Source organism: Dipodomys merriami, unplaced genomic scaffold (genome assembly GCF_024711535.1).
Source record: "Dipodomys merriami isolate MVZ:Mamm:240054 unplaced genomic scaffold, mDipMer1.0.p SCAF_5, whole genome shotgun sequence".
In the NCBI taxonomy this organism is placed as follows: domain Eukaryota; kingdom Metazoa; phylum Chordata; class Mammalia; order Rodentia; family Heteromyidae; genus Dipodomys; species Dipodomys merriami.
Genome location: NW_027206068.1, coordinates 50028834 through 50317191, shown reverse-complemented (window position 1 = coordinate 50317191; position 288358 = coordinate 50028834). Strand labels below are relative to the sequence as shown.

General features: G+C 36.3%; 1 protein-coding gene and 1 long non-coding RNA gene across 2 annotated transcripts; one reads left to right on the top strand and one right to left on the bottom strand.

Annotated features, from left to right (window-relative positions):
* Positions 1 to 84343: 84343 nt before the first annotated feature.
* Positions 84344 to 203227, bottom strand: Mdfic (MyoD family inhibitor domain containing). The gene is made up of 7 exons (XM_069997366.1): positions 203063 to 203227; positions 202632 to 202877; positions 168894 to 169125; positions 168397 to 168573; positions 150122 to 150244; positions 120930 to 121208; positions 84344 to 91097 (listed from the first exon to the last, which is right to left on the bottom strand). Exons 1-7 carry the CDS (start codon positions 203225 to 203227, stop codon positions 90850 to 90852), a joined length of 1470 nt encoding a protein of 489 aa, XP_069853467.1. The 3' UTR covers positions 84344 to 90849.
* Positions 203228 to 206388: 3161 nt separating this feature from the next.
* Positions 206389 to 211172, top strand: LOC138810108 (uncharacterized). Its single transcript, XR_011367027.1, has 3 exons — positions 206389 to 206452; positions 207551 to 207682; positions 211049 to 211172. It is a non-coding gene; the product is annotated as an uncharacterized lncRNA (long non-coding RNA).
* The last annotated feature ends 77186 nt before the right edge of the window (positions 211173 to 288358 follow it).

Below are 288358 nucleotides of genomic sequence, written 5' to 3'. Positions count from 1 at the left end.
GGGGGGGAGGGTCTGGTCGTGGGGCCTGAACTCTGGGCTTGGTTGCTCTCCCTCAGCTCTTCAGCTCAAGGCTAGCGCTCTACCACTTGAGCCACAGCACCACTTCTGGCTTTTTTTTTCTTATGTGGTACTGAGGAATCGAACCCAGTGCCTCATGCATGCAAGGCCACTGAGCCACCTTCCCAGCCCACAGTTTGGGATGTTTTTGATGATTTATTTCAGTTTATAGTCTTGGACACTATTTGAAGGTGATATAACAACAGTGCTGAGCAAACTGAGCTTTGAGTGAAACTAAACAAGGATTGCAGGATCATGTGTAATTGGTGGACAATAGTATTAGAAGTTGTTGCTAAGCGTTTTTACTTGGCTAACAGCAAATTACATTAAAATGATGGGTCAGTATATTGTATGCTGACTATGGAACAAAATAATGAATATTACCTGGAATGCTATATCTCACAGTTATGTCTAGGGATCAAATTAAGAAATACAATAAAACAAAATTGTATGCGAATTATATTAGTGCCTATTATTTATTCTGTACACAAGGAGAAACTGAGAAGGAAAAACATTAGTTAACTTGATCACAGCTAACCAAACAGAAACTTGGTTAGCCTCTAATATTCCACATATAACACTGAATATGCTCAATGAATGTATGTTTAATAATGTTACAGCATATTTATCTATCATATCTAATTGGACTCAAATGAATGGAAAGAGATGAAATTTCAAGCCAACTAGCTTAAATCTTGATACTGCCAGCATTGTACTAATCTATAAACCATAGGTATTTTCCTAGAATTATGGTTTCACTATATTAATTTTTATAAGCAAATGCATATATTTTTGTTATGATGATAGAATCAAAACTATCCTTGTTATATGACAGAAGTAGTGAAATACATCAGATATTAATCCAAAGGAACAATATCAATATCAATATCAACCCAATACTCACAAGATACCCAATAAGCACACCACATGGGTCCAGTCACCAGGATAGAGGGTTGATCAAGATAGGATCCTGACCTAAGAACCTCTTAGGCTACCTGGGGAGAGGCCTACAAAAAACTCAACAGCACAACAGGATTCTGCCCATCAGAAATGGAAAGCAAGAAAGCATGTGATGCCGCCCAATGGGCATGGTTAGAAAACTCATGAAAGATGTCACATCTGAACTCAACACTACACAGGGTAGGGGCATAGCTCTCTTAGCATATACATGGTCCTGGCCTCCATCCTCACCACTACAAAGTAAAATAAGCCATCCATCCAAGCCTCAAAAACATGTCACGTTTTCACTCATCTGTGGAATCTTAACCGAAAATGATGCTGATGACACATGTAAGGATGCAATGGTGCGAAACAGATGGAGGCTAGAAGGAAAGGATACTGAAGTGTCCTGCCAGTTGGTGATGGGAGAAAGCTTTGTTTTTGTTTTTGTTTTTTTTTTCTTTTGTCGGTTGTGGAGCTTGAACTCTGGGCTTGGGCGCTGTCCCTGTGCTCTTCAGCTCAAGGTGAACACTCTACCACTTGAGCCACAGCACCACTTCTGGTTTTCTAGTGGTTTATTGGAGATAAGAGCCTCACGAAATTTCCAGCCCGGGCTGGCTTTGAACCGTGATCCTCAGATCTCAGCCTCTTGAGTAGCTAGGCTTACAGGCGTGAGCCACTGGCACCAGGCTTGGAAGAAAGCATTTTGTTTTCTATGTGTCTTGCAAGTTAATGGGGCTGCAAAGGGGAGGAGCAGCCCATAGAACTTGTGGCTATTGGGACAGTTCACTGCTTTTGTTTCTTTGGTGTCTGAATGTCCAGTAGGAATTATGTACTGTACATGATCTCAAAATTCCCATGAAAATACTGATTAGGAAGAACTGCAAGTAAAGTTGTTTATTGTATCTTTGCCACTCCACAGATCTCCTGACCGCTGTGTGATTAAGATTCTGTGACTCATAATTTAGCCAATGAGAGCCTCAGGTAAAGTGTGAGCACTTTCACCTATATCACCTGTCACGTGTGACTAACAGGTAGGTGCCTGCTGTTGAAAAATCAGAAAATGCTTGCTGTTTCATCACTGAAGCTCAATTCCTGATCCAAGGCTAAAGAATTGATAATGCTCTGGTCTGGAATTCCAGTTTTGAGATTGGTCAGTTGGGTTCACACACTGTCAAGACTGGAAGGGCTCAACAGGCCTTCCTTGTCAGATGGCACTGATACAGCTAAGAATAGAGCCAATATGACCACAGTGTATCAACTCCATGAAAACAATGGCAGCTCTCATTAGTGTAAAATTTCTTCCCCCTTCTATCACATAAAGCAAAGCTTTATGAATGGGGTCTCACTGTGGCCTTTAGTTCACACGGATTGCCTTGAATATCTGCTTCACTGATCGTTTAGCTCCCCTGGATCTTGATGTTACCTAGTAGGTTGCTATGACTGTTCAACTTACAGAAGACCCGAACCAGATTTGGTCATTCTTCTCACTGGGCAGATCTCAAAGCTATTCTTTCCCCCTGGATGACCACTAGGCTATTGCCAGTGGCCTGGATATTTGGTCTCTGGCACCTGGAAAGCTACAAACGAGCAGATTAAAGACATTCCTATTTGGAGTTGTGAACTGTGGAAAAAGTAGTTGATTTTGATTAAACAGTCTGGGCCACTTATTTAGAAGCCTACATAGTAAATGCAAGTTCTTTAATGAGACTGACTAAAATCAAGCAGCTGAGAGAGCCTTAACCACTCAGATCACAGTGATTATTCATCTTAATAAACATGGACACACAGTCCCTTTGCTGCAAAGCAAAGGGCTCTGTTTCAGATGCAGATACTCCAAATTCATGCCTGACTTGTGACTCTTACCAAAATTTAGCCTGTTTGTATCTCAGTGGGAGAAGACGTGTTGCAAGGGATGATATTCTTTCTCACTCCTTACATTCTTTTGGGGCTTTCGTGGTGATATCTTTCCACTTTTTCCTGTGACAGTGTTGACATAAACTTGTTGCATTGGCTGACTCTGCTTATATTATTGTGACTCTTCCAAGGATATGTTTTATTTTTAGCCTGTCCGTAATTATATAAAACTTGGAACTGGTGATTTATATGAGTGCTTAATTTATCTACTGAAAAGGTTGATATCTGAAGATTGTTAATTGAAAGCAGCTTGGGCTAAAAAGTCCATGAGACTCCAATCTTCAATTAGTCAGGAACAAACAAACAAACAGAAATGGAGGTATGGCTCAACTAAAGAGTTCCAGTCTTAAGCGAAAAAAGCCAAGTGAGAGCTTGTGGCCCAAAGTTCAATCCTTAGCAGTAGAACAAAATAAAAATTAGATATAGCACTATCCCAGGATATTCTGATCCTTCTACTTCTAGAAATACACTTTTACTGTGAATGCTAGGTAATAACTTGTCTACCTCTAGTAAACATAATGGTACATTATATAAACATCTTAGGGATGTTTATGAAACACCTTCAAGTACTGAAGGAAATTCCACCTTTGGATCAGCAAATCTTTTAAGGGCTGTAGAAATTTCCCCAAAATTAGGCTACACAGCAGAGCTTTCAGAAGATAACTGTCCTGTAGACAGTTATCTATAGGATAGGAGATCTACAGTTATAAACACATGACTGAGAACCTACATCTGGATTTAACAGAAGCGATTTATGATATTACTGGAGTGATTATGGGGAATTTTGCCTGAACAATATAGACACATTGTGTGGACACAAATGGGACACAAAGTTATGAGTGGTCCAGCGAGTAGGTGCACTGAGTTGCTAGTTCTGGGTCACCTTTTAAAGAATATTTACTTAGTAAATTACTTTGAAAATTATAAATGGTTTCTTATTTCATTCGTGTTTATCATATCATGAAATTATATTATTTCCTATCCAGTAAAATAAAGAACTAAGGAAGACATGCCTGCTGTCCACTGTAAAACTCTAAGGAGGCTAAGCTCCGGGGTTCCCTCCAACTGTAATCCACTGTATATGTGAGTGTGAGAAACTGCCTTAGATCTAAATCTTATCTAAGTTTTCATACCATAGATTTCCTCTACTATTATTCTTACCTCCATTCAGACTTGGCAGTTGGCTCTGTTCATGGTTCATTACTCACCATCTTTGAATGTCTTTCTCATGCTATGCTTCATGGGAAGCCCTATTTAATTTTTTTTTCTAGAATCCAATACTCTGTCTCTTTACTCTTTAGAAAGATATTTCAGACTGACTTCTTTCCTTCAGAACCAACATCACCCTGGGGGTAAAAGGCTGTCCAATAACATTAGGCTGAGAAACTAGAAAAGTATTTTGATCAACCTTTTACTTTTAGGACTTTTCCATTTGATTGAGTAATGCTAGAATAGAGATAATAGCCAACCCTTTGCAAATCTTTTTGAAAAAGGAAATGATGGCTATAACAAAAGAACTTAATATTTAGCTCCCCAGGAAGCTTCATAAAGTCCACAATTTAGATCTCAGGTCGGCAGGATAGTTGACAGCAAAGTATTATACTTTGAGAACTATGGTTTAAAGAGGTTCATCTCATGTTGTGATTTAAATCAGGGTTTGCATTTAGACAGGCCAGGATTCCATTATTGCCTTTGTCATTTACAAGCTATGTAACCTGTAGCAAATTACTAGTGTGTCCTCTGTATAAGGGAAATAAAAGCCTGGATTTGAACCCAGAAATTTGAGTCAATGTTTATTTAGAAATAGCCTTTATGAAGTGACTCTACTAGGAAGTGATTTCATTTATATGACTATTGTAAGCAAAAAAGTCATAATAGACATGAAAGTACACATTAAAAATGTTATAAAATATAACAGTATCAACCATGCAAGTAAACAAATGGCACATGTGGTGATTAATTTCAGATCAAATGCTTGTATTATTAAAAGATATTATTAGTAACATATAACTACATAATATAAAGGACAAACTTTTTCTTGGAAATGTTTGAGAAATTAGACATCTTTAAAAGCTTTGGGCTGGGAAGGTAGCTCAGTGGTAGAGCGCTTGCCTTGCATGCTCGAGGTCCTGGGTTCAATTCCTCAGCACCACATAAGCAAAAAGCAAAAAGCCAGAAGTGGCGCTGTGGCTCAAGTGGTAGAGTGCTAGCCTTGAGCTGAAGATCTGAGGGACAGCGCCCAGGCCCAGAGTTCAGGCCCCACGACAGGACTCAAAAAAAAAAAAAAAAAAAAAAGCTTTAATGTAGTCTTTCTCCGTATATGTTATTTACCAGATACTTAGATTTTTTTAATTTAATTTAATTTGATTTTTTATTGTAAAAATACTGTACAGAGGGGTTACAATTACATGGGCAAGATAATGAATACATTTCTTATCAAGTATTGTAGCCTCCTCCTTTGTTTCCCCTTCTCATCCTATCCTCCCCCCACACCCAACCCTCCTCCCCCCCATACTTAGATTTTAATCTGATCTAGGATATTAGTTTTTAAAATCAACATTCTAAGTACCCTAAAAATAATGACCAAAGTAGATAACAAAAATCAAGATACCATTGATGAAAGTCACATAAATGTCTACAATACAGATATACCTTATAGAAAGCAAATTTTTTAATTTGATCATACAAATTAATTTCCAGCTACTTCATATAAATTAGATATATATATATATATATATATATATACAATGTTGCTATATTTGGTATTTCATAACACTGTATCTTGTAAATGCTTTTGAGTCAAGCTCTGTTGACTTTGTCATCATATTTATTTATCAAATAGATTTGCAAAATGTACATTGTAAAATAAATATTTATGGACTCTCCTTGCCAAAACTTAACTCATTGTGGTCAAAATGTTTCAGAGGTATCTGGATATTCCTATGTAATCGATGTACATGTGGAATCATAGAATCATGATGAAACCTTTCACCAGCATTTCCCATGCATTTACCACAGTCTCCTTAATACCCACTTTCTTTTCTAAAATTAAAACAGCTTTTAGCCATACCAGGGTGGTGATGAGCATTCCAAAAAACCAATTTAATGATGTTTAAATGTTGTGGATACTAAAGAACTGGGATCATGGAACAACTTGTGAACCAAAGAGTATCCTTGAATAGGTACCAAGATATACATAATTCTTCACCACATACTTGTACTAGAGATTGCACATTTTATGGAAAGCTAGTGTAATATGAGATATATCATCATGTTTTAGTGAATATAAATCAGTTTGGTGCCATAGATGTACATGATATTGAGCAAAGCAAAGCACTGACCCAAGATAATCTATATCCATCATCTATGAGGAGCTACAACGTTTTGCTACATTCTCCAGTCTATTAAAAAAATCATTATTTTCCCTCATGGAACATTCTCCATGAGAGGAATAGAGAAATATCACTTAGCCATTTCCTTATATTTCCTGTGGAATTAAGCTGTCCTAATAATGCTTAGTCACACTTTAAAGATTAGTTCCCTAACGAACTCCATAACTAACACATCCTGTCTCAGAAACTGAGAATTCAGTGGTGAATGCATGATATGTCTTATTCACAGAGAAACATCCTTAGTTCATTCCCCAGAGGGATTAAGTTGTATGAAACTGATCGCCAGCTTTAGAAAAGTGTTCTTACATTGTGGAGAGATACAATCAGTTCTCTGGTGTCACTTTTAAGATCACTAATTCATATGTCCTCTAAATCTATCTCCAAGAACTCATCACCAAATACCATCACATTAGGCGTTAAAATGTCAACTATGAATTTGGGAGAGACATATTGCTATCAAAAGAACTTCATTATGGAATATTTAGAATATTGAGAAAAGTTATTGCTGTGCTGCTGAGTCTGTACTGCAACCCAAGTCTCACAGGGGGGCAGGATTACAGGCAAACACCACTATGCGTTCTTCTTAGGATTTGTGTTATGGTTTTTGGTTTATTTGCTTTGGGCAGAACTAGGCTTTGAACTCAAGGCCTTGTATTAGGCACGTCCTCTACTAATTGAGACATGTATCCAGCTCTATTTGCCCTCTTGTTTACTTGGAAAGGGGGTCGAACATTTATTCCTTGACTGTCCTGCAATGTGAACCTCTTATTTATCCTTCCCAAATAGGAGGAATGACAAGCATGTGCTGCCATACACAAATTTATATGATAAGAGGAGATATTAGGAACATTTTGCCTGAATTAGCTTTAAATCAGCCAGATCAGATCCTCTCAATCTCTGCTTCCTGAATAGCTGAGATTACAGGTGTGAGCTATCACATGAAGCTCTTAGTTGATTTTTTTAATTCTATAAATAATCAAGAGAAGACATAAACAATTAAGAAATAAAATTAAGAAACTAATTAAGAGATAAAATAAGCTATAAATAAGAATAGTTATATAAGATTTTAAAACAGTTATTTCTTGGGAAACCAAAAATCACCAACTCTTGAAAAATAAGGTATTTTGTTATAAGCAGTCTATCAAATCTTCCAAATCTTACAGCCAATCACAAAAATTTTGGATTACACTTCTTTGGACATGCTACATTAAAGTGGTTTTCAGTCAGATCACATGTTACTTTTTTTGTTGTTGATGAGGCTTACATAGATGAATGACAAGTGATATGGGAACTCAAGATGTGTGAGCTTGTGGTTTTGCTGACCTAAATATTTTTTCTTCCTCTGAAAATATGGGCTAAGTCCCAGTTAAAATTGGAAGTGACTCCATCAGGCTCCCTGGTTATTAAGGATATTTATTAAGTTTATCATGTACATAAATACTTGTTGATTGATTATTTAGTCTTTGGAAGAAGACATGGAATTAAACAGCATCTAGACATTGGTAAAAGGTTTTGTTATATCTTGCAGGAAGTATTTGCGAAGGATAACATGCAACAGTTCCAATACCTGTAAGATAATGCCACAGATTCAAGAAGTTTTAGCTCTCTTCATTGTGGTCAGACTTATCAATACGAAACTAACAATAATATTACTGCTATTTACATATTGGTACCACACTGGCTGGATTTGCATAATGTATTGAGGCCCTATGCTCTAGAGAGTTGAATTGTAACATATTGGTGCTTAATGAACTCTGAAAAAATTGATTTTCCACAGAGTAAATTAAGGAATGCATTATAGCTGTTAAAGCAATCTTAAGGGAAATCCGAAGCTTCCACTGCAGTACCATGCTTAGTAAGTAATAAATTACATGTTATACTTATTTGCCTTAATTCATGCTAATTTTGTCCAATTAATGTATCACAGTAATTCAGAAGCCTGTCACAGGAGAGCTAATTATTTATTGGATTTTTGTGTTCAGCTCCCTAGGAGTCTACCAGCAAACAAACTTGCCACTGTCTCTCTCTTAGGTCCACAGTGACATTCTTATGTCTTACTGTTGGGAAGTAAGATTTTTTTACCTGTGCTTCAACTCTTAAAAATGAATTATAAGGTACCTAAGTCAGGTTCTTGTTTTTAAATTAGTAAAATAGTTTGACAGTCTGCCACTCTGCCAAGATAAGATCTACAGTCTTTGCTTTCAAACTGTTTTATCTTATGAGTCTGTACATTTCAGAGATCCCATTAAGAAAAGAGGCACATTAAAATACTTTTACACATTAAAAGCTTCTATTTATTATGGGTATTTCCATCTATACATTCAAAGTGAAATGGAAAAGTGAAGCAATTATCTGGATAATTCACACCAGATATCCCCACTCATTTGCTGTCATTCTCTATACATTTTAGAGCATCCGGATGAATCCTCTAGATACTGTTTGCTTTACTTGATTCCAAACTTCAAAAGTCATACAAAGCATTGTAAAAATATTGTTTGTAAAATAGAACCAAATTCATAATAACCACTGACGTGAGCTCTGCAAAGATAGATTGTTAGTTTACTGTGGTACACTGTTAAATCACAACCTCCCAAATGAATTATTTATGAGAATAATTCGTGCAATTCATACCTATTAATAATGTGGCTGTTGCTAAATAATTTGCACACCATGACAAGAGATAGACATCAGAGTCAAAGAGACAGTGCTTCAACCAACTGTGGAATGTTCACTGTGTTATAGAATCCTGACAGATCCAGACTTTGGCAGAAGTATTTGTAGTGAGTAAGATTTATTTGCTCTCCTACCTTGCTCTCTCCCGTATCAGGAGTATCAGGAGAGTTCTTGTCTGCTGATAACTATCTTTGAGCCAAATGAGAACAGAATGATATCTGTTTAAATCCATTATGCAGTAATGCTTGCCAATAAGTGCTATCACAGCAATTCAGCTTAGCAATGGGTAAAGGACACCACTGTTTATATCACAGACATTAACAAAAGGAGGTCTTTACATTTTTTTTAGTTTTATAAGGAAAAAAGTGCCACTTTGTGGTAGTTTGTTTGCCCTAACCAGCTACGTATCTGAGAAGCAGTGAATATCAAGCTATAAGAGCTTCAATTATAGACCTTAGTTTGTCATTAATGCAAGGGAACCTGCCACCTGATACACCATATGACATTCCCTTACTTCCTGTTTTATGGTTACCCTAACCAACTACCTGACAGAAACAACTTAAGGGAGGAAAGATATATTTTGCTCATGGTTTGAGTCTATCATGCTTGAAGGGCACAGTTATTCAACCCAGGAAGCAGAATGAATATGGAAAGAAGCCAAGAAAAAAAATATGCTTTTCAATATACACATCTTCAGGCAGGGCCCAACTTGCACAATTTCTGCCACCTGTCAATAGCCTATTCAAAATCTGAATCCACCAATGCAGATAACTATTGAGCATACATGACAGACAAAGCCACACAAACACACCAGAAGAATGCTTGACCAATCTAGCTGTTTCTCCATCCAATCAAGTTGCTGATCAAGATTAGCCATCTCACTTTCCTTTGAATCTTTAATCTACTCAGGAGTGGAAACAAAGTTTGATTACTTATTTGCTACCTTTTCCATTTGGTTTTAAGATTTCAGCCACTTTTTCTTTCTTGATTTTTAAACTGTAACTTAAAAGGTTAGAATTAACATATTATTATTACCTGATTCCATTTATTATAAGACATTAGTATTATGAACCACAAAAGTTCCTACTCTGTTAAATTTGACAAGTTAAAAAATAAAAATAAAACAGTTGCTTTGTTAACTGAACAGATGCTCTCCAGGGAGAATGTAGGTATTGGAAACATTGCTATTTATTTTATTATTCCTTCTCAGATCTAAATTAGCCAACCCACACTTGTCTAGTATTTGGTATTAAAGCCCTGCACTCCTAAGTGTCTTTGTTTTTAAATGAATTATTTTAACTCTTGCCCTCCCCATCCATTTTGTTGTTGTTGTTGACATGTGCTTCTCAACAAATTTTACAGGACCTTGACCAAAAATCTCCAGTGCTGGCTAAATACTAACTGAATAATTGAAGTTCAGCCTCATCTACTCTGTGTATTTTGGATTAGATTTGTGTTATTTCTGGGTTCTTTAAAATCTTGCGACATTCATAAATTAGGGAAATCCAGATTAGAGAGTCTATATGTTGCTCATCTTGGAGATCATGAATTCTGGAATTCAGAGATTATCACTACATTTCTTCAACCTTTACAGATAACTAAGATCTTTCCTTTGTTACAGACTCCTTTGCTTCTTATGTTTTCAGTGGGTCCACCGAACCTGTAGTCTCTTCGAGGCTTGTGAGAAAGACTGGAAAGGGACATTCAGTGGTATGTAGCATGAGAAGCTGAGATGTAGGACTTCCCTGAGCCTGAGCTACTATACCTTTAAACATGTTCAGAACAAATGATCAAGAACTTTCCCATATGCTGTTTTGTTTTTCTCAAAAACACAGTGATAAGAGGCCTTGTAGGAAACAGCACAGTTTTGTTTGTTCAGCTGTCACTCAGGCCAAACAGTGCATGAAAATCATCTTGAAGGGCTTTTCCTTCCCTCCAAATGGCTAAACATCAAAAAGACTATCTCTGTTTGAGAAAAGTGGCTAAGTCTTGTTCTTCCTTTATCAAACGGCCCAAGCCTTGTAGACGATCATCTGTTCTTTTTCTTGTCATTTTAATATTTAAATATTAGAAGCCATAGATGAAGACAATCATGATAGATGTTCACTGTTACTTATACTCAAGATGTCTGAGATCTACATATTCTGCACATCTAAGATGCTGAACAAGGTGAGTCACTTCCAAATGGGTTTTCTGGGAAGAACCCTAGACAATGATTCAGGTCTAAAAGTTTCATTTCTTATGACATGATTCGCAAACTTCCCATTCTTCAAAGTTTAACTGTGTGAGGAATATGAATTTATCTAGAAACAGCTGGGCCTCCTCCAAACCAGTAGCATCAACGCTGCTGTCTGCATTATTTAACTCCCAGGAGAAAAAAAAGTCAATAAGATGAAAAAAGAAAATTTAAAGAAAACTAGTTGCTCCAACAAAATCTACATGATCTATTTAAAAATTTAAATAGTTACTAAAGAATATTAAAATACATTATATTCATAAAGTATATTAAGATATATTATATTCATAAATGTCTTTGTTAAATGGCAACTCCTTTGTATAGCTACTTAAAGATAATTATTTTGAAAAATTAAAAAATTAAAAAAAAGAATATTACAAATGGCAAATCATGCAGTGGTAGATGGTTATAATCCTAACATGCAGGAAGCTGAGACAGGAGGATACAGAGTGGGTTAAATAGAGAATTCAGCACATTCTGGGATACACATGAAGACCTTGTTTCAAAAAAAATCACATATGTTTCTATGTGCTAAATTTACTGTAATAAACAAGACAGACAAGGTTCATGTTCTCAGACAACTCAAAATCTAGTGGGGGGGGGGACAATGAGTGCAAGTAAGGAAATAAAAGAGGGATTGAGAGATGGAGGGAGGGTATGTCAGTTAGTAATGAATACCATACTGAAAGTAATAGAGATATTATGGTAATCCTAACAGCTTGTTTAGATTGTTTTATGAAAGCTACTTAGTAGAAATGACATTTGAAGTTAGATCTGGAGAGCAGGAAGGACTGCCAGTATTTCACGATATGACCAAAAAAGAATAGTCTCAAGATAAATGAATTATCCGTGCCAAAAGGCTGTGTGATTTTTAAAAAATGAGATGAAAGAACTAGTTATAATCTGTACATACTAAAAGATAGGCAATGTATATTGTTGATAATTTTGACAAAATGCTATATACAATGAAAAATTTTCACTGTTGCAGTAGAACTCACACACTAACAGGTCACATTGCAATCATACTTCCTGAAAGCTATGAAAACAGTTGATATCCACATCATTTTTTAATTAATTAATTAATTAATTAATTAATTTTTGTTGTGAAAATACAGTGCAGAGGGGTTACAATTATAGGGGCAAGATAATGCATACATTTCTTATCAAGCATTGTTGCCTCCTCCTTTGTTTCTCCTTCCCATCCTTTCCCACACCCCCCCCAATCCTCCCCCGCCACCAAAGTTATAAAGGTCGTTTTTCGACATAACAACTTGTACATTTCATTGTTGCAATGGGTTCACCTGTACCCTATTTAAACAATTTATTTTTCCCTTCCCCTCCACAAATTATACCAACATCAAATACAGTGAAAGCAGGGGTTATAGCGCGGGGGGAGGGACATACAAAGCAACAAAGAAATCATCTTATAAATATGTTAGAAACAATAGCATGAAAGAAAAACAATTTGAGTCCTTATCTTGGTGTTCATTTTGTCTAACATCAACTTGTCTGACTGTTTCTGCTTGTCTCAGATATATACTAGTTATTGCAAATAAGGGAAGCCATGGGACCTATGTTTCTTTGGGCCTGGCTTACTTCGCTTAATATAATTTTTCCAAGTCTTTCAATTTCATAACAAATGGGGCAATGCCATTCTTTCTGATGGAGGCATAGAATTCCATTGTGTTTATATACCACATTTTCTTGATCAATTCATCTACTGAGGGGCATCAGCTATGGTCAATAATGCTGCAATAAACATAGTTGTGCTGGTAGCTTTAGTATGGTCTTGCTTATGATCATTAAGGTAAATGCCCAAAAGTGGGATTGCTGGGTCATAGGGGAGGTCTATGTGACTCTTTTGAGGAACCTGCATACTGCTTTCCAAAGTGGTTGAACAAGTTTACATTCCCACCAAAAATGCAATAGGGTTCCCTTCTGTCCACATCCCCTCCAGCATCTGTTGTTATTAGAGTTCTTGATTATAGCCATTCTAACTGGGATGAGGTGGTATCTCAATGTTGTTTTGATTTGCATTTATTTAATGCCTAGGGAGGTTGAGCATTTCTTCAAGTGTCTATTGGCCATCCTTTCCTCTTTTGAGAATTTTCTCTGTAAGTCTTTAGCCCACTTATTTATTGGGCAGTTGTTTCTTTGAGAATTTATTGTTGGGGATTCAATTTTTTGAGTTCCGGGTATATCTTAGATATGAGACCCTTGTCCGTTGTATGGCTAGTAAATATCTTCTCCCAATCTGTGGGCTTTCTACTGATCTTGCTAGCTATGTCCTTTGCCATGCAGAAGTTCTGCAATTTTATGCAATCTCATTTGTCCAACCTTTCTTTGATTTGTTGTGTTTCTGGGTCTCTATTAAGAAAATTTCAACCTGTGCCAAGGAGACCTAGGGTTTCTCCTATTCCAGCCTATGATGTTTTTAGAGTGTCTGCTTTGACTCCAAGGTCTTTGATCCATTTGGAGTTGATTCTGGTGCAGGGTGATATATAAGGATCTATCTTTGGTTTTCTAAAACTCAGATGTTCATGATATTCAACAAAAATGAACACATAAATTAACAGCTCCTCTGGGACACAGCAAAGGCAGTACTCAGAGGCAAGTTTATATCTCTGCGTTCCTACATCAACAAAATGGAGAGATCTGAAACCAACAATTTAATAACACACCTGAGCCTCCTTGAAAAAGAGCAGCAAGATAAAACCCAATCCAGTAGATGGAAAGAAATAATTAAAATTATGTCATAATTAAATGAATTAGAATCCAAAAAAAACATAGAAAGGATCAACAAAACAAAGAGTTGGTTCTTCAAAAAAATTAACAAAATCGACAGACCCTTAGCAAATCTTATCAGAAAAAGAAGGGAACACACCCAAATAAATAAACTCAGACTTGAGAATGGAAACATTACCACAGAAACAACCAAGATTCACAACATTATAAGGGAATACTTCTCAAAACTTTATGCTAATAAGTTTGAGAACTTGGCAGAAATGGACCATTTCCTAGCAAATACCGACATGCCGAAATTAAACCAAGATGGGTTAAACCATCTTAACAGGCCCATATCAAGCATTGAAATAGAAACAGCAATAAGAGACCTCCCATCTAAGAAAAGCCCAGGACCAGATGGAATTCTACAGTGGAATTCTACAAGGCCTTCAAAGCAGAGCTCACACCAATCACATCATTTCGGGGGAGTAATCTCAACAAGTCCTTGTGGGTCCTAACCTGCTAACATTAAGTATCATCTCCTAACGGTCAAATTCTTGATTCTAAGTCCTAGTTTTGCACCTGTCTTTCTCAAGCATCTCATCCTCCTGCCCTACTTCTGGATAGCTTGGACTTTGCTTAGTTCTTAACTTTGCTCATTACCCAGAACTAGTTTGACAAGTCTCTTCTCAGATAAATTCTACTTTTGCCTCATTCCTTCACCAAGTTTTCGCCACCCTTTATGCAGCCATTCCAAGGCAGTCCAAATACTCTCCCATCACACTTCCATGTTTAACACGCAGCAAAGAAAGATACATCTATACACTAGCAATAAGTTGATTATGAAATGATTATTGAGAGGATATAAACACAGTTTTTGTCAAAGCTGCACATTAAAGAAGCTGGCAAGAATTGCTCTGTAGCAAAATCTCTAGTCATTGGATGGCACGAAAGAACTGTAAAACTCATAAACCATACAATGTGCTATCAATCACTTGGTTTTGCTTGCCCTGAATGTTTATTTGGCCTTGACCAATAAGTGTCACTGTCAAGAATAAGCTAGCAAATTGGGAGGGCCTTTCTTGGTTCTGTTCATAGGAATTTCCTATTTTATTAGATGTCAAAATTGGTAGTGGAAAAAAAATAAAAGCTCTCACTTCTAGTTACAGGAAACAAGCTGGTGCTTTTTTAAATTGTCTACCTTCTAGAATTCTGCTGAACTGCTTAACCAGATGTCCTGGGCACCAGGCCTAACTACTCAGCTAGAGATGAAGCTGAAGTACCAGGCTCAATTCCACTTCCCTGTAATGACAAAGGATAAATGGCATATTGATGATGAGTATAACCCACATCTGAGCCTATGATTTTAGAATTAAGGGTTAGGCATATTTATGCTTATTTTACAGTTCTATGAGCATGTGTTTTCATTTTATGAAGTTCTTTGTGTGTGCCAACATCAAGACAAACTCTAAAATCCCAGTCCTTCCTTGTCAACATTGAACAAATTGACACTCTTCACACAAAAGTGCTATTTATTTCATTGTTTTCTGGCATGCAGGAATGAGCACTGGATTTTGAATCCTGTGTGTAATAATGACTTCCAACTTTATTCTCCTGTGCAGCTCTTGCTTTTGATCTAGACTAGTTTGTGTTACTCAGCATCTACCTTGTTTTCCCTTTGGTATCTTACATCTAGCTATCTAAAAATGACTGTTTTTTTTTTTAATTGAAGGCATTGAACACATTTCAAGACCATTATAGCCTCTGTTCTTTCAGCCTTAGAATTCTTTACTTCCAGATACACATGTACCACCTTCCTTTTGATCTGTTCTATATGATCTTCCTTGTGTACTTAGCAATATAACTAAATATCCTTTGCGCTTTATCCTTTCTTTATAATTGTTGTAGTCCTTAAAACTATTTGGCATACTATATATCTTCAGGGTTTTTTTTCTTTTTCTGAGCTGCTTTGCTCAAGGCTAGTGCTCTCCTATTTGAGCCATAGCTCTACTTCCATTTTTTTTGTTAGTTGATTGGAAATGAAAGTCTGAAGAGCTTTCCTGCCCAGCTTGGATTTGAATCTTGACCCTCACATCGCAGCCTATTGAATAGTTAGGATTATAGCCATGAGCCATCTATGCCTGTCTCAGTTATTTATTTTTGTTAGACAATCCCCCTTGAGTGATGAAGTGTTTTATTGTGATAATTAAGCAAATTAAAATATTCTAACCCTAGACTACAAAATGCCCCCCAAAATCAATTATACCTACCTCTTGAAATATTGTGAACATTAAGTAGATATTATGATGTATGGAAATGATTTAGTTTGATATTTGATACCTGCACATATTCCAAAAATGTTGGTGATATGCTTCATTTTCTTCATCTGTAAAATGGATATACTAACATAAACAATCAGTAGCAGGTTGGAAAGTAGGCCCCAAAAGGTAAGTCCACATTCTAATCCTGGGAAGCTGTGAATATTATCTTGAAACCATAGAGTGTCATTGCAAATGAAATTAAGCTAAAGGTCTTGAGATGAAATGATCATTCTTATGTGGTAGACCCTAAATCCAATGACAACTGTTCTTATATTATGAGACTCTTAGAGGAGAAAGAAAGGAGAGGAAATACCAGGTAGAGAGTAGTATGGTGTGGCAGCTCCCAGTCATGATATACCAACAGCCACTAAAGATGGACGAGTCAAAGGAAATATTCTCTACCAAAGCATTGAGATATCTTTAGCAGGTCTTTGCTGAACTTTTGTCTTTTAGCCTCCTGAACTAGGGGAGGAATGTTTTTAGACATTTACATTTTTATTGTAAAGGTGATGAACAGGGTAGTTATAGTTACATAAGTAATAAGTATGTTTCTTTTTAAAACACTGGTATCCCCTCCCTCATTTTCTCCTGTTTTTTTTTAAACCTCTAAGTATGTAATAATTTGACAAGGCAGCTTTGGCAAAATAATATACTCCATCACAGAATCACTATGAGGCTTGAAGAAGTTAATGCATACTAAAATGTTAGTGTCCATACATAATACATTAAATAAAGAGCAGTTGTCATTGAGTTACCAGCCAAATTCTAACACTTATAGACCTGCAGTCACAGTCCTCTGATTTAGAAGATATTGTGAAATAAAATAAAAGCTCCTATTAATTTCTTCATTAAAAATTTGTTTTGCTTCCATTTATCCATAATAATCCCTTTAGGAAATCTATTTCTCTGTTGTTAATTTTAACTCTATTTGTTGTTGAATGCTCTAGGATTACAGAACAAAGGCCACTATAGCATTGAGAAAATGCATTGTCTCTGGGATATTCCAAAGGAATGCATTAATGACAATTCCAAAGTTGAATTCATCATTTCTTGGAATTTACTACTTGAAATTTGTAGTGTACCAACTCTTTTATAAGAATTGGATTTTTTTAATATTATTTTATTTTATTTGAGAACATACTGTACAGAGGGGCTACAATTACATGGGCAGGATAATTTTTTTAAGTTAAATGTACTTCAACTCAGGAATATTTTAGAACAACTCTGTTTAAACCTTTGCTCATAAAGAAATGTGAGTGGTAAAATAAATCAGTAATGTCATCCCTTAAGACTGTGCAGTGTCAGACCAAATGACATCAGGATGCATACTGATCATGACATTGCTCTCCATTTTTCTATATGTAGTAGTCAATAGTGTAACTATTTAGCCACAGGAATACCTGCCAAGTGAAATGATTCCAAGTATCTCTTCCATCTGCAGTCATTAGCCATGTGATGCTCTCTAGCCTATAAACTTGAATTTGGGGTAAGGCAGAAGGAGAGAGGAGCCAGAGCAATTCACTGACCTTCTAATTCTCAATGGGCCCGTATTACAGTAAAAGAGAAACTCAATCAGGGTGTTTCTCTTTTTCTATTTCATTATTAGAAAAAGACCACACAGAGTGAGCATCAATAAGAAAATACAACTGTGCAAACAAGATTTCTTTGGCAGAACATAGAGGTATGAGCAGGAAGGTGAGAAGGGCATATGTGGAAGTATCCGGCTCATTTTCACTGGGACTAGATGGTAAGCGATGACAGAAATCAAGAAAACACTTAAAAACATTTATTATCTTTGAAGATCATTTATTACATATGCAATATGTCAGTTTGGTTATTTCTGAAAGAGCAAATCAATGTATGCTAAGTGTACATAAATTATAAAGTAAAGAATAAGGTGTTTTTTTTTAAGAAAAGGCATCCACTGTTGAGCAATGTGTTTCAAAATCCATTGGAATAAATACAGTTCCAAAGGGGTTTGTTCTTCCTTGAATATTTTAAAACAATGGATAGAGAAATCCAGATTCTGAATAGACAAACTTTATTTAGAATACAAACTAGCTTTCATTCCAAATTAAAGTAGGATTTTCCTGTTGTACAAAATCCATATCTAAAAATACAAGGTACTACATATATCAATAGGAAATAGTATGGGATTATTTATTATTGGTATAGTCCAAGGATTTGTTTCCTAAGTGTGTTTTATATAAAACTCAGTGGAAGTAATGGTGGTAAATAGTGAATACCTATTTAATGTGGGCAAAATTTTGCTTCTAAAACAATAAATTAAAACTTCTAAAAATCAGAGCAGATGAAAGTCATGTCTATTAAAAAAAGGTAAACATTAGCTTTGGAAGAGCAAATGGAATGTTTCTTAACAAGTTTGGCAAGATGAGTGGAAAGCATTACTCATGCATATTTTTTCTGCACAGGCATAATTTGTGAAGGGATATATTTGTGTTGGAAAAACAAGTCAGAATAGATTGTAAGCAACAGTTTAATGAAGAAACTATTCACAGATTCCCAGAAACTCTTAGACACTAAGAAAAACTGTCTCTACATACATGGTAGAGATTACCTTGAAAACTTCTTTCAACTAAAAACATACAGATCATTACCCTTTAGATTATATTTCTGAGTATTTTTGTATGTGTTCAAGATTTTTTCCAAGCCTGAAGACTGTCATTTTCCACTGTAAATATACATGGATTATTAGTAGCCATTATCATTGTTTTATCAGCCATAATTCAGACAGACTTAAGTTCCAAAATCATAGAAATTCCAAATACTGAGCAGTGAATTGACTGTAGAAACATAGGAATTGATATATAAAAATATTGAGAAATAGAATAGATCTACTAATTAGAAGATGTGTACTCATTGAAAAGCTAAAAACAATCTACAAGTGTGTCACATTTAAGTATCACATGTATTCAAGAAGGGAGAACAATTAAAAATGACTTTAGGGAAGATGAAGATTAGAGTGACTCAAAGGTCTTTTTGACTTAGTCATATGCATGACTTTCAAGAGAATGAGAACATCTGTTTCTTTAAGTGAATAAGAAGGGTATTAGTTGTTTAAAACATGTGCAGTATGACCACAGCTAGAGAGAGAGAAAGAAAGAGAGAGGGAGTGTGTGTGTGTGTGTGTGTGTGTGTGTGTGTGTGTGTGTGTGTGTGGTTGTGTGTGTGTGTGTTTGGGTGTGTGTGTGTAATGGCTCATGACTATAATCCCAATTTTATTTCAAATTCTCCTGGACAAGAATTCATAAAACTACACCTCACCCAACAAACTAGTCATTGAGGACCTATACCTGTGACTCTAGCTACGGAATAGACCATAGATAGTATTATCATGATGTGAGACTGGTCCCCAATCCTGCTCGAAAACACAGAAGATCCTGGATGAAAAAAGGTAAAGCAAACATGATCTAACTCAAATGACAGAATGTCTGCATGACAAATTCCAAAGCCCTGAGTTCAAAATCCAAGTACTTCAAAATGACAAAAGGGACTTAAACCAATAATCTTTGTTTTCATATGACAAATCAAGAAAAGTACAGTGTTTCCCATTCTCCGGCTGGAAGGAAAAATAAATCATACTTCTTAATGGAGAAGAATAAAAGACCCCATCATAATTTCCAGGAGCAACAGAATTGTTAGTTTACCACAATCACATCTCAAAGGAGGTAGAGTTCTCATCTCCAAATTAGGAATGAGTTGTCATGGCAGGAAGTAGAAAAAATCTTGAAGCAGAAGGATTAAGGTGGAGAATTTGTAGAGAAAAGGGGTGCTGGTCATTAGGGAGTGACCAGTAAAAGATCAGTACTAAGGTAAAGGGCTTCAGCTTGACCTGTAATTCTTGAATAGCAGAGTACTAAGATGACTAGAGTTTAAGAAATCTACCTGATGTTGATGTATAGAATGGAAAAAAATTATTGAGATCAGAAAAATAAGGTAAGAAGATTAAGAAGTTAGAAATATACTGAAAGAATTCAGCAAGGATGAGCCAGGGTTGGGAATAAAGTGAGAGTAATAGACTGTCTCTTGGAAGTAGAAAAGTATGACTTCAATTCTGAGGGGAAAAAATGATTTATTATTGCCTTGCCCAGACTGTAAACCTTACCTACCCTGAACAAGGTCCTACCGTTGAAGGACAGTTAGCTAGAAGGTTGATACTTGAGAGTACAGACCAAATTAATGGATTAATGTATCTCATATCTTTTTGGGGGGAGGGGGTCCAGTGGTGGGGCCTGAACTCTGGGCCTGGGCACTGTACCTCAGCTCTTTAGCTCAAGGCTAGCACTCTACCACTTGAACCACAGCGCCACTTCCGGCTTTTTTCTTTTTGCTTATGTGGTGCTGAGGAATCAAACCCAGGGCCTCAGGCATGCAAGGCAAGCACTCTACCACTAAGCCACCTTCCCAGCCCCTGTATCTCATATCTTGCAGCACCTTTTCCTTCCTTTCGTTGGGTCAAAATTGAATTAATTAAAGGAACAAGACTCCATCCATCTGTCAGGGTACATGTTGGTCATTTAAACTCGGGGATGGTTAAAGTGTTTCCACCTACAGATATAAATATGCAAATTATTAATTAGATTTTTTTCCCCACTACTCACTTTTGTACACTTCAAACATTCAGATTGCCTGGTGTTGAAGTAACAGTTACACTTCAAAAACATCCGATCAGGTAATGGCATGTCTTCTTTTTCCAGTACAGTTTTCCACTTTCTTCCTGTGGCTCAGAAAGTTGTCTACAGATCTATGCTGCCTGGCACCTGGACAAATTACTAACTGTGGGTCCAAAATTATCTAGCTTGAAGAAGACAAAATGTGAAACAAATGTTTTTCATGCCTGACCAGCTCATAGATTGAATTGCTTCACCCTGGCTGTGGGATTAGAATGAGAGAAATAGGTAAAAGAACTTGAATATGTTCAGTTTTTTTTGTCAGTTTGTTTTCCTTGGTGTCTTTATGAAAAATAAGATCTGCCAAGTTATCTTTACCTTTGTATAAGAGGCAAAGGTGAGAGGTGTGATTTTTGCCACAGTCTAAAATTATTTTCTTCTTTCTTTTTTTATTGTGAAAATACCGTAAAAAGGGGTTACAATTACATGGGCAAGATAATGATTATATTTCTTATCAAGCATTGTTGCCTCCTCCTCCATCCCTGCCCATCTCCCCACCCCCCCTTCATTCCCCCCCAAAGTTGTAAAGTTCGTTTTTCGACATAACGTCTTGTATATCTCATTGTTGTAGTGGGTCCACCTGTATCCCTATTTAAACAATTTTTATGCTATTCTTTATTAAAACAAAACAAAACAAAATCTATGGCTTGACTCAAGGCCTCTCATGGTTTTAGCTTATGTTCGGCAATTCCTGGAAATAAACTAAGTGCTGAGGGTACATGTCTTTAATACTGAACTGCTTCACAGGCTGAGATCTGAGCTTCTTGATTCAGAACCAGGTAATAAAAAAACCTTCAAAACATCTCCAATTAGCCAAGAAAGAGCTAGAATACAGGTATGGCTCAATTTCTGAAGAGCAAACAACAGACACCTTCATAAACATCTCTAGTCTGTTGTTGGTCAAAAAGAGAATTAATTTGTATTGTATATACAATTCAAATGTCAAACATAAAAGACTAATTCTTGGGCACCATAACTTAAAATCACATAAATAGTTGTTAAAGAATCTGGCTAAGAGTTAAGAGAAGGAAAAAAGAGACACAAAACATAATAGTTGACATTTTGGTACCTTTGATGTTTATTAAATTTCCTCAAGAAGAAAGTTACATATTCTTGGAAGTGATGCTGTGACTCAAGTGGTAGAGAGTTAGCCTTGAGCGGAAGGAAGTGCCCAAGCCCACAGTTCAAGTCCCATGACTGACCAAAAAAAAAAAAAAAAAGAAAGAAAGTTACATAGTCATGATAAGTAAAGCATATCCTTACATATTCCATATTGATTAGCAACATGACACTTGGCCTTTGATGCATATTTGATCCTGACATTTCACACCAATAAAAATAGATCCATTCCTATACCCTGCTTTGGATATCTATTTAGATTTTCAACAGCCTTATTGAGACATAATTTGCATATTATAAAATGTATCCATTGAAAATATACAGTTCAATAGTTCTTAGCATGATCCATTTCCTACCAGTTAGTACCCAGTAATCTCCTTTCAATCTCCTAAGTCTCTGTACTATAGGTATTTCAAAGATATGGAATTATACTGTATATGGTGCTTTATAACTAATTCATCATTTAATGTTATGATCAAATTCTCATTCATGTTGTAAAAATGACTTACAAGTACATTACTTTCTAAAGTCATTTAATATTGAATTTTAACAATATGCCACATTTTGTTTATCCATTTCTCAATTGATAAACATTTGAGCTGTTTCTACATAAATATAGACTATTTTGAATTTTACCTTCATTAATAAATGAAGAAGAGACAGTCTAGGTTCCTAGAATGGCAGAATGATGAAACAAAAAAAGGAAAAAAGATAGTATTCAAAGTCTTCCTATCTAAACAAAGAAGAAAATGTACTCATATTCAAATATAGGTTTCTTTCATTGTGTATCTCTAAAATTATTAGTGCCTTAATTAATTATATTGCCTGTCCTTCACAGATCTGCCATTCCTTTCCCCTCTTTAAATCTTATTTTCTCATTGGCAAATGCCTCTGCTGTTTCTCCAATGAATCAGTAGAATTTGACTTAGATTAATTTAATTGAAACTTCTATGGTGATGCTTAAAACAAAATGTCCAGTGTTCACTACTACAAGGGAAATGGCTGGCTGTGTAACTATATGATATAATTAAGCCTTTATACAATTGCATGTAACTAAGTTTCTACCAAAACAAAACTAGAAACGCGGTAAAATTATCCACTTTACTAATTTGCTTTAATGTAGGTGAATTCTATAACTTAAATTTAACATTCCCACTCCTGGGAAGCTAAAACCTGTAGAGATTGAATGTCTTAAATCCTTAGGCCAACATAGAGTCTTTAATTGAAAAATAATTTTGTTCTTTCTTTTTGTTCAAAGGGGTAAAAAAATTAAAGTCGTTGTATTTTTTTTTCTTTTAGTCCTGAGAGAGGTTTCCCCATTCATGACATAATTGAAATTTTCAAACCTAAAACACCTTTAAATCAGGAACAAATCAAGGCTAAATAGGATCCCTCCTACGTTTTTGGAGAACTGAGTTACCATGAATCTCTCAGAGGGCTCAAAGTAGGACAGCATAGTGAGAAATGAGGCTAGAAATAAGGACAGGCCACCAATGGGGAAAAAGGATGAGGAAATCTTGCCTAAGAAAACATTCAGTGAAAGCTGGAACCTTCTAGCAAAAGTGGCCACCCAATATTAGAAGTTATTACACTCGACATATAAACAAAGGGCAAGAAACAAATTCTCCAAGTATTGTTTTTTGTATTTATTTAACCTTAAGGCAGTGCAGTGTAGAGGTACAGGTCTACCTACACCCAGATCTTAACTCCATCTTCTACATGCATGTCACTCCAACCACTTATGTGAAGTCTAATTCTGTGAACTACAGCTGTCCATAATAATATTGCCAATGTTAGGAGAATGTGTGCAACTAATATAGGCTCCTAAAGTGCTTAAAATTGTTTACTCTAATCCATTTTTCATTCTACCAGACAGAGTCAGAAAAACAAACCAAAATAAAAATCCAAAGGATTCCTCATTTGGGAACTGGATATTTAAGGTTTCCCACTGAATGAGTTGGCTGTGTTCATTCAGGTTAATCTGCACAATTGCCTCAGAACTCCTTTTCAATTCCTCTTGGTTCAAATAATTGCTCACTTTTGCACATGTGGGAATATTTATATGCATAGTCTGGACAACAAATTTGCTTTGAAAGACTAATGCTTCTGTTTCCCAAACGGTTTAGAAGCCAAAGGATGTTACAATTTATTCATAAACATTCACATACCACATGCTTGTAACAAATATAGTAACCAAAGCCACCTGGCCAATAGATGTGGTCACAGTGATAGAAGAACAACAGTTATCACTACTTTAACACCAAAGATTTAGAAAGGTCCCTTAAACAAGTTACAAAGTTCTGACAAATGTAAACATAGTAGGCTTCCATAACTATTATTAAGAATACTGAAATAAATTGAATAATACCACCTCATGTAATAAGTGGTATGCCACTTTTTTGTGCAAATTTACAAATACCAATTTCACTCTTTGTCTGGACAGACACAATTACTTTACTAAAAGAAAGGAATTTCAGTAGCTTCCTTCACTGCTTTTGAGTTCGTCTCCACATGAGAATAAAATAGTTTATATTTGTAGCAGTAATGAAGATTAAATAATGCTTTTGTAGTTAATAAAACACACAGACTGATATGTAGTAAGCAAGTACTCAATAAACTAGGTATATCCTTTCAGAAATCATTAGCCCTATTAGTATATCAAACTATAGTACTACACACAAATTCTTAAAATTTAATCTTATAAATCATAAAGCCAGAGATAGAAATTGTATATATAAGGAACCAATTAATGCTGGTACATATGCTGGTACACATCTGTAAACTGTATCAAAAAAATCACAAAGAATTGGTGCATTTTATCCTTGGGATATAAAATACTCCTTGTTCCTTTCTAAATGTTTTCTTTGATGGCTGGAAGTGCTGTTCAAGGAATATATCCTGATTCCGTTTTCTGCATCACCTCTGTCAGTGCTGCTGTAGCATTTTAATTTATTGAATTCTTCCTTATCGTTTCTATTTCTTTCCTTCCAATTCTGTTGCTTTTTAAATATTATTTGCCTTTTTTAATATCACTTGGGACCTGATTCATACATTCTATTACTTCAAATTGTCTTCTGAAATGGTTATTTTGCTATTCCTCCTTTCTGATTTCTTATATTTGAATAAATGGTACAAGAACTAGACTTTTCTGGAAATTACATGTATTCTCTACCATCTCTGAGGTTTGCTTGCGATGATTATATCTTTAACCCAATGTGATCCATCTTACCCCTTCCAAACGTCACAAATTTTCTCTTTCTTTTCAGTAAATATGCAACTAGGATGTCAGATATTATGGTTTGAGTATGTATTTCATTTGAGAATATCATGTAAAACCAGCCAGCTTAGTTCCACAGAAGTGGGCAAGAAGGAGGAGTTGTAGACCACCTATGATAACTCTGCCAGATGCACTCAAAATGTTCCATGAGAGTGTCACAAGAGGTTTTATCTTTGTTGCTGTTCTTCTTAATGTACATACAATGTACAATGTGTTTTTTGTTTCTTTTGTATATTCTTCCCCCATGGTATAACCCCTGTTGTCACTGTATTTGATTCTGGTGCCCTGCATCTTGTATATGCATTTTTCTAATTTGGGTAGGGGAAGGAAAATAACAAGAAAGATGTTGAAATAAGGATACAGGTTGACCCATTGTAACAATGAGATGGACAAGACATTATGTTGAAAAAAAACTTCACAACTTTGCAGGAGGGGGATGGGAGGGGAGGGGGAATTGGGGAGGTGGGGAGGAAAGGGATGGTAGGGGAAATATAAAGGAGGGTGTAAAAATGCTCAACATTACCTTGCTCATGTAACTGTAACCCCTCTGTACAGTATCTTTACAATAAAAAAATATATTTTAAAAAAAGAAGAAAAAAGAGAGTGTCAGAACAATCAACATTAATATGAACAATGTGAACAGCATAATGTGCCTTATAATTAATAATTAATTGTTGATTCTTGTATTACAGAACTTATCAATTACGTGTTACTTTTTTAGCAACATTATTAGTACATTTTAGCCACTGAATTCATTGTTTAAGTGGGAGATTTTAAGTGAAGTTGGTATCAGTGGTGATAATCATATGTAACAGTAACTCTTAAGATTTTCAATGAACTTTACAATTTGGGGGGGGAGGATCAGGAAGGGGGACAGAGGGGAGATGGGAAGGGATGGGAAGGGGAAACAAAGGAAGAGGCAACAATGCTTGATAAGAAATGTATTCATTATTTGCCCATGTAATTGTATCCCCTCTGTATGGTATTTTCACAATAAAAAAAAAAAGATTTTCAATGACTCAGAAAAAATAAGTTTTTTCTCTATCCAGTTTAAAACAAAACTAATAATTATCAATATGCCAATTTGTAAAAATATTCTACTTGATTTATTTTTAATGAAAGGTTAACACTAATTTAGTAGTTGACATTGTTTAATTCCTTTTCAAATTAAATAGGATTTGTTCTCTGCTGGAATAACTAGTGTTTTATATGTTGCAATTCATGTTTATATTTTCTTTTGAAAGAGTTGTCTGATTTTGATGGAATGCAGAAAGCTAATGAGAGGTATCAAGTGTAAAATTATTTTATAGTTCTGACTGCTTCCTTCAAAAACTGAATGAAAAATTTCACACAAAAATATCACCCCTGATAGCATAAATCACAATATAGAATTCAAATAACTAGATAAATTGAACTATGCTCTGTATTTCTTTTAGTATAAAATGGTAATAAATTACTATTATTTGAGGAATATTAGTCAAGAGAGTAATTACATCACTTTCTTTATTGATCCCATGTCATCTTGTACAAAAACAGTTGGATAAATCATTGAAGAACTTAAAAAGTGAATCTTTGACAGTTTTCTTTTAGGTAGAAAGTAAGTTTTGCAAGTAACAGTTTTACTGTAATCATACCTACAATCATTTGAAGCATGTATAAAGTAAAAGTTCCTTTGTTCCATATTCCAGTGGAATGACTTAAACCTGTACACACGTGTTATGTCACAAAATATATAAATAGGAAATGAAGGCAATTTATTGCTTAGAAAAGCACGTTTGTGAAATAAAAATAGGAAATAAAAATTAACTTTTACACCTAATTTTTAATCTTGTTTTTATTAAGTAGTATGGAGATTTTGAAGAGAACCATAAAGCATATATAAGATGCAATAAGATTAAGAAGAAGTCAAGCAAAAGGGGAGATGGAAATAAAGTGTAAAAAGAGATAATTGATAAAGGTACACAAAATTTATCTGGTAGATAACTGAAATCACAATTAATTAAAGTACGAAGTACCTGAACAAGAACATCATGACCTGCTGTACATAAAGAAAAGTACTTTATTGGCTGCTTTTATTTTTTTAATTAAGATGCAAAAATGCATTTTTACATAGTCACATTTTAACACTCATCAAATTAAGTAGTATATGTTCCTGGACAGTGTATATTTTACCCTAACCAAATTCAATTATGTTCCAAAGATGCTTATTCCTAAACAATAAAAATCTGCCTAAGCAATTTACACTTTGTGAGACAAAATATGAAGATATGATTCTTTACATTTCCTCTCAGAATCTGATTGTACAATATGACCTTTTGTGTAAACTGACATTACATATAGATATTTTATATGTCAATTGCATGAAAATATACTTTAAGAACTTAAAGCAGAAAGTTCTATATAATTACACCACTTATTTACATGTGTTGATGTATGTATGTATGTATGTATGTATATGCATGTATATGCATAGATATATTGATATATACATGCATACATAGATCAAAGTAGACACTTTCAACTAAGGGGAAAAGGCAGAAGACCCTATAGTGTCAGAGTAGTGCCACCAAATAACAATGTAAGAGTGAAACAATAAAATTTTAACAGACAAGATGAAAATAATGAATAACTTCATTCACTACATTAGGATTTCTCTTTACAAGTGTGGTTTATCTAAACTGCATTTCACATACCTGTGCAGTCATAAGTTCCCTCATGTAGTAATATTTGCCTTCCAGCCTCAGCTTTTAGGAAATCTACCAGGACAATTCACATGAAAAATGCATGTTCTTATAAAGAAACTTTTTTAACCAAATGACTTGTTCCACTTGTTTTTTTAAAAAAAGCTAACAGGCTTTTCCAATTTTTTAATATTTCTGGTAGCAGAAAGAGGTTTTTCAGTTACTCGACAGCTACACCTTATCTCACACTGCAATCCTCTCAGGCAAAGCAATTGCATTGTGTGTCCTTTCACTGAGAGCTCACTTGGAGACAAAAGGAAGAAGAATTTGTTTCACTTGAGCTATTCCCTTTTAACATATGCTTTCCAGCTGACTAAAGTTATCTTTAAAATTGTAACAGTCAAAAGGGCATCAGCCATGACCATCAAAATGGTTACAGATTTTTTTGTGTGTGTTGTGTGTGTATGTGTGTGTATTATAATGTGCAATATAGGGACATGAAATTTATTAGAATTTGTTCATTAGTGTTCTAGCATTTGTAATTTAACAGGTATCCATCTAGCCCTAAATTTCCTACAAATTAACTATATTAAAAGATACCTGATTTCAAAATATGACCACATGGGGGGGAGGATTCTTATACTGACATTCTAAATATGAATATCTCATTGGCCTTACTGCTAAAGAACAATAGAAGACTAATTATCTCAACTATATATTAGTCCCACTGAGGAAACCCTAAGGCCCACAGTAATTTTGACACAAATGTATGCCACATGATACCTTCATTATATGCTAATGATATTTGACCAGGAAACATAATAAAAATTAAAAAATATATCAATTAGAACAATTTTATCATACTACAAAAGAAAAGCTTCATGTTCATTGAAATTCTCCTAAGGTTTTTGTTAATTTATTTATGTCCTACACATCTGTCTCCATTTTATGGATTTCTCAAATGTACATGACAACTGAAATAACTATTGAAACATCTCCAAATGACCATTTATCATAACATTTATAATGAAATCAAAATAGACAGTTAATGCCAATTGTAGAAATTCTTTGGGGCATATTTGCATACACACGTGTAGAAAGAAATACATCTTTAAGCATGTTGCATTCTTCTTTCTATAATTCAATGAGAAAGGCATTAAAAACAGTCTTATAAAAATGCTAAATTGGACCTACTCCCAGATAGTAACTATATAATTAAGTGTAAAGTTAAGAAGTCAAGAGCAGGGAAAAAGAAAGTGGTTGGAGGACTCTGATTCCAAACACACAGTCTCAAACTCCTTCCCATAAGATCAAAGCTTCTGAAGATACTAATACAACCATATGCTTCTCCAGTCAAGGGCTTGCCAGCATGAGTATTCTCTTGGCTTTAAAGACTAACTCTTAGCCTATTGATTGAAACACCCTAGGACTAATGGTATCATAAAACAAAGAATTTGAGAAGTCCTAATGCTATAACTTAGAAACTTAGCCCTGTGTTCTCCCAATGTGACTTTGGGCTTTAAGTTCAGTAAAGGGTTTTTTATCTTGTCATCGCATGGGAAAATTAACCAGTTGTGTGAATAGGCATCTTGCTTCATTTCTCCATTTAACCAGAGCTAGAATATTGTTCTTTCAATTCTCTTTAAGCTGGTAAATATTCCTCAGTGAATGTATCATAGCAGATAAAGTACCTCTGAATTTAAGTCCACTTCTGTTCAGTTCGATATGTTCACCAGGTACACATGTCAGTTATTTTCTCACTGCTATGACAAATAACTGACAATAACAACGGAACACCAGGAAAGGTCTATTCTGGCTCATGGATTCAGAGGTTTCAATTCACAGTCACCTAGCTCCTTTGCCTATAGTGAGACTGAACATCATGGCGGTGCATGTATTAGAGCCTAATAGCACACCTCCTGCTGGGAAAGAAATAGAGAAAAAGGCATAGAGGACAAAATATATTCTTCAAAGGTTCATTCCACATGACCTGCTCTTCCAACTAGTCCCTGAGTCCTATCCTCTCTATCACCTGCCAATAATGCCATCACATTATGAATCTAGCACTGAATGAATCCATTGATTATGGATTAATGAGAGCTCATGATCCAGTCATTGGGGACCAAGACTTCAAGACATGAACCATTTTGGGGGAACATTTCATAGGCAAATCTTATGAATATTGCTAGTGAAAACTGTTTTTCCAAACCAAAAATTGGGAAATAACTTGAAATTATTTAGGAAAACAAAAAAGTGTTGATTGCAAGCATGCTTGATCCAAAGGCAACAAAAAGTTGTTTCTTACTCCTTTTGGTTATTCATACCACTAGTTTCCCTCCAGACCTTTCTTAATCCTAATGCTAGAAATTTTACTGCAGTTCGGAATAGGGAAAGGCACTTCAGTCCTGGCACCGAAAATGTTTTGAAGAAGAAAGGGGAGTGGGATTCAATTCAAGAAAAGGGAAGGAGTTCAAACACACTGCATAATCTGAAAGCTTCCCATTGATTCACTGGATGTAAACACAATTACTGTTTTTGTGCAGAATTGCTTTCACATCTATAAATTGGAAATAATGTCTATTGAGCATCAAACTTTTTTATTTAAATTTAAATTTTATTGTCAAAGTGATATACATAGGAGTTATAGTTACATAAGTAAGATAATGAATACAGTTCATTTTTAAATTAAGTTTTTTTTTGAAAATACTGTACAAAGGGGTTAAAGTTACATGAGAAAGGTAATGAGTATATTTCTTATCCAGCATTGTTGCCTCCTCCTTTGTTTTTTTTTATCAAACTTGTTACCCCATCCCTCATTTTTCTCCCCCTTTCCTCCCTTCCAGCCCCTCCAAGTTGTACAGATCATTTCTAACGTATTGTCTTGTAAATATCACTGTTGCATTGGTTCACCTTTTGTTGGACATCACTCTTGTGAGAATTAGAGAATACACTAAAATGAGTCTCTCTATTATTATTGTTAAAATGGAAATTCCATGCTTCTTCAAAAGTATGAGAAAAATATTTTGGTTTTCTATTTTACAAAGACTCTTACTTGTGAATTCTAAGATTTTCTACCAGGACATAGGAGATTACTACTTTTGTAGCATATTCATTGGCAAGATGAGACCTCAGCCACAACTGTAATAGGAGACATAAGAAAAGAGAGCTAACAAGATGTTTTCACCTTTCTTAAGCTAATTTTTTAATACTTACATTTCTCAGCAGGATTGTTACATTTCCAACAGCTCTTCCAGTGCAACTACTAGCCAGGTTAAGAGTTGAAAGCCCAGTTATTATGACAGGATTTTTCTGATGGGAGCAATCAGCTATTGTTAGGAAGTGAAAGTTGAAACGATTGGATTGGTCAAATAAAAGCACTTTAGGCTGGGAAAGCAATTGAGAAAGGGCAACAGTCAAAACACTGCCAAGGTGATTCATGATGTTGGAATGTCATCTGGATTGGGTCAGAGGAAATCTTGGGAGTGCTATCATAGTTGAAAGCTCTACCTCAAATTTAGATTCTGATAACCTAGAATTTAATGGAAAGCCCCTATGTGTGGTCAAATAATGATGATAAAATGTCATGGAATGTTTATTATTTAGAAAATGGAATATAGAAAAGCTTGTAATGGTTCTGCTTTAAATCCTCTACTGCCAAGGACTGATCTACATTATTCTAAAATTGGTTTTATTTTTGATGCATTCTTTTTTAATGCCCTAAGGCTTTCATTTGTTTTTAACTGGCAATCCCAATTGTTTTGTAGTAGTAATGAATGATTTATTTGGTGTTCTAGGAAAGTTAGTATAAAATGTAACTGTATCACTTAAGCATTGAACATTCAGCAGCTGGTGGCTCAGTTAAAATGGAATTACATAGCCAGACGCCAGTAGTTCACACCTGTATTCCTAGCTACTCATGAGGCTGAAATGTGAGGATGGTGGTTCTAAGCTACCCTGGGCAGGAAAGTCTGTGAGACTCCTATCTCCAGTAGTCAGTAAAGGCCAGAAGTTGATCTGTGGCTCTAGTGGTAGAGTGCTAGTCTGGAGCAAAAGGAAATCAGGGATAACCCTCAGGCCCAAAGTTGGGCTGGGATGTTGCCTAGCAAGTACAATGTCCTGGGTTCAATCACTAGTACTGAAGAAAAAGCAATAACAGCAACAAAAATTGAGTGGGGAAAAAGGAATAACTTTAATTTAAACCAAGTAATTCAGGCCCTTTGATTTCAGAAAAGATTGTTTGCTGGGTTCATGCTAATAAGAAAGGTAACAAAGGAGAGTGCAAAATTAGTAAGTAGTAACTTACTAATTCTATCAAATTATTATACTTAACAGCTTGCTCATAGCTTTGACAAAGATTAAGCTGGAAAATCAGGAAGACTACCTCTTAGTTTTTCCTGTCAAACTTTCTGAAGCATTGAAATTGAGCAATGCCATTCATTCATATAGTAAGTGTATATTAAATGCTTTATAAGAAACAAACCTGTGAGTAGCATGTTAAAGGGATTGAGTTGATAATTTATTCACTAAGAGTGGACTTAGCACTGTGACCAGTCTGCCTTCCTACTCCTGTTCCCCAGTGTTTTGCCTGTGTTCTTCATCAAGTAGAGAGATAGCATCTCCAAAACATCAGGCTGACATCTAGTCAGCCTGAAACATAAAGGATTTTGGCTCTCACCAGTCTCAGAAGATCTGGGTATAGAAAGAGAATGTCTAGATTATCCTGATGATGGTAAGTGCTTGATTTCAACTCAGCTGTGATTTCCACCCTACATAGGTAGGTACAGAAAATCAATGAGGAGCTCTGCCATTAGAAAAGGCCAGAGTGGACATGCAGCCAGCCCTGTACATAGAACAGTGTTCTAGAAAATAAAATGAGCTCCAGCATTAGCATGACACATTTCCTGAAACATGAATTTAATTCAAGAGCAACTAAGTAAAAGATTCTTTTTTTCTATTGAAACAAAATGCATGAACTTTGGAGATAAAAGTGTAAGTAGTTCCAGTAGGGATTCCAGATTCCTGAGAGCTATCATTACTCTCAGGGGCAATAGAGGTATTTGGTTGGAACACTGTACAAAGGACATTGTTATTCTTCTTAGTCTGGAAAAGAAGTTTGTTCCCCAATTTTGAAGGTTCTTAAACGTTATTTCCAAAAGTTGGATTGAATTTAATAGGCAGCACTTGACTACCAAACTTTCTAAAATGTGGCATTAAAATATTGGACTTAATTTATATTTCACTCCCTTTAATTTAGCGACCCTATTGTTTATGTATTTTAAGTATGGTATGAGGTTTTTCTTTTTTTATTGTGAAGATAATGCACAGAGGGGTTACAGTTACATGAATAAGGTAATGAGTACATTTCTTGTCGAGCATTGTTACCCCCTCCTTTGTTGTTCTCCCACTATCCCTAGGTTTTTCTTTGGTTTTGCTGTTAATACTGAAGACATAGAGCCAAATAGTCCTTTATTTAATGTCTTTTGTTTTTCCTAATTTTCAGGTTCTTTGGATTTCTGTTAGACTCAAACAGAACCCCAAGCTTGAGAGTAGCTCAGCACCTCTAATGATTTTCTGCTGTAGAGTGTGAACAGCTGAGGAGGACTGTCCTGTGGAACAGGACTTTATAAGTGCTACACTGGACAGAATGTGTTTATAGAGCCAAGAGGCTTTGGGAATTCATGATCTCAACTTGCCTTGGAAGGCTGGTGTCTAGTAACTGTGATCGTACAGTGTAGCACAGTGTGCACACTTTGGAATTTAAATTTACAGTTATTGTAGTCATTACTGCTGTATTTGGGAGAGACTTCCACAGTGGTCTGCTTTCTTTCAAAGCTTGACTAAAAACTTAGAGGTATCATCCAGTATTCCCTTAAGTTCAACAAAGTGAAAATGCATACTAACAAAAAGCAGTCAAACAAAATTCAAAGTTGCTCCTAGTACAGTGAAAGAGTTTTTGGCCTCCTACATGATCTGTCTTCTACTGTTTCTCAGGACCAAAGGATCCAATCAAGAACCTCTGGCTGGAATTGAAATGGGTTCTTTTATCATCGTGTGTGTGTGTGTGTGTGTGTGTGTGTGTGTGTGTGTGTGTGTGTGTGTGTGTGTGTGTGTGTGTGTGTTTGCTGCTTCTGAGGTTTGAACTCAGTGCCTGGATTCTATCCCTGAACTTTTCTGTTCAAGGCTAGCATTCTACCACTTGAGCCACAGATCCACTTCAGGTTTTGGTAGTTAATTGGAGATGTGTCCTACAGACTTTCCACTCAGGTAGGTTTGGATTTCTGCCTCCTGAATAGCTAACATTACAGGTGTAAGCCAGTGACAACCTTCTTTCATCTTGGTAATAAATTTGTAATAGTTTAATGTAGTTTTTAATTACATTAGTTAGGATTTTTAGTAGTAATGAGTACCTTTGATCATTGGGTTGAGGGTTTTGTTTTAGAAATAATATATAGCTAAAAGAAAATGTAACTGCTACTAACTATATGGGCTTGGTTTCTGAATGGTTTACCATCTAAAAAAATTAAAAATATGTGAGAGAAACAATAAAATGTAATATATGTACAAACAAATGGTAGTCATGGGTAACAATTACAATGCCAAAAGCCAAGAGCCATATCCTCCATGGATTTCTTCTGTAGAGAAAAACAGTATCGGCTCTATTGCATCACACAGAATAACTTTCAAACAATAGACATTTTTAACTTTATTTAAAAACTCCTAATTCCAATTTCTCTTACTTTACAAATGTCATATATTTTGTGGTTCTTCCTTATTAATGCTATTGTTCTAAAATGAGCCCCAAAACTCCTGAGCTCAGCAAATATCTTGGTGAATATACTTTTGCTTTGGGGCAAGTACAACTTAATATTCATAACTCTTGGAATTGAAGAAGCAGAAAGTGAAAAAAATCATTGCAATTCCCAGGCTTTAAGTATTGGGGCTAAATAGCTGATGTGAACAACTTATCAGGGGATTGGCAACATTATTAAAGTATCATGTAAAAACCAAGATCACTCTGAGTTTCAAAAATCCAGGGAAAGCAAAACTCTAGTAATAGTTGACATTTCAATAAAATATGGCTAAGAAGAAAATACCTTGTATCAAGAGATCTCAGTGGGTTAGCTTTGAACAAAACAATAAAGCAAAGACACAGCAGTAGGATACAAATATATCTCCATAATAACACCTGAAATCTGAAAATCAATTAAGGACATCTTCAGATAACACAAAATAAGTAATTTTATGAGAAGTTTAAAAGAGAATGAAATCTGTGAGATACATGTGTGTGCTAGCACTTCTGCTCACTCTTTTATTGCTCTTAATTTTCATCTATCTCTATTCATGTTGATCATTTAAGGTACCAACATATTTTCGAAGTCAATTGCTGCATATTTTCGAGGTCAATTGCTGTATTTCATGAAAAGTAGTGTTACATTACAAAAATAGTAGTATGCATCACAGATTATAGATTTGTGTTTCTCTGGAGAAAATTAAAATTCGTTCTTGATTTTTAAATACCAAGCAATGCCACGTGTGAACCTGTGTATTTCTGCACATGCTCATTTATTTTTATTTCTGACAATATTTCAAGCAATTGCATTGTACTGCTTTCTCTACTACTATTTTTGTTTGTTTGTTTGTTTTTTGACAAGTCCTGGGGCTTGAACTTGGGGCCTGGGTGCTGACCAAAAGCCTCTTTGTGCTCAAGGCTAGCACTGTACCAGTTGAGCCACAATACCACTTCTAACTTTTCCTGAGTAGTTTATTGGAGATAAGAGTTTTGAGGACTTTTCTACCCTGGCTGGCTTTCAATCACCTCCTGAATAGCTAGGATTACAGGCACGAGCCACAGGCATCTAGCTTATCTGCTTCTTTAATAAAGTCATATGCCATTTTTTACCTTATAGATAAATAAGTAAGTTGACTGTTCTATAAGTTGCTCTGCTATGAACAAAGAAATATGTTTATCAGTAACTTTAGAATTCCAAGGGACATTCATTAATAATATGCTTCCCACTATAAGGTCGAGAAATCTGGACTAAGAACAAATAGACAAACTTAACTTCAGTCTTTGAGTTCAGAGTTCAAAAGAAAAATAATGTGCCATATAAAAGGAGACATAGAGGAATTTAACTATATTGTATATAAACATTTTTAAGTTCAGAGTGATTGATTTTTGAAACTTGCAAATTAAACTAAAAATAAATAGCATAGAACTATAGAAAAATATATGCAGAAAAAGTGATAGAAGTAAGCACATGCATCTTATTTGGAAGAATGATTAAAGGTCAGAAGAAAATTCCTAAATGAGGACTTGACTTTCTCTTCTATAGAAGATTATAATCAATTTAATAAATAAGGAGCATTGAGGAAAAATACAATAAAACAACAAAATCTGTTGGGGGCTAAATAACAAGACCATAGAGGCAACATGTGGAGCAAAAGCATCACAGAACTAGTAAATTAGACAGTCATAGACAATGGCATCATAGACTCAATAGAATATCAAACTCCCAGGCAAAAGAATGAAATTGTGATGCCTGTACAGAGGAAAAGGCTATTCAGAGCAGACTGATTAAGAGGGATAATAGGAAGAGAAAACAGATTTTAAAAAATCAAATATAAGAAAAGTAATGCACCTAAATTAGAGTATTCAACAAAGACAACAGAAAGGGAAAATATTTCAAAGTATAATCAAGCAAAATAAAGAAGAATTGAATTGCAAATATTTCTACATATTTTAAGCTTTGAAGATTAAGAAAAAATATTGATCAGATAAAGTATGAATGTGTGTGCATGTCTATTTGTATATGAATAAGTGAAATATCAGATTTTCAGAATTCTAACAACCAAATAAATGACATATTTGAAGACATCACAAGGCAAGGAAACAAGTGCTATCAATATTCAATAAAAAGAGCACAGGGATTACTACATATCACCGAGCTATTAAACAAATATTAAGACAACAATAAGAATTCATGTTCTAGTAAAAATAAATACCAGTAACCAAAAAAAATCAGGAATGTTCAACTTGTGAATCCTTTGTAAATAAGGGAAAGAAATAAAGGAAGTAACTTGATGCTAAAGGTCCAACTGATACTGAATTGAAGAATGAGGAGATGAAAGAGGAGTGTTAACACTCTCGGCGAAGCAATAACCACAAGTCAGTAGTGTAAAGAAAGCAAGGACCTCAAAAACAAGTACTAGCCAAACTACTAGTCAATGATAAAGGCAAGAAAAAGACCCCAAATCCTACCTCATCCATGGAGGAAATGGACCAGGAAATGGAGAAAAGCAAGAGTGAACCAAAAAAGCAAAGTGAATTATTTAATGAAACCCTATCTCAAAAGATGAATTTATTTTTTAAACTCACAAACAATAAATAATAGAAATACTAAAATCATATTTCCCCTAAATATTTTAAAAGAATTAAAATATTAGAAATCATAGAAAATATACATTATTGACTTGCATTATGTATATTTAATAATATATGGGAAAATTTGGGTAGCGGCAGCAAGAGAATGGGTTAACAGAGAATGAATGAGGATGAATATGATACAAGTAGTCTATTCGCACGTACGAAAAATAGAACAATGTGATATGAACAATCGTTATAAGAAATGTGGAGAGGTTAAGGGAGAATTAAATTTACAAAATGCTTAAGGAATTGATGCTCTGGATAACATGATAAGTGACTCTATTTTATGAAAAACAAGAATTTTCATTTACAACTTCTCCAAGAACTCATGTGGACTGTGTAGTTTAAGACAGGTAGTATCTGGTTGATCAGCAAATTAAACCAAGAAAGAAAATGTGGGACACCTCTTGAATGTTTTTCTTATCCATCAGCATAACTTTCTCCATAAGAGATACATCTTTAATGTCTTTCCTTGTATTTTTATTAATCTTGAGCAGACCATTTAGGAAGTTAATCAGGATAACACATTTTTATCTAAAGCTCAGAAATTTCACAAATTCTTTGCTCAGGGAACTTACCTCTCTTGAAGACTGTATGTACTTAACAAGGAACAAGTGTCTGGAAGAATATAGCACATTTTAGGCATGACATAAATACTTCATAATTGCTTTTTAAACTAATAGGATTGACTTTAATCAGTACTCAGAAAATGCTCATTTGTTTAAAATGATATGAGGAACAAGATTGCCCCAAACTGGCCCTGTATGTGTCTGAACTTGAACAAGTTAGTGAGGCTAATTGAATCCCTCAGGCCCCTGTTCTTTCTCCAGTTGTAAATCAGCTTCACAGGACACTTGCATATTTCTCCACCTGTGCCCAGCATCTTCCATACGGTATCAACTGAAGCTCATAAGAATTGTCATTTTGATAATAATAGACCTCTTAAATCCAGGTTTTCTGGTCCAGTCTAGTATCTGAATAACAAGGTCACCCCAATGCCTGACTAAAAGAAGAGAAAACAGAAAAACCATTTTTCCCCATTTAGTATGGACCAGCAAAGTACATTTCTGTCAGTGCTCCTTGACCCCCAATGTAATTTGCTCTCTCCCTTCCCCTTTCCCTCTTCTGCCTTCCTTTCTCTGTTCTCCTCTTCTCTCCTCTACTCTATTTCTCTCTCTTCCTTTCTCTCTCTGATGGAAGAATCAGGTATATCTGAACCTCTTTATATCTCTTGATCATAAAATACTGATTGGAGGCTTTTGTATTTTGTTATAAAAGTAGTAAGAAACTATTGAAAAGTGGCCAGGGAATAGCATGATCTGATTTGATTTAGGAATATTATTCTGATGACTGTGTATATAATAGATTAAAGAGGAACAAGAATAAATTTAGGGAGGTCAAGAAGGAAGTTACTGCTACAATCTAAAAGAGACAGTGTTGATTAGACTAGCATGGTGGCTGTGGAAATTGGAAGAGGTAGAACAACTTGAGATATATTTTCAAGACCTATAGATGAATTAAATGTCAGAGGTGAGAAGATAAAGAGAGTGAAAAATAACTTTTCCTTTTTTTTTGTTTCTTTGAGTTATTGAATGAATGGGGTTATCTTTTATGAGGGGAGCAATGTTAAATCAAGAGGTCTCTCCTGGATCTATTATGTTTAAAATGCCTTTCAAGTGGAGACACAAAATAGAAATATACAACAGCTTTTTCAGGAACTTCGAGTTAAAATATAAATTTGATACTCATCAGCATTTAAGTAAGGTTTTAAATGTCATGTGACTACATATGTTTGCCAGAGAGTGAAATGAACAAGGATCAGGATGGGCTCAAGGACACTTCAAAACTCAAAGTTTAGATAGGGAAGAGAAAACTAGAGAGAGATGGAAATGGAAATTCAAGAAAATCTGGAGTGAATGATCAAAAAGGATGACAAGAGTGGAAGAATATTTTCAAAAATCTGGAGTAAATGATCAACAAGGATATCAAGAGTGGAAGAATATTTTCAAAAGAAGAGAAAAAATGTTCAAATATTTTTCTAGATCAAAACATTTAAGCACCATATAAGTAAGCATTGATATAGAACTCTAAGATAATAAGTGGAGGTATCTTAAAACAGGAAGTTTTTAGTACCTGTTTAAGCAATAGAAAAGTAAAAGAATTAGCTATTCTGAGATAGGAAAAATTAGCATAATAAGCAGGAAGGTAGTTTTCTGACTATTGTAGAATATCCATGCAAGATATGAGATCATTAATTTAAAATAAAATCAGTCCTTTTATGATAGGATTTTAGAAAAGCATAGTGACTTAGAATAGCTGGGTTAAATCAGAATTATGTTTTTGACAGCTAAGAATGAAATAAGAAGACAAGAGCAAAGGTTTTTCAAGGTAACATTAAATAATGCATAATGATATTTAGATAAGAGGAAATTAAGACAAAATTAAGACAATAACCAAGATGAGTTATGAAGAAAAGCTCATATGAGTATTTAGAGGTAATTTCAAGATCTAATATGCATCCATAGGAGTGCAAGAAAAATTGTGGGAATGACAAAATGGAGAAAGTGGGGAGCCAGATAGAAGAAGCAATCTTGCTGGGGTCTCATGCCTGTAATCCCCTCAAGTCTTGCTGCCTACCACTTGAATCAAACCTTCACCTCCAGCATTTGGAATAGTTAATTAGAGTTTAAGATGTCTTGGATTTATTGTCTAGACTGGCTATAATCCCTGGTTCTCAGAGTTCAGCCTCCTGAGGAGCTAGAATTACAGGTATGAGCCACCAGCATAAGGGTTTGAATCAATGAATGAGTATACTATCATCCTCCTACTATGACTAATGATGAAATAAGTTTCATCCCAGGGATGCAAAACTGGTTCAATATACACAAGTGAATTCATGTAATTCAACACATCAAGGGAGCAAGTACAATAACTACATGGCCATTCCAATAGATGCAGAAAAAGCATTTGACCAGAGTCTGGAGGAAGATGGCAGAGGAGAAGCTGGGGCTAAACAGGGTCTTGCATAGAAACCAGTTTTAGTGTTCCAGTGAAATGTCCAAGGCTAGAGAGTCACAACAAGTTTGCCATCATAGCACAGAGTATTTGGCCAGATAGGAATAATTAGGCTTAGTTAAGGAGGCAAATTAAATAGGCTTAGTTAAAGAGGAAAATTTGAGCATAATGAGTTTGTACATCTCATTGTTGCAACGGGTCCACCTGTATCCCTAGTTAAATGATTTGTTTTTCCCCTTCCCCTCCACAAATTATACCAACATCAAATACAGTGAAAGTATGTGTTATACCATGGGGGAGGGACATACAAAGCAACAAAGAAATCATCTTATAAATATGTTAGAAACAATTGCATGAAAGAAAAAAATTAAAAATTGTTTTCTATTTTCATCATTTTTATTTTATTTTAATTCCCCTTTTACTCTTTTCACTATCAGTCCTTTTTTTTTTTTTTTTTTTTTTAGCAGTCCTGGGGGTTGAACTATGGGCGTGGGTGCTGTCCCTGCACTCTTCAGCTCAGGGTGAGTGCTCTATCACTTGAGCCACAGTACCACTTCTGGTTTTCTGAGTGGTTTATTGGAGATTATAATCTCACGGACTTTCCTGTCCCAGCTGGCTTTGAACCATGATTCTCAGATCTCAGCCTCATGGGTAGCTAGGATTACAGGCATGAGCCACCTATCTGGGTTTTTTTGCTTTACTTAATTGCTCTTCTGTTCATCCCTAGATACATACCGGTCTTTGATTATTAGACCTTATCCTTCATTGTGTGCATAGTAAATTCAGCTATTGATTACTCACTTCACAAAGTCTCAACCTTAACCCCATTAATCATAGTATGATTTCTCTATACATATATAATTTTAAGTGTATCTTTTTTATTTATTTTTCATTTCTCTTTTTTCTTTATCTCTCTTCTCCTTTCCTTCTCACCTTTTCCTCTCTCTGAATTTAGGTCTTAGTTATCTTCCCTCTCTCTCCCTTACCCTCCCTACATTCATCTAATCTTATTTTCTCCTCACAATTCTCCCTAAACCTACTAATTTCTGGTCTGCTGACTCCTTCTTTGATCTCCTTAGTCCAGTAACCCCTAGATGTTTGTAGTTGAACTAGATTGTATCTATACTCATTTTGACGGGGTCAAACACTCTGTGCAACTATAGGGATCTGGGTTAATGCTTGCCTTAAAATAGTGTTTTGCTTTCATACCCAAATAGACAGAACAGCCATAGAAACACAAAACAAATGGCAAGTTCAGGTATCACAACTCTCTCTGATAATCAGGCAACAGAGTAGTTAATGAACAATCCATATGAACGCTCCCAAAATGCTCTACAAACACTACTGGTAAACATGCTAATGAAAAGATTGAAAGCCTGCAAAGGGCTCTGTGTGAGAATGATAGGGAAATGCTAGAGCATGATGAGGCTAATCAAAGATTAATACAGGAATTACATGAGCAGGATGAGAATAACCAAAGATTAATAGAGGCATTAATGGAATCCACAAACAGAAAGCTGAAGGAATCCAGGGAGGCCACAAAGGGAATGCTGAATGAAGCCCAACAGAAGGAAAGGGAGTCCAATGAAACTATAACCAACCAACTAAGGTATTTGAGAATGAACACTGAAAACCAAATTAAAGAGGTAAAAAAGTCCACAAGATCTAAAACAAAGCTCCAGCAAAGAATTTGAAGCCATCAAATCTGACCAATTAGAAGGAAAGGAAGTAATTAAAAAAATAGGAAGTCTTGACAGTAGGTTAAACCATGCAAAAGACTGAATCTCTGGGAGTGAAGATAACCTAGACATTATTGAGAAAGAACAGACAAATATTCAAGACAAATCCAAGAAATATAATAGATCTATTCAACATATGGAAGCCACCACCTACACTCCTAATTTAATGCTAATGGGTGTAGGAGAGTGTGTAGGAGACAGAAGTTGAAGGTCTAGGAAATTTATTTAACAGGATCCTAGCAGAGAACTTCCCAATCATGCAAAAAGATAGGCCTATTCAGACAAAAGAAGCCTTTAGAACTCCAAATAGACCAGACCAGAATAGGACTTCTCACCCACTGTCACATTGTAATCCTCTCAAGATCAATAGAGACCAAGGATCCATTAAGCTATCAGGGAGAAAAAAAATCAATAGCTTATAAAGGGAAAACAATCAGAATAATTTCAAATTTCTCAGCAAAATCCATGAAAGCAAGAAGATCCTGGAATGATGTATATCACGCCCTAAAGACAAACAACTATCAACCAAGAATATTGTACCCAACTAAACTGTCCACAATGGAGGGACAAATGAAAACCTTCCACAGCAAAGAAAAATTGAAACAATGTATCTCCACCAAACCAGCTCTAAAAATCATACTTAAAGATGTTCTACACATAGAAAAACAACAAGAGCATGATAAAGGCCAAGAAATGACCCCAAACAGAAAATCAGAGAATCATAGGAAGAACCCAGTTGACACAGTTCCCAAGAAGGTGGGTAACATGGCAAGAACTACCAACACCTCTTAGTCCTAACTCTGAATGATAATGGATTTAACTCTACAATTAATCAACGTAGTCTAGTTGAATCAAATGGCAAGATCCTTCTATCTGCTGCCTTCAAGAGACACACCTTGCCCACAAAAGCAAACATTCTGAAAGTGAAAGGGTGAAATAAAATCTACCAAGTAAATAGCCCCCATAAACAGGCAGGAGTCCCAATCCTAATATCAGACAAAATAAACTTCAAATAAAAATTATCAAGAAGAGATAAATAAGGTCATTACATAATAATTAAGGTATCTCTCCTTCAGGAGGATATTACAATTCTAAATATCTATTCATCAAATAATGGAGCACCAAAATTTATTCAAGAAACACTACTTTCCCTAAAATCTCATATTGATCCAAAGACATTAATTTGGGGGGACTTTAACACAACACTCTCTCCGCTGGATAGATCAACCCAGTAAAAATTCAACAGAAAAATCTCAGAAATAAACAACTGCATAGACAAACAAGGCATAACAGACATCTACTGAATATTTCACCCAGCAGAATCAGAATACACATTCTTCTCATTAGCACACATAACTTTCTCCAAAATACACGACTTAGGTCACAAAGCAAATTTGTGGAAATTCAGAAACATTAAAATTATACCCTGCATTTTCTCAGACCACAAGAGAATAAAATTAGAATTCAACACCAAAAGCCAACAAAGGAAATCTTATAACACATTGAGGCTGAACAACACACTGTTGAATCACCAGTGGGTCATGGAAGAGATTAGAAAGGAAATTCAAATGTCCATGACATTTAACAAAAATGAACACACAACCAGCAAAGGCAGTACTCAGAGGCAAGTTTATAGCTCTGCATTCCTACATCAACAAATTGAAGAGCTCTGAAACCAATAATTTAATGAGGCACCTGATGCTCTTTGAAAAAGAGCAGCAAGCTAAACCCCAATCCAGTAGATGGAAAGAAATAATTAAAATTAAATCAGAATTAAATAAATTAGAGTCCAAAAATGTCATAGAAAGAATCAACAAAATAAACAGTTGGTTCTTTGAAAAGACTAAAAAAATTAACAGACCTTAGCAAATCTTATCAGCAAAAGAAGAGAACACACCCAAAAAAAAAAAAAAAAAAACTCAGGGATGAGAATGGAAACATCACCACAGAAACAACCAAGATTCAGAACATTATAAGGGAATACTTCTCAAAGTTTCATGCTAATACATTTGAGAATCTGGAAGAAATGGATGACTTTCCAGAAAATATTGACATGCCCAAAATAAACTGAGGTTATTTAAACCAACTTAACAGACCCATTTCAAAAATGAAAATAGAAATAGCAATCAGAGACCTCCCACCTAAGAAAAACCCAGGACTGGATGGATTTACAGCTGAATTCTACAAGGCCTTCAACACAGAACTCACACCAATACTCCTACAATTCTTTAATGAAATTGAAAGTGAAAGGTCACTATCAGACTCTCTTTACGAAGCCATCATAACCCTCATCCAAAACCAGGCAGAGACTCATCAAAGAAAGAGAACTATAGACCCATTTCTTTGATGAACATGGATGCAAAATTTCTCAACAAAATTTGGCCAATCGATTTAAACAATTCATCAAAACAATCATCCACTATGATCAAACAGGGTTCATTTCAGGGATGTAAAGCTGGTTCAATATACATAAATCAATTAATATAATTCATCACATCAACAACAGCAAGGATAAGAACTACATGATTATCTCAATAGATGCAGAAAAAGCATTTGACAAGATCCAACTCCCTCTTATGATGAAAACGCTGGAGAAACTAGGAATCCATGAAACATTCCACAATATAATAAAGGCTGTGCTGGGCATCGGTGGCTCACACCTGTAATCCTAGCTGCTAAGGAGGTTATGATCTGAGGACCTCAGTTCAAAGCCAGCTTGTGCAGGAAAGTCTGTGAGACTTTTAAGTCCAATAAACCACCAGAAAACTGGAAGTGGCACTGTTGCTCAAGTGTAAGATCACTGGCCTTGAGCTGAAGACCTGAGGGAGAGCACCCAGGCCCAGAGTTCAAGCCCCAAGACAAAAAAAAAAAAAAAAAAAAAAAAAAAAACAAGGCTGTATATGACAAGCCTACAGCCAGCATTATACTAAAGCCATTTCCCCTAAAATTAGGAACAAGACAAGCATGTCCACTCCACTCCTCTTCAATTTAGTATTAGAATGTCTAGCAATAGGACAAGATGCAAACTTAAAGGAGATCCAGATAGGGAAAGATGAAGTAAAACTCTCCCTCTTTCCAGATGACATGATCTTGTATTTAAAGGACCCCATGGACTCCACTCCCAAGTTACTCGAGCTGATTCAAAATTCTGGCAAAGTAGCTGGGTATAAAATTAAACCTCAAATATCAATGGCTTTCCTGTGGGCTGGGAAGTTGGCTCAGTGGTATAGTGCTTCCCTCGCATGCATGAGGCCCTGGATTCGATTCCTCAACACCACATAAGCAGAAAAAAACCAGAAGTGATGCTGTGTCTTAATTGATAGTGCACTAGCCTTGAGCTGAAGAACTGAGGGACAGTCCCAGACCCAGAGTTCAACCCCCATGTCCGACAAAAATAAAAATTAAAAAATTAAAAAAATCAATGGCTTTCCTGTATGCCAATAATGAGAAGTGCACTGCTGCAATCAGGAAAGCAACTCCATTTGTAATATTTGTAATAGCCCTACACCAATTATATATGTATATAAATATATATATATAATTACACACACACACACACACACACACACACACACACACACACACACACCTAGGAGTTAACTAAAGAAGTGAAGGATCCCTATGATGAAAACTTTAAAAACCTGAAAGAGGAAATTAAAGCAGAACTAAGGAAGTAGAAAAACCTCCCATGCTCCTAGATTGCAAGGATTAACATTAGTAAAATGACAAAATTGCCAATGGCTATCTACAAATTCAATGTGATACCAATCTCAACTTCATTTTTCAATGAAATAGAAGAAGCAATTTAAAAATTTATATGTAATAATAAAAGACCCAAAATAACAAAAACAACCCTTAGTCGAAAGAACAGTGCTGGAGGAATATCAATACCACACTTGAAACTGTAGTACAAAGCCATAGTAATCGCACCAGCTTGGTACTGGCACTGACCTGAGGACCAATGGAATAGGACTGAAGACCCAGAAATAAATTCACAGACCTATAGCCACCTAATCTTTGAAAGTGAGCTTAAAAAAATAGAATGGAAGAAAGACAGCCTCTTCCATAAATGGTGCTGGCAAAACTGGTTAAACACCTGTAGAAAACTACAGGTAGATCCTTGTATATCACACTACAACAGAATCAACTCCAAATGCATCACAGACCTGGAAGTCAAAGCAGACACCTTGAAAACATTACAGGAAGGAATAGGAGAAACTCTAGGGCTCCTTGGCACAGGCCGAAATTTTCTTAATATAGACCCAGAAACACAACAAATCAAAGAAAGATTGGACAAATGGGTTTGCATGAAACTGCAGTGCTTCTGTATCTTATCTATGGTAAATAATGCTGTGATAAACATAGTTGTGCTGGTAGCTTTAGTATGGTCTTGTTTGAGGAGAGGAAGGGAAAAAACAAAATGCTTTAATAGGAATACAGGTTGACCCCTTGTAACAATGAAATGCTCAAAATGCTATGCTGAAAACTAACTCTAAAATTTCAGGCGCGTTGGTGTGGGGGGAGGATTTGGGGAAGTGTGGTGTAGAGGGAACAGGTGGTAGGGGAAAAAAAGAAAAAGAAACTGCAGAGTTTCTGCATGGCAAAGGACATAGCTAACAAGAACAATAGAAAGCCCATAGATTGGGAGTAGGTATTCACTAGCCATACAATGGACAAGGGTCTCATATCTACAATATACTTAGAACTCAAAAAATTAAATCCCACAACAACAAGTGCTCAAAGAAACACCATTCCGATTAATAATTGGGCTAAAGATTTAAAGAGACACTTCTCTGAAGAGGAAATGAGAATGGCCAATAGACACATGAAGAAATGATCAACTTCTCTAGCTATAAAAGAAATGCAAATCAAAACAACATTGAGATTCCACCTCACCCCAGTTAGAATGGCTAAAATCAAGAACTCTAAAAACAACAGATGCTGGAAGGGATGTGGACAGAAGGGAACCTTACTGCATTGTTGGTGGGAGTGTAAACTTGTTCAACCACTTTGGAAAGCAGTATGGAGGCTCTTCAAAAGACTCCACATAGAGCTCCTCTATGACCCAGCAATCCCACTTTGGGGCATTTACCCAAATGATCACAAACAAGTCCATACTAAAGATACCAGCACGAGTACGTTTATTGCAGCATTATTCACCACAACTAAGATATGGAACCAACCCAGATGCCCCTCAATAGATGAATGGATCAAGATGGGAAGGGAAATAACAAAATGCTGAAACAAGTATATAGGTTGACCCATTGTAACAATGAAATGTAGAAGGCACTATGTTGAAAATGAACTTTACAACTTGGAGGGAGTGGAGGAGTTGGAGAAGTGAGGAGGGAAGGGAAAGGATGGTAGGGGAAATCAAAGGAGGAGTAACAATTGGAGATAAGAAATGTACTCATTACCTTACTCATGTTACTATAACCCCTCTGTACAATATCTTTACAATAAAAACTATATAAAATGTCTCATTGTTTACATATACTACTTTGATGAATAGCAACTCCTTTGTACAACTAGTCAAAGGTAAAAATTAAATTAAAAATTCTTTCTAATGGATAAGTAAATTCTATTGTCCCTATATTTATTATACATTACATATATATGTATATCATATTTTCTTGATTCATTCATTCATTGTGAGGCATCTAGGCTGATTCTATACCTTGGCTATAGTGGGTAGGTTTGCAGTAAACATGGTTGTGCTGGTGGCTTTAGTGCATTCTTGTTTGTTATCTTTTGGGTAAATGCTCAAGTGTAGAATTGCTGGATTGTACAGCTATTCTATTTTATTTTTTGGAGGAACTTCCACCATGCTTTCCAGAATGACTGAACACGTTCACATTCCCAACAGTTTATTAAGGTTCTCTTTTGTCTGCATCCTTGCCAACATTTATTGTCATATGCTTTTGTGATAATGTCCATTCTAACTAGAGTGAGCTTATAAACTTATTAGTAAATAATTCTGGGTATTATTCAAGTGTATGCAATTATGTCAACTGAAATACAGTAGATTCAAGGAGAACTCAAATAATGTAATTCCTTAGAAAGGCAAAATCAAAGTTCAGCAAAATAAAATACCAGGACACCCATATTTGAAAGGGGTCTGCTGGGGTCAATAAAAAGAGGTGGACAAATAACGAGAAGAAGATGGGCAGAAGGCAGTTGGCGTGCGTGGGGGAAGAAGAGGATAAATGGGAAGGGATGGGAAGGGGAAACAAAGGAGGAGGCAACAATGCTTGGTAAGAAATGTACTCATTACCTTGCTCATGGAATTGTAATCACTCTGTAGGGTTACACAATAAAAAAAATAGAAAAATAAAAAAAATCCAATGTATATCCTTCAGAATTAAGAGTACAGGAATAAGTGGGTTGGGGAGGATAGGGAAAATGTTGAAAGGTGACATTGATCAAGATAGCTTATATTTATAAAATGTTTTATTACATGACAGTTCCTTGTCAACTACTATAAGGTAATTTAAAGAAATAAAATTAGAAAGGAAAACACAACAAAGCAAAACAAACAATAACAAACAATAATAAAGGCAACAGAGCCAGATGCCTATAGAAAGAAAATCTTTAAAAGCAGGCAAATAAGTATGCCCTTATTTAAATTCTTTTTTCTGTAAGTATTTGTCACAGTAATGGAGTTTGTCTAATACATCTCACATATTCCTAAAGTACATAGAGTCTGAGAGAAAAATTAGGGCCACTGGTGAACACTTTCCATTTCAGTTACTGTAGAGTGGTGAAGGACACATTCAGTGAAGACACTAGGAAATTTTACTGATCCTCTACCTCAAATCTTAGAAGACACAGAGAAAGGTTTTAAGTGGAATGATCAGGTCAGGAATTTGTGTTCATGGCCATAGATAATAATGTGAAAGTAATAAACTGGAATGTGAAGCAGGCTAAAATCAGTATTGATTATTTCCTAGAGGGAAGAGAATTAAAAACTCAAACTAAAGGGGCTGGGAAGGTGGCTCAGTGGTAGAGTGCTTGCCTTGCATGCCTGAGGCCCTGGGTTTGATTCCTCAGCACCACATAAGAAAAAAGAAAAAAAAGCTGGAAGTGGCGGCGCTATGGCTTAAGTTGTAGAGGGCTAGCCTTGAGCTGACCCCCCACCAAAACAAAACAAAACAAAACAAAACTCAAGCTAGCACCCAGAGTATACTCCATGATGGTTTAGGATCCTATTTCCTTTCCCAGGAGTGCTTGGTGGTACATGGGTGTGGAAGGAGAATTCTAACCTAGCATGGCTATAGTATATTTCCTTGGGTCTTTTTTTCTTGAAGGAAGTATGGACTTGAACTCAGGACCTCATATTTGCTTATGAGGAACTCTACCACCTAAGTTACATTTCCCAGTACCTTTTAGTTTTTGTAATATTTCAGATAAGGTCTAACATTTTTTCCTCTGGGGCCAGCCTCAGACAATAAGCCACATAACTATAGTCTCCCCTTTAGCTGAGATGGTAGGCATGCCCCACCATACCCATGTTACTGATTGACATGAGATCTCCCAAACAATTTTGTCTGGACTAGCTTCAAAACAAACTACTAAGCAAATAAGGTTATGACTTCCAAACAGGATACGATATTAGCAAAAAATGTTGAGGTAAAATGAAAAGGTGGGAACTCTTATAAACAAATATCCACAGATTTTTTTTCCCAGCTGTCTTTTTCATTGTGACTGATCTGGCATTATTATATGCAACTTTCTTCCACCATGTTTCAAGCATCTTTAGTGTAAGGAGAAAAAAAAATCTAACAATTTTTCTCTTTAAGAATGAAGGACCAGCCGGGCTCCAGTGGCTCACGCCTGTAATCCTAGCTACTCAGGAGGCTGAGATCTGAGGATCGCGGTTCAAAGCCAGCCCGGGCAGGAGAGACCGTGAGACTCCTATCTCCAATAAACCACCAGAAAACCAGAAGTGGCGCTGTAGCTCAAGTGGTAGAGCGCTGGCCTTGAGCTGAAGAGCTGAGGGACAGCGCCCAAGCCCAGAGTTCAAGCCCCACAACCGACAAAAAAAAAAAAAAAAAAAAAGAATGAAGGACCAATATCATGTTGTTAAGGTAACAAAAATTATAAAACATTTACAGAAAAATAGTTCCTTAAAAGTTACCATAACTTGGATATGAAGCCCAATGCTATTTGTTAGAAATGTATTCATTGTTATATGATTATAATTACACTAAGAATACTCAAAAAGATTCCTACAAGAATGATTTCCTTAGAGCCTTTTAAAAATTAACAAGACAATTATTTATTACTTTATTAAGAAAAATAGTCTCAGGATTGGACAAGATTTAGTATACTTAAATTTATTTTGCAGTAACTTATGCATATGTAGAAAGTTTTTATTGAAAAAAATATGTATCTCTGTGTAGGAGACTATGAAATATTTATAGACTACAGCTATGCTTGTTCTTATTAATTGGGATTTGAATGTAGGGAAAATTGATATTTAAGATGAGTTTTATTTTTTATTGCCTGGTTAATATCACAAATATATGATACAATTTAATGATAACATTTTAATTCATATTTCATATAATATATTAATATTTAATGATCAATCAGTTCCTATCTACTTCTGAAAGTAATATTCTACTCATAATACTTGCTATACTAGTATTTCTTTAAAATATGTGAATTTTTTAACTATATCTCTTCTTGCCAGGACTGGCTTCATGAGCATGTCATCTATACAATAGTAATGAGTCCAAAAAACTAGATTTCTAGATCTCCAACTCATTCTCCTTACCCAGTAGTTTTAAGTTTCAAATTCAGTAGCCAGGTGGACTGACTAACTCAGACAGAACTTCTCACCTGGAGCGGGAGACAAAGCTTTTGTCCTGTAAGTAAAGCCTGCAAATCAGAGATGGGTATGGGAATGAGTGTGTTGTGGAGTGGCTCCTGGCTTTTGTTTTTCTCACATCTTTTTCTCTTGCTAGTGGTTCCCAAAGCCGGAATCCTGTGCTGTAAATACACACAATTAGGTAAATAAGCACATATATACAAACTTTGGTATGATAAGACACGAAGCGTTTTCATTAAAATAAGGACCATAATATGTCTAGTAGCAATTATTTATGTATGCATATATTAACTTGTTTAATGCTCAATTGACAAACTACAATGCTGTACCACTGTATTTGCTCCTATGTTTATTACAATACTTCTTTAACCTATATTTGGTAACCACTCCCTAGCTCTTCTACCTGATAGGAAATAAGAAATTTCTTAATATTAGAAGTGTCCACTCCTGGGTAGGAAGAAATAAAGTGAAGATCTTTCACTCAGGCATTTAATTTAACTAACAACCATGATGTCCTTTGGCTTTAGGACAACATGCTTTTGCATGGAAATAACAGCACGAGAAGCCTAATAGGCTTTCTGAATAATTCTGACATCATTATTGTTGAAAATTTTCTAGTGTTTTCTCTAAATCATATGGGTGAACATCAGCTCCTATTGTGTTTTTTTTTTTTTGTATCTCCAAAGCTTGTATAGCCACATTACAGTCTTCTTTGTAAAAGGAACTGATTTATTGCAGTGTTTATCCAAATGTAGTCAAGAAAAAAAAGCCATTTGGACACAGCTGGCATTGCCTGTGAACAAATGACAAAGACCCAAGATGGAAAACCTTTCACTTCCCCATGCAGACTGACTAGAGCATAACCAAGGTTAATTTGCAAAACAGCGTGTTGTTGACCCTGATGATATATACTTCAGCACATTATTCTCCTGTTTAAATGGCAAACTGTGGAAGACTTCCTCTGTCCACCTTAGGGAAATACTCCATATAAACACAAAGTAAAATTTGAAAATTATATCAAACTTTCTGAATAGCGATTAAGAACAGAGCTGCTACAACCAGAATTTCATTTCTCTCTCTGTCTCTCTCTCTGTGCTTCTCTCTATTTTTTGTTCTTTTCTTTCTCTGTTGTTGTTGTTGTTTTGCATTTTGAAGCAGAACCCCTTACACAGTCACCTAGGCTGGCTTAATATTCTACTTGTACTCTAGGCTGGCTTCAAACTCATGATTCTCCTGTCTCAGCCTCCTGAGTGCTAGGATTGTAAGTATATTCCACAATACCTACCAATTTCTTTTTTAATGAGTCTGTATGTAATAATACATGCCTTCTACTTTTGGCTGATGTCTTGAGTCTTTCTGTAGTCATAATATAATAGACCTGGTTTTGCAAAACAATGAAGCTTGGACTTGAAAAAATATTTCCAAGCTGAAACAAAACAGAACAAATGTCTGCTGTGAATTAGGTATTTCCTTTATCTTCAGCAAAATGCGTAAGAGGTAACAAGGTCAAGGATTTATCTTTAAGGGGTTTATATTTTAATCATCTTCTCAGTCTACCAAAGGAAGCTCTATACAACTGTAGAGGAGTAAGTGTGCAATGATTACAGAGTGGCCAATCAGGATGTGTGGACATGACCTCCTAGTCCAACTCAAATTGCTACACAGCTTTGGAGAATTCTGAGCACAAATACCTTGAAGCACTGTTTTCTGCTTTCAAACTTCCCAGGTCCAGGGCTCTGCTTCTTTCCACTCATTGTACCAACATCTTATCTGGTAATCTGGCTTCGGAGTGGCAGAACCATCAGGCTAATTTTACTGTTTTTTGTCCATTAGGTTTGACAACTGACCTGACCATAATAAGGTATGCAACATAATCATAGATATTACATTCTTCAAGTCAATCTCCAGGAGTAGAAGGCCCATGACTTCATAGGAAGTTCTATAACACACACTACCTTGGTATTATTGCTGTCTGAAGCAACTGACTAAAGAACCTTCTTAAAGCTGTAGCATAAGGTAAGCCTTCAGATGAATGACAAGAACAGAGAGCAAAGGATTAAGATTTTGGCACACTGCCAGACAGGTGACAAGTCTTATTATTATGATGATGATATTAGTTGAAAAGATAAGAAGGATGGAAGGAATTAACCACAGAGAATTTTTTTTCACGAACTTTAGAGAAATCAAATCTTAAGAATAACACTGTGTATTATATTCCTGACAAAAACAGTTGGTACTTAAAGTGAATAGATCATCTTTACCAAAATTAGACCACTTCGGTTAAAAATAAAAACTATCACTGCTAGCCATTTCTGCAGACTCTCAGGCTCATTTCCACTTTTGATCTAGCTAATCTACTTGTTCTTTGATTTGTCGAACTCCTCCGTTGGCAGCCGCTCATGGTTCTAGGCCCATTTGGGTTGATATCATGGCCCACTCTTCTCATGCAATTGCATTTGGAATTGTTATCAAGAAACCAAAGTGTCTGCGCACCTTGATACTATGAATTATCTCCAGAATTGTCTATTATAGTCCTAAGTGGACCCTTAAAATTCCACCATAAGCAAGAAAGACACATTTGAAAGCAAAGTATAATCACTACATTACCATTGAGGACAATTGAACAAGGATTAGCTATATCTGAGCAATTTGTAAGACTGAGAATTTTATGTTGGTATAGAGATTCTGCTGTAGATTTTAATCTGTCACCCTTTAGACAGATTTGGATATTTCTATTAGACCCTTATTGTTCATTGTATATTAGCAGTTGTTGATTTGAAAGATAGATATTATCTATAAATAGTTGTACAAGGGGGTGCCATTTCACAAAGAATTTTATAAACACCATCCTCTTCATCATCATCACACTCTTTTTTTTTTTTTACTCTCAAAAAGTTCCAAAGAATGGCAGGGCACTGGTAACTCATGACTGTAATCCTAGCTAGCTACTCAGGTGGCTGAGATCTGAGGATCGTGGGCTGAAGTCGGCCTGGTCACTAAAGTCCCTGAGAGACTCTGTTCTCCAAATAATCATTCAAAAACCAGTAATGGTGCTGGGGATCAAAGTGATAGAGCACAATCCTTGAGCAAAACAGCCCAGGTACAAAGCTCAGGCCATGAGTTCAAGCCCCAGGACAAAAAAAATAAAAGTCCCAAAGAATAGGTCATCTCTTACATCTTCATCAGAGCTTGGATATATAAAGTTGGAAAAGGAGATGAAGTAGAATTCCTCAAACAATGCTGCAAACAAGAATATTCAATCAGAGATAATACATATCAAATTACATGACACCGAGGAATATAGCATTAGCTTTTATTTGTATGGCCTATTCAGTTGATCTGTTTTAAATGAGGCCCAAATGACCTAAAATGCAGAAATGATAGTCCTCTCCTTAGGGATAGAGAATGTATTCCAAGAGACTCAGTGGATGACTGACACTCAGATAATACTCAGCTCTATAAATGCTGTCTTTTATCATACGCATATATTACTATGATAATGTTTAATTTGTAGGCATAATAAGAAGTTAACAAGCTGGGCGCTGGTGGCTCACGCCTGTAATCCTAGCTACTCAGGAGGCTGAGAACTGAGAATCATAGTTCAAAGCCAGCCCAGGCAGAAAAGTCCGTGAGACTCTTATTTCCAATAAAGCACTAGAAAACTGAAAGTGGTGCTGTGGCTCAAGTGGTAGTGCACCCATTGAGCTGAAGAGCGCAGGGACAGCACCCAAGCACAGAGTTCAAGCCCCACGACCGACCCCCCCCCTTCAAAAAATTAACAGTACTAATACAAAGGAGAATAAATCATAATGCACTTTAGTGAAAGTTATGTGACCAGTCTTGTCCCCCCAATATCTTACTGTACCATATTCATCCTTCTACACTTGAGATATATAATGATATAATGCTGCTGTAACTGTAGATATCAAAAATAAAAGAAAGTGAATCCACAGATCAGTGATATAATCGTTTTATTCTCTTTATAGTTCTTATATCTACCTCATGTTTTGCTTCTAATATCAGTTAATTTCATTATAATTGTAGAGTAATTTGTATTTTTTTGTCAACTTACCTGTAATATTTTGTAAAGCTGACTCAAACAGAGACTAAATATTTCACTTCAGATACAGGGCCAAGTTTATACCATGCTGAGTTGAGGATATCAGTTAAAATATTAAACTGGCCCAGTTCCTTCATGTTGTATTTATAGATGAAGAAACAGATTTAGTGTATTGCCTGGCACTGAAGGTAATGCTTTTACTCAAGGGCAAAAACAGAAGTGAGAGCTAACCTCTCACACTTAGGAACTGCTATTCTTTCTTCTGTAACAATTTACTCCCTTTAGTAAGTTAAAAAAAAAAAAGTGGTTTTGAGCCTTAAGTGCACATTAGCATCACCTGGGAGGCTAATAAAATCCCAATGCCCAAGCCATACTCTCCATCAATTATTCAGAATCAATATATCTAGAATTCACTGAAAGATTCCAAAGTGCACAAAATTAAGAACTATTGTGTATATGAGTGCATGTATGTGAACATACAGGTGTATGAGAGAAATTTCGAAGTTTCATCTTCATTTAGAAGAAAATGGAGAAGCAAAACCATGTTTTGAGAAGGCTCATTTGGCAATAAGATGATTTCTGACACAGGCTGAAAGACAGAAAAGAGACCAGTTCCTTGTAAATCCCATTATAAGAGAAAAGAATGACCTGAAATCAGGTGCAACAGTGGCAAATCTTTGGGGGGATTGTGAATAGTATATAAAATGCTTGTGGAAATAGCTCTACAAGATTTGGAGACTGATTGGATGTGAATACTACAGGGGAGAAAAACTCCAGGGCCTTGACAACTGTGCCTAGCCTGATTCCAGGAGTAATTTGTTACCCCCATGTGGTAAATTAACACTTTGAATGACAGTGTACCAATTTGCAAATTACTTCTTTCAAGGCATTAATGACTGAAGAGTATAATCACCATGGCATTATTTTTATTGGCATTAGCATTAATAAATATTTCATGAGCAACCAAAAATTACAGTGCCAATATTTTGAAGAATAGATGTTCCAAAATATGAAATGTAGACCTTAGACTATTTCCAGAGCCAAAATTTCTCTAAATAAATATTTATAATAGCATAACAATTCATTTGAGTATTAGATTAATTGAGATGAATTATAATTATGCTTAATGTTAAGTAGTTTTGTTTATGTGATTATAAATTGAAGGACCTGAAAAATTGAAGAGTGGAGATTCAAGTAATAATTTAATTGTGACATTGGAGGTTTCACAGATGTTCAATGTCTCCATTGCCTTATGCTAACTGTAGAAAATAATAGTTTTTCCACTTGATAGCAATAGTCAGAATTATATGATCTCACCTGGCAGTAGGTTATCAAGTTAAACTAAGTGGATTTTGACATAGTATGGAAAAAGCACTGGATTGTGAGCCTAATGTCCTGCTTAAATCTATATTCCGCATGATACCTATTGAGGTAGGAATGCTTGTTTCCTCCTCAAATACATCTGCTGAAACTCCCTAAGCTCAAGGTGCCTTTAGAAATTAGGAGGTAAGTGTTTCAGGTGATTATTGAGGTACAGTCCTTATAAACACTATTTATGCCTTTCTTCAATTGGCCAAAAGAAATCTATTTGCTTATTGTGTGAGGTAAGGACACAGCAAGGAAGTGCATTTCAACAATTGCAAAGTAACAGGCTCTCACCAGACACTCAAATATGTCACTACCTTGGTCTACAATGACAAAAATGAAGTTTACCTAATTTACGGTATTTGGTTACATCATCACAAACATAGACGGTGTCAGAATTGTCTTAGCAAACTGAAATTGTGATGAATTGAGAAAACAATTATAGACCTGGATCTAAGAAGAAAAATGAGGATCTGTAGACATGTCCTTGAGCCTTTTATCATGCACTGGCTGAATCACAGTCTGGAGCTTTGAGATGGCAGTGAAAATCTTTTCTTTCTTTCTTTTCTTTTTTTGGTCAGTCATGTGGCCTGAACTCTGGGCCTGGGCGCTGTCACTCAGCCCTTCAGCTCAAGGCTAGCGCTCTACCACTTGAGCCACAGCACCACTTCCAGCCTTTTTTGCTTATGTGGTACTGAGGAATTGAAACTTCATGCATGCAAGGCAAGCACTCTAACATTGAGCCACTTTCCCAGCCTGAAAATCCTTCTATAATATCTGTTTAAATGTTTTCAACATGAATTTTTTCACTATTTTCCAATATAGAAGGCCAGACTTTAATGTCAGAGGAATAGGAATACTTAAGAGAATTTCCAAAGAAGTCTTCTGCTTTACACAAATTGTGTGATGGTATGCAATAAAGAGAGTACTTCATTTTGTTGCAGTTTCACAGATTCATTTTTCACCATGGTTGTGTAAGCATATATGTAAAATAAATTAATGATTTAGTAGGATTGAGTTGATGAAGTACAGTAATAAAGACTTCCAGGTATAAGAATGATTCAGTCTTTTATTTAAGTCTCTCCAATGCTATAATCCCAGAGAGAAATAATTACAACAGCAAGAGTATACCACATGCCTTCACAGCACTATGAAATCTTTGCCAAATTTTTCAAGGAATTATGAAGTGAACTAGATGAAGTAAGCTCAGCCATAAAGCACCAACAAGACATGTAACAGTGGCTGGTGAGTTCCATTTTCTAGACATGTGTCATTTCAATAAGCAAACCAGAGGACTACATAAAATGCAAATGCAAGTGATTAAGGTTTAGCACTGAGACCACTGCTCCAAAAAATATTCTTTTGAAAATTAAAAACAGAAACAGAAAACTATAAAATTCTTAAGAGCATAAAACAGCTTTTTTTAGTGGCAAATTTATTTATCAGGAATAATGGAAAGAACTGAAGTCATTCAACATGCAGTAAATATATAATTTGACAAATATTCACTGCACTCCTACTATTTGTTTACGTATTAGGGAAAATAGACACAGTTAACATCGTAAATCAAACTGAATACTAGAATGGATTGTGTGATTGATATAAAGAGGAAATCGGGTAAAGATTGAGATTCTGATTGTGTTGAAAAGGGGAATAGAAGAGTTATAGTAAGCTTCACTTAGAAATTCATGGGTGACACACAACTTGAAATTATCAGGACATTTCCCAGGGATAATGAAGTACTATACATTCCAGGCAGAAGGAACAGCTAGAGTCTAGGTTCTGAGTTAAGAGTGAAGAATAGCCAGGGATGAGTGAGTATGGCATGGATGCAGTCCTGAGCAGGATGACAAGGAGAAGCACAGCAACCTTAAGATCAGGATGTGAGGTCGGTATGAGTAGACATGGATTCAAGTCACAACTGGAGGCCATCTTGGAAAGCATTTCAGTTTTATGTGACAATGGCAATATTGTTAGAGTCACACTTTCATACTGACAATAGACTAGAGGTGTGGAAAGCTAACCCTGTAAGGAGCTATACAATATTAAAATAAGAGAGAGGTCAGGATGGCTCCTGTAGAAATGTGCTCTAAAATTATTACCCATGGTGGGAAAAGCTGCAGATTTATTACCTGTACTTACCTATCTAGACTGACTCATATCAATGTGCATATAAAATGTTGTGGGGTTGAGAAGAGAAAGTTCTACAAACCTAGAAATTTTGCTCTTTCCTTTTGAATTAGCGCCATCAAAAATCCATTCTTTTTTTTTTACTTCAAATATTTCCTTTCTCCTCCGAATCTAAAGCCATATTACTGTTTCCTTCCTTTAACCTGAACAGTAATTTCCCACCTCCAAATACCTGCCAATTTCTATGAAGTTGCATGCTGTTCCTCCAAATCACTGTTTTTCAAATGTTTGCTATCACCACCCAATTTAATTATCTAAGTCATGAGTCCACAAGTCTGTCAGCCACTCTGGCCTGAAACCAAAAGCCTTGCTGATTCATAGCTCTTTACCCCATCTCTCTTGGCAGCCTTTGAAAGGTTTTCACAATTCCTGCAAAACATCTCTTGTATGAGTTATGTCTTTTCTTTAATAGAGGAAACCTCATCCCTACACTACTAGAACAGGTTCCCAAGGGCCACTCCACCCACCCAACACTTCTTTCTACCTAAGCCTCATAAATACTATTCCATTGGCACTCAAAACAACACTTCAAAGGTCTAGAACATATATATATATATATATATATATATATATATATATATGTATGTATTAGCATCTAAAGAAATGGTATTGCTAAGTCTGGAAATATTGTTCAAAAGAGTAAGATAGTCAATAGCTTTAACCATATGAAAATTAAAATTATATCAATAACACAGTGGTTTGAAAGCTAGACAAATCAGGAAGAATAAATGAAACATTTTTCTTAAATAAATAAATTTCTATGCTTCCATAGTCACGTTGGAAATGTTGTTTTGGGTGATTACATTCATTGTCAGTGAGGTGTTGATTAGAGGTCAAATAAATGCAACCTTTTTGTAAAGCAATCTTGTAATACTTATTAAGAGGTTATAAAAGATCCCATTAGCAATGTAATTGAAGTTTTGTTCATTTTGTTAAGGAAGGATGAGTGATGTGTTTACCAAAAGTATTTTGAAAGAATTAGTTATTAAATAGAATTAGAATTAGAAATTACCTAAACTCTCAATAATTTAGCCTTTTTTTTTTTACTTAAAAACATAGTATATCAAGTGATTGGTTATTGTATAGACATGAAACATACAGTTTCACGTGCAGTTTTTGGATATTTAAAGGCACACATTTATGAATTATTTTAAAATTTTATAAAGTATACAATCAAAAATAGAATGTATTAGGTTCCTATTGCTTGATGCTACAATATATTACACAATTATTTAAGCAACACTAATTTATCATCCTATCATTCTCGGACTCAAAAGTCTGAAGTGAGTCTCACTGAGTAAAGATCAGGGTGATATGAGCATCATGTTCCCTCTGGAAAATCTAAAGCATATGGATCTTTGGACTTCTTTCCTTCTTGATGATGCCTAAAAACTGGCTTTATAGCTCCATGCATCTTCAAAGGCAACAATGGTTGATGAACCTTATCATATGTTAATACTCTCAATATTAATTGTTATTTCTGGTGATTACAGTAGGTGCATTAAGGTAATCCAGGCTAACCACATTAATTGCAGTCCAACTGATCACAAACAATGCCACATGAATTCTTAATTTCACCTTGCCATGTAATATGAAAACAATAAATAACCCAACATCTTCCCAAGTTTCAGGGACTATGACATGGACATATTCAAGATGCAATAATTCACATATTACAATATGTTTTAAGTGTTTAGTAGCTATAAGTACTTGAACATTTATGAGATGATTGAAGGAAAATTATAAAATAACCGTAGCTAAATCAAGGGGTGTTTCAGTCTCAAAATCAAGTATGTATTTTTTCTTATCACCTCTTGAACTTTTAAATGCTATGTAAGGGGGAATAAATCAGGAAGAGACAGGGAAGAAAAACTTCTAGGGCCATTTTTTTTATTTCTATTACATCCTTGGTTTTCAATGTAAATTTTTCCCAGTCATTTAATAACTTGGAAATGACCCTTTGCTTCCTTTCTCTTTTTTCCCCTCTCCTCTCTTACCCCTCCCAGGGTGTACATATTTGCAATTGTAATCTCCTCTTGATAGATTGATATAACAGATGGATTGATAACAATCAATGTTCTTCTCATGACCTCACAGTTGCCAGGTCAGAGGTGTGGTGCTGACATTGCTGATATGTTTCACAGCCGTAACATTTGTTTATGCACTAAGATAGTCAGGATGTAGCTGGCAGTAGCCACTAAATTCTGAAGGTTCTCACTTTTGTCTGCTGTTAATTTCTTCTATAATTTTCTTTCTTCCTCTTCTGTACTTTAAACATAGTAAATCATTGCATCTTTATATTTCCTTCCATCTATTTTTCTCTTCTTTTTTCTGAGCAAACAAGCTTTCTAAAGTCTATTTTTCACCAATTTCAGTTGCCTCGGCTTCCTTCCAGTACTGCTATTGGTTACTGGTAACCAATAACTTCCATGGAGCTAAATCAAGTGGAGTGGTTTTAATCTTTAACATACGTAGCCATTCAACTGTGTCAGAAACAAAATTTTAACTGTAGTTAATTTTAATTTAATGATGTTATATTACTAGAGGTACAATACCAGACATCATATTTCTGCCTCGGCCCATGAAAAGGAAGTTTTCAAATGTTAACAAGCCCATGCATAATATTAATAGATTGTAACTATCAGTTCAAGAGTTTTTATTTATTTAAATAATTAATTAGTCAAGAACCTACTAAAATGATAGTGGTCTTCTAAAGATTAAAAGGGTTAGAAAAGGTAATTTGCTTTCTTCTTCATCATTCGAAGAGCTGGGCACAGACAAAAAGTAATGCTGGTGTTTTTGACCTAGATTTTAGACTAGGTCAATAAATTGTAGGTTCCATTCACACAACTCAAAATCCAAAGGTTGATTGACTTTATGCTTAATATATATATATATGCATTATATGTATATATTACATATATATAATGTATTTTTTCTGTTCCCAAAATTTAAGATGTGGGAATGAAGAACTTTCCCTCCTAATGACTTCTAAGATAGAAATCATCATGATACATAATAGATCCATAAATCAATGGTATTAATTTTTGTGTGTGTTGTTTCTGGGGCTTGAATTTAGGGACTAAATCTGGGCTTTTTGCTCAAGGCTAGTAATCTACCACTCAAGCAACAGCTCCATTTCTGGCTTTTGGTGATCCATTGGAGGTACATGTCTCAGGGAACTTCTGGCTGGGCTGGTTTCATTCTCAACTACCAAATCCTCAGATCTCAGCTTCCTAAATAACTAGGACCACAGGCATGACAGACCAGCTCCTGGCCCAATGTCCTTTCTTTGGATAGTTCCATGATATGGGTAAGTTAGTAGTATGAATTCTAAATCTCCAGTTATTCTAATGAAAACTATGGCCTATAAGGGAAACCATCTGACCTATGTTTCTTTGGGCCTGGATTACTTCACTCAATGCAATTTTTTCCAAGTCTTTCCATTTCCTAGCAAATGGGGCAATGTCATTCTTTCTGATGGAGGCATAGAATTCCATTGTGTATATATACCACATTTTCTTGATCCATTCATCTACTGAGGGGCATCTGGGTTGGTTCCATATCTTAGCTATGGTAAATAATGCTGCAATAAACATAATTGTGTTGGTAGCTTTAGTATGGTCTTGTTTGTGATCATTCGGGTAAATGCCCCAAAGTGGGATTGATAAGAAATGTACTCATTACCTTGCCCATGTAATTGTAATCCCTCTGTATGGTATTTTCACAATAAAAAATTAAAAAGAAAAAAAAGAAAAAGAAAAAAAGAAAACTATGGCCTACTATTTAAAGTTCCTGAAATACTCTAAAAATATTTCATGTTTCAATTTTCTGCTTTCACCATTTATACTCCCACTACATGTCTTCTCACATATAATTTATCTTATTTTGCAAAACCAAAATAAATTACTTGATACACAGAGATTATTCTTATTCAGTGATAGTTTCTTCGTATGTGCCCTATATTTGTCATGAACCTTTTCATTTAAATTTTACATAATTTTATAACATCCATGTGTTTACATAATAAAGAAATTAAACCTGAGGACAGGCATTTTGCTGTATGCCTATAATCTTAGCTATACTCCTTGCAAAAGTATGAAACCTTAAATTTAAATTCTTGTACTACCAGAAACAGAAAAAGAAATTCATTCTCAGTTTAAGTAACATTTTCTTTATTGTATAACCAGAAAGTCATACTTTAATATAATATAATGGAATATATAGTTATATAAAATGACATGAGGAAATTCTAAAAAGTTGATCTGATTAGAAAAAAATAGGCAGGTCAATACGCAATATCATTTGTTAAAATTAAAACCTATGTGCAAAAAATGCAACAAGAAATCTTTAGCACATATGCAGAATGTTGAGGGGGGAAGGAGGATTGTGTGCATCTGTAAAATAAGTAATAAGACACAAGATAAAACTTGTTTGTGTCCATTATAAATAGTCTATGCCTAGAAAAGAGAGAAACATTCTAATGTTTAATTTTAATTGTAAGCTCAAAACTTCTTTATGTATATTACTGATTACACAAGTCATCAAAAATTGAGATTTTTCGTAACATTCCCAAATGTTCCAGTACCACATTTGTATTAGAGTTATCTACTATGTCTTTGTTAACAGCCATATCAAAATCTCAAAACTTTTTCAGCATATTTCTTAGATCATTTTTTAAATTTAATTTTTTGTCAAGTTGCTTATGTAATGTAATGAGTACATTTCTTGTCGAAATTATTACCTCCTCCCTCATTTATCTCCCACTTTCCCTCCCTCCAAGTGCTCCGCGCCCCCCGAGTTATAAAGTTTATTTCCAGCAAATTGTCTTGTATCACTGTTGCACTGGTTCACCCTTTGTCTTTGTCTCACCATTTTGTCATTTCCTCCTCCCTTTCCTTAATCAGATAAACATATATACAAGAACACAGGGTACCAAAATCAAATACATTGACAACAGAGGATAAACCAAAAGACAAAAAGTAAAAGAAAAAAAGAAAGTAAAAAGAAACAACTTCACATAGTGCATTAAAAACAACTTGCAAAATCATATCTGTATCTTTATATCTGCATCATTTTGTTCTAGACATATGAGCCAGAAACTTTACTAAAGTTCTTTAATGAGTATAAAATATTCCTGATAATTATGAAGAATAAAGTAGATAGACTTCCTGAAGTCTGATTATTTACCATCAATGCTTATCATGGCTTGTCTTGAATTTAATCCTTATGTCTAAAACAATAAATTTATGGTGGTACATGCAGACTGTTTTAATTATGTAACCTCAGCCCATCATTCTGGGAAGGAGAAGTAAACAAAGATTAAACTGTAGCCCGAAAAAGCAGAAGCTGAGTAGAATAATACGATATGCCAGATATTTCAACTGCATTAAAATATTCATCAATGTGTTTCTCAAGATTTTACTTTCTTTGATGTTTATCTGAATATATATTTTCCACTAAAATTGCTAGCATAAGAAAACAGTTAAAATGTGATACCTAGTTCTGAAAACAACCCAACATTCCTTTCCTTTGTTGTTGTTGACTGACTAAATCTGGTTCTAATACTAAGTGGAATTTCCAAACATGACCCTAGGGCAAGAGAGAAAGCAAACATCAACGTTTTTCCCAAGGTATTAAATCTATCAGAAGGAAGTTCTAGTATTTCCTTAAACACACACAATACAAAATGAATCAAAATATGATGTCATGCTTTACTGAAGTATTTATTTTCATTACAATTCACACAGTCCTTCAAGGTCAAAATGACACTGGTCTTACTAGAAAATATGGGATTTGAGTTACAGCAATCATTTTTCACAGCTTAGAAAACAAACCACAAATTTTCATGGATTTAGGACACAATTCTAGGCTCTAGATGTTCTCAAAATTCAAATACAAGTGACACTATTTCTTTGCCAAAAGCTTCCTTGGAAAAAAAAGTTACCTTTTGTGGTTATGTTGAAAAAAAAAGGCAAAGACTAGTAGAGCCTCTTCTTTTTTCTTTAAAAGTGGTGAAAGCCTTTCTATTTTATTATTTTTTTTCCAGTAGTACGATTCCCTGACATCCCCTTACTCTGCCATTCTACTAAATTTCCCCTCACATCTTCTCTGTGGCCCCCTCCCACATACACAGGACAGAAGAGGAACAAGTGGCCAAGGAAATGATGAGAGTGAGGCAGGGGGAAGACAGCAGCGTGTTAAACATCACAAGATCAGAGGGAGCCCAGAAGCAGAACCTAGAAAAATTCTTTCACAGCATGCAATATAGAACAAAAATCCCCAGAAAACTCGAATACTACTATTATTATGTTTCAAAACAAGAAAGCTAAGAAAGGTGACAAAAGGACTCAAGAAAGGAGCATAGATACTTTCAGTCACCTGCGTGTCAAGTGAAAAGTTTTCATCAGAACCCTTTCATTCTTTCTTTGATTTACAAGCCCAATCAAGACAACAATATGTCCTTGAACAAACTGAATTTTCCATCACAGACTATCACTCTGGGTGATAAACAAAGCTTTTAAAGACAAAAACTCGCTCTGTAGGTGGCCTTCACTCACACCAAGAAAGCTTTTGATTAAAATAAAAATGTATGTAGGAGCAAAGTTGAATGAAGTCCTATATAACATGTTTTATTTCATTTGGAAGAAATAAACATGAAAATGAGACCTCTTTAAGACCTCTACAAGGGTAGGAAAACTGATCAAAACAAAGAAAGATTGAGAGGGAGGGAGGGAAAAAGAGAGAGAGAAAAAGAGAGAAACAATTCCCTTCAACGACTTCAAGATTTTTAATTGAAGTTCTAAGCTTCTCCTAAATAATTATCTTCTCTACGACTCCCCAATTGGCCCAACATGGAAACATCTGTCTGTTTATCAGACTTAGTTTAAGAAAGCTGAGAAGCAAATTTGAGTTGAAGGAAACTGACTTCTGATCTAATGGCTATCTATTTTGAGATTGCCTTTTCAGATGGAAAGATGAAAACCAGGGCAAATACAGTAAAAGGAATCATGAAACAGGTGAGAACTGGAAGAACAATAAAAGGAAGACATTGAGCCTGATTTCGCCATGAAGAAAAGAAGTTCCAATGGAAAGGAATTTCTTTTGGCTCATATAACTACAGACAGCTGTAATAAAAATGGAATCTCTTGTTGCCAAGTAAGAATGGAAATATGGAAACATTAGTTCTTGGGCAAGTCACAAAGCAAAACAAGTGTAATTGTTGTAAATTTAATCACCTATGGGAGTATGCTGGTGGTTACTTAGGCTATCATAAACTTTTCTGCTGACATTTCTCACAAAGAAAGGTCATAGACACAATCACTATACCATAAATGCTTTTCATACTTGGGAGGTGAAATTTCTCTGGTAGAAATTCAGAATGGAGGACACTGTTGGTAAAACCGCCATTTAATTTTTCAGAGTACCAGGTTACTTCATGGGGGTAGAGAATCCTGTTAAACCTTTACTTCACGTTTTCCTAACACACATCTTAAATTTGGTGACATTTGGTTGAATGTGGTTAGTTGTTTTTTCTATGAAAATGGAAACATGAGTTATACATGAATCAGCATTTTTAATGTGCCATAATGTTCTCCTGGCTGCAGAATTGATGATTTGTACAGCAAAGATATTGCTATATAGAAGACACTGCAGAGGAAGTAATAAACAGTTTTTCTTCAAAAATGTTTATATGTTAAAAATTACCTTTTAAATTTTGTAATAGAAATTTGTATCTATTTTTCTTAATAATTTCGTTTTTGTGCTTTTATTGTAATTATTTAACTTTTTGTTAATTATCATTGGTCAATCCTTTGCTTAATGTCTTCCATTGCTTTTAACCTAAAAAGTTAACAAAGATTTACGTAAATGGCAGTGACCTGACCAGGTCAAGAGCAAAAATGCCCAAACATTTACTTTTAGGTTCATTTCATGTTCTTAAAAAAAAAACAAAACTAAGAACTCCAAAACTGTCTGTTGATATTTATTATCTCTATTCATAACTCACCTATTATTAGTTTAAACCAGAAAACAATTATAATTAACTCAGTCAAAATAGCACTAAGAAATCCATCATATAGTAACACAAATAAGTTTTGGTGGAAAAATAGCATTTCATTAACAAAAATGTTCGAGAAGCGGGGTGCTGTTGGCTCCCAGTTGTAATCCAAGCTACGCAGGAGGCAGAGATTTGATCATCTTGGTTTGAAGCCAACCCAGGCAGGACAGTCCATGAGACTGTTATCTCCAATTAAGTAACAAATAATGATGAAAATGGAACTGTGACACAAAGGGTAGAGTACTACCCTTAAGCAGAAAAGCTCAGGAACATTGCTTAGTCACTAAGTTCAAACCTCTCCTCTCTGTCCCCTCCCCAAAGTTCAAGAAGTAAAGTTTCATTGGTTTCCATCTTGCAAACACAGTCTGCCTTAGACATTAATTTAATACCTGCCTCTGTAGTCAGTTTGTTGAAATATGGTGTTTGGTTTGGAATAGAGAGAGAAACACAGCTCCATGTGGGTATATTGATAGAAAAAGAGAGATGATTGTAATAGCCTTTTCGAACAATGCATTTTTCACTGATGCTTTATACACCAGAAAATAATGCATTTTCCTGCCGTCTCTTCTTTTTTTATTAATTGCTCTTTCCTTTTTCCTTTCTTTTTTTTCTTTTTTCTGTACTGACATTTTGAATAATTCTTGAACCACGATGTTCCAACCTTTTTGGCTCCAGTTCAATTTTAGAAAAGATGTCATAATTTTTGCCAAAGCCAGCCTTTAGCTGTGATCTTTCTACTTATGCATCCCAAGTTGTTAATAGACACGTGTCACTATGTCTGGCCTTTTCTTTGAAATAGGTTCTCACTAGTCAAGTCTTACACCATGATTTTCCTATCTACTCCCTACATTGTTGGGATTTATGGGTGCTATGCAATGAATGAATCCAGTCTTACTTTTTTTAATGATTAATTGTGGATAGGAAATTGAAAGTATAAGATAAATTTTTTGTGCTGTTGTATTAATATACACTGACCTACCTTATACTTTGAGCTTTTACCATTACATCATTTTTAACATTGTTCAGTAACATATAGCAAACTTGCTTCTAGAAAGGAGATCCAACTGAAGCAGTAGAATGCTTGCCTCACAAGCACAAAACTGGAAGTTCAAACTGTAATACCATCAAAAGAAAAAAAATCTTGTCTCTTAAAGTGACACTGATCTTTCAAATGTTAACTTATTTTATTATAAAATATTTCCTAGATTGCATTAATTGCTATCATTGCTGTTTGTATTTTGAAAGAGATTTTGAGTAATAGATGGAAGTTTTTTAGAATCTTGAAAACTCAATATTTATTATTTTTAATAAATGTTTACAGCTATTTTTCTTGAAGTGACAGATCGACTTAAGAATTTTTAAAATGTCTGCCAAATACCCAAGTCTAAATAACCATAATAATTTATCTATTATTAATTACTTGAAGGGAAAGTGGTAAACCGTGAAAAATTATAGTTCATTCTATCAACTCTTTCACAGGAGACAGCCAGTCCATGGCAGCATATAAAAGTGGTCTTCCAGTTTTGCCATGCAGGGTGTTACTACTAAAGGTCTCTGCTTCCTCAAAAATATTCTTAAGTGAAAATGGCGTTTTCTTTTTAAGATCATGCTAAGATAGTGAGTTTGGTTATCACCACTTTGCCTGGAATTAAAGAGAAAATATGTGATTTACCAGTACTTTAGTACCAGAAATCTATAAATATCAACATGAAAAAAATGTAAATAACATCTTAGACTTGCTCTTGGAGGCCCACTGAAGGATTTCTAAGGACTCCCAAGAATTTCTATACTGTATTTCTAAAACTTTCATTTTAGTGAGCTTTTCTGATAGGATTCCTGAGAAGTAAATGCAATTTCTCCACTCCTGTCTTCCACTGTTTTATTTAACAGAAAACATTGACTCAAAAGCTTAAAAAATGATGTTGAAAAGATTTCTCCTTTCTCCAGTCAACTACCAACAACAAAAAAACTCTGACCATCACTCCTCAAAATTGTAATGACCAAGAAAAAAGAGTAGGAGACTAAAGCAAGGTGGTACATTGACTTAGCTCACTGACTGCATTAAGGACATTGATGAAAAAAAATTGACAGCAATCTGAATACAGAAAGAATTATTTAATGTTAATATCCAAATGTTCGTTACTTAAATTTGACAAACTACCACAGAAGATGCTCACAATGAATGAAAGTTGAGGAGATTTACATAAGAACTTTCACTACTATTTTGACACCATTTGAAGTTTGTGGGAAGAAAAATTCAAGGCAGATTAGGCTACCCTTGGTTCAAAATCCTTTTGCTACTTTTCTTACTCAAAGTTAAAGCTAAACTTCTTTAACATTCCCGCATCAATGGTCCAAGTACAAATGCTCCATTATCTTTTCCTGATGGTATTTCCCTAGTTCAGTTTGCTCTAGCCAGGAAGGATTATGGAGTCTATTTTGTAATATATAAGGCACATCTGTACCTCAGGGCTTTTGCACTTTCTTTTCCTTCTGTCTGGAGCTTATTTCCTCAAGTGAAAAAACAAACAAACAAAACAACAGTTTATTCTCTTCCTGTAGGTGCACCACATATGATAGGTCTTTGGCCATCCTACCATAAATGATTCAGTAGTCATCCACTCTGGGAGTACTGGTTCCATTCATTCCAATTCATTCTTTCTTTTTTGTTTTTGTTTTTTTTTTTTTGCTGGTGGTGGGACCTGAACTCTGGGCCTGGGCGCTATCCCTCAGCTCTTCAGCAAAAGGCTACCACTTGAGCCACAGCACCAGCCTTTTCTGCTTATGTGGTGCTGAGGAATCCAACCCAGGGTCTCATGCATGCCAGGCAAGCACTTTACCACTGAGCCACCTTCCTAGACCCCCAATTCATTCTTTAACACTATCATCTAACAAATGTCCATTCATTATCTCTCTATTCTGGAATGCAGTCTTCTTGAAAACAGGAAGTTTTTCAACATTATATAATTTGTAATATTATGTCCTTGATTGTTTTTATGTGTGTTTAACATTGTTCTGTGCTATATAGCAAGCTTTTTGTAAATGTTTTTTTTCTTAGCAAGACAAAATAAATTTAAAAAACTTATGTTTAAACTGTGTCTTGGGATGCACTGGTTAGAAAAATCCAACAGTCATCTTCTCCACATTTTAAGCTTTAGAAAGATTAGAAAAAAATTGCCAAAATGACAGAATGAGCAAAGATAGCTACACTAACTTTAGTAGTACTAGTATGAAATAGCAACTCAAATGTTGTATTTCATAAAATTTATTTCTGGTATATATTGTCAAAAATGTTAGGTAGAAATAGTTGTTATCATAATAGATATTATCTTCCAATGTTATTATTTTTATTTATGTGCAGATTTCAGTAACAGACCTGGAAGAAACTATATTTTATTTTTCTTTAACATACAAATTTATATGAAGGGTGTATTTTTGATGCTTATCCAATTACTGAAAATTTAAATATATATATATATATTTCTTACTTTAATTCATATTGCAAGGTAAGTGACAATCTAAGTTAAAAGAACACAACATTAAAAAAGAAAGTCCTTCAAGGTCTGATTGCATTGCCCTTCACTAATTATATCTAACAATTTATTCAAACTTTGATACCTTTGTAACTATAATTTATAAATAACAATAGTAAATTAAAGGCTGTGCTGCTGTATTTTGAGTTACCGTATTTCTTAAAAGACAAATGGTTTTCTTTTTATGTTCTCAGAAAAAATTTTATTGAATCACATACTATATCAAAATGTTATCTTTTTAAAAACTTGAAATCCACAGAATGTTATGATTGACCTGAAATAATATGATGTCCAATTTTTAGTACTGGCAGAACTGGCATACTTAAACTGATCTTCCTCTATTCCCTATCCCTCCTGCCCCACTGCTCAGCACCCAGAAAGCTGAGTCTGAATTCTGGATAATTATGACTTAGTGGACCTGACAATAATATTTGATATATGGCAAGGATCTAAATGTTTTGAAGTTACCAAGTTATTAGGGCATGAAAGAGAGTTCTGAGATTGGAAATACAATCAATACTTTCATAAAAGAAATACATTTGCTGCCTAAGTAGAAGCAAAGAACTCCATTGATTTAATACCAGTTCCAAATTCTGAAGTTTAAGTGTGACTCTATTGCCTTGTGAAAGAATTACATGTTATGCGTTTTAACAGTTATGTTTAAATTTGCTTTTATTATGACACCTTTTTTTCTAGACAAGGTAACTCTTAATATTCATTCTTGGAGGTCCTCCTCTACTCCACACAACCAATGTTAAAAAAAAAACAATTTAGAATGGAAAGAAGGAGAAGGAGGACAAGAAAAAGGAGAAGATAGAGGGAGGAGAAAGATTTGATGTCGAATAAGCTAAATGATTCTGAGAAAACTGAAACAAATCCACAAAACTGGCCATGAAGATGAAGTTCTGTGGGGGTTCTGTCTTCAAGATGGTGATCAGAGTAACAAAATTCATTTACTGTGATAGAATGAAGATTCTATACAATGTTAGGACCTTACTTGAATTAAACTTAGTTCTCTAAAATATCTACCCTATTCTCTACCCTCAGCCCTTGCATTTTGGAAGGTAGATGAAAAGATCTATTTTGAGTCACTTTGGACCATGATGACACACACATGGTCAAGCAGAAGGAGAGACATTCATATTTGCAGCCACACCCAAACCCAACTCAAGATACTGGCTTTCTCCCACTCCAAGTCTTACTGGAATGTCAGTATATTAAGTCTCCTAAGATACACAGAATAGCTCTATGCTTACCTTCCAGCATAATAAACATCATCACTTCCTGCAGGGAAAAAGTAAAGCACCGCTTTATTTCTCCCAATAGAAAAGGGTTGAGTTCCTTAAGTGCACAACTTATCATTTTGTATAGGTAAGCACCATGGGATATCCTATGGGAAAGAGTGCTCAGGGAACTGATAGGAATGCTGATATTTTGATATTAAAGTTAGCAACTAAGCTTTGTCTCTGAGCTAGATTTTGGGCTTCTGCTAACATCCACGGAATCTTGGAAGGATTACCTTTAATTTTCAGAGTCAAGTCTCACACTCTTCATATTTAATCACTTTGCTGATACTGCTAAGGAAAAATGTCTCAAAACTATGTATGTATGTATGTATGTATGTATGTATGTATGTATGTATGTATGTATGTATGTATGTGTAGCACATATATATATGAATATATACATATACACCAGAATATACACAATATAAACCAAGTTTAAACAATACAACAAACAAAAAGAATGTAAATATTTAAAGAAGCCTATCTAAATATGCACTAAACATTTATACATGATTGTCCATTGGAAAAGAAAAATGGTTAGACATTTGGGTTAGGATTAGAGCAACAACCAGAGAAGAATTCAAGCAATTGACTCAGAGTCCATTCAGACTCCGTTGGTGGAGGCTAACCTCCTTGCCCACTGGACTTCCATATAAATAAAATCATATGTGCCAAAAGAAACCTTTTCCCTGAAATTCTCCCAGCTTGATGATTCTGAGTATAAGATTATTCATAGCAAACACACCCAAGATCTATGGATTTATAGACATGAGCCCTTGGAGAATGTGTTATAAATTGTAAAGTTCTCTTACGTGTAATGAGATGGAGAAGTCTCATAATTTATGTGCTTCTGACTTTGTAAAGTAATCCTCTGAGTCCTGATTTGAAGGTCTCAAATATGATTCTGGGTCAGAGATAAGGTATGTCATACAGGAAGAAAGACCCAGAAATCTACATAGGTATTCCAGAAACCTCTGTGTAAGTACTTGACTGTGCTTCTTGACTGTGAGAATCTTTAAAAGTACTTACACAGCTTGAGACTGAGTATGATGCATGGTTTCTGTGAGTCACTTTGACAATATGATGCTTATTTTATAATGCCCTATTCTCACCTTCTCTATCCAACCATTGTATTTTGATTGTTCTTGACAACACCCTCAAATTTTATAATAAACCTTTTTTTTCGTATCTCTTCTATTTCGCCTTATTAAAACTATTTCTTTTTATAGTTTTTTCTTGGCTTGTATTTCAATGTTTCTTAATAGGCATTTTCTCCCTTTATAACAACTCTTCACTTAATAAGCATTTACTTTAGCCTAGAGTATTTTCAAATGGCTCTTTTTCATACATACCACACCCCAGGCAATGTGCTGTTACCTCGATTTTACCTGTTTATGAAGGAGGACAACAAAGGAAGTTGCTTAGAGAAGACATTCAGTGAGCCCTCTGCAATTCTTAAGATTCCAAAGACTGAGCACTTGCTGCTTTATCTGTCTTATCCTCTGAATATTAAATATTGATTTCCCCCAAATTGTTTGTTCTACTCTTAATGTTGCCTCAAATTTGTATTTCATCAACTTTTCTGAATCAAGAGCCTTTTTTGAGAGTTTGATGAAAACTGTGGACTTATGCCCTAGAAAACTCCAAAGAGAAATGAATACAAACAGATATTATACTTCCCATAGATTTATACTGAAGTCTAGACATATCAGAAGTTAGTGATCTGCACACGCTAGTGATGTAGTGAAGTCTAACAGCTTCAGCTAACAACTGCATGTTGTCACTCCTTAGGGAAAACATATCTGATATTGAATCACACATTCACTATGCCCTCTCTATGATCATCTGTGTACAAGGTGTACAGTTCCACGGGGGCTTCTGTGAATTGACCAAAATCAGCAGTCAACAACCACTCACTAGATTTCCACATCACGGGTGCCAGCTCAAATTACTGTGAGAACTAGTTTGGCTAGATTATGGTGAAGGTTGAATAGATAGGACATTAATACCTTTGGAAAATAAGTCAAGGGTGTTGAAATTCATAAATTAATAGTTTTACTTTGTTCCTTCAGGTACGTATTTGTAAGAAGCATCTTGTAGCTTTCTTTGCAGGACCTGGTGGAATTGACGAAATGGGGCCTCACTGTCCCGGTTGCCAGCCTCAGTGAAGCTTTAAAATAATTTTTCCTCTTTGTCTATTTCTCTCTCCTTGTTCACTTGAGTCCTGTTTTCAGAATTGCCTCCCAAGCGCCCACCCTGTGTGTAAGTTCTTACTTCAGAGTCTTTGTGAGGGCAACACTGACCAAGCTAACACAACTTCCAAATTTCAGATTTGCTTTCCTATCCTGACTTTATTTTCCCTGCTTGAGATTTTATCCTGCTTATGAGGCTAACTACAAATTGTAACTTCCATCTTGCATGGCACCTGTGTTCTTAACACATTGCATTTATCTTATGTTCCTTATGCTGGCTAAGAGCATCATGAAGGAGATCATTGTCTTTCATGTCACTTTTTATTTTTTCCTCTTGTTTTCACATCCTAATACGAAGTCTCATCATTTTCTTAATCTTCTCAATGTCTTGTTCAACCTTTACCTCTTTTTTCTAAATATATTCTGATAGCCTTGCTGGCCTGGGTAGCTTTGTAGCCTTAATAGTCTTAGTGGTCTTGGTGACCTCAGTGGTTTCAGTAGCCTTGAGTTCTAGACAATCATTTCTCGCTACATAGTTACATCCATATTTGGCTACATTTTCTCTCTTCTCACTTCTAGTATCCTCTACCCTATTTGTGTAAACTACATCTTTGAAGAGTAAATCAGTAACTGCTAATCCCTGCTTTAAATTATTTCACATATAATTTTTAAAAAGTCATACTTGGTACAATATTAAAAAGCAAAATTTTTGTTTTTTACCAGAGATTTTTCCATCCATCTTGCATCCTGTCCCTCTTGTGCAAGGTAAGTTTTCAGCTGCATTCAGTATTCTCTGACGTTAGAATGCCCTCAAGCTCTTCACGAGGACCAGGATTTGTTCCTTCTGCCAACATGTCCTCCTTCATCTCTCTTGCCTATCTTAAATCATCTTTTAGTACATGACTCTGATCACATTCCCATCATGATTCTTGTTTTTCCCAAGGCTCCATTTTCTTAAGACTTGTAAAATTTTCACAGTTTTTTCTCAGTGGTTTCACAATGTCTTTTTTTAATTATGTTTTTTATTGTGAAAATACTGTACAATGGAGTTACAGTTACAGTAACAGTGAGAGGGAAGGGATGGTAGGGGAAAAACAAAGGAGGAGGCAACAATGCTCAATAGGAAATGTACTCATTACCTTACTCATGTAACTGTAACCCCTCTGTATGGCATTTTTACAATAAAAGTGTACAAAAAAGTATCACACAGACATAGATGGTTCTGAAAATGTCAAAAGGATAACAAATAATAGATATTGAACCAAAACAGAAAAGGAGGATGATGGACTGAAGAGGGATCATCTTTGTAAATAGACAATAATAGAAGTCCAAAAAAAAAAACAAAAACAAAAACAAAAGTAAAGATAGATGAGTAGAAATGGGGCCCAAATAGAAAAGTAAATGCAGACATTCTAAGAAAAAAAAATGTCCATGGATAGATTTCAAAGACAAGGCTAATAGAGATGATTGCAGACAGACATTCAATTTCAGAGATGTCACTAGAGCTAACAAAAAGAATGCTCCAGGAGTGATTTGTGCTAAGTTTGAAAAGGGCTGTATCTATTAAACTGCTAAATGTTCAAGAGTAGTTTAGCTCAACATTTCAAATTATTTTTTAGAAATTATTATGCACATAAAGGTAACATGTACACAGCAATGTTAAGTGATTTAAAGGCTATTTTTGAAATAACTATCAACTCCCTTTTGAGAGTGTCTGTGCCCTGGGATTGTAGCTCATGAAGAATGTCAGCTATCAGTTTCTGAGTTTCTCATATTTTACCTGATTGAAAAGCCAGAGGTGGAGCCTCATGAGGAGTAGAATTAGGCTGCCAGAAAAATCTTTGAAACTTTCACAAATAAAAAACTCAACATTCTTTATTACACAAGGAACTTCAGAGGAAATCATTTTGATTTATAGTGTTAATACCTTTTGCCAGATGACAGTAGACAAATAGGAAAGATTTGAAATGCTTTCCTATTTTAATATAGAAGATATGTTGAAGAGATATTACACATATTATGATTTCCAAGTTTTCTGAATTCATAGGTAAAGAATTTCTCCCATAATTTTAATAAAAAGAACGTTTCTCCTACATGTGTGGTGTTCTTCTGCTATTTTGCAGTGACATGATAGTCTGAATGTAACAAATAATGTTTAATGAGTCCTTTTTATTGACACACTATCAATGATCACTGCAAATATGTGCTTATTAACATATAATTATGTTTATCACTCTGCGATATTTTCTATTTACCTGGGTTATTTTGTCACTTATTTCTCCTCTTGGAGAAAAAAAGTATATATATATGTATATGTATATATATATGTATACACACATATTGCTATACACATATACACACATATGTACACACATATATAGCTTGTTAGAATGATAGGAAAACTGTTTTAGTTGATTTGGAAGCAACTAGAAGACACATGATGCCAACTAGAAAAATGATACACATTTAATTTTTTAACTAGGAGAATGTTATTGACATGTTTCAAATATTAACTTGGAAAATAATTGCATGTGACACAGGATGGCACTCACACTTGTAATCCCAGATACCTCGGTGGCAGCGATGGGGAATCCCATGGTTTCAGGCCAACCTGGACAAAATAGTAAGTAAGATTCCCATCTCAAAATAAAATGTACATAGTGATATGTGTTGTTATCCCAGTTACAAAGGAAGCATTGTAGATCAGGCCTTGGCAATAAAAAGTTCTAGATCCTACCTGAAAAATAATTAAATTGTGAAGATCCAGTGGCTCATGTATATAATCCTAGCTATGCGGAAACCTGAAATCTGAAGAGTCTCAGTTTGAAAACAGCCTCGGTAGGAAAGTTTTCTAGATTCCATTTCCAAAAGAAATCAACCAAAAGCCAGGTTGGAGGAATGACTCAAATTGTAGAGTGCCACAATGCCAGCAATGCCAAAGCTTGAGTTAAGATCCCTCTACTACCAAAAAAGAAAAAGAAAAAGATTGAAATAATAAAGCAGTGACCTGTCAGTCCAACCCCTGGTATTGCCTACCTCCCAAAAGAAAGAAAGAAAGAAAATGATTGTATTGTTTCTTCTTCCTTGATGAAGTCTAATATAGGTTTTAACATTTTTGTAAGAGTTTACACACACACACACACACACACACACACACACACACACACACACACACACACACACACACACACACACACACACCTATACCAGTTTCTCTTATTACCTAAGAGTTTCTAGACCATAAACTATTCCTGAGAATTGATTCCACACTTTCTCAAATATGACTTTTCATAAGCTGAGTCCTTTAAAAAATACAACATTTCATATATTTCTCAGACTACATGTCAAATCAGTCTCATGCAAACATAATACTCTTACCACTTTCTCAGTGCATGGTGTTGAGAGGGAAAAAATTTAATATATCTGTGAGACATCTACATTAATGCAATGGTGGAATATTGAAACTGCTTTTATCTACCACATTGCTCAAATGAAAACGGCAGCTAATTTTTATGGTAGTTAAACTGTGAACCTTGCTCACAATCTTGCCTATGTGCGTGTACCCTTTGGTGTTATTAAGGCAGTAGTCTTTATTCTGCATCTTAGACTTTAAAAGTTGCTATGGATATAAGAGTCCATCATGTGGTCATGTCTATACCGGAAAATCTTTCCAAAGTGTGGAGCAAATTCTTGATAGAATTCACAGGCCTTTCAAGAAATTATAGTAACATCACCTAGCATTTCTAAGGCATATGATAGAGGAATCTAGTTAGACTCCTAGAGACACTGGAAATGGATTTGTCTATAATTCTTAGGCAACTTTTGATCATCTGCCTGTTGTTTGAATCTCCTGCTGTTTTTTGTCTACCTTATAATAACTTCATACTTTACATTCCAAGAGAGTAGATTTTCCCTAGTTGAGCCAAAACTCTTATTCAATATTATAAGACAAATATTGCAAACAGAGTTAGGCTAAATCTTTCACAATAACTTACTGTACACATGAAAAAAGGTTTCAGATAAGCAACTTATGTGAATGTTTGAGTGGCTTGGAATGGTATTATGCATTAAATATTGTTATGCTTTTGTGTGAATCAAGTGTGGAAAATGCTTGCTTTGATGCTGATAAATTCTTTGTATCATTCTGCGCCCATCCCCGTCAACTATATATTTCCTTTAACTGTCCTGATTATATGAATAGCATTCACTACCAGAATGTTCCTCACCGAGTAACTTGAACTCCTATGTACCTAACCACAATTCCAGTAATGACATGATCCCGAGGGGATTTGAAACTCTACCTCACAAATTTATTTCTGTTTTTCAACATATATTCAAAGCAACACTTTGGCATTGTAATGTGATTCTTGACAGGGCTAAGGTAAATTCATCATGCTAAACTGAAATGTTTCTGGCAGATGTCTACATAGTAACAATCACATTGTGTGTACTGTAATATATGACAACCACGGTGCTACTTCCAGTTGTAAAACATGTGTAATACTTTATTAATACAAAGCAGGAATGTAATTATGCAATGTATTACACCTCCTTATTTTTTCATTTAGACAAACAGTTGCAGACAGTTTGCCAACTGACAAATAATGGGGAATTTTAAGTGGATATGGGAAAAATTAGGGCCTTTTTATTAAGAAAGATATTTAGACATTTTGTTATTTTTCAAAATCCAATACTTGTTGCAATTTAAGAAAGTACAAAAGTTAAATGTTTTCCTTTATTAAATTTTAGCTGTGCTCTCCATGGAAAAAAATTATTTGTCCCAGGTGAATGCTCCTTAGAAAAGAAATGATTAAAAATGCCACCACTAAGCACTGAAATATTTTAAGTAGATTATTGTTGTAATAACCTGTGTCTAAGTATCTATACCAAGTCTATATGTTATTATAATTTATCATGTTGAGACCTAGGAACCTAAGAATTATTTTGCTTAAGTAATTTGTGTTTGTGTATGTGTGTGTGTGTGTGTGTGTGTGTGTGTGTGGGGGGGGGGGGGGGGGGTGGGTGGGTGGGTGGGTACAGGGCTTTAAACTGAACTTGAATGCTCTCTTTTAGTTTTTTCTACTCAAGAATGCTATAATTTGAGCCACAACTCTACCTCTGGCTATTTTTTGCTAGTTCTTTGGGGGTAAAAGTTTCACTGACTTTCCTCTCCTGGATGACTTTAAACACAATTCTCAGCATCCAGCCTCCTGAGTAGATAAGCTTAGAGGCATAAGCCACCACCACCTAGTTTAAAAGAATTGTAATCCAAATGAATGGCATACTTTTATATTCAGAGAGAGAGAGAGAGAGAGAGAGAGAGAGAGAGAGAGAGAGAGAGAGAGAGAGAGAGAGAGAGAGAGAGAGAGAGAGAGAGCCTGTCAAGATCACTCAAAACAAAATAAAACATAAAGCCAAGTCAACATACAAAAACCTTTTTTGGACCTACAAACTTGGATTTCCATGTTATTTTGGGGAGAAACACATTACCTTGTCTCCTATACTTTCAACCATTATTTCAAAATAAACATTCATATGAACAGAGTAAATAAAAACCTTCAGCTCCTACATGATGAGCCAATTGCCAGATGTAAAATGAACTTCTGCCTGGGAATGGGCACTGAGATTCCTTTCACATAATAGCTTCACCAGAAAAGACCAAAAGATCCCAAGTTCCTGGCTTTTGTTTTAGTGGCTTCTCTTCTCCCTTGGCGTTTTCTAGGTGAATTGAATGTTCACATTTAGTGACTTCTCTTCTCCTCTCTTCTCCCTTGGCATTTTCTAGGTGAATTGAATGTTTACATTTTAATGTAATCTTTTATTTTTTTATTTTCTTGTTTATGGGGCTTGAACTCAAGGAGAACATTGGTTTGTCCCAGAGCTTTTGTGTTCAAGGCTATCTACCAATTTGAGCCACAGATCCATTCCTTGTTTGAGGAGAGTTGATGGGAAGTATGAGTCTTATGGTCTTTCCTATCTGGGCAGGAGGGCTGGCTTTGAATGGCCATCCTCAGATCTCAGCCTCCTAAATAGCTAGCTTTACAGTCATGAGCTACCAGTGCCCAGTTAATGTAAACAATTTCATTCTTTCAATCTTTTCTAATTTAATGTGAAAACAAAATAGCTAAAGCAGGTTTGTATTATTATATGGAACTAAAGAAATGTAATATGCACAGAACTCAAAGCAAATTAGGGAAACTTTCTAGTCCAGTAAATGCCCTCCCAGACTAAAACAAAACTTGGAACACTCACAGTTGAGATCTTGAGCCAAGTTGTGCAAAAAGACAAAGATAGACAAGAATGCAATCTTGGAAAATGAACTCACTAATTTTAGAGCTGCTGGAGACCCATCAAAGAGACTTGAGTCATAGAATCCCTAAGACTAGGGATTAGGCTAGGTTTAGTAATTCACTTAACCATTGATTAGCAACTAGTAAATACTTAGAAACTTCTTGTTGATTTTAAAAAGATCAAACCAGAGGGTGTATTTTTCTCTCAGTTATTACAATTTCTCATTCAGTCTGTTGTGCTTGGAAAGAGTATGTGTTTGATTCTGCACATTATTTCAGTGACTCGGGCTATATTCTTTATATATTCACCTATTAACCAACAGTCATGTCCTTACAGTCATATGTCTTACTCTACTGGCCCTCAAAATGTTTCTTATCCATGCCACTTTGCACTTTGTCTTCCTTTCATGTCTTATTGTGCTGAAAAGATTTATTTAATGCTCACATATGTATGAATACAGAGCATTATTAATAAACCCACTTACCTGGAGAAGAATACAGTTGTCTTCAAGAAATTAGTTTACATCTGTTCCTGCAACTAGTACTTTTGTTCAGACCTCCTCCAATCAACACATAGTCTTTAAACTACTCCTATGCATTGACTCTAGCCCAGCATCCATACTGCTCTCCCAACAAATATGCCACCAAAGTCTAATTTGACCTCATTATATATTTGATTAAAAGCCTCAGAAGTTTCATACTTTCTCCAAGAGAGAGTACAGACATCTTCAGAGGCAATTGAGGTGCCGTTCTGTTGGCCTTAGCAATACTTCCTCTCATGACCCCATTCTCCACCCTTTCAGCAGTACTGCAACTTGAGAATATACCGAGGTTTGCTGACTTTCTCCAAATCCCAATTTGACTGTTTTCTGTTTTCTCCTGAGAAACATTTTGATTCTGAAGGGGCTTTAGTGTACTCATTCCTCTACTATCAACACAACTATGATTGTCTATAAAATGATATATTCTCTCTCTCTTTCTCTCTCTCCCTCTCTCTTTCTCTCTCTCTCCCTCTCTCTCTCCTTCTCTCTCTTTCTCTCTCTCTCTCTCTCTCTCTCTCTCTCTCTCTCTCTCTCTCTCTCTCTCTCTCTCTCTCTCTCTCTCTCTCTCTCTCTCTCTCTCTCTCCTTCTCTGTCCCCTTCTCCCTCATGAGAAAATATTGAATACCATGACAGTATCTCAAGGTCTGACCCCTAAAGGTGACCAATAAATACTTCTTGGCTAACTGGGTAACTCAGGCACAAATTAAAATGCTTAAACTCTACCAATTTGGTATTGAACTACTCCCTAAGACTTGATACTGGACACTATTTACCTTATTAGTGTTTGCCATTGAAAATCAATAGGGGTCATATGAACTTATCTTTTTAATTTATTATCAGTTACAAATATGTAGAATTCCCCCAAATGGACATTTCTGTGGGACTAATTTCCAAGGTAGAATTTTTGTTGTGAGTCAGCTAATAATATTGGTGTTGAATCATTTCAAGTTGTAGAAAACAAAAGAAAAATCTACAGCTATGGCTCTCCTTATAGTTTTCTTTTGTAAGCTGAAACATGGACTTTGTTCATTCATAGTAATGAGACCTTCTCTGCTTCTTTAATGTCATAGTGTTATGGAACAGCATGGAGGATGGTAATCACTGAAATGAACTTTTTTTTCCTTTTTTTGTCGGCTGTGGGGCTTGAACGCTGGGTCTGAGCGCTGTCCCTCAGCTCTTCAGCTCAAGGCTTGCGCTCTACCACTTGAGCCACAGCACCACTTCCGGTCTTCTGGTATTTTATTGGAGATAGGAGTCTCACGGTCTCTCCTGCCCGGGCTGACTTTGAACCACAATGCTCAGATCTCAGCCTCCTGAGTAGCTAGGATTACAGGCGTGAGCCACCGATGCCCAGCTTGAAATGAACTTTTAGAGGAAGTTTGTGTAGAGTCCAGTAGTTCTTTCTCTGGTATAATTGACTAACTTCCCATGTTAAAGACACACAATCATTCAAGTGAACCCAGTTCTTACATTATTTTGATAAATTTTACAAATGCATAATGACAAGATTGGATTGAGACATGTTCATTTGCATACACATAGACACACACACACACACACACACACACACACACACACACACACACACACACACACACACACACAAACTCATTCTCCCTTACTACCTTCTTTGTCAGAATACTGGCAGCAAACAGATGGCTTGCTCAAAGGGCTTGGAAATCAAGGAGGGAGTCTGAGATATTAAGAACTACCAAGAATGGGAAACAATTGTGCCCCATACCTGAGGTAGTGTGGGGAGAAAGCTATAGGAATGAGAGAAGAATCACTTCATAGGAACCACATATGAAGATAATTAAGTAAACTGACAAATCACTGCCTAATATGAAGGGGCCAAAGACCAGGATAGTAACTAACAACTTGGCTCTCTCTTTGCTTCTTCTGATTTCTTACCAGTGTCAGTCATCAAGTGAAGCCCTCTGAAAAACAGTAAATGAATCACAAACCTGAGGCTAAAAGCAAATCTAGAGGAGGAAGTGGAGAATGACTGATGCAGTCTTCTGAAGGACATTGAATTCATCTAACTAAAAAAAAAAAAAAAAAAAGGATATCAGTTGTATGTAGGTATAAGAGTAACATTTTGTAGGTTGATTGAGTTTGGGGGTCAATAAATGTAATGACAAGTAATAAATGTAGGTGTGACTTTTTGTCTTCTTATAAATTCGAACCATTCAAGACAGGAAAAAATGGGAGAAAATGAATGAGGCAGGCAAGACCCGATTTCCATGTCTCCATTCGATCTTCCAGCTGAACAATTCTTACTAAAACTAGATATTATATAAGTAAGATGTCATAGGGAAAGCTATCTAAATAAAAGATTTAAGAACAGAAATTATGTATCAGGTCATCATAGTAACTAACGATTCTATTTAATTGAGTAAACAAGTAAATTGTCCTAGGTTGCTTGTTTTTTTAATTTGTAAAATGGAAGTTAAAATGTATATCCTAAAAGAGTCACAGTGTTTATAAAGATCAAATAAAAAATGGAAAGAGTTTCCTTTTGAAAGTTAAACAAGCTCTACAAATGTCAGGCCCTATCACTTTTGGATGGTATCTTATGAAGCTGGTCCCTGGATATATACTCGCCAATCATCACATCCTCTCTTTCTGACTATCTTTCCTCTACACATGGAGCACTTCACTCAACTCCAACTTAAACATCACATACAAAGGAAAGATAAGCAGGAAGAAAATCCGAAGGCATTGGCAATACCGTTGCATGTTAAAAAGAAAGAAGTAGATTCACGTTGAACTTCGTTTTCGTGGTGCATAACTCCTCTTTCCATAGGTCTTATTAACTTCAAAGGGAGCTCCGTGCATGTAAATGATTATATTTATTGGATGCGCCAACTCCTTCTTATCCTCCAGGCACAATTAGAAATATCATAGAAAAATGAATGTCAGAGACTTGGATCCATATTTGATATTCTATGGAAACTTTCCCATAGTTACAGACATTAAAAATCCTGCCCAATCGTCTGGTTATGAATTTATAGTATTTCTTCTTCTATATCCTTGGAATTATTTTTCTCTGGTTTTAGAACATTCTTCTTACATTAAAGGGGAAAAATTCTCTTTAGATCCAGATAAACTTGTGATAAAAAGCATAGCAGTAGTACAAATTGGTATAGTAATAAAAATTTAGACTGCAAAGCTCCTGTCTTTCAAGGAACTTTTAGTGCTTCCCAGAAAATAGCACATTAATACTTACAGGAACTCTGCTTCTACTTCAAGTACACTCTGGGAGCTGCTGTTAGTGTCTAGAAACTAGGCTCCAAGATGTTCATTTTAATATTATAGTCACTAAACTACACTGTAATTTCAGTGATCAGTGTGAATCTGGGCTATTACTAGTATTCACATTAAATAGTTGGATGTTTCCAGTTGAAATCTCTCCACTCTCATTTACACCAATGGAAGGTGTATGAAGCTCTGTGCTTTTTATACAAAGTTGTTTGTTCACTTTAAATTCAATAGATTTAAGCCTCCTGGTGGAAATGTCTCTAGTGCTGACTATGACAAGCAATTTTATGCCCCCATTTTGTGCTATCAGTAAATATAAAGACCTTGGAAGCGCTACAGATACAGTCTCAGCTACATCCTGTGTTTGTACAAATCCACCTAAGAGGACACACCGTGTTTTTAAAGTGACAAATGTGGGGGAAAAATCCTCTAACATTAAGTACATAGTACTATTTTGAAAGATAAGAAGCTACACCTAAACAATAACAACAAAATAAACCCCATTTGTTTTGGTTTATTTGGGACAATGTATATTTATTTGGGAAATATATCCACATGTAATGGGTGGTCTGAAAGATACAAATGCTTTTTGAATAATGTTTTGATAAGTAATGAATTACAAAAGATTCATTCCAACTAGTCTTATAGACAAATAAAAGCTATCAAAGTACTTCACATCCTTTTTGGATTATTTGCCAGCAATAAATAAGCAAGGGCAGTCTAACTTTAGCAAATATTTATAGAGCTAAACAATCCAAAGTCCATATAACAATCAAATTTCTGGTGAAAATGTGTGTAAGTAGGTTTATTTTGAAAGGAAAAGTCCTACTCCCAGTGTCATAACCAATTAAATTCTCCAGGTAATGACCCCATTTGCATAGTGAGTAGAACCCACAAGTGGGAATTTTAATGGGTACACCACTTGAGTAGAGTAATTGAGAGTGACACAATTTGAACTAGTTTTGTGCTTACCCCACTGAAAATTCTACTCATATTATTTTTAATGTCAAGCTACAAGTCAAATTTCAAGATGATGGATTTGTTCTTTTTTAAGCACCGAGTTTGAATAAAAGAAATGCTTTAATTCTGTTATGCATTGCATATCTTTAACTACTCTGTAGTTCTTGTTTCTCACGGTTGCTTCATTTCCTTCAGTGATTGGAATTTAATTTTATTCATTAATTTGTGAATAATTAGATAAAAATAATAACCTCAGCAGCTAAATTGCTTTTGGATTACAATTTAATGTACTTTTTTTTTTTACCAGAATATGTTTTATAGTGAAGCTGGCATAATAGTTTACTAAAATGTAATTGTGTAAATATGCCCAATGATTACTCCTGATGATCTAATAAAATGTAATACAGTGTATACACTTGAAGTATTTCATTCTTCCTTCAGCTCTACACCAATAAAACAGTTTCTACTGAGTTGTGCTCTGAAGGTGTTACTTTTAAAGGATAGTCTCCTTATCTTTCAGCCACTATTCATGTCCTTGAAAGAATTGTGTATTCTGGTTAAAAGGATCATATGACGTCCACATTAAATTATATAATAAAGGTGATTTTAAAACTCTAAGAGTCAGTCACATCTGATAGACTGTGCTTTCTAGGTTTTGAGGTGACATTTCAAAACTTCTTTTGTTTCACTTTAAGATTGCTTTCGATCCTGTTTGTAGGTGTTTGACACATCTCTGCCACATCTGTAATTGGCATAGCATCCAGCCGACAGGCTCTGTACATCTTTACACTGCAACCTACCAAGTTAAGAAATGTATTGCTTCAATATAAAACAGCAGGCTGTTTTTAGACATAGTTACTAGTGCACAAGCTTTAATATGGCTTGGCTTCATCCTATAATGAGATCTTTTGGTTCCCTGCTCAACAGGCTTTTATTCCTTTGCAAAAGGCTATGAACTATGTCAAGTGGATCAGCTGCTTTTGTACACCCTCTTTCTTGGCTTTGGAATGTAATTCCTTTGCTTCTACCCCTTTATGCATCAGACAGAACTTAAGAACCTTTTCCATTTTTTTTCAAGTTAAACTTAGAATTTGTTTGAATTTGCTTTTCACCATTTTCTTAATAATTACATTCTCAACTAAAACTCACAAAAGAATTGCCTGGAAGTGAACACCTAATTACAGTGCTACATTTTGTCTTTAACGCATTTATCTCTACCCCCTGTCAGTAATGGATCAAAGGGTGGTTTTTTTTTTTCCAAAATGATTTCTTCTCTGTCCTAACCACTACCTTCATGACTCTTTAGGGCTTACTAAATGGGATGAAGTGAAGTGAAGGATATAGGATGTTAATAATGGGCAAACAAATAAATAATATTACTAGAACTACTAGCTATAGTTTGATTGGGAGGCAGGAAATGACTTACGTTGACCCCTGACAGCTTGAGCACTTTTGCTGTGGGCCTTGTGGCAAATATCATGCATTGTCCCAGCCACACGAACACGGTGATTTGAATTTCTACTTGCTGAGACACTACATTCTGGGCTCTGATTGGTTATAGCTTCGCTTACAGGACTTTTCATCTCTAGATTGTCTGTTGATTTAATCAAAATTTGAGCATCTATGCAATATTTTGAGTTTACTTTTAAAGTAAGAGGTATCGTTGTTCACTAGGGATATGCCATGGAAAATACATAGTGGGTTTTGTCACCAATGATACATTTTTGCAAATATCGCTCTCCATATGAAGATGGCATCACACTCTGTTCCATTTTAATGAAGACCTCTAAAAATAATATTAAACGCCCATGTAAACAGTAGGAGTCTCTCTGTTGGATCTAACACACTTCTCATAGGAGAAGTACCATACTTCTTCCCTGGGTTGAATCTTCTTGAGGGTTAGGTGACTTCCCTGAGGTTTCTTTTCTTTTTTCTTTTTTTTGGGGGGGGTCCGGTCGTGGGGCCTGAACTCTGGGCCTGGGCACTGTCCCTCAGCTCTTCAGCTCAAGGCTAGCACTCTACCACTTGAGCCACAGCGCCACTTCTGGCTTTTTTCTTTTTGCTTATGTGGTGCTGAGGAATCAAACCCAGGGTCTCATGCATGCAAGGCAAGCGCTCTACCACTGAGCCACCTTCCCAGCCCCTCCCTGAGGTTTCTTATACCAAATCAAGCACAGAAAAAGCACTTCTTTAGTCTAAGTTCATTGCTTCTAGGGTCACACAGAAACAAAGGGCTAAATACTCAACCTCTGCAAAAGAGCAATAATTTCAACCCTACCAATACATCAGCCATTGTTTCACACAAAACTGATGTGCCTGACTGCGTTAGGTATAAAGGGAGAGAAAAATGATATTTGATAAAATGTATTTTGCCTCGCAGACAAAATAAAGCAATCTTTATGCCCACAAATAAGAAGAAATTAGAAGGGGCATGTAAGTCCTGAATAACTTGAAAACTAATCTTTATAGTAAGTAAAATATTCATCAGGAAGATGGAAAAAGCTTATAGTTAACCATCATTCAAGAAGGCAAGCCACAACATCCCTGGGGCTCCAGATTAAGTTATTGGAATCTGTGATATTTAATGTTTATAACATTAGAATCTAGGGCACTGAAGTGACTGTGTAAATCTTCTTAGATAACAATGACTGTTCAGGTGGAAAAAATGAATACAACTGATACACTGTCAGAACACAAGAACAAAATTAACACAGGTATGGTGACTCATACCTGTAATTCTAGCTACCGTGGAAACTCAGATCTAGAAATCATGGTTTCAGGCCAGTTTGAGAAAGACCTGAAGAAAAATGTGTAAGACTCTATTTCAACAGGAGAATCTGGGTGTGATAATACACAACTGTCGTTCCATTACAGTGGGAAGTAAGACACAGGAAGATCCAAGTTTAGGCACAGGCATGGGCAAAAATCAAATCCTGTCTCAAAATAACCAGTGCCTAAAAAAGGCTGGAGGCATGGCTCAGAGGTGAGTTCCTGCCCTGAAAGCCAGTAAGAATGCCTGAGTTCAAAGTTCAGCACTACCAAAACACTACTACTTTTAGAAACAAAAATCTTCTCCTAAATACTTAAATTGTCTTTCTTTAAATACTAACCTCTAAAATATTTCCAAATATTGCGCCACTAAAAATCCTATACGTGATTGCTTGTGATGTTTTGCTTGAAAGTCATTAAACCTAAGTTAATAAATCTCTGAGTAATTTTTGTTTACTGTTTGATCTCAGAATATGTAAAATAGAGTAAATATCCCAGAGTAAATAAAATCAACCCACTAACCCTGTACAAAACTTGTATTTTGACACACTGTGAGTTTTTACAAGAGCACTGTATTTTGATATCATGACTTGTGTTAGCCAATGTTCTGTATCTTTAAAGTCCATATGTGGCCATGTGTCAAATGATTTACATAGGAAACAAGGAAGTCTTCAGAAAGGGGTATAACGGGCAAAATGTCAATCTTAGTTATAGTAGAAGTCATCCAAATATAAAGTCACATAGCCCTTAAGTATGAAAGTAGGCTAAAGTACAATAAAGAAGTCATTGTTTAATTTTACAATATTCAGGATAATACAGGTCCAGTTTAAAAATATTTAAGATTAATTTTCCACATTTAAAAAGAGACCAAATACCTAGCTCAATTACAGTGCTTAATAAGGATGGTAATATAATTCAACAAAACATTGTAAATACAGAAATTCTAAAACATATTGAATATCTTTTCACATTTGCCTACTCTGCTACCCCTGATTCCTTCTTCTATTTCCTTCTGAATTATACAAAATGTTTCACGGAATGACTGCCTGGAATAGACAACTGAGGGGAAAAAACAAACACAGAAGTCAGAAAACATCATTGGTCTCTAGGACATCCTCTGCTACAGAGAAACACTTCAAATGTGTTAATATGTTCATTTCAACTAGTAGCAGGATACATTTAAAAGTCAGAGAGATCACTTGGTTGAAAAATGGTATAGGATCAAAAGTCAAATATTCTAAGAATTCCAGATCACTAAGAGGCTTACCTTATAAACAGATGCAATTCTTACTCTAATGTACAAGCTTAAGTTAACTCATGATAGATAGAATTATATTCAGATTTTTATATCTAATATAATAATTAAAACTCTAGAGAAAAACAAGGGAAACAGCTACATTTTAACATCCTAACAATGTAAAAGTTGTGTGTATGCAAATAGCACTAAAAGTTTCGAGAGTTTGCTGTTTTTCTTTCTTTTTTCAAACCTTTTAAATAAATAACATAATTCAAAACTAGGCTTTGTCTCAAAGGAAAACTATAGGTAACATTGTCATGACACAGGATTAAAGAAAATGTCTAGCTCTCTTAAAAGCCTAGATTTGCTAAAGGCTTCCTAAAATGTGCTGTTAATGTTGTTATTATCTACTTGATATTCAGTTAAATAAAACTAGTAATAAGTACGACTCACAATGTATACTTTCAAAACTTCTAAAAGGGTCATATTGAAGTAAACTAAAGTACAATTTTGGGAATGTTCAACCTCAGGAGAATGCATAGTTTGAAAGTGTTCTGCCTTCCAATTGAGTGACACAATATCTATTACTCCAATTACTATATATATATATATATATATATATATGTGTATACTATATTATATATATGCAAAACATATATATAAATCTTATAACTGACATACTTCTTCATACTTGGGGATCTTGATAACCTGCCACATAGGCCAGGTTTGACAGAGAATTATAACACTAAAATTTGGTCACAGCAGGGAATTTGTGAGCTTCTCTGCACTAAAATCCCAGGTTTTCTGCACTAGAAATCAATGTGCTTATGATATACAGCACTGGGTAAGAAACAAACCAAAACATACAAGCCACACCCTTCTCCCAAAACACCTACATTTTACAAAACAAAAGAAAGCCTTTGAAAAGTTGAAATCAGGATACCTGCGTTTTGGTATTTTAAAAAATCCAATTTAGCTTGTCAAAAGTTTTTGAGGACTATAACTATGTTAATTAGGTAGTATGTTTTCATAAAAAATATAGCATAATATTTAAGTTGTATTGCTACAACTAAAATGCAAGTTTACAAAGACATATTTCTTTTAACTATAAAGAACACACAGTTCAGACTGTCCATGAGAAGACAATCTTAAACCTAAATAACTTATTCTAGTAGCAGATCAATTAGCCATCCTAAGAGGTTGCCTAGAATGCCACATCTTGTTCAAGCCTTGTTTTGTTTTTGTTTTTGTTTTGGGTCTGGTCGTGGAGCATGAACTCCGGGCCTGGGCGCTGTCCCTCAGCTCTTCAGCTCAAGGCTAGTGCTCTACCACTGGAGCCACAATGCCACTTCTGGCTTTTTCTGTTTATGTGGTGCTGAGGAATCGAACCCAGGGCCTCATGCTTGCAAGGCAAGCACTCTACGGCTGAGCTACCTTCCCAGCCCTCAAGCCTTGTTTTGTATTCTGGTAATTCTCTTGGTTTTTTTCCTATGGTATTTTACGTTTCTCCTATTACAATGTTCATTTCAGTATGCCTTATGAGATAGTTCATTGTCTGCTGCAGTGCATACTGTTGAGAACTATAGATGGGAAAGAGATGCTGTCCCTTACATGGCCTGGGCAACACCGCACCCCAAGCAGACATTCAACATCTGCTGAACAAGTGCTGCCCAGCGATGGTGTGTCTGTTTGCCAAAGTTTACTGAAAATAAAGAATGTTTAATTTTAGCTTCTAATAGATAAGTAAGGAAAAATAAATGGTTGGGATTAAATACTCACTAAGAAATAATATATTTGGAGTACATGGCTCCTGAAAAAGCTTAGACAAAACAGAAATATCAACAGAAAAAGAGGAGCCATTTAACATGTCCCTTGGTTAATACAAGCTAGTTAGCTTTTCACATATTAAACCATATGGATTTGTGAGGGGAGGGAAGGCTTTCAGAGACTACTTAATATAATGACTGCACAGTGCAAATACTGAATTGCTTCATGAGAATTTTTCCCCCTTTAAAGGAAAAAAAAATTAAACATTCTCCAGTTTGAACACAAACGAAGGATAAATACTTATGAAGGGAAACAAATTCCACAGCATTCCATACAGATTTCCAGACAGTCTGATGATTCACAACAGGCATCCATGATGCCACAGTCCATGTCACAAGGACAGTTACAGTCGTCCCCCATCTCATCGCCACAGCAACAGCAGCAGGCTTCCGAGGTGCAGATCCCACAAGAAGCTTGTCCCAGGACAATATTGCAGAGGGTCAGGAATTCACAGAACAAGCATGCCAGGATACAGTGGACACAACAGTCTTCGTTTTCAGTTAGAAGGGGAACACATAGTGGAAAAAAAGGAACACAAGACATACACGTCATCAATAGACTGAATTGAACAGAGTTATAATGCAAATAACATACAGACCTAGACTTTGTAAAGCTCAAGACAAGTAATCTTTAGAAGCACATATAGCATTCTAGTTGTGTGTACATGCCTGAGCACACGTGTGTTCTGACATAATATGCAATAACCCTTCATCCTGGGTACTACTTTTCCATGTTTCTGATCCATTGCTCTTATGTCCCATTTCTCTTTTGGCTACTGGGTAAAAACAATGCCATGACATTCATTAAATAGAAATGTCATTCACTTGCTCAAAAATCTGAAGTACTGTGTGTGGTATGACATACTTAATTTAATACTCAAGCTAGAATCTATGAAACTGGATCCCACAAATTTTATTTTGTAATTGACCCCATTTCTTAATTTCGAATTTTTTTAATTACAAATCATTTTTTTTTTGACGGTTGTGGGGCTTGAACTCTGGGCCTGAGCACTGTTCCTTAGCTCTTCAGCTCAAGGCGAGCGCTCTACCACTTGAGCTACCAAACCACTTCCGATTTTCTGAGTGTTTATTGGAGATAAGAGTTTCATGGACTTTCTTGCCTCGGCTAGCTTTGAACCATGATCCTCAGATCTCAGCCTCCTGAGTAGTTAGGATTACAAGCATGAGCCACCAGCGCCTGGCACAAATCAATTTTTTTTTAAAGTGAGGCCCTCCTGTTGGACCCAAACCTTGTTAGAATAATTCTGCAATTTCTAACAGAGATAGCAAATTTGAAAAGTGAAACAGTACCTTGACCTTACTACCTCCTTTCGTGGCGAAGGTGTATTTTACACCTTTCCTGGTAACTTGCTCAACAATGCTCACCAAATTTTATAAATCAATTAAAAATAAAGTTGAGCTATCAAACAAATCATCATAAAATAACTTTACAAAAAATGTGCTTAATTTCTTAACTCTTTAACATTTTGGTCTAGTGGTTGGTGTTACTCAAAAATTTAAACACAAAAAGTGAAATCTTCTTAGTCAGATGTAATGACAAAAGCCTTCAACTCTACCCAATCGGGAGGTAGATACCTGTGCTAAGGTCGTTGGCCAGCCCAAGCCAAAAAGAAGGAAAAAGTTTCCTGTCTTTCCCAATGGCTGGGTGTAGTGGTAAAAACCTGCAATCACTTCACAGAGAGGCATAATTAGTGGGTGTGGTGACATGTCTATCGTCCCAATAACACGAAAAAGCACAAATGAGAAGAACACAGTCCAAGCTGACTCGAGTATAAAGCAAGACCTTCCATCAAAAATAACCAATACAAAAAGGTCCAGAGGAATGGATGAATTCACAAAGTACCTATCTGGCAAATGTGGGCCCTGAGTTCAAACCCCATTACTACAAAAACAAAAAAATTTTTAAGACCAATGTTTGGGATATTAATTCAAAATCTGAAAGATTTGTGTTTTTCCTCCCCACAAGATTATTTCTGTTTTATTGTAGGTTGTTTCTTTTGTATTTTGTATAATGAGGGTTTGAACTAGATGGTGCTACTTCCTACAAAAGCAACAAAGACACACCAATTCTATCTTTCACCTACTATCTTATGCCCTTTCAGTTCTGAGATGACACTAAAATTATACGCTTCAGTGGAATTTCAGCAAACTATATGAAACCAAAGAATAAGGGAATGGCCCTTCACAAAACCTTCTCATTGTTGAGTAGTTTGGCTGTGGTAAGGAAAATTGTTTCCTCTTTACAATGTCATGTCATTCTGTGGGTTAGATGTGCCTGGGCAAGTCTTCCAGCATCCCTGTTGCAAATGTTTTAGGTAAGGGAACAGAAGTACCACCAACTTCAACTTTGCAAGCCAACTCTAACCACCTCCAAATCACTAACCCCTAACACTTCAAACATCCCCAGCTCTACCCTTGAGGAGAATTCATAGCTTTAAAACAAAGAAATAGGAATGTGAAAACAGCTTTTCTCTATGTGCTATTGGTAATAAGAGAAAATTCAGAAGGGAAACTCCAGGATTGTTTTTGTAGAAGTAAAGGGCAAAAACACTCCCACCAATCTTTCCTTTCACTCACTTCGGTGCCAAAATTATTCTTGCACATAATGCTTCGTGCAACAACTGGAAAAGGATCATGAAATTGTGAAACTCTGAATCTCTTCAGCTTCTTCTAATGTTGATTTCTAATAGTAGCCAATCATCTTGAAAGAATTGTCCATGGCAAAAAGTGCTAAGCTTCCAGAGAGCATTGATAAGTTTCCTTCTGTCTACATAAATTTTCAAACCATTATTTCTTGGATATTTGTATTTCTCTGTTCAGTTGAGATTTTCCAAGAATATATTAATGTGAGTATTTGAAAGCCATTTGAAAAATTACAATGAGCGACTTTACTTTTAGGAAAATAGAGTTTGGAAGCAAGTGTGGTGGTGCATACCTGTAACCCTAACTCTGGGGAGGGTTAGTCTGGAAGATGGAGAACTTGAGATCAGCATGAGCTACATAGGAGTTCAAAACCAATCTGGGCTACTTAATGAGAAAGTGATGTCAAAATAAGAAAAGATAAATATAGAAAATGAAGAGCACCATGGAAAAGGAAGAAAGAAAGGGAAGAAGGAGAGGGTTTAATTGGAAGTACTGTACCTTCAAATAAGTATGTACAATAACTGATTCCAAGAATATTTCACTATAGCTATAACTTTCTATGCATTGCAAGAGAACTTAAATCAAATGTTAGGAGAGGGAATCTATAAATATGTATTGACAATGAAGTATCTGTAGCTGAGTATTCTTAAAACACTATTCTTTAAAAAAATAAAAAATAGGGGCTGGGAAGGTGGCTCAGTGGTAGAGCGCTTGCTTTGCAAGCATGAGGCCCTGGGTTCAATTCCTCAGCACCACATAAGCAAAAAGCAAAAAGCCAGAAGTGTCTCAAGTGGTAGAGTGCTAGCCTTGAGCTGAAGAGCTGAGGGACAGCGCCCAGGACCAGAGTTCAGGCCCCACTACAGTACCCCCCCCCAAAATAGCAATTCAGTAGGTAGATTCTTTATATACTAATAAGAAATTATACTATACATACAACTATTTAATGACTTCATATAAAGAAGTAAATTTTTTGCTCCATTCAACCTTAGAAAGACCTGTATGCTCATTGCTAAACAATCTATCAGATTGGAAATGATACTATATGGATTCTTATTGAATCATATGCCTTTCTAGATGTCAAAAGTTTGAGATTTATTTCTTTTAATTCATGTCATTGTAGTTCACTCTTTTTCCAGAATATAGTATCCTGTTGAATTACCTTGTGTTAATTGATTTCTCCATTACAGTGTCTATGACTATTTTGGTTAAGTCCAGTGTTTTCACTATTCTAAACACTGGTATTTTAAACTATTTTGTTCATACCTATTAGAACATACCTCTTAGATAACAATGAGGATCATCAGGTCACAGAAAATATGTGTTTAATCTTACTGGATATTAACAGATTTGTTTCAAAGTTAATGTTCACCTTCAGACATGAAGTTGTTCATTGCTCCATAAAACCATCAGCCTTTGAAACTATCACAAATTTTAATGTATGCTAATAAGTTGAGTGAATATAGGATGGCATCTCATAGTGGTTTCACTTTGTATTTCCTTGTTTAATAAGAAAAATGCATTTACTTCAATGACATTGCTTCATGTCTGATGGATATTAAATTACCTCTTGGTTTTTAAAATGGGTGTTTGGTGTTTTTATATTGTCCGTTCATTGTTCTATTGAGTTGTTTCATGTTTCTTATTGATTAGTAGAAGTACTTTGTATTTTCAAGATAGCAGTCCTTTGTCAAGTATGACTGTCTTCTCTCACTATGTGTGTGGCCTTGGTTAAAATAAAATAGTGACAGAAATATTTTAACTCTTAGAGCTTGAGTTTGAATCAATGAAGGGAAATCCAAATCAAATCTTGTATTTTGCCAAAGATATGAGATTGCACGGCCTGGAATGTGAAGTAGTGTCAAGACAGATTTAAGGAATCAATCGAAAAAAGGAAAAGGCATTAAAAGATTTGGCAGCAGAATGAAATAAAAAGTATTAGTGTTGAATCAACAAGAGAGCTCAGTCCTAGATAGGAAGAAGGAAAACAATCAACTCAGGAGAGATACTGAATGGAATTGGTGTGTAATCATTAGTCCTCATGACAAAGAGCAACAGACGTGGGAGTACTGTGGGAGTGACAACTCATCTCTGCTCTCTGGGTATATTCATCTGCCAATTCATGCCTTTACTAGGCATGACAGGTGTCTTACGGGAATTAAAAGCGCTAAGCAAGAAATGAATTTCTTCAAACTCTTTTTACCCAACAAAATGTACCTACTAATTACCTTGTTCTTATTTTATATTTGGTAAGCAAAAGTTCTTTAATCTGAATCAAATGTTCCTTGTCTAACCTATCTTGTACAACATAAACTGATGTCTGTAGCTCACAGGTAAGAGTGTTTGCTTAAGATAGTGTAGGCATTAGTGAAGGAGAAGTATTTATTTGCTGCTTTAGAAATTAACAATTTTTTTAGCTCAGATATTTATCCCAATTTCAGCTAAAAATAAGTATATAAAACCTGTCTTTGTACTAAACACTAAAAATACTATTTTTTTTAATCTTAGTACTATTTCTAGAAAGGAGTACTAGTATTTTCCTTACTTCACCAATGAAGAAGAATGACCTTTAGAAAACATGGAGGAGGTTTTCCCAAGGTCATAGAAGCTGTGAGAGGCTGAGGACAGATGTGGCATTTCTCATAGCTTGAACTCTTCATTGGAGGAAGATCAGCTCAGTGGTGGATTTGAAATTCACTGTTAATTTGTTTCCATCACTATCTGTGTTTAGTCCATATAGGTTCAGTTTTAATGGAGCCAAGATAGTAAATGGTAAGCTTGAACATACAAAAAAAAGTTAAATCATCACTGAGCTGCAAAACTGATAAACTACAGGTCAGGATGTGAATAGTCAGCCTAAAGAGAAAAGAGGTCTCCATGAGATAAATCTGCAAATCTCAAACACAGAAGTTAAGGTCCACAGTTAGAACAGAAGAGGTGTAGACATGAGATAGGCATTCAAATGGAAAACTTAAGAAAATGGCAGGAAACACAACAGTTAAGTTTTACATGAAAATATTGAAATGTACAGTAAAATACATACTTCTAAAAGCACAGCTCATCCATAATTTACTAGAAAAGAACTTGGGGAAGGAGAACTAACTGGAATCTACTTACAAATACCTGACGAGCCATATTAATGATTATACAGATATGCATTTCTGTACTTAATGAACAAATAAATAAATAATTGATCCCCAAATTCTATCAAACAATTACATATTCTGATATTTAGTCTTTGACAATTTTTTTTGCAAAACTGCATTCCAGTTGTGACTCAAGATGATGAAGTCTGATGTTAACTAAGTGAAACTCGTTGATTTAGTTCTTATATATCCTCACCACTTCCAAGGGAAATCAAGAGTCATAAAAGGTGGGGTTGGGTGAACTTGTTCAACCACTTTGGAAGGCTGTATGGAGGTTCCTCAAAAGAGACCCAGAAATCCCAAATGAACACAAACAAGGACATACTAAAGCTACCAGCACAACTAGGTTTATAGCAGCATTGTTTACAATAGCTAAGATATGGAAACAACCCAGATGCCTATCAGTGGATGAATGGGTCAAAAAAATGTGATACACACAGACACAGACACACACAGAGACACACACACACAGACACACACACACACACACACACACACACACACACACACACACACACACACACACACTGTAATATGCCTCCACCAGAAAGAATGACATTGCCCCATTTGTTAGGAAATGGAAATACTTGGAAAAAATTATATTAAGTGAAGTAAGCCAGGCCCAAAGAAACATAGGTCCCATGGTTTCCTTTATTTGCAATAACTAGTATACATCTAGGATAATCTTACTAGACAAGCAGAAAAGGTCAAAAGCTATATACATAAGAGCATAAAGATGATGCCAAGTGATGCCAGTGAACCCCAAGATATGAACACAAGAGGTTTTATATTTGTCGTTGTTGTTTTTCATATACTACGTGATTTTATTGTTTCTTTTGTATGTTCAACCTCTGTTGTCACTGTATTTGATTCTGGTGCCCTGCATCTTGTATATACATTTTTCTAATTTGGGGAGGGGATGGGAAATAACAAAATTCTGAAACAAGGATACCCATTGTAACAATGAGATGTACAAGACACTATGTTGAAAATGAACTTTACAACTTGGGAGAGGAGGGAGGAATTGGGGAGGTGGGGAAAAAGGGATGGTAGAGGAAAAACAAAGGAGGGGTAACAATGCTAGATAGGAAATGTACTCATTATCTTACTCATGTAACTGGAACCTCTCTGTACAGTATCTTTACCAAAAAAAATTTAAAAATATATACATATGTAATTGTGCCTTAGTGGTAGAATACTTGCCTAGTATGCACGGAGCCCTGAGTTCAATTCCTCAGTACCACATAAATGGAAAAAGCCTGAAGTAGCACTGTGACTCAAGAAGTAGAATGCTAGCCTTGAACAAAAGACACTCAGGGACATGCCCAAGGCCTGAGTTCAAGCCCCAGGATTGACCGGAAAAAAAAGTCATAAAAGACAATAGAATGCTAATTTTATTTGGAGCAAAAAGTGGTTATAAGAACTACAAACTTGTTGGGAAGGTGGCTCAGTGGTCCAAACTTGTTGGGAAAGTGGCTCAGTGGTACAGTGCTTGCCTTGCATGCATGAGGCCCTGGGTTCGATTCCTAAGCACCATATAAGCAGAAAAAGCCCAAAGTGGTGCTGTGGCTTAAGTGCTAGAGTGCTAGCCTTGAGCTGAAGAGCTGAGGGACAGCACCCAGGACCAGAGTTCAGGCCCCATGACCAACCAAAAAAAAAAAGGACTACAAACTCAGCTGGGAAAGATGATGTATGCCTATAATCCTGGGATTTGGAAGGTTGAGAAGGTTTGAGATTTCAAAGCCAGTTTGGGTATTATAACAAGACCCTGTCTCAACCACTAACAAAGAAAACAAAGACTTCCAACTCAAAAGATCTGAGTAGAGAAACAACTTCTTTAAAAAGTTGAGTCTCCTGTATGCATGTGGTTCACAGTTAGAAATAACTCTCTTTTCCCCTGTCCTTGAGGTTTTCAGTTTTACGGTTTTATTCAGTCATGATTTGCAGTTTTTGCCAAAAGCATTTAACCTTTGAGAAGCCAACTGGGTTCTGGGAAAGATGCCTGACCTAAACTGGGCCAAGGAAGAATTGTGCAATTCAGTGTACTGAGCAAAGAACACAGCAAAAAACGGGTGGCTACTGTAAATTTAGGAAAAACAAAGCAACATATCAGCAGCCAAGTAGCTAAAAATAAAGCCCCAAAAGAAATCTTTCACACAGCAGTTGATTTAATGAGCGAATAAAACAAATAAAATGTATGATTATGATTTTCTGCAAACTCATGCCCAAAGAAAAATCTCTGAGGCCTATAAAAGGTCAGGTCTGTACTCCTTCTTGCAGGAGAGCTGAAGTGCTCCTCACTCCCCACCACTAAGGCTAACAACTGAAACCAATTTAAACAGCATCTTCAGTGGCTGGTGAAAATAGCTGACTGACTGATCTAAGAAGTTTTGCTTTGCTTAAAATGAAACACAAGGCTAACTTTCATAAGAACAGTCAGTTTACAAAGAAATTATGTCAAACTGATTTGTCCAAAATCAGAAAGGTAGATTTTTTTTTTTTAGGAAAAGGAGCTCTGATGAAGGTCTATATAAATATATTTATACCATAAACTCAACTCTACTATCAGCAAATCTTTTTTTTTTAATTTCTTTGGGTTCCTTTGCTTAAGATGTGGTATGACAGGTGCTCTGAATTTCTTGGAACAAAGGTACCAATCAGTTGAAGCAGAATACAGGGAAAGACAGAGAACAATGAATTCTGAGAATAACCTGTAACCCATTTTTTTTTAGTACATGTAGGTGACTTATCATGATAGATCTCTAATAGAGTTTCCTATGACTTCTAATGCTTGAAAGTACTTTCTTAACTGCGTAATCAACACATAAAATATATCCTGAGTAACAGAGGCCCACTAGCATTTATCAGGCTAACCACATATCATAAGCAACTGTGGATTAATAATTGAGCAGAGCTATATACAATAAGTATTTTAGAAAGCCCTTTTCTGATCAGATCAGTCTCTGTGATTTACCATTGAAGGTACAGTACAGCCAGAGGTTTTCTCCAGTCTCTGCCTTGCTAAGAACCACATGTACCCAGTGGTGGGGGTGACACTGTTCATTGTTCAGGTGCCAATTGAATGGAGTGTCCCTTGGGTACTTTACTGTGTTTACTGCTTCTCAATGAAGAATCTAAGAGCAGGCTAGAAGAAGGCTTTAGTAATACAAAAATCACAAGTCAAGGCAGCTGAGTAGCTATCTAGCGTTTGTGAAAATCCAGCTGTCAGGGATGGAACACAGTATATCTACAGGGAGTTCTGCTCCTCAAGACTGTGTTGGGGTGGGAAAGATTTACTTATGCTGCCTTATTAGCTCAGCTCCAAGTAGCTTCATGTCTCAAACACAGGGGACACAGAGCATTTCTGGCCAACAGCCTAAGACTGACCTGCTGCCTGAATAAACTGGCCAGAAGCACATCTCCTACACAGTTTTCTGGCATGTGACTATCTCAAGAGGCTATACTCCTTAGCCAGAGCATGGACAACATTTTCCTAATGGAGAAGAAAATGAGGTAGGTCAGGAGGTAAAAAGCAAGTAAGAAGAGCTGTATTTTCCACTGTAACATAAAGATGATACTTTGAGAAACTGAGCAATAATCTTTACTATTATTTTTCCTCTCAACAGATTTGAAGACCTTGGTGAGGAGTAGTCAGTCTGCCCACGCTCCATGAAAGGATTTCTCAGTAATTTTCCTACCGCATGGCCAAATCCTGGAATCCATCTGTACCCTTTGGGAAGTACCCTGTACTTTAAATTACAGCAAGCAGATAGCCCAGACATTTTGCTTCTCATCTTTATCCTGTTTCTTTGATTTGAGGTTAATGCGTATTCCAAACTCTACGAGAGATGTGATCCAGGATTTAGTCATTGTTTCACTATAACGTGGGTTCAAGAAGTCTTGTGTAAAGACAGGAAAAGGAAAGACAAATCTAGACAGGGAACACAGATATCAGAAGAATTTGGGTTTCCCAGAAGAGTAAAACAAAAATCTGAAGAGGAATAGAGTTCAATTATAAGAGGAGTTTCTTTAAAACATTTCACGTGTAAAGTTTGTGTTTGGACAGAGAGAAGACAAAGAGCCTAGGAAGGCTACAAAAATACATACACATACACACATATTTGTTTAATGAATCTTTACTGCATTTTAAGACAGTAAATTTGATCTGAAGAACATTACTATCCTCATAACGTTATACAGAAAATGAAAAATATATATATACATATATATAATGCTTAGGAAATGCCCAGAAATTTAGCAAGGAAGTGCTTGCTAACTATTAGCACTGTTGTGGCAGAGATAATGACAGAACATTGCTTTTTGTGAGAAAACATCTCTCCTCTTACCTATGCTCCATTCACCCGGAGTGCTACACCATCATGAGTCTATTCTTGATGTGAAGAAGGCTTAGAAAAGCTCAGCTCTGCATTTGAACACATGAAAAGAAAGCAAGAACCAAGGAGCAGCTCAAAGCGACAGAAACTGCAGAATAGAGAAACAGAAATCTGCTGGGAAAGAATTAATAATGTAGTCTCTGGCTGCAGCAGATATGATAGTGTATTTCTTTTTGTATTTCAATTATTATCTATTTATTTTCTTCAGAAGCTAGCAAGCAAAAACAGAATAAGATCACTTTCCTGGAACCTATTCAATGCTATTTTATGTTGGCCAGTTGAACTATTTATGATACAAGTATATAAATAACAAGATGGAACATCATTTTGGTTTAATAAAATCAACGTACGATTGTAAAAGTATTTTCTTAAAAAATCATTGTCCACCAGGGCTCCCCAGCTGTCAAAAATTCCCTCTTTATTTTATTTTCCCAACTGTGTTTATTCCACAACTCACACTCTGACTTCACCTCTTTGTATTTGTTCTTGATTTAAATATTGTGCAAATATATATTATGGAACCAGGTTAAAAGAAATCATACTATGACTATGATCTACCTATAAAAAAATAAATCTGTAAAAGATTTCAATGACCATGAAGATAAGTAATCTAACACCCTGCTATATCTGATGCTGTTATTCATGAGCATCAGCCTATTACAGAGATGAATGGGTTGTCCAGGGCATCTCTGACAGGAAGTCACCAATGTAGAGTGGAATGAACAAACATACAGAGGAGAGGAGGCTGGAGTCAGTACTAAGGCTCAAGATCCCACAACACAACAGGCACAACACTCCAGGCTTTTGATGGACCATGCCTCAGCAGGAGTCCAAAATGCACCTTTGCCATCCAAAAGGCTGAAAGGTCCCCAGCAAGACTATTCCTACAGGCCCCAGGCAGCAACCTTAGCAGGAGGCATGGTTTCCCACAGGCAGGAGAGGCCTCATCTACAGAAGGCCCAGATGCATTTCCCCCAGCACTGAGAGAAGACACAGGCCCCAACCAAAGAGGCACAGCAGTCTAACACACACACCAGCCAAGATGAAGAGCAGCAAGCAGAGTAAAGTGCTACAGTGAAACTAGACACCAAAGCTAGTTTCAAAGCAGTGCACAGGAGGTAAATCCTATTATTTATGGAATTAATTTGTGAATCAATGACGGCATTATTACTCTTTCCATAGCCCTCCCTTTCCACCCATGCTATCTGTTATTGCCATGTGTGTTTTTTTCAAGGCATTATCACAGATGAATAAGACAGCATGACATTGGAAATGATAAGGAATACTTATCTCCACTTTAATTTAGTGTACAAATAATTCTGAAGCCAAAAAATAATCTATGAACGTGTTGTTTGCGAATACTCTAAAAGTGACAAACGAAGACAAATCCAGTTTCCTCACACAGTAACAATTTGGTATCCTTGTATATTACTTTAAATTGTGGAAAGGAAGATACAAATAAAAGCTCTCTTGCTGAGCAACTTCCTAGTCCTTTGCATTTCACTCAGGCCATACACACCCTCCTCTCCCCCCCCACACCCCATCTGAGTTTTTCCTGAGTCACACAGCTCATTACCTACTATTACTGTCTGGGCAGGAGAATGCCAGTACTACAAAAAGAAATCTGTAAAGTGTCTGGAGATGCTACTGCTGTTTGTATTTGGTTTAAATGAGACTATTAGCAACAGGAAAATAACATACTCGGGGGCACAAAGAAACAAAGGTGTTTCAATTAATGATTGCTCTTCTATCATCACCAGTAGCACAGCCAGCCAAGTATTCTCCTATTTATAAGAACTGTGATACTGGAAAATTCAAACTGGCTTTCTAGTCTTGGCTCTGTGACTAACTGGCTGAGTAATCCTGAGAAAGTCATTTCACTCCATGCTGATAGGCAGAGTGGAGGGGAAAATGGTCTCATTTTTAACATTAAAAGTGTGGGATGATACAGTATACTATTATTTATAGCCTTTAGGTTTTTATGTCTAGTTACAGGTCTTTGCTTGGCCTGGAAGAGTAGCATTACTGGGCACAATACAGAAAATAAGTTGAGTATAAGTTGGAGAAGCCTGCAGTAGTAGATGGCCCTAATGCACCAGGAGGCCAGACAGCCTTGAGGCAGAGGCTTAATGTGGCCCAAAAGATTGGTTTGATATAAAGAATTGGAAGTAGTCAAAAAGAAAAAAGAAAGAAAGAAAGAAAGAAAAAGCAACTGTGCACTCTGTTCCCCAAAAGACAGAAGAGTTGTACTATTAACAGCAGAAGGCTTTCTGAAGGTGCTGAGGAAACAGGATGTGGGGAAAAATAAATTATTAAATAATTTTCATTTGCAACTAGCACAGAAACCCAGATGTAAAGCCTTGATGGTTAAATATTTACTCAATAAAAACTTCAGTGAGTTTGGCCCCATGACAAAAACTGCACTAAGTGCACAGGCAAATCTCAAGAAAGAGAATGTGTAGTTAAAGAAAATTATAGCTGTAATACAATGTGGTAAGTGCAATGTTCAGACACAACCAGAGTGCTGGAGGAGTAAGTAATGGTCAAGTAAAAGAGTGTTGGGTTAAGTGCTTCCTAAGCATTATCATATCATCTAAGCAAACTTCTCATGCATCTTAGGTATACTACTGACTCATTTTAAAGTTTGGGAAACTGAAGCATAAAAAGTTTACATAACTGGTTCAAGGTATAATTCTATAAAAAGGAAGATACAAGATTCAAAGTAGAGCCACGTGACTCAAAAGGCTGTTATCCCCAGGATATGTTGTCTTACTAGGTATAGTGACTCATGCCTGTAACCATATCTCCTTTGGAACAAAGGTCAGGAGGATAGAGGTTCGAGGCAAAAAGAAGGGCAAGAAGAAAACAGTGAAAAATTCAATGTATAGCCTAGAAAATGAGGGAAGGAGATGGTTGGGAGGGATGGGTGGGACTGATGAAAGGAGTGACACACATTGTATTCCTAAACTGCTATGTTGAATAGCAATTCATTTATACACCTACCAAAAGTAATAATGTTTTGTTTTTTAAAACAGTTAGCCTTGCCTGAACAAATCAAAGCTGGACACGGTGGCCTGTCATCTCAATACTCGGAAATAGAAGGATTGTGGCCAGAGGTCTGGCCATAAATGTGAGACTGTGTCTGAAAAATAGAGCAAAAAAAGAGGATGTAACTAGCAAGTACAAGACCCAATGTCCAAACCCCAGTAATGGTTCCCCACTAAAAAGATACATTATCTATCTCTATTTGTATTGTGTTCAGTTTTAGTTTTGATTTGGTAGTCTTTTATTTTCCAGGTACTGTTGTTAAGTACTTGATAAATATTTGCTCAATTAACTCCTAGAACAATTTTATAAGGTAAATGCTCCTATTAACTCCATCTGTAGATGAGAAAATGGAGTTACAAATGAGATTATTTATTACCTAATTAACAATTATAGCATGGATCTTTGAAGGGTGGGAAGAAAATATTCCTGTTAATATGGAGAGAAAGAAGCAGTGAGTCAAGGTGATAACTGAGTTAGGGAAGAGAATGGAAAGTAGAGGGAAGAGAAGGGGAGGGGAGGGGAGGGTGGAGAAAGGAAAGGAAGAGAAAGGAAGGGGAAGGACAGAGAGGAGAGGGGAGAGAGAGAAAGAGAGGGAAGGGGTAAGGAGGGAGGGAAGAAGAGGGGGGAGGGGAGGTTAGGAAAGAAGAGAGACAGGAGGGGATGGGAGGGAGGGAACGGAAAAAGAAAAGGAAAGTTGTTGCAGCTAATGGAAGAAACAGTACTATGAAAACAGCGGTAAGAATCTGATAGTTTTAGAATATAATGGCTCAATATTGTAGAGTCTGGAGAAAGAAAGCAGAACAACTTCAGTTTTACAGGTCAGAAGCTAGGAGGCAGGGACAGCACAGGGTGACAATAGTGTAGGGAGAATGGGGTTAAGCTATGAGGGAAATAAGGGAGTAGGGTGAGCATGAATTAAAAGACATTGGTGGAGGCAGTGATGAGAAGAAAAGAGCCAAATGTGACTCCCTGTTTTATCGAGTTATTTACTGTGAAAGAAATGTATGGGGGAAATGGTATAAAATTGATCATGAGAAATGATCCATTCATATTGCCCTGAGATATGGTAAATCTGCAGATAGTCACAGATGTTCAATACAGAGCTAGAGCCGGCCTGGAGCTTGGAAAACAGGGAGATCTGGGCTCAGGAGGCATTATGCAGCTGCCTAGGGAGATGGTGAAGGAAGGAGAGGCCATGAAATGGCATGCTAGCATGTGCGGAAAGCACTGAGGAGGGAGAGGGGACAGGAGATGAGGAGTTAAAGGAACAGGAACTGGAAAAGGAAAGCACCAGGGAAAGAAAAAGGAAAAAAAGTCTTTCAAAGGGGTTTCTGTTGGGTACTCCGGCTAGAGTAAATTCAATGATGTGGTACGAGTAAAAGTGAATAGCCAAGAGATGAGGAGTGACTGAAAAAGGATGAAGCTGGGACCAGAAAAGGATGGTATCCTTTCAAGAAATCAGTCAAAGGAACAAGAAACCCAGGGGAAAACTACAGAGGGTTGTACAATCCAGAAAGAAGTACACACATACACACTCACACACTCTCTTATACACAGACACATTTAGGGCAGAGAGAGGTGCATATGTTCACAGCTCTCTGGAAGAGGGTGCGATCAGAAGGAGGCAAGGTTTCTCAGCTAAGTGAGTGGATGGCGGGCTGCTCTGTTAACAGGAAGTGCACTGCCACAGGAAGACAGACATTTCCTCCTTCTAAATGGAGGTGAAGACAAGCTCAGGTTTTTATAGCACAAGGTAGAGAGATCCTGAAGAGAAGCTGGTGGCCTCCTCTGACCCTGGAGAGTGAAGCAAAGTTGCTTTCTTTAAGAAGTACCTTATTAAGAAGCTTCTTAAGGGCAGCAGAATAAAACAATCATTGGAGAAAGGAGTCAGCAGGTCAGCTTGTCTTCCAATTCATAGGACCCAGAAAAGTCAATACCACAGAGTGAGTGTGCTAAGACCATGTGTTGGGTGAATCTCAGATATGGGAAGTTTTACTGAAGAATTGTGCCCTGTTGAGATCTGTGTGTATTGAAAGCATTTTTATAGCTGCCCAGATTTCTTCAAACACGTCACTCCCTAGTATACATGTTGTAAAGACAACATGTATTTCCGGCTCTGAAAGCAGACACACCTGGGTTAGGAGTAGGTTAGGAGTTTTACCAAGAGATCCAGATCTGGATAAGAACGTGTATAAATATTATAGGTATTATGCACTCAATTTTAAATAGATGATGATTATGATGATGATGATGATGATAGATAGGATTAAAAGGTAGCTAGATGGATGACAGACAGATAGAATTATAGGAGGTATGCATCTTTCTTTTCCTTGTCAATTGGGGTTTAAGAACCAATAGATGTAAAGGTATTTCTAAAAGTGTATTTTTTCAGAGCAACAGAAAAATAACAATCAAAGGTATGGAATTATAATTAAAAAATAAGACTTTCTCAGTCTCTAGTACATTGACTTGGATGTATGGCAGAGCTTCACCAACAGCTTTGACATGACACAATTCATTTGTACAGCCTACTGTGATGATGGCTTGCCATTTTAGTTGAACTTTGGTTTCTCTTCACTCCACAGAGCATCCTTCCTACGAAGTATCTACTATTGTTATTGAATGGTTCATTCAAAACATCTACACTTCCCTTTTGCCAAAATGCAATTTCTTCATCACTCACTGAGTATAATTATTAGGAAAAAAATTCAATGTATACTGTCAACTTTAAATTATGCTATGCTTTGGGGATATTGTTACTCAGGAGGCCTAGCCCCTCCAGCTTGATTTCCCAAGAGAAGTTAGAGAAAAAATTAAGGCAGGTTTCATATGTTTTTGGAAAACATGTGCATGAATACACTTTTTAATCTTTTCTTTCAGTTATCTTCAGATTTTCCCATCCACCTCTCTGATTCCTCAGTTTTCTAAGGGGCAACTACTACTTATTTGTATGACTATTTTCTACTTCAAAATGGGAAACAGGATTAATTTCCCTGAACAAACTAATTTATAGCTACTCTATTTTATTCTTTTCATTGTCTCCTACAGCCTTTTCAGAGGATGCCTACTACCTTCCTTCCATCTTCCCTTGGGTCCAGTATACAAGGGGAAGGGTGCAAGTACAAATTAGTAGGGCCCATGCTTGCGTGAAGGCCTCAGGCCTTCTAAGTTGCAAACCAATTCAAGTCCCATGGGAATATTGCCCTGAGTCCCCGGGGGGAGGTAAGGGGAAAGTGTTACCACGTTGTTGACTTCCAAAGGTTTCTTCTATTTTCTCTTGTATTTATTTATAGAGAGTTAAATAAAGATAACTTAAGTTGTGTCATACAAAAACCACAGCCCGTTCTCTGCCTTCTTCTGTATTCTGGCCTTGTTGACTATGAAAGGATAAAAATATGGCTTTAAAACCTTTTAAAAAAAAGTTGTTTGGGAATTTACTATTTAGGGTAGATTTTTAAAGATGAAAGCTTATTTATGTCCATTATTTTTTATTTCAATTTAATGTGAGCCAAAAAAAAAAAAAAAAACCAGGAGAGAATAACCTATGTTTTCTGTGTTGAGGAAACTGCACAGATATGTAAACTTAGAAAAAACATTGTGTTGTAAAAGATTTTCTCTTTCTTTTCTTTCTCTTTCTTTCTTTCTTTCTTTTTTTTGTCAGTCTTGGGGCTTGAACTCTGGGCCTGGGTGCTATCCCTCAGGTGGTCAGCTCAAGGCTAGCACTCTACCACTTGAGCCACAGCACCATTTCTGGTTTTCTGGTGGTTTATTGGAGATAAGAGTCTCACAGACTTTCCTGCCTGGGCTGGCTTTGAACCGCGATCCTCAGATCTCAGCCTCCTGAGTAGCTAGGATTACAGGCATAAGACTCCAGGGCTCGCCTCTATTTTTCACAATAAAGAATGCTTAAGATATAAACGGGTTATAGCAGGTGTTTCTGGATTAATTTTGTGTTATGAAAATTAAGGTATTGTAATATGATATAAAATATCAAAATGTTATATTAAAATATTTAAAATGCTGCTGGCTTACATTTCTAATCTTGGCTACTCAGGAAGATGAGCTCTGAAGATTGTGATTTGAAGCCAGCTCTGGCAGGAAAATCCATAAGACTCTTATCTCCAATTAATCACAGAAAAAGCTAGAAGTGGAGCTGTGACTCAAGTGGTAGGGTAGTCTTGCATAAAAAGGAGCTCAGGGACAGGGCCTAGTCCCAGAGTTCAAGTCTCAGGACTGGCATAAATAAATAAATAAATAAATTTTATCTAAGTATTGACTGAGAAAAATAGTGATTTAATTTTAAATCTAGACATTACTATATTTGAGTTGATTATTTTTTCTTATCCACATGATACAGTCCCTGCTAACCAAGGCTTAGTATCCCTGATCAGTTTCCTGGTATATTCAATTTAAATTTCTCCTCCTTCTCTCCTTCTCTCGCCCCCTCTCCTTTTCCCATTATGCATATATGTGTATATATATCATATTGCCCATGAGCTTTCCTCCATCTTACTCTCACATTCTACAAGTTGCTAATTATATAATATATGTATATATTAAAAAAGCTCCTCATAACTATACTAAGACTTCACATAATATGTAAATATCTTTATAAAGGGTGAAAGCATTTCTAAGAGATTACTGTTTCTTTATGTGGGTCAAGCAAAGCAATTGGAAATTCAGGTTTAAAAAAAACTATAGCTAAATAATCAAATTTCATCTTGAAAAAAATCATTGCTGATAATCTTGACTTATTAGATGGAGGTTTTTAAAGCTCTTTATTTTCAGCTATGTGCCTATCCTCACAAAGATCTAAGATCTAAGAATGAAACTCTGAAACATACACTAGAATACAATGACAGAAACTGCCATCCTGCATCATCACCATTCTGATTCCTATGGATAATAAATTTTAATTAGCTAAAATGGTGCAAAAATTTCATCTGAAACAGATAAATAGAAGGGAGATACAGAAAGTAAGGATAAAAAAGGAATGAAGGAAAGATGAATTAGAAAGGACAGACAAATGGAGACACAGAAAATATTCTGGAGTGGCAATAGAAACCAGCCTACTTAGACTAAATTTGGGGGACAAATCTCTTGATATAGACACACGCCTCTTCCTCAAGCACAAAGCAAACACTCTGTTTGACACAGATGGCCTGTTCTGCTTCCTGTTACTTTGGAATCTTTATGAAAAAGTCCATGTTCAAAGTTCATTGAAGTTGGAGTTAATCAAACTCCTCTATAGAGCCAGGAAATCAATAGATTTTTTTGAGAATATAGAAATGAAGGAACTCATAAAAAGAGGAATTGAAAAAAATGTAGTAATAAAATATTGTGGTAAAAAACAGGAAATTTATCAGGGCACCAAAGATAAGAAAAAAAGAATGAAAAATACAGTATCATAAAGAAAAGTTCCAATTAGACAAAGGAACATGAATATAATCCAGCAATTTTAAATGTATTCTTTCTGCAAGACTGTCTATAGGCAGATACACTGTTTTGGGACATGAATTCAATGTGGATTGCACATGTCTTTTTTTTTTTTTGGTTCCAGTCGTGGGGTCTGAACTCTGGGCTTGGGCACTGTCCCTCAGCTCTTCAGCTCAAGGGTAGCACTCTACCTCTTGAGCCACAGCGCCACTTCCGGCTTTTTTCTTTTTGCTTATGTGGTGCTGAGGAATTGAACCCAGGGCCTCAGGCATGCAAGGCAAGCACTCTACCACTGAGCCACCTTCCCAACCTGCACATGTCTTTTAATGATGTTGTTGTTGTTGATGATGATGATGATGATCTTAATGTGTTTTTGCTGCTCCTGGGGCTTCAATTCAGGGCACTCATCAAACTCTAGCACTCAAAGCTAGCACTCTATCACTTGAACCACACCTCCAATTCTGATTTTCACTAGTTAATTGAACATTCAAGTCTTGTGGATTTGTCTGCTCTATGTGGCTTTGAACGTCAACAACCAGCTTTCAGCCTCCTGAGTGGCTAGGATACAGGTATGAACCACTATCACCTATCTACACATATCTACTTCTCTCTAGTTCAACAGCTGAACCTACAAAAATGGAACCTACAAAAATGCTTAGTTAAGATGGCATATTTGGGTCAAAATAAAACATAAAATCTAAAGAAAATGATTTACTCAACTTTGAAAATGAGATACATTTTACTATAGGTAATACTCTCAAATTTCTAATGACTAAAATTGCATTCATAGCTGGTGTAACCCAGTGATAGAGTACTTTTCTAAGATGTGTTAGCTCCTGAGTTTGATACTTAGCACCATGCCTAAAGAAAGCAAAACAAAACAAAACCCAAAACATATATTCAATGAACAATAGTCTGATACTATTTTCTTCTGAGTATTTTCTTCATACACTACAAGTCACTCATTAGTCATCACATGGTATTTGTCAGAAGACTCAAAATATCCTGTACATCCTGTCTTTCCCCCCAAAACATCCTTCTTTGAATTGTGGTACTATGAGGTGTCTAGTGACATTATGATACTTAGGAAGATGTTTCCTGACATAGTTCTGAAATGAATGACAATGTTTAATATATTTAAATTTGTTCCAAATGAAGTTCTAGGCAGAAAGATATCCAGATTATAAACCTATGATCAAAAGTCCTAGCAGTCATCTGAAAGATCTCCAGTTAATTTATGTATGTAATGTATGTATATAAGGCAGTACAAGATGAAGGCATTGTAAAAATAAAACAAAATGTTATCAGAACAAGGTTGCTTTCTTAGAATGACATGAAATCTGAGGGAGATGATAAGACACATGCACACACTTACACACACATACACACATCCCCTCACCTACCTAATTTCATCATTCTGTATTGTTTACATCTTTCTTTACTTGTTCATTACCATCTTCATTCTGTGAATTCATTCCATTTCTAAAACATTATCCTTTTTCCCTCTGAGCTCTTTCACTCTGCTCTTAAAGAAACCCCGAGATATGTAATCTTCAGTTTTTTTCATCATCCTGTCTAGAGCATACTTGAATCAGATCCTGTCCCTTTCACAGAACAAAAGTATTAATGTCACCAATGACCTCCACGTGTCCATTGATCAGTCACTGCTCATTTATCTTATCAGGCTCCTCAGTTGTACATAGACCACACCCTCCATTTGAAGACACTTCCTTCATGTGGCTCTCTTGGTTCCTTTTTGATCACTGCCCACTTCCCCTGGTTCTTCTTCATTTGCTGATTTCCACATAATAAAGTGTCTCAGTTCTTGGAATATTCTGTGTTTGATCTACTTTCTGGATAGTAGTTCTTAGCCCTGCACTCACTCACATAAGAATTACATGGGGAGCTTCCAAAGGATACTGATTCCCTGGATATACTCTGTTCCAGATGAATCATAACCCCACAGCAAAGCTTCACAGTTACACTTTCCTTCTAACTCCATTTGCCCTGAAGCTATTACTTCAAGTACCCAGATGTCTGGGTGGAACCCCCCACACACACAAAAAAAAGACTCCAGTTACTATATAGTATTTAGCCCGACAATTTCCAAAACATATCTTAGGCTGTAGACCTTTCCTCTCAACTCAAGCCTCTCCTGCCCTACCGGATATTTCATATCATCATTTACATCAAATCCAACATGTTCAAAACCAAACCTAATCTTCCAAGAACTAACCCCAATCTACACACATTTCTCATACTTTCTTTATCTTACTTAATGGAAATTGCACTCTTTCTCAGACTCAAATACTGGGAGTCATTCTTATTTTCCTCCCAGGTCCTGGGCATTGTCCCTGAACTCTTCTGCTCAAATCTAGCACTCTACCACTTTGAGCCACAGTGCCACCTCTGGTTTTCTGGTGGCTAATTGAAGAAAAGAGTCTCAGGACTTACCTGCCAGGGCTGGCTTCAAACTGCCACCTTCAGGTCTCAATGTCTGAGCAGCTAGGATTACAGGAGCAAGCAACCAGCACTTGGCTCTGAGAGTCATTCTTAGTCTCTGTCTCTCATTGAAATCCTGTTCTTCAGCAAAACCTGTTCTATCTTCAATATCCACCCATTTGCAACAGTATCTTATCACCTCCACCACAGCTATCTTGATCCAATCCCATCAGTTCCTGTCTGAATCATTTCAATGATCTGGTCCTCATGTATCTATGTTAGTGGATCTGAAGATGTTAGTGGATGCTTGTTTTGGTAGAATCACCAAAGCTGAATTTGTTCTTCTTATATGTTCTCATACTGATAAATTCCTCTTTCAGGAAAGAAAAGACCTTGCCCTTGATTACTGAGTTTATGATTGTCACAACATATTTGAAGACAAAGAGCAAAGAGCAAAAGAAAAAACAAACCCACCATTATTGGTAAAGAAAAGCCAAGGAAAGATAAAAGGTATGGTTACATCTAATAACAGGTGCAATGAATGTTCTAACATTATGGTTGGGTAGTGGCTCAAATTCACCTTGGGAAAAGTGCTCTTTTGATTGTAATGCCTGAAACATTTTGTCATTCTTATTGCTACATTCTTTTATCAACTGTGCCTAGATACTACAAAGTTGGCTCACTAAACATTAATCATTAAAGTCTGGATTTTCTTATAAGATGGACTTTGCCACATGCTCCTTTCAAAACGTGTTCGTTTTTGAGATACACACATATTTGTGCCAAAGAAGTCATTTTCACAGAATAAGTGTCTTTTTAAAAGGCTTCCTTGTTTAGTCCCAGAGCATGCTAATCAGCTTAGACATGCAGGCAAGGTCAGAAGAACAGAGCAATTCTATTTTTTTTTTCCTTTTTACTAAATGTTGTAGCTTGTGCAACAGTGTAAGGCTTGAAACTAGAATAGTGTTTATGTGATTTTAATCAAGCTATTCATTAGCACAGTGTTGGTCTCTGATTCCTGGCTGCTCTTTCTCACAGGCCTTGTTTTCTCTCATCCATCCTGGCTTTCCTCTACTCTACTGGCAGCATGGAAAGCAAGGTGATGTTTTAAAACGGTAAGTTAGATAATGTCATCTGCCAAATGTATACTACAAATTTCCTATCTTAAAAATTAAAATCCTAGAAATCCTTATTAGGCTTTCAATGATCTGTTTCATTCTCAGAAATGTTTGATTTTGAATAAGATTGAGAATATACTGTCCTGTTAGTTATTTCAAGTGTAATAGAAGTAGTAACATGGTGTTGAGATATTGGTATATTTCCAAAAAAAAGTATTAGGAGGAAAAAAAATCTTTTATCAGCTTCTCAAAGAACCCCATGAAGCCAAAAATGATCAGAATCATTGTACATAGGACTATCACAATTAATCATACTTCTAGTTATTATAAGTTATGTTTTGACCTTTTCAAGTCTTCTAAGATTAGTCAACCATACAACATGTACAAAGCACAGCCACTGAGTTGAACAATTCTACAAGTGCTTATTCAATCCTCTTTAATAATGTGGGTGCATTTACTTAGTTCTCTCAGTACATTACACTCAAGAGCTAAACTCTAAAGAAACTGGACTGGATAGTCAAAAGAAAGGTATCATAATTACTTTCTTATAGCTCCAAACTTTTCCTTTCTCCTGGATGTTTTCCATTCAAATATGAACACAATCAATTTTTCCCATCTTGAAACAAAACATTATAAACCACACAAAAGAAGCTTTTGGATCTGCCTTTCTGCCCAAGATTTCAACTTACCTACAAGTGTTCTATTCAATATGTTTGCTCACATTTGATAACTAAGATCTCTCTGGATTCTCTAGGATAAAGAAAAATGGCCTTAAATAATTTCACTGAATAATATCCACAGTATTATCGTTCGACTCCACAGAATTATTTCAGAACTCATCTTATTTTCTGGTCAACAATACCCAGTGCATTTTGGTAGGTCTTCCATTTCTTAAAGTCTTCTTTCCTTGGCCTTCCTGGCACCAACATTTCTAATTTGTTTCATCTTTCTTACTGTTTCCTCTCAGCCATATAATCTTTCCCTTTTCTCTACAGTACCAGGTGAGGGTAGTCTTTGTCTAACTATCTGATATAATCTCTGGAGAAGTCTGAACTTTCCATTGCCTTGTCTCCCTGCCACGAAGTTGAGCCACACTCACATCTCACCAAACTGGCTGGCCTCCAGTGATCCCTGAGTCACTCAGTTCCTAGCCATTTGATCTTTAGTTTCTCTGAAATTTACTTAGGAAAACTCCAGATCCATTCTTTTTTTTTTGGGGGGGGGGAGGGGGAGTCTGGTCATGGGGCCTGAACTCTGGGCCTGGGAGCTGTCCCTCAACTCTTCAGCTCAAGGCTAGCACTCTACCACTTGAGCCACAGTGCCACTTCCAGCTTTTTTTCTTTTTGCTTATGTGGTGCTGAGGAATCAAACCCAGGGCCTCAGGCATGCAAGGCAAGCACTTTACCACTGAGCCACCTTCCCAGCCCCTCCAGATCCATTCTTTAAAGTAGCTTTTCCATAAGTATGCTTGGTCCTAAACCTTTTCTCAAAACCCAACAGTGTTATTCCCAAAGGCATTTTGGATCTCTCCTCTGTAATTGTGTATTATGATTTCAAATGACAAGCTGTTAAAAACAAACATTAAGATTACAAATTTGGCTATTTCTCTTGGCATTCTGATTTCTAGTCATTTTCCCAACAAACTAAACTACAAAATTAACGATAGTCCTGTTCAGAATGCTTATCTACCTGTATTCTAATTCTACACAGAATTAGGACCTGGACCAGGACCCTCATTCAGTCTAGAACTCCTAAAGCCATGACAGTCTTTAGAGTTTCCATGGCCCATGGCACAATCCTTTATGCTGAAGGTGTTTGATCTGATAAAACAAAACAAATCTACCACACTAAAACCCTTTCCATTTTCTATTCCCAAATACAATTAAAAATGGTGGTGTGTTTTGGGTTCACAAGTTTTCTCAATTCTTTCCATTTTACTTGTTTCTGAATAGTCTCTTCATCCTAGCACCCCACCCTCCAAAGCTTCCTGGACAATTTATCTGTATCTTCATTGTTTTGTTTCCTCCCCACCCATTCCCTAAGTCAATGCTAAGTTACTTTAAATGACTAGATCAGGGCCTGAGACAATCTGGCTACAAAAATCACACGATTTCAGGAGTTGAAGTGAACCCACGGTGACAGCTACTATGTATTCTTCAAAATGGACAAAAAAGGAGTTATTATAAAAAAAAAGAACTCTGAGTTTTGAGGGATATTTTGAATGTCTCTATGTTTCAAGTAAATATTTCAGGACTTTTTACAATCTTTCCTTGGCTCTTATCACATGGATAGGTATCAGAGTGCAAATTACATAGTTAATTTATTTGAGAAAATGAACTTAAGTACTCACTTTTGACCATGAAAAAATACCTGCTACTTGTAAATACTTCGGATAATTGCTTCAAATTTAAGATAACTGATTCAATATTTGAAATAAAAAATAACTTTTATGTGCAAAATAACTTTTATGTGCAAATGCTTTATCTTTTATCCCTTTGTTTATATCAATTTATTTACACACACACATTTCTACATAAACATAATTTGTTGCATTTTTGTTGTTCTGGCTAAGAAGCAAACTTGTTGAAATTCTATTGTCCAAAGACTGGCAAATATTGCATAAGGGACAACCTTAATTTTTTCTCTCACACCATTATTCTGACATAGACTTAAAAAAAACTATGCCTAAAGAAACAGAACATAACAAAACAAACATTTTCTAGGCAATTACATATTTTGAGAACTGCAGTGACATATTTTGCCAAAATCATTGTTTCTGGAAGCTCCGATTATAACAATGTGGTCATAATTATGAAGTACTGTCATTATCCTTCCACTAAAATGCTACTACTTCTACAGTTATAGGCAAAACTGGGGGAAAAAATAAACACAAGATTTTACAATGTTATTGAAGCTAAGAACAAAGTACTCAAAAAACAATTAATTTTTCATAAAGCTCCTTCAGCCATGAATTTCTTACTGTATCCTCAGCTCCCTAACCTGTCTCCAATTTATCTCTTAGGTACTTATCTAGGCATTGCCTCTTCTAGGAAGCAAACTTCCTTGACCCCTCTTTAAGAATGATGATCATAACAGCAGTTAAAACTTAACTGGCCAGGTGCCAGTGGCTCACACCTGTAATCCTAGCTACTCAGGAGGTTGAGTAGTTCAAAGTCAGCCCAGGCAGGAAAGTCCATGAGACTCTTATCTCCACTGAACCAGAAAACCAGAAGTGGTGCTGTGGCTCAAGGGGTAGAGCACTAGCCTTGAGCTGAGGGACAGCACCCAGGCCCAGAGTTCAAGCCCCACAACTGACTAAAAATAAAATAAGACTGAGTACCAATCACTAAGCAATATCAAATCTTTTTCTTAATAATCCTAAGTAATGGAGACTAATAAAATACCCATTTTAAAGATAAGACATTGAAATATAAAAAGGTTAAGTGACCTGCCAAGAGAAACTAGTAGTAATGCCAACATGTGAAGTCATGTTGACTGATCCCAAGGTCTTGTTCTAGTGACTGGACCACTCTATTGCTATATGATTAAAGATGATCAGACCTCTAATGACCCAACGTTCTTCAATGACTGTGGTCTTCAGCATTTAGGTTCATTGCTATGCTAAAACTGGATGCATCATTTTCTATAAATACTAAATCCAGAAGATCAAATGTGAAGCAAGCATAAGAAATGAACTATCAAATATTCCTGAAAAGTGGAAAATCTCATTAAGCATATTTTTGTTGAAGCCTAATTTTTACAAAATACTATAGCTATATACAATATAGCTATAACTGGCGAACCTAAAATACATTAGGAGTTACCACTCTTATGATAAGAAAAGTGTCTTAGAGTGTAATGAAAACCCTTGGCAATTTGAATATTATATGATACTAAATTATACCATAATTATTTCAAAGGTCAAGAATCTTACACATTTAGTTTTAAAACTCTCCACCTAGGTGATGCAATCAGATATTTTAAGTATGTATGAAAATATTTAATTATACAAAATAAGTGGAAATCTACTAATTTAATAAGCTTAAAAGTAAAATGTTCAATATTTTTCCCATGAGTACTTTCTTTCCTCTCCTGTAAAAAAAAGAACTCTTTAAAAGAATCTTTTTTTGAGTGAATATGAGCATTTTATTTTTCAGTATTATTTTGAGTTTTCAGTGTTAGTTTCGAGGAAAGGCAAGATCAAGTGGTTTGGAATAAAGCTGTGTATCACTTGCTAACTCATGGGTCATTCTGTGGAACTATTATGCTGAGCACCACTGACAATTTCTAAACAAAAGACAGACTCAGACCCATTTAAGCATTTTCAAGAATTCATAGCCAAGTGGGAAGAAAACCAAATGTAGAGCAGCACCGGCATGAGAGTTTAAAATCTCCAGAGGAGGAAAACCTTTGAACCTTAATAAATCAAATAGAATAAAAGTGAGGTCCATGGACTATGGAAGTAGAATGTCTGCCTCTGAATCTCAACTTTGCATTGTTGCTTTAAGTGACTTCACTGAATCCCTGTAGGCCCCCATTTCCTCCTTTACCTTTATAATTAAGTAAAGAATTGTTTGGAAATTGAAGTAAATCTACATGAGTGAAGCAAGTGGAATAGATCCTGTTACATAGAAAGCATGCTAGCTACACAAATGAACCCAGCACTAAGGCCTTAGGTTCATGGGGACAAGTCATACTAAAATAGCTGACCATTGCATACTCTCAGTTACACAGCTGGTGCAATCCTTACCTGCATATAAACAATGGCTTCATACTAACAGTTTTCCACACCTGCTCAACACAGTCTTCAGCTTAACCTCTTTTTGTCTGTCTATTATTTTGAATATTATGGAAGTACTGATCAATTGTGTCAGAATCCTACAGTTAACAATAGCTTTATCAAACAGTCTATTAATAAACCACGGTATAACCCCTGTTTTCACTGTATTTGATGTTGGTATAATTTGGGGAGAGGACAGGAAAAACAAAGTATTTAACTAGGAATGCAGGTGGACCCATTGCAACAATGAAATGTACAAGGTGCTATGTCAAAAAACGAACTTTACAACTTTGGCTGGTGGGGGGCTGGGGCGGGGGCAGGGGGATATGGGAGAGCAGGGATGGTAAGGAGAAACAAAGGAGGAGGCAACAATGCTTGATAAGAAATGTACTCTTTACCTTGCTCATGTAATTGTAACCCCTCTGTATTTCACAATAAAAAAAACTTATTAATAAAAATAAAATTAAAATAAACTAAAAAAAATAAAAATAAAAAAATCACTACCGAATACTGACATGTTTAATCTATTATCAGAAACACAAAGATTCCCTTCAAGTTGTCAATATTATTTACACAAAACAGAAAAAAAAACACAATCACAAAATCCATGTAACCAAAGGTAACACCTATTACCAAACTGGCTGTGGTTTGCTGCTTTTGAAGTTCTTAACTATTATTTGTGATTTGTTGGTTTATGTGCTGTAACAAGAGCAGGAACAGAAAATGAAAACTCAAAAAAATGTGAAATAAAAAAAAACTGAAAAAAAAAGGATTCTCCATTGTTACTGCTTTACAAAAGAGAGATAGAGAAAGATTTCTATTCATTTTTATTTAAGCAACAAATCAAGACCAGTCTGGTTCCATTAAATTCACTTAAACTATTTCTGCCAGTCCTCCTGTTCTGCTCAGAGTATTTTGGATCTCTGGTGTCTGTGAAACAAAGGATCCAATATTCTGCACAGCAAGAGGCCTATTCTGAGAGAGAAAAACCATTGCTAAAGAGAGTCACAAAATCTCCAGGCCAAAAGTAACCTTAAAAATCATCTAATCAGCCATTTATTTTATAGAAAAATCAGTCATTATAGAAAAACTAAGTGAAACCACGCATTCCCTCTAGTTGGTAATCTTTTTCCTTTTAATTTGTCATTTTTGTAAATTTGCCTATTTGGTACAGAACATTACCCGAGAATAAATGTAACTGTAAAACAAAATCCAGAGAAATACATGCTTAATATCAATAGTGATTAGGGCCATATAACTTTGTGAAAGTATGAAATAGGACAACAGAATTTTGATTCAACATTTAGTAACCATAACAGGAACCTACATTTGGCAAAATTCTATAGCCTACAGCTATCGGAGTTTGGGCAATTTATTTAGCACTTTTATTTGTATTTTGATTTCCTCATGCTCCCAACTTAATTTGAAATGTTATTTGGTGGTAAGAGTGAATTTCAAGGGACTCTACTTATCCAGCTCTCTGTGATCAGATGGTAAGTAGGAATTGGGGGTGGGAGTGAAAAGAAGAGAAAGAAGACAGGAGAAAGAGAGTAAGGGTCTTCAAGGGGATTGGGAAAGAAAGAAGAATAGAGCTATATTTCATTTCCACATTGTTGATTAACCTCCTCCGTCAAATTACATATGAAGCCCCTTCTTATATTAGAAATAAATTCAGATACGATACTTTAAGCAAGCAGTAATAAAAAATTCCATAAGCTATTTCAAGTTGGACTAATATGCAAATGTTACCATTCTTAAACACTAACGTAAGTAAATATCAAATGGAAAATAAGAGGTTAGAATAGAATAACTAAATTCAAATGTATAAAACAAGGAGATTTCAATTGCATTCAATTATTTCACCCAATCACCTAGAAGTGAAGATCCTCCAAAGAAAATTGCACTGGCTTCTGAGCTCCTTGGAGAGCCGGTTTAGTTAACAGCCTACCTACACTTCAGAGATGACCATGCAGCTTACATGTCAAACTCATTTTAAAATGTCAATCATGTCCTTTTCAATCTAATTAGTTTGGAAAGTAGTGTCACTGACCTGGAACTATGCAGACCATTTATTATCATATCTTTTGATCAACCTAACACTTTGCTTCAGTTGAGTTTAAGACACCTGTAGCCAAAATGTATTATCCTTTCTCCTGCTCATTACTGTTAACTCTCAGTACAATTTCCTATTTACAACTCAATTTAGTTCTATGAACAGACATGACCAACTTCACAGAGGGACCCCACAGAATTTCCTTTATTTAATGTTTTAGGGCAATTAAAATAAAAACGTAGAGAAACTAATATGTGTGTGTGTGTATAAATATATAACATGCCAAATGTATACATAAATATATATGACACACATAGCAAATGCACATAAAATATTCAGAATTTTAATAAAAACTAACAGCAGAAAAGAGGAAGAGTATAGGACTGCAGATATGCTGAGAGAAATAGATAGGTAGGGATTTTTTTTTAATATAATACAGTGAACTATATAAAAAAGTGTATGTAAACTGTGTGCTGGTAACTCATGCCTATAATCCTAGATCCTCAGGAATTTCCAGGACAGAAATGGATTTGGGTGGAATGATGGCAAAAAGATGATGGTTAGCAAGCAACAGAAACCTCAACTCCATTCTCTAGAAAGGTCAGGAAAATGACCCCTTTTTTTTTTTTGGTCAGTCGTGGGGCCTGAAATCTGGGCCTGGGCGCTGTCCCTCAGCTCTTCAGCTCTAGCTAGGCTAGCGCTCTACCACTTGAGCCACAGTGCTACTTCTGTTTTTTTTCGGCTTATGTGGTGCTGAAGATTCGAAACCAGAGCCTCATGCATGTGAGGCAAGCACTCTACCACTGAGCTAACTTCCCAGCCCTACCCAATCTTTTTTATCACTCTAGTTTTACATATCAAGAAGACAAAAATCTAAGTAAGTAATCTTATTTCTTCCATATAGAACAACATATTGCATCAGGGACAGAATAATACACGTCCTTAGACATGCCGCCAAAATAGCATATTCATATCTTTAATGTGGCACTTTTAAAAAGCGTGGAAGTTATATTTAAAGTAATGACTAGTCATTCTGGAAGATGATCATCTAAAAGCAGGGTGTCAGCTGCCAGATCTTTTCTATCCTGTACTTTGCTTTGGAGAAGAAGCATTTTACCAAGAAAATTCTTTTTGTCAAAAGGAAAAAGCAAAAATGTTCAATCTTGTTTGCTTTATCAAATTATTACTAGTGGATGCTATTTAACATCAGGTTAAACAAAATATGTGTATACTTTACACTTACCTTCAGGTGAAGAGCCTGTCTTTTGGGAAAAGACAGCATTTACTTTACTCTTCTTACTGACATCATTGTTTACAGACAAGCTGGACTGTATTTTTCTATGCATTTTCTGAGAAACAGGAGCTGAAAGTTTGCGATGATCTGTGGAGGAATGTTTGGTCCCATGGTGAATTCCATTTCCATTACTCAGATTTGCGTGGCCACCATTCTTTATCTTGCCTGTTTCTTCCTCACTGGGTTCCTGAACTGAAGTCTGTGGCTCAGGCAGACGCTGGGGTTGGGCTAAATTTAAAAACAGGAAAATTGCATCTAATTAAGAAGAAATTTGTATTTTAAAGTAATGAAAATATATTCAATAATAAAGATGTGATTTACTCATGACACTAAAATTGATGATACAAAAGACAGAAGAGAGAGAGAGACATACACACATATACAGAGAGAACACATCTATAAGAAAACGAGGGGAAAGTACACAACACTGCCATAATGAAATGGATAAAAGAAATACAAATTAGTGGACTAAAGTATAATCAAGAGTAACTGGAGAAATTTTAAGGAAGAAAGAGTGAACGGACTTGACTTAGTAGATATGAAACCTTACATAAAATGGCCATCACTAAAGCAGTATGAAACTTGATAGGCATAGGCATATAAACCAATGGGACAGTAGATTCTTAAATACATAGTTGTGTGCACAGACACGTGTGTATCTCACATAAACAATTTCAGATACATTAAGTGCTTATATGGAACGTATAACTTTTTAAAGTGAAAATATATAATGAATATTAATATATATAATATATAATATATGATGAATATTAATCAGTTTTGTGCTGTCTTGTGTTTCTGGACACATTCACAAATTTTGGTAAAGAGCTAAAGTCCTTTGTGGCTTGGGACAGGTTATATGAGCTATTCTGCCAAAGAAATGTCCACCTTGTTTTCACAGAGACCAGTCCAAGATGTCCACCACAACAGAGAAGTGAAGCCACTCAGCACAGTCAGTAGATAAGTATTTGTTGGCCTTGGAAATGGGGCACAGCTCTGATGTCTACTTCCTGGCAGACAAATGACCTAATAAATGTGCCTAATAAAGTAGGGTATTATGAGAAAATCCTACTGAATGGATGGGTGGGTGTGATCCTTGGTTGTGGGACTTCAGAAACCTCTACATGCTGCAAAGAAATTTATTTTTTATTTAAATTCACAAAAATAGACCCTGGGTTTACTAACTAAAATTTTCATTTTCATTTCCATCAGTCTCCCACCTCCCCAACCAAAGAAAACCACTTTATATCAATTAAGTAAAGAGACTATTAAAATCAACATTTTCTCTGACTGTATAGATTTTAAGCAAAGCTTTCTACCAAAAAAAAAAAAAAGACAACAACAAAAAATATTTACTGTGAAAATTTTACTGCTTTATAACTTCTTAGAATGTCAAAATCTAAAGCTGCTATTTTAGTTAGTTTATGATTACCAACTACTAAAAGTTGTAAATTACACATGGCTGTTAAGAATTCATTGACATTCTAAGTATTGCATGCAAAGCTGTCTCACTTGTGCATGGTGCAAATAAATGTTTAAGATGGAGAGGGGGGTAATTATCATCTGGGGACCAGCTAAGACTTGGAGGGAGCTTTGGTAAAAAGAGATAGACAGTAATATTTGAGTAAATCTTAAGCACACTATTTATTTTAGTTCTCATTTACCTACTCTATCATGAAGAAAATCATCTTCTCATTTCAAAATATTCTACTCATGGGCATGGTTGAAAACAGAGAACAGATTCCTTTTTGTTGTATGTTTGTTGTTGTTCCATGCTTGCATGGAAGACTGCTAGCATTAATACCTAATTTATAAAACTAATCCTCATAGTTTTCCAAGTCTAAAGTGATAAAAGGAAATAATTGTCTAGAAAGCGTATCAAAACCTTTTTTTCCCAGAATTCAGATGAAAAAGAAACAGAAGAAAAGATTCCTTCTCTATTTAGCAGTAATGTATACCTTTTCTTTAAAAAACACTTTTATGTTATTATAAAGGTGATGTACAGAGACATTACAGTTTCATAAGCTAGGTAAAGAGTACATTTCTTTTTGTACAATGTCATCCCTTCCCTAGCTCTCTCCATACCCTTTTCATGACCCAGAGCTTCAATCAAGATGTTTGAAAGAGGAGAACTATTTCTCATGGGTGCACAACATTTGATCTAGAGGTTAGCTATCTGCTACTCCTATAAATTCTTGTATCAACTAGAATTGGCACTCTAATGACTGCTATTGAAATTAGAGCTAGTTATGCGACACCAAAGAAGACAGTTAGACCTATTGTGGTGGTCTTTTCAGAGCACTTTTAATAATCTCTCCAAATGAATTAAATATTTTAGGGTCATGGTTTCTCTAAACAAATAATACAAGCAATCTGAGAATTTGCGTAAGTCTGAATGTCATTGACCAATGAGAGAAAGACTATCTTATAAATCTAAAATATCACAATTGAAGATAGATTTAGAATTATTGTGAAATACTTAAATATTCTCAATAAATAAAATAAAGGTAATGAAAAGACAAGTGTGTGTTGTCACAAAATTCTTAAAATGACAGGTGTGACCTTTATCACTATTAAAATTGACTTGTTTCAAATTACTGAACTTGGTTGGAGAAGTAGTATAACATGGTCTTCACATTTCAGACTTCATAATTTGGGGAGGGAAAGGGAAAAAACAAAATGTTTAAATAGGGATACAGGTTGACCCATTGTAACAATGAGATGGACAAGACACTATGTTGAAAAACAAACTTTACAATTTAAGTAGGAGGGGAGTGTAGTTGTGGAGGTGGGAGGGAAGAGACGGTAGGGGAAAAACAAAGGAGGAGGCAACAATGCTTGATAGGAAATGTACTCATTACCTTGCTCATGTAACTGTAATCCCTCTCTCTGTACAGTATTTTTACAATAAAAAACCTTATTAAAACATTTCAAAATCATATCTATTTCCATTGGCAGATAAACAATAGTACACCATTTTTTGTTTCTCTAGCACCTAATTATATTTCACTATTTTTTATTATAGCTAAATAATCAAGTATGATCTCTTCACTTTGGTGTGCTTTAAATTAAAACAATTTTTAATTGAATGATTTTGCCAGATGTGTTTAGTAAGACAATCCAAAACAGGATAAGATGAAGATATATTAGTTATCTCAACAGACATCAAATTTGACTTTGTTGATCATTTTTCCTAATTTAATCTTATGCTAAAGTTCTAATTAAAACCAAGTAGGAAACATGATTTTATTTTCAAATAAAGAACAAAAATAGCTAATGGATTAAACCACAACTACTTGGTTGAACGCAGATTTAGTTCCCCTTACTGTATAGAAGTTGTGTATGACTTTAAAAAAAAGCACGCTAATATGGGAACAATATAATACTTCTTAAAACACAAGTGATGCCTAGGGACCCGCGCTATTCCTTTAATGATCCACTGCTCTCATTCAGCTGTCTTTCTTTTTTCAAATCTTTACATATGTGACAGCTCTCAAAAGTAGACCATAGACCATCTGGCATTTTCAGAGGTGCAACTTGTGCAAATTCAGCTCTATTGGGAGCACACTGCTATCTTCTGCCTGAGTTATAAAGGGACAATAGAATGTAGAACTTATGAGTTGTTTTGAATTATTCATTTTTTGCCTGTATATTCAAGAAATTTTACAAACTCTGCATTTTGTCCTACATAATCACATGCGTTAAAGGTACAAAGAAACTTTTTGACACCTCTTTTCTACAGAAAGCTGGCATTTTGTTTGATATGTGAACATTCAGCATCTGTTATATCACTCTAAACAGAATGGGTACTTCTACAAAAGACCCCATTTTAAATTTGCTCTATACAAGCGAAAAATGTATTCCTGATATTCAGTAACGAAGCAGTACAAATCAAAATTTCAAATACCAGTTAGAAGAGCACTCAGCATCTTCAGGCTGAATAGCACTGGTCATCTGCTTACCATATGTGTAAAGATTTTTAAAAAATCATTGTGCACACAATGCAGCATGATTGTAATTTTAATATCTATGATGAACAGTTACAAATGTCTCAAGAAATACTGTGCATCCTAGGTTCAAATATTTTCAATCAGGAAAGAAACTAATAGAATTAGTTCTAGTGATTTTTCAATAATAATAATAATAAAATATGGGAGTAACTGAGTCAATAGCATGAATTTCTTTTGATAATCTTTTAGAAATAAGTAGGTGATATTGTAGCTAGTAATTGTATGTGAAACTTCAGTTCTAGAGTAGCAATAGAAAGCAATATTTTCTTATAGCATACAATCTATTAGCATGTCAAACCATTTTCAGTCAATGGTCTCTTTACACAAGTCAGATCTAATAAAATTACAAAATAATCCTAATACAATTTAGTAAATTTAACTCGTTAATGTTCACATTGAAAATAAAATCTAAAGTCTTGGTTAACTCCTAAAGATATTAATTTTAAACACAGGAGATGAAGAAAAAGCTAAACTAACTTTTCCATGGACAGAAACAAATTTTTATCAGTGAAATACTGCCCCAGTGTCCCTGTGGGACAGACACACACATACACACACATATAAACACTACTCCAAAGCACATACCTGCACACAGAAGAATATTAAATATTACATATTGAATGTACATAAACCATTCAATATTAAATATGGCATATATTAAAATATGCATCCATAGAGAAGGATAGTTTTTAAAAAGATAAAGTATATAACTCATATGCTAAAACTATCTTAGGTTAATAAGCTATATAATGGGAATTTAGACTAAAATAATTGAAAATTCATGTGATAACATTCCTTTTTTCATCATCTGGACTCAGAGCTTTCTCAATATTCAGACTGTGGTAAAATCTGTGTTCTAATACACAATAGCCTAGACCCTTGCATTTTTCTATGTTCTTTTCCTTCATTCCCCTCCAAGGGTCTTCTGATTGTGTATTTATTTCTTGATCTTCTGTATGCTTCTCAACACATCTATTTCCCAACTTCATTTTATGTAATGTACCTGAGGAAATATTTTTTTGAATTCTGAAACTTTGAATAAATAAAAAAACCCCTCCATTTAAGGATCCCTATCAAAGATTGTAACTCAAAGGATGGAAACTTCCAGAATGAAGGGCACTGTGTCATGATTCGAGCACACCAAACAAAACTTGATATCCATCCAGTTTCTATTATTGCAAATAAACCATTTGGTGTCACTGGGAAGTTTACTATCCAAAATGAATAATAAGAGTTGTTTTGAAATGTAATTTCTTTTTGTGTTTAATCATATTTGAAAAAAAATACATAGTCACATTTAAATAAAACCTGGAGAGAAAAACTGCTAGCCTCCCCACTGAACTTATTTTTTCCCCATTGTTTAATGCAGGTTTCATTTTCCAACCGGCCTTTGCAGATGGGTTTTTGCCATGTGTCCATGTTATTCCCAAGGGAATAACAGCAGAACTATTTCTCCACTTCTGGCTGAGCCTTAGGTCTTGGGTGTGCCCTCTCTATACTTTCCTTTAATTGTGGTTGGTAGCAACCAGCTTTGATTATCACTGAGGGAAATATTTTACAGGATGTTAGAGAAACCAAAGAGAAGGGATCTGCATGCAACAGAGAGTAGAACCTCTTACTGGCATGAAATTTTCATCTCTCTCTGTTATATATGACATTAGCTTCAATACTATTGAAACCACAGAAACAATGCTAAGATTCAATCTGAAGCAGTAATAACTTTTCTCAACCACTATTCACAGTGGGTATAGGCATAATATGATGTCAGCTACCAATAACAATGACTTTGAGACACCAAATTTTACAAGAAAGAAATGTTGCATGATGGTTATATTAATAAACCATCTGTCAGAAGCAGTAGAAAGATGACCAACAAACATACATCCTAACTCCAGGCCTTAGAAAGCAAGCAGTGTTTAAGATACTGAAGCTAAATTGTGCAATTGTGGCTTACATTTGCAATCCTAGTCATTGAGGAAGCTGAAACCTAAAGGATCATAGTTCAAAGTCAGACCAGACAGAAAGTCCATGACATCTCTACAATAATCACAAAATAGCTGGATTAGAAGCATGGCTCAAGCAAGTAGAAGAGTGCAGCTATGTGCCCAGCAACCAAGCAAAGTGATTGCAAGGCCCTGAGTTCAAACTTTAGGACTGGCAAAAAAGTAAATAAAGTAATAATAAAGTGCTAAAGTAAATAATAATAATAATTTATTTGAATATTTCAGAGGTACAAGAATAGTATTTCATAGATTCATAGGAAAAATAGGCATGCCTTACTATGTGTATAACATTAAATAAATACAAACATATACAAATATACATATAAAGATTGGGATGACTAATTTTCCTAAGAAACTACCTGCTACAATTATTGTGCCTCTGTAATAAGTGTATATATATGACATATAGTACAAATATATATGTATATATGTATGTGTATATATATATATATATATATATATATATATGGTCAACAGGACAGAGTGTCCATTTCCCAGTCATATTGCCTTTCCATCCTGTCAGCTCCTCAAAGCCTTGAGTATGCTGTGAATATATCATGAAACTCTTGGTCCTCCTCTTTTGCTTTATAAAGAATCACATTACAAGCAGATGTTTGAAGTCTGTTATTATTACTATGTTATATTTTTGCAAACAGAAATTTTTCTCTAAATTCTCTAAACAATAGCCACGTTATAAGTATAGAATACTTATACTTTTATTTCCATATCATCAGTTAGTATTATTTGCGATTATATTCATACCTCACTATAAAATTTACAGCAAAAGATTTTGTTAAATGTTACCTGTTTTTTTTTTTTTTATTGTAAAGGTAATGTACAGAGGGGTTATACTTACGAAGGTCAGTTAATGAGTACCTTTCTTTTGGAACACTGTCACCTCTTTTCTAGTTTTCTCCCAGTTCCTTTTTTTTTTTTTTTTACCCTTCAGATGCCCTTCCCCCACAAATTGTAGAGTTCATTTCCAACATAGTGTCGAGTGAATATCACTGCTAAATTGGTTCACCCTTTCTCTCAACATTTCTGTGCTTCCCCTTACCCTCCGTCAAACAGATAAACTTAGATACAAGACACAAAAGTACAACGATCAAAAACAGTGACAGAAAATGGCAGGGAAACCCACAAAAAATAAAAAAAAAATCTCTTGTTTCCATTTCTTGGAGTTCATTTCAATAAGAATCATTTTATATGATCACATGTGCATTGCTATTGAACTTTTGTGATTTTCTCCTGTGAATATCCTCCTTTGGTCTGTGTGAATGTTTAGAGTCCTGTTGAATTGATCATATCCAAGTGTATTTTTTTTTTACTATCCATTGTGTTTATTTGTAGATCTGTAAGCACATTGTAATTACCACAAATGAGGGAAAACATGCAACCTATACTTTTTTGTGTCTGGCTTACTTCGCTCAACACAATTTTTTCCAAGTCTTTCCATTTTCTTATGAATGAGGCGATATTCTTTCTGATGGAAGCATAATTCCAATATGTATATTTACACCCCATTTTCTTGTTCCATCCATCCACTGAAGGGCATGTGGATGAGGGGCATTTGGGTTATGTTTCTTGTTGTACATAACTATTTTAAAAGTACCTGATAGTGGTGCCGGGCGCTGGTGGCTCACACCTGTAATCCTAGCAACTCAAGGGGCTGAGATCTGAGAATCGCGGTTCAAAGCCAGCCTGGGCAGGAAAGTCCATGAGACTCTTATCTCCAATAAACCACTAGAAAACCGGAAGTGGTGCTGTGGCTCAAGCAGTAGAGCACTTGCCTTGAGCTGAAGGGCGCAAGGACAGCGCTCAAGCCCAGAGTTCAAGCCCCACGACCGACAAAAAAAAAAAACAAAAAACTAACAAACAAAGAAAACGTACCTGATAGTTTATCTTCATGGGATAGCACATACTCAAGTATCACCTTTTAAATAACATTTCAGAAGTATTTCATTTAACTAACTTCAGTGCATACAAACATTAAGCACTGTATACTACAGTAATAGATGATAAGAAGAATGGATATTCATTAAGGTTAATGAGAAATAAGAAAACATATACTGAAACCTTCACATATTTTGAACTGAAAACACTTTTGACAATGAATAGAGCATTCAAAGACCAGGAAGCATGAAAGGAGACCTTCCATTAGGAAGCAAGCAGCACTTTTAGGTTTCAACTTAAAAGACACATTGGCTTCTGGACAGATGATGAATTAATATAGGTCTTAGAGACAGCCCTGTCTTTGAGTCCCTTTAGCCTTCTCTGTGTGACACAGACTTTTGGAGAAGTCAAAGATGCAAGTCAAAAAGCTTGATTCTAAGTGTTCTCATCGAGGATCAAACCTGCATGAGGAGTAGCTAGTTGAAATGAAAAGATAGTTTTATAAAGTGAACAATGAGAACAATGAGAAAACTCTATGTTACTGCCCACCAATAGTAATCAATATTAAATAATAGTGAAATAATTGGTTCAAGTTCTAATCAGTTCTTGGAATGTAGAGTACATGCATATTATTAAGGATAGAACTTTTTGATATTCTACATCAATTTGCTCACTGATTGTTATAATACATTTATATCTGTCAATGTTTATAGCAATAAAATAACTCCAATTTTCCAAAGCAGAGGTAAATAGAAAAAGGTAGCATCTTTATTGATAGATGTTTTAACTTGCATCCAACAGATGTTGATACCAATATGAATATAAATGTGTTATTGTGAAAGTCCAAAATAGTGCACCTCTCTGTATAAATAAAAGTCCAAAGGTCACTCAAGCCAGAGTGCAAGCATTGTGAGTAGAGGAAAAGGTAGCACTCATTTCTCTAGTTGGTTACAAGGATTTACATTCAGAGGAAATAAGGCCCCACTAGGGAGCTCTGTACTCAAAGACAGCCATGATGGACACTGACGAGGGAAACCTTACAAAAAATCCTGCAGTAAACAAATCTGCTGGCCACAGAACATAGGCCAAGTTGAGGGAAGAAACTAAGCAACCAGCACTTAGGATAGGCCTTGATCATATCATCTTCCCTATCATCCACTCAGGAGAAGACTATGTCTCAGGCCAGGACTGTACTTTGGTTTACACTAAGGCTCTTCCATTCCTCCTTCACCAGTCATCAAGTACGTTTAAGCTACAAGTTGAAGAATTAGAAGGAGCTACATTTAAATGTGATTTAGGGAAGATTATTTCAGAGAAATAATCCACCATCACTTGGATATCTGGGAATAAGACGCAAGTTCTATATGGATTATTTGGATATGATTTGATTTGTGTCTAACAGTGAAAGACATATGTATGTTTGTGAGTAGGGGAGGGAATCTCATTAAGTATAAATAACATAGACTCATGTGGTTGGAAATAAAAAAAAAAGTATTGTTTACACCTGCATAAAAGAATCCAAGTCAGTCAAAATCAGGACCAGAGCAGATATTCATGCTGTGTCTCAACAACATCCCTTTCTCTTCATAACAAAATAAGTACTAATGAGAATAGGAGTTCACTGATACAAACTCTTGAAAAAATAAACTGTCTTGAATTACATACATTTTTTATCAGAAATCTTGACAACTTTGGACATTTACTGGGCTTCTTTTATATAACAGAAAGTTCCTTAAGAATAAAATTCCACATTCTTAGAATAAAGTCCCCCAATCAGGTATATACATACTGATAAAGAGCCTTGTATGATATTCAGCACCCAGTGGACACCCACTGAAAATTAACTGATGATGATGAATTATACTAGCTTTTAAGCTGTCAATTGATCCCAGCATATCACCACCATCCTGAATAAATCAAGCAACAGTTTGGTACTCAGCACCATTAGAAACTTCACCCGTCACCTTCATGAGCCTAGGGAATTGCTGTAAAAGCATAATAGGAGGATGGCAGAAATGTGGCATGAATTCAAGAAATTCTATTAGAACAAGGGAATTTGGGTTTCAAGTACAGATATCAAAAGATGTATAGCAAAACATATCCGAAAGGCTAGTTAAGTTGCCTTTCTAAAAACAGAATAAAAGAAGTCACTGCCAGATTGTATGTCTGTAAAGGTTTTGTTCCTTTCCTAATATGAAAATAAGCTCAATATACAGTACAACTGGACTGTTCTTGAAATTAGGAGTGTAGAAAGGCTTAAAGGAACTTCCAGTCAGGAAACAGGTAACAAACAAACTTGTTGGCATCCTGAGTTAAGTTTCTTTTCCTTTTACCAATAAAAACCAGTAAGTGCATCAAAATAACTTTGGTTGTAAGCTGCATGCACAAAATAATTACAGCTGTTTGTGATTGAACACTCTGGCATCATACACTAAGGATAAAAAACATCACAGGGAAGACCTTGTTCTTATAGACCTGGACCTTGAGGATTATTATCTAGAATAACCAGAAATCCAAAGATAAGGCAGCTCTAACACTACTAATTTCCTAGCTTAATCTCATTAGATACAAGATCTGTGAAACACAGAAATAAATTGTATATAAATCATATCACCCACTAAGACATCAGAGCAAGCCCAAGACCAGAAAAACCTCCCTCAAGACAAACTCATCACTGCAGTACCAGAAAGACCACTGGCACTCACAAAACCTTCCATATTTGGGGCGAGGGAGAGGATTTACTTTAAAATATAAAGCACTGACCTTTATCCTTGACAGTTGAAGAAGTAACTTTGTTACAAAAATTAAAGAATGCTTCTTACTAAAACTGATTTACTAAATTTGCTTTAAAAAGTTGCTCTCACTTTTGAAATTCTGTAACTTTGTCAAATGTATGTATTGCCATGAATCTCATACTAATTTCAATCATATTAGAAGAATATTGATCTATATTCTAACAGCAATCATTACAGAAACCAGAAATAAGTAGAACTAATAAACACTTGAGACAGCAAAATATGTTAGTATTGGAAGATAAACAGTGAGTGGAAGAATGAACTATATACAGAACTGTGTACGCTGCAATCTTTTGACAAATACTTATTGTGTATCTACTATACAGTTCTAAGACTAGTTAAATAGAGGTTAAGAAAAAGACATTAAATGTGGTAATAAATAAAATATACAATGAGAGTACTGCCAAAAAGAAAAGGAACTACTGTTGACAATATTTTCCCCCAAAAGAACTGAAAATATTTTAATATGGGTAGCTACAAATGACAGAGATCTGAAGGCCGAAGGGCTTCACAAAGAGTTTCATGATATATTCACAGCATATTGAAGGCTTTGGGGAACTCACAGGATGCAAAGCTAATATGACTGGGAAATGGACACTCTGTCCTGTGGACCATACACACACACACACACACACACACACACACCTGTGGACCACACACACACACACACACACACACACACACACACACACACACACACACACACACACGTATTTTGTCAGTCACAGGGCTTGAAGTTGCAGCCTGGGCACTGTCCGTGAGCTCTTTTGCACAAGGCTAATACTCTACCAATTTGAGACACACAAGGCCATTTCCTGTTATCCGCTGGTTAATTGGAGATAAGAGTCTCATGGACTTTCCTGCCCTTACTGATTCTGAACAGCAATCCTTAGTGCTCAGCCTCCTGAGTAGGTGTGATTACAGGCATGTAAACAGTAGTTCACACACACACACACACACACACACACACACACACACACACACACACACGTATTTTGTCAGTCACAGGGCTTGAAGTTGCAGCCTGGGCACTGTCCCTGAGCTCTTTTGCACAAGGTTAATACTCTACCAATTTGAGACACACAAGGCCATTTCCTGTTATCCGCTGGTTAATTGGAGATAAGAGTCTCATGGACTTTCCTGCCCTTACTGATTCTGAACAGCAATCCTTAGTGCTCAGCCTCCTGAGTAGGTGTGATTACAGGCATGTAAACAGTAGTTCCTTTTCTTTTTGGCTTTCAGGAAGTGATATAAAGTCATCAAGTCTATGTAAAGTGTAAACTACAGCAACAGTTGGAATACTAGGAAACATTTATAGAAATCTTATACTTTACTTTTCAAGAAAGAAAGACATACATCTCTTCTCTGAAATAAATCAATCTATATGTACTGAAATTCACTATGGTTGTTATACTAAACAGGATAGCAAGAATGATTTGATGTTCTTTAATAATGAAATGAAAGATTGTAAGAGAACTTGATTCTGTGCTTAAGAATCTGTTAAGATTTTACTTACACAGTTATAAATTATTTCTAGCTTCTGCATATGAGAGAAAACAAGAATTCTTTGTCTCTCTAAGCCTGATTTACTTAACATAATTTTTCTCAGGTTGATCTATTTGTTTGTAAATGATGGAATATCATTCTTCCTAATGGATGAGTAAAATTCCAGTGTGTGTGTATATATGTCACCTTTCCCTGACTTTCTATTAGCTCATTGAGGGGCATCTGGGTTCTGCCATACCCTGGGTTATGGTGAAGAGTACAACAATGAACATGGTCGTATGATTGTACAAGTGCAAAAGTGAACAAAAAGTTGTATGAAAGTGTTCACAAATGTATTACCAAATATGGTATTTGCAATAATTCAAACAGTGTAATTCTGTAGAAAAATTAACACATAGTCTAACAAAATACATATCAAAATACTGGCACTTTCAAGGTTTTATGGGGGGGAGATCAAAGGAAGTGGAATATATGAATGAAGAAAAGACCAGGGAAGAATGCAATAACAACATTAAAAGCATATTCTATGAAATTAAGAAAATTGAGGGGGTTAGCGTTTTGAGGCAGGGGAAAGATGATAAAAAATAATTGGTGACATTGATCAAGATTCATTGGATTTATTTGCTGATTTGTTGAATGGTAACTCCTTTGTACAACAACTTAAAGATAATACATGTATGAATTTTTTTAAAAAAATCCTTCAAATTTTAGAAATGAGGTTATTATTCTGGTTTGTATTGAGCTTCATATTTTATCCTAATTCCATGAAGCAGGTAATTTCCCTTTTTTTGGGGGGGGGTCCAGTCGTGGGGCCTGAACTCTGAGCCTGGGCACTGTCCCTCAGCTCTTCAGCTCAAGGCTAGCACTCTACCACTTGAGCCACTTCCAACTTTTTTCTTTTTGCTTATGTGGTGCTGAGGAATCGAACCCAGGGCCTCATGCATGCAAGGCAAGCAGTCTACTACTGAGCCACCTTCCCAGCCCATGAAGCAGGTAATTTTCTAACAGTAGTTTTCAACTTTTATCAAACTCCACAGTTTATTTGAGTGATGCATTTGGTAATATCTTGTGTGATTTGAAAAACATATGCTTCTCCTGGGATTCTTGTGTCTATTGGCCTGGAGAGCCATAATTCTCATATTGGACCACAAGTGTCTAAATTGCTGACAAAGAATGATTTTTTTCAGAAAATCAAATTCCCAGAGAAGAACTAAGAACAATTTGATAGTGAACTGAGTAAGTTCCTGTACCTAGGGTCTTGAAAATGCATATTAATTTCTACTTTCCACTAATATGGCTTTTCAAATCCCACATTGTGGTTTACAAATTGTCAGAGTCATTACATATTCTCAATGATAATTAAAGAATTGAAGTCCTGGTTCTGTCAGGATATCTAAGAATACCCAGGTACTCATAGATAAATTCTTATCTCTTTCAATCTCCATTTGTTGACAGAGAAAATGATGTTGAACAGTTATTCTGAAGCACCCTCCTTTCTTCAATATTTTAAGAGCACAGGCCTATGGTTCATTGTCCACTTGCAAGTAAACAATAGTTTCAAGAAAACAATGGGAAAAGAATCAATGTAAGGACCCACTTCAGTCAATTGGGCCTTGTAGTTTAGTCTATGCCATCTAAATAATACTTAGATGCTGACTTAATATCAACACAGTTATAAAGATTTTCTTTTTTTCTGGAGAAACAAGTAAGAAAAGTGGACAGTGATGCAACTTTAGGTAGAAATAGTTGTAGCAAGCAAGATTAACCTACAGAAGTACTAGTAATTAATAGTTTTCTATGTCTTGCTAAGAGGTATTGGCAGAGTAAGTCCTATTCTTTCCAAGATCGCCCAGATGTCAGGAGCTCAGGGTAGCTATTAGTGACAATGGAAACCAGCAGGTGGTGAGATTAAATCTCTTCCCTTTTTAAATTTTCCAACTGGAAAACTACTGCACAAAAGAGGATATGAAAATAAACACTTTCTTTATCTGGTTCATTGCATGTGGTTCCTGACCATCAACGCCTAAAGGAGAAGGTGATTACTGCTATGTATATTGTAATAGAAGAGAAGGAAAGACATTCTTAAGCTTCAGGTAATTCTTTCACGTAGTGCTATAGGATGCACTGCTTGCTCTGCCCTTTGTTGGTTCCTTGCTGACTAAAGGTGTGAGTGATGGTTGGAAGAGGAGGCCTGATAGTCTAACCTTAGCCTAGTCCCAATTACTCCAGCTTCCAAGAACCCTGAAACAACTAAAGGCTGAGACCTCTGGGAATCATACTGACACACATTCTGGCTTCTTAGTATCAGTTATAATTTTTCTCTAACATTTTGCAGAAAGTTCTTAATATTTTTGATCCACCACTGTTCCTTCAGCTGTTTCTTTTGTCCTGAAGTGTATGTTTCCAAAAAAAATCATGAATTTACTGTCATTTAAATATAATTTCTTAAAAGGAAAGGATATATCGGTTTGTCGTACATGTTAAACAAAATGGGTTTTATTTCTTCAAAAATACAAAATTTGTCAAAATCTAATCCTTAGTAAATCTACTGGTTGCTACATAAGCACTTAGTTGTTGGTACATATGTGTTTATTTTTCTCTGATTGAACTATTCCATAATTTGTGACATTTTGAGTGGGAAACTAATCTTATAGAAGTCTTCAGTGCAGAACTAATTTTTTAACACTGCGCAGTATTTCTGTTCAGTACATTTATGTGGGATTTTAGGATCATTTGAAAGAGGTTTTAGTATGCCTCCGGTGGATATTCAGTGAGAGAGAGGACACCAGGCTAATGCTCCACTTATCTCTCTGTATTTCTGCTGTAAGCATCATCAGATATGCCTGAAAATGCAGGAGAGCTTCTGTCCTTACTGTGGAATAGCTCAAGATGTCCTTAGACTTCTTCCTTTAAACCAGTGATTGGTCATTCTAATCATTACTTACAATTAGAGACCACTTAGATTTTGACGATTAAATATTTACATTTAGTTACATGGTTGACCCTCTCCAATTCTAAAAGGTAATGATGGAAGAGATTTACTTCAAGAATATTTCAAAGATGCTGAAGTTGAAGCTGAGAGACAATGTCTCTCATAACAACTGGCCTTCATTCTGGATCAGACTGGAAATCCCAGGACTCCATACACCTCGATTCCTATACATTCACTCTCTTGCTAGTTTATGGTATTACTTGCTGCCTGCCTCCTCATCATGTCTCATTCCTACCAATAAAGTCAAGCTTTCAGCCATTATTTCTTTTTTACATTTCCTCCAGATGTTTGTGATTATTATTATTATTATTATTATTATTATTATGTCTATTTAGAATTGGGAGTCAGAAAATTACTCATACATCATGTGTACCTTCCCTATATTATAAAATACCATGCTGCATCTGCGTCTGTCTTCAATGACACTACAGTTTTCTCCAAGTCCCCATTCATAATTACTAACAATATGGAGGATTTCAGCAGATCATTCCCAAGGCTTAATATCTTAGGTAAGACAGTCTTCAGGAAGGCTTATAGACTAAATCTTCTGAATAAAGAATCTTCAATGTGACATTTCCAAAAGGAATATGTGTGTGTGTGTGTGTGTGTGTGTGTGTGCCAAAATTGTATGATAGGAAGATGTTCAAGATCAAGATGTACATGGTAAGAAGTGTTTCTCCCAAAGAGACTCTCCACAAATGCCATCAAGTTGTTATGAACTCCAACTAGCAAAAGAATATTACTGTTCCTTTAGTTTAAAAAAAAATCTTTAAATGCCTTAAAATTATCTTTGCCCTTCCCTCAAAGAAATACTATTCTAGGATTATAAACTAGCCATTTTTCAACTCACTGTAATTTAGTGTTTCACATACTAAAATAGACACTACATTGAGTCATTATTACTGACCAAGGTATAATCGTACCTATGCTTTAGCCAAAGCTACAAGTTCTAATTCTCAAAGCTTAGCTAGCCAAATTTATTTTGAGTCCTAAAATGTAGTGTTAGGACTTCTACTGGCTTTTAGCTAAACAAAACAAAACAAAATAAATTTAAAAAACCTGTGGCAAATAAACACTCCCACAAGTACATTGTTAGTGCACATTAAGTATGTTCTCTGTAAACTGTACCATTTAGAAAATGGTCATCAGAAAAAAAAAAACTAACTAATTGAAGACTTCTTCCCAAGGAGTAGTCTCCAAACCCTTCATTTTCTTCAGGCTTCGTGAGGACAAGGAAATATTCACAAACCCAAGGTGTATCAAAGCTTGCAAACCTGAGAAAGATGAGGGCTTATTCCTCAGGAAGAAAATTCTTAAACATATTTAAGAAAATGATGATAATTAACCCCAGTTTAAAAGTGTAGACATCAAAAGAGATATGCATGATTAAGCCAAGTATTTAGTTTTTGCATCTTAAAGTAAAGACTGTGAAGTATATTCACATATAGTCTTTTATCATTTGCATTGTGTAACCTAACTCATTTCCACAGTAGAACTGAGACCTTTGAAGGAACTTATCCCAGTTAAAAATTATCAAATGAATGAACAGTAATAATTTAGAATAGTTATTCCTGGTAACAAAACAGGTCCTTCTACAGAGGCCATTTCTCACATTTACTTAATAAAATAAATATCTTATAAGCTGTAGCCCTCCAACTCTCCCTCAATATGTTTATTGCACAATTTTAAGTTTCCTACTCTGTGAATGCTGATTTTTCTTGTTCAGTGTTTTACAAAAGAATAAAACTTGATAATTAAATGTCCAAGCCCTATTTAATTCTTTAATATTGTGATACAGATTACTCCTATACAAGCAGATGATTATTACTGGTTTACTGATGACAAACAATGGTGCCAAAAGTTACACAGAAGTAATATTTTTCCCACTAGACCTATAAATACTTGCTATTATCCTCATTTTTGTAACTATTCTAAATAAGCAAATTACGAACTTTTATATAATAAGAATGGTTTAAAAGTGCCCCTAATAAATCTTTGCAGTCTTATGCTATATTTCCATACCATTGAAAGAAATAGCTGATATTGCACAAAGTTTTGAAATACACTGTTCTCCAAAGTATATGCTTCATCAGCAATTTATTTTAACATCCACATCTCCCTCTCAAAGGGAATTGAAACTAATTATGTATTGTCCCAAATGCTTAGATACCACTGATATCATACGAATTCATATATTATTCAAAAGCAGATCATTTTTAACTTATTAATATCACTCAGGTAAACTGTATCTCTATTATAAGAGCCTTTGCTTTACTCCAAGAACACACTCTAGCTGTAATAGTTAGGGTATTATTCTTTCCAATAGAACTACAAACACTTGATTAAAAGGCCGCTTAGTCCAGACATTTTTAACTGAAAGAGAAATCTGACTCCAATTCAACAGAGTATCAAAGGAAGATGAAAGAAGCAGGTATGTGTAATTCTTCAGAAAAATAGATAAAATAATTTTCATCCTTAAAGATTTTACTCCTCTATAAGATAAACTTTGATTATTTTTCTTTAATACATCAAGGATATGCAGATAGTCAAATAATTCCTTATGATTAAATTACAAAGATTCTGAAGTCCTTTTGTTGCTCCATTTAACAAGCCTACAAGTACAAATTAAGTACTTCTTTTCCAGTATTATCAAACCTTATATAAAATTGCTACAACTCTTGAGAAAACAACTTTCCCAAAGGAGTAAGAAATGACATTAGAAGCCAATAAACCTCTCCTAGGTATGCTAAAAATGAAAATGTTAGTTTTATGGCTCTGGGCAAGATGATGGACTTCACAGCTCAGTCTTATCTAGATATTAGTACACATCCTACATGCCTAATAAAATTACTGATAGGCCAAATTTGGATAATCTAAATGAGGAAAGCATCATTATTGTAAAAAGCTGTAAAACTAACATTGTTAATATTACATACAAAAATACCCATTAGCATGTATGATCTGGATGATTTTAGTGATACATGACAGTAATCACAGCTGCTCAGGACATAGAAGCAGGAAGATCAGAAGTTGAAGAACAGCTTGAACAAAAGAGGAGAGGGAGAAGACCAATCACAAAACCAAACAACAAAACAAAATTGTTAGATACATGGCTGTAGAAGGGGAAAATTCACTCCTTAGAATTAAATGTAATCAATCCACATTTTATGGCAAATACAATGGCTGTCAATCTCCCACAGAGAAGCAACATCCTGGGAAAGTAAAGACTTTTTCATTTATTCAACAAGTAATACAGAAGTAGTGAGAACAAATCATATGCATAACCCTGAGCTAAAAGCTCAGAAATCTTCTTACTGAGACACCCGTCCTGACCTTGAAAAGCCCTCAGTTTAGTGATGGAAAATAGACACTAGTGGTCTGTAATTTTGATTCAATGACTCAATACAGGTAAACACTACCCTGATGAGAAGGAATTCGTACAGGCATTGCATACTGGCTGGAGATAAAGAAGGCAACAAAATGAAGCTGAAAGAAAGCAAGTGCAACTGAAATAATTCACCCATGACAACATTACTGAAAGAAAGTAGTCAAATATAAAACAAACTTTATCTTATTCTTAAGCTTAATCATTCAAAATTATTTGCTGAAAGTTTTCAGTAGTACTGAAAGTATGCTAATTACTGCAGATATATTTTAAAGCTTGGAAACATTAGACATGTAGTGGAGACATTAGACATGGAATTGCCAAAGTAACTTACAAATATGGCAATGGCTAAAGAAAGAATTTCATATGAAACAGGAAACGTGTTTTGTTTTGTTTTGTTTTTCCCGGTAGGTGGTTGGTTAATTGGAGATAAGAGTCTCAAGGATTTTCCAGATGGCATTGTCTTCAAACCATGATTCTCAGATGTCAGCCTCCTGAGTAGCTAGGATTATAGGTACATGCCTGGTGCCCAATAGGAAATCTGTTTTTGATAGGTCAATTCCCAAAGGCTTCAGAACTGACAGGTCAGAAAAAGGCCTGATGTAAAAGCCTCCATTTAAAACAGAACTCACAGTTGTCAGAATGAAAGAAAGGAAGCCAGTGTATCTATATAGATAGTAAGGGGGAAAAGAGTAGTAGCAAGAAAAGAAATTTCTAGCTGTAAACATATGCTATCCAATGCTATAGAAAGAAATATAGATAGAAATGAGGCTCCTGAACTAATTTGGAAGAGTGATTTATCAATGCCAAGACTATTGGAGTAGCAACTATTTAACCTTTTCACAACTTAGAACATGAATGGTCAGGCATAAGCCATGTAGATTAGAAATGAACGCTGTTACGTAGATAAAACCAAAAATCTCCAAGAAAAGAAGAACTAGAATATAATCTAAGTCCTGATGAAAGAGAAAATAGCATTAAAATACCAAAAGAGAAAGGAAGGAAGAGAAGAGAAGAGAAGACAAGACAAGACAAGAGAAGAGAAGAGAAGACAAGACAAGACAAGAGAAGAGAAGACAAGAGAAGGGAAGACAAGAGAAGGGAAGTTGAGAAGAGAAATGGGAATAACAACTGAAATTAGGTAACACATATTTGTGCAAGAGTTAATCAAGACAGCTGTTGGAGTCTCATGCCTATAATCCTAGCTATTCAGGTGGGTGAGATCTGAAGACCACTGTTCAAAGCCAGTCCAGGAGGGAAGCTCATGATACTCTTATCTCCAATTAACTACCAGAAAAATAGAAGTTGCACTGTGGCTCAAAATGATATAATGCTAGCCTTCAGCAAATGAGTTCAAGGACAGCATCCAGGCCCTGGAGTCAAGCTCCACAGATTAAACCTTCATAAAAATTACTTTCTTCCTCTATGATCCTCAGTCCTCGAAGCCTAGTGTAAGAACTATTAGTGTAGTGTCAGGATTAGTCACCTGTATTTGACATACGGTGGTAGAATTTGGGGGCAAAATGAGAAATCTTGGTAAATTCCAGGTGACTATAAACAAAAAACAAGAAAAATTAAGGAGATGAGGTGTTACAAAAAAATGAAAGTAGCTAATAGATTAGGCATCATTATTTTTAGGTAAAGAACAAGGAGAAATCAGAAAACAAATTTCTGATTTTTAAATCTTAGTTGAAACACATTTGGTGAAAAGAAGAGCAAAGCATGCCCATAGTATATTTGTAAACATATACAGATCATAAAGAAGTTAAGAGTGGGTGTTTCTTGGCATGGTGGTTAAGACTTTGTAATCCCAGACACTCAGGAGGTAGAGGTAAGATTAGTCTGAAGCCAGTCTTAACAAGATTCTATCTCAAAAACAAACCAAGTGTCTTGGTACATGAATGGAAGCCCATTTGTTGGGAATATGAAATAGAACACTCATAGGAAAAACACCCCATCTGAAAAGGAAACTAGTAAGCAAAAAGACTTGAGCATGTTCCTGACTTCCATCCATAGCCCACACCCTCTAAAAAAATAAAATACGATATTCATTCAAAGAAATCAAGAGAAACTGTAATACAGTCAAACCCTGGGAAGTTGTGAATTAAGAAATTAATATAAGTTACTAGCTAGGGACCACATTGGTCAAGTCCTAAGTAGAACAGAAGGCATGGACAGTCCTGTTCATACTACATCCAATCATGGACTAAGTGTCTGCTATCTATTCCACGGTAACATGGGAATCCTTCACAACACTTGTCGGGAAACAGATGTCATCCAGTTTCAGATTAAGTGCACTGAAATAATAAGATTTTGTAGCCTGAAATTGTTCAATTAGTTTTTTTTAGTTCTTACAGTAAAAGTATTATTCAAATCCTTTTTAAAAAAGATTTTGGTTTTAATGACTATAAAATTTTTATTTCAATGGAACATAATCCCTGAGATTCAAATAAGTCCTATAATTTAAAGAATTAAAAGGTAAGTCATGTACACTTAAGTAAAAATACTAGTGGCTTTGCTCTGTTTCTTTAAAAAGTGTAGAGGCATAAAAAATCAACTACTTTAACTTGACTAAAATAATGAAAACCTACATATGTAGTAATATAAGCTTGATTCTGAACTTTCAATAGTAAATGAATACATACACAATTACTAGATTTCATAAGACCTGGAAATGTACTGGATATGGGAGAAATGAAGATGTAAGAATCTGATGCACAGGAATAGTAAGAGAAAAGTAATTACCCATAGTACATTGCTAGTGGATATGCTGTTGTTGCTCACTTTTGTGACTATGATACCAGCACTATAATGCTTAAGACAACCTACAAAGACAGGTACTATTAATATACTCACAGCTTTTTTTTGTAACTACAAAGGAGAAGCATAGCATTGACAGTGATCTGTATAATCACATTATATCACACTGTCATGAATCAATAATTCATGACAATTTGAGATGTGGGAATCTTTATTCTTTCTTTAATTGTTTTTCCAATCCAAGTTCTCACAAGTTCTCAAGAGCAATGGAAAATGTATTTAAGTAAATAATGCTCCAGAGCAGAACAAATTTCTCTACCCACTCTCTTCTGTGTTACACTTAATGAAATTTTCATCCTCTAATATCACCATTTGAGAGTCTTAAAAGATGTTTCCCTCTACTTTTGTGTATCTTGTTGTCAAACCCAAGGAACCAGGAAAGAACAGTAGTGGTTGATGGAAAACTGGAGTGTATATTTACCACCATCTCCCTCCCTCTGACCCACCTTCACCCTGTGCCCTGAGGCAGCAATGAAGCTGGAAGTAAGTTACACTCCTATTGGCTACAGGTTAAATTGTCTACATCTCTCAGAAGATTATAAAAGTTCAACTGCAGACACCATACCTGTATGGTTCATCACCCAACATAACACAGTGCCCATGAACTATCAGCACTCCATCTTATTCAGCTTTTAAGTTATATTTTAATTTCTAGTGCCCATCATTAAATATAACAATATATCCTAAAAAATTACATGAATAATTTTGCAGTGGTCAAATTCAGGAAGTGTGAGGTTTTAGAACTAAAATTATCTAGATCATAATATCTGTGGTCTTGATCACCAAGTGTATTTATTTTTTCAATGGTTAGAATGTTTTAGTTGATCTCTAAGCTAGTTCTCAGGCCTCAGCTCCTCCCAGAGGCTTGAAGAATTCCCTAGTGAAAAAGAAGTAAGTGTGGTAGCCTCCATCAGCCCTCCAAAACCACTATCTTATTCTTCCCCAAAGAAAGATGACGAGTTTAGGAATATCAGGAAGAAATTGATAACCTATGATGAAAAAAAAACAAATGAAGTAATAATGACAAGAATCAAATCAAATACCCTGCTTTATCATAAGAAAAAAAGAGTAAGAAAGGCAGAATAACAATAGAGCAGCAATGAAAATGGTGTGTTTTACACTAAACAAAGCACTTTAAAAGCAAAAGGATTCAGAGGGAAAAAACAACAAAAAACAAGAACAAACAAAGAAAAAAGCAAAAAGATCATTTGTTTGGGGGAAAGAAAAAGTATACAGAAATATACATAAAAACTTCTACTTCAGCCGATTGTCACTGGCTCATGCCTGTAATCTTAGCTACCCACGGGGCTGAAATCTAAGGATCATAGTTTGAAGCCAGCCAAGGCAGAAAAGTCCTGATGAGACTCTTATCTCCAATTAGCCACTAGAACACTGGAAGTAGAGCTGTGGCTCAAAGTGGTAGAACACAAGCCCTGAATTCAAGCCTCATGACTGATATAACATACACACAACAACACACACACACACACACACACACACACACACACACACACACACACACACACACTTCTGTTTCCATAAGCACAAAGCAATCTCTCTCTTTTTAACCTTCTGCAAATTGGTCTACATACATGTTGTCATTTCACAACTCAAAAAAATGCGCCATTTGGAGCCCAGGATATTGCAGATGTGATTATCAAGGGTCTCAGCAAAACTTTCCCAACGTAACCCAATCCTTCTAAACATCAAATTCCATGAAAATATGGTGAGAAAGGGAAACAAAATATTGATACTTATACTTGGACTCAAAGGTAATAATAACCTAAAAGCCACTCATTAAGCACTTACCCACTTAGCTCTGTCCTAATTAAACATGTAATATGCATTTTCTTACAGAGTCCACTTACAAAATGAAAAATGAGAATTCACCCACTTACAAAATGAAAAATGAGAATTCACAGTGTTTAGAGTTGACACTAGTAGCAATGATATAGCCCAAGTCTGAACATCTATAGTTTGGTTCGGTTGGCTACCCACCCCATGACCTTTAAATGCCCAAAACAAAAGATGGACAGTTGTTCTTTACAATGAGCATGGATTCAAGAACTCTGCAGAAAAATTGCATCAGGTATCTTGATTTCCAGCCAAAACAAAAAACCTAATTGCTTCCATTAGCCAGAGATATAAAAAAATGACTAATGGTTAATGATGATCCAACCAATCTTGAGACCAAAGTGTTTGATGGTAAAGTAATTGATGGCTGAAGATTCTGTTCTTCAAAAGTGTTAGCACTAGAGCTTCAACATCATTAGGTCTACACATTGAAAATCAGGAAATTTTTTCAAAAGCCAAATGTAAAAAGAAAAGATAATTAATGAGGTTTAAGTACTGGAATCAAATGATCCAAATAAGGGCTATAACCCATCAATGAGAATGAAATATTAGCAAAAGAAAGTCCCAGGTCACCTAAAACAAAAGGGATAACAAAACCTACATCAACCAGTTATCTGGGAGCCTGTTTATAGCCCCTTTGATAGACAGTGAATGCTACAGAAACCAAATAATATTTGCTAACAAGTACATTCAAACCAGGGAGGCACAGAAAAAAATTAAATCTAAACCTCCCTGTGCTCTTTCCCTGAAATTAAAGCTCTGAGTATATAAATAGCATACCTGAGTATATGCTTTTCTTTAAGTGTTTTATATAAAGGCATTATTCTTTGAAGTGGTACAATGGTATATTCACTAAAGGGTGATCAGTGCTAAGTTGGCAAAGACTAGGAAAAATAATAATAGAGTTTCTAATAATAGTCTGTTGATATTGAAAGGAAATTCAAATGGTGCCAAAAACCAGCTTTCAAGTAGTAATAAGATGAGCAAAAAGGCTGGATCAGGGAAAGAGGAAAAGTGGGCAAGTGTGAATGAGAAAGAGAGAGACAGAGAGAGACAAGCAGCTTGCATTCTGTTGCCAATTAAGTGCTTATTATTATGAGAGCTAAAAACTCTTCAGAATGAATAAATGGGTTAAATAGAATGGGGATTACCATTTAAGTAGAGCATTCTAACTTTGCTTCAGATCCTGGGAATTCTATAAAATCACAAAGGAGAGAATTAGATGAACAAAATAGTTTAATTTAATGGGAAATTTATTTCAGAAGAGGAGCTAAGGAAAATTTCTGGAGTTAAGTAATAACATTTAGAATTAGGAGACGTTTATGTAAAAGGAATGTCCAAGGATAAAGTTAAGTAATAAGAATTTTCAGAAAGACCTAGAAAAATCTGAGATAGAGACCTGAGGCACTTTACAAAGGGGAACAAAGAAAAATGTAAGCTCTTTATAGGAAATAATTAGGATAGTAAAATTTGACCTAGATTAAAGCAAAATATTACATATTACTGAGTACAGGCACAGGATCACATACACACACACACACACACACACACACACACACACACACACACATGCATGCACGCACGCATGCACGCACGCACACACTTCTTATACTCCTTGCTACCTTTAGGCTCCAGAGACTGAGATCAAAACTTTATTTCTGCTCCTTTTCTAATCTAATTAAAACATGAAATGTTGCCTATTGTCCGTTATCACTTTATGCATATTATAGGTTAAATAGAAAAATTAATATTAATTGAGGGTGTCACTTCATGGTAATATTTATTTTACTAAGTCATAGGAACAATGATTATTAAAGCAAAGCATTACAAAAGGCACCACTTAAAATTATATGCAGTGCTGCAAAACACTAAAAGAAAAAGCCCAATCCTTAGCTAGTGCTATCATGAAAAGAAGTTTTATGAACTCTCAAATTCGATCTCTATTTCAGAAATTGAATTATGTTACAAAATATTTTCTCAGAATATGAAAGGCTAATTAAATTGTAAATAGAATTTAAAAAATTTTAAATCAAACCAAAAAAAGAAAATTTCCAATTATGAAATTTCCTCGGCAAACATCTATTGTGTTTTAAATTCTTTATTAATTTGATTTGAATCCTTTACCCAACCTAAGTGGCTACAATTTTCTTCTTTTAAATTTAAATTTCATAATGAAGAGAAGAGCAATGTACATTCCCTCACCAGATTGTACATGGCCTATTTATTAATGATGCTTCATTCCATATGGATTTCTTCTCTTTTATTTATTACTACCAGAAAGGATGTCTTTAATAACTTAGCAACTCTGGGATAACCAACTTGAAATGCAAACCTCAACAGTCACAGTACTGCAGGTCTGCCACATACAATGGTTCTAGAAGGACCAGGAAAGACAGACTTTTGTGAGGAGCATGCACCAACTGTGATCCACAAATAGGTAATCCACTGAGGTTGGGGTTAAGGTTCGTGGAATAATTTGGAAATTATTCTCAGTTTGGACAGAATTTATAAAGCCTGAGAATACAGCCTTTAATTAGAACTCAACTTCCAAAGCAGCCACTCCCTTGAATTTCCAGAGCTCAGTTCTCAGCAAAGTAAAAACAGCCCCATCATATGGATAGCTAAGGCCCCTATAAATTACTCCTTAAATGTCCAACCAAGAAGGTAGTAGGCATCAAAAACCCAGTAGCCACTGTCAAGAGCAAATAAAGAAGCCAGCTTTGACAGAGTTACTCTCCACTTCTGGGCCCTGCAGTCAAGCTGTCCCATGGAAGTTTGGAAAAAAGAGTGGGTTGTGCTGTTGAAAATATTCCCATATCCCAGCCAGCCTCCTTTTTGTGATGATCCCTCCATCCAGCCAACCTCACACGACAGTGGGAACACTACCATCAATTCCGTGAGAGCCAGCTGTCCACCTCATCCATGGTGCTCAGAAAGCCACACAGGAATCCTGGAACAGAAGCCAGGCTCTAGGCTTGACTCATCACAGATGTTCCCCATCTCTTCCATGGAGCTCTGAGCCATTCTGTCTTGCCAAGGCCTGCCTTTTGTTATTACTGAGGATTTATGTTCCCCCCTTCCTCCCTCAATGTGCTCAATGCTGAAATAAAAAGAAAACACAAGGCCTCCTAACTTCAGTTTTAAGAGAACTAGACATTGTACATTGCAGAAATAGCCAAGGACTCTGTAGGGAAGACTAAAGAAGGAAAGTTAGGCGCCATACAGTTCAGTGTCAGGGAGCTAGACTAGAAGTCCATACCATAATAACAAACTTTCTAATGTTATTAGAATTGAGTCAGGTTTAATGATGATATAAAGTATTGTACTTCTACTCATCTCATTCTTTTCTTTTCCAGTAGTTCCAATCAAATCACCTTTGTCTAGAAAGTGTGGTCAGAAAAAGAAGAGTTTAAGAATTTGTAAACCAAATGTCAAATCAGATGCTCTCACAAATACATGGAAATGCTTACCAGCTCATGTTTCCTGCCTGAGTGTCATTGGCCTATTATCTATGGTATAGCCACTCATCAGTCAGTGTTCCCAGCAGTCCTCTCAGAAGTGCTGAGAAATCTCCCTATTTCTCCATTCTTTCAGGGCACATTAGCAGGAAACTAAATATTTGTTTCCAAATACTCCAGTGTCTCTCATGGCACAGACTACACCATTATCTCAAAAAAGAAAATTATTTCCTGCAATAGTTTTGATCAGTGTCCACTTAAGCAGTAAAGACAACAGAGTGATTCATTTGAAATCCATTCTCTTAAGCTTCACCAAACAGCATATACAGACTTAACACATTAGCCCAAACCTCCACACTTTTATGCAACAGGGATTGTACTTTTGTTTTGGTTTTTTTTTTTTTTTTGCTCTAAGATATCTTATATACATTTGCCTTGTGTGGGATTTGGGGGAAAACATTAGGGAAATAAATCAATTAACTAAAAGACAAACTTACAATTCTGTTATAGCAAGGGGTAGGGTGAGGGAGAAGATAGAGAAAGAGTAAAAGGCAGATACAGAGCACAGTCATGTTTCCCAACAGTTGCAGTTAATACTGTTTTTCTCTTCTAGTGTTCATAAATTCTGGTTACTAAGACTCACAGATAATATGCCCCAGTATCTCCAAACCTTGTTTTACAACAGGAGAGTCAATATTTAGATAAAAGATAGTCAATATATTTCAGGATAAATGTTTGCTTCTTTGTGGGGAAATCTATATAAATACTGCTGTTTACTAATTTCTGAGTTTAATTTCCTTCTTTCCTGTTCTCTTCTCTGAGACAAAAGTATAGAAAAAAATCAAGCTGATTCCAAAATTGAGCTGGAACACATTCATTTATATGGCTCTTGTTTAAAAACTGGACGTGCCTTCCAATACTGTCTTGATTGTTATTATTTGTTATCTGATGAATCAGATGCATCCTCTTTTTTAACTCAGTTTCATTTTTAGCGAGACACAGAAAGAAGTTAAACATTATTGACAAGAAAGGAATGGTTCAAGTTTCAAAGTAAGTGTAATATCTAGCCCAAAAAAAGGTCTATATTATAAAGTCCTGTGACATGCTGAATTAACTAAAGAAAACAACATCTGATTCTCAGAATTGGTTCTCCTCTATCTACTCAGTAAAACTTAGATTAAGCCCTGAGATGTAGTCACCCTGAGTAAGAACTTCAAGTTCCAGCTACAACTCCAGCTATTAGAAAAGTAGAGATAGGAGGATCATAATTTGAGGCCAGCCCAGGAGGAGGTGGAGAGTATGAGACCCTACCTGAAAAATTGCTAAAGTAAAAAGGACTGAGGGAGTAGCTCAAATCAAAAGTAATTGCCTAGCAGGCAAGGCCCTGAGTTTAAACACCACTATGAAAGATTAACTCTTATGCTCTTCCACAAGTATGGCATATTGCTGATGTTTACCTCTACATTTGCTGAATGGGACACCTCACTATTATAGTTCATCTTGACTCCACTTCAGGGAATATAGGGATGGGAACATAGGCTCCAGAGAGTCTCAAGCAGAAACGCACACAGATTCAGCATTCCAAACAGCACATCCAAAGTACACATAGCCATCTTGGAGCATAGCAAAACAATACTGATGCAATCTTAGGAGAGAAAGTACCAAAACAAATATGAAAATGATCCCAAGATACTAATTGTAAAAACAGATTTAAAAGCTCTTAAATAGAAAAATAAGAACAGTAAGAGCATAATCAAGTCATAATTTATTGTCCTGACGCTCCAAACTACTTTTTTTTTTCTTTTTTGGTCATTCGTAGGGCTTGAACTCTGAACCTGGGCTGAGCTGTCCCTGAGCTCTTCAGCTCAAGAATAGTGTTCTACCACTTGAGCCACAGCACCACTTCCAGTTTTCTGGTGGTTAATTGAAGATAACAGGCTCACAGACTTTTCTGCCTGGCTGGCTTTGCACTGAGATCCTCAGATCTCAGCCTCCTGAGTAGCTAGGATTACAGGAATGAGCCACCAGTGCCTGGCTCCAAACCTCTTTTTAAGTGTTGAAGTATACATTTACTTAGAGTTGTCTGATTTCCACTGAGTAGATTTCCACTTCAGAAGGAGCTAGATTTGGACTGAATAACCCTGAGAATCAAGTCCCAAACTTACAGGGCAATCTTCCTTTCTAAAATAAAAATAAAAATAAAAAAAAGTATAGGTGCTGACAAACAGAAGTATTTATAGCCTAGTTTTAGCAATGCAATTTAAAGTACCAATGAAAGTACTTTCTGGTAAACTCTGTTAATTTACAGAATTGTACAGACATGTATAAAGCATGATTGAGAGTGCATTATCATATGCATATGGTGAGAGCACATGATCATAATCATATCCCCCAAACACTCAAAGTTTCTCTGAAAAATACTTACTTCTGATGAGTTCACCATCTGAAGAATTTCCCCAAATGGACTGCTCTTGCATCTCTCCATGTGTGAAGTAGCTTTTGGTAGCTTGATTGATATCTTTCTCAGTATTTTCTTTATTACATTTTTCTAAATATAAAAAGAATATACACTCATCATCATTGAATATTACATGTTTTTCTCTAATTTTAGTTTGTAAATTTTTCTAAAGCTTCTAAATATGTCCTAACTAAAGGAAAGAGAACAGGAAGGAAGGAAGGAAGGAAGGAAGGAAGGAAGGAAGGAAGGAAGGAAGGAAGGAAGGAAGGAAGGAAGGAAGGAAGGAAGGGGGAGGGAGGGAAGGAGGGAGGGAGGGAGGGAAGGAGGGAAGGAGGAAGAAGGCAGGCTCTAGAAGATAGGAATATTGTGTGATTTCTAAAACTATAGAAGTATTTTCAAAAGTACAAATTAGGAAAACAGTCAAGAACTTTATGGAGAAACTCCAAAAGCAGATACTTGGGCAAACATTTCAAACTGTTGTTCTTAGGTAAAACATTTGGGAGATAAGAATTTATAAGCTTGATTAGGTACATAATGTGAAATATCTCAAAGTCCAAGTGAGAAAGTACATATGTAATTAAAAAACAAGATTAGTAAGTAAAAGTAGGCATTGAAGTTTTATGAAATCAGTGCCTAAGCAAAGTATTAGGAGGAGTAATAAATTTGTGCACACCATGTCAGTGAACTTGGAAAGCTATGTAAAATAACAGATGTGTGGGCTCCATCACCAGTAATTCAATTGGGGAGCAAGATCTACATTCAGTTGATTCTACTGCACTGAATAACTGGTGAATAAACATTCAAAGAAGAGAACAGAAAAAGGGGAAATAAAAGGGAAACAAAGTTAATTTACAAATTGAGGTGAGTTTAATTAATTGAATAACAAGATGGGCAAAGAAACAAACCAGAGGTCTGTATAAGGAAGATAAAGATGACAGAATTCTTAGTATGGATTAGACTAGGACAAACTGGAGATCAGAAGAATAATTTATTTATTATAAATAAGTACTTGCACACACATATACACATATAATACACAGTAGATGTTTAAGTATTGTACTAGGTGATGGGGATATAATGGATTATGAGACACCATGGAGCCCTCATGGAGCTTATAGTCTAGTTGATGAGTTGCTATGTACTTAAATTTGCAATCCAGAATAAAAGGTCATCTTTATAAACTAGATTGATGAAGCTACAAGAGTGAGTATATTAATGAGCTACAAGAGTAAGAATATTAGAGAAAAGTACCAAGAAGTAGCTGTACAATTCAGGAGGAGTTAGAGAAGTAGGGTGATGTCAAGCCATAGAAGCAAAAAAAGGAAAGATATTCAAACAGAAGTTGTTAGTCACCCGTGTTAAGTTTTCCAGTGCAAGGAAAAAATTTCTACACATGCAAAAATTTCTCATGCATCATGGGGATTTCACAATTGAAAATTTCTGCCATGAAACACATTTCAGCACATGAAAATAGATGAACATGACCTGAGAATGAAATACAGAACCTAAGATCTCAAAAAAAAAAAAAGAATCTTGAAATCTAAGTATTTTTACAAAGAAAAGCCATAGTCAAACACTAGTAAAATATAAATTAAAGCATACTAAACGATTATGTTCTAGATTTATGTAAATTTACCCAAAATTTTCATAGGGACAAATGTACTCTTCGTGATATGTGCTAGCTTCAATTAAAATCTTTACTCTTTTAAACAACTCCAGAAATTTTTCTACTGCTAGTCAACTCAAACCCTTACTGAGATTATCAACAAGAGATTTTTATACATGCTCACTAGTACACATGAACTAGCTCATCAGCAGAGTCCTACAAACTCACTGCTACTGTTATGTAGCTGACTGCCGCCAGGTGTCATGCTAGTAGCCTTGATTCAATTAGTAACTTTAATTGAAGCTGAATGAAATTAATTATATAATTTTGAGCTGTTCAAGTTTAATTCCATTAAAATTAATTCATGAAACCAAGGCATTATAAAGCATTGCTGACTAAAAGAAACTGGGTATGAATAAAGCCTCTAGACACACTTGACTCATATTTGAATCATGTCCAATATTCAAGTGCTAAACACAAACCCTCTCAACTCTGTACTGAGCAAATGAAAATACCATGTGGTCCATACACACAATTTACAATTACATAATCCACTGGTAGGGGGAAAATAAGGTTCTTTAGACACAGAATTTTTATTAAGAGGACATTAGAATCACACTTTATTGTATGTTTCCTTATCTTGAAAATCCTAGAATTGGAAGGTCTCATTGTTCCTCTGATGTAAAAAAAAAGGGGGGGGGAGAAGTATCATTCTGTCTCATTCTAATCAGAAAATAACAAAGTGTATATAATTACTATTTCATCGCAATCATTAGTTTATCCAACTTTACTTGCTTTGGAAAGTAAACATTTTGGCTTGGAAAGTTGATCTCTGGCTTTTGCTATGATACCCAGCCCAAACCAAGGCTTAGAAAAAGATGCCAACTTAAAAAAAAAAAAAAACACCTAAACTGGGTGCCAGTGGCTCAAGCCTGTAATCCTAGCTACTCAGGAGGGTGAAATCTGAAGATTGCAATTCAAAGTCAGCTGGGGCAGGAAAGTGGCTCAAGTGGTAGAGCGCTCGCCTTGAGCTGAAGAGCTGAGGGACAGTACCCAGGCCCAGAATTCAAGCCCCACCACTGACCAAAAAAATATAATAATAATAAAAATATATAAATAAATAAATAAACTGACTTGCTAAATTTCTATTTATATAAATAAAGCTGTGACCACTTGAATACTATGAATTTCCACTATATGTATATTATTTTATCAGTCTCCTTTTTAGCATTTAATATGTTGCAGTATCTCAGTTTAATGCAACACCCACATGGTCACCTTAGAAATGATGCATATTTACATATATCACTAAAGAAATGCACTGAAGAGAAAACAGGATTTTACTGAGAAGCAGTTACAAGATGATAAGATATCCAAACACATAACCAACCTGGCTACAACTTTCAATTAATTGAGTCAACCACAACTCATTGAGCTGATATCATCTAAAGCAGATTTCTGTCTCAATAACATAGGTTTATTGTGTCACTTGTGAACTGAGAAACAGAGAGCTCAGCCTTGACTTCAACAATTCAATTCCTGATATACACAGTTTTGTTCCTGCAATTCAAATACTATCTGTGCCTAAAGGATTTAGTTCATGGGCAATCATGAGGATTCAGTAATAAATGAAAACATTTTGTACCTGGCTACATGATTTCTACATATTGAAGCAACAAAATCTCCTTGAGAGTAACAACATCTTTTAAAAGGAACCCACCGCATCTCAAAGTTGTTGTTCTTCTAAGTCAGTGTTCTCTACTTCAGCTCTGGCTCAGAAGCACTTGGCAAGCTCATTACATTTAAAGATAAGCAGGTCCAAATCTCAAGGAGAGGACCCAATTCAGATGACACTAAGGGTGATATCACATTGGCCACATTGGAAGGGCCCTGTAGGATAAAGGCTCTTCTCCTACACCACATAATTTTGTGTGTGTGCCAGTCCTGGGGCTTGAGCTCAGGGCCTGGGCCCTGTCCCCAAGCTTTTTCACTTAGGGTTAGCGTTTTACCAGTTGAGCCACAACTCTACTTCTATCTTTTGTGGTGGTAAATTGGAGATAAGAGTCTCATGAGCTGGCTTCCAACTGTGATCCTCAGATCACAGCCTCTTGAGTTGCTAGAATTATAGGCATGAGACACTGGTGTCGGGCTATACACACTAATATTTAAAAAAAAACTTACAAAAGCCTACTAAATATCAAGATACATATCTTGCTATTCATCTTCTTGTCAGGTAAGTCCAGGTAATCAGAAAATAAACTTTATCTAGTCATCTAATTAATACAGATGCATTTTGTTCTGTTTCCACATCAAAATAACTATGAGAATATAATCCCTGATTTGTTTATAGTATTAATTAGTTCTGCTAATTGATGGGATAAAAAGTATGTTTTGATATTAAAATAAAAATTGAAAGCATTTTATAAATAGCATTTTACCAAAGGATAGTCATATCTTCCCCCAAAAGACTAGCTCTCCAACATTCCACTGTACTTAGAATAGAAAGAAAAGTAAAGGAGAATCTTTGGATAAGAAAATAAATTAGGTCCTGGCAAAAAATATTTCATCCGGGGATGCCAAACACACATACATGAAATAATCAAGCAACTCAACAAACAGAGTACAATAAAATATTCCCTGAGTCATAATTCTGGCTCAAAGACTGACCAGCTGTGTGAGCAGGTCAGAGCCTCATTCTCCTCATCTTTGTTGGGAAGGAAGGTTATTGAACTACCTCAAATTGTGCAGCTCTGACTTTTCACAGAAATAAACAATAGAGCCCCAATCTCCTATACACTTTGAGTGGTGCTTGCTTAGAATGGAGTAGAACAAATCATAGAAAGGCTTTTGTAAGGTATTGGATTTGAGATCATTCTCAAAGAAAGTGACAACTATGAATTAAGGCAGAGAAAAAGTCAAAGGGAAAAAAAAATAAAGGTTCTAAATGATCAGTTTAAGTACAATATGTCCCACTCAGAAATGATTATCTATCTTACATGATCAATGACTTCTATTTTTTGTATTTTTTTAGAAAAAGAGTACTTATGATGAGAAGTACTCAGATCTTGAGAATGACAAAGATTCAAGTAAACAGATTTTCCATTTAATTTCAGATTCTATAGTATTTGGCTGGCATTATTCAAATTTAAAACAGAGAGTTACATATTTCAGATTGTTGGAGAATCAAATAAAAGAATGGTTATTGGGCTGGGAAGGTGGCTCAGTGGTAGAAGGATTGTCTGGCATGCATGAGGCCCTGGGTTCGATTCTTCAGCACCACATAGGTAGAAAAACATGGAAGTGGTGCTGTGGCTCAAAAGTGGTAGAGTGCTAGCCTTGAGCTTAAGAGCTGAGGGACAGCACCCAGGCCCAGAGTTCAGGACCCACAAATGACAAAAAAAAAAAAAAAAAAAAAAAAAAAAAGAATGGTTGTTAATGCAAGAATAACCTAAGAACATGAAGTAAGTCAAATAATCATTTAAGTGAAATATTATATAAGCCATTTAATAGTCACTCAATTGGTACACAGGTGCACAGGTGTTAGGTATGTTTTAAATAAACAAAAGATAAAAATGCTAACTTTGGATGAAAGAACAATCTTGATGAACTTCTGTTAATTACTACCCTATCTTGGCAGGTCTACAGTTCAGATAGATGAATCCTTTCAGATGAGCGTATTCAGTCCTTTAGGGTGTAGGGAGGCAGAAATATTACCCTCAGAATGGTACTCTGCACTAGAGAAGTAACCTGAAGTCGGTATGTATGGGACCACCACTAATGATATGGATTCTGGGAGAATTAATCTTTGTCAGATTCTTCATCTTTCAAATGGGATATCAACTGTATCCACGTCATGTGATAGATGCAAACATAAATGGAATCATACCAAGAAGGAAGCTTCTTCCTTCCTGTAAGCACTACCTGTTTCACAGCAAGTAGCTCATTGCTAATATTACAGTGTTATTAAAATAAGCATCCTCAAAACTTGCTTTAAGTATGCCACAGGAAGGCAAGGAAACATCCATTTTTTAATCCCTATATGAAAACCACACAAGAATTTTCTTCCAGATTGAATAAGGAAAAGCAATGATTTCTCTATCTAGATGTATTTTTTTTATTCTCCTGAAGACAACACAATTCTAGTAGGGAAATAAATTTATTACTGTAATTGAATAATGGGGTACAATATGACAGACTATAGGTATATACTCTGCTTTTACCCCAAACTTGGGTCTCCCAGACTACCTATATTTTCCATTATTCTATTTTAATCTTTTCTTTAAATGTACTCTCCTAAGCCATCTCAAGTATCCTACCGAAGAAGGCAAAGGTATGTATAAACTCACAAGCCAACCATCAATATATTTCTTACCTGTCATTCCTATTTTATTTGATTACTTAGTGAAAGACTATATAATGAAAACCCTTGGCAGGACTCTTTATGAAACCTCATAAAAGTCATTGTAAAATATATTAATTAAGTAAGCGTCTCTCCTGGTACTTCAATTTTGGGACTTTTGCAGGTTAAGCCTCATACATTTCAATTAAGTATTTGTTGATAAATATGATAATTATCATCTATAATATGTATATATACAGATACTACGCAAAAATCTTTATGCACAACCTCTTTTACCTATAAGCACAAGTATATTAAATAACTTTATTTTTATTCTTCCTTTCAAAAAATCAGCATTATTACAGACTATTTATAGGTCTTCTTTTTTATAAACCCTCAAGTAATCGGAGTCTAAAATCTCTAGAAAAAGTTAAAAAGAAATCTGTGTCTGTATTTTCCCAGAGGCTCAGAACAATGTGGAAATTCTACAAATGCTCCCCAAATGTAACCTTTTCAAAACTAAAGATAAGGCAGCTTTCAGGAAGACCTAAGGCTCTGGATTTCATTTCTTCACTGATCCAAGAAAAAAAAAAAAGGAGGAAAAAAAACCCTCAAGCCTAATGACCTTTAAGGAACAATCCAAAGCTAAGTTACTTTGCCTAGCTAGTATTCTAAAAGGGATGGAAATCTCATTGTCCAAAAATCATATTAAGATAACAGAAGTGTTTTAACAGATGATCCAGCATATGCATAAAATTTTATAATTTTGTAAACACAGGAATCTTATTGTGTAATCACAGATATAAATGTCAACTGAATGAATTAAATGCTTAAATCAACTTTTTAAATCAATTCACTGTTATTAGTATTCTAAAAAATGCTAAGACTTGCAAGCAAAACTAAGAAGCATTCCTTCAAAGGAGCTTTAAATTTAGAAGCTTAAGGTAGGCAAAAAGAACAAAAATAAGTGACAAAACTAACATTGCCTTAATCAGAGTTCAGAGTTTTGGTGTGTTTGGAAGAGAAAGCTTTATACACAGAAAATTAAAAAAGAGCATCAAAATAACATAGTATTCAATTAAATATGAAAGTGTGAAGAGCAGGCACAAAATACAGCAATAGTTTTAGTAAACCAGCCTTCTAAATAAGTTAGAAGCGCATCAGAAAGTCTGAACTTTCCCCTTTAAGTAGAGTTAGATAACAACAATCTAGTTCAGGAAACAAGAGCATATTTCCTCACCCATGTTTATGTGTAGTGCCTTTTCATTGAAAGCTGTAATTAACTATTCTAAAATCATATTTTCAGAATGGCTGCCTGTGAGGCACCAAAACTCCTAAAACTCTTACCTCCTTAAATTAAAGCACAATTATGTTTTCTCAACCAATAGGAATATTTGTAAGAGCCATGCACAATAGGTTCATAGAATTTGGAGTGAGGATCTTAAAAGTTCAGTGGATAATCATATAACAATAATTTGAATAAGAATATTCAACACTTAACAGGGGAAAGTGAAGGACAAAAGACATGAATACTTCATAAGTAATAAACAAACTTAGAAGAAATAGATTACTTGAATTATTCAGACCTTCCTCACATATGGCTAACATTTGCTTCTGTAAAATTTTCACCAATTTTATATTTTGCTCTTTGTAAATCAAAGAAACCAAGATAATAAACCAAAGCCTCCCCAACCTATATGACAGTGTTGTATCAAAAAGTATCTCATGACCTTGTATCTTCTTTATGCCAAATACTATCAGTTTAGTCAATGGCTTTTCAAATACTTTACATTCTACTTGTTCTTATAGCCAGAATAGTGTTGTTAATCTTACCTAGAGAGGTATCTACTACAGAAGAGTTTGTCTAACTTACTGCTGAAATTCAGAGACTCTAAATCTATATTAGTTCTCTTAATTAGCGGTACAATCTCCACTATTAAATACACACACACACACACACACACACACACACACACACACACACACACACACACAGGAAGACTACCAATATCCCCTCCTCACCAGCATGACATATTATGACTACATATTACTTGTACAAAATAGTAGATCTCATTGTGATATTTTCATATATGCATATAACGAACTTAAAATGTCCAGTTTTAAACATGTTTCTGTTAATTCTCAGACAGTGTTTTGCTCAAGGACACTTTCTGTGTCTGGTTTTCTGGTTAAGCAATGAACCCTTTTTTGGCACTATTACAAGAATGTGGACCAGTGGAAATCAACAATGAGCCTAAGGGGGTTGTTTAATCTGTAGAGTCATTTCAAAATAATGGAGTGTGACACTGAAGTAAATAAATAAGGGAAGACAATGGATAATTTCAAATATTGGAAAAGGCAGTATTTGATGAGGTACACAATGCTGAGGGAATTAGAAGTATGTTAGAATTTATTTTTTAACTTCAGAACGATGAATATATATTTAATTTGAAGTCATAAGGTATGTCCTCTGATAATGCTCGTAAATGCCCAAACCAGGAGATTCTCATATAACTCCCAACCTCAGCCTTGCACGTTTTCAACTTTCTTCTCTGGAATGCTGCATTCATTGGATTCTTCTTCAAACCCGTCAGCTCTGCTATCTTTGCCATTCCTTTAACTTCCACAGTTTCAGTTGCCTTAGGAGAAGCACTTGTAGATCTATTACCCTGGGTACTATATGGGCATGCCATTTTGAGACACTCGAACACAATATTTCCCCAATGCATTACTAGTTTTCTTCATTCCCTTCTTGTTACTTTAACTGCAGTCTGTGTCTCAGTCAACATGAGTGACAGAATCAACTCTTCATTTTCACCTTATTTCACCTGGCTCAACATTAATTAATGACCAGATCTTATTAGCTATAATGTCCCAATTTCTCACAAATCCATACTTCATTTTTGCCCCTTCCTCAGTCCCAGTCCCAGAATCTCTTTCCTTTCCAACTATAATTACTTTCCTATCACAAATATTGAATACTATTACTCCTTAGATCAGGAATCACAAACCACTTTACATATTGATCTACAACTGTACAGTGATGTTTTACACTGTACATACTTTAATATGGTCAGCTACTATACTTTTCCCATGACTGATAATTTTATCTCACTGAGGAATAACCAGTAAAACCATTTAAAACAATCAAAATCTGTGCATGTTTTGTAAGTGATAAAATAAATAAGAACATACTCTATTGATCTTGACACCTCAAGATCCAAAACTGGTCTGCCATGAAGAAAACAGAAAGACAGGATCCTAGTACTCTGAAACTTGGCTGTAGAGTACTTGTCACCTGCTCCACCACAAGCTGCTTTATTTTTAGTGCTCAAATCTTTACACACACACACACACACACACACACACACACACACACACACTATTATCTGTCACCTGATGCCACTAGTTACTATCAAAGTAATGCCCCCCCCAATCTAATTTTTTCTTGCCATCCTCAGACTCTATCTCATCTTCTAAAAATGTATTAGTTTCACAATTAAACCAGAGAACAACTGGCTATCAACTGGCCTGTCACATGTTCTTGTCAGGAACTGGTATTTAAATGAGGGACTGTATTTGTTTGAGTAGACATTAACTTCTCATCTTCTCTCAACTAGTGTGCAGATCCCTTGTGGACACAACTACGTATTATACATTCTTAATCTTCACAGGGACTTGTCCATGAGTGCCTCACAAAATGTATTTGTGGACAGGGTTTATCTCTTTCAAATGTCAATACCAAAATAGACATGTTAGCATCAAAGTTAGTTTCAAGTTTTATTCCTTAGATCATGAAAAACATTAGCATAAAAGCACATGTACGTGAATCATCTCTTTTGAGATCATGTGGGTACAACTCTGAAAACAGAAGTAGACTGAAAGCAAAAACCACAAACAAAATTAAATTCATGTTAAAATAACCTGCTTGGTTCCTGCTTAGTGAGCCCTAAGTGATCAGAAGTAGAATCGATAAAACAGAAATCATAACTCAATTTCAAACTTGAAGGTTAAAAAGATTTCTTCCACCAGAATATGTATATTGTTAAAAGATAATAATGTGTAACCATGTTAAAAGGAGATATCCAGGGTTTAAGTAATGTAGCCAGACAGAGAGTGGAGATGGGGAGAGGGAAAGACAGACAGAAAGGAGGAGGAGAGAGAAAGAGAGAGAGAGAGATCTGAAAAATTACTTCAAATACATCGTTCTTACTAGGGTTAAAAGGTTGTACTATCTTCAGCTACTCCAATGAATCCATATCATTAACCTCTCCAAAAATCTTAAATACAGACAAAAAGTCTAGAAGCAGTTACTTTCTCCTTAATAAAAACTGAATCGAAATATTTTAGCAACAAAAACATAAAAAAGCACTCGATTTTTCCTCTGCCTTTGTGCAGAACACTTACATTATCTCACAAACATGGTTAGATTGAATTAGAGAGATATTCTGCCATTTGGTTGTTATTGTTCTAAATAATTTTCCATTTACAAATGGCATGTTAGATTATCTCAATTTATGTTTCCTTATTTTCCTCAGTCTTTTATTTCTATGAAAATATAATTCAGTAAAAATAATTGCACTCTGTTATATTAAGTTTTCTTTCCATGAAATCACCTCAACCAGATCCAGGAAATAAGTTTCAAAGAAACAGGAAAAGCCCTACACACCCAAAATTCCACAGCTTCCCTCGCAGCCCTGTGAAGGTCACTGGATCATATATAGATTAAATCCTTGTACATGGACTGACCAAGCAAAGCAAATAAGCACAAGCTTTGCTCAGCAAAAGACTTAGCCTGCCAATTGCATTTCTGGTTTCTTTGGCTGGCCTACCAGCCTGGAAACATGGTCAATTAATACAAACAGTCTCCCACATATGAGTGATTCTAGTCCCTTGCCTTTCCATTGCTTTAACCCTGACAAGTTCCAATCCTATGACAATTCTAAAATCCATTTTCTTGGCTTCTCTTCCCAAGCCCCCACATGCTTCTTTCTGAGCAAGACAATCAACACTGCTGATCCATGCCCACTAGATATCATGCCATTCATTCTTCACTAAGCCTTCTGTGGTGCTGAGCAGCTCTTTTGTTTACCCCAGACTAACTCCCTCTTGAACTTTTCTCTTCCAAAACTTTCTACACATCTCCAATTTCTTGACTCATCCTAACCTCCCTTGCTTTTAGCAATTATCACTATTCTCTTGACAACCTTCACTAGTGTGTGTGTGTGTGTGTGTGTGTGTGTGTGTGTGTGTGTGTGTGTGTCTTACTTTTCACATCAAATTTACTCTAAGATTATCTATAACCTACCTTTTCATCTTTCCTCTACCTCTGATTGGAAACTTTCCCAACCCCAGCAAGAATGTTTTATGTTACAAATACACACTGCACCACCATTCTATCCTGGGTCCTGTCATCTTTGATTTCTCTAACCTCTTGCTTCCTTCCCATTAATGTGGGGTGCAAAAGCTCAGTCTACTGATCAAAGAGAAGCCTTCTACATACCTGTTTTAACAAATGCTCTTCTAATTTTCCATAACTACCCAATATCCAGGAAACATTTTGCACTTGTGTATTGGATTCTTTGGCTACTCCCCCCTAAAGGGTAGACATTCTCCAATATGTGGCCCTCAGTCCTCTCTCTCTCTCACCTTTGTGCCCATCCATCCACTCCCTTGTGATGAACCCTTGGTCATGACTGATGACCAAGGCTGATGATCACCCCCTCTTAGTTACAGTTTCCTGTGTCCAGTTGCTGGCTATCAAGGCTAGGGATAACCTTCCTGGGGTCAACTTAATCGAAGAAGACTCAAATAGTTCCTGCTATATTTTTCCATCTACAATGCAAACCCATGAGGAAACCTTCCATTCCTATTTTCCACCACCTTCCATCTTAAATATTTTACCCAATAATAAAAGCTTGGCTCATCAAGACATAAACAATGTGTTTGATCTCAAGGAATGCAAAGATGAATATGTAAAAATTGATGTATGCTCTCTTTTTAAATTTTATTTCTTCCATTTCCCTCCCACTGGTACCACTCTTCTTCCTCTACTCTGTTCCAGGCTACAGTAATCACCTTCTGAATAAGTGCCATCTCCACTTGTCACTTTCTCCAAAATCATCCTGCCACTAGACTTATTCTAAAAACATCAAGTCCTGTACTTCCTTTTCTCAAGAATCTTCAAAAAATCTGGGCAATGATGACCTGTATCCTAGCTACTCAGCAGGATGTAATAAAAAGATCACCCAGGCCAACCTGGGGAAAAAAGTCCAAGAGACTCTATTTCCAAAATAATCATCAAAAAGCCATAATGGAGTCATGACTCAAGTAGTAGAGGGCCAACAGTGAGCAAATCAGGCAAATGCATTAAACTGAAGCCCCACTGGACACTCTCTCTCTCTCTGTCTCTCTGTCTCTCTGTCTCTCTGTCTCTCTGTCTCTCTGTCTCTCTCTCTCTCTCTCTCTCTCTCTCTCTCTCTCTCTCTCTCTCTCTCTCTCTCTCTCTCTCTCTCTCTCTCTCTCCCCCCCCCAAGAACTTACCACTTACTAAAAAGAAATTTACTCATGCTGTGTAGTAGGAGAATTTCGGGCATCCTGAAACTAAATTTGATAAGATGAGATGTTTTCCCTCTCCTTGTTTCTGCCATATCTCCATTATAGGACCAATTTTCTTAAGATGCCAGCTACCAGCCCAGCTCAAACCATGCTAATCCTTAGATATTTTCTCACAGTTCTCAAGTTATTCAGTTCAACCTCCCCAGATATATCTTTACCTTATTATTATGTATTCTTCTCTAATCATGCATTATGTATCCTTCTTATTCTTACCTATCTTCTTTTATTCTTTTTGTTCTCATTCTTCCCTCGCTATGTTCCTTTTCCCCTCCTTCTATTATTTTTCACTGTTACATCTTTCCCTTACTCATCTGATTCTTTTCTCAGGAAAGGGAAAGTGCATATGCCTAGTTGATAAGCCTTCCACTACTAAAACTAAACTGATCAAATGAACTAATGTTCATTTATCATTTCACTCTTAAAATTATGTTTTTAAGGTGCTTAAAAATATTCCCAAATTCCCTTCCATATCCAGACAAGTCTCCTTATATTTTTCTAATTAAGCCTATCCTTCCTCAAGTAACTATGTTCAAAAAAGTATTTTAAACCAGCTTCTATTCAGTTTAATTTCATACTCGGTTATTTATATGTAGCTGCCAGTATTGGAATACTATGTTCTCTGGGATTTATCATTATAAGCATGAAATTTTTAGTAAAATTTAATTCTAAACAACCTTTTGAGATTTATTATGGAACTAAATGTAATTTATCACTGTTTCTATGAGAAAGTGTAAACTCGTCTAAAAATGCAACTTTCAGATGAACAAAATTCATGTAAAAATTGGGGGATTTTTCTCTTTGTTCTGCTCCAAGCTTGAGTCTCTATAAAGAAGTTCTAGATAGCGGGACAACACTATCCACTGAAGTAATGAAAGAAAGGACAAGAAATTCTATTTATTTATAATTTCATGCTCTTTAGCTTTTACTTTTGTATTTCTCTTAGTGTTCAAAATACATTTTATTGTAGTCCATATAGTTTGAAAAGGAACTTTTTTGAGTTTGAATTCTCAGAAAGACATTTAAGATAAACTGGGGTTATGTGATAAATCACTTGGACAGCACCAACAGAGAGTTCACATGGAACAATATGATCTGAATTTTGGAAGTTGTAAAACAAGCAGTTTCATAGCTCTTGGAAACTTTTCCCTTCCCACTATCTTTCCCTATCCCCAAAGAGTTGTTCTTTACTTACCTATCAATCAATATAATAAACCTTTATACAGATAATAACTAATAAGTCTCAACCAGAATTCAGGAGCACCTCATAGGCAGATTGTTTGGTATTAACAGAGAATCTGATTCTATAAGTCTGGAGTGAAGCCCAATTATCAGTGGCCTGGGAGACTGGTAGGGTTTTGCTAGCTGGGCATTAATGACATTTGGGGCCAGAACATTCTTCATTGCAGGGTTGTGCTAGCTAGCTCTGCACTCTAGGATGCTCAACTGTAACCCTGGCCTCTTAAACTGCATGCACCCCTGTTAGGACCTCTGCAGATATGCTCTGGACATGCCAAATGTCCTGGAGGGCAAAATCATCCCCCCAGGGAAGACCAAGGAGAAAAGCTGTCCAAAGATGGCACATTTTGAGAAACATCATCTTTAAAAAGCTAAAACCATATGATAAAAGGAGATGAGTACAGATAGGCACTTTCTATAGTCTATTCTATAAACTGAAATAAACAGGCTTCCTAGAAAGGAAATCTGATTAGCTCCTATAAACTCCTGACGACTCAGCTAAGCTTCTAAGTCAAAGCTCTTCTTATGTAATTTCAACTTGAAGATCCTCTCCCTCGCTTCTATTTTAGATTATTTTTAATTAACTTCACTGGCATTTTGCATCCTGCTATGAAAAGTCCGCCTAATAGTCTCAGAGGACTCTCCCAAGAGAGAAGAGTGCATTAAATCACACATTATCACATTAAAGAATATTCCAGCACTCCGAGTCCAATGTTCTACATCTTGGCAAACTCAACAGCGTGGGGGTAGGGATGGAAAGAGGCTCAAGTGGTTCACAATATCCAAAGCTTATTAACTTCACTGCTTCTGGTCTGTATGAGAAATCTGTATTGATTTTCTGCTTCTGCATCCTTTATCACAATGACACATATTTTACAGTTGTATTTCTATCTGGTTTCTTGCTACTGACTATATGTGTGGGACCTTGGTCAAGTCACTTAAATTCTTTGGCTGTCCTTTCCCTCATCTCAGAAATGAGCAGGTTGGGCTGAATTATTTCTACAAACCCTGCTAGTTACAAATCACAAACTTATGAATGAAGCACTTAATTTTAAAAAGGCTCTCTAAATTACATGAGTTTTTGGAACTATTTCACCAAAGATGAAATGTTGCTGCCCACACACAAAGAATTTTTAAAGGCTTAATCAAACAATAAAAGAGAGAGAGAAATTACAACTAGAGGTTATAGACATTATATATACACATACATAGTATACTTAAATATTATATAATATATAATTATATGTATTATATATAAGACCCATTCTCTCCTAAAAGAGAGATAAATATAAAATAATTATGTTCCAAACTGGCCCTCATCTACTAAGGTGTGATACAGGATCTTCCTGGGAGAAGTTCCAGTATTTCAGAAGTTACACATAAACAGAGAAATGCTTTTAAATCAATGGTTTATATTTTATTTTCAACAGAAATGACAACAAATCAGCTGCTGACAACCAGATCCAGCCTACAAGGTGTGGTTGTTTTGTTTGGCTTGGAGAAATATGGTATGTAATTACTTGCCAATTTTTAAAAATGGAGATGACACATCCAACTTCTAGATTTCCAGTAGCTCCTGAAATATCAGATGATATTTATCCACATGCCACTAATTAGGTAGAAATTAGCACAACCTCATGGCCAATGAGCTCTTCAGGTCCCTGAAATCTCATGGTTCTTATTGTCTAACCCTGCACCTATTCACTCTTACAACCTGGAACATGTTAGCACTGTCCCTGAAATGGAACAATTTTCAGAATACACAGGATAAACGTCTAAAGCTCTGTAATGTTTTCAAAACAAGAGTAAAGCTTGTACAGTCACATCAGAAAGGTGGAAGTTTATAAGAAACAGGGCTATGCTCTTAATAGAGAAAAGGCTTACTGACCCTTAATGCTTAAAATTAGAATGGGCTACCTTATAGGCTTCCAAATGCTACCTAAAAGCCTATGAAGTAGAATCTGATATTTGATAGTGAGTTCAAACTGCAGAGGATTGCTAAAGTTACTTCTAATTTTAAAAAAACTACACCTTGAATAAAATAGAGAAGATATTTCATTGCAATGTATTAGTATATGTACAGGTTATATTCCTCTATGTACATAGTGTACACATACATTTGATTTTACAAAGGAAGACTTGTTCCTATCCTTGTTTTTCATGAAATGGTATTTTCTGTTAACTTACATAAACATTAGGTTTTCTCACTGGATTTTAATGTATAGAGTTTAAACTCAGGGAATAGAGCTTCGTAGGCAGACACTCCACCACTTGAGCCATGCCTCTAGCACTTTTTTTGTTTTAAGAAAGGGTGTAGTGTTTTGCCTGAGTCAACCTCAGTCTGCAATCCTCCTACTTATGCCCCTTGTGTAGTTGAGACAATGATGCACACCACCATGCTTTGCTTGTCTTGGCTGGGCTGGCCTTGGTTGTATTCTTCTTGATCACTGCCTTCCAAATATTTTTGTCCTTTAGAAAGGAGAGAAACCAAGAATAGAACAAAAGCATAAAAGAACTTGAGGAAGGATTTAAAATTAGATAACTTTCAAAAACAGCTTCTTCAAAAATGTCTTTACCAATAAAACCAACTCAATGCTGGTAACCTGCATCTTGAAGCTATTTCCTTGTCTGTTTACTCTAATTTTTTTTCTTTAAATACATTTCATGAAATCTACTCATTTGAAGAACAATATGTTAACAAGATACTAGGATTTTTCTTTTTTTTTAATTATCCATGTATTACCTCTAGAATTTAAGCCAGCTCTCTTTAGATAAAAAGGTTTAAATCCAAGTTAAACTAATAAGTATTTTTTAAAAAGCAATGGAGCTAAGCTAATATTTAGGTGTGATGCATTCCAATCATGGCTACATTTAAGGTGTGTGTGTGTGTGTGTGTGTGTGTGTGTGTGTGTGTGTGTGGTGTACAACAAATGTTCTACTTCAGGTCCTTTCAATACCTGCATCTTAATGTTAGATCAGGTGATGCCAGGCAGTTGTTCATTATACAGGTGTAATACCACTGCAAATTCTTCCTGTTGATTTTAAAAGTGAATACACTGTTAAAGTCAGAGATTGCACATATTAACTTTTTCCAAATCACCATGTTTTCCTTGGGTATTGGATGTTGATATTTGACATAAGCATTGTCAACCCAACAACAGTGATTAACAGCTCAAGTGGGAACATAAACAGCGCATGGATGTGTTGCTGTCTGCTGTCGGCATGCCTAATGACAAGCAAATGATTGTGTTGACAATACAATGTGTAGAACATGGGCCGCTTCTGGGAAAACATATGTTTATCATTCCAGTTCTCAGCTTTTCTGCAACTAATCATTTTTATTTTCTCTGTTTAGAGAAAAAAAATGAGTCACTCTTTCCAAGCGAAATGATAAACGTAATTCAATTTAACAGCCCAGAATGCCAGAACATTTTAATTTAACCATGGATGTTTTTGCTTTTATCTACTGTGACTTGAACATTAACTTCTTTTCCTTTTTTTCCTGCTTAAATAGAGAGAGAGAGAGAGAGAGAGAGAGAGAGAGAGAGAGAGAGAGAGAGAGAGAGAGAGAGAGAGAGAGAAATCCCCCAAGAAGCTCATTACATTATTATGGAGAATAGCTATCAGATATGCATAAAAATCAAGAGTATACAGTAGCATCTCAAGCCCAGCAAAATTATTTGAGGCCTATCAGAACTCTCTACATCAGAACCACTGTCCCACCGTCCCAAGAAGAAATAACAGGTGGTAAGTGCCTTGCTCTGTCACCAATGAAAACCTGAAATATATCACCTTCAAGAGCAAAAGGACACTTCAAAAGCTGGTTAGACAAAGTTTTCCCAGAAACAAGAGCATTCTTTGGGAATAATGCAAAGCGAATTCGTTGTTGGAACGCGTTTCTTGGACCACACCTGATTTCCAACCGGTTATTGAAAACACAATACACGAGCCATCCCAAAGTTATTGGTCTCAGAACCTAGTTTGGGGGGGGGGGAATCACAGAACACCCACAAACAACCACAGGAAAGAGGAAAAGGAGAGTGCTCCTCCTCCCTGCTCAGACATCGCCCCAGTCCTGTATCCGCGGACCACACAGAAACCCAAGCATCCCAGATCCACACCTCTCAAGTCAGAAAGGCACATACATGCTCCAGGAAGCAGCAGCCTCCCGGCCCTCCTGTTCCTCCAGAAGCAAAGGAAGGGGAAGGTGCCGGGACCCGCCGAGCCCGCCCTCCTATCCGGTTGTTGATCTGGGGCAGGAATCCTGGGCAAACTTAGTGGAGTAGATCGCCCCAGTGTGCAAAAAGTTCTCAACTTCAGGATCGAGAATGCATGCGCGACCCCGGCCCCCCCACCCCCCTCCCCGCCAGCAAACAGTACCGTGGGGAGCAAATTTGGCCACTATGGAAGTAGCTTGCCAAGTGCCAAGCCTGCGCAACTCACCCAGGGCCGGGGAACCCAGCCGGCCGCCGCCCGCCCCGGCAGGGGCAGCGAGGGCTTCGCCCGCGCCGGACATGGGCCGCTCCGCAGAGCCCGCGCCGCCCCGCAGCCCGCTCGCCGCCCCGCGGGGCGCACACGAGGACGGCCTCCTAGGTCTCGGGTGCTGGGAACTCGCTGCTTCTAACGGGGGGGGGGAGAGAAAGGGGGTGAGGGGCGAGGGGGAGGGAAGAGAGGAAACATGAAATAAAAACGGTGGGGTTCTCTGGACGGGAGCGCGCCACACACCCCCACCCCACCCCGCGGACACTCCCTCCCCTCCGCTTCCCTCCCGCAAACTCCACCCCGGGGAAGTTTTGATTTGAAACCAGCCAGGAAAACTGAGAGGAGTTGCGAGTTGACAATGACAAGTTCCCGGAGAGGGTGGGCGGGAGGAGTCCCCAGTGGGACGGGGTAAGAGGAGAGACGGGGGTTGGGGGGTGGAGGGGGGAATCACCACTTACCTCGGCATCCCTTCCTCCCCCAATGGCGCGCCAAGCCCCCTCGGGGCCTCTCTTCTGCCCCCAGAAAGTTAGCGAGGCTCGGGCCAGGGCCGCATCGCGCGCGCTCCGGGCGCCTGACGACAGCGGCGGCCGCCCTGGCGCGTCCCTCCCGCCTCCCCCGGGGCTCAGCCCAGACTTCGTCGCGGTGGCGGCAACCGCGGCGGTGGCTCTGCCTGCGCGCGCTCCGCCCCCTCTTTCAAGCCCGCTGGCTCGGGCCCGCCGGGCTCCCGGGGATGGGGACGACCCTAGGCCACCCCCCACACCCACCCCCTCTGCCTCTCCTTCCCCCTTCCACCACTCCGGCCAGGCTCACACACTTCTCCCTCTGTTCCTCCTTTTCATCACATCCGGATGGGGAGGTCTCGAACTCTTGGCAGGCGGCCGCGCGGCTGGGGGGCGGCGCGACCCAGACTGTCTGGGGTCAGGAGGCCAAAGCTGCACGCAAGGAGCTGGCCTGGAGCTGGAAAAAGAGGGCCAAAGGGCCTGGTTCCTGGCTAATCAGATGTCCTCTCCATGAAGAGAAAGTTCTCCCAACTCCTGTTCCAATTCAACCTCCCTCTCCCACCCCATATCCAAGAGGAAGCTGTAAGGAATAGCCCTGAAAAGCAGAAACTTTCAGGGTGGCCAAAGAAAAATATAATAATCATAATAAGTAATACAGCATCTACATTTGTCATGAGAATGTATGCATTGGAAGCCTTGACTCTAGATTCTCCTCTGCCTTATTTTTCAGTTCTTTGTTTATGTCAGTCCAACAAGATCAGGTAAAACCAGTTGCAGGAATCCACTGGAGGCGTCAGCTGAGCCAAGTTCACACCCTTGCCCCTGCCCATGGGATGCCCAGCACAGGTCTGACCTGTTGCCAGCCCAGTGCCACAATGGACCAATGGTATCCTCAGGGGAGAAACAGTTGTCCTAGTGTAGGAACTAAGGCATTGATGTACTCTCTGCTTATAAACGAGACATTCTGATCGTGGCTTACACTGACGAGCTAAGAACAAGGGTAAAGTCACATTTAGGTAGAAAATCATTTAATACACCTCCATAACTTTTTGCTATTTCCTTGTCAGTGAGATGCAGAATTCAGTTGAAATCTCAAAGGAACTCATTCCTGGACTCTAAAACAATGGAGAAATCGCTGCAACCAATAGGCATGTGCAGTAGCACACATCTGTCATCAGGCAAACGCACAAGACCCAGTCTGACAATGTAAACAGAAGAGGCTAGAAGCATGACTCAAGCGGTGGAGCTCCTGCCAAGTGCCAATACTATTTTTAAAAACTAGAATAATGTGAAGGGTAAACAAAAGAGGAGGCTGCAATGCTTGATAAGAAATGTACGCATTAACCTGCCCATGTAATTGTAACCCCTCTGTAAAGTGTGTTCACAAAAAATAAAAAATAAAAATAAAAAAATAAAATAAAAAACTAGAATAATTTTACAAGAAAAGCAATACAATCAAACTTGATATTCATTATCATGAATAAAACCATCCTTTGCAAGAATCTGAGGACAGGCATCTAGACCAAGATAAATTGCTCACTTACTTTAACTAAGGAATTCCCTAAACATAATAAATAAATAACTTTCAGGGATTTCAGAAATGATAAAAGTGACTTTACAAACCTAAAATCTTGGGGCTGGGAAGGTGGCTCAGTGGTAGAGCGCTTGCCTTACATGCATGAGGCCCTGGGTTCGATTCCTCAGCACCACATAAGAAAAAAGCCGGAAGTGGAGCTGTGGCTCAAGTGGTAGAGCGCTAGCCTTGAGCTGAAGAGCTGAGGGATAGCGCCCAGGCCCAGAGTTCAGGCCCCAGGACCGGACCCCCAAAAATCAAACAAAAAAAATACCTAAAAACTTGTGAAGTGTTCTAGACTATTTGGAATACTTGTTGGAGGTAGATGAAGTCTGAGGATAGCTGCTTGTAACCATTAGCAAAACTATAGGAAGTTTCACTGTCTATGGTAGCTTAGGCTTTACTCAAAGTAGCTGATTAGGAAGTAAAAGTTGTGGGAAATTTTTTCATCTCTTTCCTATGAATCTTGAGCTTTGTTTTGTTCATTCTCTCACACAGATGCTAACGTCTAAAAATATCAAGAAGTTCCATCATCAGCTTACTTTTATGAAATTGTAGAATGATTGTACACAGGGTGTATAATGTCTACTTACCTCGTGAGATGACAAGGTTTACATTTAAAGTTTTGGCTTCAAGATTTCAAGTTCAATAGCCTTGAATTAAATGGAAACATTTTACTCTAGTGACAGGGTAATAAAATTCAAATAAAAATATTAGAAACAAAGGAAAGCCTGGTGTTCTAGAAGCAACAAGTTGGTCAAATACTGCATTTTGTTCTTGTATGACTTTGGGGAACTCAGTCAACCTTTCTATACCTTGGTTGCCTCCTAAAGTAAACAAGGTAAGAGAAATTTTTCTCAGTTTCTTTGTAAAGAATCTTTGTGAAGAGTTAACTATTTAATTCAACAGCAGCATTTGGAAGAAATGTATGTACAAACTCCTCAGATTATTAAGTATTAATCTTATGAGAAGAGATAAGAACAGTGCTAATTGACAGCAGGTGCTGGTGGCTCAAACCTGGAATCCTCTCAGGAGGCTGAGATGTTCAAAGCTAGCCTGGGCAGGAAAGCCCATGAAACTCTTATCTCCAATAAACTACCAGAAAACCGGAAGTAGTGCTGTGGCTCAAGTGTAGAGCGCTAGCCTTGAGCTGAAGAGCTGAGGGACAACACCCAGGCCTAAAGTTCAAGCCCCATAACCAACCCCCCCCCAAAAATAGTGCTTATTGGATGATAAGACTGGTAGGAAGAAGGAAAATGGAAAGATAATGGCTAATGGGTGGAGAAGTGCAATTGTATAGAAGCAATCACTCCTAGGGTTCTATATCACAGTAAAGTAACTATGGTTAATGACAATTCATTATACATTTAAAATGGCAAGTAAAGAGATTTTGAATGTTCGCAACATAAAGAAATGATCAACACTTGAGATGATGGATACACCCATTTGAGTTTGAGATCTTGTAAGCATGTCACACTCTACCACATAAAATTTTTAAGTAATGATGCTAAATGAAAGTAAAAAAATACATTTTACAATATTAACTTTTACTAATATGATACAGTAGAAACATTTTGATGGATACATTGAGTATCATATAATGACAATATAATAAAAGTCACATCAACATAGGCAGTAATCATGCCATATTCTTTATACAAAATATTCCCATAAATTCTTACATCAGCTTTATAAGTAATTTGCTAAACAGAGTTCAGGTTTGTCTTATACCAAGACTACTCTGCTTCTGTACTTAAACTCAGGTCACCTGGATCTGCTGATCTGGAGGGAAACTCAATAGCAGGAGCCTACACTTAACTCCTGGAGGGAAACTCAATACCATGGGTCAGACATGCCAGAAGTCAGGTGTAAGTTCCTGTGAACTTCCCACACTGACCTTTCCTCCATCCCTAACTGCTTTTACTCATTCTAACTGATCACCTAGTTTGGTTAGCACTTCAGAGGACACATCTCATTCTTTCATTCAATATGAGTTGAAAGTTTACCTGCAATCTGTTAAAATCCTAGACCTCAACAGGTGTAGAAAGTTAAGTTTAGGCGTTAGGACATATGGGTGTCTAGATTGTGAGATTGCTGCCCTTTCAAAAATAAGTTGGGGCTGGGAAGGTGGCTCAGTGGTAGAGTGCTTGCCTTGCATGCATGAGGCCCTGGGTTGGATTCCTCAGCACCACATAAGCAGAAAAAGCTGGAAGTGGCACTGTGGCTCAAGTGGTAGGTAGAGTGCTATACTTGAGCTGAAGAACTGAGGGACAGCATCCAGGCCCAGAGTTCAGGGCCCATAACCAGCAAAAGAAAGAGAGAGAGAGAGGGAGAGAGAGGGAGTTTGCCTTTTCTTTCTAAGAAAAAATATGCCTCCCTGAGTACCCACTTTAATTAATTAATTAAATAATTAACCCGTTAATTAATTATTGGCACTCTGGGGGATTAAAGTCAGGGTTTAACACTTGCTAGGACAACTCTCTACTAATTGAGCCACATCTTCAGCCCCTTTTTGTATTAGCCATTTTATTTTATTTTATTTCATTGTCCTAGTGATATACAGAGGGGTTACAATTACATAAGCAAGGTAATGAGTAAATTTCTTGTCAAACACTATTACTCCCTCCCTTGTTTTCTCCTACTTTTCCCTCCCCTCTGATTCCCTGAATAATGTCCTGGTACGGTATGAAGAAAAAGGCATCTTGGAAAGCTCTCGGGAGCCCAAATGTAACTCCTAGTGTGTCAGAACTCAGATTCATGGACTACTAGTTCCAGGGGTCCTGATAGAGGACACATGACCTTACCGGCAGAAGCAGAATCGCCCCAGTGGCAGACAAACCTGATCTCTTATTTGTACATTTTGGATATTAATTCTTCATCCATTTAATAATTGGCAAAGATTTACTCACATTCTATAGGTTATCTTGTGATTTCTGTAATTTTTTTTTGTCTTTTCTTTTTTGGTACTGGGGATCGAACCCAGGACGTTGCACTTGCTAGGCAAGCGCTTTGCCACTGAGCTACATCCCAGCCCTGTAATTATTTTTTATGTGCAGAAACTTTTTAGTTTGAACAGTCCCATTGCTGAGGTTTTGGAGTTTAATTTTGAAAGTTTTGTCTACAATTGTATCTTCCTGTGTTTTCCATGTGCTTTCACTTTTAATTTACATTTTGAGGGAACATTACAAGCTATAGTGCATATTAGTCCACTTGTGCATAATATGCATTAGTACTTCATATGCATCTTTCACCAGTTTTGTTTTTAAGTGATTTAAATGTTTTAAATCATTTATAGTACATTCAATCATTCTCAATATCAAAGATCATTTTGATAGAGAATATGTATACTTCATTTATGCAGAAAAAATCATTTAACAATCCCTAAACCGAGGAACCTGGAAACTAGAAAATATATCCCAATATCTCAAATAACTTTCATGACCTTACAGTATGCTAATGAAAAAAATCACTGACTTTCTTAAATCTCACTTTTGTTTCCTTTGTGGTGATGACAAAGCACTAAATGTTCTCTCTTTTCTATTGTTTCAACTCATAGTATATTAGAAGAAAAGTTAGGATTCAGGGGCTTTGAGTGGAAGACATTAGCTAAGGGAGATATTAGGTCAGTAAAAATGACAGCAGGAGAAATGACAGCTGACAGACAAGAGAGGTACAGAGAAATAAACATGTCATAACAACACCTTTGTGAATTCAGCTCAGTGATAGAATTGACACAGTGTTTTTATCCAGGGCCTAAATCATTAAGGAAAGAGTTGGTTATGTGAGATTGCAGTAGTCTGCCTTTCACATTTACATCTTGGAGGAAAAAGATTCCTTCAAAAATGTTTTAATAAAAAAGCTACCATTTAAAAAGAGTAAATTCTACAAAATTATAACTTTGTTGCTGTAACAAATATTAGCAATTCTAATTGAGGGCTACATTATTCCAACAATGTTGTTTTACCTGTTACTGTGATCTTAGAAGAAAGACCAAATGGACAGGTGTCTGGAGTGTCATTCTTCAATAGAACACTGCGTTCTTTTTTTCTATAACATATTGGTCCAGCACTTAAAATTTTAACTTGCAAACTGGTTCTGTCACTTTTTAAACTACTGAACATAGCCCATCTTGTCTAATTCCTTGTTTTGACATAGGAACAAATGCAGTCATAAAAGTCATTATTCCATTCAAACATACCAGTTGAGTATGTGCTCTACATAGAAAACCACACTACAGGTGCTAACGTTTAGTCTTCTGGAAGCACACAGTATGCCAAGCGGGTAGCAGGAGAATAAGCGAAGTAGGAAAGGGACAATCATATCATGTGGTCCTACGGAAGCTCACAGGATGTGGTACCTGAACTGCTCAGATGTGGGTGGGGAAAGGTAGTGAATGATTCAGAAAGAAGATAATACCAAGCTGAGTGTTGCAGATGAGTAAAGTATTTCTCCTCCAAGAGGTCAGGGAACTCCAGATAGAGGAAATACCATGCAAAAGCATAGAACTGTGGAAGCTCAAGAAAAGTTATATGACTAAGCAAAAGTGGTTTTGTAGCCAGGTTCCAGTGGCTTACACTTATAATCCTAGCTACTTAGGGGATTGAGTTCTGAGGGTCAAAATTCAAAATCAGATGGACAGGATTTTCACTGAGACTTGTATCTCCAATTAACTACCAGAAAGCAAGAAATGGAGCTTTGGCATAAATGGTAGTGTTAAACTTGAACAAAATAGCTCAGGGACAAAGCCCAGATCCTGAGTTCAAGCCCCAGGATTCACACACACACACACAGACACACACACACACACACACACACACACACACATTTTTGTGGTTTCATGAGTTAATGACAAAGAGTGACTAAGAGCCTAAGTTCCTCAGTGTGCAGGCTTCTTGTTCCAGATCTTTTTGAGACATTTGTAAATGAATCCATTATTCCTAAGTAATGGTAAAGCATGGGCATACGTGATGCTATGTTTTGGAATTCTAGGAGTTTTCTGTGGAGAGTGTGTGACCAAAGAATCCTATACAAAATCTCCTGTTGCTGAATTAACTTGTCCTTCCTGTGCAAGCGTTCATTCAGGGCCCCTTTTAGCTGGCCTAGGGCAGTGGCCTTCATGATCTTTCCTTGTTGTCATTGTACTTCATCGGTTGCATTTTGAAGGAAGAGAATACATGAGAGCATACAATGACACGTGTCAAATAAGCACAGAATACATAGATATAAATGAAAATGGGCAAAACTGATACAGGAGACAATAAGCAGACTTTTGCATCATATATAGGGACTAAACTTAATCTATACCAGGAGAATGTGAGTTGTAGGAAAGAAGTAAATACACGAGGCCTAAGAAAATGTTGGCTGGTATGCTGTCTGTAATTGGTAATAATATGAGCATGATTGTCATGATAACATTTTTAAAATTAGATAACAGATAAAAGTGTTCTTGCTTTTATAACCCCTAAACTCAGTTAGATTTTAGATAAACTGGATTTTATGTCTAACATTTAAATCAGTACCTGTATTTCTCCAAATTTTGAGTTATGAAATAAGTGCTAATTTTTTTAAATGCAAGTTTGTAAGAACACTATATTGTTCACTTCATGAGAGCTTTAAAACACTCACTGGGAGGGGAGAGCAAGTTTTTCATGAATATTTTTAATCATTTTTTTCACTGTTCCTCTGGACATCTCCTTTTCTGTCCCTCATCCACTTGGAGCCTGTCCTTCAATGCTTACTTGTTAAAGTATTCATCCTCAATTCATATTCAGACCTGGGATTTGGGGGAAATCGGGTCATAGGGACTATGATGTAATCAGTGAATAATCTATGGATTCATAATTTAATAGTATTAGGATATGATAGACACTGGGAGTAGGGCACAGCGAATGTAGGCCCCTGGAGGGGGTGACTTCATAATGTATTGCTTGTCTTCAAACTCTCCTCTCTTCTCCTTTCCTTTTCTCTCTTATTCCTCTCCCTCTCTCCTTCAATATGGGTTCTTACTAAAAGACATTTTCATCACAAACTTACTTTGAGTTAAGCAACTTAAGCATACCTGAGTCATTCTATTTCCCAGACATCTTAACTTTAACCTAGGACTCACCAAGATGTTTTGTGTCTTCCTCTGAGTCCTTTGTGAATTCACACGCTTGCTTTTTCATATCTTCCACACTATCAGCACATTCCAAGCACTCATTACTCCATGCTTGGAATTGTTTCCATAGTTCACAGGGTTCTCAGGCTCCAATTTTCTGTTTTACAAATAAGTATAGACAGCAAATATGGCTTCCGTTTTCCTGAAACCTCAAAATATTATGTCCTTTTTTTTTTTTAGTATTTTCTGTTATTGACTTAATAAAAATAAAATTCAAAACCTGTCTCTCCAACCTCTAATTTCAGTCAAGTTTGTCACCTTTGTTTTTGTTCTTTCTTTTTTGTGTGCGTTTTTATTGTAAAAATACTGTACAGAGGGGTTACAGTTACATGAACAAGGTAATGAGTACATTTCCAATTGAACATTATTGCTTCCTCCTTTGTTTTTCCCCTACCATCCCTTCCCTCTCACCTCCACTACTACCTCCTCCCCTCCAAAGTTGTAAAGTTCGTTTTCAACATAGTAGATTGTACATCTCATTGTTACAATGGGTCAACCTGTATTCCTATTTAAGAATTTTTTTCCCTTCTGCTCCCCCAAACCCTTGCCTTTTCTCTAGCTCTCCAGGCTAACTTCTGAGTGGTGTCTAGACTTATGCTGCACCTCTCCTTAATAAGCCTTTTTTCTATCTATCTTACCAAAATCTGAGTTTCCTATTTTTGCCAATTGTAGCACATATATAAGTTTTTACTTGCTGAATCAGATTCCTGAGCAAGGTTGCTATATATAGATACTAAGGTTTACTTTGTGGCCACAGTGGTCATGAAATACTTCACTGAACATTGAGAATAGATATAGGTACCTGTATATGGAGTGACAAAACTTAGCAAAAAAAAAGTAGTGGCACAATTACTTCTCTTTTTATTAAAAAAGAGGCAGTTTGGAAAGGTGGGAAAAAAGGAAAAGATTCTCTTTAAAGTTATATTGGTTCAAATTCTGTTTCTGTCACTCATTTTTATACCACCCTTGTCTGGCTTACTCCATATGACTGATTTCATTTTCTCCTCATAGGGTGGTTGGAAGTATTACTTAGCACTCCGTCAATGTAAACTGCACACAGTCAATCCATCATGGTAAAACAAAATTGTTCCAATGATATCAGCCATACCAGCAGTACTGGTCAACAGAGGATTTCAGGACATGAAAAGAAGAAATGAGTTGTTGAATAAAGGACTTAGGAGATCAAAAGAGAAAGGATCAGGACCAGGCGGTACACACAAAGTCATTTGATGCAGTGATCATCAGGAGAATATGGTGGTCCATTCTATTGGGTTCTTTATTAGAGCAACTTTACTGTCTCCCATCAAAAGATGAGTTCTTTGAACACAACACCACATAGGGAGCCAAAAATACTGTAATAGTAACTGGGGTATCAATGACTGGGACCCAATTTTTAATAAATAATGGACAGAAATTTCCCAACATAATGTCAAAATCCTCCTTAACAAAAACCTCCTAATAATTATATATTAGCATCTGCTTTAAGACAGTGAAACTAGGATGTTGAGAAAATAGATTATTTGCTCAGCTGAAACTGTGTCCTATATATTAGATTTCAGCTTCCAACTTCTACACAGATGTTCTTCTAACTTAAAATTGGACAGAAACAATATTGAATTTATCTTTCTCCTGTTTTTGTTTTTTCTGTTTACTCTATTTATTCAAACAGTAATCCCACAAGGTGTATGCCAATAACTCATTTCTGAAATCCTAGCTGCTCAGAGGCTGAGACCTAAGGATTGTAATTCAAAACCAGCCTGGGCAGGAAAGTCTGTAAGATTCTTATCTTCAGTTAATTATGGAAAAAACAGAAGTGGAGCTGTGGCTCAAGTGGTAGAGCACTAGTCTTGGGCACAAAAGCTCAGGTACAAAACCCAGGTCCTGAGTTCAAGCCCCAGGACTGGTACATATACATAATCCTCTTCCTCTACCATCTTCTCTTCCTGCTCCTCCTCCTCCTCATCTCAACTTTTTTCACCTCTGGATCACTAGTTTCCTCTCTTAGGCACTTGCTGCATGATGCCTCTAGCTGCCTCATAATGGGTAAAGCAGAGAAGACAAGGTAAACTTGGAAGCAAAATAAATGTAATCTTTCCTTTAGGTAGCATTGTTCAGCAAGCATAGTGGAGCACATTTAGACTGGTTTCGAAGAGTTATGTTTTATTGTCTTCAAGGTTCTTTAAAAATACTCCCATCAGACTTCTGGGGTATTTTATTCTATGTATGAGTATAATAATTGAACATGTGATTAGTGTAGACAGTGAAAAGGATTCAAGTAACGAAATGTGGAAGAGTTCTGGACAGGAGGAAACTATAAAATGGTATAGTGTAAAATACATGGGTTTAGTGACACTATAAATCATTACTTGATAGTAGTTAAATTTCAAGCATGTAAGTTGTACACTTTAGTTTCAAGGGTATGAGCAACAAGTGATACTGTGCTTTTAACAGATTTTGAGTGATAATTAAGAAATTACTGATAAATAAGTACACTGTGGGTCTTGCATCTTTATACGTCTCTGTGTTAGGTTTCTAAGGATGGATAACCTATCACTACCATTTAGGCCCTTACCTGACCAGTAGAGAGTGGTGCTACTGAATTAGAAGATAAAACATGCAATGTGTCTCCATAGACACATTAGTTGGAAATATATGATAAAAAGAGTTTTCTGTGGAAGAGAATCTAAATGTTTAATAGTAGAATACTAGGGAATGTCTGAGTCTCAGGATGATATAAGAAGGGGATGAGAAGCTGTATTAGTTTAGAGATGGCAAGCTTGTTTGTTTCACTTTCAGAGGTTTTTGACACATGTTTAATACCAAATAATTTAGCATTACAAGAATTGAATTTTGTGTTAACTCTGAGAGCTCTTCAAGGTAAAATTCTCAGTCAAAGAAATGAAAAGTAAATAACACATATATATGGAAATATAAATTCATAAATATTTAACAAATGAAACATAACCAAACAGTTAGCAACACTTTTGAGATCATCTTGGGGAAAGTGAATACAAGATGAAGTTGGAGTAAAAAGCCAATGTTGCTGTTCTATCCTATGCTCTTTTTACAATATTAAATCTTTCATATTGAGTATATTCTCTTATGATTTGCATAATTATAGGAGTTTGTAACCAGCAGCAAATTTTAGTTATACACCTATCTCCTTATATATTTATCTGTGGATATACACAAATATGGAAATTCATTTTATAAAGGTCCTAACATTTTATAAAGCATAATTCCTCCAAGGAATATGCAGATGAGTAAGTACTTTAAAAACTCTCTTTATAATCTGTACTTTCTACATATTTTGGATGTCACCAATTTCCTAGTGCAGTATTCTATACATAATGATGATTGCTGATTGACTAATGAAGACAAAAATTGAAAAAGAACTAAAGTGTATGTCTCGGTAATTTAATGCATTAAAATAGATTGATGTTATAAAGTAGAAAGAAACTCCTTAACTCAAATATTTAATTAGTAATTAATTATTAAGCATTTCTTCTCGGTCAAGGGTGACTGAAGGCACTCAAAGCTCAGTGGTGAACAAGACTAAGTACCTATCCACATGGCATGTGCACCTATAATAGTGAAGATCCAAGGTAACATGATATGTGATTGCATGTGATGTGTTTCATCAGGCCCACTCTGGGCCCAAGATGAGGTAGGTAGAACTCAGAAGTCAATGTCACCCCCTGCCCCCATACTTTATCACCACCCCATGGACCCTATTAAATTAAAGGCAGAAATTTGTTTCTATACTTCTAGGTCTTAACTAATTCCTCATGATGCAAGTGTCTCATTGATCACTGAGAAGTAGGAGCTGTGAGAGAAAGGGAGGTAAAGAGGAAATACACTCAACCCAATGGTCTCTCCCTGATCTTGTAGGATATCTGTTTTGATGTTTTGCTGTGGCCCTCAGTATAAAGAAAATCCTATTCTTGTCAAGAATATTAAAGGAAGTTGGATCAGTATTTGTGCTCCCAGAATCAGCATTTGAACTCTAATCAGCATTTGTTCCCCTCAGGCTTAGAATTTATCAAGAGAGAATGCATTGCTATCGCCTCTGATTTTCTATTACATTTTATCAGACTTCAAATAAAATATATTTAATTAGGCAAGGCTATTGTGATTTCCTCCATGTTGAGGATCAAACCCAGAGCCCCACATAGGTAGACTAGGCAAGCATTCTACCAGTAAACTGCATCCCAGTAAGGCAACATCAGTAAGTAAAAAACATCCAATATGTTTTTTTTAATCAAAAGTTATGACTGTGATCTTTAATGTTCTCTATATTAACATATTTGTAAATGATCAATTGACTATTTTAGTACATATTGAACTTCCTTGAACTACCAAAGGACACATTTCTAAGTTTAATGGCTTTTATTTATGTTGATCATTACCTTGTAAATTAGTCTCAGAGGAAGTATCTGAGCAATGAACTCATGAGATCCATAACAATTGGTGATATGCTCCTTAGTGAGAACTATGAAAAGTGGGCATAATGCTGTGTCTTTTTTTTTTTGTCGGTTGTGGGGCTTGAACTCTGGGCCTGGGTGCTGTCCCTCAGCTCTTCAGCTCAAGGCTAGTGCTCTACCATTAGAGCCACAGAGCCGCTTCCAGCTTTTTCTGCTTATGTGGTGCTGAGAAATCGAACCCAGGGCCTCATGCATGCAACACTCTACCACTCTACCACTGAGCCACCTTCCAGCCCTGTGTCTTCATTTTTAATGGCAATATTGCTATTTTCTGTAAAAGGGAAAGACTTGCTAAATTTTGGTTCCATTAAGAAAATTCTACAAGTTACAGTATTCTCAACATAAAGCTATGATCTAAAAGAAACATTCATATTTAGTAGATAAGATGGAGTCTAGGCAACTTTGTTTTATTTTTTTAAATTATGGTCAAGGTGATATACAGAGGAGTTACAGTTATATAAGTAAGCTAGTGATTACATTTCTTGGGTAAGAACATAAGTAAGGTAGTGATTACATTTCTTGTTACCACTTCTCTCATTTTTCTCCCTCTTTCTCTCCCCTCCTACTCCCCTCCACATTTCCAACGTATTGTCTAGTGAATATTGCTATTGCATAGGTTCCTTTTTTGTCTTTGTCTCACCATTTTGTTGTTTGCTTCCCTTCCTTGGTTCAGATAAATGTATATATAATGCCCAGGGAACCAAAATCTGACCCAGTGACTAACTCTAGTAAGTGTTTTGAAATAACATGTGGAGGTAGGCTGCTATTTTGCTGTTAATATTTTGTGTATCTTTCTGGCCTGTTTTTCCTTAACATAGCTCCTTTGTTTCAGCCACAATCTAAATGTGATTCGTGCTCTTTTCTCTTCCCCACTCCACTTCTTTTTTGGGGACCTCGTGATTGTTAAGCAGACACTCTGTCACATTGAGCTAAAGCTCCAACCCTCTTTTTGCTCAGTAAATTTTAAGGTAGGGTTTGGCTTTTATTCTCAATCCAGCCGGGGATGAGATCCTCCATTAAAAAATTTTTTTGTAATGCTAAAAACAGAGAGGTTATGATTACATACGTTAGGCAAAGAATACATTTCCTTTTGAACAATGTCACCCCTTCCCTCTCTCTTTCTCAGTGTTTCCCTCCCATCCAACCCATGAGTTGTACAGTTCATTTTCAACATAGTGTCCAGTGAGTAGCATTGCTGCATTTGTTCACCCTTTGTCCCTCCATTTCTGTGTTCCCCTTTTACCCCCAAAGACATACAGACAAACAAGACAAAAAGAAAAGAAAAGAAAAACAGCAAAAAAAAAAAAAAAAAGACAAGTGGGGAACATCTCTTGTTTTCATTTCCTGGAGTTCATTTTGATGAACATTGTTTTGTATCAGGTCTTGTTATCTGTGTTTCCCTATGTCTCTGCAAATAGCAGGCAGGTACCTCTGTTCCCAACGTTGTGCTTCCCTCTAGCAGGAATAACAGGCATGCACCATCTCACCCAGCCATTGATCAAGGTGGAGGTTTTTGTTTTGGTGTTGTGTGTGTGTGTGTGTGTGTGTGTGTGTGTGTGTGGTGGTGGTGGTGGTGGTGGTGGTAGTGGAGCCTGACTCTGGGCCTGGGCACTGTCCCTCAGCTCTTCAGCTCAAGGCTAGCATGCTACCCCGTGAGCCACAGCGCCCTTCTGGCTTTTTTTTTTTTCTGCTTATGTGGTGCTGAGGAATCCAACTCAGGGCCTCAAGCATGCGAGGCAAGCGCTCTACCACTGAACCACCTTACCAGCCCAGTTTCATGGAGTTTTAAGCCTGAGCTGGCCTCACACCTCAGTCTTCTGAGTTTGTCTTCCAAGAATTTGTTGTGTTTCTACACCAAATTTTGACATTTTCAAAATTCTCACTCAGTTCCTCACTATGATAATTCATGTTAATAATGAACTAAATGCATGCTCTATATGATATATTGTTAGACTTATAGGTAGAAGGATGATACTCATTTGCAATAAACTATCAACTAAGGCATAGGAGGTTTTTTTTTTTTCTTAAACTACTGATAATTCCAAAAACTGCACTCACTTAAAGACTTGGCAGGTAAATTAGCAAGAGCTATAATCTCTAAGAACCCTCAATAATGAAATGGAAAACATCCAACTATTTTGTAGTAATATAGGTAATAGAAACTTTAGATTTACCATAAAGAATTTTAGAACTTGAGTCACAAATTTAAGAAAATGTCTCATTTCCTTTTACAGGGACCATGAAGTAAAATAACTTAGGTATCTATGTGGGAATAAATGTAAATATCAAGAGTTTATGAAAAAATGATTCTGAAAATTTCTTTTCTTTCCTAATAGAATTAATCTAGTACATATTTTTACATAGAAATAACTATTCTGTTCTATTTTGATATCTACAAATAACATTTATGAACTGGAATTTAATTTCTAAATATCTAGTAAAAGAATCTTACTCATTCCACTGTATGCATTATTAAATAGATAGTAACCACTAAAATGAGTAATATTTAAAGTGAACGGTAGTAGTAGAAAGAGAAAAGATCACATAAACTGTTCTAGAATCTTCTAGACAGTAGAAGATTCCATGTTGACAAATTTTCTGAGGCAAGATCAGAGACATAAACATAAAACTGGGCATTGACTCATCTCTTAGGGGCATTTATCACTAAGGACTCTGAAATACGGAAGCATACAATGAAGATCCAACTTAATTTGCCCTTAGTAAAGATACTGTACAAAGAGGTTACAGATACATGAATAAGGTAATGAGTACATTTCCTAACGAGCATTGTTACTCCTCCTTTGTTTTTCCCCTACCATCCCTTCCCTCCCGACCTCCCCAATTTCCCCTTCCCCACTCCCCAAAGCTGTAAAGTTCATTTTCAACATAGTGTCTTGTACATCTCACTGTTACAATGGGTTAAAGCCCAGATTTTTTCCCCATAGAATCCAGCCATCTCAAATATGATTAAATGTTCAAGTACACACCCTAATATACACCACAGAAATTCTTTATAGTTCTCTCATGTGCACATGACTACAGCTGCACTAGTGAGCAACAAGAACTTGAAATGAGCCTTTTCCATCCAGATGTTTTTTAACTTCATGTAGAAACTGACTATTAACACTAGGATTGAATAAAGGCATGACTTTAAAAAGTGAAGGTCAATTTTAAATTGTGTTTATTTCCTTTCATTTTTGTCTCATTTCATTTTCTTCAGTATTATTTTATGACAAGAAAATGAAACAAAAGGAAGAGGAAGTTTACACACATTTTATTTTAAGTTACAGTTTATATGAGCATCAAACATGACTGTTTTATTTAATTCTTTGGGTTGATACCTTTTCTGGTTTCCTGAAATATAATACCCATTAATCCCTGTTTGCAGACACCTTGAAATATTTATTGAATAATACAATACAGATTCTAAAACATAATCTTCTTTTATGAATACTGGCACAATTTCACCCAGCTCTGTGGAAGATTTAAGAAAAATGGCAGGGCAAGATCAGACATTGTTTACATCTCACCTCCAGCAAGATATAACTTTACTCTTGGCTGACCTTTAAGCAAAAGCAATGGTTATGTAACCACGTAAGCTAAAAACTAAACAGGAAAAGGTAAGCAAGGGGTCACAGAACCAGGAATGAACTACAAACTTAGTCTATTTGTTAAACTTAGATTTTTATCATGTTGCTGAAAGAAACACTGAAGTTTCCCAAATGGAAAAAAAAATGAGAGCAATATTTTATCTTTGGAATCCGAATGTATACATAAATATTTCAGTATTTTAAAGAAGTTATTGGGAAGTCTACTATGAAATGCATTGTGATATTTTGCAATAGTAAACAGTACTACTTATTGACAAAGTGAAATTTTTCAATATACTACATTCTGCCTTTATGTAAATAATGCTTTAAATTAATGTCCATGCATGTTGTTGTTCCTACAATCTATCTTATTAGGTTGTTCTGAAATTAAACATTTTGCCTTTGGAAAATTATAAGAGTAGCCACATAGAGGGACAAATGTTTAAAGCTTTTACTTGTTAAAGGCTGTTAAAAAAAACCTTCTCATTGAAGTATATAAATCAGGCTATATGATAAATGCTTTAGAAAAAAAATTGTGCCAAGGAGAAAAAAAATCAAAATAAAAGAAAGATAAGAATCTAAAAATACTTTCAGATTTTGGAAGATCTTGTTTTTAGCAATGTCTGTGTGTGTGTGTGTGTGTGTGTGTGTGTGTGTGTGTGTGTGTGTGTGTGTGTGTGTGTTTGTGTGTGTGTGTGTGTGTATCTTTTGCAAAAGTAAAGCTCCAGTTTGATGTCCTCATGATGGATGTCATTATATTTTTGATAGAACTGGACAGTCATGCGGCATGTTTTTATTTTTCCAGGTAATAGAGTTACTAGTTTATCTGTAAGTCTTTAAAAATCATTTTAAAAAAACAGTGATGCTAGCTATAACATAAATTACTATTGAAGATATATGAGAAAACATGAGATCGTGAGAGACAAAGTTGCACTAAAATGATAGGAACTGAATAACATTGTAGGTGCTTTATATATTAAGAGAGGAACAAGATCTAGATTGCTTAGAGTACAGTGGGAAAGGTACAAACAGAAGATAAATAGTAGACAAGTTAGTGTAATTGGAATCATGTCCATGTATCCACTAGCAGAAGTACTTACAGATGCCTTGGGTGATGAAAGGGTCATTGGACAAAATTTATTGCCTGTAAGAGAATGACAATGGGTGAGTAGGACACAATCCATTGGAAAAAGTGAAAGTGGCTTAATAAGACTCAAGCAGTTGATATAGTAAGTCTGAAGAAGGAAATGAATCTATAAGAGTTCTGTAGCCATCTTCATTAGTGGAAAGAATAAAAAAAATAGAATTCCATTTTCTTGATCCGTTCATCACTGAGGGGTATCTGAGTTGATTCATATCTTGGCTATGGTAAATAATGCTTCAATGAACATACTGGTAACTTTAGTTTTAGTGTGGCCTTATTTTTGTTCATTTGGGTAAATGACCAGGAGAGGGATTGCTGGGTCATAGGGGAGCTCTATGTTTAGCCTTTTGAGAAATCTCCATACTGCTTTCCAGAGTGGCTGAACAAGTTTACATTCCTACCAACAGTGTAGTAGCATTCCATCAGAAAGAATGGCATTGCTCCATTCTTAAGAAAATGGAAAGACTTGGGAAAAAATGTATTAAGTAAGCCAGACCCAAAGAAAACTAGGTTCCATGATTTCCTTCATTTATAATAGTTAGTGTATGTTTAGAATAGTCCTAGTAGAGGACTATAATATGTCAATAGCTATGCACATATGACCTTGTAAAATGCTAATCAAAATGAATACAAGATATATATATATATATATACATACAAAAGGTTTAATTTTTGTGTATGTACTGTATGCAGTTATTTTTTTCTCCACCCCCCCTTTGGTTTAACACCTGTCATCACTGTTTTTTATTTCAATACCCTTTGTTTTGTATATAAGTTTATCTGATTTGGGGATACGAAGGGGAAGCAAAGAAATGGTGAGACAAAGGACAAAAGTTGAACCAATGCAACAACAACACTCACAAGCCACTGTGTTGGAACAACCTGCCAGGGAGTGGTGTAAGGGCGGGGGGGGGGGGGGGGAAGCAGGACAAAAGGAGGGAGGGAGGAACAATGTTTGAGAATAATTGTTGTAATTTCTTCACTTATGAAACTGTAGCCTCTCTGTACATCACCTTTACAATAATAAATAAATAAAACAAATAGATCAAGAACGGTATTAAAGGGTTTAACTGGGAGAAAGGATAACACACAATCTTATTATCTCTTTGGGATGACCTCTCTTGTTGATTGGAAAATAAATGAGAGACTAAATGTCTAAAATCTAGCATGAGATTAGGGCAGGTTAGAGCACCTGTGGTGCTAATCCATGTGGGATGCCCCAATAACACAGAGGACAGAAGACAGGAGTTGAGTTGGGAGCTCTTCATGAGGTTTGAATGGAAAGTCCCTCAAAGGAAAACTAGATTGATATGACATTTGTTGAAATAGGAACTTATGGAGAGAGGCAATGTTGAAGTTATAGACATACTATACCTTTCTTGAAAAATCTGGCAGTATGTGACAAATAAACAGTTAGATACATGAAAAGTCTTATTTGATCAATGTGTAAATTAAGTAATTTTCATTGCCATCCATTTAAAGACACCCTTGATGCATCTCAATGAACATTGCCATCCCAGGGGACTACATTTCATGCTTTAATAAAAGTAATAGTATTATAATGAGGAAAATAAATTATATGCCCAAATATTCTTTTCAGAGAAGAATTAGAAGAGAATCAATGGAAGTTTTATTATTTTTAACCAAAGAAAGGACTATAGAAAGATGTCACCAAGCATGAGCAATATAAGGGGGTTGCATCCAGAATCTGTCTTTTACTCAAGGTGAATGACCTGACAGGCTGTTTAATGCCATGTCTCTGTTTTGTTTTCATTTGTGAAGGCAGTGGTCTTGATAAGACCACTCAGCTTTTACAGTATGGGAAGGTGACTTGTGTTTAAAAACTAGCTATAACTATCTATTTCCTGGAGAGGAAAAAAATCCATAAATTACAGTTCAGGTTATTTGTCAGTGATGTAGTTTAAAAATTCTTTGGCAGATAGGATTAAAGTGTGAGAATTGATCCCGAACTCCAGCTGAGGGGCCTGTGAAATTATAAAGATAATATGTTCAGTACAACGTCTCCTGCTGCCCAATTTAAAGGTGCTGGGTAGGAGGTCAGCAGAAAGAGAAGGCAGTTGGATAGCAGTATTTGAAAATTTTTAAATAAATGTTTTGTAAGAGACTAAAGTATTATGTAAAGGAATGAATATTTTCTTCTAAGCAGAATCTTTGTGCAGTCATTTGATTTATGAATGAGAGAATTCACTTAGATGGTTGAAGCTTCTGGTCTATCCAATTTTAAGCAGACTGCTATTTTCTATGGTATAATTTTTAATGCCTTTCCTTGTAATACTTTAATGACTAATAAGTAAGGCTTCATCTTTTTTCTTCTTTCAGTTTCTGCAACAAAATGATCTGTGATCTCATAATGCTTACATATAGAAATTTCTTTACAATTTTCTGCAAAGATACTTAATACTTTTGTGTCATATTTGCTACTCAGAGGAGTCTTGAACCTATTATAGATTCAAAGGATGGTGAGGATAAACTGAATGTGTGAATCCAAACAAAATAAGAAATGAGAGATGTCTGTGATTTGCTTTAGAACAAACCTGGTATCCAGATTTCAGATAATTAACTATATCCTCAAAACCAAAGTTATTTGGCTGCTTTATTCCAGGCAGTTTTAGGTATTTACAAGAATTCATAGATTGTAGCAAAATAAAAATATTTTCGATCTTGTAGGAAGAGTGAGAGAATCACTAACATGAAGGAAAATGAGAAAAAAATCAATAAACAGAAAGATATAAGGTGCATTAGATAGTTTCCAGTTGTTAAAATTAAACTCAAAATATGCTTGGCTTGTAATATCAAAGGAAGCTGTATCTAATTATAAGGTTGACAGTATCCATGAGGAAAAAAAACTGAAACACTGGTTCAGAAATCCATCACATTTTTATTTGCAGTCTGAGAGTAAAAGAGGTATTCCTTTAAAAAGGAATGGCCAGTAAGTTCACATTATTATTGGAGACATAGGAGGGAGTTTAATGATGTCCTTACAGAGGAAAAGTAGTACAATGATTATGGTCTAAGATGAATCTTGGGAATGGAAAAGAATTTTTTTTTCAAAATACAGATATAACTCGCAGGCTAGTAAAAGTTGAATTTCCTGAGAATATCACTATTACTTCTTATTTATTAAAATACAGAATGAAGCAAACAGTATGATTTTCAGTTTCTATGGCATATTTTGTTTTATAGTTTACAAAACAGGCCAAAAGTTAATATCTTATGAAACTGAATCATGATCAAATAGAAAAACCACTGGCCAAGGAGGCAAAGCCTAAGTTTGAATCTGACCTGTCTAATTTCTGATAAGATGTCTTTACAGAAGTAAGTCATGGAAACCCTGAATGAGACCAATTTAGAGTGTTTTTCTGAAAACTAAGCAAAAAATTGCACTTAAAAATTGTTTCCATACATTACATGAAATATCCTTTCCTTATATTATCTGAAAGGTCTTTTTAATATGTTTTTCAATGACAGCATTCTTAGCAAGGATTTTGATATATGTATGTTTGTATTTATGTATACATATATATGTATGTATGTATAAATATTTGGCCTGTCAATCTTTTCTTACAAGAACACTAGTCATAATAGATTATGGCTTGTTCTAATAATATCATTATAACTCAATTACCTTATAAAATACCTTATCATAGTCTCACTAAGATATGGAAGGTTACGACTTTAACATATGAAGTTTTTCTAGATATATATTTATGAGGAAAGTTAAGGTCATAACACCAATATTATGTACATATACAGAATAATACCATGTATTATCAGACTAAATATTTTTATAATAAATGCTTACAATATTGTTGTTAATATATGCCAATAATAACACTATATTTAGTAATGCATTATCTTAAAATGTCTGAGGAGTATTAATTTGTGTTTATGATACAGTTGACCTAAAAGACAGCTGCATAAAAAAAATTGTTCCTAAATGACTAGTCTCAATCATCACCCAACTATCTTTATTTGCCAGGAGCAATCTATTGTTTATTGCTAGGAGCTGAGAATCAAAAGCGAAAAAATGTACAGAACCCACAGACTTAATATTTAATTGCAGAAACAGTATGGATGTTTGAAAAAGAAAGAAAAATAAATAACAATACCGTTTTGTATGTTCCAAATTCCAAATAGAAGATTATTTGTCTTCCTGGGTTCAAGGTCATATCAGCCAGCTCTGTGTTGCTTTCTAAAGAATTTAAAGAGAAAACTAACATTATTTAAAGATGCAGATAATTAGTAGACTAACATTTCAGATAGAGAAATATTTATGTATTTTTGAAGCTCTGTGGTATCAAATGGAATATTCTTCCTTTGCTTCTCAATAAGGGAGAAATGGAATATCTTTCCCAATTATTGAGAGTTTCCTTTCGATTGTAGTATTGCCGTAGTAAGGAAATTATCAATAGCTTCAGGAATATTTTCCTACTTAGTTGATCTGAATTGAGTAAATACACCCAAAGACAAGGAAGAGCTGAGCTTTCTCACTGTTTGAATATATATTTTTATTTACTGACATGGAGATTTTGGCGTTATTCAATTCCTTATGTCATTGTCAATAGTAGAAAGCAAGGAGAAGACAAGTTGAGTTGTTTCATGTATTGAACTGTTAGCTGAAATCTCTGATAGATGAAAAATGCAAATAATGATGGTTGCAGTGGTCAAAATAATAAAAATGAAACAGTTAAATTTGGAGAAAAAATTCAGCACTGAAGTTAATTCAGTTTCTCACTGCCAATTCACTATAGAAAATGTAGATTGTATGTGTGTATGTGTGTGTGAGTGTGTGCATGCATGTAGAATCTGAAGATTAAACCCATTTGTTTAAAGAAGTATTTTCACACAAATGTTAAAGTGTCCAAGATCTAGTATCTAAGAGCCTAGACATAAACCCTGAGCCTACAAGCTACATATGCCTTAATAAATGTATTTTTCTTTATAACATAATTTACTCATGTGTAAATGGAATGCTGTGGTTTGCATGTAGGCGTTTCTCCTTAAATTTATTTGCTGTAATTAGTGATAGTACAGGAAGTGGATCCTGCAGGGAGTGATGTAGTCATGGGTAGAGTCCTCATGAGTAAGATTACTGATCTTAGACAAGATCTGATCTTGTCTCTGGCCCTTCTCTCCATTCCAGAAGGGAAGCCACCACATCAAGAGGTCAACTGTAAAGCAGCAAATGAATCCTTACCAGTGACAGAATCTTTGGTAATCTTGTTTATCAGATGCCAAACCTCCTGGCACCTTCAACTCTGACTTCCTGCATCCTAGAACTGAGAGAAATAAAATTCCATTATCATACCTTGCTAAGTCTTAGTTGTTTGTCATAGCAGCACAAATGGCCTAAGAGAAGGGTTGGCAGGGGTTAAAGAATGCCTGAGGAAAATGCATAGCACAAAGTTGATAATCAGTGATAGCTGTTGTTGGTAGCCAATGACTTAGAATAAGCTGTCTCTTAAACTCATCAGTAGATTAGAATTCTCGAAGGATTTTTTAAATTTTAAAATTGTTATTATAAAGGTGATGTACAGAGGGGTTTGCAGGTATGTAAATCAGGTAATGAATACATTTCTTTTTGGACAATGTTTTTAATTCTAATATAAGGACGTTACCTCGAGAAATCTTTATTAAATTGATCTCAGAAGGCCAGATGAGTTTTAAAGTTCCCTAAGTAATTCTAATTTGTGGATAGAATTGGAAAGTTTGATCCAAATAGCCCATGTGGCTGTATAGTATCCTATCACTCTATCAGTTAATTTGCATTTTATTTCTGATGATTAGGTTTTCACTAAATTTTCTTTGAAACATTTTTTATATTCTTATTTTTATTATTGTCAAGGTGATATACAGAGGGGTTACAGTTACATAAGTAAGGTAATGAGTACATTTCTTGTTGAACTTGTTATCCCCTCCCTCATTTTTTCCCACTTTCCCGCCTTTCAATCCCCCCCGCCCAAAGTTGTACACATCATGTCCAACATATCATCTTGTGAGTATCACTGTTGCAGTGGTTCACCCTTGACCTTTGTCTCACCATTTTGTTGTTCCCCTTCCCTTTCTTAATTCAGATAAATGTATAAACAATGCACAGGGTACCAAAATCAAATACAGTGACAACAGGGGATAAACCATAATGGGAAGAACACACAAAAGAAACAAGAAAGACATACTACATTAAAAACAACAAGAAAGAAAAACCTCTTATGTATATGTCATGGAGTTCATTTCGTTTATTATCATTTTATATGATACATTGCTATTGAGATATTCTGCCCATCTACTAGAGATTATCCTAGATGTATATGAAATATTGCAAATAAGGGAAACCATGGGACCTATGTTTCTTTGGGTCTGGCTTATTTCATTTAATATGATTTTTTCCAAGCCTTTCCATTTCCTTAGAAATGAGGGGTATCATTCTTTCTGATGGAAGCATAGAATTTCATTATATAATATATATATATATATATATATATATATGGCATTTTTTTCATCCAAAGCTTTTTTAAGGAAAGCTTTCTTGATGAGCATTTAACTTCCTTTTCTACCACAGACTAGCAACTTATCACCATTACCCACATTAGCTTTAATTTTAATTAATAACCACATAATTAATGTGATTAATACAGAATTATAACCTCATATGCCAGAGACATGTTAGACACAACACAAGTGTTGGAATTCTATTTTGGAAAAAAAAAGAATGCCTATTTAAATTGCATAATCTGGGTTGGAAACCAGATTTGTGTGACCCTGTGTGTCATTTTCAAATTTTACTTAAGTTGTGAAATAAGAATTAACTTTAGCCTTAACCTCCATAATCATCTATTTTGATGTTGGTCCCAGATCTATTAAAATTAGTTTTGAAGCTGTGCCTCAAATTTCTGTAGAAATGGAAGTTTATTATATGTCTAACATCTTATGCCTTCCATCCTAGCAGGGTCTATAACCTCCCAAGGTTCTACTCCTTACTAAAAACCAGACAAGTTTAAGCAGCACTGTGCCTGGGATAGAAGCAGGGACTCATAGTCTAAATGTTGTGAAGTGTTAGGATCTGAACATTAAGACTTATTGAGGGTAAGTGAGGGTTTATTGAAAGGATGCTCTGACCCAGAGTGACCAGGACCTTGTAAGGCTTCCTCTAGGACATGCAGAACAAAGTGAGTAGGAACTGGCACTTATGGCTGCAAATCAATAAGGAGGTCAAAGAACTGCACCTCTGTGTTCACTAGAAATGTTGCATCAGCAGGCAAGAGAGTACAATTTGAAAGGCAGGTCATGCTCTACTTCAGGTTTGAAGAAGAAACAAATTATAGCCAAGATTTATTAAGCAAGCCTGTACCTCTTTGTGACTAAAAGGATTTCTCCTGTTTTTTTCTACAGCAACCTTAGCCACACACCAAAAACAAGTGTCAATGATGGAGTTCAGGGTCAAGAAGAATTTGGCAAGCTAATAGCATATTGTTCTAGTTTGTAGTACCTTGGTATAAGCTGATTCTCCAATTTTCAAATATAATTTTTTCACTACTTCATATAGAAGATCTAATGCATTATTTTTTATTTCACAGAAATATATTCTATATTCTAATAAAGTTCTAGATATGCAACTGTCAAATTGCTTCGAATATTAGCAGAGACCAACAATTAACAAAATAGACCAAGTAACAGTATGAATCAGGTATAAAAAGAAATATTCTTTTAATTAGTAATTGTTATTTGCAGATAAAGATAGGAGTCCTGGTGCCAATGGCTCACACCTGTCATCCTAGCTAATCAGGAGGCTGAGATCTCAGGATTGAAGTCACTCCAGGCAGGAAAGTCTCTTATCTCTTACTAACTAAAAAAAAAAAAGAGTCAGAAGAGGAACTGTGGTTCAAGTTGTAGATTCTAGCCTTGAGTAAAAAAGCTCAGGGACAATATCCAGCCTGTGAGTTTAAGCGCCAGTACCAACGTGCATGCACGCGCGCGCATGCATACACACACACACACACACACACACACACACACACACACACACACACACTCACTCACCTCCTAGGAAGCACTGAGTAACTTCCTTGGTACCTTTCTCTAGTTAGCAGCATATATAACAGTTGGAATTAGGCTAAACTGGCTCTACTGCACATATGACTTTCCACTACACTGAGTACTCTAGAGTCAGTTAGAAGTAGCTAAATGTAGCTATTAGTTATTAACAAAAGTGGGAGCTTAGTAAGAATTATTTCCATATACAGTTTGATTCAGTAAACATATGGAGATATCAGTTAGTTAACTGGATTTTGTTCTGGAGTTTAATTTTGAAAGATTCATTTGTTTATTAACCTGATATTTGGGGCATAGTCTCTTCATTGACATTGTCTCAAAATACAAGGCTGTCTTTGAACATGGCTGATACACTTCATGTCCTCTGGTATAATTTAGGTATAAAATATACTCAAAGCCTCATACACTGAATGCTTGGTCTCCACCTGGTGGTATTATGAAGTGATAACTGGATCATGAAGATGCTATCCATATCAGTAGATGAATCCATTGACTTTTGAACCTCTAGTCAGGTCTAGTTGGAGGAAGTAGTCACTAGAGGTTTGTTCTCTCCTTCCTACCTTTCTGCTCTCCCTTTTTCTTTCTGCATAAAGTGGGCAGCTTTATTTTTCCTTGGCTTTCTACAATGATGTTTCTGTCTTTCCATCTGCCTGAAAACAATGGGCCATCCAAGCATGAACTTAAAGCTCTGAACTTGGGAGCCACAATACACCTTTCCACTTTCAGTTGATTTTCTTAGGTATTTTGTCATAGCAACTGAATGTTAACTAATACATTCTCAAGCAGTAGATACATTGGCAAAACATTCATGAAAAAAAACAAACACCAAGATAAATGCAATACAAATTCAAAATAGTAATTCAAAATAAGGGGTAGCATTGCCAAAAACACATCATATTCATAGACTGCTTTATTGAATGGCAATTCTTTTGTACAACTACTTAAAGATGATAAAGTAAATAAAAATAGACATTTTTTAAAAAGCATAAAAGGAATAGGGAGTTGAATGTTTCAGAATATACCCATATTCAGGTCACATTATTCAGGCTAGATCCATGAATGTGAACGATGTCATCCCATCTGACAGAGGTAAATTTGAAGAAAAAGGTGTTCAAGATGTCTTTATTCTAGGTGTTTATGATCAAGTACACAGCAAGCTTGATGGTAGATTAGAGAACATTATGTATAACTTTCTTGGAAAAGTATGTTTAACATTATAAAAGTCCCTTGCATAAAATTCAGCACAAATAGGTATTGACCAAATGTTAACCTTTTTATCTCCCATTGAGATTTAACAAATGTTTTTTAACAAATGTAAGGGGGGAAAAACAGTTGAATTTTTATAGTACATTCTTAAATCAGAAGAGAAACTTGCACTAATTAGATATATAAGGAACACTTTGACAAACTCCTTTTCTCTTGGCTTTTAGTATGGAAAATTGTGCTTGATTTTGCTACTAATCTCTATTTCTTGTATCTTTCTGTCTCCATTGTTGTTTCAGTGTCATAAGCTATTTCAAATTATTTTTCCAAATCTTGACAAATATTTCTTATTAAAAATGCTCATTCAGTGCATTTTTTTTGTTTCTTGTATTTAGAGAGGAAGTATGTAGTGTTTGATGTGGGAAAATTGTGCTAGTTTTGTGCTTTTCTGCATAATACTCATTTTTATCACCAGTATCTTGGTAGAACTGTGGCAAAACACTTTTAGATAAAAATCACCTTAACTCTTTCTGTGATATTACCACTAGACAGTCTTGTGTTTTATCAGAAAGTATATAATGTATAGTTCCTTGTTATTAGTGAAATCTTATGGAAAGAGAAAGCAGTATGCATCTTGAATAAACCTAAAATATAAACTATCTTTAAACACATGTATAGCACACATTAAGAGCCTGCACTTTGGACTTAGACACACTGAGTTTGTTTTGCACTTACTAATTGCAGGGATGGGGTGTTTAAGTCTCTCTGAGTCTCATCTCTACAATGTGAGAAATGACACCTACCTCATGGTATTCTTCTGAGGATGAAATCATTGTACAAGGCACGTAGCAGCTATCCAAAATAGAATTATTTGAATTAATACCAATTTTGCTGTTTACTTTATAGAAAGGTTAATGTGCTGGCATTCACTATTAAAGAGAAATAGCTCATCTAAAATTAATAATTTTGACAAGGATTATTGTACATGAACTTCCATATTTCTTAATGTCCTTCAAGCTCAAGCAGGTATAGGGCATGCCAGAATAGAGTCCAACCAAACCCAATGATAAAAATAGAGAGAGAAAGACTAGGAGGCTAAACTTAAGAGAAAGGACAAGGAGTGGTATGAAAATATAGGAATGAAAAATAAGCCTTCCACTTTAAGAGAGAGGGAGGGTATGTTATTTACTAAGGAGATGAATCTGTGCCAAGAACCTAAGCATCTTATACTTGTACAGGCACATGACCATTCAAGAGGAAGTGGCAGCATTTGTTAGGAGGTCAGCCAGACAGGTAGGCTAGTATAGGCCTGACTAGGCAGTGGTGGGAGCAAGGCATCTCTCACCAAGAGAATTATGTGTGAGAAAAGTAGATTCAGTCATTGCAGGGACTCAGATAGTTAAGCAGAAATCCAGGTTTCAAGTCAAAGTACCAATGACATCCTAGGTTCAGATGTCATCATGTAATATTTTCTCTTTTTCCTCCATGAAAGGGCTAAACCTGTCTAGTATAAAGATCAATGCCCTCCACCACAAAAACAAAAGTGTTCACAAAAGGGAGAGAGCCTGATAGCTCACCATGTGGTACAAGATCTAGAGACACAAGGTAAAAAATTTAAAAGCATCAAGAGTGCATCTCACGTAAGAAAATGTGACACAGTTTTACTCATTTAAGATTTTATACAGATGGCAAACACTAAGGTTACACTGATTAATTTTCTATGCTTTCTAATGCCTACTATCTTTTTCCAGAAGTCTCCTAATCATGGAATCAGTTTTTAAATCTCCAATTCTCAAAGCCCTACATGGAACATGTGAGGAGCTAGATTAACATTAGTAAGCAAGAGTTAACACCTGAAATTGGTGGGATGGTGAATCTCCATGTTCTTTGAATGTCTATATGTGGAAGATAAATAAATACAACTCTTAGTCACCTGAAAGATTATCTTCTGTCTAAATTTTTTTGTGTGTTTATAACCTGACATTGATAAAAAAAATCTCCATGAGAAACATGTTTATTATACCTAGTGACTGGAATAGAAAGCCCAGTTCTCTGGCAAAAATAGAGCTACAAAGATGATGGATGTCTGGACCAGGGTGAAACGTCTATTAAACTAGTCAGAGTTGACACTCTGTTCCAGCACATAATGTTTGACACTCACTTGCAGATTGCCAAAGTGATTATGTGCTCAAGAGCGAATCCATGCAGACGAACCAACCTTTCACTAAGGAAAAGAGAGACCATTGTTTTAGAGTTATTCAAAGTTAAGCTTTCAAACAAGCATAGTTTATACTGATAAAAACCAGGACGCTTTCAGAATTGAGGTTTAATAAATAAATGAATGCGCACAAGTTTTGAGTGTTTTTATGCCAGTATAACAAGATTTCATAAAAGCTTACAGAAGAATGAGATAGAGACCTTAACCATGATTCATAAACTAAAGAAAATGCTTTCATCTCAGTACAGAGATAGTAAACAGAGATGCCAAAAAAGCAGAACATGTCAATCAAAAATGAGAAATAATAGCTTTCCTATTGCAACAATATTCATTAACTCCTCTTTCTCTCACATAACTAAAATGTTACCTTCTAAGCCATATTAAGCATTAGTGAAAAATCAACAAATCAACATCAAACAGTATTCTTCCCCTCCTCTTGGTCAGAGAGCAGTCATAGGCAAGAGGAAGAATGTAGCAGCTTTTGAGGCTCCTGAATTTTGTAGACCTAGATGGATGTTGAGTTCAGGAGCCAAGAGCCTGAGAAAGTGGCGCAGAGTTCTGACAACAGCTTTGTTTCCAAGAAGATGATGGGGAAGATAGTACCTCACTTCTACCTTGAATCTATCACCGCTACCCTATCTTCCTGGGCTTAAAAAAAATCAGAGTACAAATCCTTTGTGCCAATACAATAAGAAAGAATCATAGCAATTTTATTTAAACAAATGAAAACTATATTGTCATTTACCAAGAGAGTTGTATTTTCAACCATTTTAGCATGTGTTTCCTACTACTATATTGGAAAAAATGATGAACTCAAGCACGAGAATATGAAGAGCTGAGGATAGGATAGCATATTGTAATGTCTTAAATATCTATGATTTTTTTAATGCATGCTTTCTCAACTGACAAAAGCCAACGAACATTTTTTTTACAATCACAAAAACACTATGCATCTGACAATAGCTTGCAAAATCCACAAACACATATGTTACACTGGGAACATTTTTTGGCTAGTAGGAAGGAGGAAACTATAAATGCAGAACAATACCATGACACAACATGCTGTATTGATGATTTATACATAAAACTAGCACTCTTGGGCAAGTCATACATTTGTGCTCATCAAATGAGTAAGCCATATTGTGCATTTTCTGTGGATGGTGTAATGTAAGCACTTTCCATAGCTGACATCATTTTATCTTCAGAACATTTGAAAATAGACACTACTGTTTAACGGATAACAAAACAGCTGTAGGAAGATGAAATAATTTAGGCAGTGTGTTAAAACTTACTAATAAGTGGTTCAAACTAGGATCTGAATGGGAACAATTCCAGTGTGATTCCTTCTAGCAGCAAATCTTCTTCTAGCCTTCCCATTGGCTATTGGGCTTGTACGTTACAAAATGGTCCCAAAGGTCTAGACACAGAAATTAGCCAAGAATCTTGGTCCATTTAAAGTTTTTTTTTTTAACTCAAAGAATACTAAAAAGGCTTCAGTTGTGTCTAAATCAAATGATCACTTGGGTCTATGTAAATAATTCATGATCTGGTAAGCACTGGACACATGTAAAATCTAGACTATACTGGAGTAGCAAATGTCCGTGTTTGTGTTTCAGAGACTGTGGAAACATTGGTCTCATTATCATATTATTTTTGCCCTCCAAAATGGATTCTATTTCACTGGTCTACATTATAGCTTTCTAAACATTTCTTATTTCTGAATATTTCTTATTCTGGAACACTAAGAAATAATGTCTATCAGAAGATTTAATCTTCTTTTGACCAAATCTTACTGGTAAATATGAATGTATCTTTTATTCATGGTGTTGAATGAAAGCTCCTGCCTGGATATGCATGGTTTAAAATATTTTGAATAATGTTCACTATGGTAACAATATAGTTGAACTTCCTGTTATTTGACACTAAAATGTTAACTAGAGGGTGAAATATAGTTCCATAGACTGGAACATTTTAGTATTAATGAACAGGAAAATTAGCACAGCCTCAAATGTATCTTGTTTTTATTTTAGTATTTATTAGAGATTAGAATATAGTATTTAATATATTTGTGATTAAATGCATTTTAGCATCATAGTTTTAAATCAAATATTTACTTTTTATATACATTTTTTGTAAAAGCATTTATTACAATAAACTCCATTTGAAATCCAATGTGTTGTAAAAGGTTGGTATGTATAATGGAGTCTAATCACAGCTACTTGCATTCACTTTTTTTTCAAGGTGCAGAGCTCCAGATAATTACATGGTAATACATTCATATATCATGGATTTTTAAGAGACTTTCAAATACTTTATAATTTTGTTGATATGAGCATCCTCAAACATTATAGACATATATATTCACTTTTTTCCTACTCAGTGTAATAAAAAAAAAATCTATCAGAAGGGACAAAATTCAGTGTCACTTGGATTTCCTTGAATTTAAACTCAGAATGAAAAGAATTTATGGGCTGGGAAGTTGGCTCAGTGGTAGAGTGCTTGACTCACATGCATGAGGCCCTGGGTTTGATTTCTCAGCATCACATAAGCAGAAAAAAGCTGGAAGTGGTGCTATGGCTCAAGTGGTGGCGTGCTAGCCTTGAGCTGAAGAGCTGAGGGACAGTGCCCAGGCCCAGAGTTCAGGCCCCACAACCGACAAAAAAAAAAAAAAAAAAAAAAAAAAAGAATTCAATTAATTTTGAATACTTTCCAAACTTTTAAACATCACTCTTATCTATTACAGAAACTACTACATTTGCTCTCAGTACAATAAAGTTAAGGACAAGAGGAGCATAAAACTCATTGGTGCAATTTCCTAATTCATAAAAGTAAGGTAATTGGACTCCAAAATTTCCAAGAGACTTTTCTTCTAGGCAAATCTAGAAAGTTTCTTCTCCCAAAAGGAACCACATATTATCTTCTCCTTCATCTTGTTTTATCCTTCATCTTGCTTTGGCTGTTAAGATTGTCTTGCTCAAAAACACACTAAATTACAAAAATAATTCAGACAAAACGTTTCTATGGTCATTGCATAAATCACTAGCATTATTTAGATGGAAATATGCCTTTGCTTTCACATTTACTGCAGTTCCTTACTTCATCTGTTTTAAGGTGAAATTATTCCAGAAGCTACTTTTTGAAAGGTTGGAATATTGGAATCTTTATTATAACTTTAGCAGGCTGCAGGCAGCCAGTTGTTACATAGGCCTGCAGTCCCCAAATACACTTAACACAGTTAGGAAACAGGCTAGAGCAAAAGAAACAACAAAAGCAATAATACCAACAAACCAATTCAGCTCCGATGGCTTGCTGAATTGGTATGCCATGATGACTGGAGCTGAGCTAGAAGACAGGACATAGGACGAACCATGGAGACATATGGTATGGCATCTGGGCTGGTCTGAGCAGGGGACAGGTCCATAGGAAATCCCCAGTCCCAGGCCCTGGACTGACTGATTCAGCAACCTACCAGCCATGTGCCCATCCCTGCTTCCAGGGTTCTGGGCACACCCATCACATGAGAGGTGGGGGCATTTCATTCCCTCAGCATGAAGACAAGATGCCAGACCCTACAATCCACCATGTGGCCAATATGGTCCTGGCCAGACATGACCTCCTTACTGTAAGGTTTTAGGCAAGGAAATAACATGCAGGAGGAGGTAAAGGTGAACAAAAGACAAGTTTATTGTACGCTCCCAGGTGAACTCCCTGGTTGGAATCAGAGAGGTCGCATAGAGTCTGGTTGTATAGTTTATATGGCTGGGGTCAGCAGGAACTTTTAGCATGTAACCTGTTTTGCAAGTTTGAGTGGTTTCAGGCCAGTGCTTTTGAAGAATGATTGGAATGGATGGTGTATTAAAAAAAGTGGCCTTTCTCTGCTGCCTCTGCCCTCCAGCAGCCTGACATTCCAGCATTTTTGGTTTGATAATAGGGTGACGATAGTCATCTGGCTACTTCCTGCTGGACAGGGACGTCATGGAGCTGTATGCCAGTTGTCTAGGATGCCTGAGGGGTCATTGGCAGGTAAATGTATGGGTGGAGAAGAAGAAGCTGATTAGCCATCCCGTTGGTTATTTCTTGGATGCGGTTCTGGATGAACCTCAAGAGGCATGGGGAAAATAAAAAGAAAAGACAAATTAAAATTAATGGGCCTACTAAGAGTAGTAACCACCCAGAAAGGGGGCCATGGAACCATTCCAGAATAGGCCCCCCAGATTGCTGATGTTTGAGCTCCTTTTTTAGTTTATTTAGGGCCTCAATAGTTTGTTCTACCAAACCTGACTCATTGATGTAATAGCAACATTGTTCCTGCAAGAAAATAAGTTGATGTTAGGCGAATTGAACCCCAAGATAGGAACTCAAATGGTTTTTCTTTCTTGCTTTTGTTTCCAACATATTTAAAGATTATTTCTCCATTGCTTTTTATGTCCCTCCCCAATGGTATAACTCCTGTTTTCACTGTATTTGATGCTGGCATAATTTGTGGAGGGGAAGGAAAAAACAAATTGTTTAAATAGGAATACAGGTGGAGCCATAGCAACCATGAGATGTACAAGTTGTTATGTCGAAAAACAAACTTTACAACTTTGGCTGGTGGGGGGAAATGATGGGAAGGGATAGGAAGGGGAAACAAAGGAGGAGGCAACAATGCTTGATAAGAAAGGTACTCATTGCCTTGCTCATGTAATTGTAAGCCCCCCTCTGTACGGTATTTTCACAATAAAAAACTTACTAATAAAAAAAGGTCAAAAAAAAGAAAAAGAATAGGCAAGTCCCACCCTTTTCAGCCATTAGGAGGTCCAGGGCTGGGAGCAACCTGTGCTAGGAAGGTAAGTTGGCTCTGGAGTGAGGTTAGAGATACCAAGCTGAATTTCATGGCTACCTGGGGTTTAACTGAAAGTTCCTGAGCTGAGACTAGGCTGTGTCCTAGGGCCAAAGACACCTGTTGTGCTACCTGGGAAATACAGGCCAAGCCGTTATCAGCTTGACAGGAAGAAGGGAGACCAAAATGAGGAATAATTTCTGAAAGTAAAAATAAAGTTATAACTCCTGACATCTCTTTGGGAGTTGGCAAGGCCTCAACTCACCCCATGAGGGTGTCTACCAGGACAAGAAGGTACCTCATCCTTTTGTGGGTGGCCATATGGGTGATATCAACCTGCCAGCCTTGTCCAAGCAAATAGCCCTGCATTTGGTGGGTTATAAAGGCTGGCCTGAGTTCCCCTTGAGGGGTGGTGGTGGAGCATATAAAACATGCCTGAGAGGCAGACTCAATTATGGTGGAAAGCTGAGGGTGATAAAATAAGGGCTTTAAAAACTGAACCAGTGCCTTGGGCCCAATATGAAGTGTGGCATGAACCTGCTGAATGAAGGCTGTAGTCTGGGCCAGAGGCAAGGCCAACTTATTTCCCACAAAGATCCATCCCTGTTCTCCATCCCTGCCACCCTTCTCATAGGGAAGAGTTTTTTCAGACGGTGAATACTGAGGAGTCGAATCTAGGACCTATAAAAATAAAATGGGGGCCGAAGCCACTGACTGTTGAGCGAGCTGGCATGCCACTGCATTGGCCTTATTGTTACCTCGGGAAACAAGGGAATCATCTGTCTAATGTCCTTTACAATGGATGATAGCCACAGCAGATGGGAGGAAAGGGCCTGAATTCATTTTAAAATAAGGTGGGCACTAACAATAGGGATCCCTTTTGTAGATAAGAGCCCCAGTTCTTTCCAGATTGCCACGTGACAATGGACAATGAGGCAGGCATATTTAGAGTCAGTATAAACAGTTAGCCTTTTCCCTTTTGCCAAGTAGAGGGACCTAGTGAGAGCCAGTAGTTCGGCCTTTGGGGACATTGTTCCCTTAGGGAGGTGCTGGGCCTCCAATACCTCCCCTCCTTTGGAAACAATCGCATAGGAGGCTGTCTCTTTCCATATGGATCCACCAGGGAACTGCTATCCACAAACAGAACCAGATCAGAGTCAGGGATGGGCTGGTCAGTAAGTCCAGCCAGGGAGGCAAGGGACTCCACTAATTCAGGGCATGAGTGTTCAGACAAGGAGGAGTCAGCTAGGAAGTGGAGGGAAGAAAAGTAGCAAAATGAGCTTAGGGGACTGAAAAAGTGAAACACTTGGGTTTTCAATAAATAGGAGATGAATCTCCTGCAAGCGAGAAAGAGACAGAAGGGCTAGGGTACGATGGCCTAGTAAGTCCTGAAGAAAAGCACATTTAGTGGGGACCCCAAGGTTAACTTAAGGGCCTCCTTGGCTAGGGTTTGAAACTGCCCATTTTTTCCTTTGACTTGTAGAACTGGGTTATCTCAGAACTGTCTCAACTCACTACTTGGGTGGAGAAGTTTGCTAGATTTTAAGGCTAAGAGCAGGGCTGGATCTCATTCCTCTTCTACCTTCATTGCATATATCAGGCACATAAAAGGGCCTGTTGCCGGTGGCTGGGAGGTAATTCCATCAATTCCCATAACTGAGACCTGGGAAGGAACTAAGAGGATTGAGTAGGAAGGGAGGACCAAATAGGTAGACCCCGTATCAGCCACAAAGGAAATGGCCTTACCCACTACCTGGATCTTTACCCTAGCCTGGACAAGGGTGATTAGTTGGTGAAGCAGGGCATCCTCGGTCTTCAGCAGACAGGCCCAGGACCGGAGGCAGCAAGTCAGGAGAGGGAAGGACTGTACCTCAGTGGCTAGGCACAGAGGGGCAGTCGGGCTTCCAGTGTCCCTTTTGATTGCACAGCAGACATGGTGCCTGGGGAGGACGAGGTTTAGGGCATGGCCTTGCCCAGTGCCCCTCCTGGCTGCACTTGAAGCAGGGTCCAGGTGGTTGATGCTTTTCTCCAGAGCTGCACATTGTAGAGGGCCTTAGGACAGAGACCAGAGCTTGGGCTTGGTAGGCCAGGCGCCTTTTGGTGAAAGCAGGCTTCGCTAACAGCCTTTTCCTGTTCCTCATGGGCCTGGAAAACTTTAAAGGCCCTGTTTACCAGGTCATAGAGTGGAGCTTGAGGGCCATCCTCAGCCTTTTTAAGTTTTTTTTCTTTATGTCTGGGGCTAACTGCAAAATGAAATGAGAGGCCAAAAAGCTTGCCCTAGCTGGAGAGGTGGGGTCCAAGAGGGTATACTTGGTCACGGCCTCAGTAAGTCTAGCTAGAAAGGCAGCAGGGGATTCATCCCAAAGTTGAGTAATTTCCTGCAGTTTGTCAAAGTTAACAACCTTATGGGAGGCTACCTATAATCCAGCCAAAAGGCACTGACTCATCTTATCTGTTCGCATGTGGCCGTTTCGACCCTCAGCTGTGTCTATCTGATATTGCCAGTGTAAGTCCTGTCTAGGACTGCCTCAGTTCCCATGGGCAAGGTAACATCTGTAAGATGGATTCGTCCCCATGAGCCTGGACAGCCTGATAGACTCATTCATGCTCCTCTACGGTAAGAGTGGAGGAGCGTATAACATGGAGGTCATACCAGGTAAGATCATAGGCCTGGGTTAGATAATGAAACTCCCTGACAAAGGTGGGCAGGTCATTGGAGAAAGACCCCAAGCCAGTCTCAGTCTGAGAAAGGTCCCCAAATGAAATGGGAACATGGCCTCTCACCAGGCCTCTGCCCCAGCCTCCTCATGCAAGGGAAGCAAATGTTCTGCCTAGTTAGTTTGGGCATGAGTTTGGCCAGCAACAGGGGGAAGGGAGATCTAAGGATGGACCAGGCACAGGGGTTTGTGGATCAGGAACAGGTCCCAATGTGGGGTTAGGTGGCAAATAAGGTGGGGAATGTACCACAAGTGGGGACGATAACTGCAAGTCAAGAGGGTCAGGAGAGGAAGAGAAAGGGGAAGAGTTTTTGGAGGGATCTTGCCGCATGAGCAAGATTTGAGATGGGGGCAGGAGACACAGAGGGAGGGACGGGAGCATAAGTAGAAGAATCCCTAGACATAAGGAATTTCAGCCCACTTTTCCATCTGCTCACAGAAATTGCAGAGATTGGTTAGTATATTGAAATTGAAAGTCCCATTTTCAGGCCAGGGTAACTGGTTATCGAGCTGGTACATAGGCCATTCCCTGTTCAGCCTAGAGTTTTGAGGTTAGTCAATAAGCAACCCAAAGGAGTATGTGGGTCCAGTTTGGAATTTTTGTTTCCCATGATGCCCAGGCAACTTGGAGTAAAACTAAGGCTGAAGAAGGCATCCTTGTCTTAGCCAAAGAGTTACCAAAAACGGGGACAACAGAGAAGACCAGGCATCGCTGATTGTTCTCAGCCCAAGGCCAAAGGCAGGGGTGGCGGGGGAGACTTGGGCATGAACTCATGACTTTTAAGGAAATAAGAGGAGCCAAGTTCCCTGAAAGCAAGCCAGGACACCCTGAGACAAAGGGTAGGGGCTCACCCAATCTGAATACTGTGGATGTACAGAAGGCCAGGCTGAGGTCCTGGTCCAATGACAGACAGACAGACAGACAGAAAGACACACAGAGAGAGAAAGACAGAGACAGAGAGAGAGAGGGGCCTCCGCTGGGTTTACACAGATAACCAATAATACCCCAAGCCACTAGGTGGCTGTCCATGGGCTATGCACCACTTACATAAGCAAAGGCCACAAGGTCTTTTCAAGTCCCTGTTCAGACCAATGTAAGCTCAGTGGGCTCTGTGCTCCCGATGGATGGAGGAGACCTCAGGAAAGGAGGAAGGGAAGAGAGAGGCCAAGAAGGGGAGGTGCCCATGGATCACCCTACAGCAAAGTGAAGCACTACCACCTTCCTGGGTTTTGGCACCAGATATAAGGTTTTAGGTGAGGAAAGGACATGAAGGAGGAGGTAAAGGTGAATAAAATTTGGTGGGGTATGCTCCCAGGCAAATTTCCTGGTCAGGATCAGAGAGGTCACACAGAGTCTGGTTGTGGCAAGGTTTATATGGCCAGGGTTAGCAGGAACTTTTAGCAAATAACTTGTTTTGCAAGTTTGAGCGGTTTCGGGCCAGTGCCCCCAAGAACGATTGGGACAGGTGCTGTATAAGGAAGTGGCTTTTCTCAGCTGCCTCTACCCTCCAGCGGTCTGACACTTGAATTCTTGGTTAGGTATGTTGATATTGTGTGTGGTTCTGACTTTATATTGTGTCAATATTGCTGGCATAATGCTGTGCACCCACAATCCAAACAACTTTGAAAGTATAGGTAAAGAGATTATGTTCTAAGGTCAATCTGGGCAGAAGTATAACAACCCATCTTATAATAAAATTTAAAAACGTGCTTAGGGAATGGCTCCACTGGTAGAGTACTTGCCTAGTAAACAAGGCTTAAGTTTTATCCTCAGTACCTAATATACTCAGAAACAAAAGTGCCAATATCCCTCTGCTTTTTGTAGGATGGGATTTTTTTCCATCTCTTGATCTACTGCTTGATGCTCCTTACATGTTTATTTTAGGAAGGAGGGAGAGAGGGCAGGAAGCAAGCAAGGAAAGAGGACAGGAAGAAGGAAACAAGGTAGCAAGGAAAGAAAGGAAGGAAGGGAGAAAACTACAAAATTTTCACAGATTTCCTGTGGAAAAAATGTAAGGCCATTCTCAATATATTGCTACTAATGATAATTATTTAAGGTGCAAAGATGACATGTAGATTGTGTATGCCATTTGTGTGTACATTTATGCACATATTGCATGTGTGTTCATTTTGAAAAGACAAGGAAAAAGAAGAACTACAAAAACAAAATCATTCTTTTTCTCAAACCTTTCCAAATTCAGCTTTGAAATGTCATGATGTGTACCTGATAACTTCCCCTTCCTCAGTCTCATGACTACTGCATGAAACATACTTACAAAAATAATCAAGGCAATTTCCATACTTACTCTAACTATTTAGAGCAGTTGTTCTCAACCCTGGCAGCACATTAGAATCATTTGGAAAGCTTTTAAATTTTTCTGAGCCTCACCTCAGATCAATTAAAATCCAATACTGGGTGGGTCCGGGTATTCCAACTGTTTTAAAAGCTCCCAGGGGGATTCTAATGTTCACCAGGGTTGAGAGCATTGATTTAGAGTAACCCCTATTATACAGTGCACTAGGAAATATGCATTTACATTTTAAGTGAGAACTGTGTTTTTAAAAAGAGAGAGTTTGAAATCATCTTACAAAACTTATGATATATTCTCTCCATTCTTCAATTATGACCCTCACCAGAAATCAAAAGCACCTGAGATCATGCTGAGCTTGTGGGTTTATGAGTCTGTGATCATACAGTTGCCTTTTAAAGAGTCCAAGTCCAGTCCTTGATGTGTGCTGACCCTCTTCCCATGGAGCCCATCTCACCAGGTAAGATCCAGAGAACCAATCTACCCTGTCTAGCATGGGCTTTTCTTAAGTTCTCTCCCTCCTTCTGTATGAATCAGTTAAATTGACGTTTAAAAAAAGTAAAATTTAATATTCATGTGATATATATATATATATATATATATATATATATATATATATATATATATATATATATAAGCTCCTTAGATTGCAAATTGTTATTTCCTCTGCCAAAGGAAGCAGGGACAGTTTTTGGGCATGAACACACACACACACACACACACACACACACACACACACACACACACACACACACACACACACAGAATTCATTTTAAAATCCTGTTATTTGGGTATTGTACCAGTCCAAAGTGAAATATGACCTGCAGTTCTGAGGTCTCTCCCAGAATTGATTATCACCAGGTGTATTTAAAACCATTAATTGTCTCTGAAGGGAGCAATAGGAGAATTCCCCAGAATCCTGTTATTTGAAGGAGAGACACCAAGCGCCTTGTTTGCTGCTTCAGCTGGTTCCTATGGCAAGGTATTCATGTTGTGCTTCAACTATGAAGCTTGAAAGAATAACTTGGGCTGAGAACTTTGTTGTTTGTGCATGAATGCACTGAAGGCCTTTTAAAGAGGTTGTTTGAATTACATGTATGTTAAACAGCTTCAGAAGAACCGTTTCCACTTTCAGGTTTTTGCACAATAAAACCTGAATTGCACTTTTGACTACTGAGCTAAGTCTTTTAACTTGCTTTTTCCCAAAATAATAAATCCCCCTAATGATGATGATAACTGCTCTGTCACACATTGACATAGTCTATTTCTTCAACCCCTGTGTCATTAAAAGATGTGACTGCCTTATTTATGATGATTAATAATGATGAAATATGCATGAAGAAATAAATTATACAAATGCTGCACTATACATAGAGGGAGAGAGACAAATTGCCAGGCCCTGATTACCTGCACCCCACTACCCCACCCCCCAAAAAATGGACAGAATTCTTCTCTCCTGATGGTTTTCCTATGGGGTCAGAAACTTAGGAAGTAGGATATGAGAAAGTTTGAAAAGTATTGTGACAGGCTTAAATTCATTTTTAATTGTTTTGTAAAACTCTCCCTCACTTCCCCACCCAATCCCCAGCTTTTGCTGTTGCCTTCGTTTGACATTGTTTAAGGCATCCTAGAATGCCTGAGTCATCTGACAGAATGTGTCAAACGCTTTTGTCTCAGTTGAAGGGAACACCAGACACTCTCCTGGCATGTCTCTGAATATCCATAACTTAGCAATGTGGGGAATGTGTTCCATCAGGTTAAGTGAAGGAGTTCATCTATAGCAAACTCTGTAGGTGGATGTGAAAAAGGAGCCAGAACTGTTACAAGGCAAATAGTTCATTACCACAGCATGCTTATTAATTCTTAACCTGCTTCCTATGGTTGGTAACTTTTTTTTTTACTAGGGAAATAAATTAGGACATAAACAAGCCCAAATATCTTTCCTAATTTTCACATTTCATAAAGAATTGGAAGCAATCTCTATCAACACAAATCATTGCATCCATGGAACTTAAATGATTTAATGCATCTTGTCAGGCTGAGATTATATAGGCTTGTTGATGCAATTCCTGGAATGCTATACAACTTCTCTTACTAAACTTTCTCAATTGCTCAGACACAAATAATTACTTTATTACACGTTAAACATTATATCATCGTGTATTCATAAAACTTGCTTTAAATTGATGGGAGAAGGCCCCTTTTGAAAAAGTCAATTGAAGCTTGGAAATACCTGAAATACATAAAAAGAATTACTACTGTACTCTGTCAGAAAAATGCCTCAACCCATGAGAAGCTTGAGGAACACACAACCTCACTCTCCCCCCTCCCAAATCATTGTGTGATCATGGCCTATGGCCCAATTGCTGCACTGCTGCTGTTTTTAGCAATGTCCAAATCATTTGTCACATGAATCTTCTTATAGACGTTACACATACAGTGAAGAAATATTCTAACATGAATTGTGTGGTGGAGTGGGGAACTTGTCACTTTTAGGAGATAAATATTAACCTAAGTCAAAACAAATATGGAGATGACAATCCTTAAAGTCATTTGATGTTCTGATTGTTGGGATTTATTGTTTGCCAGGTGGAGTGCACAAAATATTTAGAAAAAAGTCACTATAGATGGAATCAACTTATAACTGTGATTAATGTGATTTTATTGATAATTGAATACCCATGCAATTGAATATAAGCTCTCAGAAAGTGCTAGTGAACTTTCTTTATTCATTAGAGATTACCTACTAACATGAACATAATAATTTCTCAGTAAATTACATAGAGCCAATAAGTAAATAAACAAATAATCAATGGAAAAGATATACAGTTCTTCTCTTTCCCATCTCCAATGACTAGTTGAAGATTAGATTTACCAGTAGAAACTTTCAACACTTCTCCTTTTACCTATAAAATCTCAATGTGCAATGTGAGCATGTTAGTATATTAATATGTGTATTTCATTCATCAGAAGTCAGTACTCTACAAGCAAACATTTATTTTTATTTTGGTGGTCTTTTTGCATAATTTTGACAGCTTTAATAAAGGAGATATATGCCCTACTAATTAATAGTTCATCTCAATGCAAACTTAAAATTTTCACATTCTTTTCTTACTCAATTAAACTTTGTTCTCCTGACTACTAGTTCATAAAAATTGAAGGGAGCTGAGGGCTTACTCCTGTAATCCTAACAACACAAGAGGTGGAGATTTAGAGGATGGTCAGTTGGGCAAAACAAAAAATGTGCATGGGATTCCTATCTTAACAGAAAAAAAAAAAAACTGAGGCCATGGTGGTATGCCCTCTGAACCCACTACAAGGTGAAGTATAATAGAAGGATCATAGTTCAAACTGCTTCAGGCAAAAAGAAGACCCATCTCAAAAACAATCAAAGCATCTGGGTTGGTTCCATATCTTAGATATGGAATATCTAAATAATGCTGATAACCATAGTTGTTCTGTTAGTTCTAGTATAGCCTTGTTTGTGATCATTTGGGTAAATGCCCAGTACAATGGAATTCTATGCCTCCATCAGAGAGAATGGCATTGCCCCATTTGTTAGGAAATGGAAAGGCTTGGAAAAAATTATATTAAGTGAAGTAAGCCAGGCTCAAAGAAACACAGGTCCCATGGTTTCCCTTATTTGCAATAAGTAGTATAAGTCTAGGCAAGGCAGAAAAGGTCAAAAGCTATGTATATATGACCATATTAGATGATGTTAAATGAAATGAACCCCAAGATAGGGACACCAGTGGTTTCTTCTCTCTTGCTATTGTTTTTAACATATTTAAAATGTACTATGTGATTTTTTTGTTTCTCTTGTAGGTTCTTCCCTGGTGGTATAAGCACTGTTTTCACTGTATTTGATGTCAATGCCCTGAATCTTGTATATACATTTTTCTAATTTGGGGAGGGGAAGGGAAATAACAAAATGCTGAAATAAGGATACGTGTTGACTCATTGTAACAATGAGATGTACAAGACACTATGTTGAAAATGAACTTTACAACTTGGGGGTGGGGAGAGAAGTTAGGAAGGCAGGAAGGGAAGGGATGGTAGGGGAAAACAATGGAGGAGGTAACAATGCTCCATGGGAAATGTACTTATTAACTTACTCATGTAACTGTAACCCCTCTGTACAGTATTTTTACAATAAAATATTTAAAAAAATCAAAGCAAAAGGTCTAGATCATGTGTCTCCCAGGCAAGCCTAAAACTTGAGTACTGCAAAGAGGAAAGGAAAGGAAAATAGATAACTTTAAACAAGAAAAATTTTCATACAATAATGTTTATTAAACTGAGATTTGCATAGTGTTAACTTGCGATGAATGGCAAAAATACACAGGCTCAGACTTCATACCCAGAGCTGTTCGATGTTGGTTAGCACTAGAAATTTTTATTCCTAGTATTGTTTCCGAGATGTATAATTGACATTCTCTTCCTTAACTGAACCCATTAATATTTCTGCAAGAGCTAGGATGATCCTGGGACTGTAAGAAGAAATATATGATAGGGTTGAAAATAAGTACAAGAAAAATTAGAAGTTTTACAACCATATGAACATAGTGACATATTATTTGATAAAGCAAAATTTAATTGATTTAGCTCTCAGATAGGCAGCTTAGTTCAGCTGTTGTTAACAATGTTAATTCCCTTTATGTTTTGAGTCCTAGTTCTCACAGATTTTATAAAAGTAGCTCTAACTTTTATATTTGAATGTATTTATGATCTAATATGGCTAATGTACACAAATTATAAAAATTACTGTGATATGAAACTGCACACAAATGTATTTTTGTGTCTAATATCTTTGTCACCAGTAAAAGTTAATTCTACTTATTCATTTGGTTATTTATTAGTCATTTCACCAAACTTTTGGTGTCACATTTTTTCCAATGTGCAAAAAATTCACATATTATTAGCAAGTAAAATCACACATACTTGACCATTGAAGTTCATAGAAATGTATTCCTAACACTGTAATACTAATTGCAGCTGGAGGCACAAAGTCCAACCCATCACTTTCCCTCCATTAACTCTAAATTCCTTAGCATAAAGACATCATTCTGTCTCTCAAGTTATATTTTAAATCAAATGAACAAATTTTCTTTATTGTAGGCATAGAGTACACAAATTATATTTTTATCAGTCAAAGTTTTCATTGACTAGCCTCATAATTTTATACATAATTGAGTTTTGAACTGTAGATAGCAATGGAATCTGACATTTCAAGTTAAAATTCCTTTGTCTGTGAAACTTCGTTAAGGTTTATCTCCATGGATGCCAAGATATAAAAGAAGAGCTACTGTTTAAAGAAGGCTTTCTGAATGAAAAAAGAAATATTTGAAACACAAATCATCTCCCTATAGCTCTGTTTTTTTTCCAAGTCTGAATTCCCATCTACTAGATTTTCTTACAAAAGGGGCACCTCTAAAATACAAAACAAATGGTTAACTTTCTATAACTGCTCTCATTAAACCAAAATAATTTTTCTGCAATGCAAATGTTTAGCATTAGTTAAAAGTAATGAAGAGCTGTCCTACAAGAAAAGCATTATAATTAATCTTTCCTATAACAAAAGTTAAATTAATAACCATAATTAATACACATCACATATTATCTTTTATTATTAAAAAATGGACATCCATATCTGCTTATTGCCTTTGATGAGATGAGCTAAGAAATTCCTCCAGAGGATTTGTTTGTTCAATGTGCTTTTACATGATAAAAAAAAATTTGCAAAACTTCACAGTAGAAAGCACTTTTAAAATATGTATTTGCAACGTTCATGAAATATCCTGAAAGTCACAATGGGAGCATTTCCTTCAAGTTTCTGTGCATAAATCACTTTACATGCTCTCCAAATATCAGAGGAAGAGATGTCAGAAAATAGCTTCCCAAATATGAGATATTTTTGTAGTTAAATATTTCATTTCTGCATGAGTAGCTATGAACATCTATGGATTTACTAGGCATTTGTAGTCTATATGGTGCAATAATGGGTATGGAAAATGGAATATTATCTCATTCTGATAAGAGATGAGAGTAATATGAAAACTATCAACAAGTTTAACACATTTTATGTTCATTTTATTACATTGAAAACTACCGAGTTAATATCTCTACTGCATAATTTCTTCTTTGTGAACTTCAGCAAAGCTAGACTTGAGTTTCATTATGAGCTTTAATAAATAATTTACTTTCTTCAGAATCCGTTTTATATTCAAAACATCCTTCTCATTTTCCCCATGGAGAACTATTATTCTTTCAATTATTATGATTTTACAAAACTTATAATATTCATTTGTAAAGAGATATCTACATATGTTAATTGTTACAGTCTTCATGGAAATATTGTAATTAGGTGCACACATTCTTCATTTATGACATGAAACAAGGGTGCAAAATAGTTGGGTGACTATTTTTAGACTACACAGCTAAAAATGGATTACCCAGGATATGAATATCAAGTATAAGGCTCTAAAGCCTGTGAACTAATCATTGATCCTGGTCTACCCCTGTAATGATGACCTCAGTCAAGCTGTGTGCCTGTGAGTTGATATTTCATTTCATATTCATTGATGATCCAATGAATCCACCATATCCATCAAATGTTGAGACATATATAGAACCAGATTGTCTCAGAAACTATTAACACTGAATCCTCAATTTGAAGAGCTTGTCTTCCCAACAGCTGCCTGACCAGAAATCCTCCAGTTTGTGTAGAAATACTGCCTAGTATACTGCACTCATGTGCCCAAAATGAATGCAAACAAGCTATATGAAAAAGTTCACATAAGACTTGGCAGGTTCCGCTAGAAGGATGCCATATTCATAGAAAGTTAAAGCCTTGATTATCCTATAAATATGAAGAGGTTATACTATTTTCATTTTATAGAAAAAAATGAGACAAGGTGAGATCTTGTTATAGGAAGGTTACTCAGGAAATTGATAGGAGAGGTTTTAGTGACCTATAAAGCACTCAAACGAGAAGCAAAATAGTCCACAGTCCCTGTAGAATTCCATGAGTATTTACAAGTGGACTTTTTTTCTATTGATATTTAGGAATATTGCATTCACTTAGCAGGCAACTATATTTATTTTATAAGTACTATGATTAGACTTTTGAAGAAGTTATGTCCTGTGATTTCTGGGTACCAGGGATATTTTCCCCAGGCTCTATCACTAAAAAATCATGATTATGGCTGGGAATATGAGCGACATTGTATGTGAAGATAGATATAATATGGTAATGCTAATCATTATTAATAATTCACACTTGTGTAAATTCTCCTGAAACTTGCTTTTTGAAGGGAAAGAACTAAATAAGCTAGAGATCAATAGGAATCCAAAGGGAAGTTTGCTCAAAAGAGTTGAAGTTGAGTGAGAACTCAGAAGGCAACATCTAAAAACAAAAGATACATTTATTCACTTTGGTTTTATAAACATATATATATATATATATATATATATATGAATTACACTGTAAGCTATCCAAGCCTAATTAATCTTTATTAACTGAGAAATAATGATTTTAGTAATTTTAATTACATACACCAATTCATATATTATTGAAATACTAAATGAAAAAAATTCAAACTAAAAATAAACCTATATGGCTGATATTGGATACAAATAAATACAATTCAGTAGCTTCTAAAATGCACTGAACAATCTATACTGAACACTGTAAACATATAAATCAAGGAGTGTGCTAATAAAATAGAAAGGACACAAAGTGAATCCATTGTTAAGGCATAAATTATTCCTACTCCCCTTTAAGATTTACCTTAGGGAAAGAGTATAAATATGCAGTGAAATTGCCTGTAAGAACTTTTTTGTTTCTGTAATTAATTCTTCAAGGCTATGAATGAAATGGTAGAATAAACCTTAGATTTGGAATTTATTACTCAAGAGTGAATGAGATTTTCCTAGCACAGTAGTCTTCTATGAGTACTACTCATCTAGGAAAATTTTTTAAAAAATAAAAAAAAATTCAAAACTACCACAGACCAAATTATTTCAAATCACCCAAAACCAAACACCAGAACAATATTCTCAGAGTAAATTGAAGGGCATATGTGTCTTGATCCTGTTGTACATTAGAAAGGAGACAAAGTCCAGAACATCACATCTGTTGATCTACTAAAGTTAGCATAGACATGCATTCCAGGGTGGATATTGCCACGTTCCTATTAAGAGCACAGAATTACTGAAATATACATATGTTACTTATTTATTTACAGATGCTAAAAACAGAGTAGCCACATACAAATATGCTTCACGCAGGGATGGTATCTGTAATTCTAACTAGTCAGGAGGCTGAGATCCGAGGATTGCAGTTTGATGTCAGACCACACAGGAATGTCTGTGAGACTCTATCTCCAATTAATCACAGAAAAAGCTGATAGTCACTCAAGTAGTCAAGCCCTAACCTTGAGCAAAAAGGACCTCAAGGAACAGCACTCAAATCTAGAGTATAAGCCCCAGGATCAGCAAAAAAAAAAAAAATTTTTAAGTGCTTCATTTCTGGTAAAAAAAAAATTATGTTCAACAATTTAAAAAACGTATATAGAGATCTAAAGTAAGGCACCAGAGTTATTTTATCTAGATTTCCATCTCTAACAAAATTGTTAAGAAGAATGACATGCATAGATATTTTATAACCTGACATTTCTTCCCTTATCCATATACACCAGGATCAAGATACATATACCCTTTAATGTGTTCTAACTTCAGAGACCAACAGAAAGACATTTGTAAATAATGTCTTCCAGGTCTAATGTGGTAAGATAATGGGTGTTTATTTAATTCAGGTATTAAAGATACCTATAGCGTTACATAAAACTTTGTCTGGCATCTAGTGATTCATCAGAAATATTGGGTATCAATATTATTATTGCTAGAATCATAATATATTGGAAAAGATATGAGATTTTTAAATTAATCAATGCTTCTACAGATTTTTACTAAAATTTATCTCTTGTCATGTAGCTCAGACTGGCCTCAATTTTGCATACTTCAGCCATTATCTCCTAAATAAATTTATACTCAAAATGTTATGTCTGGGTTATATGGCAAGAGGAGATTTCATTTTTGCTGTATTTTTTTCTTGGACTTTGTCATTTATGATAAATCAAAAATGAAGTTTGGGAATTTGGCTCAGTGGTAGAGTGCTTGCCTAGCATGCATGAAGCCCTGGGTTTGATTCCTTAATACCACATCCAGAGAAAAAGCCAGAAATGGTGCTGTAGCTCAAGGGGTAGAGTGCTAGCCTTGAGCAAAAAAGCTCAGGAACAGTACCCAGGGCCCTGAGTAGAAGCCCCAGGACTGGCAGAAAAAGGAAAAAAAAAAAAAGGAAATGAGGCAGTTTACTCAGAGATAATGTTTGGACAGGTGGGCAATATTTTCAAGAAAATGCTAAAGGTTTTATAGCTATTGTCTTTTAATAGGTTGAAAGGTTTAAATCTCCTTCAAAAACCAAAATCAAAACAAAAAACAAACAAACAAAAATAATCACAATATATTGTTGGACTTCTAATAGAAAGTTGCAAATATTTTAAGATCTTACCACAAGTCTTTTAGCATAGAATTAGGGCTTGAAATTAAGGGCAGACAACTAGAGAATAACAAGAACAATATTAAAGGAAAGACAGAAGTTGACCAGAAAGTCAGTGGCTTCAGGAGGCCTACCCACTACTCACACTGTAAGACTTAACAATAGTGAAACATTTTGTTGTTCACTGTACTGTGTGTTCCTGGCAAAATTTTTTAATGCCTACTAGGTATTATGCACATACTGAAGCTTACCAATCATAAAAGTAATTTCAAAACTGAAAGTAGCTGGGTGCCAGTGGCTCATGCCTGTAATCCTAGCTACTCAGGAGGCTGAGATATGAGGATCATGGTTCAAAGCCAGCCCAGGAGGAAGTCCCCAGGAGATTCTTAACTACCAGAAAACCAGAGGAGTCACTGTGGCTTAATTGGTACTCGCCTTGTGCTGAAGAGCTGAGGAACAACGCCTGGGGCCAGAATTCAAGCCCCAAGACCAAAACACAAAAACAAAAGCCAAAGTAGTATTTGGTCAGTAATTATGATGATCTTAGATATTAAGCAGCAGTCATTTTCCCACTGTAAGAATTGTTGTTGTTGTGGGTGGTGGTGGTAGAATTGCTTGGTTAATGTAATTCATTAAATATATCAAATAATCGTTGCCAAAATAACAATAATTGTATCTTCTTCCAAATGATGCTCACAGTGTTTTTAAGCTCTTCCTAAATCCAACCATTTACTCCTCCCTGATTGGAAACAACTACCACATTATCCTTAGATAGGTACTTCATGTCCAGGATTTATTCTGCAAAAGCACAATTGTGGAGGAAACAATTTAGCAAAATCAAACATTACTCTTTCCATCTTTACTTTCATTGCTACCTGTAGTATTCACAATGTAGTAGTTATATTGTCAAGATTCCACTAGATTGCAATTCATTTTCCTCCTGTTACCCAAGAGCCTAAAAACAAATTCCCAACAATACATTAAGAGGCATAAAAAGTTTTGGAATAAAAAGAATTAGATAAGAAGCAATATAGGAAAAGTTAGACACTGGAAATCAGACATCAAATTTCATGTGAAGAAATGTCATTTGTGAGTTCTCAGAGGAATCTGTTGTGGCTCTTTGATACACTGTGCCTAGGATTTGCCAGGTTGTTACACAGTTCCTAAATTCTAAGAAACCAGTGATCCCTTACTTTACAAAACAGGTCCTGAGATGAACCAATTTGTCTATCAATGTTTGTCTTTCTTTCGAAGTAACTCTACTAAGTGGATTTTTCCCACAGAAAAGCTAATGGTGAGCTTTCTCGCTTCATCTTACTTTGTGTTCAAATTAGTTTTCCTGGCTCATGAGTATGCCTCTCATTTATCCTGAGCTTTCTCAAAAATTTATTAATGAGAGGTCCAGCGGAAGATGGTGGAGGAGAAGCTGTAAGCTAAACAGGCTCTCACAGAGAAAGCAGTTTAGTGTTCCAGTGAATAGTCCTAGGCTAGAGAATCACCTCAAGTGTGCCATCACAGTAGAGGAAGTTTGGCCAGAGAGGAAAAATCCAGGCAACTTGGTGAAGGAGACAGATCTGAGCACTTGTCTGTGTCCGTGGTGGCAGCAACTGCTGTCGCGGCCACCATATCAACAGAGAGAGCCCAGGGCAAAGGCACCAGATGTGGTGAGCAAGCAGATTCTACTCACCACCAGCAAGAACTGACAAGGAGCAGAAATTTTCATCCTGCTGATCGCAGACCAGCGATGGCCCAGAAACCAAGAAGCTAGTGTGAGTACACCCAAGACAACCTCACTCCTTCTCATGGAGCAGTGGTAGGAAGGTAACCCCTCCCCCACCAATGGAGAAGAAGAATTCCATCTTTGATACTGACAAAGGCCCAGCAAAGCAGCTAGCTCCAACTCAAGCCTTGGAAGAAAACAATAGGAATCATACACCAGGTCACAGGAACCTGAACTGACCTGCTAGGCTCAGCTCCACCCAAGGGAAAGTCGCCCTTCCCAGGCAGAGTTAGCTCTGCCTATGGAGGAGTGAGTTTCTTCACTGGGTAAAGAGAGTTAGAGGCTGCCCCTCCCCACTGCAGCAGGAAGGGTAAAAGACAAACAATTGAAACTCGGTAACCATAAACCCTGAGAATGGCTCCAGGCTGGGCTCTGTGAGTGTTTCAGGAGCTATCCCCTCAGAGAAAAGCTACTGATTGCTGATAGGCCTCAACCCTACCCAGAATCTAGCCTCATCACAGCAACTCCAAGCTAGAGGAAACAGCTATCTCCCTCTTTTGTGATACTCAAGGCAGATCTCCCTCCCACTGAACTAGCCTCTGAGGAGGATCACAATGTCCTGGATAAGGCAGAGCATTTTTCTTCTTGCTTAAACAAATTGACTTAAAAGACCCATGAAGCCACAGGAAAACCAAACACCACAAGCAAACCAGACACTCCACCAAGAGACTGGTTATGAACACAGGGAAGATACAAGATCTTCCCCCACCCCCTTTTTTCTACCTAATATTTTTAATTTAAAATTTTTTGTCTATTTTTTTCTTTTATAACTTTTATTTTAGGTGTGTGTGTGTGTGTGTGTGTGTGTGTGTGTGTGTGTGTGTGTGTGTGTGTGTGTTTATCTCTTTTAACCTATTTTTTTGCATGACTTAATTGCTGGTCTGCTCATCCCCAGATATACACCCATCATTGATTATTACACCTTATCCTTCATTGTGTACATACTTAATTCAGAAATTGATTACTCACTTCACAACCTCTTAGGCTTAACCTCTTTAATAATAGTATTATTTCTTTATACCTATATAATTTTTAAGTATTCCATAGTTTTTTTATTTTTTTTCATTTTTCCTTTTTATCTCAATCCTCCTCTCAACCTATCCTTGTATTCTATTAGTATTATTTCTTTATACTTACATAATTTGTGTTTCATTTTTTAAATTTAAACTTTTGTTTTTTCATTTTTTCTTGTTACTTTATCTCTCTCCTTTCATTCTATCCATTTCATTCTATCCATTTCCTCTCTGAGATTAGGACTCTTTCCTTTTATCCCTCCATATCCCTCTACCTATTTTTCCCCACAATTCTCCCTAAACCTCTTAATTTCTGGTCTGCTGAATCCCTCTTTGATGTCCTTAGCCTATTAATTCATAGCTGTTTGATTTATAGTTGAATAGATTGTATCTATTGAACTACATTGTATCTATAGCCATTTTAACTGTAACTACAGGTCTCTGGTTGATGCTTGCCTGAAAATAGTGTTTAAGCATGAAGTGATGTTACTTTCATACCAAATGGGCAGAACAAGCCGGAGAAACACAAGAAAAATGGCAGGTCCTGGTATCTCAACTCCCACTCATGATAATCAGGTGACCGAACAGTTAATGACTAATTCAGAGGAGAGTTCCCAAAAAACTCTACAAACATTATTGGTAAACATGATGAATGAAAAGATTGAAAGCCTGCAAAGGACTCAGTGTGAGCATGATAGGGAGAGATGAGCTAACCAAAAATTAATACAGAAATCTCTTGAGCATTAGGAAGCTAATCAAAAATTAATACAGGATTGTGTGAGCAGACTGAGAACAGTCAAAGAGTAATATAGGAATTGTGTGAGTGTGAGGAATCTAATCAAAGAGTAATACAGGAATTGGGTGAGCAGGATAAAAATAGACAAAGATCAATATAGGAATTCATGGAATCCATGAACAGACAGCTGAAGGAATCCAGGAAGACCACAAAGACAATGCTGAATGGAGCCTATCAGAAGGAAAGGGAGTCCAGTGAAACCATAATCAACCAACCAAGGGATTTGTGAATAAACACTAAACACCAAATTAAGGAAGTAAAGAAGTCCATACAAGATCTGAAACAAAGCTCTAACAAAGAATTTGAAGCCATCAAAGCTAACCAATTAGAAGGAAAGGAAATTTTAAAAAAGTAGAAAGACTTGACAGTAGGTTTGATCATGCAGACGTTTGAATCTCTGGGATTGAAGACAGCCTAGACTTTATAGAGAAAGACCATATAACTATCTATGCAAGAGAAATCCAAGAAATATGATAGATCTATTCAACATTTAGAAGACACCATCAGAAGGCCTAATCTGAAGATAATGGGTATAGAGGAGCACCTAGAGAAAGAAATTAATGGTCTAGGAAATATATATAACAGGATCCTAGCAGAGAACTTCCCAAACATGCAAAAAGATAGACCTATTCAGCTACAAGAAACCTTTAGAATGCCAAATAGACCAGACCTAAATAGGACATCCCACCATCACATTATAACCCACACAGGATCAATTCAGACCAAGGAAAGGATCCTTAAAGCTGTCAAGGAGAAAAGATCAATCACCTATAAAGGGAAACTAATTAGAATACCTCAGATTTCCCAGCAGAGACAATTAAAGCAAGAAGAGCCTGGAATGATGTATGCCACGCCCAATTATTAACAAAGAATACTGTACCTAGTTAAACTCTCCTCCATAATGGAAGGCCAAATAGAAACCTTCTATAGCAAAGAAAAACTGAAACAATATATCTCCACCAAACCAGCCCTACAAAAGATACTTAAATATGTCCTACACATAGAAAACCAACAAGACCACAATAAAGGCCAAGAGACCAAAAAAATGAACACACAAATTACCAGCTCCTCTGGGACAGAGCAAAGGCAGTACTCAGAAGCAAGTTTATAGCTCTGAGTTCCTAGATCAACAAATTGGAGAGATCTGAAACCAACAATTTAATGAGACATCTGAACCTCCTTGAAAAAGAGCAGCAAGCTAAACCCCAATCCATTAGACAGAAAGAAATAAATAAAAGTAAATCAGATTTAAATGAATTAGAGTCCAAAAAAATACAAAGAATCAACAAAACAAAGAGTTGGTTCTTCAAAAAAAGTAACAAAATTGACAGACCCTTAGTAAATCTTATCAGAAAAAGAAGAGAACACACCCAAATGAAGAAACTCAGAGATGAGAATGGAAATATCACCACAGAAACAATCAAGATTCAGAACATTATAAGGAATACTTCTCAAACCTTTATGCTAATAAGTTTGAGAATCTGGAAGAAATGGATGATTTCCTAGCAAATATCGCCATGCCAAAACTAAACCAAAATGAGTTAAACCAACTTAACAGAAACAGTAAGAAGAGACCTCCCATCTAAGAAAAACCCAGGACCAGATGGACTTACAGAGGAATTCTACAAGGCCTTCAAAGCAGAACTCACACCAATACTCCTCCAACTCTTCAATGAAATTGAAAGAGAAAATTCACTACCGAACTGTTTCTATGAAGCCATCATAACCCTCATCCCCAAACCAGGCAGGGACTCATCAAAGAAAGAGAACTATAGAACCATTTCTTTGAGGAACATTGATGCAAAACTTCTCAACAAAATTTTGGCCAATCGACTTCAAAAATTCATCAAAAAATCATACAGTACAATCAAATAGGGTTCAATTCAGGGATGCAAAGTTAGTTCAATATACATAAATCAATGGGTAATTCATCACGTCAATAAGATAAGGATAAGAACCACATGGTTATCTCAATAGACAAGATCCAACACCCTTTTTGATGAAGGCTCTGGAAAAACTAGAAATCCATGGAACATTCCTCAATATAATAAAGGCTCTATATGGCAAACCTACAGCCAGCATTATACTTAATGGTGAAAAACTAAAGCCATTTCCTCTTAACTCAGGAATGAGACAAGGATGTTCACTCTCTCCACTTCTCTTCAATCTAGTATTAGAATGCCTAGCTACATCAATAAGACAATATGCAAACATGAAGGGGATCCAAATAGGGAACGATGAAGTAAAACTCTCTCTCTTTGCAGATGGCATGTATGTAAAGAATCCTACGGACTCCACTCTCAAATTACTCGAGCTGATTTGAAACTTTGGCAAAGTAGCAGAGTATAAAATTAACCCTCAAAAATCAGCGGCTTTTCTGTATGCCAACAATGAGAAGAGCTCAGCTGAAATCAAGAAAGCAACTCCATTTGTAATAGCCCCACAAAAAATAAAATACCTAAGAATTAACTTAACTAAAGAAGTGAAGGACCTCTATAATGAAATCTTTAAAAACCTGGAAAAGGAAATCAAATCAGAACTTAGGAAGTAGAAAAACCTCCCATGCTCCTGGATCAGAAGGATCAACCTTGTGAAAATGGCAACACTTCCCAAGGCTACGTACAAATTCAATGCCATACCTGTCAACATATCAACCTCATTCTTCAATGAAATAGAAGAAACAATCCAAATATTCATATGCAGCAATAAAAGACCACAAATAGCACAAATGATCCTTAACAGAAATAGTGCTGGAGGAATATATATATCCAAATTTTAAACTCTACTACAAAGTCATAGTAATCAGAACAGCTTGCTACTGGCATAAGAACAGACCTCGGAACCAATGGAATAGAATTGAAAACCCAGAAATGAACTCACAGACTTATAGCCACCTAATATTCGAAAAAGGAGCTAAAAAAATAGAATGGAAGAAAGACAGCCTCTTCAGAAAATGGTGCTGGCAAAATTGGTTAACCACTTGTAGAAAACTAAAGCTAGATCCTTATATATCACCCTGCACCAAAATAAACTCAAAATTGATCAAAGACTACAGAATCAAAGCGGACACCCTGAAAACATTACAGAAAGGAATAGGAGAAACTCTGGTCTCCTTTGCACAGGCCAAAATTTTCTTAATAGACACCCAGAAACACAACAAATCAAAGAAAGGTTGGACAAATGGGATTACAAGAATCTGCAGAGCTTCTGCATGGCAAAAGATATAGCTAGCAAGAGCAATAGAAAGTCCATGGATTCAGAGAAGATCTTCACTAGCCACACAACGGATAAAGGCTCATATCTAAAATATACTTGGAACTCAAAAAATTAAATTCCCCAACAACAAATCCTCAAAGAAACAATTGCCCTATTAATAAATGGGCTAAAGACTTAAAGAGAGACTTCTCTGAAGAGGTAATAAGACATATAAAGAAATGCTCAACCTTTCTAGCCATAAAAGAAATGCAAATCAAAACAACATTGAGATTCAACATCACTCCAGTTAAAATAATCAAGAATTCTAATAACAACAGATGATGGAGAGGATGTGGCCAGAAGGGAACCCTACTGCATTGTTGGTGGGAGTTAAACTTGATCAACCACTTTGGAAAGCAATATGGAGGCTCCTCAAAATACTCCACATAGAGCTCCCCTATGACCCAGCTATCCCATTTTGGGGCATTTACCCAAATAATCACAAACAAGACCATACTAAAGCTACTAGCACAACTATGTTTATTGCAGCATTATTTACCATAGCTAAGTTATGGAACCAACCCAGATGCCCCTCATTAGATGAACGGATCAAGAAAATGTGGTATATATAATGAAATCCTATGCCTCCATCAGAAAGAATGGCATCGATCACCCCATTTGTTAGGAAATAAAAAGACTTAGAAAAAATTATATTAAGTGAAGTAATCCAGGCCCAAAGAAACACAGGTCCCATGGTTTCCCTTATTTGCAATAACTAGTATATGTCTGGGACAAGCAGAAAAGGTCAAAAGCTATGTACATATGACCAGATAAGATGATGTTAAGCAAAATGAACCCCAAAATAGGTACACGAGTGTTTTTTTTCTTTCTCGCTATTGTTTCTAACTTATTTATAAAGTACCATGTGATTTTTTTGTTTCTTTGTATGTCTCCCCTCCACACACAGTATAACCCCTGTTTTCACTGTATTTGATGTCGGTGCCCTGGATCTTGTGTATACACTTCTCTAGCTTGGCAAGGGGAGGGAAAAAAACAAAATGCTTAAATAGGGATACAGGGCGACCCATCGTAACAATGAGATGTACCAGACAATCTATTGAAACATGAACTTTACAATTTAGGCGGGGGTCGGGTGGAGTGTAATTGTGGAGATGGGAGGGAAGGGATGGTAGGGGGAAAACAAAGGAGGAGATAACAATGCTTGATAGGAAATGGACTCATTACCTTGTTTATGTAACTGTAACCCCTCTGGACAGTATTTTTACAATAAAAACATATAAATGTATTGATGAATATCAAAGTAATCTCTATTTAAATTTGTACAATTTGGAGAAGGAGGAGTAGTATTTGGTAGTTCTGAATTAAAATCTTTTCAAAATCATGTTCTACCTTTCCCTGTATCCTCTTTATTGAGCAGGCTGAAAATATAATAATAAAGTAACATCTTCTCCATGTTTTTAAGCCTGCTTTGTACTAAAGACTCCAATGAGGAGTGAAATTAACCAAATATCAAAAAGTAGGAGTGAAGAAAGACATACTAAGAACATCTAAAAAATGTTTGACAATATTGAAAGGTTTCTCTAATTAATGATTTTTCCTACCAACTAAGACATCATTCTCTGTTTATATGTTTGTTTTCTTCATAAAGTTCACCTATAATTTTTGGCGGGAAACATTTAAGTATGATTGCACAATGTTTTTCCATTTATGAAGTCACCTAAAGAAATCCTAATGGGGAAAACAAAGTCCTTCCTTGAAAGTCTCCCTTGTTCATTTTGAATTCCCTCTTTTTTTTCCCCTTGGTTTCTCATTATAAGTTATTCTTCAAAGAAAAGGCATGAGGCAATTAGAAATCTTAAAATGACCCTGTGCCATTTACTTGGAAAGTAAAACATTCCCAAATACTTTCCACTACAATAATGGAATCAGACAATTGCAGTTTTAAGAGTTCTATAACTCTCATTGCTCTAGTGGTTTTCCAAATATTTTCATTATGTGATAGAAAATGGCTTTCTGTTCAGTACACCAGATAAATCTGACCATGAAGTTACTTGCACAGTAACTAAAAGGTGTTGGTCTGTGCTTTTATTGCTCTATTTATAGAATGATGGCAAAACCTAACATTACCTTATAACCCATGAATAAATTATAGTCTTATATTTTCTAGAATCTGAATTCTTGACCATGTGAAAAATGAAACTATGCTACAGTTTAGCAATTTAGCTTTACAATTACCTCATTTTTAACAAGGAAAATGTTATTGTGTAGTGACCCCTCTCACCAACCATAGACAATTATCTCTCCTCTGTCAAACATGAGTCACAACCTTGCAACTTAGAAAGTTCTAAGCTAGAGATCCTCTGTTATGCACCCCTTTGTAATTAGAATACTACTTCACCTGCCCTTGTTTTGCTGTTGCTCAGGGAGTGATCAGTTGCCATTGATAGATGGTGAATGGATGCAAATGTCTTCTCAGAAAAATATTCTCTTCCTCACAGTTCATTAATTACAGATTTATTAAAGTTGAATTCTTGCTTGCTTTGTGTATCATAAGGAAGGTTAAAAAAATATAATATCACAAAAGTTTGTAATGGGAACTACAACTCAGAGAAGTATTATTGGTAATATTATTATTAGAAGATTTGCAAACTGCATAGTATTACTTCTAGCTGATACCAGGCAACTAAAGAAGTGACGGAAAGAGGAGGCAGAACGAGTTCAAACATTGGCTCAGCACTTTGTAATTTCTGTGACCTGACAAGTGACTCATTCTATGTAGCGAGTCTAATACTACTTGCAGAGTTGTTCCAAGAGTTAAAAAACATAGTCTGGCAAAAATATCGAGCAGACTATATTCAAACATTAAATAGCTATTTTCTTTTTGGATTCCACTAGTGTCATGTGCTTGGGGTCTTAGTCATTCCTTTATTAACATAATTTGGAATAAGGATTATCTAACTGGAATATGCAAATCCCAGTTATATGAAAAACTTGAACTGTTTCAGAATGGTGCTCAGAGAAGTGAAGGCAACATACCTGCCATGTTCCCTTCTCTACCCTACCTTCCCAATTCTCTGCTCTCAATGATCTTCCAAAACTACAAAAAGTTTAAAAATGAAACATATGCTTTTCACCTGTTACAAATTTATACTGTATTGCTGCATACTCAAAATTTTCTGGGGGAGTGGGGTGTCAAATGAAAGGACAGGTTGAAAAATTGGTCTGTAGATGTTTTTCATACCATAGAACCCTTCTCTCTTCTACTGCAGAAGGATATTTCCACCCCAAACCTGTTTGTTATCATTAACTAGAATTTAGCAGCATCTATAATTTTTTGTGTACTTTATCATTGGACTACTGCTACTAATATAATAACCACTCTGTCAGATCGAATGCTTAACTCTCATAGCTTTATGGTTTCCAGAAGCTAGTTAAAATTCAATTTTGATTTATATACACATTTTTGATACAGGAAATGTGTGGAGATGATCAATAAAAGAACTTTAGGCATGAACAATGTCTTATTATGTGTCGCTACCGCCTCGACCACCAAGGAAGATGCGACACTGAACTCTTCTCTCTGCAGTTTATTCAGGACCTTTGAGTAATCTTCTGACCCCAACCCCGGGGACAATTCCCCACAGCCTTAAGTACCCACTGGGTAGCCAACCCTGATACGCCACGTGGGAACCACCAATAGGTTCAGGTGCGCTGAAGCAAGCCAGATTCTTTGCCTTAGCCATATAAGGAGTTGTTTACCACAGAGAGCACTCGCCATCGGGAAGGCAGAGGGCGGAAGCCGGCACCATCTTCCGGGTGCGGCCTCTCGCAGCTCTCTACAGTTCCCCCTTTTTTGTTTAAAGAACACAGATGAGAACAGAGGTCTGACCCCTGTTGTGCAATGCAAGGACTGCATACAAGCCTTCTCCCAGAGGGTACCTTCTCTAGGGATGACTCAGCCTGTCCATTGATTCATTTTTCACAAGGACGGGAAAAGGCGAATCGAACCCATGTGCAATCAAACATGCTCTCCTCGAGGGCAAAACTCATGCCTCTCGACTGCAGTACTTTGGCTTTGCAATCTGTGTTCATTGTTTTAGGGTGGCAAGCCACGCTTGGGGGGACTGACCTGCTCCAATGGCTGTAAAGGCTTGGATAATCATGGCTGCACTGCGATGCTGAGAACCTCTAATTTGGCAAATGCACCACAGACATACCAAGGAGGCTAACACCAGGAGGCCTGTCAGGGCTCCCAAACCCGCCCATTCCTTAAGATGATTCATAGCAGCGGAGATCCATGAAGATAACCCCTCCGCCAATCCAGCATCCACTCGGGTCGAGTTCACCATGACGATGGCAACCCTGAGCTGTTCCATCAGTCTGTCGAACTCCCCAGTTCACTTGCCTAAAAGATAACTAGACAACTGTTTAAACAAATTTGCAGCGTTTTTTGAATAGGTTTTTTCCTGGGCCTGAACTCTGGACCTGGGCGCTGTCCCTCAGCTCTTCAGCTCAAGGCCAGCACTCTACCACTTGAGCCACAGCACTACTTCTGGCTTTTTTCATTTCTTTTTGCTTATGTGGTGCTGAGGAATCGAACCCAGGGCCTCTAGCATGCAAGGCAAGCGCTCTACCACTGAGCCACCTTCCCAGCCCCTTTCTTCTGGGTTAATTGCACCACAGCAGCAGCCAATCCAGCATTAGTTAGTGGTCCGCCCAGCTCTCTGCAAACTTTCATCCATGCTTCTAGTCCCCTATTCTTATATGGGGTTATGGCGGCTCTGCATTCCTTAGTGCACTGCTCGTAAACAAGCTGTTTAATTAATGGCATGGCTGCGTCTGGGTCACCAAAAATTCTGCCAGCAGCCTCCACCATACGGGCAACAAAGTCCGAAAACGGCTCCATAGAGCCCTGCAGGATTTTGGTGAGATTGCCACTCACCTCGCCTTTATTTGGTAAGGCCTTCCATGCCTTTATGCCAATTTTATTGATTTGTTCATAAACTTGAACCGGGTAGCCTATCTGCTGATTGGCGAATCTCCCCTGTCCAAGCAGCATATCTCTGTCCCAAGCAGGGTTTCCCGCAGCCTGATTGGCCGCAGCCTCTTCACTAGCAAATTCAATCAAAAAGGCCTTCCAATCAAAATACTGACCTGGGCTCAAACAAGCTTGTGCAAGCCAACTCCAATCACCGGGTGTCATGCAGTGTCTGTTTAGGGCCTCCACCTGGGCTACAGTAAAGGAGGCTGTGATTCTGTATGTCTGCACAGACTCAGCTAAAGATTTTATCACCTTAAAATCTAAGGGTTCATGATACCACTGTCCCTGTGGATCCTGAAATATTGGACAGGCTAAATGTAACTCACTTCTGACCGCTTTCCACACGCCTGGGCTGAAAGAACAGCCGGAGCTGCCACTTCCGGGGTCCTCCGCATAGAGCGGAGGGGCCGAAGGTGTGGGGCGGTGCATGGAGGGCGTGCATTTGTCTTTATCTGGGTCCTCTCTCTCCTTCCCTTTCCTCCTCTTTCTTATCTTTGTTTTTTCTATTTGTTCTATGAGTGATTGTAGTTCCTCTAAGTCTGTAGACTCAGAGGTCTCTAGTTCAGCAAGATCGGGATATAACCCCCCCCCCTGCTCTCCTCCTTTTCGCTGTCTGCCCTTTCCGATCTTTCTTCCTGCAGCATTTCTAGGGCGGCCTGACCATTCTCTACTGCCTCACTGCAATGCTGGTCCTCGAGACAGCCTCTTATCAGTTTCCATATTGGTCTCACTCCGCTCTTAAGCGTTCCTTGTTCAGAGGCAAAATCTAGGTCCCTCCCTAGTTTCTCCCAAGAGGCCACCTGAGGCTTCCGGAGACAGCGAACCACGGGGCAACGATGTCACATTCATTCAAAAATCTCTCTAAAGTACTCTTTTTTATTTTTAACTTTTTTGAGTGCAGTAGCTCATTGAGAGCCAAAAAAATTGGGTGCAAAGAAGAAGAGCCCATGTTTTAAACATTTAAAGCTGGTAAACAAACTTTTACTTTCACTTTTGGCTACTCTACTGACTAGCCCAGGGTTCTCACTCTTTCCCTATCTTACAGAGAAGAGCAAAAATCCCCCCCCCCCCCCCGCTCTTGTCGCGGATTCCCCTTTTACCTGGGAACTTACTCCCCGCTCTTGTCGCGGATTCCCCTTTTACCTGGGAACTTACTCCCCGCTCTTGTCGCGGATTCCCCTTTTACCTGGGGACTTACCCCCCCCCCCCCCGCTTTTGTCGCGGATTCCCCTTTTACCTGGGGACTTACCCCCCCCCCCCCCGCTTTTGTCGCAGATTCCCCTTTTACCTGGGAACTTACCGGTGCACCACCCTGACCGCAGAGAGTTCTGAGTCCTCGTTGGGGTTATGGCTGAGTCCCCGTACGGGCCACCACGTGTCGCTACCGCCTCGACCACCAAGGAAGACGAGACACCGAACTCTTCTCTCTGCAGTTTATTCAGAACCTTTGAGTAATCTTCTGACCCCAACCCCGGGGAGAATTCCCCACAGCCTTAAGTACCTGCTGGGTAGCCAACCCTGATACGCCACGTGGGAACCACCAATAGGTTCAGGTGCGCTGAAGCAAGCCAGATTCTTTGCCTTAGCCATATAAGGAGTTGTTTACCACAGAGAGCACTCGCCATCGGGAAGGCGGAGGGCGGAAGCCGGCGCCATCTTCCAGGTGCGGCCTCTCGCAGCTCTCTACAATTATGATAATATTCTAGGGAGGTAATATAATCAAAGTTCAATCTCAAGCAAGAAGTAGATATTGTTCATGATTTTTTAAAAATCAATTCTTCTGGGTTCTGTATCATAGCATTTAGATTCCCTTAGAATCATTTAACTGTTTTAAATAACATTTGTGGCATATGGATAATCATATCCTCATAGCAACTTAAATTAATTTTGAAAAAATACATGATGTTACATATTTTAAAATAATTTTCTGGTATACATAAGTTACATAAGTCATACAAGCTAGTTTATAAACTCTTGAGACAGTGTTAGTAGCATGGATTTTTAAAATAAGAAAGACAGGCTTTGAAACCAATCCGTTTCTATTCAATTCAGAGAAAGTGAGGCCTTCAAGCAGTAGGAGATCAGATAGCTCCAGTGGTAAAACTTAGAAATTTCTCCAAGGATGTTATACAAATGGTCAAGAATCGTATGAAAAAATAGGTCAATGTCATAGGAAATGCAAATGAACAATATGGAAATATATAATTATATACCCACTAGAAATAAAAGAAGGAAAGAAGGAGGGAGGGAAAAGAGGAAGCAGGGAGGGAGAGGAGGAATGAAGAGAAGGAGAGGAGGAAGAAGGGAGGGAGGAAAAGAAGGAAGGGATAAAACAAGAGCATTTTATGTATGAAATATGTAATCTAGTGCAATATTACAGAAAGAAACATAGGGACCAAAAGTTAAGTATGAATAGTTTTTAATCAAATATGCTAAGGTTTGAATTCCATCTCTCTACTCTGTGTGTAAACATGAACAGTTCATTTAATACCTTCAGCTTTTAATTTGTCCATCTGTAAGAAAAGACTCAGAGGGTTTCTGTAAATTCCTCAAAAATTTATTATGATAACCTTTATCATAGTTAAGAATTATTTCTTATTATTGCATATTACACTAACATTATAGGATATAATATGTGACCAATCAGGAGATACTTAATGAAAGCATCTAGTCCTCCATGACTAATAGATAATTAATTTTCCTGTGACTCTTTTGCAGTACATTTTGACTATATAAGGGAATCATCAAACAAAGCAACAAATACATCAGCAAGGATCAATGAAATCTTCTGTTCTATGCCATCTGTCAACTTTTAAGGGGACTTTAGTTCATTTTGCTCTTTGAGTAAGAAAATGATTTATTCCTCTTCTTTAACCTGCTTCTTTCACCCACCAACTTGCTGATATGTTTGTGTGGCTGTGCCATCGCTGGTCTAATGTCATACAATTCTCTAATATGATGCATTTCACTCGTGACAATAAAAGCCTATAGTTTATGCAAATTTTTGTAGGAAGTAAAAGCCTTGCATGACATTATTTCCAAAAAAATGGATTCCTAGGAAAACTGGTATGAGTATTCTATCCTATGAGGACCTTTCAAAAACCCAATAAAAAGCATAGATTAGAGCGAACACAAGGATCATAGCAAATGCATTACTGGATATATTTTGTTTAATTTTGCTTCATAAAAGATAATGGTAAAATAGTTTTTATGCTATTATTTCTTTCAATAAGGTCAATAATTTGTCAATAATTTTTTTAAAAAGAAAAGAAGTTCAATTGCCTGCTTAAGCTAACAAACATCATTTCAGGTTACTGGTATTTCTGAATAGGTCATTTCCCCCAAATACTGTAACTTAATCTATCATCTCTCCACCTAGAAACCTTCCTCAAAAATGGATATGAACATCTCTGTGTGACTAAAGAAACCACATTATTTTTTACAGTGTAGAAGTATTGCTAAGCTTTTGCCTCTTTTTTTTTTGATTAATTTCATGCCTGACTCAGTCAGAGATTAGGCCTTGACACAGGTTATAATTAAATATTGAAATCATGAAGTGCAAGAATGTTTAATTTTTAAAATATGAGTTTTAATTTACCTCATACAGAGAATAGCTCTGGTCACCTGCAGAGATGCATTACACACTACATTGCCTAATGTAGGATGCCTGAATAAGGCTGAGCATACAGTTAAAGTAAACTAATGCAATTTACTGAACAGCAGTCAAATATTTATCCAGTTGATGAAGCAGACTTTATGTGAAACTCAGACAATAATTAAAGAGAAGCCTTGCTTAAAACATGCTTACTCTAGTTTTCACAAATACATTATATCTTTCCTGCAGCATCCATTTTCCTAAATATCTCTTGTACCTCAAACACTACCTAGTGAACATTCAGTGGAGTTATATAGAGCATACTTCCTGTTATTTCACAACATTTTCAAGCTAGTGGGATAGAGTGACTGTCAGTGCAGCCCTCATATGCTTTCTTGTACTTGTACCTATTCTAGTGGGATTTTACAGTGCCTGCTATTAAAGCTGGATCTGTTTCTCCTCGTTTTCAGTCTGTGAAGATTATGACTTGCTTTGCTAACCCAATATGGTAACCTAGATTGTTTTGCCCATTCAGAATCTCAGCTTCCAGAGACTACAACTATTGTTGTCCTGGATCCTTTTCAGAGCCATGAGAACAAGCCAAAGTTGTTTGTATTAGTGGGTGAGACCACAGGGAGCCCATCTTGTTGGCTCCTACTCACCTGTTATGTTAGCACAGTGAGTTCAGTGGAGATTGGTCAACCCTACCCAAGGTGCAGAGCCACTCGCAGAGTCCTCTTAAGAAATAATTTCTTTGCTTTTTAAATTGTTATGTGTATGGTTGCTTGTTATGTCACAGTGGCTAATTGAAGTAGGATTTTGGACATCGCATCCAGTCTCTCCCTTTTATGGAAAACAATTGAAGGACAGAGAAGTCAAATCTCTTAATTATACTTATGCATTGTCTATGGAAGCACTTGGTTTAAAATCTTATTCCCCAGGCAGCTAAAGTTCTCTGTGTAATGCAATGCTCCTTTTCTTTGTCCTTTTTTTGGCAACAGAGTCAAAGAACACCTTTCAAGAGAATTGGAGTTGCAGTATAATAGAATGGTATTTGTCAAGAATAATGTATATATGTATATATATAATCAAAGTATAGATGTTTTCTGACAGTATTTCTTAGATTCTTTTTTCTGAATTCTGTGAAGAGAATTACAAGTTACAGAATAGGACAGGTTTCAGGAGGTATCATTTTATAATTTTCAGTTATTGTTAGATTACCATGAATCCTCACTTTACAAACACTTCACATATGCAGAAGTTAACTGGGATCTTTAAAGAGCTTTTTCTCTGAATTTCATGGCATTCAAAATCATCATCTAGCAATGTCATCAGTGTTAAATATCCCAGGTAATGAACATTTAAGACACTGTCAAATATTTGGATAATTCTGAATAAATTAACAAAGGTTTCATAAGTCTACATTGCTAAAATGGCATGTTATGTAGTTATGTTCAGTCAGGTTTGTCCGAGCTTTAAAAAACAATAAAGGTTTTTGAACTTCTTGAAAGACTAGCAAATATTTCTTTTACTTCATTTGTATCTGCACCACTTAGGTTCTATAGCATTACATTTTGAAGTTAGCTCATTCAAATCACTTAAACAGCTTGTTAAATCCCAAACTGCTAGATTCTCTCTGCAGCGTTTCTGATGAGAAAACCTGGGTTACCAAGTTTTCTGGTGATTCTGAAACTGATGGTTAGGGAATCATATTCTGAGAACCACGCTGCTCCATAGTTTTCAATAATTAAAAAAATACTTTGTTGATACTTCATCTGAAAACATGCTTTGATGATATGTTAGAGGAACTTAAAGTAAACACATGAAGTGTATTCAAAATTTACATCAGTAAGTAAATTACATGCTATAAAAGTTCTGTCACTTGAAATCAGAGCTACAGTCACTAGGCTTACAGTTTGAACAGTGTTTGCCTTAAGTTAGGTCCAGTGTGACCAAAGAATAAGCGGGGTAAGGAGGCTTGTTTTTAAAAGTCCCATACTGTCACAAGACCCATAACATTTGGAATGCAGGCAAATTAGCTCAAATGATCATCCTCCAAAGAGAAATAATTTTCCAGAGTTTTTAAAAGGTAAGGAAATACCTATTTCTAATCCACAGCCATTTTTCCCCCTGTTGTTTTTAATGAGCCTACTCACCTTACACTTTCCATGACAACCTCTGCTTTCCATCACTCAACTCTTTGTGAAAATAGTCCATTTTTGGCTTACTGGCTGTATGTTTGGGCTGAATCCAAAAGTGAATGTCTTGAAAGGTTTTAAAACATGATTTGGGTTATTTTTAAATTCCTGACTGCTTCAAATAAAGAAAACAAACTATGCAAAGAGTAGTGGGATTTTTAATTGCATTTAAATATCAGATAACTTTCTAATGGACCTTTGCAAATTCATGTTCTCTGTAGAAATCCCATGTGCTCCTCAATTTAAAAAGATAGATTAGAGAAAGACTGGCACCTGAAAATGTCCGCTGGGAACACACACACACACACACACACACACACACACACACACACACACACACACACACACACACACACACACACACACACACACACACACACACACACACACACACACTGAATTCTCTAGCATGCATACTTTCCAGGCGCCAGCCAACTCCATCTTCCCTCTTCTAGTAAACGTGCCTCACAGAGTATTCCTAGAGCTCGATTTGTGAGAAGCCTGTGCACATGTTTTATCATTTTATCAGTGTGCTCATTGTCTCCCAACACCTCTTGTAAAGTTCATTTTCTCCCTTTTCTGTACTCCTTTGCATCTATTTTTTTAAATAAGGAAAGAAACATCAAGCCAAATTAAATTTAGGCATTAGATTTCTCCCCTTTTTGTTTTTAACATTGTCTTAGCCTGTATCATTCTCATTTTATGAACTACAGAGGGGAGAACAACTCTGTGGTTATCTTGAACTAGCTGGTCCCAACCAAGAGAATATTTCTCAAAAACAGTTAATCTCCTAGTAAAAGTTTTCTTCTTCCCAGATAAATTGGACTCTTTAACACCTGATGATATTCTTGTGCCTTTTGTGTTTAGTGACATTTTTTTTAATAATATGTAAACCCTGTATCTGGATTTGTGTCATTATGGGCTGCAGTTAAATGTTTATAATACTGGGGAAATTATCCTAGGTAGATATGGACTTTGTAGCTGCAAATGACTTCAATTTCTTCATGAATATTTCCCAATTAACCCTAGTTTAAAGTAATCCTTTAAATTCATTGGGCTTTGATGTTTGCTACCACTTTCATATTTACCTGATTTGAGCTTGTGATGTTACCAGCTAACTTTGTACAGATATATATGTTCTCAGCCTATTTGAATTTTCAGTGGCCTGAGGACAGAGGTTTTATGAGGATTTGAGATGTCACTATGACTTGCATATGCTGACACCCCATGAGAATGTGTTAACTGATGGATAAATAGGAGGACTAAGTCAACCTTTTCACTTTGGGGTAGTGATGGCTGGAATGGGTGAGAATGAAATCTAAACACCTAGATAATGATTTCTCATCCTGGTTGAGAGTTTCTTTGGCTATAAGTTAATTCAAGACAAGAGACTGGAACAGGAAGGACGCACATGTAGGGCATGACCTACAATAATTTTATCCAGCTAAACAAAGGTTGAAAGGAATGGCAGTGAGAGAAGTAGCCACTTTGGAGCAAGTACAGCAATCACAGCCTAACCACCCATCTCTGTGCCTGAAGGGAGCTACATTCATTTGGAAGGTAGGGAAACAGTGATCCCTAGAAGGCAAGTCTGACTTGGACACCCGAAATGCACAAACATGTGCTTAGGAAGTGTATGAAGAGATAGGTCACAATATTTTATTTATATCCAGTCATCAAGGAACTCACCCTCACAAGATATCCATTATACCATATGTTGGGTGTGCTACCTACCTGTCCTTATCTGCCCCTAGTTCTTTCTTCTTATTTTATTTCATTTTTCTTTTTCCATTGGTTTATCCCTGGCATTCTCTGTCTTTGATTCTGGTACCCTCCATCTTGAATATACATTTATCTGATTGGGGGAAGGGAAGGGAAATAACAAAATACTTAAAGAAAGACAAAAGATGACCCATTGCAACAATGATACTCACAGGACACTATGTCAGAAATGAACTTTACAACTCTGTTGGGGGGAGGGAGAGTGGGGAGGAAGGGATAGCAGGGGAACAACAATGGAGTGGGTAACAATGGTCAATGAGAAATGTACCTTACTCATGTGACTGTAACCCCTCTTACAACATTTTTGCAATAAAATAAAATTTTTTTAAAAAAGACTCAAAAAGTGGGACTATCTTAAAATAAAAAGTTTCTGCACAGCTAAAGACACAGCTATCAAACTAGAAAGACAGCCAACCAATTGGGAAATATATATTTACCAGCAATTTATCAAAGGCCTATTGTCCATTATATACAAGGAACTCAAGAAACTAATCCCTCCCAAATCTAACAAACCAATCATTAAAGGATCAAGGGAGCTAAAGAGAGACTTCTCAGAAGAAGAGATAAAAATGGCAAAGAAACACATGAGGAAATGGTTATCATCTCTGGCTATAAAGGGAATGCAAATAACCCTGAGATACCACCTTACCCAAGTCAGAATGGCCTATAGCCTAAATTCAGCCAATGAGAAATGTTGGCGGGGATATGGAGAAAGAGGAACTCTACTGCACTGCTGGTGGGCATGTAAACTAATACACCCACTCTGGAAAGCAGTACTAAACACAGACCTTTCATATGACCCAGCCATACCACTTCTAGGCATCTCCCCAAGTAACAGGAACCAAGAATCAGGACACATATACCTCCATGTTCACTGATGTACTGTTCACAATAGCCAAGATATGGAAACAACCCAGATGCTCCACTACAGATGAATGGATCAGAGAGACAAATACCACTTGGTCTCCCTGATATGCACATGTTAAATTCAAAGTGCAATGAGATATGACAAAGTAAACAGGACTCAAGAAACAAAGGACCTCTTCTTAATTTGTCATATTGTTTTTAGATGACTCTATATTCTTGACCCCACATATGGTATATACATGTGCACATCTGAGGGAAGCTAGGAGGAGCGTACAGAATCAGAAGGAAACAGGTGATAAAACACAGCAGAGTGGTTCATTGGCTGCACTGAAGATTGATGAAAGTGAACTAAGTAACTCAAGGGCAGTGATGGGAGGGAGGGAATAAGAGAGAAAGAGGAAACAGATTACACTAAGCCAAAGGAAAGAAATGTACATAGCACCCAACTTGAAGAAAAAGTTGTTTTGTCAACGTTTGTAGAATTCACAAACTTTATAGACCATGATAATGACAATTTGCCTTGTGAAAGTTAAAATGTGTTTGTGACTTTAGCTAAGTATCACTATCCCACAATATTGTGAAATTTATGTAATCACTTAATCCCAATAAAGAAATTAAGAAAGAATATTGCTGTTTGTTGTTTACATTTATTATCAAGTGAAGTGCTAAATTTAAATTAGAGCTTACTGAAAATGAGATGTAATTTTTTTCAATTCAGTTTGAAAGATTCTGAATGGACAGAACCACTGTGCCTTGTAACTTTATGTAATAAAGGAAGACATCATTTGTACAATATCTCTTATTGAGTTTACCAGAATTAGATAAAAATAATTCAACAAGTATTTGGTGAATAATTTGTAGATGACAGGCACTTGCTTCAAGGTTAAGGCCATGCCAATGAACCAGAGAGATGTTGTCTGTTATCAGAAACATCTTAGTAGTAGATGATAGGTATTGAATATACATTTTGTATCAGAATGTGATACAAGGATAAAGAAAATAAGTGTAAGATATAAATCAGCAGAGAGGCTGCTGGTAAGATACCACTGGGGCGGAGATGTTAAACAACTAAAATCCCCATAGGAACATCTGGGAAGATGTGTCTACCAGTAACACTGCTTAGGGTTTCATTTAATCTGATAATAATAAGGAGACGTTACATTGAACTACAAACATTATCAAGAAGAAAATGAAAACCTGAAGATTTTTTTGCTAGAATTATGAATTTATTCCAAGATTAATGTATTTAAAATTGTTTTATGCCTCTACTTAAAAGCTTGGTTCTGCCTGGCGCCCATGGCTCATGCCTGTAATCCTAGCTACTCGGGAGGCTGAGTTTTGAGGATCACAGTTCAAAGCCAGCCCAGGCAGGAAAGTCCTTGAGACTCTTATCTCCAATAAAACCACTAGAAAACCAGAAGTGGCACTGTGGCTCAAACTGTAGAGAGCTTTCCTTGAGCTGAAGAGCTTAGGGACAGCTCCCAAACCTAGAATTCAAGCCCCAGGACCTACAAAAAAATAAAAGCTTGGTTCTTAGTCAGATTTTATATGCCCTTTTAATAAAACCTTATTTGTGATAGTATTTCAAACTCACTAGGTGGCCCAGGCTCTCCCCTAACTTGTGATCCTCCTATTTTAGATTCTGAAGTGCTGGGATTATAGGCATATATCACCATGCCCAGTTTAACTTCTTTTGGCCAAGCAGTATACTTTAATTTTTATTCTATATTTTATAATATACTTTTATTCCTAATAAAAATCCTTACAAGTTAAGATTTACCATTAACCTACTTTACAGGTAAGATAGTGAAGGTTCAGATAAATTAAATTAATGGTTTCTATTTAATAAGTAAATGCAAGCATTAGGATCAGAATTTGAATGTAACCAATATCATAAATAACTTTGGCTTTTTACCTACCATGTCACATAACTCTTTGAAAATAGATATTGTTCTTTGACAAGAGAAATCCTTTTAAAAGTTCCTATGGTAGATTAGACCTTTGTGTTAAATAAGAAAAGTTGCATGTATTCATTAAGAAAAAAATGTTCAAAGGAAAAAAAGTCATAGTGGGCCTTGAAAAGAAAATTTTAAGTAGGGAAAGTCAGTCATTAGAAAACTCCAACTAGAAATTATAGTAACTTAAAATCTTTAGTATCAATTTGTGATTATAAAAAGTATAAACAATTCAGGAAGCTAATAGAGCTAGAAACGACAAGATCTTCTCCACAATTACAGGGGCAGGCATGTCTCCAAAGCCACAGGAAAAGCTGGATGTGATTGTGTTGAGCTGGGAAGTAAACTCTGACCAGTCCAAAGATTTTATGAAGCACGTGCTGTATAATATTTTATAATAGCTTGTAAGCAAAAATTTTTAGAAAGAGTTAAGATTAAAATTAACTAAATTAACTAATTATTATAGAGGTTCTATTTAAACTTTACCTTAAACAATTTTTCTTTTCAACTTTGTTTTCTTGCTCCTAGACAGCATTTTAAGAGCTTATATAGTGCTGAAACTCCATTATGAAATGAAAATTCCTAAGAAAAACCAGCAGCAGAGGAAAACAGTGGTGGGGAAAAGACAGAATACATGTACTACTTAATGAGAGGCAGGGGAAGGAAGAGAGTGAGAGTGGGTGGGTAAAGTAAAAATTAGCTTTAGTTTCTGTCAGTGGATGTATAAAGGCAGTGTTACGAGCAAGAAAAAAGGAATATGAAGGAACCAGAAGATAGGTAAGTAGGAAGAAGTTTCCAGAATTTCTTCCCTCGTTTTCCTAATGTTACAATGAGGAAAAGACCTAGATTTGAATCCAGTTTTAGTGCTATCTGTTTAAGTACCTTTAAAACAATATTCATCCCTATGTACCTTGATTTAATTTTCTCCTTGTAATGGGAAAGATTCTCTCTCTCTCTCTCTCTCTCTCTCTCTCTCTCTCTTGTTCATATGACTTTGTGACTTCCATAGTGTTTAAAGAAGGTATTTTCAGTCTTATAAACTGACTCTACTCCTTCTTGTATATTCCAAGCTGGATAGGTTCAAGTATATCTCTAATTCTTCCTTAATCTATACCCTCTCTGTATTCACCTCTCATTTATCCCATCAATTCAACTCCAATGACCAAATTGAACATGGGATTTCGACTAGAGAGATACAGTCAGGAAGTCATCTTCCTCTAGTTATTCCTTCATCCTTTCTATCTAACCAAATTTTGTTTTCCATGGGGATCCTTCTATCTAAGTCTTCACTTTGCTGCTCCCACTGACTCTTCCTTAATTCCATCTCTATAGCTTTTCTCCCCTTTCCCTGAAATCATTTCTTAAAGTATTTTCAAAATTAATCTCAAATGCTTTCTTGTTCCCTCATTGTACAGCCTCTAAGATATACTCCTAACTGCCCCCCCTCCACTAGTTAAAACTTAAAATGACACCAGATAGAAAACAAAAACAAATACACAAACAAAAACTGCATGCTCAGGCTCCTATTTTACAAACACATTACAAACACTAATAGACTTCCCTGAAATAACCTGTGCTTTCCAATGTCTCTGTTCTCTCCCTTTTTGTAAAAGCCTCTTTTCTTGTTATTTGAATTGTTCCCTGGACAAAATAAAATATTCCAGTTGTTGGGCACATGTGACAAGTTAGAAATCTCTGCTTTTACCTCTGTCACTCTTGAATATGTTGTGTTTCTTTTCTTATCATTGTTTCTTCTACTCACCTAGAATCACATTTCTTTTTTTTTTAATATTATTTTATTTTATTTGAGAACATACCGTACAGAGGGGCTACAATTACATTTCTTAATAGCAGAATAGAAGTTGAACTACTCATCTGCATAATCAAGAAAAATAAAACCAATGGTATGGTACTGAGTTCAGGATGGTTACCTGATTGTTAAATGAATCAAAACACTAACAAATAAGTTAATGAATTACAGAAGGCAACCTTTGGAATACTGGATTATTAAATGAATTATCTACTCGTGGAGGCTTTATATTCAGCATCTATACTAGATTAATTTGGTGAACTTACAAAGTTCAAACACTAACAGATAAGGTCAAGAATAATTTTAAAAGGTAGCCAACTCTGAAGTATGGAAATATATAAATTTAAATAATACCCCACCTTGCTTTTTTTCCAGTACAGTACATTGTTCTTATCTTTGGTAAGTGGACAGTGAAAAAATATATATCTAAGACATACACTCTGTAGAAGAGTAACTTTTCTCTAAAATCCTTGTGAACTCCTTTTACTAATGTTATACTGACACATAAAAGTTTCAGCAGGCACCAGGGAGATGCTGTTGGATTCAGGAAGTTTAGAAGAGCAGAGGATAAAAAAATGAACAAGAAGAGGTTTATGCTGTAAGCTTTTCCTTCGTTTTTATTCCAGAGAGCAAGTAAATGCTTTCAACAGCTATCTTTAATATGCACGTATGATGTTAATAATGCAACCTATGGATCAATAAACACAGGAGATTTTTCCCCCGTAGCATTAATAATATTCTTTCATTCCTCAGGGAGCAGAGTCGTCTTAGATAGCTTTTATTTAGCTAAACTCAGTGTAAATAGAGATGACAAGCTTTGTGGTTAAATAGATGGTTAGCCACTAGCTTCTTTGCATAATGATGAAAAATAGGAAGTGAAAATGGTAAATGGAGTAAGAGTATCCTTGAGGGGAGGTTTGGCAACTTCATATTTTCAAGTTCACTAACCACTAGTTTGATAAAACAGTTTAATATGATATATGCATCTGTGTTAACCAGTCATTCCTTTACAGTCTTTACTCGGCATAATTAAAGTATATTTGACCACTTAGGAGCCCGTGGACTTTTACATTTTCTCTCTGAGTCCACCTGCATCCCTTTATCTTACTATAGCATGTGTTTATTAAGCCGCCATGATTCTGAGCATTGAAGTCTCTTTCTCCCTCTCCCTCTTCTCTCTCTCTCTCTGTTCTATTTGTTAAGCATTTCTTATGAAACAGGTCTTTTAAATTATGTCTTATTTAATTCTTACAACTAATCTTGAAGACAGATTCCATAATGTTTTTCTATTCAGAGGAGCACCCTGGAAGGGAAGCCTCCAGTGCAGCTCACAGACAGTGGAGGCTGGGGATATCACCTCAGTGCCAAGGTAAGAGACAAGACCCTTTTCTCAGTTCCATCATGAGACTGAACTTCTCCATCTCACTGTAGCCTGTAGAAGATCCTCCACAAACACTCACTGGAGGTATGCATGTATCCGTCTCACTGGTTTTACTCTCTGTAAGAAGTTCAGAAGGGCTCTGCAACTCCAAGGCTGAAATAATCAGTGCTTAATAAAACGAGCAACTAAAGACCATGGGAAGAGAGAATAGGAATGTCTAAAGGCACTTTAAAAGGACTGTTCCTCTTCTCCCCAAGATTCTTTGAAGCCTTGGACCTACTGTGTCTCCTCTGGTCTTCTCATTGGGAGCAACCTCCTCATACTAGGCAAGTCATCACTAAAGAAGGGTCGAGGAAGGAAACACATGGCACCACAGCATTCCCATTTCTTTTCCAAAGCAAAATTTAAAAAGACATAAACATGTTCTTTTTTTGTGTGTTCATGGGGCCTGAACCATGGGCCTGGGCGCTGTCCCTCAGCTGTTCAGTTCAAGGTTAGCACCCTACCACTTGAGACACAGCACTATTTCTGGCTTTTTTCTGCTTGTGTGGTGCTGAGGAAAAAAACCCAAGGCTGCATGCATGCAAGGCAAGCACTCTACCACTGAGCCACCTTCCCAGCCCAACACAAACAGATTCTTAAGTCACTTCTACCTTATTAGAAATTGCTTCATTAATGGTAGCACTGTAATACAACAAAAGGACTAAGGTTAAGTTATATGATTTTTATATTTAGTGGTATAATTTAGTGAGATTGAAAGTTGAACCCAACTGCATTTATACTGCATAGGAAGGAAGGAAGGAAGGAAGGAAGGAAGGAAGGAAGGAAGGAAGGAAGGAAGGGGGAAGGAAGGAAGGAAGGAAGGAAGGAAGGAAGGAAGGAAGGAAGGAAGGAAGGAAGGAAGGAAGGAAGGAGGAAGGGAGGGAGGATGGGAGAAAGGGAGGGAGGGAGGGAGGGCAGGAGGGAGGGAGGAAGGGAGATGTGTAACCTTCTGCGAGACATTTAGCTTCTTTGAGTTGCATGATACAATTGGTAGATGTTGCTTGTCCCACAGGGTTTTCAGGGAGATTACCCAATATAATTAAGACATTTGAGAGCAGTTTGGGAATCATTGTATTAGACCAATAGTCAGCTCTGTGTGCTTAGGAAATTACATAGCGACTGGAGTAATAATACCTAGCTGAGATGATTCTGATGGGTATTTAATTAAATGATGTAGTTAAGAATAACAATAAAAAGCCTAAGGTATAGCTGTTCGGGACACTGCTTGTTCCACTCCTCTCCAATTCCTTCTCCTCTCAGTTTGCCTGATCACTGTTGTTCACCCTACATTATCTCCTGAGCTGTTACATTTCTACAATCCATTCTGATCTTTTTTTTATTTTTCATCCTACCAACCTATATATCTTGCTGTTTTCCACTTGTCATTGCATCAATCACCCTCCTTTGTTCTCTGATCAAAAAGTCACTTTCTTACTCATAACCATTCATTCACCAAAGGCATTTCATTATATATTGTGACTAACTTGGGGCTGAGCATGTTGCTTAGTGGTAGAGGGCTTGCCTAGCTAGTGCAGGAAGCCCTGGATTTGATTCCTCAGTACCACATAAACAGAAAAAGCTGGAAGTGGTGCTGTGGCTCAAGTGGTAGAGCACTAGCCTTGAACAAAAGAAACTCAGGGACAATGCCCAGGCCCTGAATTCAAGCCTTGGGACTAGAAAAAGAAAAAAGAAAAAAAATGTGGTTAACTATTTACCATCTGCAATGCTCAGGATGTACCCCAGAATACACATCAGTGACATATCAGAGTTTATATATTTTTATTGGTAAGCTTGGGGCAAAAGAAATGAGTAAAATATTCTGACTTTGCTCTAGAAGTCTTGTATTCCTCTAAAGACTGATTACATCTTATGCAAACCTCCCACAATCATCTGGAAGAATGTTACTCTTTCCCAACTATCCAATAAGGAGAGAAAGTGTCTATAATTACATGCATTCTACATTGTTGCAGAATAGCCAGACTAGAAACACAGAGCATGTTGGAAAGAATGCTCTCACTTTCCCTCATAGGGGAGATTTCACATAAATGAGAAATAAAGAGATAAAGAAATAAAGAAATGAAGATGCTTCATACATTATATAACAGGAAGCCAAGCCAGAACCTTTACATATAGCAAAAGAAAAATGGCTGGAAATTAGAGATAATGTATAGGAAGTTTCATGACTTCATGAATCACCTCATGGTTGTGAAGAGATTAAAAGTACAAGTTCTAAAATGGACTTGGGGGCTGGGAAGGTGGCTCAGTGGTAGAGCGCTTGCCTTACATGCATGAGGCCCTGGGTTCGATTCCTTAGCACCACATAAAAAGAAAAAAAAAGCCGGAAGTGGAGCTGTGGCTCAAGTGATAGAGCGCTAGCCTTGAGCTGAAGAACTGAGGGACCTCGCCCAGGCCCAGAGTTCAGGCCCCACGACCAGACCCAAAAAAAATAAAATAAAATACAATGGACTCAGTTTTGGACCTGTTTGATTAGTACTGGAGTAATATTTCCCACAGGGATTGCAGAAGAGAAGAGTGCATTCCAGTAAAAATTAAAATCTTGATCTTTGCCATGTGAAACATGAGGTGGTAATGAGGCGGCAGGAAGCTACTTTGGTGAACCAGCAGGCAAAAAAGGGTAAACAGCTGGAGAATGTGATGTGCAGAGGTAAAACTGATGGATTCATTAGATAATCATGCCTTTCAATTATACACTATTGAGCTTTTACCACATACAATACTCTTCCATAGATGTTATCTGAGCCCTTTCAATTCAGCAAGATTGGTATTATTATTTATTTGCCTTACAAAAATGAAGACTGACATTTTGAGGGTTAATGAACCCATCAGCAAGTATTAAAAATATGATTCAAGTGAAGGTCTCCTTTTGTCAAACTCTCAATACTTTCTGCAACATCATGTAGATAGTGTTGAAAACTCCACCAATTTTGCACTTTCAACATGAATAACCCAAGATTTGTAGAATTATCTTCTCTTAAACTCTGGGCCTGGGCAATAGCCCTGAGCTCTTCAGCTCAAAGGGAAAGCTCTACCACTTGGGCCACGGCACCACTTCGGGTTTTCTGGTGGTTAATTGGCGATAAGAGTCTCACGGACATTCCTTTCTGTGCTTTGAACTGCAATCCTCGGATCTCAGCCTCCTGGGTAGCTAGGATTATAGGCTTGAGCCACTGGCGCCCGGGTCCAGTACAACATTTTTTTTTCCAGATGAAGGTGACATGGCAAGTGATCAAGAGCCTTGAGCTTTACACAATTATCACTGATGTCTTTGGACATATTGGTATAAAAGAGGAAAGGCCTATTTCTCTCATCTTCTTGATAGCAAAACCAAAGTGGAAGAATACAGACTCAATAAAGAGTCTAATTAAATTCTGATAATTCTAGCCCAACCAAGGATGTCTTGTTATCTTTTCCTATCATTGTATTGGGGCAGCAGAGAGAGGTGCTAACAGAATTCAACCAATGTCCTAGAGGCATCTGTAGAGTCTACAGAATAAGTTTCTGAAAGAAGGAAAGGGTGTCCTCTTTCTTCTTGTAGCAGGTACTATATGTGAATGTGTTGTTAGAACTAGTGCTTATGCTCATAAGTCTGTAGTCATCACACAAAAGAGTTAGAACTAAAAGCACTCCTAGATTACACCTGTACCCCTAGCTACCCAGAAGCCTGAAATCTGAGGATTGTGTTTCAAAGCCAGCAATAGCCAGAAAGTCCATGAGACTCTTATCTCCAATTGACCACAGAAAACTGGAAGAGAATCTGTGGCTCAAAGTGGTATAGGACAGTAGCAAAAGTGTTCAGAAACAGCTCCTGGTCTCTGAGTTCAAACCCCACAACCAACCAACCAACAAACAAAAATTATAACTAATATTATATGAAGTCAGGCACTGGTGACTCATGCCTAATTACCCAGGAGACTGAGATCTGAGGATCCTGGTTCAAAGCCAGCTCAGACAAGAAAGTCTGTGAAACTCTTGTCTCCAATAAACCACCAAAAACCTGCAAGTTGTGCTGTGGCTCAATTGGTAGTGCATTGGCCTTGAGTTGAAGAGCTAAGGGAAAACACCCAGGTGGAGTTTAAACCCCACAGCCAACAAAAAGCAAAAAAAAAAAAAAAAAAAGAATTAGGAAGTTACTGTTTTTTTAAAAGCTCTGCTTGGTAAATATTGAAATTTTTCTCACCTCTTAAATTGCCATTGGGTAAAATATACATTTCTGTTTTGTTTAAGGTAACATTTAAAATTGAGTTTCTCTTTTTTATAGATGGTCAATTCCTAAGTGATTCCATCAACATAAACCCTTGTTTACACAAATTCCTTTATTTTTGACAGATCAATTAACTTAAGCTCATATTTTCCCCATAAATGTTTAATGTTGTGCATATTTAATTGATCCTCCAATAAATATCAAATGTACATATTTTTGTCAGCAAATAACTATACAGGTGTAAATGTAAGTGTATAATTATTTTGTTTATTACTAAGGCAGATTTCCATTTTGTATAATCCCCACTAATTCCTTACCTTTGTAAACATAGATGTTATGCTTAAACTAGATACAGATGATATATGACAGAAAAGATTGGTAGATAATGATAGACAGACAGATAGATAGACAGACAGACAGACAGACAGACAGACAGACAGACAGACAGACAGACAGATAGATAGATAGATAGATAGATAGATAGATAGATAGATAGATAGATAGATAGATAGATAGATTGATTGATTGATTGATTTCTAGTCATCTTTGGTCCATTTATTTGCATTACTCTTTGGCAAGATGAAGAGAAAATTCTTGTAAGAGAATCTTACAATATTCTTTTAAAATAGTTGTGAATTCCCTTTTCTCAGTCTATCCTATCAAATTGCATCTGATTTTGCTTCATTTCTTTATTTATACCTCAGATTCTGGTGTAGTTTTGTCAAGATCCTCCTAGCAAATGTTGCCAAATCTTGCAGGATTGTGTGCACAGACAAAAGTGATAATGGTAGAACCAATGGGCTATTGATTGGTGAGATACATGTAAAGATGAATGCTTGCTATCTCCCAAAAGAGCATAGAAAAACATCATCCTAAGAAAGTGCTTGTTCGTTGTACATGGCCTTATAGAGCCCACAGTTTTCAAACACTTTATTTTATGTAATAAACAGTACATTGTCTCTTTTTAACTTGCTAAAAAAAGTGAAACAAGACAAAGTCAAAAGATTATCTTTTTTCTTTTTCATGAACTTTTTATTGTCAAAAGATTATTTTATTCTATGGATTGCCCAAATGATTCTGGGTAAAGCTTAAATAATAGCCAATGACTATTTGTTTCATTGTTAAATCTAATGAGGTAAAAATTTTATATTGTAGGTTTACTTTTATTAAAAATGATGGGGGGATGAGGGAGTATGGGAAGGGATGGGAAGGGGAAACAAAGAGGAGGCAACAATACTTAATAAGAAATGTACTCGTTATCTTGCCCATGTAATTGTAACTCCTCTGTATAGTATTCTCACAATAAAAAAATGCATGTGCAATAGAAAAAAATACATAGAGATACAGATTGACCCATTGCAACAATGAGATGTACAAGATGCTATGTTGAAAAATGAACTTTACAATTTAGGCAGGGGTTGGGGTGGGGGTGTAGTTTAGGAGGTGGGAGGGATGGGATGGTAGGGGAAAAACAAAGGAGGAGGCAACAATACTGGATAAGAAATGTACTCATGACCTTGCTCATGTAACTGTATAATCCTTCCATACAGTATTTTCACAGTAAAAAAACTTATTTAAAAAAAGAAAAAAAATGATGTGGATACATTGTCAAGGTACAGTAATATTATTTATATATTAACTGCCACCCCTGCTCTGGGATCCTTAGGATAATGAGATATTGTTTTTCCTAAAGTTTTCCCAATGGGTCACATGTTTTAATAAATAAAAAGCTTTGATATTTCCTTTATAGGAATATTTTTTAAAGTACAACAGGTATCTCAAAAGGAAACTCTTTACACTGCTTCATTTGGAAGCTGTCTCTCTCATTTCTTGGATAATTTTTCATTACAACTGTCCACTATGGTTCTTTTAATGGACTGGATTGTAGATTGAACAGCTAGTGTGTACAATTAGAATATTTGAACTGTCACAATTTCTTTGTTCATTTGGAAGAATGAAATATCTTTATTTCTTTTAAAATGTGTATATGATGCCAAACTGTTATTTGAAGTTGTTAGACCATGATTACCAGTAGAACTATAACCTTACTTATGCAAATCACTAGGGTTCATGGTAAGTCTGACATTTACAGAATTAATGAACTAAATAATTAAGTGACCTAGTAAGTGAATTGGTAAACCAGAACTATTAATCTTTTAATGAATTCTTTACCATCATTTAAATAACATTTTTGTGTAATTTTAAAGGATTATGGTAAAGAAACATTAAAAAGAGAAACCCGTTATGTGAAGGAATACACTTTTATAAATCTGGCAGTATGTCTCCTTATTGAATTCATTTCTATTCCAGCTTCAGAGAGTGGCAGTTCCTACATCAGTGACTAACAGTCTCCAACTTAGAAGATTTTTTTTACCCTCACTGAGACAGATAGTTTAGGATCATTTACTGCTTTAAAAAAAAAAAAAGCATGGACTAAAATGAGTAATTAGCATATAATTTCAAAACTCTATTTGATGGTGCATATCACATGTGCTCCAGAATCTCCAAGCCCTTGTAAGTTAACTAACACATAAAATAAAGCTTTTGTCCTGGTTCTTCAGAAAACATTTCTCTTTACCCCACAAATAACAGTCTTTCTCTTCAAATACCTTCCCTTTCTCTTTGAATAATGTGCTCTTTTAGGAAAAAAAAAAGAGATTAAATAATAAACCAGACTCTGGAGGTTCATGCCTATAATCCTAACTACTGCGAGGATCACAGCTCAACACCATCCAAGTCAGTAAAATCCCTACCACTCTTGTTTACAATTAACCAGCAAAAGCTGGAAATGGAGTTGTAGCTCAATCTATAGAGATCCAGTCTTGACTGAAAAATCCAAATGAGAGTGCAAGGTTCTGAGTCTGAGACCCAGTACCAACACATAAAATAAAATAATAAAAATCAAATTATAGCTCTTACAATAACCATCCTGGTTAAACACAACAAAACTTGAGAACCTTGAAATCTCAGGATTATATCAGCCAATAACCAGAAAGAGGTAAAGATTAGATTAGATTTCATCTTCATTGTCCACACTCATTTCATGCACTGGGCCAATTGGTGGAATGAAGAATTTTTACATTATATATACATATATATATATATATATATATATTCAACACCTCCCACTAGAACAAATTAAATGCTTTAATGAAAAGAAAGGACCTAAAAGAGCAACAGATACTATGGTTTTCTCAACCCATATGCAAATGGCTTTGAATGTTTGTTTAAGCAATCAGTATTTATTGAATAACTGCCATAAATTTGCTATGAGATAAAAATAAAAGAAGCTGTATAAAACTAAGAATAAGTTCAAAAGTTTGGTCTCGTCATAGTTTCATCCAGGCTCTTGTGAGATGGATCTGTGGGCTGCTGAGGATATGGAGGAGCTGAGCCTTGCACTGGGGGAGAGGGTCCGAGGACACTGCCTCCTTTTTATAAATTACTCTTTCTAAATTATGACCAAAGTATTTTGATATTTCTTTCTTTATATATAGATATCTTTTCTGTACCTTCTTTTCATCTGATTTCATCTTCACAAATGAAAAATAAATACTTTTTAAAAACTAAGAATAAGCTATATAAAATAATAGTAATAGTTCCAACTACTGTAGACAGATTTGTGTGGCACAAATTTTGCGCACTATAAGTTTTTGGGCTGTGAAGGTCAACCAAAGTAACTTCAGTCTTCTGAAGTTTTATATGCATCTTGAGCCTCTATTTCTAGAAAACGGCAGGTTCTGCATCCTGCAACTCTTTGAGATAAATAATACCTCAAAAGTTGATGTAAAATCTAATATTATTTTAAATGTAGAGCTACGTTTTCAGTAAGCTGAATAAAATTCCTAGCTTATGTAATTACTTGTTCAAATTTCAGTACTACAAGATGAGAAAGAAAGGAAGGTGAAGAGAAAGCAAGGGAGAGAGAAAAGAAAGAAGGAAAGAAAGAGAACAAAGAAAGTAAAGAAAGTAAGAGAAAAAGAGACAGAGAAAGGAAGGAACTAGGAAAAGAAAGAAGAGAGAAAAAGGAAGTGATGGGAAGGAGAAAGGAAAGGAAATGAAAAGAAAGGAGAAAGGGAATGAAAGAAAAGAAGGAAGGAAAAAGGAAGACAAGGAGGGAGGAGGGAGGGAGGAAAGAAGGAAGGAAGGAAGGAAGGAAGGAAGGAAGGAAGGAAGGAAGGAAGGAAGGAAGGAAGGAAGGAAGGGAGGGAGGGAGGGAGGGAGGAAGGAAGGGAGGAAGGAAGGGAGGGAGGGAGGGAGGAAGGAAGGGAGGAAGGAAGGAAGGAAGGAAGAAATTCCTATAATTTAATGATGAAAGAATACTTCAAGCCAAGTAGTAAATGGAGATGACTAATTTGGTGCCATGTAAAACCTGGTAATTCTGAACACCAATAATCTCAGTCAATTCCTTACTTGGAGCTGGGAGCTCTTCACTGGTTTTAAGATGATCTTGGGAACAGCTTTGAGGCTGTGCAGGGATTTTTGTCTTCTTAGTTGGCTTCCCATGGCTTTCTTATTTGGTTTCTCCTGGACCTTAAACTCTGAAACAGCTTGTGAAATTATGCTTTCCCATTAAATATTTTCTCATCAGAATATTTTAACTTAGATTAGGAAGCTTTTCAATTAGACTCTCATCTTCACTTTATTTCGAGTTCACAGAGAATGGGTACTTTAAGTTCCAACCTCATTGTATTCATAGACGCCTTTACCTTTATCAATCTTATCACCCTCCTCACACTTTCCACAGAGCCTAATCCAGTTATGTTTAATGAATATTGTGTCCACAGGCATAAAAGTCACATGACAAAGTGGACATTGTCACTTCTCACACAGGTTTCAAGCAAGAGCTACCAGAAGACAAGGAAGACATTGGGTAACTTCTCAGAGTAAAATAACAATTTTTCTCTTCTCCAAGAACAGTATGGCGCAAGCATCACAGGAAGGGCTCTTAAAGAATTCTGAACATCAGCAAATCTAAAAACTTGATGGGAAAAAATCTTTAGAAAGTCATCAAACTGATATTACCAGTTTGATGGAACCAGACGGAGAGAAGAGTTTTGGCCATTTTAAAACTTTTTTTTTTCCTTTTTTGCTTGTCCTGGGGCTTGAACTCAGAGCCTATACACTGTCCCTAACCTTTTTACTCAAATATTGAGCACTGTCACGTGAGCCATAGCTTCACTTCTGTTTTTTGTCATTTAATTGAAAATAAGAGTCTCATAGACTTTCTTGCCTGGACTGGCTTTGAACTATAATCCTTAGATTTCAGCCTCCTGAGTAGCTAGGATGACAAATGTAAGCCACAAACAACTGGTGATGACTTACTTTTTAAGTTATCATTCTGGACAGTTTTTTTTAAGAATATATGTGTGTGTGTGTGTGTGTGTGTGTGTGTGTGTGTGTGTGTGTGTGTGTGTGTGTGTACTATTAGTTGTACCGTAGAAGTCTGTTGTTACACACACAATATTGCTAATGGTATTTTAGGACTTGGGCTAAAATTGGAGTTATGCCACCAAAAGGAAAAGTGCAAAGGGAATCTTGAGGAAGAGTGCTGTGAAAATCATCCTTGGCATAAGATCACATCTATTTGTGGGCATTACATTGGACCATAGTCTAAAAGAACTGTCTTTATGATTAATTTCCATCTCTGCTGCTGAATCGATCATGCAGTGATCTGCATTGATTATTAAGGTGACTGAAATAACCGGATCAGACATGGCTTACCAGTGCAAATTGGCTAATTCATCAACACATAAAGATTTCAGGAGAAATGTTAGTGATTGTCACATATCACCAGGAACAGAATTACCCTGCACTTATCAAATCTGCTAGGCCCATTTTCACTGACACATATTGTATTTTAAAAAATAAACACATTTACCTTGGAACTGTAGACTTGATATCCTTCACAAATAAAAAGCTATAATTCCGAATCTCATGTATATAGGTGAAAAGAGTGGCCTTTTTGTAGGTAAACTGTCTCTTAGGGAAAAATCATAATTGGAGTAATCTACACTTTTAATCTGACCTTTAGTTCGGTCACTCTAAAACAATTCAATCTCTAATTACAGTGTACCTTCATAATCAATTCCAGAGACTTGTAGTGAAATGTAAAGTAAAAATGCCTTGGAAAGATCCACTGTGTTCTTCCTAATAAAACTTCCTAGAGCTTAATATTATTCCTCACTTGTATTATATTTCACATATATTGAAAAGTTAAAATTGGGCAGTCTTGGGCTTGGGGTATTTAGTAGTAGAGAGCTTGCCTAATATGCAAGGGACTCTGGGTTTGATCCACAGCACTATGAAGTGAACAAATTAATTAAGAAGCTAATTAACTTATTCCACTACAATTATTGGAAGCTAAGTTCTGAACCAAAGAAAAATTACTGATCAAGAAAAGCAATGTCTATTAAATTTTTTCATGTTACATCTACTTCTATAGCACTTTAAGATAAATGTTTCTATAAATATTTGTTTTGTTCTAATATGTAATTTTGAAAGAAAGAAAAGTGCTGGGAGCTATGATAATTTATCCAACTCAAAAATTAAGGAAGTCATAAGAATTAATAACCAGAAAATAGAAAGGTTTGGATTTTGGAAGACACAGGCCCATTGGGAACGAACATGATATAAAGTGATGGATTCACTTGCCACCAAATCCGCAGGCTTTCCACTTCTGGAAGTATCTCTCAGTCTCCAATTATGTCACACCACACAAGTCTCAGGGTTTGTTGTAAGGAAGTATTTAAAGATGAGTGAAAAATTTTGACATCATGATAAATTACGAGACTCTAATGAGCATTGTTTGGAAAAGAGCAACTGACACTTGTTTCACTTGTTTCTGAAAAGCAAATAGAGTCTGATTCAAAATTGTTTCTGGCAGCAGCCAACTGCCATCTATTTAGATTGGCTGCATTTGGCATATGCTGGGAATCCCATGTTATTTGTGTCTGCAAGAAGAAACTCTTTGATTGGCAGAGAGGGAATATTTCCTTTGAACACTTAAATAATATGTAAAGATGGAAAAAGATATAAATGCTAATAATTAAAAAGTAAATGAATAATACCCAATGCAGTAGACATGAAAGGCATGGCAGATTTTGACATTCCCTGAAAGTGGCAGCCAGTTATGCTAAGCGCCATTAAATACTCTCAGTTTCTGCTCATATAACCACAGTAAGAAGTACACAATTCATGATACATATAGGGAAAGTCATAGGAAAAAAAGAAATTTGCACAAATCATAAAGAAAAATTGCTCCTTCAAATTTGGATAGTATTTGTCCACTTCTGCCTGTTAGGGTCTAGTTCTAAAAGGGCTTATAAGAGATCAGAAGCTCAAGTAGGAAGGACAGGAGAGAAACCAAAATTTAAAGTTCAAGAAATGTATACTACAGTTAAGAAATAGCTTAGAAATTATGATTTATTGTCCGAGATACATGTAAGAACAGCAGGATAAACTAGATTATTCCAAAGCTAATAGTAAAGAAATGGTAACTATCTCTAGCATCAATATCTTTTTAAATCTTAACACTTGTGTTTATCAGTAACAGTAATTTAAAATAAACATGTTTTTGCATTTTAAACACTGAACATTTTATTTTTTATCTGATCATGGAAACTGCTGCTTGTCTTCATATATATTGTATACATATTGTATATATGTATATGTAGTATGTATATATGTTGTATATATAGTCTTCTCATCTATATATTGTCATATATTGTCTTCATATATATATATGAAGTCAAACCAAAGACTTAAACATAAAGCTTTATACCAAAGTCTACACATAATCTGACTTAAAATGATAAAACCAAATTAAGAGCTGAAATGTTTAACCTTCAAAACTTCACTAAGCATGGTGACTGAGAGATAAGTTTGATTTATGAGTTAGCTCCCTAGTTATGTCAGAGACACTTGCTTGAGAGATTTGGGGATGCTTTCTTCTCTAACTATTAAGCTTCCAGAATGTTTCAGAATGAATACGACTTCTGTTGGTGAAGACCCTTCACCATTAGCTCACTTACAGCTTTAATTACCTTTAAAAGTCAGCAAGACAACATATGAATGTTCACACCTTATTAAATGACTCTCTAGACACAAGGCTTTTAATCGCTTTAGAAGAAGGCTGACTTCACTGCCATCAGGAATTCTTATTCAGGTGAAGGCATGACCTGCATAAAAATCTCCCTTTGCCCTTTTGGCTACCCAATAAATATCCTAAGGGTGCAAGTAAGGATAAATTAAATAAATCAAATCAAGAACGACTGAAAAGGATTGCTGCTGTAAATAATTAGGAAAAGAGACTTATGGGGAGACTGGCAAGTGGAGCTATGAAGGTCAAATCCAAGAAACTCCTTCCATATCATAGAAAATCATCTGAAGTAAAGTATGATTGCTCAGTATGTGTTCTGGTTAAAGTCCTGTCTATTCATTTACTTTTATATTCTAGAAAGATTTCAACTATGTTCTGAGCATCAATAAAGCTTTTATAAAAGAAGCAAGACATACAATGTAGGCATGCACATGTACAGAGACATTTAAGAGGATAAGGATATAAAAATAGATCAGAAGAGAGGTAAAAAAAAGATTGGTGCCAAGATGTGACAGTACAAGGGTAAGTGCTGGCGTGGTCTCTAACTCATATGTGGATAAGCAGGGAAGGATGGCAGGCTTTGGAAACACAACTGAAGAAATGACTTACGATGCATAAAATTAACCAGGTAGGGAGAGAAAAGAAGAAAAATAGTTTTGTATGCATTTGTTGAAACATGAAGAGTGGAGGAAGGAGACCCAAACATCTGTGCTTTGACCTAGAATATACTCATGTTCACTGTAAGAAAACTAATAATAACAGATTCTGGTGGAGATGTGGCCAAAAGGGAATTCTACTACACTGTTGGTGAGAATGTAAACATTTTTAAATAAGGTTTTGATTGTGAAAATACTGTCCAGAGGGGTTATAGTTACATGAGCAAGGTAGTGAGTACATTTCTTATCAAGCATTGTTGCCTCCTCCTTTGTTTTTCCTCTACCATTCCTTCCCTCCCACCTCCACAACTACACTCCCCCCATCCCCACCCCCACCTAAATTGTAAAGTTCTATGTTCAAGTGTCTTGTATATTTCATTGTTACAATGGGTGAACCTGTATCCATATTTAAACATTTTCTTTTTTCCCTTCCCCTCCCCAAATTACACTGACATCAAATACAGTGAAAACAGGGGGAGGGACATAAAACCATGGTGGAGGGACATAAAACCAACAAAAACATCACATGGTACCTTATAAATACATTAGAAACAATAGCAAGAAAAAAATAAGACTTGTTGGTGGAGTGTAAACTTGTTCAACCACTTTAGAAAGCAGTGTGGAAGTTCCTCAAAAGACTCCACATAGAGCTCCCCTATGACCCAGCAATCCCATTTGTGGGCATTTACCCAAATGACCATAAACAAGGCCATATTAAACTACCATATTCTCACAACCATGTTCATTTTGGCACTATTTACCATAGCTAAGATATGTAACCAACCCAGATGCCCCTCAGTAGATGAATGGATCAAGAAAATGTAGTATATATACACAATGGAATTCTATGTTTCCATCAGAAAGAATGACATTGACCCATTCGTAAGGAAATAGAAATAATAATATATTAAGGAAGTAAGCTAGACCCAAAGAAATATAGGCTGCATGTTTTCCCTCATTTGTATAACTAGAATAAATCTACAAGTTAATCCAGTGTATAGTATAAAACAAATAATTACACTTGGACATGATTAATTAAATAGCACTCTAAGCTCACTCACAGTGAGATCATAGAAGGATATTCTTAGGAGAGGTTCACAAGGGCTAAATAGCTATATGCATATGACCATATAAAATGCTTATATAAATGAACTTATACAAGTGCTTATAGAAATGAACTCCAAGAAATGGAAAAAATAGTTTTTTAATTGTATTGTTTTCAGTAATTTCTTTACTCTTTCTTTTTTTCCCCTATTGTCACTTTAAAAAAAATTTCTGTACCCTTTGTTTTGTATGTAAGTTTATCTGATTTGGGGAAGACAAGGGGAATCTTAGAAATGACAGGACAAAGGATGAACCAATTCAATGGTGATACTCACTAGACACTATGTTGGAAGTGAGCTTTACAACTTGCTGGGGAGGGTAGTGGCGGGGAGGGGAGAAAATGAGGGATGGGGTAACACTGTTCAAAAAGACATGTACTCATTACCTTACTTAATGTTACTATAACTGGAGTCCTGAAATGTGTAGAAGAAAAGAGATGTGAAGTGGTGGAATTTGTAGGCACTTCACTATGAACTGATTTGAAAAGGGCAGTCAGAAAGCCTTGGTGATGATCCCAGTCTTTTACCAAGGTACCTGGAAGGATGCTTTTCTTGACAAACTCCTAGAATATTCCACTTCACTCACTCACAATTATTTGAATAGGTCAGTTCCTTTCTAAACTTTCCAATATCTCCCCTTTAATCTTAAGATGAGTGCTCTCTTCTTCTCAATGAGATAGCCAAAGCCTTTCATGAACATTCTGTTCTGTCTTGACAGGAAAAGTCATGATTTCTCCCCTACATAAATCCAAGTCTTTTCCTTTGAGATAGTCTTTTACTCCTTCCTTCCATTCTCCCCTGGATTTTCTCTTTATAAAATTTCTTACCCTAGACAATTATCTTCTTCAATTTCCATGGATCATTGAAATTTATCAATTAGGTATCTCCATCTCACTACTTGGGAGATTGAAGGAAAATCACATTACAATGACAACTGGTATGTGAGTGTAAGACCCCATCTCATACAATATTTGAATATGGAGGTATGTACCAGTTATCCTAGCTAAAATGGGAAACCTGAAATATGCAGATTACTAATCAGATCCCCACCTAGGCTGATAGTAAGATCCTATCTCAAAAACAGAAGACCTGAGGTGTGGCTCAGCAGAAAAGTATCTACCTAATAAGTACATGGCTGTAAGTTCATATTTCATATGGTGAAAAGGAGAAAAATCAAAGAATCTCCATTCCAAGAAAGTTAGTTGAAGGTGTTTGCCTTCTAGCATCTCCAGAAGAATTTAAATTGTTAAACTAGTAGAGCCTAAGGTTAAGTAACAGCATCAGACATTATGTTCAGTATTATCAATATATTATTTCAATTTATTTTTAGAGCAGTTTTGTGAATGCATGTGCTAGTTGAGGAAGGTTATATTACTTGTCTATGGTTGTGCAGGATAGCTGACTCCTTTGCACAGCTTTTACTTTATCTCCTGCAATTACAGTCATATTTTTCATTGAAAGTACCCCAAATCAAACATGCTCTCTTCTTCATCTTCCAACTCAGAAGTTTAGTTTCTTTTGCATTATTCATACATTGATTCAAAAGACTTTCCTATTACATTTTTACTTTGGTGAGGCATTAATGCTCAAAGTTGAATAACAAGCCCTACTCTAGGGAGCTACTGTGTACTTACTGTTAGTAAAAATGACCCTACTTTACTTTCCAGCACTCAATAATAAATAGAGGTATGTGCACATGGTAGAATCAAATCCAGATAATCCAGTCTTCAGATTCTCATTCTCTGATTTCTCAAATAGCCTCCTTTCCTTATCTTATCTCTTCAGTCACTATTTGGCTTTGCCAAAATATCTAGTCATTCTGGTCACACCAGTGGCTTAATAACCATGTAAGGCCCAACACCTAAGGGAACTGACTAGTTAGTTTACTTAATTGAACATGTCTGACCCTTAGGAACATACCCAAGAGCCCACAGGGAACCTCAGAAGAGCTCAATTCCATTGGTTGCACAGGTTCTTGTCAGTAATTAGAATTTCTGCAGGGGGATTATTATCCCCTCCTGGGAATTTGAAATCAAATCTATCCACTTATTTCAAGAGTATAATCCCATCACCATGGGCCCAGCTATTTTCTTTATGGATCTATGTTATGTTGAAGGTCTTCAAAAATGCAATTATTGTTAATATTAATGACATGAGTTATAATGACAAATAGTTATAACTGTCCATGCTGCTGAGGAGAAGAAATTAGGCTGAATATCCAGGAAAGTAATTATATAGGCATAGTTTACTTTAAATGAATTTATGCATGTTGTATTTGCTTTACTTGTGTTTGCACATTGTGGCTGTACTCTCTTAGTCCAATACTAATAATAAAATAATAAAATAAAACAGCCTTTGACAAATCTGAATACAAGGTGAAGGGAATGCTTAGGAGAAATAAAAATAGAAAAATAGCAGAAAGGAAATAAAAATTATGTTTAGGCCACAAAGCATACCTCACTTTCATAGTATTACTTGACATCTATCTAAAGACACACTTGTTTGGCTCCCAGTGTTTCTGGTTTGGCTGTTAGGCTTACCACATTGCCATACGCACCTGAGATCCTCTCCTTCCAATGCCTAAATGAACCATTTGGTCTATAGGTTATTAAGATGAAAGAAATTGTGACTTGCCGGGTGCCAGTGGCTCACACCTGTAATCCTAGCTACTCAGGAGGCTGAGGTTCAAAGCCAGTCCCGGCAGAAAAATCCATGAGATTCTTGTCTCCAATAACCCACTAGAAAACCAGAAGTGGTTATAGCCATTCTAACTGGGGTAAAGTGGTATCTCAGTGTTGTTCTGATTTGCATTTCTTTTATGGCTAGGGAGGTTGAGCATTTCTTCATGTGTCTATTGACCATCCTTCTTTCCTCTTCAGAGAAGTTTCTCTGTAAGCCTTTAGCCCAGTTATTTATTGGGCAGTTGTTTCTTTGAGGATTTGTCATTGGGGGATTTAATTTTTTGAGTTCTAGGTATATTTTAGATATGAGACTCTTGTCTGTTATATGGCTAGTGAAGATCTTCTCCCAATCCATGGGCTTTCTATTTATCTTACTAGCTATGTCTTCGCTGTGCAGAAGCTCTGCAATTTCATGCAATCCCATTTGTCCAATCTTTCTTTGATTTGTTAGGTTTCTGGGTTGCTACTGAGAAAACTTAGGCCTGTGCCAATGAGACCTAGGTGAAATGAACCCCAAGATAAGGTCTCAAATGGTTTTTCTTTCTTGCTATTTTTTCTAACGTATTTGTAAGATGATTTCTTTGTTGCCTCGTATGTCCTTCCCCCACGGTATAATCCCTGTTCTCTCTGTATTTGATGTTGGTATAATTTGGGAAGGGGAAGGGAGAAAACAAATTGTTTAAATAGGGATACAGGTGGACTCATTGCAACAATGAGATGTACAAGACATTATGTCGAAAAACCAACTTTGCAACTTTGGCAGGGGGTGGGGAAGGTGGGGGTGGGATGAGATTGGAGGGCAGGGATGGGAAGGGGAAACAAGGAGGAGGCTACAATGCTTGATAAGAAATGTACCCATTACCTTGCTCATGTAATTGTAATCCCTCTGTAAGGTTTTTTTCACAATAAAAAAACTTACTATTATAAAAAATTAAAAAAAAATAGAAAACCAGAAGTGGCGCTGTGGCTCAAGCGGTAGAGCACTTGCCTTGAGCTGAAGAGCACAGGGACAGCGCCCAAGCCTGAATTCAAGCCCCACGACTGACCCCCTCCCAAAAAAAGAAAATGTGTCTATATGCTATTCTGAAACTGATAAGAATTGACAGTTTCCCACACATTTCGAGTCCTGCCATATCTCTCTCAACCATAACGTGGGTACAAGTTGGGTAAAGGAGGGTGGAAATGTACTCTTCTAAAATCCACTTCCAGATAACCTTGCTTCTAGAGGGGTAAGAGAAGCCAGAGAGCATGTTTATGGTTGGTAATATGTGAGCTAACAGTTGTGCAAATGTAGGTGGGGCTTTTCCTTTACCAGTGAAAGCATTTGTTGTTGCTGTTTTACCTTTCTTTCTGCATTTTTTCCTGCCTCTGATTCAGAGTTGAGGCTAAACTGCTGGCAGCCTTCTTGTGACCAGAAGCAGCTGTGGAAGATGCAAAGCGAAAAGACAATGATATCCAAGTTCTTGAAAAGTGAGTAAAAAATGTATCTCTTTTTTAAAGTCAGTATCATGGACTTTTTTTTTTTTTTACAATACAGCTAAATCAAAATGGTATCTAGGATAAAAACCAAAAGGATAGACAGACAAAAACCTATGTTTGTGTCCAACAGCAAAACTGCCTCCAGCATCATGGGCCTGTAATACTCAAATCACTTTTTGAATATTTTACCTATGCTCACTGAAGATTTTTCTGTTACTGTTCCAAACGTTAGCTTTCCTTCAAGATATGGAGGGCTCATACATAGCAAAATGTCCTCTAGATGAAAAACTGACTGTAAGTTGAGATCTTGACCTTGCAAACCTCTAGAGTAGTAGGGCAAATACTGGGCAGGTGGAGAAAGAGTCCACAGAACAGAGCACACAGGAGGAGACTCGGGTTCTCTGGGAATAATTACTCAATAATGTGAATGTGTCTGTGTCCCTCACTGGCAGCTGAGCAAAACTAGAGTGAGGACAACTTGTCCTATTTGTCCAGGGGAGTGAGCTCTGCTGAGGTTCTTACAAAAGCACTTTCCCAGCTCCAGACACCCACAACATCCTTCCTAAGAAACCATTGAAGACCCAAAAGCACGGCATTCAGTAATGACATCTGACATGAATGGAGCCCTTGGAGCTCTTTGCTGCCAGAAACAGCACATGGAAATGTTCAGCCTGTTATCCAATAGTACCATCCTTTGATAGGTCTGCTGCAATAAACTAAGGGAGAATGGCATGGAGAATATACAGCACCCAGTACAAGTTGCCAGTATAATTTAATCACAGCCCTGTGCCCTCATTTTCTTGATGGCAGCAGGGACAGCCTGCCAGACAGTATTCTAAAGAAAAGCTACACAGATTCTGAAGTCCTATAGAGGATATGCAAGGTCAATACATAGACAACTGTCATATGGACACAGAGAGAGCAGTCTCTCATGGGACTGAAGCCTTCTGAATTCTCTCACTTAGAAACACCACATTCAAACTCCCATAATGAAAATGTCCCCCCACAAAGCCAGATAATCATTCCCTTAAAGTACATAGTCCCTACAATCTGTCTTTTCTGTGTACTTTCATTAGACCCTGAGCTACAGAAACTATTTTCCTACTGCATAACAACAGTGCAAGTAAAATGATCAGTTATAATTAGTCTGTGCAGGGGCAAGGCACTGGCACAGAAAAGAGGCTGTTGGAGGTTATGTAGAACTGAAGAGCTCTACAGTTAGAGGACTGCGTGGCTATCCTGGGTTGTTGCTATCCAACCTCAGAATTGTGGGATAGTAGCTTCTATTGAGAAAATCGAGAATTTTTAAAGACAGCTCAAAATTTTTTCAGCGTCTCTGGTCAGGCAAAATTTACCTGTCTTTTGGAACCAATGCACCACCTGACCATGGAGGATTTCCAACTTTGAAAATCCAAATGTATTGACAGCTGTGGGCATGATTTGTCTTTCTCTCTAGGTCTTTGCTTCCTCCTTTCCTGTTTATTTGTCCTTCTCAAAGATACTCTCCATTCGTTCACTCTTTCCCTCGCTCTCAAGCAGAATTGAATTGAACTTGAAGCAATTAGTGCTCCCGAGGTATTTATACCCAAAGACATTTACAATTAAATAATAAATTCTGCAAGACAGGCAGGATTATAAAGTGAAATTTTAAGAAATTTGGAAAATTGACTACACCCCTCCCAGAATACACACATATACACACACTACTTTTGTTAACTCCTTCTTACACATAGATAAACATTATTTATTTAGTATTCAAACTCATGAATAGATACACTGCAATAACTGTGATTGCCTAAGTAACAACATAAATGGTAAGTGAAGACCCCAACAAAGGATAGATAAGACTAGAGAATATATACTTGCTGGCACCTTTATGTTTGTTTCCTGGGTTGAGTTTCAGTACAGTTGGAATCAACAAGAAATGTTATAATGCAAAATTCCACAACTGGCTCACAGCTCTGATTGCAACTGGGATCCAAGAACCAATTTCAGTAAATAGCACTGGATTAAAATGTAGATTTGTTTAGTTGCATCTTCCTGCAAAACTAATAGTAATAAAGCTTCATAGTAGGGCATTCCTTTAGAGTTTGTAAAGCATATTCATATCCACAATTTTATCCCACTTACTTGAGTAATAGAAGCACACAAAATAGTATAACAAGGCAAATAAGTCACGGAATACAAATTATAGACACATGATTTAAAAATACTTCATAAAAAGTGTGAGAAAAAGATCATTATAGAAATTTGAGTAAAAGGGAATTAGTGATGCTACAAAAAAGGCGTTTCAAGTAAACAGTGTTTTAGTATGTTTTGTGTACTTTTCTTAGTTTCTGAAAATTTTATAAAGATTAGAAGTTTATTGAGCTGATGGTAGTGGAGACTCAAGAGCATCATACCAGCCTGTACTTGATTCTGATGAGGGTATCATGGTAGATGGTATCACAATGATAGGAGCATCTGTAGAAGAGGAAAGCCATGTACATAAAAGAGGGATTCTGGTGTCAGGTACCCTGGAAACAACCTTTCATCATAGGAACTAATCAAGTGCCAGGAGACCTACACCATAGGCAATGCTTCCGTGACTTAATTACCTTTCACTAGCCCTTACCTCTTAAGGTTCTGTCATTTCAACATCATCACACTGTAACCATGCTTCTAGCACAAAAACTGTGGGTGATACGTGAAGACTATAAGTGAATTGCAATGTACAGTACCATTTTATCCACACACATATAAAGTTCAGTTATCACTTTATAAGCAACTGTGAACCAAAGTGAAGAGAAGAAACTACTTTGAGTTTCACCATCAGAAACTGTGTGACATCATTAATATTTGTGTTTTAAGTTACAAAGTTTTGGAACAATCTTAGTATTCAAAACTAGATCATGAAGTAACACACAAAAGTATGTTTCCAAATGAATATTTAGGAAAAATATAGAAAAAAATATACATTTGGAAACATACTTTGTACCAGTGACCAGGATTAGTTTTGTGACTGAATTTTAAAGTCAGTGTAAAATATTAAATGTTCTAAACTATAATAAAGGTATAGGCTGATTTCTTTAAATCAGGGTTCTCCACTTCAGCCCTCTCAACCTTTCAGACTGATAGCCCTTCTTCTAAGATGTTCTTCTGTACATTGTGGCTATTAAGAAGCAACCTGGCTTAGATTCAAGAAGCCATACCTAGTTGTAACATCAAATATATTTTTATATATTGGATACTTTATGTATCCAATTTTCCAAGTTTCACCATATAACTTACATGGTCAAAAAAAGAAAAGACATGTACCTACCTAGTGCTAGTCAAAGTACTCCAATGAAATACAATTTTAGTTACCTTCTAAAATTACAACTGTATTTATCTTTTCATCTACTCATTCTGTTGTGGATTTATTTTAGAGAGCCTGATTATATCTCACAATTGTGACTGTCATGTAGCTTTTCATTCTCTGTTGCAACTTGTAGAAGTTAATGTGATATTTGTATATCTGAGCTTCTTATGATGTCATGAATTTCCATCCACTTTATTGCTTTTTCTCTCCCAGGTAGCATGAAAAAGAGTATGCTCCAGGTCCACTGGCCTGGGACCTGGGCTAAAAAGACTTTGGAAGCTTGCTACAACCAGGAGTAGATCTGGCTGGAGGAAAGTAGTCCAACTGGAAGTGAGAAAGGAAACGTGTGATCCACTGACATTCAGAGATGGTTTTTATTTATACACAGCATTTGTATTTGTACACAACAAGAGGATGAAATAATATCCGCTATTGTGTAAGAAAAAATAGAACATGCTTGCATGATTTTCATGATGAAGCTCCGGAAAGATATACAACAAAACTACTGACAATTTTTCATCATCATAGGAGGCAGAGAGACCAGCATGAACAAAACAAGAAGAAAGCAAAGACTGTTCATGTCTCAATTTGTGTCTAAATTATGTTTATTGTTACTGGCACGATAATAATGACATGTATCACCGTGTCAAAATGAAATGCACTTATAAAATCTAGAACATAAATAATGAGCAAAAACTGAAATGATGGAAAACATTAGAACAACTCTGTATCTCCTTCTAGTTTTTTATCCTGTGGTTATTTTCCAATCAAAATGAAATTGTGCTCCATGTGCTGTTTTGTTATCTTTCATTCCCACCTAATAGTGAAGGCAACTTCTCAAATGCTTAATGACCATTTTAACATGCAATGCCCAGCTTATTTAGTTACATTCCAATAAACTGCACAAAGTCCTAGTAGGAAAGAATACAGACACACACACACACACACACACACACACACACACACACACACACACACACACACACACACACACACACACAACCACAAGCAAACCTTCTATGTCTTCAGGCCATCCTACTTTCTTAAACCCCCTGCTCAGCAAGTGTGAAGGAGTACGCAGACCTTTTGCCTACACATCCTGATCAGCCTAGAGGCTCTTATATGACTCCAGCAGTCAAACAGGCAAAAAAAAAAAAAAAGTAATTAAAAAGTTTCTAGTCACGTGTTGCACATGACCAGGAAGGTATCTTTCTTCAAAGTTTTGATGCAATCATAGATGAATGTTATTCTTCCTAGCAATGATTTCTTTGTTTTGTTAAGATCAGAAAACTTCTATCTAAATTGGAAGATACTCTTGCTTTCTTTTCCCATACTCTTTGCAGAGCCTTTGCTAAGAAAAAAAAGAATTTTATATTTGGATTGTAGTTTTTTATATTATTTTTATATTATATACCCAGCAAAGGCAGGAGGGGGTTCATATAGCTAGGAGGCAGAGTTTCTGGGAGCATGCCAATGAATTCACATTACGTAACTCTGTCCTGTCCCAACAGCATGATGTGGAATTGTATTTGTGTCTTATTCCTGTAATCCAAGTCACTTTTAACTTCACAGATGTCCCTGTTGCACTGACAGGGCAAAGAAGGACATTCCAATAGTATGGATGTGTATGTTTTAAATAATATAAACTAAAATCCACATGTAACATTCATTTGCCAGAATGTAGCTCTGGTGAACCCAATGGAGGAAATTACTGTCAGGGTACGTTTCTTATTCCTCTAAAGATCCAGGGAATCGACTCAACTGGCCTGGAGGAGAAGGGTCCCTGTAGACTTTCCAGTGCTTTAGAAGCCCCAAGGCAGAATTTTCAATGCCAGAAGGTGATTTCGAGGGCTATATTAGCCCATAAGCATGCCCATGAGGACTAATGGGAACACTGTAAGATAAAAAAAATATTATAAAAGACAAGGTGAAGATGAAACAGATTCAGACTACTCTGGCAGGTCTAAATAATTTAAAAGCACAAAGCACAGGCTGCTAGAATGGGTTAAGCACATCCAGCTGTGAATCACAAGACCTATGTTTTATGAGTTTAACATTTCGGATAGTAACAAAGAAGGAGGGAGTTGAAAGCTCTTCAGGAAGAACAGACAAGAGAATGGTGAATCTCACTCTTGACTGACAAGAGGAGACAATGATGATGAAGGTGGGTGAGAAAATAGAGATACTCAGCAAAACAAAGAAACGATGGTAGGAAAAGGGCTTTTCCATGGAGCCTTCAACACTAGGCTCCATTTGAAAAGAGGAGGCAGTGAGCTCCTAACATCCATGCCTTAAAAGTGATTTGTTATGGAGAAAGATGCATTTGGATTGCCTAGTTATGCAATACTAGTGAGAATTTTATGAAGGAATTTTGCGTGGGTCAATATTTCCAATATCCCATGAATATTCTGGATTATAATAAATTTAATTTGAAATGTATTATGGGGTAGAAATAAGAGAAATAACTGAGGCCAGGTTGCTATTATTGTCACAATATCTTAATGTGACCTGATACAGTGGCTGAGAGAGGAAGGGTATAAGGAAGATGTCAATAAAAAGTACAAACTGCCAGGTACTGATGACTCATACCTGTAAGGATGCTGAGATCTGCTTGTGGTTCAAAATCTGGCATAGAAGACCATAAGTTGTGTGTCTCCAAATAACCAGTAAACATCTAGATATGGAAGTGTGCCTCAAGTTATAGAGAAGCCAAGTGAGATCTCAAAGCCTTGAGTTCAAACCCTAGTACCAACACATAGACACACACACACACACATACACACAAACACACACACACACACACACACACACACGTAAACAGTCTGGACGCCAGTTGACATCTGCAATATAAGAGAATAAAGGTGAAAGGTGGGGGTGAGGTTGAGGAGGGGAGGAGGGGAAATATTAAATATAAGCCTTAAGCACAACAAGGAATAAAAATAAAGTGTATCCAGTTCCCATTCAAATAATCTCTAGACTCTTTATGTAGAATTGAGGCAGTCACATTTTCCTTTCAGCATCTCCAAGAATGTACCCCTGTTGCTGTGAAATGGCTTCTCAGTCTGAACCAAAACGGTGTATTCTATTGTCTCCCAGTGCTACATGTCTGGCAATAGTCTAAATTCTGTCCTGAATTGCTTGGCTGGTGCCTTTAGCATCATATGTGTAGTCAGTATACCCCACAGCAAAATGGCACACACACCCAGCCCTTGCTGTGCTTGACAACCTTCTGAACCTCACTTAGGCAGACATTGTTGTTGCTCTAAGTTTTTATATTTATCAGCCCAGAGCAACCTCTAGCTAAAAAGGATAAAGCCACAGAGGCAAAACTCTGCACTTTCCTTCACAGAAAATGCCTAGAGTTTGTAGGAGCTTGGTTTGTGTGGGAGCCATCAGAACCAAACCTCTTCTAGAGTAGAGGTATCCTATTTTTCTTCTAGAGCTGCTAATATCAGTTCCTATCTGAGCCCGGTTAGCTTACTGGTTTTCCTTATTTTGTGTGCTCACATTAGATTCTCATTATTTTTCACCAAGGAAGTACATACATAACCAATTACATTTTCAGAGTAGAAAGCAGTAGCATAGGCATTGTATAGAAACTCTGTCTAAATTGTTCAGACCACACATAACTCATTTCCATATGTGTCAGGAACTGTAAATGCTAACACTTACATGGAGTGTGAGATCTGGGCAAAATACCAAAGAAAACTCATGAGTTTGTTGCCTCTCATGGCTGAAACCAACCAAGTTGTCATAAAAGCACTTTTAATATAGATTAACTGGTATTGCTGCAACAAGCACACAGTTTCAATGTGTTTTCAGGTCATGTACTAGGTGATATAGGCACCACCGAGAGTAAAGGGCATACATTTGTTCTCAGGCTATATTTAACCAGTTCCAAATAATTTCCTCAAACATAAGGAACTTCTCTGGATCCGAATGGACTCTGACAAGAGGGCCAGTAGGATTACTATTCTGTCAGTTCCTTTGTATTCACTTGTAAGCCTTTGCCAACTTGTTTCTTCCTAGGTCATTTCTTCATCTTTGAAATTCCCATTCCCTTCGTACCAGCTGCTGCCAACATTCTGACCTCTTAGTACCTGCTGTTCATGAGTCTCCATTACTTTTGTTTACACTTTGTTTTTATAGCTTTTATTTTATATATATATATATATATACATATATATATATAAAACTCTAATGTGACCAAATGTGATTAATATAGAACATAAAACTTATCACACATTGAAAAATTCAGTGATATTAAGTTTACAATGTGGTGCCTGCACCATTACTACCCATTTCCAGATATTTTTCTTTATTCCGTTCTTCATTAAATGGTAATCCTCCATCTTCTTCAGTCCCCCAAAACTTCTGCTTCACAACTCTACTCAAAACTCTTTTTTTTTTAATTTTTTTTTTTTTTTTTACTATTTATTAGATCTGAAGAAAGGGCATCTGAGCCAGGCACTGATGTCGCATGCTTGTAATCCATTCAAGAGGTTGAGATCTGAGGTTGCTGGTTCAAAGTTAGCCCAAGAAGGAAAAGTTGGTGAGGACTCTTATTTTCAATTAACCACTAAGAAACCAGAAGTAGAGCCATGACTCAAGTGATAGAGCACTAGGCCCGAGCAAAAAAGGCAGAGTGCCCAGTCCCTAAGTTTAAGGCCTAATGCCAGCACACAGAAAAGCAGGGACTTGCTTATCTTTCATGAGACTTGGCACTAAATATTGGAAAGAACATGATTCATAGACTCCACCGAATGAGCCTGTCTTCTGCTCCCTATGCCTTGCTGCAAAAGAAATGAATGGGAGAAAAGGAGAAGACATTCACAAGTCATAGAGCCAATAGGGTGTCAAGCCAGTAGCTCACACCTGTAATCCTAGCTACTCAGGTTGTGAACTGAGGATTGAAGTTCAAAGCCAGCCCGGGCAGGAAAGGCTGTGAGACTCCTATCTCCAATAAACCACCAGAAAACCGGAAGTGGTGCTGTGACTCAAGCGGCAGAGCACTCGCCTTGAGCTGAAGAGCACAGGGACAGTGCTCAGGCCCAGAGTTCAAGCCCCACGACCTACAAAAAAAAAAGTCTGAAGACTACATGAAACTTAGTAGCTGTAATGATAATATTAATCTGATTTTAAAGAGTCAAAAAACCAGATATATCCCCAAACAAGATTCATACAAATGACCAACAGATATTGGACAAAATGTTCAGTGTCACTAATCACCATAGAAGTGCAAAGTAAAATTATGATGAGATATTTCCTGTTAGGACACCAATTATCAAAAAGTCAAAAGACAGGCTGAGACTGTGCTTAGTGGTAGAGTGCTTGCCTAGCATACATGAAGCCCTGGGTTCGAATCCCCAGTACCACATAAACAGAAAAGGCCAGAAGTGGCACTCTGGCTCAAGTGGTAGAGTGCTAGCCATGGATAAAAGAAGCTCAAGGACAGTGCCCAGACCCTGAGTTCAATCCTCAGTACTGGCAAAAAAAACAATGTCAAATGACAACAGTGTTAGCAAATATATGGAGAAATCCTTTGGGCATTGTTGGTGGAATTCTAAGTTGGTATAGCCATTAATGAAAATAGTATGGTTGTTTTTCACCACTGAAAATGAAACTATCATAAAATCTAGCAATCTCAATTATAGGCTTATAATCCAATGAAATGAAATCAGTAGAAAGCTCCAAGAAATACCTGCATTTTCATGCTATTTGCTGTATTACTCATAATTGCTAAAACGCAAAATAATAGCCTGGCTACTAATTGGCAAATGAATATATGAAGAAAAGGTGGCATGTGTGTACAACGGAATATTATTCAATCTTTAAAGAGGTGGAAATGTTGGCATTTACAATGAAGACTCCAAAGGATATTATACTGATAGAAATAAGCCAGGCATAGACAAATACTATATGAAGTCATTTATATATAGGAATCTTAAGAAATCAAACTCACAGAATCACAGAGTAGAAAGGTGACTACCAGGGGCTGGAGTTGAAGGAACAAGAGGATTTTGGTTAAAAGACTATAAAGAAAATAAATTCTTGAGGTGAATAAATTATTGTGGACTTGAAATTTACAAAAAAAATGTAGATAGCACTTTTTCATCACATATACACAAAGGTTAGTTGTATGAAATAGTGGATGTATTAACAATGTGGTAATGACTTCACAAGGTATCCACATATCAAAACGATATATTGTATACATCTTGTATATATAGTTTTCATTTGTCAATTCGACTTTGGTGTATCTGCTGAGAAAGAAAGGGGTAGCTGAACAACTCCTGGTGACTTCTATCTGCTGGTCTCTGAACCAGAATGCTCTGCTTACGTGCCACTTTCCTAAGCTAAGTTCTCCAGCCTCTGATATGGCTATTTCCCATTGGGCTTTCCCACTGTCATTCTACTGTCTGTTGCCATGGACAAAAGACATGGTGCATAACTCATTTACAATATTAGAAACACTTACTCTCTGAGCCCATGAGAACATAGGAGCAGATATTGTGTTCTGAGCCCTGGAAATTGCTGCACGCAGAGGACATATACTAGGGCCTGGGAAAGCATTTGGAATGGTAGGTGTCTTTGGTGAGCTATGTGTGTGTAACTGTCTTCAGTGTGCTGTTTCCACTTAGCAACACCATCAAATTTTGGCATTTCAAAGATAGATCCATTACTACTAAGAAGCCCCAAATTATTGCAATCCTTGTTTAAAAAAATGATTTAACTTGGAATTTGTGAGAATGACCTACATTCTTAACCTACATCAAGCTTAAAGACTTAAATCCTAATGTTTCCTCTGCCTCTTTCCTTCCATAGATTTAGAGAACATAGTTCTTTTTTTTTTTTTTTTACAGAAAATGCCTTGGTCATATGTCATGATGCTTTAAGAGCAAAGGATATCAGATAGAGACAAAGTTTAATGCCACCCTAGCCAGTCCAGAGGTATTGTGGGAAGACAAAAAGAGAGAGCATGATGTTGGTCTCCAGGGTATTGGACGTTGTAGTGTATATGTAATAAAGTTCGTACTACGCCTTGTCTCTTTCACATAAATATATATGAATCTAAGAAACTAACAGTCTAAACAGTAGGTAGATGAAGTATCAGAGCAGTTTTGGCCAAGAGAAATGTTCAACATGTCACAAGTTCAACCTACACGTATAATTTTTTATATTTTATAGGAGCCACATAGGAAAACAGAAAAAAACCTGGTAAAATTAATTTTATTGTCTCCCTCAAAAAATAATGAACATAAAATTGCTAACAAATTATTTTATATAGTCTTAGGTATGCTTTGCTATCTGATAGGCATTTGATACTTATAGCACATTTGAAGTAATCAGCAGTCACATGTGGCTAATATCCACCTTATTATTTGACACAGCTTTAGGATATCATAGATATGGCCCCAAAATGACAATCTTCCATTTGATGCTATGATACAGATTTAGAAACTTACATTTGGCAAAGGGAAGAAGAGAATATGAGTGCCAAGTGATGTGTGGGCCCTTCTGCCCTCTCCTCAAAGGCTTGTTAATGCTTGCTAATGCCTGGAAGGGATCCAGAAGTTCCCTGTTCCCTGTGTCCAAATATAGCCATACTGAGATTGAAGCAGGAGGTCACTGGGATTTGTTTTAAGCTCTGGAAAAATGATTGAGATCATGAGCAAACAAGACTACCACCACTCTTGCAAGAACAAGACCACATTGCTCCAGAAAACAGGGCTAAAGCTTCTCTCTCTCACATAAACACTTCATTCATTTACATGAATGAAAGTCTACTCTGTGAAAGGTATGAAAGTTGTAGTCCAATTAGAAAAAAATGTGCAAGAAGAATAACCAAATATATAGGGCGTGGAATATGGTAAGAAATATAGGATAAAGTAAAGAAAGATATTAAAATGTGTGAGGAGATACATACTTTTTTACATTAGTCTTTTTATTATAAGTTTTTTTATTGTGAAAATACCCTACAGAGGGATTACAATTACACGAGCAAGGTAATGAGAACATTTCTTACCAAGCATTGTTGCCTCCTCCTTTGTTTTTCCCTTACCATCCCTGCCCTCCCATCTCCACGACTACACTCCCTCCCCTCCCCTGCCACATAGTTAATTTTTCGACATAGCATCTTGTACATTTCATTGTTGCAATGGGTTTACCTGTATCCCTATTTAAACAATTTGTTTTTTCCCTTCCGTTCCCCAAATTATACCGGGGGGTGGGGAGGGAGGGACATACAAAGCAACAAAAAACCACCTTATAAATATGTTAGACACAATAGCAAGAAAGAAAAACCACTTGAGTCCTTATCTTGGGAGGGTTAACGTAAGGGAGAGAAAAATCCAATAGAACAAACTCTTTAGTTTCATGTTTTCTTCTCTTGCTACCAAAGGTAGGGACAAGGCAGTAAAGTAGTCTTAAAATGGGGATGAGAGCAGTTAAGAGACACAAACTGCCTTATATTGGTATATTTATCTACAGTGGGACTAAGTTGGCTTCTTAGATTCACATTTATGTATGTGGAGGAGACAATGTTTACTATAAACTCTCCTCTGAGAAAGACATGGAATTTGTTTTCATTGTACATTGCTCCTTTTATCCAGATTTTGTGCAATCAACTACTCTAAGCAAGGAGTGTAAAGCCCTCAAAAATGTGGTTTGTGGAGGAAAACTATGTTTAAGTCAGTTTCTTCTGCCAATTGAAAATTTTTGCCTAATTGAGCTACCTAATTCAATTATAATGTGATCTTCAGGAAATATATTCTGTGCCTTCTCAGTAAAACTCACTCTACTGTTTTCTTTCCTTTTTGTTTTTAAATCTAGTTTTCTTATACCTTTTTCATCTATGTCCCAATTTGTTAAACTGACATTTTTCCATTTGTGTTGTTAAACTGACATTTTTCCATTTGTGTTTTTCTGATACTCAGCACACGGTGTGGGGTTGTGCTGACAACACTTTTTCAGAAATGCTGACAGATTCTGGTGGTGATGCGCACTCAGAGCGCTGAACACCATACTTCATTGCTTGTGACACCTATCCTGTTCTGCCCCAACACTCCTCCGTGTGCTTTGTTCTGGAAACTTCTTTTGTGAGTACGAATTCTCAAAGACATTCCAAGGAACTGCCATCTGGACTATTGAAGGTTGTCATCACATTGCTTCCAAGTAGCATCTTGGATACCAGTTTCAATAGAGCCACCGAAAACTAGCCCAGGAATTACTTTAACATGTTGAAATGGCAGTGATACACAAATTAAAATAATTAGAAATGCCACTAGTTTGAAGTAATACCCTTCAATGCTGACTGAACGTCTTGATCTCCATTAAACCTCTGAGAACAATACAAATATTTTCATGAATGTATGAGCTTGGACTGACATTCTATTAACCTATTGATCTTTATACTAACTTGTGTTAGTGCACAGGATTTTCAAAAGCTCTTTTAGTTAACCATGTTGAAAATAAGGAAGATGTAGGTATCTCTAAAACTATAACTAATATTTTAATAAAATGTTCATATGGAAGCTGTTAGTGATCTATGCTTTTAAAGAGAGAAATGAATGCTTTGCAAAATCTATTTGTTATTCTAAAAAGGATTCTATCAAAAATATTGCAAAAATAATTTATTGAACAGTTGAGTAATGTATCTTTTAAATACAATATCTGAGGTTAACAGTGGGGAAAAGGCATTAAAATTTTGAATCTTCCCACTTATTCCTCCCCCCCCCCACCCTCTCAAGGTTACATACCCAGAGAGCTTGCACATAGGTAACACTAGCAAAATGGGCAACACATTTCCAGTTTAATAAATAGGAACCTCAAAGCAAGGAGTCTCTGAGAATCTGTGGCCTAGAATTCACTAAGGAAACCTAGATGAAACTTCTTAGTTGTCTACTCTGTGCTACTTTTGCCAGAGATACATTATCATACTTCTTATATGTTTAACAATTGCTAGAACAAGTAGGGGAAAAAAATCTGTAAATGTACAAAGATTTGAATACAACAATTAACAAACTGAGTGGTGCATTGATCTATTTAGTTTGTATTGACCACTACATTAAACAATGATTAAAAAATAACAAATGTTATCAATTGTAAATGCTCCAAGTGCCTAAAATGGTAATTTGTTGGGTGATTTTAAAAAAAGTTCAAAAAATTTCAAGGAATTGAAATTGTTCGTAGTATCTTCTCTGATCTCAGTGGAATTACATTAAATTTAATGAGAAAAAATCCCCAGTTATTAAAAATTAAATTTTAACAATATTAAATACCCAATTATAATTAAAACAAAATGAAATTTAAAATTCTTAAAAGCTGGGAATAGAAAAAACATCTTCACTTTATAAATGACATCTACACCCGGTTCTTGTTAGCATCTTAAGCTATTATTTAAAAACATTCTGCTACAAAAATATACTATTTCTGTATGACAAGAAAAAGTAACTAAAAGAAAGAAAAAAGAAAAAGAAAAACTAAATCCATGGAATCATAGGAAATTTCATTTTAGAAGTCATTTTAATAGTTTGAAAGCTAATACAGATATCCATTTTAATTCCAATAAAAATAAAAAAAATATTTTGATGGTAAGGGGAAACAAAGGAGGAGGCTACAATGCTTGATAAGAAATGTACTCTTTATCTTGCCCATGTAATTGTAACCCCTCTGTACAGTATTTTCACAATAAAAAATAAATAAAAATTAAAAAAAGAAAAAAATATATTTTGAAAAGGTGGTTTTTAATTTTTTATGGAAGCAAAGAAACAATATGAATACAATTCTGACCAACAACAAAAAATGATGTTGTAATTTATTTGGGGACATGAGGTGAGCTAGTGAAATTTAATGAACAACTATATCTAATTTGAAAGTAAAATACTTTACTAATACAAGATCTCCTAAATTTTATTAAGTATTACATTTTTATAGTACCAATAACTTTTTCTTCATAATGTTTTGTGTATTAAGGATACTTCACATTCTTTACTCCAGTGGTATCTAATTTTATCAAAAGTTTATTCTCTTTCAAGAATTGTAAATGTATGTATCTTCTAGGGGCTTTGATCACTGAACTTAGAAAGTTGCTATCCAAGAAGCATGTACACAATTTAAGTAATTAGCATTTTTCTTATTATTGAAAGTTGTTTTAAGTTTTAATTTAATTATAATTTTCTAGACATGTTTTTTCTACAATGTGTGTCTCAAACTTTGAGATACCAGAAAATAAAATTAAGCATGTAAATATAGTATTCTTCCAATTAGAGGAAGTCAGTGTCTCTCTTTCACATGGTGATCATGTATCATGTATGGTAGCATTAGGTAAGAAGCGAAATTTTGTACTCTCACAAAAAAGTATTTTAAAGAGCATGCTAAGATAAAATCAAGCAGAATATTCCTCTTTCACAATTCCTTTGAAATTGCAAGGTGTAAAGGTCATAAGACTCTTCCGTCTACAGACATTGTTGACTCTTGATCTGAAGAAAGAAACCAGAGAATTCGCAGATGACGTGGCAACTAGGAAGTTCAAGCACCCAGGGTGCCATCACAACTCCAAGAAACCAGGCCACTGGATAGGGATAGTGAAATTTCATTTATCAAAATATCTCCTCCTGTAATTTTCTATGATTCTAGTCTTAATGCTCGCAGCATTGTTAATCAACTAATCTAGTTCTTTTTTCTTCTTTTCTGTCTAAGCTCTTAACCAGCTCTGAAACCTCCCAGGCATTTTCACAGCTTTTGCAAATCCATCCTTTGTCTTAGGTCCAGTTTAAACCACCTTTCTGCTCAGCCCTGTTTAGCCTCAAAGCAAAGAGTACATCTCCAGGTGAAGGCTAGGGGAAGAAAAGGAATAGGCAGGCTTTCATTTTTGAAGACTGATGAAATCTTTTCTGAGGAATACCAGTCTGACCCTCACGCCCCTCTTCAGTGGACTTGCCCTTGTGTTTATTTAACCTGAGATAGTTTGAATGCTCTTGCCCCAGTGTATCAAGGGATTTTTGTCCAGAGACTATTATCCTTCTGGCCTTTCTTGAAAAGCCTGGCTATGAGAACAGTGAACAATGAGAAATTTTTTTTTTTCAGGAAGAAGGTAGGGTCATAGTCAACTAGCACTCTCCTTCCCTAACAGGTAGTGTGTCAGGATTTTTCAGCTCAGCTCTTTTCGTGCTACTTCTAGTACTACAATTGCCTCCCCAGTTTCTCACCATCCACTAGCAGGTAAGTCCTTGCCAAGTCTACTGCACACCACTGCAATTCATACTCACACCTACTTACAGAACTAAATGGCAAGTGACTTCTTTTCATTTCACTTCTGAGGAGTAGCAGATCAGTGTTCCCAGAGTTAATTAACCTACACAGCCCAAAAGGGTCAGCGATGGACTTAATATCAAGAGTGTACCCTCCTGACTCCTCTTCTGATCTATGCTTCTACTATTAACCTGGGCTACTAGAAAGGACATGCCTGTCTCTCTCCATATCAATTCTGTCTCTGAGGTAGTGAATAGGCATTTAATTTCATTTATGTGGCCACAGCACACTATAATTATTTTCTTTTATTTATACCACTCCATTCAACTCAATTAATTGTTCTAGTTACAGAACTCCTAATTTCTATCCAACTGATTAACTGGAGAATAATCCAAATACATTTCAAATTATAAATCTTTCATGATTTGGGAGATTTTATACAAATGTACATTTGACAGTGCTAATGTAAAGCAAATATCAAAGTTGATTAAACATTCTCAAGATAAGAAGGATAAATCCATTGGATTATTTTATAGATTTAATCACCAATCATAAGCTGGTATAAACAGAAATATTTTGATGTTCATCTACCTTTTTTAAATGATTATTTGGGAAATATCCTAAGACTATGAAAGTGGGTCAAGAATGTATGCACAAACATTTGTATTCTTTAATGTGTAAATACTAATTTATTTATTGAAATAATACATTATTAAATATTTATTAAATAAATTAACATTTTGCTGAGCTTCCCTCTAAAATCATTAATATAATCTGTGACTATTGACATAGTCAAGACTGTGATGGTTTCCTGTCTATCTTCTAATTGTTTGCTAAGTGTTTTTTCAACAAGGTTCTTTTATCAGTGTTTCCTCTTGTTGTATAGCAACTCTCTGCGAGTTCATATAGTTCAAGAGTTTTTGAAATCATGAAAGTTAAACTGAATCACAGAGTTCTTGTTTTCCAATTCCATTATTTTACTGATGAATGTCAGAATTTTATTTATTTGACCAAGATTTTGGAACTAGCATTGTCTTTACATAAAGGTAAAAAAGTTGTGACAGATAAAGTTAGTTATTGAAATTATTCATTAAATTAAATTCATCAAGAATTATAAAGTTATTCAGTAAAACTATTTTAAAAGAAAAAATTGAGTTTGAAGGGCAGGCTTTATAAACTTGGGAAAAATAAACCTGTGTATTTTCTACTTTGTCTAAATACATAGTGACCCTTATAAATGATCACCAAGTTGAAAAAAAGGCAGGAATTTTGTTTTAAAAAGCATAAAACCTGAACATATACAGCAGATTTCTTTGTAGGTGTTATATATTCATCCCATAACTATCAGGTACACTTTCAAATAGCAAGATAAATGCAAACAATAAATAAGTAAGCAGACAGGTAAATAGAAACAGCAGAAGTGAAAAAGTGAACACTTCCAAAAAAGCATTAAACCTGTCCTCCCTGCTGGAAAATGAGCAGAATACATTCAGCAGCTGAGAATATGCGGCTGCACGGTGCTCTCCCAGGTAATGTGCAAATGAGATTCAGCAACCAGGGATGACATCTCTGCAAAGTCTCAATTGGTCTCTCCAAGGCTCATATTTAAAATATAACACATGCATTTGCTCTCTTGTTCTGCTTTGGTTAATACAAGATACCATAATTCTTTCTCTGGTAATCTCCCACAATACATTAGAGTATTTTCCATATGTCATTTAATATAATTTTCATGTTTAGTATACTGAAGCTAAAAAATTATATGTTTCACCAGAGCACATACACACATAGACACAAACAAGTGAGAGAAACTTGTGAGAAATACTTTTATACTGTAAGACTAATGGGCAAATTCAACTATTGTAAACAGAAATATTTCCAGTAAAAATACTCATGCCATTCTTAAAGTATTTTAGGCATTAGTTTCATTGACAGCATAATTAAATAACAGGTAAAACTGGAATTATTACATTCTTGCCTATCATAAATTGAAGTCCAAATTCAATTTGAGAATATTATAATTTTAAAAGGTTTAGGGTTGGGGCTGGGAAGGTGGCTAAGTGGTAGTGTTTGCCTTGCATGCATGATGCCCTGGGTTTGATTCCTCAGTACCACATAAGCAGAAAAATCCAGAAGTGGAGCTGTGGCTCTAGTGGTTGAGTGCTAGCCTTGAGATGAAGAGCTGAGGGCAGCGCCCAGGCCCAGAGTTCAGGCTTACCTACTGACTAAAAAAAAAAAAGATTTAGAGTTATAATTTTTTAAAGCAGATGTAACATCTATCCATTATCTGACACTGAATTTTTGATTTTCAACTAAGGCATTTTTATTATATATATATGTCATTTATTATATAATAATGATTATGATATATTATGATATGGGGAGTTGAACTCAGGAACTCCTTATACAGGTGCTCCTCAGACATGTTTTTGCTTTAGTTAGGCAAAAAGTCGGTGGTAGATGCAGAATTCTGGTTTAAACAGCCTAGAACGAGACTATTATTAAACTTATTGTTAATATTGCCAATTATACTGATTGAAATAATCATAAAACAGGAAGAGAAACTAACTCTAAACTCATGATTTATACACATTAATCATGCTCAGTGCATTTTTTTCTGAAACCAAAACATATACATGTAGAACATATGTAAGGATAGATACAAATATAGAATGTATTTTAAGATAATAAATTCACTTTCTTCTTTTTGCAAAAAAAAAAACAAAAACAAGAATCACCAAAAAAGTACTTTTAAGTGAATAAAGTCATTCTATCCCAAGGTCAAAATTGCTATAATTTAAGACATCTTAAAGAAAATAATAATTAGCTTATTTTAAATGGTTTGATATTTTCATTCTTATTTTACTGTATGTAAGAACAAAATGTTTGGACTGAGCAATCTTTTCAACTGTAAACTAAGTGGACACTAATCTATCGGTTTAACATGAGTATTATTATGACCCTTACATTTATAATTTAACCACACTGAAGATAGAAAACGCTGTTTAGAACTGCTGGTAGTAACAGAATAAGTAAGTGCACTCATGCAGTGAGGACAAATCAGTAATAAATAAATGTATAAATACATAAATAAATAAACAGATAAATAAGAAATATGATTTTGCTGACATGGGCATGACTCCAAGTTTCCAACTTCAGGCAGAATAAAATATGATTTTTCATAGCTGGCAAGAAATACGTAAGACTATTTGCAGATGAACTCTGTCAGACAAGCAAACCTAAGTGAAAGCTGAGGCAAAAACAGGATTTGTGCACTTATGTATGTAGAAAGCCACTTTTCCTGCTGGGTATGTCCATCAAGACATAGATCTTGGAATCTTGGTTTCTGTAGTGAAGATAGATAAAAGCTAAGTGGTGCATGCTGCCTGTTAGAATGGTATAGCATCAGTGATATGTCTAGGGGGAATCAGGTTTGTGGGAAATGCTTTTCTTTCATACATGGCACTCTTACTGCTTGAGCTATATTTCCCCTCTGGCTTTGTTTTTAAGGCCTTATTAAGGATAGAGTCTTATGGACTTTTCTTCCTGGGTTGTCTTGGAATCACGATTGTCTGATCTCAGCCACTTGAGTAGGCAGGATTCAGGCATGAGCCACCAGCACTCAACTTCAGGTTAGTGTTTATCACCATTTTTCTCTCTGAACATCACATTTGGACTCAGAAAGGACCCAGGCAGGCCAAGGTTCTTGACTTGGGCTGTGCTCCCTAAACTCTCATGATTATAATGAATTTCTTTTGTAACAGCAGTGCTTGGGTTACTCAGTTGAATCATAATTCCCTCTAAGGAGAGAATTTTCTATCAAGAAGTGTATAAAATACATAAGTCCATTTACCCTCCATTAATATCTTTCCTTGTAACTATTCAACAGGGCATCAGTGAAAGTTAAACATGTTAAAGATAACAAGGGCAAGTGTAGGAAGGAATTTTCCCATGTTTGTTTTCCCTAGAAATGCTTAAGTGATGTTAATGGGATTGAATGAGGATTGTACTAACTAGACACCTTAACATTTTAAAAGATCTGTGAACTTTTCAGTGAAAAACAAACCTTTCCTGTTTGGTTTTTACTTTTTTGAATTTATTGTGAATGAAGACTGAAAAGAATAGTGTCTACTGACAAGCAACAAGAAACTATTGATGGGAAACTTCTGGTGTATTTGTTGACAAACTTTGTGTTATTTTTGCTAGAATGATTGGTGGGCATTGAGGCAGTCATGTCTCAGACCCACTGACAAGGGTTGATCAGAATGCTTGTGCACCTAATTATTTCCAATTAGAAAAACTCTCCAAAGTATAAGACACTGCTTTAAAATTATTAGAAATAAAGCACACGAGGTCATAAGTAATCATGGTGAGTGTAGCTGTTCTTGATGAGGTGTAATCAGGAGGTTAGCATTGCAAGTTCTACATTCGTGTTCCTCTGCCATTCATTACCTATGTGATGCAAATGAAATCAGTAAACTATACAAATGTATAGAAACTATGAAATGTACATGAATGTTCTATATAAATACAGAATATAAACTAAAAATTATTAGAAACTAAGAATTATGGGTACAAACTTAAGATAATTCAATCTTTGTATAATTGACCAAACAAAGAAACTATATAGAAGTTTAAGAATTACTGGCTTTTCTTTTTTGCCTTTTCTTTTCCAGTTTGTTCTATAAGGAATCAAACTTCAATGAACTTTTTTTGTTTTGCACATTTTCTTATGGATACATTTTGCTAGATATGTTATCATTTTTATTCATTTTTAATTTTTTTGATATTTCCTATTTATCTTTTTAATTATTAATTTACATTATTCTTATTATAGAGGTGATGTACAGAGAGATTACAATTACATGAGTCAGGTAATGAGTACAGTACCTTTCATACAGTGTCTTTTATTCCCTCATTCTCTCCCTGTCCCTCCTTCCCATCTCCACCCACAAGTTGTATAGTTCACTTTCAGAGTGCTTCACTTTTCACCATTTTCCCTTTGAGTTCTGTGCCCTCCTCCCAATCCTTCCAAAGTTGTACATTTGGATACATCATACATAGGCTAAAGAAGACAGAATCATTAAAAAAGAGAAAGAGAAAAAATAAAGATCTCTTCATTTCATATCTTGCAGTTTGTTTCAGTATATATATATATATATATATTATTTTACATAAATATGAAGAGGCATGTAGGCATTGCACCTTTGGTTTTTTCTCCTGAGAGTATCATCTTTTGGTCTCACTGTGTGAGAGTCTCTAGAAACCTGTAAAATTTATCATATCCCAGTGTATTTTAGTTTTGTTTTGCATTAGATTTTTAGGTGGTTTTAATTTTTGTCTCCAATGGGGTCTTAAATTCTGGCCCAATCACTAGTTATGAATGTCTTTTATTTCTTCAGAAATAGTTAATGCTACTGTGATTTCTTTTTTGTTTGTTTATAGGAATTTAAGGTAATTTTTATATAACAGACTGTATGTTGATTGATTTTTTTTAAATTATGGTAGTGAGACAAAAAAGGTATTTTAACATCCCTCTCCCCTCACCAGAGTATGAAATCCAAGTTGGCTGGTAGCATTGACAGTTTTGTTTTCAGAATTACACAGTATATCAATTTCTGATATGTGGGTAATTTAAACATATATGGTATTTTGGTCATGCTGTATTTTGGTCATGTTTGGTCATGTTTAAACTTATGATTATTTGTTTGTTTATTCTGTTGGTACTAGAGGTTGAACTCAGGGCCTTGTGCTTGTTTGGCAAGTGCTCTACCACTGAGCCATGCCTTCAGCCCTTCATCTATACAGGCTATTTTTAAGATTGGGTCCTTCTTTTTGCTCAGGTCTGCACATGGGCCATAGTCCTTCCATTGTATACTGCTTATAGTTGCTAGAATGACAAGCATACACAACCATACCCAGTTTCTTCCACCTAGATAGAATCTCGTGAATATTTTTGTCCAGGCTGTCCTGTAACCATGATCCTTTCAATCTAAACCTTCTGTACATTTAGGAGTATGGGCATTCCATGATATTCGTTGAAAAGGGAGTCTCATAAACTCTCCCTGGGCTGACTTCAAACTGTGATCTTCCCAATCTCAGTTTCTCAAATAGGATGATAGTAATGAACCACCATGCTCAGGTTAAAATGATGTTCTAATGAAGTTTTTGTGGAAACTCTGAGGCTCATGATATGAAAACCACCACTATAAAATAAAAGAACTCTGTCTTCCATTTCTGTCCTGAACTCTGTACCAATCTGGAGAAATCACAGCCTTCTTCTCAATACTTTTTACAATGACTTCTGCTCTCCATTCCAGCTGTACTGGGGTTTTGAATATCACTTTTTGACAAACTCCAAGTATTAGTAAAGTTCCATATTTTTACCAAATAAATGCATTCATTAAAGTGGTGTGAAATGGGTCTTCATACACACAGATACTTACCAAAAGAAACATGAGAGGAAGTCAATGAATAGAGGTAAAATCGGATTAGTGAGGTAATAGCTATTTATGTGCCATGTTGGTCTTCATGTTAATACAGAAAGGATAAATAAAGAATTTAAAGTGTAGCAAGGAGGGCTAATTCTTAAAATCAAAAGTGTAATAAAGGATCATAGTAGGAAGCATTTTCTGGTAAGAGGTGCCTTATCAACATTTCCTGAATCACTGGATGAGAGGATAAAACACTAGATGCAACTCAGTTATAAACTTCGAAAGGGCCTTTGATGCACATCACATCTTAGAAAGTTGGAGAAGATCCTGAAAAATGTTGTCGTGTCATGGTCCCCTGAATTATAAAAAGGAAAGTATGTAATTCATGTGCCCTTGACCGTGGCCAGGAGGCAAGGTGGGCTGTGCACATCCTGAGCTGGCTGATACTTTCTTCTTTGATCTAGCTTTTAAAGTCAGTTGGTTCCATCCAAATATCTTACAATCCTTGAAATATTCTTTGGCTCCTTTTGGCATAATGACTTCTTCTCCTGATCTTCTCTTCATCTTTATAGTAATATTTGTTTAGTAAATGTTTCCAACACCTTCCTGTATGAACCAGATTCATCAAAAAAGCACAAATGGAGTTTGGAAACTTGTTCATATACAATTTCACATATTTATATGAAGCCTTAACCTCTAAAGAATACAACATGAGATGCTAACGTACTTATAACCAAATTTCCTTATCTTCCTCATTCCCCTTTTCCTAAAATATTAATAAAAAGGGGGAAACAGATAGACTAGAAGAGATAAAACTAGGAGTTACATTTCCTTACAGAACTGCAAAATCCTCATGATCAGATTCTTTACATCTGTGCCATGGATAAGAACATGGATTTTAGAGCTAGACAGAATGCTTAGATATTACTTTCACATGTTACTTTGAAAAAGTTACTTGATTTCTGTTCAAGTTTGTATCCTTATCTGCTGACAATATTACATACCTCATGTGATTGTTTGTGGTTTAAATTGATTAAAATATAGAATTATTATCAAAATGGCCAGCATATAATAAGTGATCTGAAAGAGGTAAATGAATCTTGCTAGCAGTAGTTATAATTATTGTTGGTATTATATTAGGTTAAAAGACTGAAGAATATGACATTTATTTCGGATCTGCCTGATTTTTACTAAGCCTGATATCAGCTTTTCTGATGCATTATAGAAAGAAAAAAGGGAATTCAAATCATATGTTATCTAATTACTATTTCTTTTATTAGGAAATATGTGTCAAGGGTTTCAAAGTCATCTGAAGAGATGTATAAAAAATACAAAACATGAACATATCTCAGAATCCTTATGGAATATTGATTTTTAAAGCATTTTCAGGACATTCAGACATATTTTCACTTCGATGAAACAGATTTTTAACTAGGGATGGTGGCACATACAATCCCTAGGAAATCTTAGGATTTCCTAGGTTGATGTGGGAGCTTGGAGAGTTTGAGGCCAGTTTGGGATACATAGTTAGAAACTGTCTCATAATTCCATAGCATTATCTACACTTTTGGTAATAGCTTCTTACAGTTCATGACAATTACAATTTTGATAAATAGCCACAATGTGTAATCACTTTATATCCAAAAATAAAGGTTTTAAGTATAAATTAATGAAAAGTGTTAACATTTGTATCTTTTGCTATTAACTTTTAATAATATTCAAATACACTTTCCTTTCCTCACAAATTTTTGTAAAAGAACTGTGGCTATACTGGAGTTTGAATTCATGACCCCTTATTTATTCCACCATTTGCCTCCAGTCTGTTATTTTCAGATTAATTGGTAATAGGAGTTTGGCCAAATTATTTTCAAGAGCCTCAGATCTCAGCCTTCCAAATAGCTAAGATAATAAGCAATACTCAGTTACATTTTTATGATGCCAAATTCTAACATTTGCAAATTGTTTCATTCACTCATTTATTCAGTAAGCATTTTTGAGAATGTACTGAATCAGGCATTGAACTAAATCCTAAAGATAGAAATATAAGTTAAAGGAGATTGTGATTTCTCTCACAGGGCAGAGCTCATATTATCTTTGTAGAAAGATACAAAGGAAACCAAGGTTTTTATGTTGTAACAACAAATGTGCTGAATAATAAATCAAGAAAGCCATTTCATTTACATTAACTACAAAGAAATGAAGTATCAAGAAACAGATGTGTCCAAAGAAGAAAATTATTGAATGATATTATAAAACATTGGTGAAAGTAATGGAAGAGAATACTGAAAATGCAACAAATTCATAAAATACAATAACTAATATTGGTTAAGTGAGCATAATACATAAAAATAATTTACAGATTAAATATAATTCCCTTCAATATGCCATAGAATTCCTAATAAAAAAAGCAAAATTTCCTAAAGTAGATATGAGAACATCCAACCCCAAATGGTCAAAATAACCCTGAGCAAAAGCAAAAAAAAGAAAGAAAAAAGAAAAAAAGCTTGAGAAATCACAATATCTGACTTCAATACATGCTACAATGATATAATAACTACATAGTTGTAAGGTCAATTATGACCTTATTTGTGGGATCAGTACATTGCACTGTTGATTGCTGTGTATTGACACCGTGAGGAACACTGTCATAAAGATCTGTGGTGTGTGCAGTAATTTGGCAGAAGAATTTGGCCAGAACAATATTCTAGGCAAAGGAAACCGAAAGTTTGGTAACCCAGTGAGAACTGTAAAGAAAACCTTAAAAACTAGGTTGGTAGAAAATAGCTACTTTTAGATAAGGCTATCTGAAGAGATGGACTGTGATTCTGATTTGAATGAGATGATGTGTAAGCACTTCCTTAGGGTCTACAGAAGAAATGAAGACCAAGGTTCCAGTGTGAGGATAATTTTGGCCTGGGTCTGACAGTTATATTCAAGAGGGAGAAAAAAGAGGAATAACAATGCTCACCAAGAAATATACTCATTACCTTACTCATGTAACTGTAACCCCTCTGTACATAATCTTTACAATAAAATAATTTTTTAAGGGAGAATAACACTTTGTCATATAATTAAATAAGCCAAGTCAGGTAGGGCATTCCCACCCAGGGAAAGAGCCAGCATTTGATGTCAAGAACGAGGGAAAGTTACCTGCAAAAGAAACAGCCACATGCTATAACTTGAATCAAGTCTGCAAATAATCACTGTTCTGCAATACAGTGTTGGTTGCAACACTGTGTATTGGTTGCAAAGAAGAATCAGGTAGACTACTAGGAACACAGAAGATGTGTTTAGCAGGGAAATAGATATAAATGGGTGGATTTAAACTATGCTTCAGATATGTATTGACAGGGTTTCCAAAAAGTTTTCTGAGAGTGAGAAGGTGAGGAGTGATAGAAAAAAATGATGAATAATTATTGAGGATATCCTAAATTAAATATGCAATGATATAAATATAATTATTAAAAAGTAAGCACAATTCTACTTTCAAGTGTATATTTGTGCACAGATCAAGGAGCATCTAACTTTTAAAAGGGAAACACTGACTGATATTATAAAATTGTAGAATAAATAATGTATTAAATCCATCGTATTATCTCTAGGATGCTTAGATATGACATATGCATAGTAAATGTACAGGAAAATATTAATGAACAACTCAATCAAAACCTTTTCTGTGAATTATTCTAGCTATTTCATGAAATGTCTGGTTCAATATAAAATAAGTTTGATTACCAGGCAACTATGTCATCTGATCTCTCATTTATGGTTCAATTTCTCCTGTAATATTTACCTATTTGGTGATTAGTTTATGACAGGAATTGTGCTAAGCAGATAGTAGGCTACAAAGGAGGAAAGCCAGGATGAAAAAAAAATCCAATGACAGCACAAGACAAAGAAACATAATGCGGACTGAAAAGCAGAATGGGCTTCTGTCTTCTCTGAGGTAGAAAACAAAATTCTTTTTGAGACATCCTTGCTATGTAGCCAAGGGTGTATAGAGTTATCTGCTCTACTGACGCAGCCTTCCTAGTGCTGTGATTACACACCTTTTTGTCCCCTATGACACACACATGCACACACGTGTGTACACACACACACACACACACACACACACACTCATACACAGAAACAGAGAGAGACAGAGACAGAAAAATTCTTGAGCCAAGTATTAAAGACATGAATCTGGCTAAAATAAGGGGATGTAATGAGAAGACCCTAAAGAATGCATTGAGGATGGAGCAGAAGTGTGATGGTTATGAAATACAGCTGAGAATAGACAGTGAACACTCTCCCCACATGGAGATCGTGCAAGAGAGGTGTACTCAGCTTGTACCCTGAGGAGTCACATTAGTTCCTGGGGGCCAATCAGGAGTTTGGGGGAGGACAATCCTGCTGGAGCATCTGGCACAATTTCTTTGCTACCACTTCACATTCTCTTAACTAGTGCAGAACTATAACATGATCTGAATAAGTGTCTTAGATGTGCTATGGATGGAAAACAAAATGAGAGAAAAAAAGTAGTATAGGCAAAATGCTCATGTATTTCTCACTGAATTCAGATACCTGGGTGACATAGTCAAGGCATCCCAAGATGATTTAACTTCAGAATGAACTCTCTTCAATTATACTACCAAAGAATAAGACAATGCCATTAAGTTTTAATTTTAAAATACTGACCTATTCTAGTCTAAGTATAAGGCATGTTCATTATTTAGGAAATGGTGAAATAGCCTCATTTTATTTCTTGGCATGCTTTTCATGAAATTTATATTCCTCCTCTTCCTCTTTTCCCTCTTCCACTTCCTCCTCCTTCTCCTTGCCCCCTCCTCATCTTCTTTTAGCGTTTCACAAATGTCTTACCATACTGTTTCTACAATTTTACTTTTCTTTCCACTAAAAATTATAAGACAATCACGAGAAATGGAAACCTTCCTTTTACCTTTGTCTAACAACATAGGTAACTGTTCTTCCTTCCTAAGCAAATATTCAGAGCATGGGCCATCTATGATAAGGTGCTGGTCTCCTGTGAATCCTGGTTGCAGCAAAACTTTAAGCTATTTATCTAAGATATTTATTAAAATATATTTTCATCATTGACAGACTATCTAATTTCTATTTGCATTAATAAAAGATTGCTGCCCCATTGGGAAAGAAGTGTCAATAGGAAACATACAATTTCTTTTATGTAATTGCAGAGATCATATATTTCCCTCAAACAGCCACCTGGTCCAGTGATGACATCTAATTAATTTGTCATTTCTAAATATGAAAATGTTGATAAATCCATGAAGTTACTTACACTCGATTTATTTACTAAGATGGTTCCAGTTTCAAGAAATTATTGGCAGTCAAATGACAGATATCCTAGAAATACTTCTCCTTGTTTTGAGTTGAAGAGTGGATTGAATATAATCATTGCCTTTGCCTAATAATTAAATGAAATCTCAGCATGCTAAGTTGCACATATTTTTCATTAGCACTTAGCTACAGTGTCTATACTAAGATCCATTTATCTCACCCATTTTTTTTTTCAGATAAAACTTTCAAATGCTTACATTCCCACCGCCTGTTGGTTGATTGGATAATTTGAACATCAAAGGAAACTTTCATTTAATATAAGCCATAAAGTTGTCTGTTGCTTTATTAACTCTCGATCAATAAACAAGCAATTTGGAATGTAATCAGGAAATGCTTCCGATTGGCTGACAATGTATCAAAGCCAGGCTTCAAGGCAACAGCAGGCTGTAACAAGCAGTTTATTACCAGTAGCTGTTACTGACATTAGTCAAAACCAAGAAAGATAAAATGGAATAAGAAATGTAATGCTGG

What these genes read in the sequence shown, in the direction of transcription:
- Mdfic (XM_069997366.1), bottom strand. Translation starts at nt 203,227, where the DNA reads ATGTCCCCAAAGGCCGAACTACTGGCTCTCACTAGGTCCCTCTACTTG. An exon ending in CTACAAAAGGGATCCCTATT is followed by an intron (nt 202,878 to 203,062) that starts GTTAGTGCCCAC and finishes TTATTTTTATAG; the next exon opens with GTCCTAGATTCGACTCCTCA. An exon ending in AGATGGTGAACTCATCAGAA is followed by an intron (nt 121,209 to 150,121) that starts GTAAGTATTTTT and finishes TTTTAAATTTAG; the next exon opens with CCCAACCCCAGCGTCTGCCT.